General features: G+C 39.0%; 6 protein-coding genes across 15 annotated transcripts; 5 read left to right on the top strand and 1 right to left on the bottom strand.

The window, feature by feature from the left end:
• The first annotated feature begins 1,304 nt into the window (after positions 1 to 1,304).
• Positions 1,305 to 2,426, top strand: prr18 (proline rich 18). The gene has a single exon (XM_056249450.1). The coding sequence runs from the start codon at positions 1,501 to 1,503 to the stop codon at positions 2,260 to 2,262; it is 762 nt and encodes a 253-aa protein (XP_056105425.1). The 5' UTR covers positions 1,305 to 1,500; the 3' UTR covers positions 2,263 to 2,426.
• Positions 2,427 to 15,083: 12,657 nt separating this feature from the next.
• si:ch211-130h14.4 (uncharacterized) lies at positions 15,084 to 32,416 on the top strand. Of its 5 annotated transcripts, none has more exons than XM_056249493.1 (12): positions 15,084 to 15,222; positions 16,027 to 16,182; positions 18,170 to 18,259; positions 18,377 to 18,512; positions 18,987 to 19,105; positions 21,229 to 21,327; positions 30,551 to 30,637; positions 30,755 to 30,855; positions 30,931 to 30,997; positions 31,564 to 31,712; positions 31,797 to 31,917; positions 32,325 to 32,416. In XM_056249493.1, exons 1-12 carry the CDS (start codon positions 15,148 to 15,150, stop codon positions 32,364 to 32,366), a joined length of 1,242 nt encoding a protein of 413 aa, XP_056105468.1. In that variant the 5' UTR covers positions 15,084 to 15,147; the 3' UTR covers positions 32,367 to 32,416. The 5 variants fall into 5 exon arrangements, with proteins under 5 accessions (XP_056105468.1, XP_056105494.1, XP_056105476.1 ...); XM_056249519.1 differs by having other exon boundaries at positions 18,990 to 19,105; XM_056249501.1 differs by having other exon boundaries at positions 15,085 to 15,222; positions 31,567 to 31,712.
• Positions 32,417 to 33,490: 1,074 nt separating this feature from the next.
• On the top strand, positions 33,491 to 39,664 carry tbxtb (T-box transcription factor Tb). The gene is made up of 8 exons (XM_056250470.1): positions 33,491 to 33,737; positions 34,113 to 34,377; positions 34,541 to 34,675; positions 34,784 to 34,845; positions 35,541 to 35,602; positions 35,788 to 35,964; positions 38,187 to 38,316; positions 39,369 to 39,664. Exons 1-8 carry the CDS (start codon positions 33,532 to 33,534, stop codon positions 39,637 to 39,639), a joined length of 1,308 nt encoding a protein of 435 aa, XP_056106445.1. The 5' UTR covers positions 33,491 to 33,531; the 3' UTR covers positions 39,640 to 39,664.
• A 26,141-nt stretch (positions 39,665 to 65,805) lies between these two features.
• pde10a (phosphodiesterase 10A) lies at positions 65,806 to 206,657 on the top strand. 5 transcript variants are annotated; one of them, XM_056249583.1, is made up of 22 exons: positions 65,806 to 66,003; positions 158,404 to 158,535; positions 175,614 to 175,642; positions 178,148 to 178,271; positions 180,833 to 180,882; positions 181,664 to 181,804; positions 186,801 to 186,956; positions 188,159 to 188,209; positions 189,157 to 189,215; positions 189,834 to 189,885; positions 190,797 to 190,939; positions 193,839 to 193,931; positions 194,648 to 194,834; positions 196,553 to 196,695; positions 197,198 to 197,281; positions 198,835 to 198,985; positions 200,018 to 200,173; positions 201,118 to 201,290; positions 202,400 to 202,511; positions 202,669 to 202,749; positions 202,952 to 203,040; positions 206,211 to 206,657. In XM_056249583.1, the coding sequence occupies exons 2-22, from the start codon at positions 158,451 to 158,453 to the stop codon at positions 206,329 to 206,331; spliced, it is 2,280 nt and encodes a 759-aa protein (XP_056105558.1). In that variant the 5' UTR covers positions 65,806 to 66,003; positions 158,404 to 158,450; the 3' UTR covers positions 206,332 to 206,657. The 5 variants fall into 5 exon arrangements, with proteins under 5 accessions (XP_056105558.1, XP_056105515.1, XP_056105535.1 ...); XM_056249540.1 differs by lacking the exon at positions 65,806 to 66,003 and adding an exon at positions 66,467 to 66,824; XM_056249560.1 differs by lacking the exon at positions 65,806 to 66,003 and adding an exon at positions 66,468 to 66,824 and having other exon boundaries at positions 200,018 to 200,182; positions 201,130 to 201,290.
• An 18,511-nt stretch (positions 206,658 to 225,168) lies between these two features.
• Positions 225,169 to 231,740, top strand: pla2g12b (phospholipase A2, group XIIB). 2 transcript variants are annotated; one of them, XM_056249599.1, is made up of 4 exons: positions 225,169 to 225,661; positions 227,680 to 227,768; positions 229,601 to 229,766; positions 231,492 to 231,740. In XM_056249599.1, exons 1-4 carry the CDS (start codon positions 225,286 to 225,288, stop codon positions 231,608 to 231,610), a joined length of 750 nt encoding a protein of 249 aa, XP_056105574.1. In that variant the 5' UTR covers positions 225,169 to 225,285; the 3' UTR covers positions 231,611 to 231,740. The 2 variants fall into 2 exon arrangements, with proteins under 2 accessions (XP_056105574.1, XP_056105583.1); XM_056249608.1 differs by having other exon boundaries at positions 227,680 to 227,756.
• Positions 231,741 to 233,152: 1,412 nt separating this feature from the next.
• oit3 (oncoprotein induced transcript 3) lies at positions 233,153 to 243,261 on the bottom strand. The gene is made up of 9 exons (XM_056249619.1): positions 243,174 to 243,261; positions 239,102 to 239,476; positions 238,899 to 239,012; positions 237,108 to 237,230; positions 236,900 to 237,022; positions 236,655 to 236,815; positions 235,050 to 235,462; positions 233,945 to 234,044; positions 233,153 to 233,795 (listed from the first exon to the last, which is right to left on the bottom strand). Exons 1-9 carry the CDS (start codon positions 243,226 to 243,228, stop codon positions 233,631 to 233,633), a joined length of 1,629 nt encoding a protein of 542 aa, XP_056105594.1. The 5' UTR covers positions 243,229 to 243,261; the 3' UTR covers positions 233,153 to 233,630.
• Between the last annotated feature and the right edge of the window lie 929 nt (positions 243,262 to 244,190).

The raw sequence follows: 244,190 nt of genomic DNA on the forward strand, positions 1-244,190 counted from the left end.
GAAGAATTTTTAGGTATAATATGTCACAGTTTACTTTATTTTGTCTATCCTCACTTACATAAATGAACGATAGTGTCCTGCACCTTCTAGTAAAAAAAAAAAAGAATGATTAATTTTTGGTTTGACTGCTTTGAAGCATCAGTCGCATAACAGTGTTTAATTACAGGCAAAGAATCCGCCCTCGGTTTTCACTTTGGATCATTTTAAAGTTATTAGCATAAAAGGTTTTTTTTCTTCACTGTAAGCTCTATGATTTCATTCTGTCAGCAATCTATGGACGTTGTTTGTGAAAATAAACATCTGTCTTTGTGCTTCTTGACAGTAAGTATAAGCCTATTGATTTTGTTCCTCATTTCACTGTGGCTGAAACACTTCGCAGTGGCTGGGTGACAGAACAGATGTCACTGTGAAATTACCAATTGCTGGAAAGGAGGGCGACGGATCAATACCGATGGAGGCTGCTTGTCTTTAACATCCTCTGTGCTACGCCAAGGTCACCAAGGAGAAAATATTGACAATCAGTAAAAAAAAAAAAAAAAAAAAGTACCGTTGGCTGGATCTGTAGAGCTCTGCTAGCTGCATTCCAACACATTACTGTTTCAAATCTGTTGTTCTATTAAAAAGAAACCATTTGGACACTTTTAAGACATATTCAAGATTCAATTCAATCGGCAGCATTTGTTGCTGACTACCAAAAAAATTTTTTTTTTGATAATTTTCTTTAAAAAAGAAGCAAAAATCAAGGTTATATTGATTATTTTATCAGTTGTTACATTACGTTGTCATTGCATCAAAGTTGTAAAATTGGTTAGCAAGTGAGTGTTTTTTACACTAAAATCTTGTTAAAAAGAAGTTTGTTGGGTTTTAATTAAACAAATACTGTTAAAAATTAGACTACGGGTGTCTTAAAGGGATAATTCACTTTGAAAAAATGACAATCAAACAGTTGATCATTGACTTCCATAGTGTTTTTTTGTTTTTTTCTACTATGGAGGTCAAAGGCCACTGTCAACTGTTTGTTGCCAGCATTCTGTAATATATCTTCTTTTGTGCTCAACAGAAGGAAGAAAGCAGATTTGGAACAACTTAAGGGTGAGCAAATGATAACAAATTTTTCATTTTTTGGGTGAACTATCCCTTTAAGGTGACATGTTCATTAATGTGATGAATGTGTTTTCAAAGCTAGGACACTTGTGTGAACTTGGCTGTATTGTTTTGTATTGTATAATGCAATAAACCTTCTTTATAAGATACATTCATACAGGCACTGTCGCATGGCTTTGTTGTTTTAACCTTTCTGTTGTGACCACGCCCCTTATTCCGCCTGACATTATAAATCCCGCGGATGCCCCGCCCCTTGTTAGTCTAAGCGAGATGTGGAGTGCAGTGGACTACTGCGTCTAATATCCAAAGATCCGGTGGACCGAGGCGAATGGACGTATTTCTCCCATCATTCACGCACAGATTTCTTCATTATTTTGCGCATCGATAGCATTCAAAATGCCTTTTCCGCCGATAAACCTGCACTCACGGATATCATCGCCAAGAAAGGAGCTGTTCAGGAGAAAGAAGAGCAGGGACAATGTCGCACCTCCTCAACCCACGTACAGTCAAAGGACAGGAGACGACAAGGAATCGGAGAAAGATAAAATATCCACATCGTGGCCGTCGGCCAATTTAAAGCTTGGACGAAGTAAGCCGAGCAGAGTCCCTCCAGATCCCGAGACGGACAGCAAACATTCATGGTTGAGCGTCCCCAAACCCTTGGCTACCTCATGCGAAAGCGTCCCACGGTCCAGTTCTGGAGAGTCCAGCCATAAATACGCCTCCAGGACCTCTATAGCAAAAGAAGGCGGCGAGCAAGAGATCCACTTCTCCCTCAGCCTGACCCCTGAAGCCATCCTAGTCATCCAAAAGCGCAATCTGGAAAAGCAAATGATGGCCAAGCAACAGAAGTGCTGCGCTTCCGCGGACTTGAGACACCGGCGCGTTTTCCCATCCAAGAGAGCTCAGGGCAGCTCTAATAATAAGAGCTCCGGACCTGTTGCCAAACTGGACGCTTCCAATGACATAAGCACCATTGTGAAGATCTCTCTCCTCAATGATCAGTACAAATACGATGATGTTGAGTATGAGGAGGAGGATGGAGACGTGGACGAGACTGTCATGAGGAAATGTAAAGAGTGGCTCAAAGGTGTGGAAAGCGCTGCTGCTTTTGGGAAAGTTGATAAACTGTCATCTTTGCCTCATCTTAAAAGTTGATGACCTCAAAATTCCACAAAAGAAAGGTCCACTGTGAAGACTTCAGTCCACGAGTTATGTGTCAAACTCAAAAGTCACCTAATTTGCTTTTAGAAATAATGTTGTCTGAGGGTCATTCACACAGGACGCGTTCTTGCGTTGAAAAACAGCGGGACAGAGCGCAATGATATATACGTTGAACTATTATTAATTGGACACGCCGCCTTAAAACGCAAGTCTCGTGACCCTTTGACGTGTAAAACAACACAAACGGAACGAAGGAAGGCGCACAAATAGGGCGCGCAACAATGGAATATTTTTAACGTGACTGGGCCTGGGCAACTTAAAACTTGGCACGAAAAAAAAAAAATGCGTCGCATTGTTTACATAGACCAAAAATGAAAATAGAGGAGATGTAATGCACGAATGCGTCATATGTGAAAGTTACCATTCACGCAGGACACGTAGTCGGGTTCATAAACGCTCTACTAAATTATTGGAATGGAACAGAATGCATAGGCTAAGCCTTTTTAAAAGTTGATTTATTTATTTTTTTTACTTGACACTCCATTTAAACGTGTTTGCGCAAAAACGTCCATATGACGCAGTGCACATAACGCAACAATGAACGCAAGAACGCGTCCTATACACAAACTCAGCTTTTTTAATGGACTGACGGGAATGTCTGAATGTTTTCTGCATTGAGATGTAGGCTATTGCTGATCACTCAGAGAATTTTTTGCAGGTTACCTTTACACAATGACTGGGAAACAGTAGTGTTTTTTGCACATTGCTATTGTTTTCACTTTGATGGGCTGAACGACAGATGTTTGTTTCAAACTGTGGAAGTTTTGAAGCGATTGACGACCCGTGAAATGCATCCAGAGGCCACGGCCCTTCCTTTGTGCCAGAAAACAATAGCTGTCGAAGATGACACTGTCTGATAGACTTAGAATAGACACTTAATATCCGACACTTGTTAAAAAAGTATGTGTGTAATATGAACGGAAGGACTGTTTGATCGACGAACCAGCCGTGTACAGTATTTATTTTGCAATGTGGTGTTTATATGCTGTGTTGTTCCAAGTCATTTTTAAGGGTTCTGATAATAAAATCAAAAAGACATGTTTTTTTTATTAGCCTATTTGAATGATCAAATGTGAACAGTGTATGTATGTATGTATGTATGTATGTGTATATATATATATATATATATATATATATAAGGTGTGGAAAGCACTGCTGCTTTTGGGAAAGTTGATTATATAGGCCTATATAATTATTAATTATATTGATAGCTAGAATTTCGTTAGTGTGAAAGGTCTTTCGCTACAGACCTTACAAGGGGTTTTCTTACAAATATTACTTTAATAATTGGGTAAAACTTGAGGACAACAGGGCTACAATGAACAAAGTGAAATGAATGGGCTTTAAGGTATCAATGGGACTGAGGTTGTGTAAGCTTGCACTATGGCAACGACCCCTTAAACACAGATCAGACCTGAAAATCTCCACACTTCGCTTTCAGCTCTTACTGTGGAGACGAGTTTGATGCTGCAGAGAAAAATACTTAGTCATTCAGAAAATTGCTAGGTTATATTAAATATATAACCTTTACAGACTTTGTTTGTTAGAAAAGCTGTTATGTTTGTGGGGTGATTCTTCAAACTATATTTAAGTCACTTAGAAAACTTTTGATTGTTAGTAGGGCTAAAATCAAAGGCTTTAGAGCGCAGATTTTTATTGCTAAACTGGTAAGTTTTTTTTAATTATTTCTAGATTTAAAGTTAATGTTTTCTATGTGATAGTAACTAAATTATGGGAATCCCACTGCTGCTGTAATTCAGAAATGCAAGTAATCTGATTCCTTGTTGGCATCAAAATAATGAATTTAGGTAGTTGACCATGCAAAATTATTCTAATATTCATTTTATAATTATAATGCATCTTGACTTCATATCAACTGAGAGCCAAATTTGAATATTTTGGGGGTTTTTTTACAAATTAATTTCTACTCATTTAAGTGTATATTTTACAGAAAACTTACAGCACATCAAATTTTTAATTTCTCTGATACTTAAGTATTTTGTCCATGTTGTGTGTTAACATAGACCTATTTACATCTTAATAGCTCACTGGTCTGATTATGACCATGAAAACTGAAGATGTTCATCATGTCAGCTCTCTTCCTCCTATCCTGGACTCTTACCAGTCAGCACGGTGTCCAGAAAAGGTATGTGTTAAATAGTACCCAATAGCATGCATAAAAACACAAATGAACCAGACAAAGCAAAAGTTCCATCCTTTTCCATATACTATTACGTTGTTATGAGTGGACAGAAAATGAATTAAATATTTATCAATATTTACTTTAGAGACCAACAGTTGGAAATACTAAATAGCATATTTTCTTTGGCATATATAGCCCAGTTTATGGCAATTCGTACGAATTTTACGAGGTGGCTAATTCGTACTAATTCATACGACCTGCTAATTCGTACATATTTTACGAGTTACCAAATTCGTATGAATTCATACGAATGACCTACCCCTGACCCCGCCCCTAAACCTACCCATCACGTGGGTTTAGGCAAATCGTACGAACACGTGCAAGTGAGGTTTTATGAATTAGTACGAATTAGCCACCTTTTAATCACTCGTACGAATTCGTACGACTTGGTCGTGAGATAGCGTTGGATACACACACACTTTTTAAAAATACTCGATGTTGTGTAAATACTTGGAATGCTACCAATGTCCAAAACAAAAAGTCTTGGTCACACTTTAGTTTGGGGAACACATATTCACTATCAACTATGACTTCTGCCTCAATAAACTCCTAATTTACTGCTTACTAATAAATAGTAAGGTATTGTTGTAGTGGTTAAGTTTATGTATGGGGTAAGAATAAGGGATGTAGAATATGGTCATACAGAATAAGGCATTAATATGTGCTTTATAAGTAATAATGAACAGCCAATATGCTAATATGCAAGTAGTGAGAATTGGTCCCCAAACTAAAGAGTTACCACTTGTATCAAAACGTTGTGGAATATGGTGTTCAGACTTCTGTGGACACTACTTGTCTGTGACAATTACAGAACAGAAGATACATTGAAGAAGAAATTAACTTAAATGGGTAAATTAATTATTAAAATCTATTACTAAAATTAAGATGCTATTGATTCAGACAACAACGTGAGCATGCTGGCATTTGTAATGATTGGTGAATTTAAAAAAACGAGGGAGAGCTGGATCCAAATGCAGTTATTTTATTAACAAAATATAAACAAAGTCAAACGGTTTTGTTTTCTTAAGAACGAGTATTGTTTCTTAGACACACAATCAAGCCACACATTTCTGCATTTCAGTCACTCCATGTGTTCAAAGTGTCAATCAGCATCAACTCTGAAGCTTATAATCCCATTCCTGTGTGCCTTCATCCCCATCCACGGAAAATAGTAGAACAGGGAAAGTACAAATGACCAACTGCTGTATTTGATCACCCTGGTTACAACTATCAACACAGTCCCCAGGTCAACTTCACAAGTCCTTTTCAATAGTCAAAAGCCCTTTTCTTTCCACGAACCTTTGCACATTCATTACCCCATTCTGTTAGATTCTTTGTACCATACTTCAGGGTTCTTTTATAGCCCTACCTATAGGGATGAGAACATAGATACATTTTAAACAACAGAAAGAAATGATTTGCATTGGTTCTATTAGCAGATTGAATGTGCATGGATCATCATACTAAAATATTCTGAGTATACAGCAAAAACATTCCAGCAAGTGTAATCTGATTCCTGAGCAACTAATATGAGCTGGTTTGTAGTGAATCAAGAACATCCAGCGTGTGGTGTAGCCTAATCTGTTTCTGGATGAGTGAATCTTATGAACCTTAGTGAATCAAAAATAATTATGAATCTGTTGGAGCAATTACTGAATTCTTCTCACCCAATTACTGGACTAAGTTCACTTCAGGCCTACAGATTTTCCAGCGTGCATTTTTCATGATGATGCTCTGGATGTTTGTTTTTGCAACTTTTTATCTCACAATACTCACAATACAAAAGATTGTGAGCTTATATTTCACAATTCAGACTTTATAACTCAGTTGCGAGTTTATATCACAATTCTAGTGGGGAAAAGAGTTAAAAACTGTGAGAACTGGCAATTGTGAGAACTCACAACCTTTATTAATTGCATGTTTACTGTAGGCTATATTTTACAATTCTTAATTTTATAAATCACAATTCTGAATTTATTTCTTGAAGTTATATCTAGTCCGAATTGCGAGATATCTAAACTTGCAACTGCCAGAAAAAAATACAGACAATACAGTTGTGAGATAAATAGTCGCAATTACCTTTTAAAGTTGTATTTCATGGCGGAAGCAAGCTTCCATGATGCCGATAGAACACTGACTTAAAATATGTTTGCTGGACGACTGACACCGCAATACAAGTGCACCGTAAAACCAAACCGTTTTCGCAGAATAAAATAAAGCCTAACTATTTTACGAGGTGGCGATTTCGGCAGAAAAGTTCTCCACGCAGATTTCGCTCATGTTCAAATTGGTCATGCGAATTCGCCACGCAGGTCAACTGAAAGCTGCTTGGTTTGAAAGGGAATTCTGTGTGAGGTCTACTTACATCTCTACTCTGTTGACACTGGACCATTTTTTCACGCTGATGTTACTGCACCTTGTAGACATTCACCAAAACATGTACATGTTTATAGTGCAACGACTAGGCTATAGTCAGATTCCAGAATGAATGGCTTTCTTAATCAGGGGCGGTTCTAGCGCTTCTTGCTATTGCTAACCTCTCCGAAAATTGCCTACCCTACCTTTAAATGTTTAACTACTTATATTGTACCTCGCACTCTTTCACTGTTGGTTAAAAGCGTTGTGTTGAAATTCACATGCATCTTCTGTTAAGGGTAAGCCCCGTCTTCTTTTATCTGATTGGCTATCAGAGTAATTTTGACATTGACATTTTAGTCATTGAAACATCAAACAGAGCAGAGCGTGATGGGGTGTAACAGAGCAGCATTAAAAATATCATATAGCAGTGAATTATTTGCACCTACAGTTTATTGACTAATGACAGACTATGATCGGAATGTGTAGAACTCATTGAGCTCTAAACATCTTCAGCGCAGCGACTCATTTAAACGCCTCTGATTGGCTGTTGAGTTCAACAGACATGTCTGTAATTGGCTACAATGCTCAAAGTTGCAAAAGCAACAACAACAACCTTTATTTATAAAGCACATTTAACACAATACAAATTGATCCAAAGTGCTGTACATAGTGCATAGCAGAACTACGCTATAAAAACAATGACACGTTTCCAAATGCTAAAGAATAAAAATGTGTTTTCAGAGTAGATTTAAAAATATCCAATGAAGGAGCAGACCTCACATGATAAGGAAGAGCATTCCAAAGCTTAGGCCCAGCGACAGAAAAAGCCCGATCACCTTTTAATTTGTAGTGACATCGTGACACATTTAAAAGCAAGTGATTTGACGATCTAAGTGCCCTAGCAGGACAGTATCACACAATAAGATCACAAATGTACCTTGGTGCACAGCCAGACAACGCCTTATAGACAAACATAAGGATCTTAAAATCAACTAAACTTAATGGGAAGCCAGCGAAGGGATGCCAAAACAGGAGAAATTTGATCCCTCTTTTTAGACCCAGTCAAAAGTCTTGCAGCCGCATTTTGAACAATTTGTAATCGCGATAGTGTAGATTGAGGAAGACCACAATAAAGAGAGTTGCAATAGTCTAATTGTGATGTTATAAATGCATGAATTGCAACTTCTAAATCTTTGCTTGAAAGAACATTCTTCAACTTTGCAATTGATCTTAAATGGAAAAAGCTTCCTCTAATAACAGCACTAATTTGTTTGTCGAAAAATAGTGAAGAGTCAAAGATCACTCCAAGGTTTTTGATTTGTTTGCATACTTTTGTTGAGAGAGGACCTAACTGGGCTTTCAGAGCAGGAGTGGAATCTGCCGGACAACCCAGAATTAAAACCTCTGTTTTATCCTCATTTAACTGCAGAAAATTATTTGTCATCCACCTCTTAATATAATCTACACAATCCAATAACACATCAACTGAAGTAGTGTTGTCAAGCCTTACTGGAAGGTAAAGCTGAGAATCATCTGCATAGCAGTGATATGAAATGTTATACTTCTGAAAAATGAGGGCCAAGGGGATCATATAAAGGGAAAACAATAAAGGTCCCAAAATAGATCCCTGGGGCACACCAAATAAAACAGGCGCAGATGACGAGGAACAATTTCCTAAATTTACAGAAAAAGTCCTCTTTTCGAGGTAGGAAGCAAACCATTGTAATACAGTGCCCTTGACACCTACCATATATTCTAGCCGTTCAAGAAGAATGTTGTGGTCGATTGGTATCAAATGCAGCGCTCAGGTCTAACAAAACCAGCACAACACAAGAGCCTGAATCTAAAGCAAGCAAGAAATCATTCGTTACCCTCAACAAAGCTGACTCAGTGCTATGTAATGACCTAAAGCCAGATTGGAACATGTCCAAAATATTAAAAGAATTCAAATAAAACTGGAGCTGTGAAAAAACGACTTTCTCTAAAAGCTTAGAGATAAAAGGCAGTTTAGAGATCGGTCGATAATTACTGCACATTTCTGGATCAAGTTGAGGTTTTTTCAACATAGGATGCACAATTGCATGTTTAAAACTAACTGGAACGACACCTTTGGCTAAAGAGCTGTTTATGATAGCAGTTACCATATGACTAATGGTAGAAAAAACATCCTTAAAAAGACGAGCCTGGATAATATCTAATGTAGAACCAGAACACTTCATAGTAGAGATTATATCAGCTAGCTGAGTTGGAGAGACAGGTTTAAAGTTTGACAGGCAACTCATAGGACAGGGCAGTTGTAAATGACATGGTTCAGAGGGAACAATGGAGCTTCTAATATCATCAATTTTTTAAAAAGTGAAATGTTTTAAAAAATCTTCACAAAGCTCAAAAGAGGCCTCAGAGAAAATACTCGTAGTTGGGTTTAGAATGGAGTCAACCGTATCAAACAGGACTTTTGGTCGCTTTGCGTTATCAGAAGTTAATTGAGAAAAGAAATTCGATTTTGCCGCCTTTACTGCTGTTTGATAGTTGAACAGACTTGATTTTAAAATGTCAAAAGAAACCTGTAGCCTATCTTTTTTCCACTTTCGCTCCGCTTTTCGACACTCTTGTCTGAAAGCGCGGGTGACATCATTTAACCACGGCTGACCAGCAACCTTCGTCTTTTTACACTTAAGCGGAGCAACAGCGTCCATAGATATAGAGGATGCTTTATAAAATATCTCAGTCAAGCATTCAGTATCTGTTTCATTCAGAAAATTAAAATGTGAAGAAAAATGTTCAGAAAACAAATTTGCAGTGTTTGAATAAATAGCTCGAGAGATACATGAAGGCTGAGGACAACTAAGACGGGAGAAAGCACTCCGATTCAAACAAAATAGGAAAATGGTCAGACACACATGCATCAATAACCTCCAGATTTGAAATAAAAAAAACACGAGACAGTACCAAATCTAGTGTGTGACCCAAATTGTGAGTTCGACCACATACAGATTGTACAAAGTTCAAAGATTAATGGTTACAAATTCTTTGACCAACGTTTTAGAAGGGCAGCAGAGATGAATGTTAAAATCCCCTCGAGTCACCAGATCAGAGAGAAAATCAGAAAATTGTTGAATAAAATTCTTATTGCATTTAGGGGGTCTGTACTAAATCTCATCCCAAGGCGTCCTCTAACTGACACTTTTGAACATGCGTCAACATGCCGACGCACATGGTACCCCTTAAACGTCAATATGAGACGCTAATCCTCGGGCGTCATCTGACCGAAGCTTTTGACCATGCGTCTAAATCCGACGCACATGGCACCGTTTAGCGTCAGTTAGATGACGCTTCCGTTATGGGTAGGTTTAGGTCTGAGGTAGGGTTAGGGTTAGACCACTAGGAGGCGCTTAAGGGGTACCATGTGCGTCGGCATGTTGACGCATGGTCAAAAGCGTCAGTTAGATGACGCCTTGGGATGAGAATGGGCTGGTAAATCAGAGCACATAGCATAGGACCATTTAAATCAACCTTCAATAACTGGACTTCAACACTGGAAAAGGTGTCCTTAGGCACAGACTTGCATTTAAAAGAGTTTTTAAAAATTGTTGCAACTCCACCACAAAAGCACATCGTAAGTAGTGACCTTTGAGGCAAAGAGGGAAAATATAAATATAATGCATATGCACTTTTCACGATTAGGTAATCGCAGCAGCTGTGATCGTATTTACTATTATTTTTCTGATTTATTTTTCAGCTCTATGACCAAGACAAGTAACAACATTTGGGGCTTTTCTAAAACATTCAAGGCTTAAGCCCCGTTGGCCCACCCTTAGCACCACCCCTGCTTCTAATCGGCCCTTTACTGAATCAACTTATTCCGACTCATTTATCAAACCGCAAGTTATTACTTTCGCCATATCCAAGACTTTATGCTGGACTAAAGGCTTGTGAGAATCAGTGTGACAGTTGTTCAAGCATGACAATATGCCTTATGTTGCCCACCTATAATGTAAAACTGTCTAGCTTTGATTCATGATTGCTGACACAGATGATACACAGAGAAAACCCCCATTTCCAGCCATCCTTCATTGACATTGTCCTTATTTAACAGACAACATAACTATGTGCCCCTTCACCCTCCTCTTATTGCTGTGGCAACAAACTGATTAATAACGCCTTCCTCTAATGTTCTTTGTGAACGACCACAAAGCACCCACTTCCTAAACGGGTCAAGCTTGTAAAATGAAGGAATGTTTGCCACCCCGCCTGGCCTTTTCCAGAGATGGACACGCCATGAACTGCCTGTACAAGAAAAGGACAGTGTGCTCTTCCCTTTGTGTTTTAAGCTTCCTTAAAAGAGGTATTTCTTTCATAATGTCATTCTTATTGCCTTATTTAATACTTGATGAGTGTAGACATTTGATGCTGCTCTTACATTAAACAAATATATATAACTGGGGAGATCTTTTCGTTAGCATAAGTTTCTAATACAGTACTTTTATAAGAAATGGTGGGAAATGTTTTTAATTATCGTAAAAAATTATGTTGAAACTTCCACCCCCACCTGTTTCTGAAATTCACAGGACACCAGTCGCATATTCTCTGAAACCTTTGAAACAATTCAAACTATGTAGTACATGTCAAACCTTTACCAGTGTGGTACCAGCCAATATTTCCAGAACATTCCTTAGTCAGTGATGCACAGGAAGAGTTGTGCAACAATAAGTGCCCAGCATCACAAGAGGCCAGTATTACATAAGAAGTGAGTGCCAGCAGCGGGGAATAATCTGTCCTGGACAGTCGCATATTGAGCTGATGGCAAATTACAGCCTTATAAAATGGATTTATGGGAAGCTAGAGACTAACAAAAAGTTCACTGGCTCTCTGTGTATTTGACTGTATAAGTGAAATACCAAGTTTTGACTTGAAATGATGTTTTATTAAAGTTCGGGAGAAGCACGTTCAGATAATTCATCTAATCGTCATTGGAGGAACTCACCCAGTCAACTCTTCTATGACAGTTTTCCAGCATCCCTCCACCACACCATCTCTTCACTAACTAGTCCTATCCCAAACCTGAGATGGGGGAGCACTCTGGGTTCGGGCCAAATTCTGAGCTCGAAGCCCTGCCCTCGTACAGCACGCCAAATACGCATATCCTTTACTCTATCTAATTATATGTAAGTGTGAACTCGTGAAACTCTAGATGGCACAGGCTGATAGGTCCTTATCTCAGTCTGCTTGCAATCACATCATTCACTATAGGGCAGAGCTGATTGGTTCCTGCTGTATCAGTAGCCAATGATTTCGCGTGCTCAACCGTCAAACACTTGGTCAGCATTTGCTATAACAGTGCAGTGTGCTTTCAGAAACCCTCCACCTTCCCCAGCTCCACCTGTATAGATCTGCTATGGGTAATTCATGCCTTTTTGTATAGCAGCAGTGGGATGTGAGTGTATTGGCAGTAGCAAGTCTCGTACTCGCTCTACATCAGCAGCAATAACAGCAGCAGTGTAGCAGATCTATTCTTCCAAGACCAAACATATCAACATTGTCACATCCATTACCTAAATTTACATTGTATGAGCCACGCATGAAGTAAAAGGACACACCCATGAATGTTGATTCTATATTAAAACACCAAGATGCTTATATTACTTATGGAAAAAAATATTCCAGTTCTTACAATAAATAAAAAAATACAGTATTTGGCATTTTAGCATATTGATGTTGCTGCCATTTTTAAAAGCATTAAGCCATTTTTAAGGTGTTTTAGATTAAGAAAACCCAGGTTTTATCTGTTCTGCTGCAAAAACTTAACATCACACAAACATCAATTTTTTGTTTAATTCAATTCAAATGTGTTCAGATTTCAAAGCAGCTTTACAGAAAATGCATATGTCTACATTACAATTTAGAGTGATCTGTTATCAGAGGTGACTGTGTCCAAATAATGCATTTCAGAAATGTACATATACAAATCGCACGGTGAGCTAACGTATTAATTTAAGGCATGAAGAAACAATGAGTACTGAATACAGGTTGTGAACAATGATTAGAAAATGATATAGAAATGTTAGCATTTGGTGTAAGTTGATTCAGAGTGTGTGTTATCTGAAGTCTTTGCAGTTGGAGTCTTTTCACAGGTGTTGGGCATCTGAAGTCTTTGAAAGTGGCTGGATCTAAACTGGAGCTGACGTACACTAGTTACCTCAGAATGGGCATCCCGAGATAAAACAGAAAAGCAAATGGAAAATAACTAGCGTAGCTGCTGTTCATAACATTAAGCAAATTGTCATGTGCATTTGATATAACTGGAGTACACGGTTATGAGATACATTATGTGAATGCTTGGCTAAAGAGATGTCTCTTTAATCTAAATTTAAACTGGGATATTGAGTCTGAGCCCCGAACAATATCAGGAACGCTATTCCAGAGTTTAGGAGCCAAATGGGAAAATGCTCTCCCTCCGTTATAGTGGACTTAGGTTGCAACCAAAGGTTGCAGTTGTGTTTTGTGACCTTAAAGAGTGTGATGGATTGTAGGGCGATAGAAGATCGGAGCTAAACCATTTAGGGCCTTATAATCGTGTGTAAAAAAAACGTGGGTGTCTTATTTGATAGTGCACTTAAATTTGATAAGCAAAATCAATTTAGTGGTCAAATCAAGTGTTCACCAACTAAGAGCGCTGGCTAAAGCGAAGCAATTTCTTTCTTTTAAGCACTTTGAAACAGCGATCCATGCTTTTATTTCTTCTAGAATTGAGTATTGTAACTTCCTGTATAAACAATTCTTCCTTCTTACAACTGGTCCAAAATGCAGCTGCAAGACTTTTAACCGGTGTTCGCAAACGTGAACATATTACTCCTGTTTTAATGTCTATACATTGGCACCCAGTCCACTCTAGAATTGACTTTAAAGTGCTTCTGCTTGTTTTTAAATGTTTAAATGGCCTCGCCCCCTCTTACCTTTCGGTCTTGTTGTGTATACACCATCCATTCTTAGGTCTGCCAACCAGAGTTTGTTAACTGTTCCAAAGTCAAAGTTAAGATCTAGGAGCGACCGAGCTTTTCCAAACCTAAACTTTGGAGCAGTTTACCGATTCATATTAGAACTGCACCAACATTACATTTTTTTAATTAAAATTAAAAACATATCTCTTCTCTGTAGCCTATTACTTGTGATGTCCCTTGTTGTTTTTAATTCATTGTTTTTGGCTTTAGAAATTTGTACATCACATTGGTCAACTGTGGTTGTTTTTAATTGTGCTTTATAAAGAAATTGAGATTAAGATTGAGATTATAGGTCAGTAGCAATGCTTAGTTATTGATACGAACTTAATAGATAACCAGTGTAGAAATTGGTGATCATATTTTCTTGACCTGGTAAGAACTGCATTTGACTAACTGTGCTTGTTTATTGAGGATGCAGGACAACCAGCTAGTAATGCATTACAGTAATCTAGAGGTTATAAATGCATGAACTATAGTTGTTCTGCAAACAGATAACATGGTCCATAGCTTAGCAATGTTTCTGAGGTGGTATTCATAATGTAGTATTTGTCAACATGTTTCTGTAGTCTTATCTTGTACACTAAATATGACAGGGTTAATAAAATTCATTGTTGATACCTACCAGTGTTTTGTTGTTTGCTTCCAAAAATGTCACTTTCTGGAGTATGATGTCATTAAGGACCTGGATTTGGTTAAAGGGATATTACAAAATAATAATCAGACTGACATCAAAGACATACTCTATTACCAAATGCATCAGTATCGACCCACCAAAAAATGTTGTATTTTGATTTTTTTTTTAAAGAGGGGAAAAAAGAAAAAGAGAAACACCCGAAATATTTTTAAATAAATCAACATTTGCTCTCTAAATCATACAATTTTAATTTTAGAAGTTTTCAGTGCAGGACAAAAATGGCAACTTCCAGTGAAACCAAAAGAGTGAAATTATTTAAAACCCACATTCTTTAGCCATGGAAAAATAACTGTTACAAATAGCATCTTGTGTCTTATTACTGTAATTTGCAGTCTTTTGCAATCGTAAGCTTAGTTTCTTAGCCATTTGATACTGATTACTGGCCAATTCAGGAAAACCCATGCAATTACTCACTGGTGTGTTGTGATCTCTGTGAAGACGAGAGAAGACAGGAGCACAGCTGCTGTTGTGTCTTGTCAACCTAGTGTGATTTCTCTCTCCAAAAGGCAGCCAGTCTATCTGACCGTCAGAAGAGGAGACAGCAAATCCCCAGCAGAACAGGGCCGATGGCAATGACTTCTGCTTATGCTGTGGATTCTGATCAAGTCCTTGAAAGAAAACGAAAAGCTCTTCTAGATCAGGTACTTTCAGTAGGCCTATTCTGTTCCTAATCAAATGACAATCAGAATGTGCTTCATGGAACCATAGAGTAAACATCATGTCAAATCACTCTCAAAGTCCAGAATATTTAAGGTAGCCTGCTTAAATTGGCATTAAATTGCAGCTGCACATAATAAACCCAATTAGGCTTATCCGAATGCCTGGATTGAAAGACTAGCTGCATGCCAACAAAGGCCCAGGTGCAAACACTGTCAGCTGTTCCTGCGGATTACCATAAACACAAAGTGAAGTCCATATAGAAACCTCACCTGTGTGGAAAAAGACCAGTGTGCTAGTTATTTTTCTCGCTTTATTTAGTATCAATATACACTTCACTGCTGCCCTGTAAAAAAATAAGAATTTATTTGATTATCTTTTACAGTTTAATTACTCACACTGGTAGCTGTGGTTGCCAGAAATGTGCATAGGCCTATAAGGTGTGTTCAAGCCGTGACGTAATTACCATAAATATGAGATTTCAACGTCAACAACAAAAGCGTTCACCTAATCGTATAGCTCGTAATTACAATGTGTAAGCTGGAAATATTCTGAGAGCTCCTATACCTCATGTAGGCTATACCAGTAGGCCTATATCATTTTCAGTAGTGTAATCAACAATTAAACAATGCAACTAACTAATTATAAATATTATCTTATTTTTGTCCATAAATATATGAATCAATATTCTGTATGGATAAAAGAGTTGACAACAGTTTCATAAATGAATGGTTCTCTTATGTTCTGTCATACGCTGATGCTTTCGTTCTCTTTTTCTTACATTCTAGCGCCATCTAGAGACATACTACAGAATACACCACTTGAGAGACATGCTTTCATGTCAGTATGCTACATTACTGAGGGAAAAAGTTCAAAGACAAAGGCAAGAGATGAAGCCCCTTGATTCAGATAATTCCAGACTCGGGGAAGGGAATAAAGAGAAGGTACACCCTCCTGGAATCAATGACTAATTAATTATTACTAAATTGTTTTCATTACAGAGAGCACAAAGCAAGAGTAGCGGTTACTAAATGTCGCCAGTAGAAGGCAGTGCTGAGAAAAGAAGACTTGGATAGAAAATGTTTGTTGCATTGTTTTCCTGTGTTTTCCGTTGTATCTCTTTATATTTAAGGAAGCACATTTGGGGAGGTTGAGAAGCTAGTTTATGAACCAATGCTTGGTTTTTGTTTTGTTTTTGTTTTTTTCACTGCAAGGGAAAGTAGGTGTAGTATAATCGAAGCTCTCTTCATTCTTTGCACAGGGTTTATCATTGTGAATGTTGTTACTAGTGCTGTTGTAAACCAAACTCACATGTCTGCCTCAAACTTCCTCTACCATCTGAAATGAGCTTGTAGACATTCAGGCCAAAGCCAATCACACCCACCCGACACGTACACACATCTCCATACCTTTGAGGAACAAGCACATCATCTACATCAGCCATTAACATTTCAAATAAAGTTACCCGCTTTCTGTCTCTCCATCAGAGCAGGAGAAGATGTCTCTGTGCTGAAATATTCATGACAGCCTGCGCCACTAACTAGTCATACGGTATTCATTTCCTTACTGAAAAGTTGTGACCCTAACCTTGCTAAACTCCCATAGAAAAGAAAAACAACTGAGAGAAAATTAGTTTTCCTAGATAGCGATTAAATTGAGATCAAATTGAGACTTTTGCACCCTACTAATCTCACAAGTGTCTCCTGTAGAGTTCAGAAGAAATATCAACAATGTCTCAGACTGTGCTTCTTTGCCAAGACACCAAAGTCTGCAAAAGTTAGAGATCTTACCCTCAAAATGATTTTCATCAAATTCTCCCAAGACCAAATAAATGTCAGTTATACTGTCCACATAGATTTTATAAGTCTTTACTCCTACTGAATTGTCTACTAATTGTCTACTTACTAATTGTCTCTTGTGTGTATTTTTATTCCTCCTAAAAGGACATTTAGAGCCAAAGATATTTCCCTGAACTATAGAGCACCTACTGTATAACCACACACACACAAATTCCTCTGGCTTTACTGAAGTTAAGTTAGGCTAAAACATGTACAAAACAGCATGAGCAAAAATTGATCTAGATGTCCATTTGATGTTGTGCTGTAGTGCAACCCATTGTAGAAGAGTAGATGCGTGTCTCCCCGTGCCACTTTGAAGTGTTACTGAAGTCCAGAGGATTGAGGAAGCCCATCATTATAATATGGGGGAAGTAGTTGGTGTGGACTTGTGATTGACTTTGATTTTGGCCGTCTGGGTTGAGGACAATAAGAGGTAGAAACTGGGGGGTAAGGATGTGGAGGAGGGGTCTTTGGCTTATCAATCTCCTCCTATAAAAGCAAGCCTTCTTCAGTGGGCTGTAATTGTGTCCTCTAATGACCAGCACTGGAGGGGAGGACAAAGGGGGAGCTATAAAAGACTTTATGGGCTGCCAGTAGGAAACCTTTGGTACAAATTGCTGAGCAAATGAAACTGCCCTGTTGTTTCCTCAGCTCAGGCCGAAAAACTTTGTCCAGACTTCATGATGATGCAGGCCGAGCCGTGGACACCTGCTGGGGCCTAATTGGTCCCTGTTGAAGTTAATGGCTTCCTGTGGTTGCATGTTTACTTCTCATTTGTTTCGTATGCCGGGGGTTCCCAGCTCTACTGAAAGACAGGGGTCCTCTCTGGAACCTCGGAATGGGAATGCCAACACATAGGAAAAAATCTCAAATGAAATCTCAATTGCTTCTCTTTGACTCTGGAGAGCAAATTGAGCTTAAATGTCAAATTGTTCTCCTGAGAAAAAGACCTCATGTGTCTCTTCAGTTTCAAAAGAGATTTCAAAAATGCTAGGTGTTCCCAGATTTGTTATCAGTGTCTGCGATCAAGTTAGAGAATCCTTTTTCAAAAGTTTATTCTCTTTCCATCCTCAATTTACTCTTTCTGTCACAGACGTTTGTCACCATTCAGAGGGTCACCAGATCAACCCTCACACACAAGGACGCATACTTGAGGTGTTTACCTAAAACATACCACTACCTGGTGAGACCAGCATTACTCTGCATTCTCTCTCCATGGATATTAACTAAGAGATATTCTGTGGATTTAAGAATGAATGTGCATGATTACTCATCTAATGTAATCTCTGGCCTTCGTGAGGTTCTGGAACTGCAGAAACAGCTGACCCGACTCGGGTATCTTCAGAGCCGCAGGGAGCATGAGGTGTTCAAGGTCTGGGTGGAACAACACAGAAGCACAAGTCAACTAGAGAAGCAACTACAGGCCATTGGCAATGGTATTACAATGTTTTTTCTAGACAAGGTACCGTAGTAATTCCTTGTGATGGGTAATATAACTAATATATATATATATATTACATTGTTGAGAAATAATGTACAAAAATGTTTTTTTTGAGCATCAAATCTGCATATTAAAATGATTTCTGAAGTATCATGTGACACTAAAAACTGGATTAATGATGCTGAAAATTCAGCTTTGATCACAGGGATAAATTAGATTTTAAAATATATTTAAATAGAAAACAGTTATTTTAATTGTTTGTTTTTTTGTTTTGTTTTGTTTTAATCAAGTAAATGCCTTGGTGAGCAGAAGAGACATCTTTTAAAAACATTAAAATCTTACAGATCAAAAACGTGTTACTGGTTTGTACAGAAAAAGGAAATAAATCAAACTTACCAACTCGAATGCATTTTTTTTTTTTTTTTTTTGCTCTAATTCAATTTTAAACTTCATTGACATTTCATGCTAGCAGAGAACAGCAGTAATTCCAGCCCAGACGTGACTCTTAAGGACCTGCTAAAACAGAAGTCTGGATCTCTACCGAAACTTCAGTTCACACCTGATGACTCCACAGCACAACAGGAACATGTAAGTTTCAATAAATCACTGACCTTTGCCTTTCTGCATTCTTTCTTTGATTTACATTTCTTAGCTAATCATTTTTACAAAAACGGTTTCAGTTCATTTTATGAAACGTTGAAATTAGCCTCTATTTAGACTATTTAAAATATTGCTGGGATTAAAGGCCTGCAACTCTCTTCTCTCCCCATGCTGTTTGCACTGCTGGCCTTACACAAACTCACATTCAGCTGGAAGCCATTTTAACCTCAACTCTATGGGAAAAGAGAATTGATTGTTCACATAGCAGTGAGATGACCCTCAGTAGTGGAGGAGGATCTCCTTCAGTCAGCACATCATGGACAAACATCACCCAGGGGAGAATGTCTAATTCATTTCACACACAAAAGAGACTGACCAATTTGGCTTGGGATGTCACATCATGCCGGAGGTCAGGGAATGAGTTAAACTGTTTGGAAAAGATCTCCTGGACCTTAAACAACCTTTCCAAGAAAGAAAAGGTCTTTCTCTATATAGATACATCTCAGATTTCCCCTACAGAGCAATGAGTTTAAAGATTTAGATTTTTCTCCTGAAGAAATTACCTTAGCTCATTACCTTATATGTATCTCCTGTAGATTTTCGGAATAGATTTCAACAACATCCCAAAACCACGCTCAGGTTTCCAAAGGGTTACCGTGATTTTGCCAAGTAAGACATGTTCCTGAATCAACATATGTTGTTGATCCTGGAAAAACATTCCTGTCCAAAAATGTAGTTCTAACCCAATTCCTACCTAAACCTAACATATCCCTAAAACCAGAGGGAAATGATAGGTGAATAACACTGATGTAGAAGCACATAACCCTGTTTGTAAACCTAAACGTGACATAAACTGTAAACTTGTCCCTTAAATGTGATTAGTTAATTTGAATGTTGTTTAATTATCAACAAAGATTTTGTTCCAGGAACTTGTTTGGTGAAATCTCATTCACCATTTGGCAAGATACAAAAAGTCTGTTATTGAGAGTTTTCCATGAACAATTTAAATATTAAATCACACATTTCTCGCCATGTTCTTCCAAGACCTAATTATTTGTGCTATGCTAATCCACACTGATTTTATCGCCAATAATGGTCTTGTTTGTTTCTATTCTTATTTCCCCTAAAGCATTTTAACTGAGAAATTTGTAACATCTCGTGAGCTATGAAATAGCAACCTCTGAGCAATTGGATTTCCCCCTGTGTCACTGTTACTAAGTTCTATGTGGCAGGCTGGTTACTTAGTTCTGCACAGCTTGTCAAACTTCACATCCACAATAATCACAGCTTTGAGATCTATAAATTATACATTTGAGTCTATTTCTTTTTATATTTACCTTAGATTGTTTGGTTTCTATGAGAGATACTGAGTCACAACATCTATCTGCTATGTTGAATTTCACACTTTTTTATTTTCAGGATGGACAGTCAAATTTGTCTGAGGAACATTGCTCCATCATCACTTGGAGTTGAAAGGAGAAATACACGGAACAAATTGTTCCCACTATATTTGTCGACGGCACTTACACACCCAGAACATTTATTTTGAATCTAATTTTTGTGGACTCTTCTTATAGCTAAAATCATTCATCAACACAATCTTCCTTTCCTACACAAATTAATTTTACTCTCATTCTCCCTGTCGGTGTCTAGTGTACAGGCTTGTTAAAGGTCTTTTAGCTGCTATACAGTGCTTTGAGGAAACACTTTCCTGCACTGATTCACTCTGCAGGGCCAGTTTGCACCCAGCAGACAAAGTGTGTCCTCACCCGGGTGTGCAGTGTTATCAGGTGTGAGCTGGGCTGTGTACTAGGATCTTCTTGAGAAGTATCACATAATTAGGAACATATAACCCTATGCTCACTCCAAGGATTGCATGCATAAATAGCTCATGTATCTGGCCATCTTGCAAAGTGGGAAAGAGGTGTAGATCTGTCTCAGAGAGAGTAGAAAAGCAAAATCATGTCAACCAGGCATTGTGGTCAGTTCCTCCTCAATAATTTAAAAGGATGATTAATGAAACTGAAAAAAAAACTCTCAAAGTGGTGTTGAAGTGAAATCTGAGTTATAATTTAAATGTTGTCTGTTTGTAATGTCTGCTCTCTTCACAGATGCCAGTCTCAAGAGGGGGTGGAGGAGGGGTGAATGCTTTCCAACTGCAGGGCAAACAGACCTGGGGACAAGACGAAACTGAGCTCATGTTTCCTGAAGTAAGTGTCAAACCACAGCGTCTCTGATCCCAGTAAGCAGGAACATGGAGGCAAACACACCTGCAGCAGTTGTGTGTTCTGTCATTCTATTACACACAAACAGGGGCGGATCTACCGGGGTGGCATAGGGTGGCAAATGCCACCCTAAAAGAAAGCCTTGCCACCCCTGCTGCCACCCTAGTTGGCAGCAACGAATTAAAAGTTATGGCCAATTTGACAATTTACGAGCGCGAATCTCCCATGTCCGACTGCAGTGAATTCGCTACGTGCACAATATGACGACCGTTGACGTTCGTACTTTATTGTGTGGGCAAATACTTCCGGCGAAAACTTCCGGTGATCTGACCGCGAGAGCGGGAGACAGCAAGAGACAACAGCGACCGATTTCCATTACCAGAGAGATAAGTTTTCAACCCGACCAAATTTTTAAATGCATATCATTTTCAGTGTATTTCACCTGTGCGTTTCTATGCTTTATATTACTGCATTTATTTTGTGCAAGTGAGATGAGTAAAGCACATCTGTTTCATATCATTATATCTGCCTGGTGTTTATAAGCAGTAGCCTACAGTATTCCACAGTAAAACGCTCAAGTTGGGTGCTCAACAAAATAATATATATAAAAAAGGGAAAAAAGGTCGGCACACCTTGGCTCCAAAAGTTAAACGCACCCCTGCCTTTATACTCACGCAGGGCTGGACTGGCCATAATATTATAACTATTATTATATAGTAGTGTAATGTAGACAGACACTATATCACAACTAAAAGAGTTTTGAGTTTTTCTTTGTTCAATTTGCACACTGAATATGGGTTGGAGCTCTTTATTTTGAACTCTCAAAGTGTACCAGATTGATGAATTTAACATTAAAAAGCACAAAATTTTCTTATGGGGGAGCATGCCCCCGAACCCCCCTAGAGAGAGAGAGGTGCACTCACCGCAGATTTCCCAAAATCCTGTGGGAAAAAACGCTATTGCTATACCAATGCAGCTTATAGCTTGTTTTAGCATTCATCACTGTGGAGTGGGGCTATAATTTAACTTAGTAGTTATTTCATCTGTTAACTCTTACTCACTCCTATTCACTTATGACATTAGTGGTTTTTATAGGAGTTGGTATACATATTCAAGGGAGTGCAAAGTTCGGTTGTGTTTATGATCATATGTAGTGGGCCAGTCTGGGCCAAAATGCCCCGGCCGATTTTTTGTCCCAGTCCAGCCCTGTACTCACAGGTGACCCCAAACCCCCCCACAAAAAAAGATACAAATAATAATACAAATAATGCCCTTTTGTATACATACGATTTCTCATCAAACTGTGTTGACTGTGATTAAATTTAGTATATATATACGTCTGCCATGTTGCCACCCCTCAAAAATTCCTGCCCCCCTCTTGCCACCCCATAAATATTTTTCTAGATCCGCCCCTGCACACAAACATGCATAACCCTCACAATCATCTACACTTATAACTAGATACTTTTATATTGAAAATTTAAAAGAAGAATTCATATTAAAAGAAGAATTCTAGATATTTTATTTCTTTTTTTAAAAAGGTTCCAAATAGCAAACCAAAAGCCTAAGTCATAAGATAACCTTTTTAAGCACCTCAAAGAACAGTGTTTGCACAACAGTACTGATTTGATATTGCTCAAATCAGCCCTGGTTGCAGGGTTTGTTTAAAATCTTTTTGAACATGCACAAATAAAAATAGACACTTTACAGTTTCGAATGATGTCTTACTCTTATCTGACCAATAATGACAGAGTTTTTTAAAGAGCATATTGCAGGTAAAAAAAAAATCTAAATTAATATATAACCTTGTATGAAAATACCAAATGAAAAGTTAATGCAGGATTCAAAATGTTTTAAAACGACATAAGGGCACTAATTTAGTAGATAAAGTGAGCGTTTCTTGGACTGCTCGTAAAAACGGCTTTTTTTTTAAAATCGCGTCATTTTACGTCACGCTAGGGAGCCTCAGCCTCGCCTCAGTGCAGAGTAGGCTGGTATTCAGTGAGAGCGGCCGTGAGTCAGTGTGTTTTCGGTAGTTTTTGTATTTTAATTTATCATCGTCATGGTAAATTATTGTTTGTGGAGGTTGCAAAAACTCCGGCCTGTCAGGACATCGAGTCCACAGGTTTCCATAACAAGAAAAGGGACGGTGTTGTTGTATATCTTTCGTGCCTGGTGCGGTTTGTGCAGGTGAAGAGACGGGATTTCTCTTCCGCATCGGCTTCGAGAAACGCGGTCGTGTGTAGCGTTCACTTCAGATCGGAGGATTATCATCCCGGCGATATGATGGAGTTCAAAATGGGATGCCGAAGCAAAAATATTGATCGTCTAATACTGTACCAATGGCATGAAATAGTGTGATATAGGTAGTCATGCCCTAAATAGAGGCAACTTGTAATTGAAAAACAAAATTACTCAGGTTGTTTAAATATTCAAATCTTAAATTTTCTATTTATGTTATAACCCAGGTGAAAAATATGTCTTAAAAATGTACTTGGGTATGTTTTTAGTACAATAGAAATATACTCAAGTATAGTTTTTATACATTTAATAGTATAAATCTACCCTAAAAATACGAATGTCTGCTGGCCTGATATACGATGGTAATAATCTGTACAATATTGTGAGCACAGTGTATATCGTAAGCGAACGTGTATATCTATAAGCACGTCTCTCACCAAGACACCTGTCCTGTTCTCCACTGGTTCTCACACCACAACTCATGGTGTCTCTGACCGTTCTGTCTGACATTAGTCCTGGCCTGTCCCTGCTCTCTTGACAGCATAGCAGGCTCATAATTGTATGGCTGTGGTCCGTCATATGAGTAAGTACTTCCTCAGCGTCCGAAATGTCATTGCGATCCATTGTTTTCCTGTTGTTTGAATCAACCGCTCTCCCGCCCGTTATGTCACGCCCGCCACGCCCATTTTCAGACGCGGAAGTAAAATTTTCTCAAAAAAACGACTCCAGAAGCTTCTGTAGCGTATTTATAAGTATATTTTAAAGAAAATCTAGTTCCTACATTATTTTTCTATACATTGACTCGTTGGGTCCTCTAACCTGCAATATGCCCTTTAAGTTATTTTCGCTCTTATCAGGAAAATAAATAATGTGCCAGAACGCACTGATGCGTTCACCAACCCCAGAGGGTTACAGTTTTAAACTTCTCCAATTAATTCAATGGCACAGTGTAATTGTGATTGGTCTATTTTCTAGCATCTCTTTGAATTCTGAATTCATCAATTTGCAACATCAAGGACTTTTTTTACATCCAAGCTCCAAGCTGGGATTGAAACGTGATAACCAGCATGGATGCACTAGTGTGGCCCTCTCTCATCCTTCAATGTCGTCACTCCTCCTTTTATCATTCCGGAGCTCCTCAGTGGACTCAATAATGATGTGGCATGCAGTTGTCGCACCTTAGCACTTGTGTCACTGACCTCGCTCTGTTGCTCTCTCCCCTGCCCTGCTTGCCACATATCCCCATCACCACCATGGGCAGCGACGGCTCCTCAGGCTTTGGGCACCTGGCAGCGAATCCCTCGTTCCCTGCTCCTCCCCATCATGGCAGAGGGCAGTAGGCTCTGGCCTCAGACAAACTCTGGTGACTCCTTTATCCCCTCTCGGATGGCAGCAACCCCTCACCAGGTGGACGGCAGCAAGCTCTCCCGTCTCCCCTGTAAATCACTCCAGCCTACCCCCTCGAGCATCCATAGTGACAGACTCTGCTCAGCCCTGCTCGATGGCACAGCGGATTTCCCACAGCGGCGAGGGCTCTTTGACAGGGCGTTCCTTCTTCTTCTCTGGTTTCAGCACCAATCTAAAAGTTCAAGTTCAGGGAAGAAGGAGGTGGGAACCAGCGAACATTAAACAACTTTAACAATAAAATAAACATAAAGAACAAAACGAAAGTAAAGTTGCAGCCCCTCACGTACTATGCTGCCAAATCAAAGCACGTGACAGTGGTCAGAGAAGAGCACTAAGCCTGTTTTGTCGCCTAGCACCATGTCTGTTTTGTCGCCAAGTACCAAGTCTGTTAAGTTGCACTGTACAGCACCATGCCAGTGTGGTTTGTGATGCTCCTACTCTGCCTCCCACCTCTTCTGCCTGTCCTATTTTGGCCAAGGAAGCTGTTCCTGAACTCTCTGCCTGTACCCTATCGATCAAGGAGGCCACTTTTGAACTCTGTTTGACCTCTCTGCCTGTCCCGTATTTGCCAAGGCAGTTTTTGAAATTACTGCCTGTCCTGTCACAGCCAAGTTTTTCACTGTCTTTTAACCCTCTGCCCGTGCCATCCAGTTCTTCTTCCCTGTCTCCGTTGCCTCCCTTCAGCCCTTCGGCTCATCCTTCGCTGGCCCCTCTTATTAGATCGATTCCGCCTTGGCCTTCCTCCCTGGTGTGTCGACCCTCTAGCCTCTAGTCGACCCTCCAAACTTGTCACTCCACCTCAGCCCGTCGATCAGTCGGCTCCACCTTGGCTCCTCGCTCCCTCAGCTCCACCTGGGACGTCATCCTTATGGCTTCACCAGCCTCCCTCGTCCCTCTGGCTCTGACTTGGCCAGTCATCATTTTTGCCATGGACTTCCGAGCCTTCAGCTGTACCTCGTCCTTCCACCCCTTTGATTCCGTTGGGCTCCTCCTTCCATCCAGCTCCAACTCAGTCCTTAGTTGCACCGGCTCCACCTTAGTCCTCTGGCACCCTGGCTTTACCTTGTCCACCTGTCCCCGCAGCTCCGCCTTGGCCTCCAGGATCTTTTGGTGTCGCCCGGTCTCTCAAGCTCCGCTTCTGTCAGTCATCCCCCCCATTTGATTTGCCCTCATGTGTACACCAGTCTTGTTAATTATCTTGTTCAGTTTCTAGTCTTTGATAGATCTCGCTGTAATTTTGGTGGTTGTTCTGTATATCATGTTTTGTTTCCAAAGAGCCTAAGAAGTGCAATCCTGAGTTTATTTTGATGAAAGAAAACTGCTTGCAAATAGATCCAGCACTTTTTATGTATACCTTTTTGACAATATGTTTAATAGTGTTGGTCTGTGAAGTCTAGAAAGTAATCCAGCACATCATCCATACTTTTAAAATATTAAAGTTACTAAAAAAAAATTTGTCTGAAATTCTAAATGTAAAAAAAAAAAAAATAAAGCTTAAGTTTGTTGAAGACTTATTTACTTAGAATATTTTTAATAGATGTTAAAAATATCTCTCAAGTCACCTGAATATTGCCTTAGAACTCTTTGGGATATTGTAAGTAAACAAAAAGTCAAAACAGCCTGAAGGTCTAAGGACTAGCTTAACTGAAAGCTCTAGGAGTTCTTACAGTAAAACATTTTTACTGAAAATCTAGGGTATATCAGGTTTTTTTTAGTTGCCTGCTATGTGAGAACTAGCATTTAGGTAGACTAAAGTTGACTGCAAGACACCAGTAGTTGCCAGAGTTCAGACCGCATAGAGGCGAGGTAAGGAGGTTGAAGAGTAGGAGGAGAAAATCTGGGATGTGAGAGGAACCTGCAGAAACACACGAAAGGTTCATTTTTCCTCACACCTCCCTGCCATAGTGGATGTGTGCAAACAGAGCATGGGTTTGGAAGAGGGATAGGGGATGGCAAACAGAGTTGGGAAGGACCAGTAGTCAGGGGTATTAATCAGCCCTGCGGCCCATTTACGGTGTCATCACATAAGAAAACACAGTCAGAATCACATGGAAAAAAGGTACTAGACATCCATCACATGGACAGACACTGTGTGCATGTGTGAGAGAATATAGCCCTTTAGAAGACATCCAAACATCTCTCACTTACACTTGCATGAGAAAATGTCTGTTTTATTATGGCTGCCTTTGAGCTGAATACTTAATTTTTTTTAGAAAATCAGTATTTCATATTTAAAGCAAAACATTGTTTTGGGATTAATAATAATTGATAATAATTTCAAGTCAGACTCTAATTTGTGTCTCTGAAGGTCCAAGTATACTTAAAGCCAAATCGAAGAATGAACTGGTGTGGCGTCAAAATCAGACTAAAGCAAAGTTTGTTTTGGGTACATTTCAGGAGTTCGAAACAGATTGCCATTTCTCTGGTTAATTTCTTTTGTTCAGTCCGTCAAGATCAGATGGGTGTAAAAATATAAACACAATGAAAAGCTGCTTTATAGTAGAATTTGTTGTTTAGTTGTACTTCCAGTTAAAGGTGTTAAAGTTTTTCATGTATAATAAACATAACCTCCTTGCTATTGTATAAAGTGTTATATAAATAAATGTGAAGTGACTTCACTGGAGTGCGAAATTACAGAGCACATGCAAACATATCCACATCGCTACGATCAAATGTTTTCCTTATGCACATCTTAACCCCAGTAAGAGAGTAGAGAGCCTCATTTCACTGTGGCCATCACCAATCTGCTTCGAGATAGACTCCTGCACCCAGCAGGATAAAATCTTAAAGCAAATTACTCTCTTATGAGTGAGCAGACCCATCTGCCAGCTATATCTCATATTCTTTTCTTTTTTTTTCTGAGAAAAGCGACAGGTCGACTCATTTCACAAGTCACCAGAGCCACCTTTTGTATTTTTTTAAGGTGATCCGTTAGTCAACTCACCAATCTCTACTGCTCATCCCACTCACACACACATTTTACAAAATAAAATAAAATCCTATACCCCACAAACGACCATTTGTAGCGGCAATTATAATCTGTTATGCCCCAACACCCTCTTGGTCGGATTTCGGCTTCCTCTTGGCACAGCGCCCTTGTTCCTGGCAAAGGGTCAGGAGGGCCAGAAAGAGCCTATACCCAGCAAGGAATACATTTCCTGAAGGCAGAGGACTGAGTCCTCGTCTTTCTGAACTTCTTCGCTACTGTCTCAATCGCAGTTCTGAAGAGTCTAATGGGGTGTGACCGGAGCATCAAGGATACATTTTTTCTTTTTATCCCTTATGCTCGACAGGTTCAGCCACAGATGCTTTTCTGTCGCCACGATAGCAGCAATATGGGCCATCTGCTTAGTGGTGCGGAAGGCTAGATCTGTAGCTTTACGCAGCTCCTTAACTGCCTCAGGAGACAACCCTTCGCCCTGATCCAGGTCTCTTAATAAGTCGGCTTGGTAGGGCTCCACCAGCCTGACCTGCCGCCGCATACGCCCACCAGCCACAATGTTGTTTGACATGGCTTAGAAGGCAAAACAGGAGCCTTCATTGATGATCCCAACCCAGGGGAGTGTCTCTTCTACCCGTGCTGACTTAAATACACGAGCGGATTTCTCCACTAACCCAACTCCTCAGTGTGCATGTCCGGGAGAAATAAAAGGCTCGCCAGAGGGGAATGTTTATGACCCGCAAGGAATCGCTCGTCTAAACGACCACGATTGACGGTGACACGCATGGTCTAAACTTTTGCCATTTCACTAATTTTTTTTAAACAGACACTTCACATCCACACAAACGAAGCAGCTTACTAAAGACAACAAAGTTGATGATGTGTAATGCAGGGTCCCCTTTTATACCCACGGGCGCTCACACGCGCTTCAGACACTGGGTTCCACAGACGCTTCCCCATAGTCTGCACATGCTAAACAATGCACCACGGCTACAGAAATGAGATATATCTAAAGACCAGAAATAGAGACTTCATGCAGTCTGGACTCTGGAAATAACTGTCTTGCAGTCAACTACTTTAACACCATTTTTTTACATAGCAGGCAACCAAAAAACGTCTGAGTTTAGAGTCTTTTGGCTAAGGAAGCACCAAGAACATCCTAGAAACCGGATAAACAACACTTAAAAAAAATCTAGTTGGATATTGTTGGTCCATTTGACAAAATAAATATATATATATTTTAGATATATTTAAAATATGTTTAATATACAAAAATGTCCAAAAATACATTGCTATATTATTATAATTTAATATTAGGTATTTTTATATATTTTCAATAAAAATATATTCATATAATATATTTATATATATACATATATATATATAAATTATAATATATATTTTTTTGTATTTTAACATTGGAAATGTATTTTCTTGCCTCTTGAATTAGATTTTGGAATATATTTTAGCATTTAAAGGTTTACAAAAAATTCATTATCTGCCCTTTTTTTTAACAAATATTTAGAATTTATTTGAAATAAATTAATTAAAAAAAACAATAAGCCCGGTAAAAAAAAGCTATATGGGGATATCTAATTTTGGACTTCTTGTAGTTAGGTAAGTGTTGGCATGTAAAATCAGTCATTACTTCTCATGTAAACAGTTGAATTTGATCTAATGTCACTCTCACTTTGGTTTCCAGGGATTTTACAAAATGTTACACCTGTTCTCCACTTACATTACAATGTGCTTGCATATGCATGACTAACAGTCAAGGCTTTACCACTGCAATTGTTGCTGTTGTGTAGAAGCTGTAGACGTGAGGTCCACCTAACATCATTCATTTTGTGACGTGTGCGAATAAGCACTTAAATCAACAGTTCAGCTGTCCCAGATGGCTCCCTCGCTCAAACCCTGTCACGTCAGGGTGTGAGACGACACACTGTGTGGCTTGAAAGATTGTGAGGTGCACAGAGTAGCACAGCAACTGAGAGAGATGACACTTGTGCTGTCACCTCTGACTGATACATCCCACTGACATCATATAACCCATGGAAGTGATGAATAATCACCAATGAAGGAATACACAAAAAAACAGTTCCTATTTATGTTGAATGAACATTACAGGAAGAAACTGAGACACACTAAATCAAGAAGAACTGCGGTAACATCTCCAAGATGCTTGAAGAAACTTACCTGCAAAGCTTCCTGAAAAACTTTGTGCAAGTGTACCGAGGACAAATGCTGTTTTAAACGCAAAGTGTCACACCAAATATTGATTTGATTTAGTTAATAGAAGTTAAGTTAATTGATGATTAAAATCTATTTATGACATTATTATCGAAAGCATCCTGATTTTTACACAAGTGCCTAACTTTTCACAGTACTGTAGCTTTGCAGGTAGGTTTCTTCAAGCGTCTTGGAGACGTTGCCGCAGTTCTTCTGGATTTAGTCTGTCTCAATTTGTAATCACAGACAGACTCGATGATGGTGAGACTGATATTTCCTACTGATACAGTAAAAGATATGGATAACATTTTTCTGGGGTGAAACTACTAACGTGCCTAAGACTTTTGCACAGTATATATACTGTATATGCAGTGCATTTTGTCTCCACAGGTCTTCACTCGGGAGCTCAAAGTGCCAAAGTTTTTCACTCTGCAGTCCACCTTCCTGGAAAAAGTCAGCTCCAACTTGCTTTTTAGGGTACCTACATTCACATTTATTTATTTAGCAGACACCCCTCTCCAGGGGGAAATCAATACAATTATAGGGCTATCAGCTGGGTGCACATGTTTGGATTTTCTGTCTTCGTCATAACAGAGAACCCATGAGCCACTGATCAAGTCAAAGACTTCTGACATTACCCACAAAATGAGATTAATGCACAACCTCTCGCTTTCTCACGTGGCTGACACCCAGAGGTGAGAAATGTACACATGTTCATCATCTAATTTAAATGTATAGACATTTGATATTATTATACATTTTTATGTGAGCAGAATCATGGCAAAAAATGGAAAATGGAGCTTACAATGCACAGATGGTTTCAGCATCAATGAATTGGTTAGTCACACAACACAAGCTTTCTCAGCAATACAAATTCACATCAGTGAACTTTTTATAAAAGGACTAGTTTAAACAAAATGAAATTTACTCACCATCTTGTTATTTGGACACATTATGTTTTCTTTCTTCGTGAAACCCAAAAGGAGATTTAAGACAGAATGTCCAAGCTTTTGTTTTGATCCATGATATAGTTTTGATGAGTTATCTTAACAAATGTAACAAATTTTGTTAAGATAAATATGGGTTCTGATAAATAAAAGAATGGAAAAAGAACATAAAAAGTATCATGAAAGTAGATTAATGCACTCTATTCCATGTCTTCTGAAATTCAACACTATACCTTTTCGAAGAGTTTAGACCCTTAATAGTCACTAATGATCTCGCCCTCTACAACCCTCTATCAAATCCAATTCCACTCAATTCACATTTTTGCTCACTTCAAAAATTGTGCCTTTAGATGTGTAAATGATGACTAAATGTTAATTTTGGGGCACCTTTTCCTTTGCCTAATGTGCTTTTTTAGTTCACTTATTGCTCAACATCAAAACTGTTTTTATTTTGAGGAGATGAAGCATGAAAGTTCTCACAATGTCCAAATTCGAAAGACCAGATGCCCTGCAGAGTCTGACCCTACAGTACACCAGATTGATCAGAGTAAACCTGAGAACCCAGCATCCTTAAGTGAACGTTCAAATGCACATTTCTCACCAAGGTCAGGAACATGAATGAAGAGTGTTTAGGAATGTGTCAGTCATTTTCACTTTCAAACTTTGTAATATTTCATTCATGCACGTAGTTTCCAGCCAGCTGGGAAACGCACAGAGGAATCCCCATCTAGTTGTGCTGGAGATCCTCATTTATCATATACAGATGTGCCTCTATGCTTATCTGACATCTGTACTGGTCATGTTGTTGAGGTACTGTATGTGTTTTAATCGTTTAATATAATGCACTTATTGTGTACATGTTTTTACATTGTATTTATTTAATAAAAAAATAACCTGTATGTAATTACAATAATTAATTGTATCTATAACTACACTGTTGATCTATAACTTCCACAAATAAACCTGACCATACCACCAAACCTGTCCCTAACCGTACCCGTATCCCACCTCAATAGCAGAAAAGTTGTTTTGCAATAAAACATGAACACAATAATGTATATGTAAGCATAATAGTTAAAGACACCTAAAAGTGTTAAGTATACAACTTAAGTATAAAGTTGTTTTTATAATGAAATTCAATCAAGCAAACCAACTATATAATACAACTACAATATTAAATCAAAATTTAAGTAAACTGCTATTTTACTTTGTTTCAGGTGGAAAACTGTGACGTGAAAATGTGGACAAATTATACATAGACCACTGTGATGATCTGTAACTTTAATGCTGTTAAGAGAATGGGGAAAATGTGTCCTACAAATTATGTAATTGTAATTTTCATTGCATTGTTTCATTTGCTATGAATTTACTTAATAAATAACAATATGATAATCTAGATGTTACAGCCTAGGCCTACGCTTTACGCACTTTCTGTTATGTCATAGACTACTGTTTTTATCATGTCTGGATGAATGTTAAAAGTTCAAGCCTGTCTTTTGTACACATAATTTGGTATTCAGATGCTTTTAAAATACAAATAATTCCAGAACGGTTTTGTTGTTCCTATGAAATCTCAAGCATTTTTACCGGAAGTGTTGTCGCCTAGATGACGCTTTCACGCTATTTTATGAACACCCATTGTCCTGGAACGCGTCGAGTCGGATGGCGTTTCCTCTGTTTTTGACACCTCTGGAGAAAGATTCCCACGGGCTTTAAACTCATAAACATCTACTATAACGTTTCATCAGCACGGCCATGGACTTACACAGCCATTGGGTGTATAATTATTTTATTAATCTTTAACAAATCTAATTTTCTGAACGTTTTAAAAATGATCTAGGCTAGCTACTCGATAAAATAAACGTAGCCAAATAGTTATGCTTTTTGTTTTTGTTTAGCATTTTCCCCACAGTGGCATTCAGCAGATAACATAGCCTACATCATCTTACAGGCATGATCATTTTAATGTTTGAAATAAAAACGAACAATGTATTCCCACAGTTTTAAGTAGGCCTGAAGACGTAGGTAGCCTATATGTCTTTTTTAAAAAGTCAGTTTGTGAATACATTTTCCAACAATGTAACCCTATATGATTTGACCTGCATTGATTTTTATAATCAAGTTTTTGTAAGAAAATCGTCAATAGATGTGTTTTTAAATGTGCCGTGTGTGAATATACCGGTATGTGTAAATATTTACGCATTTCTTTACACCAGATCTCAGAACCAATGACTGGTCAGAACGCACACATCAAAGCGGAGACCAGCCAATCAGAGCTTTCCTGAGCAAGGCATGGAGAGCGTTTTACCTGGGTAGTATTTAATTGTATGCATCTCTTCTAGTCTTGGGCGTATTTTGTACTGAAGAGCTCGCGCAGTTTGGATATTTATTTATTTATCGTGTTGGAGCCGATTGGATAGGAGAATGGCATCTGGGACTAGTGACTGTCTGGAAAAGAACATCCAGTATCGGGTGGATCATTTATTAACTGCAGTAGAAAATGAACTTCAAGCTGGCAGCGAGAAAGGAGATCCAACAGAAAGGGACCTTAAAGTCAGTTTGGATGAAAATGAACTTTGGCAGAAGTTCAAAGAACTGACGAATGAAATGATAGTGACCAAGAATGGCAGGTATTTTTTTTTTAGCCAGAAGAAACATTATTCACATTATCATAAGCAATAGAAATACACTCTAAAAAGTCAAAATGTGCAATTGTTATCTAAACCATTATTGAACTGTTGATTAGTTGATTGCCATATTAAATAATATTTATAAAAAATCCAGGTTTTGTCACGTCAAATTTTAGGTTTCTATTTTTTTGTCAACTTATTGCCATAGTAGGCTAGCCTAGCCTAGTCTATATATATAAAAAAATCCTCATTCTTCTTTAACTTCTCATTAAATTTATTAATTTTAGTGGAATTTAATTGTTTAATTTATTTGAAAGACAAATCAAATACGATGATGCCTCTAACTCTAAGTCGAAATGTCTCTGTTGTGATCAGGCGCATGTTCCCAGTGCTAAAGGTGAATGTGTCCGGTCTGGATCCAAACGCCATGTACTCCGTCTTACTGGATTTTGTGGCAGCAGACAATCACAGGTGGAAGTATGTGAACGGTGAATGGGTACCGGGTGGCAAACCCGAGCCACAAGCCCCGAGCTGCGTCTACATCCACCCAGACTCACCAAACTTCGGTGCGCACTGGATGAAAACCTCAGTCTCCTTCAGTAAAGTCAAACTCACCAACAAATTGAACGGAGGTGGCCAGGTTTGTGGACGTTGTCATGCGAAACCAGTTCATATTGTTATAAGCTTATTTAACATCGAACTACATACAATCGAATTACGTTTAAAGGTCCAGTAAATTGCTTGTACTATAGACAAATATAATAATAATAAGTGGAAAATATGTCCTAATTTTTTTTCCATAGATTATGCTGAACTCGCTACACAAATATGAGCCACGTATCCACATAGTGCGCGTTGGTGGTCCACAGAGAATGATCACCACTCATTCTTTCTCTGAGACACAATTCATAGCAGTTACTGCCTACCAGAATGAAGAGGTAACGCGTTTTATTTTTCTACAATATGATTTTATAAAGCATGTCAACAAATGAACAATTATATGGTGCATAATGACATTGGATAACATCTGCAATTTGCTCCTTAAGGTTACTGCTCTCAAAATTAAATACAATCCATTCGCCAAAGCTTTCCTGGATGCCAAGGAAAGGTATGGCTATTTATTAGATTATAAATATAAGGGGTTCACTTTATTTTGATGGTCCTTTTAACACATTTTGTTGTCTATATAAGTAACATTACACCTGTCTACTAACTGTCATTAGAATGTTAGTAGAATATTAGTAGACTGCCTTGTGTTAGAATAAGTTGACATGTAGTTGCAAAGATACTTATAGTCAGCAGAATGTTCAAAAGGTACCAGCAAAATTAATAAAGTGTTACCATAAAAAGTAATACATGTGTATTATAAATACATGAGTGGGGCTAGTTGTCACTTTTTACTCCAGTTGATATATTTTTTTATGTTTGAAAGTAATGTTTTGTGTAGACAGACACCTAGCTGTTGTCGTAAACTGTATACAGTGTATATGTATATATATATATATATATATATATATATATATATATATATATATATATATATGGCCTGAAAAAATTATAACAAATTATGGAAATGTATTGGAATTTCACTGTGGAGGATACATTTCCATTAAAAATGTTTTAAACCAATTTACAAATCCAACTATAAGAGAAAACAAGCATTTATATAATTGGTATTTTAACTCATAACTTTCACCATGGACAAATGTTCAATGTAACAATTATCCCCAATCCCCCTCTATGTGAATATTGTTGAGGACTTGAATTGTATGATATATAAAGGTATCTTCCTTTCCCCCCCAGAAGTGATCATAAGGACATAATAGAGGATATCAGTGAAAGTCAACACTCTGGCTATTCTCAATGTAAGAACAAAATTACATTTATAAATCATCTCAATAATCATAAATGTCATTCATTCGGATTGAAGCTATCTCACAATTCTTTATTAAATGTGGACTGATCCTGTCCAGTTTATGTTGTGCAGCAGTTTTAATAATTTCAGTTAAGTGCAAAACGAATTTCCCATTGACTTTTCCTGTTGGTCTAGTCAGTAGCTGGTTTCTGCCAGCCACAGGGTCTCTCTGTCCTTCTGCAAACCCTCACGCACAGTTTGGCAGCCCGCTGTCTCTATCCTCACCCCATGGCTGTGAACGTTACTCGACTCTGAGAAGTCACCGGTCTATGCCATATCCCAGCCCATATGCCCACCCGACTGCCTCTCCCAGTAAGTTCCTCCCTTCCATATTATCCAGCTTCTGCAAAACATACTTTCTGAAATAGACACCGTGCTAAATTGTGTCTCATATCTCATTCATGCTTCAGCATATTCAAATATGGTTGAATTGGATCATCAAAGGTCAGCAGCAAAGACATTGTTTCATAAAGTGAGAATAAATGCATAAAGTATATTTTTGTAGTTTAGCATGTAATTATTGTTTGCATAGTATTCTGAGTTTGCATTTCAATGCTTTTATTCACTACAATAACCATCATGTTCATACAACGCGCACAACGCCTCTGCACCTTACTCACAAATTTCTCTCAACATGGGGACAAGAGAGGTGTCAGTACAGTAAATACATGGGAAAACAAAGTAACTTGCATTACTTATTTGAAAAAGTTACTCAGATATTTTGTAAATGTAAAAGTATTGCATTACTTTACAGTTGCTTGAAAAAAAGTGACTTACGTGTAATGCGTTACCCCCAGCATTGAATACCGTATATACCCGAATATAAGACGACCCTAAATATAAGACTTATTTTTGGGGGAAAATAGATTTTTGTGGAAAAAATAGATCTCGAGCCGCGCAAGAAAAAGCGCCGTTCGCAAAGGATGCCAGAGCGGACGGAGAGAAGCGAGACCATTTTTCAGCCTATTTTTAAGGACAAAAACCTCGTCTTATATTCAGGTATATACGGAATACGACATTGCTATCTGTAATGATAGGAGTACCCAGATAAAATATTTAATCTTTTGGAATGGTTGGAAATTATGTGAATGTGTAAATAAAGCGAACCTACCATATTCCCAAAATGCATGTCAAACTCACTTGTTATATAGAGATGAAGTTTGTGAACTGAGGCGCTCTAAGATGCTGAAAACACTGTAAACATGGTAACACTCTTCACTCTGAAACAGGCAGCGCTACAGTCTATATATCGTACTTATTTAATTAAATCGCACACTTTAATTTGATAATTGAACTAAGCTATATTGCGATTTCACTTTTACACAATTTACAATTTTTAGACAATTTACACCTGTCCCTATTTACTTTACTGAATGGAAACAAGATGTTGGAAATGCTGCTGAAGGTTTGGCCTTTAAAGGGTTTGTTCACCCAAAAATGAAAATGATCCCATAATTTACTCACCCTCAAGCCATACTAGGTGTATATGACTTTCTTCTTTAAGCCAAACACAATCGGAGTTACATAAAAAAATATCCTGGCTCTATAGTAACTGAGATTTTGCAGCCCCAAAAAGCTCATCCATCCACCATAAGAGTGCTCCATACGGCTCCAGGGGGTTAATAAAGGCCTTCTGAAGCGACAAGATGCGTTTTTGTAAGAAAAATATCCATAATTATAATTTTATAATCTGTAATCACTAGCTTCCAGTAACGTCCGTTCGCGCGTTCACGAGAGAGTCGAGTGAGAGTAGACGCCGCTCGCGATTCAAACAAACAGGGCTGGGCAACAAACTCAAGCTCCCCCACATTTCTTTTTAAAAATTCTCATTTTAGACTTCTAATTCGTGACTGTTGTTTTGTTTTGCTCTATCCTCTGCGCTTCCGAGTTCGTCAATACGTCATGCGTCAGGTCAGAGGTCACTCTTCGGCTAGAACTTGACTCGGCCGTTACTAGAAGCCAGTGATTATAGCTGATAACGTTATAATTATGGATATTTTGCTTACAAAAAACGCATCATGTCGCTTCAGAAGGACCTTAACCCTCTGGAGCCGTATGGATTACTTTTATGGTGGATGGATGTGCTTTTTTTGGTTAAAATCTCAGTTACTATTCACTCCTATTATAAAGCTTGGAAGAGCCAGGATATTCTTTAATATAACTCCGATTGTGTTTGGCTGAAAGAAGAATGTCATATACACACCTAGGATGGCTTGAGGGTGAGTGAATTATGGGATAATTTTCATTTTTGGGGGAACTATCCCTTTAATCTTGTTTAATGAGGGTTATAATGAGAATTTCCTTCTTAGCCTGAACTGTTCCATTAATGAGCCACTCAAACAAGTTCTACTCACCGCAGAGTGTCTGACATTCCTGCAGCTTTTGTGTTTGAGTTCACGCTCATAAACAGGGGAACTTTGGTGGTGGAATGCTTGAACGCTCAGCCACATAACCTCCAGGTGTAGGAGAGAGATCTCTTTTGCAAGTTTGAAACTGATCATGTGACTAGATCCTCTGTGTTGTTCATATTGCAGCTGGTTACTCTGAAAGCTCAACCTGTCTCTCCATGTTGCCGTCTCATGATAACTGGTCCAGTCTGCAGATGTCCTCCCACTCCGGTGTGCTCCCAATGGGCCACGGCTCTCCCCCAAACTCAAACTCTAGGTGAGAATGAATCACACACTTTCACTACTACTTAATTGCAACCAAGTGGTTTTTATTTATGAAGTAATTAACGACACAATACATCATTTTCCTTGTTTCTTTCTTTAGCTCTTAAACATCCACATAGGAAAGTAAAATTACAAACACGATCTCTTTAAAGGGGTAGTTCACCCAAAAATTTAAATTAGCCCATGATTTACTCACCCTCAAGTCCTCATAGGTGTTATATGACATTCTTCTTTCAGACGAATACAATCGGAGTTATATTAAAAAATGTCCTGGCTCTTCCAAGCTTTATAATGGCAGTGAATGGCTGTTTCTGTTTTGAAGTCCATAAAAGTGCATCTATCCTTCATAAAAGCGCATCTATCCATCATAAAAGTGCATCAATCCATCATAAAAGTGCATCTATCCATCCTAAAAGCGCATCTATCCATCATAAAAGTGCATCTATCCATCCTAAAAGCGCATCTATCCATCATAAAAGTGCATCTATCCATTATAAAAGTGCTCCACACAGCTCTAGGGGATTAATAAAGGCCTTCTGAAGTGAAGCAATGCGTTTGTGTTAGAAAAATATAAATTTTTAACATGTTAAGTTAACATTTTTAACAAAGTAAAATTATAGCTTCCAGCCAAACGGCCATACAAAGTCTACTTGCTCCGCAACTTACGAAACTTGCGACGTCAGAAGTAGCGTAGTGCATCATGGTGTAGTGTAAATATCAGCAGTACGCCGCATTACTCGCGTAAGACTTAAAGGGTTAGTTCACCCCAAAATGAAAATCCTCTCAGTAATTACTCACCCTCATGTTGTTCCAACCCCGTAAGACTTTCGTTCATCTTCGGAATTAAGATATTTTTGATTAAATCTGAGAGCTGGATCACTCCTCCATTCTTAAGGGATCGAAACTTGCCGGCCCAGAAAAGTTACCTTTTCACATTTACACTTTTTAAAAGCCCTCCCTTGCAGACCTGTGTGTTTCCAGTTTGAAAACTGCTAATCTGACCAATAATGTTTTCCTCTTGGTTGTTTTGTATCCTGTTTGCAGTCAGTACACCAGCTTGTGGTCTGTAGGGAACTCAGCTTTGACCCCAGTGTCTCAGGCTGGAAGTATGGCCAGCAGTCTGGGCTCCCAGTTTCTCCGCGGCTCTGCCAGTCACTACAGCAGCCTGGCTCACCCAGTCACAGCGCCCTCTTCTGGCTCTCAGGTATACGACTCCACGGCTGTGACTGAAGTGCACGAGGCCTCACAATATGACAGTTCAGCCCATGTCCGCCTTCCTACAGCCTGGACCCAAGTAACACCATCCTCCTTATAGGAAGTTGACCCAATGGAGTAAATTAAAGCTGTGTACAGCTGAACTATCATTGCTTTTATGCAATAGCTTTTGATGCAGATATATTAGATCAACTGTTTTCTCTGTTTTTTGCAGTGGAATTGACTCAAGTTAGCGTTATTTGCATGCATTACATACAAAACTAATTTCGAGATTTGTATGCTTTACATTCAAAACTAAAGGCTTATTAAGACCTAACCGAAATCTATCTTTCTTTTTTCCAAACCCCTTATTGTAAACATGTTTACAGTCCTGCTAATTCATGTGGGGGTTTTAAATATGCAAGTCATTGTTTTAAAGCATATTGTACATAATGCTTATTTATTTTGTCTTCTTGTGAAGGATACTATATGTGCACAATTGTGAAAAAAAAAAACTTTTGTAAAAAGAATTAATGTTTATATTTTTGGATTTGAATTCAGCATTGATAAAAATGTTAATGCTCTTCAAATTGGTTTATTAAACACATTTCTGTCAATTTATTTAACAACTTGATTTTTTTTTCTTGCTGCGTGTGTAGTGAGTTAAAGACCTGGTTTCACAAACAGGGTTTAGATTAAGCCAGGATTAGGCCTTAGTTCAATTAGGATATTTAAGTAGCTTTTATAAACATGCCTTGGGGGAAAAAAACCCTGATTTTAAGAAATGCCACTGCAAGTTGCTTTCAGTTAAAACAATTTTAGTCTGGGACTATAGGCTTACTGTGAAACCGTGGGAATATGGTTTAAAGATAAACTTAGTTTGAAGAAAATTGAGATATGAACATTGCTATTTGAACCATATAGAGAGTTTTTACAAGTTACAATTGATGTAAATTGATCAAAGAAACATGAATTCCTTTTTTTCCACTGTACATATGGCATTATTGTATTTTTTATTATTTTTTATCTTTGTTACTGGAGCTATTTTATATCAAATATAGAACAAATAGAAAAAAAATGCATGTAACAATGCATCCCATAGATGGTTAAAGCTTTTTTAAATGTCCATTTTTTTAAATAACATCAATATAGTCAATTGTGTCAATTAAAAAAAATTAAATCTATCTTCATAAATAATATTATTTAAAACATTTTACAGACATTTTGTCCCTTTTATGGCTTACTTTCAGCATTAAACTAAGTGTTGAACTTTTAAATGGATCTAGATCCTTCTTCTGAGATCGCTTGCACCTCATGGATACTCAGACGTCATTGCACCTTTTTTCCAGGATTTTATATGCGATTCTGCACCCATGTAGGTCAAAGCTGTGTTGTCCTCTCTCATGTGAAAATTCCACTCACTTAGGTGAGGAATAGCATCTATCTTCAGACACTTCAGCAGTTTAACAGTGGGGCCAGAGGGACGCATGAGTGATTGCCAAAACTTTCCAGTGTCAACACAGGAAAAATACTGAGGTCTCTAAGAAATATTAGTCATTTTAATTCACACATCCATGAGAATGGAATAATTAAATACTGAAATGTTGTTCTCTCGCTGTCGTTTTATTTTTTATTCTCTTTAAAATGCATATCATTTCTCCATAACTGTCTATCTGACAAAACAAATTATAGAATAACCAGAATTGTATTAAGAAAAAAAGTAACCTCTTTAATGTAATATAATATAAATTACATTTATTTGTACAATTGTTGGCACATTTAAACCAACTACCATAAATGTGACAGACGCACTTGCATTAATAGTAATAATTACTAATGTGTTGTTCAGTTAAATATGATTGTAATGACTTCTAAATCAATGCGATATGAATAACACAATATAAGCTCTGTTACAGTTAATGATGAACTGGTGTGCTTGGAACCATTTGTTATTAATTATCCACATTGACCACAAGATGGCAGGAAAGCAAAAATATTTAAAAAGCACAAAGCTGGACTCAAATTTGCCAAAATGGTCTACAGAATAGAAAGATGTATAAAGAAATGTACAAACATTTCAAATAGTTATCATATTGCAAATAATAATAAATAAATAAAAACATCCTGCATTTTTAATAAAATGTTGTGTAAAAAAAAAAAAAAAAAAAGATTGCTGTTCACCAATGAATAGTGAAGCTTTCATGGTCAAGCTTTTTTGGTAAAGCTGCTCTAATGACGAATATAAGACCATCACATTGCAAACCCTCTCATATGGTTTTGCAAACTCCCCAAAAAGAGAGTTGACTTTTGTTAAACATGGATAAAACTGAGATCATTTTTATTGGAACTCCATCACTGGCTAGCAATATCCCTACTGATTTCGCCTTGCTGGTACTCACTTCAAACCCCCAAGTACCGTTAAAAATCTAGGTGTTATTTTCAAATCCTTTCTCTCCTTTCAAGCTCATATTAACTCTATCACCAAATCTGCATTCTTTCAACTATGTTGCATTGCCCAGCTCCGTCCCTTCATAACTGTCTGTCATCCATGCATTGTGAAACTGTCATCCATGCATTTGTCTCATCATGTCTTGATTACTGTAACTCCCTTTTCATTGGTTTACCTGCCAGCTGCATTTCCAGATAACAATATATTAAAAAAATTACTCAAAACTCACTTATTTTCTGAATGTAATCATTCTTAAGTTGTGTTCTGTATTTGTTTGTGCCTGATTCCATTCTGTTCTATGATGCCCTGTCTATATAATGCTCTTTTACTGCTATTGTCATCATTGTCTACCCTATTGGTGTTATCATTTCCTTGTTGCATGTACATTGTAATGCGTCCTTGAGCACTGGAAAGGCGCTATATAAATAAAAATAATTAATTAAATAAAACTTATTATTATTATTGTTCATGCCTGATAGTACAGGCTGGGTTTGTTGTGTTCAATAAAGTGAGAGTACACAATTATATCAGCGTTAACCGTTCATTCTCTGAATACAGCCAGGATAGAATGAGTACAGTCAGTATCCACCCTAAATTTTCTAGTCAAGTCAAGTAACCTTTATTTATATAACGCTTTATACAGATTGTTTCAAAGCAGCTTTACAGGGATAAACAGGAGAATAATGATTAAATGATGTAAACAAAGTTCAATTCTGCAGTAAAGCAGCTCTAAAAAGAAAATAGTGTCACTGTTTAGCTGAGGACAGTTCAGTGTTGAGTCAGTTCCATTCAATAACTGTTTAAACATCATCAAATACAATGAAATTATTTATTAGTTATTAGTTGTCAATTCAGCTATAAAGCAGCTCTGTAGAAAACAGTGATATCATTGTCCAGCTCAGTTCAGTTCTCATCAAATAGTGTTAGTACAGTCAAATCAAATAGTGTTAGTACAGTCAAACCAATAATATTGCTGAATATTATGTGTCCCAAACTAATCAAGTCAGAGACGGCAGTGGCAAGGGAGAAAAAACCTTGGGAGAACCAGGCTCAGATGGGGGGCCAGTTCTCCTCCAGCCAATGAACGAACATAGTGTGATTATGATTCCAGGCTTCATTATAATTCAGATTGTAGAATGGTATCATTCATAATTCGTCTATTGTGATCTCAAAATTCCGGCCAGTTGATACTAGAATATTAAAAATAACTGCTGGCGGTAAATCATTTTCCTATTTAGCACCAAAACTTTGGAACAGTCTTCCTAACATTGTCCGGGAAGCAGACACACTCTGTCAGTTCAAATCTAGACTAAAACACATCTCTTTGACCTAGCATAACACATTATAGTCTTATATAATTCAATGTTAGGCTGCAAAGATTAGGTCAGCCGGAACCGGGAACGCTTCCCATAAATCCTGATGTACTCGTTAAATCATAAGAAGAATGGCATCTACGCTAATATTAGTCTCTCTGTTTATCCCGAGGTTTACCGCAGTCCACCGGATCCAGGCCATATCCAGATCTGATGAAGGACATGCGCCTGGACACGACGACAATACAGTCCTGAAGTGTCAACTAGGCTCGTCCTGATTTTGCCAAGTGGGAGCTGTCCTGAGACCAATATCTTTATGATGACCCTGGGACAACAACTGCCTCAGCCAATCAACGTTTATGATGTCATCACCGTGTGCCCCCCATCGAGTCCGCCAAATTTAAAAAAAAAAAAAAAAAAAAAAAACACACCCCTGCCAACAAGTGCACAAGTTACAAGGTAAGACCAACGGCTTTTTACATTCTCCTATTAATTAACAGCAGTCTTTTACTATGACTAAACATATTTGTTTTTTGAATAACGTTAGCATTTTTCCACCATTGAAGTAATATAACGCTATAACGCATATGTTGACGTGCTTAACAGTAAAATTGCCAGGCAAAATTGATCAGCATCGCTGACGTTCTGGCTCAAAAAATAAAAACAATAGAAGATGAAAATACTGTTTAGATGTTTAACGTATAGTTTTTATAGTGTGCCTAGCTACAAAAAAAAAGACGACTCAGGGAGAAACGTTTGAATTAGCTTATTTCTGATGTTGTCCTCAGACCATCATATTAATATGTTAACCTCAAGTCATCACTGATTTATTCTGTTACATGATGTTGTCCTCAGACCATCATATTAATATGTTAACCTCAAGTCATCACTGATTTATTCTGTTACATGATGTTGTCCTCAGACCATCATATTAATATGTTAACCTCAAGTCATCACTGATTTATTCTGTTACATGATGTTGTCCTCAGACCATCATATTAATATGTTACCCTCAAGTCGTCTCTGATTTATTCTGTTACATGATGTTGTCCTCAGACCATCATATTAATATGTTAACCTCAAGTCATCACTGATTTATTCTGTTACATGATGTTGTCCTCAGACCATCATATTAATATGTTAACCTCAAGTCGTCTCTGATTTATTCTGTTACATGATGTTGTCCTCAGACCATCATATTAATATGTTAACCTCAAGTCATCACTGATTTATTCTGTTACATGATGTTGTCCTCAGACCATCATATTAATATGTTAACCTCAAGTCATCACTGATTTATTCTGTTACATGATGTTGTCCTCAGACCATCATATTAATATGTTAACCTCAAGTCATCACTGATTTATTCTGTTACATGATGTTGTCCTCAGACCATCATATTAATATGTTAACCTCAAGTCGTCTCTGATTTATTCTGTTACATGATGTTGTCCTCAGACCATCATATTAATATGTTAACCTCAAGTCATCACTGATTTATTCTGTTACATGATGTTGTCCTCAGACCATCATATTAATATGTTAACCTCAAGTCATCACTGATTTATTCTGTTACATGATGTTGTCCTCAGACCATCATATTAATATGTTAACCTCAAGTCATCACTGATTTATTCTGTTACATGATGTTGTCCTCAGACCATCATATTAATATGTTAACCTCAAGTCATCACTGATTTATTCTGTTACATGATGTTGTCCTCAGACCATCATATTAATATGTTAACCTCAAGTCGTCTCTGATTTATTCTGTTACATGATGTTGTCCTCAGACCATCATATTAATATGTTGACCTCAAGTCATCTCTGATTTATTCTGTTACATGATGTTGTCCTCAGACCATCATATTAATATGTTAACCTCAAGTCGTCTCTGATTTATTCTGTTACATGATGTTGTCCTCAGACCATCATATTAATATGTTAACCTCAAGTCATCACTGATTTATTCTGTTACATGATGTTGTCCTCAGACCATCATATTAATATGTTGACCTCAAGTCATCACTGATTTATTCTGTTACATGATGTTGTCCTCAGACCATCATATTAATATGTTGACCTCAAGTCATCACTGATTTATTGTTACATGATGTTGTCCTCAGACCATCATATTAATATGTTAACCTCAAGTTATCACTGATTTATTCTGTTACATGATGTTGTCCTCAGACCATCATATTAATATGTTGACCTCAAGTCATCACTGATTTATTCTGTTACATGATGTTGTCCTCAGACCATCATATTAATATGTTAACCTCAAGTCATCACTGATTTATTGTTACATGATGTTGTCCTCAGACCATCATATTAATATGTTAACCTCAAGTTATCACTGATTTATTGTTACATGATGTTGTCCTCAGACCATCATATTAATATGTTAACCTCAAGTTATCACTGATTTATTGTTACATGATGTTGTCCTCAGACCATCATATTAATATGTTAACCTCAAGTCATCACTGATTTATTCTGTTACATGATGTTGTCCTCAGACCATCATATGAATGTTAACTTGTACGTAACATCTTGGTTTTACTCCAATGTTTAAACAAATAGCTTACAGTACTTTCATGAGATTATCATGGATTTTTAGGTCTTTACATTATTTATGTTTTTAGCCTAATTTTTTGTGTCTTTTCTTTTTAGGTTGAACATCAAATATGGAGGAATTTATAAAGACATCTGTATACAAAGAGGAGAGATTTAAAGGAAACAAAAAAGAGACCAATATAACAGTCCATGTTTTAGAAAAGGATTTGGATGCTTTTGAATTTATTCAAGAAAGGCTCTCTACCATAAATGCGTCCAAAGATGCCAACTTCAGGAGTGTGAATTCTGCAAGTCTGCAAAATCAGAAAAATGGATATTTCTTGTTTACATGTAAACGCTCTGGAACATGCACACCCCGAAGTCGAAGGGCCAAAGGATGTAATGATACTGACTCTCTAGAGGTGGAAGTTTGGAGTACTTTTAATAACTAGGCGTTCCAGGGACATGAAAAAAAAAGACTCATGTGAGATGCAGCTCATCACGGTGTCAATCTTTTTTATTCATAATTTGAGCATGTAATAAAAATAGTTTTTTGTATTTTGCCTTAAAGTTGTAATATGTTAATCTTAACATACTTATGATGCTAGCATAACATTTTAATCAGATTTGTTAACTTTCATGGGTTTTGTGGTGTTTAAGACACATTGTTACATAAAATAGAAACATTTGGAAGTGGTGATTGGCAGATAAGTAAGATTTTTGTATAAAGACAGAAATAAATTGGAATCCACATGTGAAAATGATTTATCCTTTAAAAAGGTTTGACTCACAAAAAAGCTCCAGTGATTGCCACCCTCGAGATAAGCGCCAAACATCTCTGTTGTCCCTTTAAAAATGTTATTCTGTAATTCAGAGAAATCAATATAATCAAAGGAACCTAGTGCATATGACAATCATCTAGAATCTGATTGCTGTTTAATTAAGCTTACTGAAACCTAGTAGCAGCTATTCATTAACATAATACCTAACAAAAAAATGCAGATCAGTGACAAATCATTTAATCTTCCTTACCTTGAGAAAATAATGGCTCTTTGCCCTTTTTGATCCGTCCAGAATTTTTGTGAGTGCCTGAGAATTTACATGCACAACCCCTGGGTGATCCTGATTTAAGGTAGAGGAATAAAATATTTTCCTTTTTAACAGAGTTGAAAAAATAAATATGTTTCAAATCAATTATATACTGTACAATATGATTCAAATTATTGCTGCTAAAATTACACTTACCTTGCTAAGGACATTACATATGGAATCCATGACCTGAAAGTTTAAAGGAAAAATGTGAGGTAAAATATTTCAACTGCTCTATGTTTTGAGTCAAATAGAAATGTTGTAAGTCATTTATCATCAGTTCCTGTTCTAGACTGGACTTTTAAGGTACAAAATGCCCAGATGTCAGAGGCATGTTTTGGTGCTAGACAAGAGCTAATACACAAAGCATGCTATTTATTTCTATGCATTCCCAGTTTGTTTATATGTATTTCAGTGTTTTTCAGCATCTGACTAGAAAAAAAAAAAAAGTCTTTGTGAAACCCATGCAGAACTTCAAAACAAATTTGAAGGCTAAATGCTAGTCAGAGGCCATGGTTGTTTGTTTTAAAGTGTAAGAATTTACATAGCTTACTATAAGGATATTAAGTTACCTCGTCAGAAACCTCGTTGTCCTCCATTAAAGTTTTAAAACTTTCCACTTGTAGATTGTATGGCCCCACACTTCCTATGGTGAACTTTGGCCTTTTATTTTGGAGACACCTTAATGCTTTATCATCTACAAAGATGAAAAATAATGAATAGATGCCACATTTTGCAAAGCACATTGGGCTTTCATTAACAATAAAATTGTATATAAATCAAATAAATCAATAAAAATTCAATGTTTTATTGTCAAATCAATAAAATTTAAAATGCCCATCTGATAACATTGCAAATGTATGTTTATAACAACATGCTGTGAGAAGTTGCTTCTCTTGTAGCTTCCAAAGAAGCAGCCTCTCCCCCAACCGCCAGCAAGGTATACATTGTGTTAGATTTGAAAACGTTAAAAATTAAACATGGTTTAATTACATCAAATAAGGTAAAAAAATAAAAATAAAAAAAACATACCTTCCATTGTGTGCTGTTATTGCCACTTGGTGTCCTTTAGTCTAAATACAGAAGCAATGATAAAGACTTATTATAAATATGATTATTTTACAGATAGGTCTACTGTGAGGTTATATCATCAGGGAAGCAATAGATGGAGCACATTTTATTATATTTTATTGATCTGGAGCGTTAACTTGAGGGTAACATATTAATATGATGGTCTGAGGACAACATCATGTAACAGAATAAATCAGAGACGACTTGAGGTCAACATATTAATATGATGGTCTGAGGACAACATCATGTAACAGAATAAATCAGTGATGACTTGAGGTTAACATATTAATATGATGGTCTAAGGACAACATCATGTAACAGAATAAATCAGTGATGACTTGAGGTTAACATATTAATATGATGGTCTGAGGACAACATCATGTAACAGAATAAATCAGTGATGACTTGAGGTTAACATATTAATATGATGGTCTGAGGACAACATCATGTAACAGAATAAATCAGTGATGACTTGAGGTTAACATATTAATATGATGGTCTAAGGACAACATCATGCAACAGAATAAATCAGTGATGACTTGAGGTTAACATATTAATATGATGGTCTGAGGACAACATCAGAAATAAGCTAATTCAAACGTTTCTCCCTGAGTCGTCTTTTTTTTTGTAGCTAGGCACACTATAAAAACTATACGTTAAACATCTAAACAGTATTTTCATCTTCTATTGTTTTTATTTTTTGAGCCAGAACGTCAGCGATGCTGATCAATTTTGCCTGGCAATTTTACTGTTAAGCACGTCAACATATGCGTTATAGCGTTATATTACTTCAATGGTGGAAAAATGCTAACGTTATTCAAAAAACAAATATGTTTAGTCATAGTAAAAGACTGCTGTTAATTAATAGGAGAATGTAAAAAGCCGTTGGTCTTACCTTGTAACTTGTGCACTTGTTGGCAGGGGTGTGTTTTTTTTGTTGTTTTTTTTTAATTTGGCGGACTCGACGGGGGGCACACGGTGATGACATCATAAACGTTGATTGGCTGAGGCAGTTGTTGTCCCAGGGTCATCATAAAGATATTGGTCTCAGGACAGCTCCCACTTGGCAAAATCAGGACGAGCGTCAACTAGTCTCACCCCTGTGAAGGCCTCCCTCCCTTCCCTTTACCTCTGTACAGATAAAACGCCAAAATGATTCCAGTTCACATGGATATGCGGAAGCGACAAAATATTCTGTATTATGAATTTTTAAGGCCAGACAAGTAATTTGTTGAGGTCAATTTGTTAAGAAAGAATACACGCCTGCGCACATATATACAGGGGTGCACATAACTGGTACGCAGGTACGCATGCGCGACATAAATCAGGAATGCGTAATGCCACTTCTGTTACTACGCGCCTTTGCGTAACTGTCGCCAAAATGCAACCTAGGGTCTTTTTGTTAATCTACCCGAGGCAAACTTTCGTTTTAAAGCATAATTAGAATGGAAACGCCACTTTTAAGTTTGACCGTATTTTCGTTTTCGGAGAGCTAGGGGCACGTATATGATAGCAACAAAAATCGCTATTTTTAAAACACTAAGAAGGCTCGACACAACATGAAACTTTGCTCAAAGTATCACCAGGGGACATGAACTCCAGCATTGAGAACATTGTTTGTGTACACAGAGTTTACTAAAAAGAAAGATTTTGAACAACTCACTGTAGCTGTGTCCGCCGGAACAGTAACACCGGCATTTTGTCAGTCAAAAATAGTCGATCTCCGAATGCGAATGAACTGACTCTGAATTTTAGTATTGTTTCTTATGAGGATCCTTTTTCAAATACAAGGTCAATATTGTTTTTCACTTATGACAAAACAACAAATTATCCGTGAATTTTTAATGGAACTAAGCTTTAGGAGCTTTCCATCTTTACTCTCCTCCCTGTTAAGTTGCATTCGGAGATCGACTATTTTTGACTTACAAAATACCGCTGACAGTGAGTTGTTCAAAATCCTCACCATGAAGTCTAATGAACGCGATGGAAACTAAACAATCAAATTACACTTCAAAATAATTATTTCCAAAGATGTTTTCTGTCATTTTAGGTAGTTTTATTCACGCTGATGTAAATTTAAGTGTTCGTTTTTTAAAATAAGTTTGGTCTTTAGTTAGTTATTTGATGCTATAAAACCGGGAATGTGACATCATGATTGACAGCTTCTACACTGAGGAGGACTGCACTTATTAAGACCAGGCTACATATGGGGTGAGTACCAAACACCATCTCCTGGTACTCACCTGAGTAACTCACTGAAAAAGTTATGTGCACCCCTGCATATATATTCAAACGCGCATACCTATAGACTAAACACGTAATACTCATGTGCACGCCGTCAGCATTTTTACAGATTCACGTTTTTGAAGTTTACGCGGAGATGATAATGTTTTTGTTTTTTTTAAATCAACGCTTTCACCTAGGAACCTATTTCAAGGTTTGCGTTCTCGAACCACCAGGCACTGTTGTTGTGCGAAAGAGCGGGCCGGAGCGCGTTAAGGGTTTTCTGTTAGAACCGTCCTAAGTTAATAACTAATGATCGTTGAGACAGAAGTGAATCAATCAAAACTAACTTTAGCTGGACAATAACTTTATTCTAGAGCTGCTGTAAAGCCAAAACAATCTCTGTTACTTTCATTTCCTATTATCACTGTAAAGCTGATTTGAAACAATCTATATTGTTAAAAGCGCTATATAAATTAAGGTGACTTGACATTTCATCCAGTTCCTTCTGCTTAAAGATTGGTATACATCATGCCGGCATATCGTGAGGAGTTGCCGAAGCTGTCCATAGGGTCTGTGTTGAGGATCTGTGCCGATGGCTGTTGTGTCGATGAGGACTTCACAGGGAATCTGTCTCTAGGGCTTGTCATGGTAACTAACATAAGTTCCACCGTTCAGCCTCACCTTCTACCCACCGCAGATTTACTTAGCCTCGCCCAAAACACACCCATCTTTCACGGTTCTGTTTTCATTATCATGGACTTTAGTTTGTTATTTTCATTCACATGTGTTCCTTTGTTCAGTTTCCCGCCACTCTTTAGTTGTCATGGAGATTATTTAATCAGCACAGGTGTTAATCATCATTACCCTCATTGCTTTGTATTCAAGTTGCAGTCTTTTCAGTTCTCAGTTGTCCAGTCATGTCTACGTTAGAGGTAGTGTTTTGTTTGTTTGTTTGTTTGTTTGTTTGTTTGTTTGTTTGTTTGTTTGTTTGTTTGCTTGCTTGCTTGCCTGTATGTCTGTCTGTCTGTCTGTCTGTCTGGATTGCCTTTTAAGTGGATTATTAAAGACTTTTGAAACATCATCATCATCATCATCATCTTCTTCTTCTTCCACCTAGTGTGACAGATGACCGGACCAAGAAAAAAGATAATGGACTTAGCATCCATCAGTTCTTCCCCTTGGAGGGGGAATGAGATGTTAGAGGGATAGACTTTATTTTTTTTAGAACGGTTGTACCCTGAAGGACTACGTGGAGAAGTTCCTCAACACCTGCCACAGTGTCCGCTGTGATGTCTGCCTGATGAAGGGATTTCGGTGTGGACTGGACGACGACATTCGCTTCGTCATGCCACAGGGAGATCCGTGCTGAGGAACTACATCAGATCTGCGCTGTGAGCAAATGAATCCGCGCCCACAGTGAAGTGGATGTCAATGATTACATCAACGTTCAGCCCCACCTTGCAGGCGTCTCACAGCCAGACCCAGAGCACAGCCCACCACCACCCTCAAACGAGGAGATTTCGCTTGAGCCCCCCGCAGACGGAGAGCTTCAGCCTATGTGTGAGCCAGAGCCTGTTAAACGACAACGCCGACCATCGCCCCAGAGCCGGAGCCCCAGAGTGAGTCTGACCAGGGGTGTGAGCCAGCGACATCTGTGCAAGAGGGAATTCTGGTGGAATTGGGCACGCAGGACTGGCTGATAGACTGGGACACTGAGGTAATGCCTCCCACCTTACATCATTTGTCTGTTCTTCATCATCACTGTTTCAAGACAGCATTGAAACTGTATCGTTCACCTGTATGGACTATGAACTACCGTCATTAATCCTGTCCAGCTTTCCTCTCTCACCCTCAACTCAGAGCTCAGCCAGTCCTCCTTTAAATGGCGACCACCGCTGACACGACGTCACACTGACACTCTCTGGAGAGCCTGAGAGGACAGCTGCCCTCACAGAAAAGTTGGGTACAAACCTCCTGTACAATTTGCCATTCCAAGAAAGGATCTTATCTGAGAATTCGTCTGTGGTATGGGGCAATTCTCTATTGCCTGGATTCTTTGAACTTGAGGTTTAACAACCCCATGGCCAATCACATGGCTCAATTGCTCCTGTCTGCCTGCTGCTGCTGAGTTAGTCTGCGTCTGTAAGCTTCGTATATCTTTCTGTTTTGAATCATTATTTACTATCATTCCCTGTTGTTTATACGGCTAAATATAACTTACTCAACATCACATATTAACCTGACATCGCTAGCTTCAATCTAAATCGTTGCTAGCACAACACGCTAGTAATTCGCTAGCCTGTTAGCTTGCCATCCGTGCGCTCTTTATTTATTTATTTCGCTCACGCCTTTTCCAAATCCATCAAACAACTGTGGTGAGTGTCAGTCAAACAAACACGGTAAGTTATGTCATCTTCTCCTCTTATTGTCACTTGCACTTCATGTAACATGCATATCATAGCCTTCTCTGTCAACACAGGATTTACATGTGATAAATGCAGGGAGATAGTCAGGCTGACGGAGAAGATTTCAGAACTAGAGACACGCATCCCAACTTTAATTGAGGTTAATTGTAAGAGTGCAAGGGCTTTAGATACTGCTTTGGATGCGACTAGCTTAGTAAACACTGTACATTGTTCGGTTCCGGCTGTAGTAGAGTCTGTGCAGCAGGGCAATTGGGTAACGGTGAGACGCTGTAGTCGCGGGACAAAACACCGCTCTTCTGTTCTCGATTACAACATAAAATAGATTCTCCCCAAACACCCACTGAGAATCCTGTTGAATGTGCCCTAGTTATTGGCGATTCTATTACACGGAACATGAAAATAGAGACACCAGCCACCATAGTCACTTGTTTGCCGGGAGCCAGAGCGCCTGACATCAAAGCAAATTTAAAAGTGCTGGCTAATGCTAGATGATTTTTTTTTTTAAAGAAAAGTTGCTTATAGCACCTATAAGCATTGAGTAGAATTCACAACTAAGGCTGCAAGTACTGCAAGTATCCCTCCTGGGATGGTGCTGCTCTTCTCTCTAGTAATATGGCACATAGTCTTAGAGCTCAAACATGACAATCTGGGGCTCAGGTCAGGAAGCAGACCAACTGGCTAAACCAACCGTCTGCTAGCTGTCTCAGAGAGTAGATGTTAAAACTTCATTCTGATTTGTACTCGGCTTTCGCCAAGATAAGCACAAACTAAGACGTACCTTTACAGTAACCTATGCTTCTCCGTCCATTTACGCTTCCTTCCATATGGTGATGTGAATCTCCTTCTGTCCGGCGTTAACGGCTGCAGTGTACTTGGCGCGTCAGCACACACAACGGCTGCAACTACAGTGTGGTCTCCCCAGTGGACCAGCACGACAACCATCTGGATTGAGCCGAGTAGGGGACATCTCTAGGGTCTTCAAGTGGGCACCTTCCGTCCTCAGTGTTTCGTCGACTAGCCCACGACACCTCAAGAGCGCTCGACAGTGACTCTGGCGTCCCAGAGTCACCCCCCTCCGTTCCCCACTCAACTCAGCCCAGCTTACTGACCTTTACATCCCTGCTGCTGCTGAGGTTGCTCCTTCCTCATAGTTCACATGTGACCTAACCACAATCTCTCCGCAACCCAACCATACGTACCAACCCGTTTGACTAAGGCTGTCGAGCCCCACTGTCTTCGTTAAAGTAGGTTCAGTGGCAACGGTTCCGTATGGCATACTACCTACCGCAAAACACAATATCTGCCCAAACACCAACCCTCATTCACGCAATATACACAGGAATGTAATAACTGTAATTACTATGCAAACTATACAAATAAACCAACAGACTCTTCGAGTTTTTCAAGAATTCTAAGAAACCGTAGCGTGGCGGCCTGTACACAGCCAGCCAGAATATATCCATCTCAACCACAGCCAGTTGCTGCTCCTTTCTGCTGCTTCAGATAAGTTCTTTACTGTGCGACGCAACTCTTGGCCACTGAATTCGACGTCTCTGAGGAACCGGGTTGTAGAGTGTGCCACAAATCCTCGACAACCCACTTCCACTGGATAAACCTGGACTCTCCATCCTCGCTGTTCTGCTTCAGTGGCCAGATGAGCATACCGCAGTTTCTTCCTCTCATATGCCTCATCTACAGCATCCTCCCATGGCACTGTTAACTCTATCAGTTGAACAATGCTAGCTGATCCAGACCACAAAACAATATCTGGTCGGAGGTTAGTGGTGGCAATCTCAGGTGGAAAAATAAGCTGTTGATCAAGATCAGCCAGCATTTTCCAGTCCCTAGCAGCTTCCAGTTGTCCTGGGCGAGAATTGGTTTTAACACCTTTTTCTTGGGGGTTGCTCGCCTGGGCGGAGGAATATTGTCTTCTGTGTGTAATGTTTTGCTAGAACAGGTGGCAACTTTTTGGTCATGTTACGCTTGCCTTCCAATGCTAAAGCCAAACATCGCAGTACTTGGTCATGGCGCCAAGTAAACCGACCTTGGCTAAGAGCCACCTTACATCCTGTCAAAATGTGCCTTAATGTGGCAGGTGATGAACACATAGGACAAGAGGGATCCTCCCACCCAGAGGTTTAGGTTCTTTGGTGATGGGAGAACATCATATGTTGACCTGATAAGGAAACTGATCCTACTCTCTTCCATTGACCAAAGGTCTTGCTAGCCCATCTTGCGTTGTTCCACACTCTCCCATCTCATCCACTCTCCCTGCTTGGCCTGGGAAATGGCCTTTATACACCTCATCCTCTCCTCCTGCTTTCGCACCTCGTTGACTACCAGCTTCCTCCTTTGAGCTGGGCCTGCCTTGTGCCTTTTAGGAGGAGCTAAACTGAGCCCAAAACCCCCTCTTCCATGCTGTACCTGTCCCACGATATCACCAATTTGAAGGGCAGCCTTTGCCTCTACCACAGATTTCTTTGCTGACCACTTTCTACCAGTTTTTTAACACAGGTGCTGCCTCCCTTACACATTTGTCGCGTGACTATACTAAGGTAATTTCCAGTCTGACCTTGGCGCACTTAAACTCCTCGGTTAAAGCAGAGACTGGCAGCTGCAATATTCCTTTACTATAAAGTCCCACTCTGCTGAGGCAGCGTGGAACTCCCAACCATTTCCTAATGTATGAACTAATTAACGCTTCCAGCTTATCCACTGTTGTCAAAGAAACCTCAAAGGTCAAAGAAACCTCATACACAGTCAGTGGCCACAGCAACCTCAGCAATAGACTAAACTGAAAGCACCAGAGTTTTAGTTTGCCTGGTAGAGCACAGCTGTTTATGCTCTTCAACCCTTCCACTGCTTGTCGTCTAACTTCTCCCACTCGAACTGTGTCCTTTAGATCCCCATCGTACCATCTCCCAAGACTCTTCACTGGCTTCTCAGAAACTGTTCGTATTGCCTCACCATTAATGAAGAATGTTTTATCTACTACCTTTCCTTTAACTATCGAGATGCTCCTTGATTTAGAGGGCTTAAATTGCATTCGTGCCCATTCAATGTTATCTGTTAACTTCCCCAATAACCGATTAGTGCAGGCTACTGTTGTAGTCATGGTTGTCATGTCATCCATGTATACTCTGATTGGTGGTAGCCGCATCCCAGAAGCTCTCCTCCTACAACCCATCTTGATGCCCTAATGATTACTTCCATTCCCATGGTAAAAGCCAGTGGAGAAACGGTGCATCCTGACATTATTCCAACCTCTAAGCATTGGCATGTAGTGCTGAATTCTGGAGTTGAGAAACTAAATTGCAAATCTCCAAAATAGGCTTTCACTAAATTTGTTATTGACATTGGTACTTTCAAATCATTACAAATCAAATGCTGCCCAAAGAAGCTCATGTGGCACTGAACCATATGCATTAGCCAAATCCAGGAATGTCACATGGAGCTCCTTCCTCTCCTTTTTAGCTGATTGAATTTGTTGCCAGATAACATTGATGTGTTCTAAGCATCCTGAGAACCCTGGAATGCCCGCTTTTTGAACAATGTGTCAATGAAGCCATTCTTTAATAGGTAGGTGGACAATCTCTGAGCAATAATGCTGAAGAAAATCTTACCTTCAATGTTTAATAGTGAAATAGGACGAAACTGACTGATGCTTGTAGCATCTTTTTCTTTAGGTATAAAGACTCCAACTGCTCTGTGCCATGCTCTAGGTACAACCTGTTTTTCCCATGCTACTTTTATCAATTTCCACAGAATTCGTAGAACTCCTGAAGCACTCTTGTACACTCTGTACGGAACTCCGTTAGGCCCTGGAGATGATGAAGCCCTTGCCTTTCTCACAGCCTGCTCTACCTCTTTCCACTTAGGTGCACAGACCTCCATTTGGTATTCTGGTGGATTGATAGGTGGGATGTCTGATGGAATTGACATAGGCTCATGCCTTTTTGCATCTGTATGCGTTTCCTGCAAATATCTCTCTAGCTCAACCCTAGATGCTTTTAAAATGCCATTCTTCTCACTGGTGAATAACTTCTTTACGAATTTGAATGGGTCTTTATAGAAATTAGCCCTCGCACGTTCCTTCTTTTTGTAGCGTTTCCGAAGGCGCTCAACTCTGCGTAATGTTGCCAGCTTATCTTTTATGGCCCTTTGTAAGAGATTGAGTCCCTCCTTCTGACTTTGTTCTGCTCTTTTCCATTGCTTCCATTCCTCAGCTGTCTCCTTTCTCTAACTAAGCCTTCAATTTTCTGCTGCCGTCTAGACATTCCAGGAGTAGTTTGTACTTTTTCCTTCCTTTTTTCCACACCAAACCTCTCACTTCCATATGCGTAAATGATGTGCGCAAATTTATCTAGCTTCTTTTCAACTGTACGAGTTAATATTTCCAATGCAAAGCATAGATCTGTGTTTACCGTGTCCCATGCAGTTTTCTCACAAGCTCTTGGCCATCTAACTCCAGCCCTATGCCCGTTGAGGTTCTTTTCTCTTTTATGCTGGTAAGTCTGACCGGGTTCACAAGTATCAATATGTTCATCACTAACTGTGCAAACGCTCCTCTCCTCTATGACAGGGGTGCTGATATCCTGCGAGCTGTGGTTTGCTTCCTGTCGCTGGATTTCATTCGACTGACTTGACTGACTTCATAAGAAGTACTAATCAATGCGAGGCCCTTGTCCCTTCTCCCTCAAGCATTTCATTTTCCCTTGATGAACCTTCAAACCCCTGACCGTTGTCGCCTTGCTCCAGCCACAGACACAAGCTTGGAGTTCAATGACTTTACTAACTGCAGATCTTGAACTAGTCTTACTCTCCATACTCATATCCATTTCCATTCCTAAGTCGTTAACCATGTTGTCCAACATTGAGTCATCTTCCGCCCCCGCTCTCGCAGACTCTAGGGGTATTTTTCTCTTTAATTTCTCAAAAGCCTTGGGCGGGTGTCTCCAGCATCCTGTAAACACGGAGCTGGATACTGCCGACAAGGGTAGGTAACCCTTACCAGCCCCATTGGGGTCTCTTTCCTCCTGTCAGCTGTCTCTCCAGGCTGTCACAAGGTCTTTCCCTTGTTGCCAGCAGCACTATTCACCGCAGTCACTGGACGTATCCAGATCTTCATGATTTTCATTACACGAGAGTAGATGTTAAAACTTCATGCTGATTTGTACTCGGCTTTCGCCAAGATAAGCACAAACTAAGACATAGCTTTACAGTAACCTATGCTTCTCCGTCCATTTACGCTTCCTTCCATATGGTGATGTGAATCTCCTTCTGTCCGGCGTTAACGGCTGCAGTGTACTTGGCGGGTCAGCACACACAACGGCTGCAACTACAGTGTGGTCTCCCCAGTGGACCAGCACGACAACCGTCTGGATTGAGCCGAGTAGGGGACATCTCTAGGGTCTTCAAGTGGGCACCTTCCGTCCTCAGTGTTCACCCCCCAAGATTACGGTTATAAACATGAACCTCGTCTGAAAGGCAGGTGTCTGAAAGGTTTTGCTGTAATTTATAGTAATATTTTCAGAATTACTAAGAAGTCTAGTTTCAAATATAATTCTTCTGAAGTGTTGGTGGTTAATGTAACTATATCTAGTGTAAATGATAAATCACGTTTGAGATTTTGCTGGCTACTGTGTACAGGCTACCAGGGCACCATACAGACCTTATCAAATAATTTGCTGACTTTCTATCAGAGTTAGTTCTGGCTGCAGATAAAGTCCTAATTGTTGGTGATTTTAATAAACATGTAGATAACGAAAAAGATGCATTGGGATTGGCATTTAAAGACATTCTTAACTCTATTGGAGTTAGACAACACGTGTCAGGACCTACTCATTGTCGTAATCATACTCTAGGTCTAATATTATCACATGGAATCAATGTTGATACCGTTGAAATTCTGCAGCAGAGCGATGACATCTCAGATCATTATCTAGTCTCGTGTAAACTTAATTTAGCTAAGGCTGCAAAGCAGGATAATTCCGGTTTGCATGGCTATGCAGAATTTCTGTATTATACATTTTTAAGACCAGACAAGTAGTTTGTTGAGGGTTGATTTTTTTTTTTGAAGAAGGACTACATGCCTGTGCACATATATATATTCAAACGCGCATACCTATGGACTGAACACGTGATGCACATGTGCAGACATGTGTGTCTGCGTTTTTGTGGGTTTGCGTTTTTGAGGTTTGCACAGAGATAACGGATAATCGTTTGCACCTTCGAACCTATTTCAGGGAGTGTGTTCTCGAGACACCAGGCACTGTTTTGTGCGGATGGGCGGCCAGGGTGCGTTAAGAGTTTTTCTGTTAGAACGGTGTCGTGTTAGCGGCCCCTAAGTTAATAACTAATGATCTTCGCAACAGAAGTGAATCAATCAAAACTAACTTTAGCTGAACAATAACTTTATCCTAATGCTGTTGTAAAGCCTAAACAATATGTTACGGTAATTTCTATTATAACTGTAAAGCTGCTTTGAAACAATCCATACTGTTAAAAGTGCTTTATAAATGAAGGTGACTTGACTTGACTTGACTTGACATACCCCAAGTACTCAGTTTCTGCCTTTGCAATGGAACACTTGGCAGGATTGATGGTGAGCCCAGCTGATCTAATGTGGTTAATAACCACTTCCAGATGTTGCAGGTGATCTTCCCAAGTCGAATTGTAAACGACAATGTCATCTAAGTAAGCAGCTGTATCAGTCAAACCTAAAAGTACCTGATCGATGAGCCGCTGGAAAGTTGCAGCAGCTCCATGAAGGCAAAAGGGCATCTTACAGAGATAGTCAGCTCCCGGGACCTTGCACTCAACGGGACCTGCCAATAACCTTTAGCTAAATCAATAGTGGTTAAATAATTGTTTTGGTTAAATAAATACCTTTTGAGTAGTGTATATTTGCCTAAAAGTGCAATTATGTGTTCCAATGTAAATTGTAATGACACTGCTCATCGTGAAGCTTGCTGTGCAATTAATGATTGTATTGTGGGTGCTATGTATAAGGCAAGTAGACCATACTTTACTTGCTCTGATAAGGCACATAACATCAAGCCAGGTTGGAATAAGTTTATGGCTGCACATAAGGCAGAAGCCAAGGAGGCATTTAAAGCTTGGGTTCTGGCTGGTAGACCCAGACAGGGGCCTGTCTTGGACCTCAAAAAGATTACTAATGCTAGGTATAAATATGCAGTTCGTTATGTTTGCAAACACGAGCAAATCATGAGAGCAGACCCTTTGGCTGAAAAGCTACTTTGTAATAATACCACTGACTTTTGCAGGGAGGTAAGAGCTCTAAACAAGGTTAATACTCTGTTACCATGCACTATAGAGGGAGTTTCTGGAGCCTATAATATAGCGGAGTTGTGGAGGCAACACTATTCAGCTTTATTTAACTGCATCAATAGTGATCCTTATAAAGTGGGAAATATTGCCAAAAGAGACATGCTGGGAATCACAACTCATGTGGTCCATCAAGCAATTTCTCAGTTATCTGATAATAAAGCAAGTGGCTCAGATCAAATCATAGCAGAGCACCTTAAGTATGCAACCCCAAAGGTCGCAGCCCTTCTTGCATTTTGCTTTAATGGCTTTATGACCCATGGAATGTTACCAGACTCGATGTTAGCCGTTACTCTTGTGCCTGTCATTAAAGACAAAGCTGGTAAGGTTGGAAGCGTGGAGAATTATAGGCCAATCGCACGAGCCAGTGTGTTATCTAAAGTTTTAGAGAGGATTTTATTAGATCGTCTGAGTGAGTATATTGATACAGTTTGGCTTTAAGGCTAAGCATGGTACGCATTTGTCTACCTATGCCTTGAAAGAAGTCACCTTTATTTATATTGCGCTTTTTACAATACAAATTGTATCAAAGCAGCTTCACAGTGATAACATGAAACTAATACAACAAAGTCTGTTTCTAAAAGAAAATTGTGTCAACGTCCACCTTAAGTAAGGCAGATCAATAATATTATTGAATATTAAATGTCCCCAACTAAGCAAGCCAAAAGCCAAGGCAACAGTGGCAAGGAACCAAAACTCCATCAGGTGACAGAATGGAGAAAAAAACCTCCACAGAAGTAGTTGAAGTGTATTGGAGGCAAAACTCCACAGTTCTAATTGGCTTTATAGATGCCTCTAAAGCTTTTAATAATAATAATAATAATAATAATTCATTACATTTATATAGCGCTTTTCTTGGCACTCAAAGCACTTTAAATAGAAGGGGGAATCTCCTCAACCACCACCAATGTGCAGCATCACCCTGGATGATGCGACGGCAGCCATATTGCACCAGAACGCCCACCACACACCAGCTTACTGGTGGAGAGGAGACATAGTGATGAAGCCAATTGGTATATATATATGGGGATGATTACTTTAGGAGGCCATGATGGACAGAGGCCACTGGGCAAATTTGGCCAGGATGCCGGGGTTACACCCCTACTGATTTTTTGTGACCACAGAGTCAGGGCCTCGGTTTAACGTCTCATCCGAAGGACGGTGCTCTTTGACAGTATAGTGTCTCCATCACTTTTTTGGCAACCAGTCTTGGGCTACAGGGTGATATGGCTGCTGGCTTTTGACCAATCACTGCTTTTTGAGTCAATCACCAGAAGTTGTTTATGAAACTGAAATTAAGGGGCGTGCCTGACAGCATAATAAGAATCCTGGCATGCCAACTAGTGTATGCAGGTCAGATGGGGTAATAGAGTCTCTGCTCCGTTTAGTGTTGGTAATGGAGTACGACAAGGGGGGTTACTCTCCCCAGCCCTTTTCAACCTGTATATGAATGACTTATCAAAACAACTAAGAGGCGGCAAAACTGGTTGTATGATTGGTAACGCTCTATTAAATCATCTGTATGTATGCCGATGATCTGGCTATTGTTTCTCCTAGCAGTGCTGGATTTCAACAGTTGCTGAATATATGTTCTGATTATGGGCTCAAAAATGATGTGCAGTATAATGATAAGAAGAGTGTTGTCATGATATGCAGAACAAAAGGGGATAAAGACCTCAACTTTCCAGTTTTTTATCAGTCAGGCAAAGTGCTAAGTATTTGTAATAAAACAAAATAGCTGGGGCACTTCCTCACAGATCAATTGTCTGATGATGATGACATGTATAGGCAGTGTTGTATGCTTTATGCTCAAGCTAACATGTTAGTAAGAAAATTCTGTAAGTGTTCAGACCATGTTAAGATAAGGCTCTTTCAAGCCTACTGTACTCCAGTCTACATTGTGGGCCAAGTTTAAAAAGACAACCATACATAAGCTTCAGGTGGCCTATAATGACTGTATGCGGATATTAAAAAATCTAGATAGTGTAGTGCAAGTGACTTGTTTTGTAAGGCAAGAGTCAACACTTTCCAGGCTTTATTGAGAAATCTGATGTACAAATTTATTGGTCGACTGGATGGCTCTCAGAATGGTATTATTAAGCTACTGACAAATCCGAGTAAAAGTGTTGTGCGATACCAGTCACCTCTGTGGAAGCACTGGTATTACTGTCTTTTATAATTGGTATTATTGGTATATTTTTTTAGGGAGTTGTTGGGTGTCTGTAATGTTGTATGGTTTTCTAATGGACCCTGAGTCTGACTATAAAGTTGAACTGAACTGAACTAAAATTGGCTTTACCCAAACGGTCAATGAGGTCCTCGATTCTGGGAGCCGGATAAGAATCAAGCTTTGACACAGAGTTACACTGTAAAAAAAATCTGTAGAAATTACAGTATTACTGGCAGCTGCTTGCCAGTCACTTACTGTAGTTTTAAATTGATGTTATTTACTGGCAACAGTTTGTTCAAAGTTAAATGAACATTAAACATTAACCAGTCTTTATCTTTACAGAATAAAACTAAAATAACAGCCTCATGCAAAGCATTCTGGGAACCAAAATCTGAAGGAAAAAAAAACAGAAAAAGTTTGATGAAGATTTCTGGTTCCCAGAATGATTGTTATTTTATAATTTTATTCTGTAAAGACAAAGACTTGTTAATGTTTAATGTTCATTTAACTTTGAACAAACTGTTGCCAGTAAATATACATCAATTTAAATCTACAGTAAGTTACTGGCTAACAGCTGCATAACTACAGCAATTTTTTTACAGTGTAAGATATCTGAAGTTGATGCAGAACCGTAGGCTGCCATCCTTTTTGGGCACCAAAACAACTGGGCTGCACCATTCACCTATTGATGGTCCCACGATGTTCATGGCTAACATTTCATCTAAGTCCTCGCGCAAAGCTTCCAAGAGCCGTTCAGGTATCCTATAGCTAATACGTTTTGGGCAAGCTCCTTCTCTGAGCACAATGTCATGCTCAACTAAGTTGGTGTGCCCTGGTCTCTTTGTTGACTTTGAGACAGGTGACTCGGTGATAGACTAGAAGGAGCTGAAACTGGTAGATACTGGGCCTCCACCTCTTCCTCATCCTCTACTTTCCGAATCAGGAATACCCCTACTGCATCCCTTGGTCTGGCAAACCACTCTTTGAGTAAGATAACATGTAAAGATCATTTTCGGGGGGGGGGGGGGGGGGGGGGGGGGGGGGGTTAATGTGGTTCTGAGTCGATTTTTTCTTTTGGGAGACAATAACTTTATTTTTCATGCACTTTCGACTTTACAACTTTGCAGAATGTTTACATTGACAAACAGCTATATTACACACTGAAAGGAAATATTTCAAAAACCATATTAGGGCCAAATTAATTACTGCTAAAGGACTATGAAAAAAGGAGCATGCACCAATTTGTAAATCACTCCTGAACTGCTCACACTATATCACGAAAGAGCAAAGCATTTATGATGCTGCACTGGGAGAGTAGTCAAGCCTAAAAAAACATTGACGTCATAGAGTTTCGTATTGCGCTAACAGGCAAAGGATTAATTCTGCTCTTTAATGTGTTCTCAGAAGGGGGTGGGGTAATATTCTGAGTCTGCCCCCCTACAAAAAAAACACATAAGGTATTGATACTTTTTTATTTATTTAATCTGTGTTGTATTGCAAAAAATACGTGCCTGATTTGTTGTGATTATGTATGCCTAGATTTCAAATCATGGACCTAAAAAATACTACAATTATATATTGAGCACACAAAGCCTACACCCCATGTGGATCTGTAGAGAGTAGCCACATATAGATTATACTACATTATAGTTCTATTTCACATTTTAATATAATCCATCACACGAGGGGCTGAAAGTGCCATTTTACCAGCATTGAAAAGGCCTGTGGGCATTTTTCTATAATAATCCTATTAGGATCCAAGAGAAAAAAAAAACCTCTTTCTGTCAAAGAGAGAGCATTGACGCAAGCAGCTCTGACGTCAATAGAGCTGCAGTGTATGGGGGGAGGGGGGAGGAGCACTAGCAGCCTGTTTGCCCACAGAAAACACTGAAGGCGAACGTCACTCGAAGTGCTAGGGTGATCTGAGATAGTCCTCTCACAGCAAGTGACAATGCAGCCGGCTAAATACAAAATACAGAGTTATGAATGTGAATTATTTATGTCCAGGATTACGAAGGAACCGACGTTATTACTCAGCAGTCACTTATTATTGGATTTGTTGCATACCATTAGCCACACTTGTTAAAAAGCACCCTATGTCATTTTGTTTACAATTTATTCCGGAAAATACTTAATTCAATTCAATTCACATTTATTTGTATAGTGCTTTTCACAATACACATAGTTTCAAAGCAGCTTTACAGAAAATGCATGAGTCCACATTACAATTTAGAGTGATCTGTTATCAGAGGTAGCCTAAGTCATGTAATTTAGAAATGTACATATTACGAATCATAGGTAGCTAAAAACGTTTTAAACAATTAAATAATTTATGCAAAAAATGCATTTTAACAATGTAATAATTTAAGGCAGAAACAATGAGCTAATTAAAGTAATGCATACTTATTTGTTTTATGATCTACAAACATAAACACAAAGCTTTGTGCCTGACTGACTTTGTTTCCACTGACTGAACTTGTGGTTAACTGTCTTAATTCTTATTCTGAAGAGTGCATTATTGACGATTTGTTTAGAGAGCAAGACGGTTTTTGACTTAAGAAAATTTGCCAACAACGCATAAGTAAGTGACAGCTGTCATGTCACGTCACTGAAATCCTGAAAATGTGTTGCAAGATCATGCAAGTAAAACATTCACCCTTGATCAGTGTGGTGAATTAAAGGGATAGTTCAACCCCAAATTTAAATACTGTAATCATTTACTCACCATCATGTTGTTCCAAACCTGTAAGAGTTTCTTTATTCTGTTACACACAAAATAAGATAATTTAAAGAATGTTGGTAACCACAGACAGTTGATGGCATTGGCACCCATAGTATTTTCTTTTCCCTACTATGGAAGTCAATGGGTGCCAACTGGTTACCAACATTCTTCATAATATCTTCTTTTGTGGTCAACAGAAGAAAGAAACACACAAGTTTGTAAAAAACCTGACGATGAGTACGTAATGACAAAATTGTCATTTTTGGGTAAAGTATCCCAAATAGAACTGGCCATCCAAATTAAAACAAAAACAAAAACAGTGAGATTAGGGTGTGGTGGTAATGGCAGAAACATGAAACAAACGAAGAAATAGAGTGCAGCAATTAATGAGTTAATGCGTTTACATGTAATCATCCTTATAACCTGTGAACATGCAATTTAGAATGTGTTCTGGAAAAGCATTAACAGATATTTAGTGCACTTATTTTTTTCAGCACACAGAATTTTACCCATTGTCCTGATTTCGGCATATCCTCACGTGAGCACATCACCTAAAACATGTTTAAACGTGCTCTCCAATGTGATAATTGCAACAAAAAAAGTGACTGAATGGAAAGTTCTTTGCTTTACTTTTCTTTGGCTTTTTCTATCAAACGTTGGCAAAAAAATAATAATAATAATAATCCATCTGATTTTTGGAGCCAGCACACGTGAGATCTGACAAACGGGTCATTTCGAATGTTATTACGTAAAATACGAGAGATTATCTTTTGAGTCAATCTAAACTGTGGCCTTGGCACCACGCGGTTGCGGACCGGCGCTACAGACGTCATCCTGTCTCTGGAATGGAATCGCCAAAGCCCTGATGATGCTGATGGAGCCTTTATTGATAGAGAATTCTTAAACTGTTTCGTGCCACCAAACACACACAGAGCGTTTACGCTAAAAAAACTACGAAAACTGTCTTTGCGCAAAGTTAAAGTCACTTAAAATCAAGAGAGCGCTAAATTATGAATCCGTTGTGGTTTCCTAGCAACCGGACTAAGAAGTTTTGAGAAGAGGCGAACGTCATTAATGCATCGCTGGACAGATGATTTCTATTTAAGAGCAAAGGTACAGTTTTGTGTTCTGTCCGTCCAGTATTTGATGGTATCGATTGGAGCTCTACCAGCGCACTAAACTGGACCCAGACAACGAGAAAATCTCCCTAGATTACTCTTGTTTTTGCTTTGATTTGAGTAACAGACAACGGTGACTTTTCAAATCGTCTCTTTGCAGCTGGCTGTAGGCTGACGGACTGTTAACATTCCTGAAAATGATAGTACTGTTGTGTAGCACAATAACATGGTCAATATTGCGGGTGTTCGTGCTTCTGCGAAGAGACGAGAGCGATTTGAGTTGCAAAATGTTGTGGATGAGTAATTTTCTGCTTCAGTATAATCCCGGGCACACGTGATGCGCAAACAACTTTGTAGCAACATCCCTCATTTGTCAGGGGAAATCCGTGCGTGTTTCTTATACTTTAAGCCTGAAGCTTAACATATTTGAATGTTTTTTTCGTCTTTCTTCTTCTTCATCTTTTTTTTTATAATTCACACGTTACTTTACCAGCATCATCACCCGCGCACCATGCCAACTTTTGCTCCCATTGCGCTTGTTTCATAGTGGAGAGAATTGGACACTGTGGATGCCCGAATGAATGGGGATCGTGCTTTGTGAAGATTTCAACTGTCAGCATCCTGCCAATTTTATGTGCTTGCCCAGACAATTGAGTGTTTATCGTCCTCATTCGTATATCCGTTTTGAGCCAAGAACAAATAGACACCAGAGATCGCGTCATATTAGACCGCCAATGTCGAAGAAACGCAAAACTCCAGACGACGGTGGTGGAGGCGGTGGGGAGCTTGCGGGCACTGAGGATTCCCTTCAGCAAGGTATGAGCTAATTCCTCCATACTTAAAGTGGATTCTAATGGTGGGGTCATTTCAGAAAAATGTTGACGGCATCAGCACATATCAATTATATGCAGCTTACCTATTTCAAAAACCAAGCATCGTGTTTATCACTGTTAAGATTGACTAAATGTCACGGGCTCTCAGTGCTCAGTGACCCCAAGAACGAAGAAAAACATAATAGTATTTTCTAATTTAACCTCTTATTTTCCCTCAGATTCTCTGAAAATGTTCTTCTAACTTGGTGTAAATCTTGGCAGAAATAGTTGATACTTAACCCCCTATTGTATTAACCCATAGGTAAAGGACAAGTGACTGCACTGATGATAGATAGATAGATAGATAGATAGATAGATAGATAGATAGATAGCAGCACTTTATTTTACAGTCCTGTACATGTACATTTTAGTAATTGCAATTACAATAACTTGGTAATAACTAGGTGAACCGATTCCTAAGCCTAACCTTAACCCATGTAGTTACTTTATATTCCCAGTACTTTCTTAGTACACGCAAGTGCACGCACAGTAAAGTGCAACCGAAAAATACTTTGTAGAAAACTACAATTAAAATAATTAATATGGACAATATTATGTCAATTTGTCAAAATTTGGAAAGTTTGTTCATGGAAAGTTTAGGTCTGTTTTGATTTTGTGCTGAAATGTGTTTCTCAGCTTCAACATTCTGTCAGAAAACTAACACTTTTGAGTGAGCCACTATATGTCACTCATGGTCAAACTCATGAGAAAGAGAAGAACTTTGAAAAAAAGATAGACATGGAGGTGGAGTACAAGATAGCACACTGTAAAAAGTAATACCTAGATCTAACTTATAAAAAGTGAGGCAAGTGGCTGCATTGGATGTTTTATGTTGATTCAACTTGTAGCCTTTTTTAAGTATATTGAACACTTTAACATTACTTTATACAAACGCAACAAAATCAAGTTGAGTTAACTAATAGTACTAGTATTACTCAGTTAGATAAACCTACTTTTATTGGTACAGGTAACTTATTTATGAGTTGCTACAAGTAACCTGTACTCATTTTAATTAGGTTTTATGAACTTTGTTTTCTTAGTAAAATTAACTTAATCATATGTGAATAAACATTTTAATATATTTTTTTAATTGTCAATAACAATTACAAATTCAATTGAAGAAGAAAAAGATGAGAAGATAGATTGAAAACAATATATAATTTATTCAATGTCAACCAGTGTCACTTTTAACAGTGACTACAAAACAGCAAATAAATGTGGCCGCACATGTACACTCTAATATAAAACAAACACTGTAGAAGTGTATTTTCAACCTGTTCTGAACCCAATCTGAAATGTTTGGATCAAGGTAAATGTGAGCCATAACATCACATTGTATCACACTGGAACTGCAATGTCAAAAATGACATGATGATGGTTTAGGACGCACAGGGTCCAATCCTACAAAAAGCCTCTGATATATCTCAAGTATACAGCAGTGTTGAGGGATACTTGAGGTCGAGAGCATAGGTAAGTTCAAACAGGAGGCAGCATGCTTTCGACAGGTTTGGCACACCTCTGACCACGGGCTGTCCTTATATGATAATCCCAATCGTGTCGGGGTGATGGCACATGTAAATTTTCACTGGGCAACTGCCAAGCTCAGCGTGCACCTCTGTTTCAGCCCGACTCTATTGGTGGAGACAAAAAAGAAACAAGAGTTTGGTCAGACAAATAGGAAATGAGATGAATATTAGCAGACAGGTAGAAGAGATAAGACACAAAGTCCAAATTGTACTTTTGTTGCTAAAGGTGGTGGATACAAGATGGATACTGTGACTAGAACATGTGACCAGAGTGAAGTCTACCATGACAATGCCATAGAGTGTGGGTACTAAAATATCATGATCTACTCTAGCATGAGTGTTGTATTTTTCTGGTTCAAAGGATGCATTACAATAAAACAAATGCAATTGTCCTTGCCTGTACCTGATTGGTCATCACATTACTGTTAATTAAGCTACAGAGTTTAAATATTTTTTAAGAGCAAACGTAATCACCCCATATCATCACAATATTAATAAACCCACTAAGCAAAACTATGTTCAAAAGACATCTTTTCAACGTCTTTGTCACAAAGACGTACATTGAAAAGACGTCCACTGAGGAGCCAGAATGAAAGTTTTTACGACTTTTTTTAGGTGTTCTGTAATGAACGTTCACGGAAGCTCCTTTCAAGGTTGAAAACTAGTTCAGATGTGGACAATGTGGACAATTTTCAACATCATTTAAGGTCTCATTTGGACAATTTATACTTATTCTAGACCAAATAAACACTCTCAGGATATATTAAATTAAAACTCACATTTATTTCAATGTAATTTCCATGTGTAATTGCAAAGCAATTAACAGACAGTGAAGTTTCTTTTCATGATTTTTGGACAAACACGCACTGACATCTTTAGACAGTTTAGCATCTGTAATTTATACATATTTGGATCGTGAGAGAAATCAGATTCGAACCAGGGACCTTAAGCTGCCTGCCCTAAGTAGACTGTGTGTTTGTCCAAAAATCATGAAATCATTACTGTCTACTTAGGGCAGGCAGCTTAAGGTCCCTGGTTCGAATCTGATTTCTCTCACGATCCAAATATGTATAAATTACAGATGCTAAACTGTCTAAAGGTGTCAGTGTGTGTTTGTCCAAAAATCATGAAATCATTACTCTGTTTGTGAGTTGCTTTGCAATTAGAAATTACGTTGAAATAAACATGAGTTTTAATTTAATGCATCCTGAAAGTGTTTATTTGGTCCAGAAACAGTTTAAATTGTCTAAATGAGACATTAAATTACATAAAATATGTCCACATCTGAACTAGTTTTTAACCTTGTATGGAGGTTCCCTGAACGTCTATTGGACTTACAGAACACGTATAATCTGATCAAATTGTAATTGAATCTATTCTGAAGTTTGTCTTACCTGGATGTGAAGCTCGAAGACCCCAGGTAATAAAAGTGCTTGGGTATCTAAAGACCGGGAAAATGTTAGATGTTAGAAATAAGGTTAAAAAATCAGTTGTAAATGTAACTTCTTTAAGTAATAGATTAGAAATAGTTTAAAAATCTAGACCAAAAATCTGTCATTAATTGACTATGCAGCATTAAAATAACGTGGATCAAATCTCTAAAATCAGACAGACTACTAAACATACATCTCTACAGTCTAATCTGTGCATCTGCTTTAGTAATGCAAAAGTATAACATAATCTCTGAGTCCTGTCAGACACACAACACACAAAACAAAGTGTTGTCCTTAAAACATCACATCTTACTTTCCCTTATTTGCCCGCACAACTATTGCCTGAAGGCTCGAAATTGCGACCGTTTCGATCGCATATGATCCCGAAATTTAATCTGTGCAATCTAACAATATAACTGAGGGCATTTGTGCAAATAATTATTACATACGTAACTTGTATGTGTTTTTAAACGCTGCTGTTGTCTGCCGATCGACCACACTGTGCAGCCATCTTAGCTTACCATGTGTGCAGGATAGCTAGCTATACAATTTGCAAACCTAACCTCAGCTCCCTAGTGGAGTAAGCGATTTTGCGTGACTTTAGTTTACATCACCAGTCATTCGGCTAAATTTGCTCAACTTACCGTGTTAATCAGACCCTGAAATTCAGATCCGCTGCAGCGACCAAACAGTTGAAGTGCCGAGGAAGATATTGCATCTGCCTGGAATCCCCGCCAGTGAAAAAGGGATAATGCCAACTTATAAAATTTAAAATATTTACGTTTGATGAACACACCTGTCACATCGACAGCTGCTCAAATAAATTGTGCATTGTCAACTCACTTTTATAACATTTATTGTACACAAAAACCACATACAAATAACTACCCAAATAAATTGCATGGGTTTTATTTAAAATATATTGTTATATAAAAACTGATATATTTTAAGTAAAGAGGAAGTATTTTGATACTTTTTTTGTATAAAACCAATAAAATAAACTAGATTACAAATATTTAAAATATATAAAACCTACTTTGTGGGTGTAGCACTTTTTACAGTGCACATATAGGAGCCTCCATTGGCTCCCACAGTGTGAATTCAATAATATGTTGTCAAGCACTAAATGTCTACCATTGCTTGCATGAATTATAAACACGGGATTCTTTCAGAGTATCATGACATCACAACACATTGCATTTATAATGTACCATATTAGCGTATAGTCCATGCACCACACAACATGTATTGTTGACTTGGGCCTTTCAAGAATATAAACCTGTCAGAATGTTTTAGACATTTTAAATCTATATTTATTATCCATTTAGCATGTAAAAAGTTTGTTTGCTGCATGCATCTCACCAAAATCACCATAAGCATCTTTGTTATGAATCCCTACACCAAAATAAGCAAACACACAAGCACAGTTTTGCTGCTAGCATGGCTCTGTGTTGCTATGTGAATCCATGTGAAGGTCAGGCCTCTCTCGGGGTGACTGGAGGAGTACTGTCATGTTGTCTACACACATTGTGTGACCCAGCAGCAAGTTTGTTGGCTGCATTTTGTGAGCGTGAGCCAGAATGAGAGTTTCCCTTGGCTAGCGCAAATGGGGAAGTGGGCACTTCCTTTAGCCTGTGGAGTGTGGCATCTGCGTAACTGTGCTGGCTTGTACACAGTTCTCCATGTCCATCGTGATCTCACAAACAAACCATTAACAACGTCTTCATAACTCTATGTCTAAAAACCAGGTAACACTTTAGTTTAGGGTCAACTTCTCGGATATTTGCTGTAAAATTCTCATTATTTACTCACCCTCAAGTTGTATCAAACCTGTATAAATGTATTTGTTCTGCTGTTGTGGGGCACTATTGACTTCCATAGTATTTTTCCCATACTATGTCAATGGTGCACCACAACTGTTTAGCTACAAACCTTCTTCAAAATATCTTCTTTTGTGTTCAGCAGAAAAAAGAAATGTATACAGGTGGAACAGCTTAAGGGTGAGTAAGTGATGACAGAATTTTCATTTTTGTGTGAACTATCCCTTTAATGCCTTATGCTGGATGACCATATTCTACATATCTTAATCCTACCCAATACATACACCTAAAAACTACCTTACAAAGGTAGTTCCCAGCACCACTCTATTACTGTTTATTAATAAGGTATGACATCACTTTTTAGGCCAAAACGCGAAAGCGAGTTAGCATTATAGCCTTTCCGGATCATTTGTCCCGAAGTCAATGGGTTTTTTGAATGGGGTTTTGAATAAATGGCTAAAAAAAGGTCTGTTTAGCTCAAGACAGTTTCACATTTTATTCTACGACATAAAATACATCAATATTTCCCCACTCGTTATTTTTTAAGGAGGAGATTAATCCTCATCACGCCGAAAAGGTAAGCTCAGTCTGCTTCTATAGCATCGTTATGCTTGTGCTTTTACAAACTATTCTAACTCAAACATTCTGGGAAAATGTTTTTAGAAAAATACTGAAAGAATTGGAGAGTCGGAAGTTTAGTGATGGTGACGTTGAATTTGTGGGACCGTGGTGTAGTTCGTTTATAGCCTACCTTTAGCTTTTAACTTCTGGCGACTGTATTTAGGCTTCAAAATTGATAAAAGTTGTGTTCATCTGTGATAATTATCTTGATGGATAAAATGTGCAAGTATCATAAACTTTGTTGATCTCAAAGCTTGTATTTTGGCAATAATCCAAAAGCCTATGGAAAAATCATATTAAAGGTCCCCTGACATTGGGTTATTTTATTATTTTATAATGTTTCCTGGGTTGCCCTTATAATGTTAGTATGTTTTTAAGATAAAGATAGAATGTCATAATTTAGAAATAAAAGGCATTTTTCCTAGCCTGATTTTAGCCTCTGATTTGAACGCTCTGTTTGAAGGGGCTTGTCTGCTGTGGGATTCAGTGTAACCGGCCACTGCTGTGATTGGCTAACATGCTTGCATATGAAATAGCTATGTATTACATGTGAAACTCTCTCGAATACTTTTACTACAGCTATTATACGTTTTTACTATTACAGCTATCGAGATTAACAAATTGTGAGAAGTTTTTAAAGTATTTAGATCTATTCCCATCACATAAAATGTTGCCGTGATGAGCATTGAGCAAGCAGATGACAGTCTGTTGATCGCGAGACTGAAGATCTTATCATTGCAACGCAGTTTCTGCACTCTCTCTAATGCTTTCACCAGTGCAAACACGATGATGTACATACAGTAAGAGCTTCGTTGTGCAGTGTTACGTGCGTCATTGATTTCATAACGAGTTGTCCAGATAAACTCGCGCTTTGTGGAAAGATTGTTCTTTGATCGCTTTCTGTATATAATTTATTCACAATTTAAATACGATTATTTTTATCCTACTAAAAGAAACGATGTAAAATTGATATTTTAGTCACTGGCTTGATTTACTGATGCATAAACAGTATTGAACGATTTAGAGAGAAAGATTACCTGTCTGAACTTGAACAATTAGGCTACACATCAGAAATTGTTGCTTGGTAGCTCGATCGATTTATTTTCAGACGTTCATCGAGGCCAGCTCTGTATTGGCCCAATTTGAGGAAACAGTCGTCGGTGAAATGTTTGGACCATACAAAACTTTGGAAAGTTGGCGCATTTCCAGAGAAAATAAAATTAACCCATTGTTTCTCCAGAGGCTCGGATGAAGGAACTAAAAAAATACTTTTGTGTTCATTTGTACATCCGAACACTGATCAACTGCCATGCTTCACTCGTTTGCAAGCCATGATATCTCTCAAGGAAGAACTCAAACTCGCGTGTTCGTACTTCCTAACTCATTTCCTCTTGGGTGAGCCAAATTCTCTGGGTGGGCAAAGCAGAGAAAGGGGAGGTTACCTTTCCTCCGTATGACGTCATACAGAGGAGATTCAAGATCAGCTCGTCTGAGATTTCATTTTCTCAAAAGCAGAGAAAGATAGCCAAAGCTCGGTTTACACCGATTGAAATTTCTAGCCACTGGGGGACCATATACAGGCTAGGGGAACTCATTTTAATGTTAAAAAACCTCAGAAAGTGAAAATTTCATGTCAGGGGACCTTTAATAATCGAATAATCGACCTATTGTGAACCACTTCTCGTGCCACGATCATATAAGGAAGCATGGAGCACTCACTCATTAAGTTTTCGTTGAGGAGCCAAGCCAGTGGTGGACACAGGGATTGTGATGACGGGCAGGGTACCCGCGGGTCTTAAAAGCCTTGAAAAAGTCTTGAATTTGATCATCTCAAATTAAGGCCTTAAAAACCTTGAATTTAGTATACGAAGTCTTGGATTTCGTTACAAAGGTCTTATATATTTTTTGCCTTTGCTAGGATTAAGTTCATACCGTAACAAAATTAACTGTTACTAATGTAGGCTAATTCAAAATGTATGCAGCGTTGAGTGCACCTCGCGCTCCACGTCATAGCAGAAAAAGCGATAGCGTGCGCACCGTTACTATGGTTACTAGGCAAGTGAGGTACAGAACAAGATAGCCTAGTTTAATCCGCTGTGGCCACAAATGACAGAATTTAAACCCCAAATAAGAGCTTTTCTGTTAAAAGAACATATTTTCTACCCGGTCTTTTCAATAGTATCTGGCAACCATGCGCGCGCGTTCTCTCTACACTGCTGAAGAAGCGCGGATGATCTGAAAACACAGACAAGCTGGAGTTCAGCGATCTTTATTTAAGATTTTCTACTTAAATTCAAGTGTCATTCAGTCGGTCTGTGTTCTGTCACGAGCCGCTTGCGCTGTTTGTGCGACTAAATCTGCGATCAAAATGCAGGCTGATATCCACCAGTGTTCATACGAGCAAGAATGCAATGTTTCCCGAATATCCACACGATTTCAAACGTGACATTGATTTTATACAACAGTAAAAAAGAAAAGAAAAAAGGGTAACATTAAGTGATGTACTACATTTAAAACAGCATTGTCAGGCTTGCTCTGTTTTGCAACGAAATATGTGGCTTTGAACGAATCGTGAGATTCAATGAATGAATGACTCAAAGACTCACTCATAAAGATAGTGAGGTTCTGCCACCTACTGGCGATTTTAATGTTTTTTAACATTGCAAATTTAATGAACATTGTTTTATTTAAAGCATTATTATTATTATTATTATTATTTTAAGGTATTACAAAGGAAAAAAATGAAATGGAAAAATGTATTAAAGGGGGCAAATCTTGTCCCTTAATAGAAAAGGTGTGACTGCACCAGGGGGTACGGCACTCTAAAACATTGGATAACCAAATTATGTAGAACTGCACAAGTGCTACTGCTAAAGAGTGCAATGTCAATAATTTATCATAAGCTTAATTGAATTTGCCTAGAGAGAATAATTATAATGACATTTTCTGTCTAAAGACTACATATAAAATAACTACCTGTAAAGTAACTGCAGTTTGACTAAAAGTTGACAAAAAATGCAAAGACTTTTCGTCAACTACAACTATAAAAAACAGGATGACTCAAATGTGATTAAGACCAATAAGCATTTTCGTAAATCAACAATGGCTGCCAAAAGCCATTAAATGCCATTAAATGCCAGCCTTTTAAATGACTATAGACCGGTAGCACTCACTTCCATTCCTGCTAAGTGTCTTGAGAGGCTGGTCATCACTCACATTAAAAGTGCAATACCATCATCACTTGATCCACACCAATTTGCATACAGGCGGAATCGGTCGACTGAGGACGCCATCGCCATCGTGCTTCACATGTTACTGGAACATCTTGAGCACAAGAACACCTACGCAAGACTCCTCTTCGTCGACTTTAGCTCTGCCTTTAATACAATCCGGCCGTTTAAACTCCGAGCCAAACTGCACCACCTTGGCTTCAACAACTCGCTGTGCAATTGGATTGTGGATTTTCTGACAGATCGAACACAGAGGGTTAGAGTAGGCAAGCACTTGTCCTCCACCCTATCAATCAACACCGGGGCCCCCCAAGGGTGTGTGCTTAGCCCTTTGCTCTACACTCTTTTTACACATGACTGCTCTGCTTCTCTCTGCTCCAACCTCATTGTTAAATTTGCAGATGATACAACAGTGCTGGGATTTATTAACAACAACAATGAGGCAGATTATCGGACTGAAGTGCAACATCTAGCGTCATGGTGTGTCAAGAATAATCTGTCCTTGAACATTAAAAAAACTAAGGAGATTATCGTGGATTTTCGCAAATGCAGACCCAATCACTCCCCTCTCTACATAGGCAATGAAGTGGTGGAGAGGGTGCCATTTTTCAAATTCCTGGGAGTAACGGTGACTGAGGACCTGTCCTGGGGAACCAACATCATCTCTGTGATGGGGAAGGCTCAGCAACGCCTCTACTATCTGAGGCAACTGAGGAATGCCAGGATTCCTAAACAGCTGATGGTAAACTTTTACAACTGTGCCATCAGCAGTGTTTTGACATATGGATTCTTAGTGTGGTGTTCCAGCTGCACTAAGGCCCATCAGCAGGCACTCCAACGAGTGGTAAATACAGCTGGAAAAATCATTGGGACCACTCTCCCGAATATCAGTAACATCTATGATAGCCGGGACCGGCATCACCCGGCCCATCATCTGTTCCATCTGCTGCCATCAGGAAGAAGGTACAGGTCTATTGGTGCCAGTAAAACCAGACTGGCTAACAGCCTGTACCCTTACGCAGTAAGGCTGCTTAATGATGCCCTTCCCTCTCTCTCCCTACTAGTAGGGAGGTTAAGCCCAAAAAATAGGCCTTTGACTTCAAGTCATGATGCAAAGGTCTCCATTGGTATGGAAGTACCTTAGGGTCATACAAATAAATTTATCCTAAGACACAAGTGAGATCACACTTTGTATCAGAAATAAACATGTTTTTTCAAAAATGCGCCGAAAATACTCTAGAGCCCATATCTTTGCTTCTGTTATCGCTATAATGACAAATTTGGTGTCAAAGTGTACATTTTTGGGGTCAAGGAATCCAATAAAATTGGTTTCAAGTTTAAAAAAATAATAATTTTCCCCATACCATGACAATTGGGGGTAAATATGCACATTTCACATAAAAATTGTCATCAGAGTGACTTTACTTATCTTTTCGTTCAAAAACTTTAATTTTGTATTTAAGCAGGGCAGCTACTTCTGTACATTACATTTGTCCTAAGTAGCATGAGATTTCGACCAGTTAGGAGTAGCCTATAGCATATCAGTTCCTGCAACAACACATCCCATCTGCACCAGGAGCTGTGACAGCTGTTGAAGGTCAGAGGTGACAGGTTAACACTTTGAGGTTCGTATGACTTTCTCATTAAATAGAAAAATGTTTTTAATGTTAGATAACTAATAAATAGCTAGCTAGTTGACTCTGGAAAAAAAAACCTTAGAGGGAAAACCTCTTTTCTCGAGAATACTGAAGCCAAATATTATCCTTATAATTTTTATTAACTTAAAACACACTTGCAGCAGCTAGCAGACCTAGGCGAGGCAGCTCGCGCGCCTATTGGATGCTATGCGGCAACTGCTGCAACCTATCGAGGCACTGCTCGTGACATAAGCACCAATGAGTGGGCGTGTGGGCGAATGGGCGTGGCTTATGCCTATATAAGCCAGAGCTCGATAAGATGCTCCTTGGTTTTCATCGACTGAAGCAAAACCAGATGGTAGCACAAGCACGGCAGGGTTACGCAACACTCATTCCCTCTTCTAGAGAAAACCGAGGTTACATTAGTAACCGTGACGTTCTCTTACGAGAGTACTCTCGTGTTGCGTAAGCTAGCTTACGCTATGGGAATCCAATTTAAAACGCCGTGCGTGCTAAATCTACCACAACACTGACCCAAGGGCGAGCGCCCTGAGTTCATATGATATAGGGATATAAAAAGCTGACATTGGGAATGGGCTTAGTAAGAATGATATAAGGTAAACGTGGTTACCTTAAATGCATAGAGGGTGCTTAACACGGTATAACAGTCAGGGGAGGCAGTAGCCTGCCTGAACTGAAAACTTTGCAGTCCGCGGAACCGAGTCCGGCAGAACTGAGCGGATAAACTAAACTGACAACAGTCTAGCTTGGAGCGCGGGAACTTCCAGGTTATATAACCCTATAAATGTAGACAGAGAGGCCCAGCCTGCCGCCATACAGATATCGTGAAGGGAAATCCCACTGGACCAGGCCCACGAAGAGGCATGCCTCTAGTGGAATGAGCTCTGACGCCCAGAGGGCAACGAAGGCTCTTAGATGTATAAGCCAGTGAGATAGCGTCCACTATCCACCTGGAAAGGCTATGTTTCGAGGCAGCTAGACCTTTAGATCGGCCACCAAATGAAACAAATAGCTGTCCTGACCGTCTGAAAGCAGCCGAACGTTCCACGTAAATTCTAAGGGCCCTAACCAGGCAAAGGAGATTCACGTCAGACTCGCTGTCAGATCCGAAGAGAGAATGTCAGATTGAAGAGGCGGTGGTACCAGTACCAGTCGGTCGCCTTCCAAGGTTTCAGAGCTGCGACGCATTTCTGATTGACCCTGAGGCGAAACAGATCGGAGGCCCAGGCTCGAGACGGCACTCGTGCTTTCAGCCACCACTGCAGTGGGCGCATGCGAAGCAGACCCAGCTGGAGAACTGATGACGATGAGGCCATGAGGCCCAGCATTTTCTGAAATCTCTTGAGCGGGACTATAGTGCCGCAATGTTCAGTATGCGCTCTGGGCGATAGTCGCGCTGTCATTGACAGCGAGTTCAGCTCTGTGCAGAGAAAGGATATTTCCTGGCTGGGGGACAGCGAGCTCTTCGCCCAATTGACTGTGAGACCAAGATTCTCGAGGTGTTCGAGTAATATGGTCCTCTGTTCTATGAGCTCTGAATGAGATCGAGCTAGAATCAGCCAATCGTCCAAATAGTTCAAAGCTCGCATGCCCTGAAGTTTCAGGGGCGCGAGAGCCGCGTCCATGCACATCATAATATACAGGATGCCAGGGACAGGCCAAACGGTAGGACTGTGTATTGATATGCCTGGCCCTCGAAGGCGAATCTAAAAAATCGCCTGTGACGAGAGAATGTCAGACTCGCTGTCAGATCCACAGAGACTTGTGCTCTGAAAGGAGTGGCAAGACTCATGTCTTGGTTTGAGGATGACCTTGGAGTCATTAGGCCCAAACTCAAGGCACGACGCACTAACAGAAAGTGCGTGTAAGTCACTCACCAGCTTGACTGAGGCGATAGCCACCAGAAAGGCGGTTTTCAATGAGAGATACTTAAGGTCCACAGACTGTAGAGGTTCAAAAGGGGCACCCTTCATGGCCTCCAGGACCAAGGAAAGGTCCGAGGGGGGGCGAGGAGGGTTCATCCTTCTAGCTCCCCTGAGGAAGCGGACTACAAGGTCGTTCCTACCCAGTGACTGGCCATGCGAATGTTTGACAAACGCAGCAATAGCCACCACATATACCTTGAGCATGGATGGGGATCTACCCTTATCCAAGAGCTCCTGTAGGAAGGAGAGAACCTCCGACACCCCACAATCTTGTGGATCCAGGTTGCGAGCTGAGCACCAACCTGAGAACACTGACCACTTGGAAGCATAAAGCCATCTAGTAGAGGGCGCTCTAGCTTGCGTAATGGTGTTTAACACTCCGTCGGGGAGACTGACGGGTACCCGTTGATGGCCCACACATGCAGAGCACAAAGCTCGGGTCGTGGGTGCCAAATCGTACCCCCGGCCTGTGAGAGGAGATCTCTCCTCAACGGGACAGGCCACGGAGGCAAGCTCTGAAGCTGCATCAGCTCCGGAAACCAAACTTGGTTCGGCCAGAACGGAGCTACTAGAAGTACACAGGAACCGTTCTCCCTTATACGCTTGATTACCTGTGGTAACAGCATGATCGGAGGGAAAGCATAGAGAGGGCGGCTGGGCCAGTGATGGGCCAGCGCGTCCTTGTTCTTTGTGAAGCATATTGGACACTGAGCGTTGTCTTGAGACGCAAAGAGGTCGACTTCTGCTGTGCCAAATGTGTCCCACAACAGCTGAACTGTCTGAGGGTGGAGGGACCATTCCCCTGGGGGAACGTTGTCCCTGGACAGCCTGTCTGGACCCACATTAAGATGGCCTGGCACATGCGCCGCTCCCAGCGAGAGTAGGTTGCGCTGAACCCATACAAGGATGCGTTCTGCCAGTGCATGAAGGTTCCGTGATCTCAGACTGCCCTCGCGATTTATGTAGGAAACCACCGACATGTTGTCCGTGCGGACAAGGACATGGTGGCCCTTTAGAAGGGGAAGGAAGAACCGCAAGGGGTTCTCGACCGCCTTCATCTCTAGACAGTTTATGTGCAAGCTCTTTTCTTGGCTTGACCACAGGCCAAAAGTCGGTCTGCCCTCATAGAGGGCGCCCCAGCCCGAATTGGAGGCGTCTGTCGAAACCACTATCAGTTTAGAGATTACTCCCAGGTTTACACCTGTCTGATACCAGTCGACCGCCTTCCAGGGCTCCAGAGTTGTGACACAGTTCTGAGTTACCTTGAGACGTAAACGACCGGATGCCCATGCTCGACGCAGGACCCACGTCTTCAGCCAGTGCTGTAAAGGGCGTATGCGAAGCAGACCTAAACGAAGAAATTATTAAGTTGTGAATGGACTGTGTGTTTGGCATGCGTTTTTTAATAGAAAATTGCATACTTCACCTCCAATTGTCATGTTAAGGACAACATTATTGTTTTTTAGTCTTGGAACCTATTTTATTGGACTCCTTGACCACAAAAATGTACCCGTTGATACCAAATTTGTCATTATAGCTATACCAGAAGCAAAGATATGGGCCTCTCAAGTATGGTCGGTGGCCATTTAAAAAAAATGTGCGTATATAAGATACAAAATGTGATCTCACTTGTGTCTTAGGATAAATGTATTTCTATGGCCCTAAGGTACTTCCATACCAAAGGGGACCTTTGCATCATGACTTGAAGTCAAAAGTCACTTAACCTCCCTACTATACCCTCCCCACTTCCTTCCAATGGACAGTAAACTATATCTCAGCGTAAAATAACTATGAACTGGACTTTGCATTGCTGCATTAACCATATCCATCCTGCTTAATTGATATTTTCCTCACTGCCCCCATCCCTCTCCCCCTCTCCTCCTCTCATGGACAGTAAATCATACCTCTCTGTGAAATATCTGTGAACTGGACTTTGCATTGCTGCATTACCTCATCCATATCCACCTCTGATCATACTCTCTGTTTTTGGTTGTCTCTTGTTTTGTAAACCTTTTGCTGCTATTATATGCTTTGATGGGTCATGTTTACACGGGGGGATATTTATCTATTTATTATTATTTATTTATTAGTGCACTTTAAGATACCATGTACGGTTGTTATATGCTCCGAACACAATTTCGTTGCTGTCCCTTGGGATAACAATGACAATAAACTGAAATTGAATTGAATTGAATTGAATTGAAAATTAACACTGGTCTACATACACGTGCGCTAGGGTGCATCAAAAAACACAATTCTTGAATTTTGATAGGCTATGGCTGGGTGCTAAAAGTGTTCCAATATATGTAGAAACAACAAATGCAAAATATTTTTCCAGTACATGATGATTTAGGGGTGCCACCGTACATCTGTTTTTGTTGGATAAAGTGGTTAACAGTGCTCAATGGTCGCCATTGAGATCTGAGGTAAACAATACTACAGCTCAAGAAATCTGAGGTGATCTTTCTGTTTGAGGTGATCTTTCTGTGTTTGGTATGTATTATTACATATTACTATCATATCTGTAATTGTATCGTTGTATACTTATTTATCATAAGTCATTTTAAGTCATATTTATAGGTATTTGGTGCTCATTACATCTAGCTAACGTTAGCTAGCAACAGTTTGCTAACCACAGTTAGCTATCTATGTTAGCTAAGCTATTAAGCTTAACATCAACAGCATTCTAGAGTGGACAATGTCATATTCACAGTATAGATTACTCATGTTTATTGAGAGTAGCATTGTAGTTGGTGGTAGACTTAGTCAATGCTAACAACAAGCTGTGGAAAATCGCCCAGGCCAATCGCTCCAGTGAGACTACAGCGAAACAACTGGAAAAAATGGAGTGCAGACTTGATGCCACATTTCCGCTGTGGCCTTCAAATGTTGAAAAGCTGATTGATAACCCAGAAGACCTAGCTTTCTTGGCCAGCATGAAGAATGAGAGAGTGGCCACATTTGGGGCCAATTTCACAAAGCTATTTTAGACCGGTCTATAGTGTTAGACAAGTCTAAAATTTGCTCATAGACTAGTCTAATGCAAGTTAGACTGTTTCACAAAAATAAAGACTGACTTAATTTAGACCAAAAAAATTAGACGCCTTCCCCCCCAGGCTAACTTAGGTCTAAGACTCTGTTACCTTGGCAACCAACAGTAACAATCAGTTACATTACAAACAGCCAAAAGCAAAGGGAAAATGGTCCTTTCCAAATTAAACATTTCTTCTTGTTACTACATTCTCCGCTAAATTTCCCAAGTAAAATGTCCTTGTAACTGTTATACTCCTCCAACAAACATATATTTTCCGCTGGGGTAAACTGCACTGAGAGGATGAATGCGCTTACTCGATCCGCCATGTTTTTTGTTTTGAAAAGTGTCTTATTTTACCCAGAATGCATTGCAGTGTAGTCCTACTTAAGATAGTCAGAGTCTTAAGCGCTTTGTGCAACGGTCTGATTTAGATGTCTATGTGAAGTCTGACTATCTACTATATCTAAGCCATAGTCAAAGTCTATCTTTGTGAAACCGGCCCTTGGTGTATTGGACAAAAAGCTGCAGCTCAAGAGGCGAGAGGAGCGTCAAGCTGCCGCAGCAGCCAGGCAGTCCCGCTGTGAAAAGGAGCTGGAGGAGATGACGGCAATGTCCAGCTTGGAGTCGGAGAGTGATGAGGAGACAGAGGAGGATACTAACACAGTCTATCCACCATCTGAGGGCGAACCATCCCACAAGCATAAGAAGACTGGACAAACGTCTTCATTCCACATGACATCCTTAGCCGACCAAGTGTCGTGTCTCTGGCTACAAGGTTGAAGATGTCACCAATGCAACAGGCTGCCTTTACGCGTGGCCTTGTTGCAGAGTCAGGCAGTGAATGTACACATCTCTCTGCATCTTACGCAAATACTGACCGAGCAAGACGCCAAGGGCTGGAGACAATCAGTGAGGAACAGCACAAGCAGTGGACACCACTTCCATTGTGCACCCTACACTGGGACAGCAAGTTAACACAGATGCTCAGCAATGTGCGCCAGTTGGAGGTGCGTTTTACAGTAGTGGTTGGAGATACAGAGCGGCTGAAACTGCTTGGTGTCCCAGCGTATAAGAAGCAGACCAATGAGGCATGTGGAATGATCATTGCCCGGTTGACGTGCAAGTTGCTTCAGGACTGGTGCTGCACTGACCAGGTTGTCAACATGGCATTTGACACAACATGGCATTTGACACCACTGCGTCAAACTCCGGCCACTTCCATTTCCTCTCTCTTTGTCCCTGGTGATGTTGCTCAGTGGAGCAGACTCTGGCACAGACTGAGCAATTAAGTTTAAAATTTAGTTAGTGTCAGCTCTTACCATTAGGCCCTGTTAGTTGCCAGTGAGTTAGCCACTAGACATCCATCCGACATCCATCCATGCTGCACAAAATTCAGGGTAAGGCCACGTGAACATGTCCCATTGACCTCCATTCATTTTGTCTATAGGACAAATGAATGGAGAATCTTGAAAGTTGAATTCTGAGAAATGCCCAAGTTGCCCAAATGGCAAACAAACAACTTTTACTTTTATAACCCTATAGAATATGTTACTGTATAAAAGTTCACTGTACTCAACATTCCCAGGTCAACCTTTTGGCAATTAGACTAAAAATTGAAATTTCGCCAAAGTTCATGTGTTAGGTGGCACCCCTAAATCTCAATTGAATTCCTTAAAACTTTGCAAAAGTCGTTTTTATGTTAATTGGAACAAAATGCAATGCCAGCCAAATTGATATTTTGAAATAAAAATTTCCCATTCAAATTTGATGCACCCTAACGTGCGCGCTACAATGCTGTTGCGTATGTATTAAATATGACTGATAATTTAAGTAAAATGTTTTATTTAATTCAAGTAGCCTTGTACATAATTAGTTTCTAGGGTTTAAAATGTATCCAGATTTGACATTTTCCCCTCATACTTCTGTCGGAATGGGTACGAAGTTGGCATTGAATTTCATTTGAAATGGTATTAAAAAGGTCTTAAAAAGCCTTGAATTTAAGTTGGAGGATCCTGGGGGTACCCTGGACGGGACGTAATGTCTCTGTTCCCTCCTTCAGGGAACTGGGGTTACATTAGTAACATATTCCCTATCAGTCAAGTCAAGTCATCTTCATTTATATAGCGCTTTTAACAATGAATTGTTTCAAAGCAGCTTTACAGAGATAAACATATAATTTAAGGTAACAGATTGTTTTGGCGTTATAGCGGTTCTTGAATAATGTTACTTCCAGCTAAAGTTAACTTTGATTGATTCACCTCCGTCAAAATGATCAGACTTTAAACGCGAACCTGTGATTAACGCTGACGGCGTTCACATGCTCATTCAGAATTCTATAGTTATGTGCTTTTTAAAATATGTGCGCAGGTTTGTAATTCATACAACCCAGCCTAAACAAACTACTTTTCTTGCCTATAAATTTTGATACAGAATTTTGTTTTATTTTATCACTTCGGGGTACGCGAGCCGGAATTCACAGCGCTTTATCTGTAGAGTGGGAAAGGGATCCTCCATAGGGAGAGGATAGTGGATACTTCAGCACTGCATTGTCATCGGGTCCAGGCGAATCTCCTTCGTCAGATCTGGACACGGCCTGGATCCGGCAGGCTGCGGGAAAACCTCGGAATAAACAAAGACACTAATATTAGCGTAGATGCCATTCTTCTTATGATGTAGCGAGTACATCAAGATTTAAGGGAAGTGTTCCCAGTTCCGGCTGACCTAATCTATGCAGCCTAACATTGAATTTATAGAAGTCTATAATGTATTATGTGTATGCTAGGTCAAAGAGATGTGTTTTTAGTCTAGCTTTGAACTGACAGAGTGTGTCTGCTTCCCGGACAATGGTAGGAAGACTGTTCCAAAGTTTTGGTGCTAAATAGGAAAAGGATCTACCGCCAGCAGTCGATTTAGATATTCTAGGTATTATCAACTGGCCGGAATTTTGAGATCGCAATAGACGTGAAGGACTATAATGCGTTAAGAGCTCGCTCAAGTACTGCGGAGCTAAACCATTTAGTGCTTTGTTGGTAATCAACAATATTTTAAAATTTATACGATGTTTAATAGGGAGCCAATGCAGTGTTGACAGAACCGGGCTAATATGGTCATATTTCCTGGTTCTGGTAAGAACTCGAGCTGCGGCGTTTTGAACTAGCTGTAGTTTGTTTATTAAGCGTGCAGGGCAACCACCCAGTAGAGCATTACAATAATCTAGCCTTGAGGTCATGAACGCATGGACTAATTGTTCCGCATTTCCCAATGAGAGCATATGGCGTAATTTAGATATATTTTTAAGATGGAAAAATGCAGTTTTACAGATACTAGACACGTGGCTTTCAAAAGAAAGGTTGGTATCAAATAGCACACCCAGGTTCCTAACCGACGACGAAGACTTTGACAGAGCAGCCATTAAGTGTTAGACAGTATTCTGGGTTATTACGTGTGGAAGTTTTTTGTCCAATAATTAGAATCTCTGTCTTTTCAGAATTTAGTAGTAGGAAATTACTAGTCATCCAATTTTTTATATCAGCTATGCATTCCGTTAATTTTGTGAATTGGTAAGTTTCGTTGGGTTTTGAAGAAATATACAGCTGAGTATCATCGGCATAACAGTGAAAGCTAACTCCATGTTTCCTAATGATATCTCCTAATGGTAGCATGTACAGAGTGAACAGCAGCGGTCCTAGTACTGAGCCTTGTGGTACGCCATACTGAACTTGTGATCGATAAGACATCTCTTCATTTACTGCTACAAACTGATAACGGTCAGTTAAGTATGATTTAAACCATGCTAATGCAATTCCACTAATGCCAACATAGTTTTCTAGTCTATTTAAAAGAATGTTGTGGTCAATGGTGTCAAATGCAGCACTAAGATCGAGTAACACTAATAGAGAGATACAACCACGATCGGATGATAAGAGCAAATCATTTGTGACTCTAATGAGAGCGGTCTCAGTGCTATGGTACGGTCTAAATCCGGACTGAAAATCCTCACAGATATCATTTCTTTCTAGAAAGGAACATAGTTGTGAAGATACTGCTTTTTCTAATATCTTTGACAAAAAAGGCAGATTCGAGATCGGCCTGTAATTGACTAATTCTGTAGGATCAAGTTGTGGTTTTTTAACAAGCGGTTTTATCATAGCCAGTTTAAAGGTTTTTGGTACGTATCCTAGAGACAAAGATGAATTAATGATATTAAGAAGAGGATATATGACCTCTGGAAACATCTCTTTCAGTAGCTTAGTCGGTATAGGATCTAACATACAAGTTGTCGATTTAGATGAATTAACGAGTTTGCAGAATTCTTCCTCTCCTATAGCAACAAATAAATCAAATTTTTCCTCAGGGAGACTACAATGCACTTCCTGATGCGATACTGTGGTAGACGGTTGCATAGTTATAATTTTGTCCCTGATATTATCAATCTTATAAGTGAAGAAGTTCATAAAGTCATCACTGCCGTGTTGCTTTGACACTTCTGAGCTTGAAGCTTTCTTTTTCGTTAGTTTAGCCACTGTTTCAAATAAATACCTAGGATTATGTTTATTTTCTTCTAATAGGTTTGAAAAATAAGCAGATCTAGCAGCTTTTAAAGCCTCTCTGTAAGCAATTGAGCTCTCTTTCCACGAAATCCGAAATACCTCTAGTTTAGTTTTCTTCCAGTTGCGCTCCATTTTTCTGGCTGCTCTCTTTAGGGCCTGAGTGTGCTCGCTGTACCACGGCGTTGGACTATTTTCTTTAATCTTCTTTAAGCGCAACGGAGCAACTGCGTCTAAAGTGCTGGAAAAGAGAGAGTTAAACGTTTCTGTTGCAATATCGAGTTCTTCTAAGCTATCTGGGATGCTGAGATGATGAAACTGATTAGGAAGATTATTGATAAAGCAATCTTTAGTGGCAGAAGTTATAGGTCTAACGTATTTATAACACGGAGTCGGCTTTGCAGCCTTGGCTAAATGTAATTTACATGAGACTAGATAATGATCTGAGATGTCATCGCTCTGCTGCAGAATTTCAACAGCATCAACATCTATTCCATGCGATAATATTAGATCTAGAGTATGATTACGACAATGAGTAGGTCCTGACACGTGTTGTCTAACTCCAATTGAGTTTACAATGTCTTTAAATGCCAATCCCAAGGCATCTTTTTCATTATGTACATGTATATTAAAATCACCAACAATTAGTACTTTATCTGCAGCCAATACTAAATCTGATAGAAAGTCCGCAAATTCTTTGATAAAATCTTTATGGTGCCCTGGTGGCCTGTACACAGTAGCCAGCAGAATTCTCAAATGTGATTTATCGTTTACACTATATATTTTTACATTAAGCACCAATACTTCAAAAGAAGTATATTTAAAGCAACATTTCTTAGTGGTTTTGAAAATATTACTATAAATTACAGCAACACCTCCCCCTTTGCCTTTCAGACGAGGTTCATTTTTATAACTGTAATCTTGTAGGGTTGACTCATTTAAAATAATGTAATCGTTTGGTTTTAGCCAGGTTTCTGTCAAACACAGCATATCAAGATTATAATCTGAAATCATATCATTAACTATAAGAGATTTTGAAGTAAGGGATCGAATATTCAGCAACCCAAGCTTTATCATTTGCTCATCTGTATTATATCTGTTTTTTATTTGTTGAACATCAATTAAATTTTTAACCTGACGTTTTTTGGATTTCCAAATTCGGGGAACAGACACAGTCTCTATATGATGATATCTAGGTGAAAGAGGCTCTATGTGATGGGATTTATCTGACCTTGGTGACGTGAGGCCGCTAGCAGACGGTCGGTTTAGCCAGTCTGTCTGCTTCCTGACCTGAGCCCCAGATTGTCATGTTTTAGCTCTAAGACTATGAGCCAAATTACTAGAGAGAAGAGCAGCACCAGCCCAGGAGGGATGGATACCATCTCTTTTCAACAGATCAGGCTTGCCCCAAAAACTTTTCCAATTGTCTATGAATTTTATATTATTCTGCGGACACCACTTCGACAGCCAACCATTCAGTGAGGCCAATCGGCTAACTATCTCATCACTCCTGCGTACAGGAAGGGGGCCAGAGCAAATTACAGTGCCTGACATCGTACTTGCGAGTTCACACACCTCTTTAATATTAATTTTGGTGATCTCCGACTGGCGGAGTCGAACATCATTAGTGCCGACATGAATAATGATCTTAGAGAATTTACGATTAGCATTAGCCAGCACTTTTAAATTTGCTTTGATGTCAGGCGCTCTGGCTCCCGGCAAACATGTGACTATGGTGGCCGGTGTCTCTATTTTCACGTTCCGTGTGATCGAATCACCAATTACCAGGGCACAATCAACAGAATTCTCAGTGGGTGTTTCACTGAGTGGGGCAAATCGATTTGTTATGGGAATCGGAAAGGAAGAGTGGTTCTTTGATCCGCGACTAGAGCGGTGATCTCTCACAGTAACCCATCTGCCCTGCTGCACGGGCTCTACTTCAGCCGGAACTGAATCATGTAAAGAGTTCACTATGCTAGGCGCATCCAAAACACTATCTAAAGATCTAGCATTCTTACCATCCTCAATTAAAGTTTGGATGCGTGTCTCTAGTTCTGAAATCTTCTCCGTCAGCCTGACTGTCTCCTTGCATTTATCACATATAAATCCTATATTGCCATCGGAGAAGGCTATACTAAACATATGACATGTGACACAGGTGACAATAACAGGACAAGAAGACATTACTCACCGTGTTTGTTGACTGATTTCTTACTTACCTGGACTTTATGAACTCAAAAGGCGCGGGCGCGCGAGAGAAAATAAATATATAAATGAGCGCACGGGTGGCGCGTTAGCAGGCTAACGTTAGCGAGTTACTAGCGTGCTGTGTTAACAATAACGGAAGCTAGAGATGTAAGGTTAATCTGAGATGTTGGGTAAGCTGTATTTAGTAGTATAAACAACTAGATAGTAAATGATGGCTCAAAACATAAAGAAATACGAGGCTCAGGCGGAGCTTACAGCCTCGAAGCAAACAAACACACAGCCAGTCAGTCATGTTCAACGTTACATGTTACATCTGATAATTTGGGATCCCTAAGAAAAAACGGCACAATCGCTGCGACTTCCAGAGATCTAATCCCCCCGCACCTGTTGCGGCGGAGAAAGGACAGGGCTTTACATAGAGAATACCAATCCCTGCTGTTCCTCTTACCTATACAGAGAGACTATTGGATAACACTGGGGAAGAATGCCTATTTCAGGCAGAAAGGGATGCTAGGGAGACCACATCCTGCCCATAGTGAGGTAACATGTGGAGTTACACATATAGCCTGGCCATTAGGGTAGTGCTACATATGTAAGGTCTCTGCGGTAGATCCTGCCTTGCTAGGGTTGAGTCAATACCATGCAGAAATGACAGAGATGGCTCTGGCAAAGGAAAAACACAGGCTTGTGGACAGGGAAGCCTTAGTGTGGAGAATGCACCTATGGGATCACCCAGAGGGGAATCTCAACATATGGGCACCTAGTCTAGCACAGGGGTTGACCAACTGGGCATGCACACAAGTGCTAGACCTGGCATCAGATGCCTCCACAGCGTCTGACTGCTGAAGGGTGCTGGAGGCTCCATCCAAGATTTACCAGCCAGGTTACTCACCTGGGGAGCGAAATAGGTGGGGAATGGCGCTGCAAGCGAGACACCGAGCCAGCCTCCCCACATATCACCTTTTTGTTGCCAACACTTGCGAAGAACTAGGCTCTACTCAAAGATTGTAGAATCTCGCAAACATATTAGGTGTCACCCAGCCCGCAGCTCTACAGATGTCTGCCAGTGAGGCGCCATGTGCCAACAACCGAAGGGAGGCAACACTCAGAGTGGAGTGAGCTCTCACCTCAAGGGGGCACAGCTCGCCTTGGTACTGGTACGCCAAGACGATGGCATACACTATCCAGTGGTTTCAACCTCTGCTTAGAGACTGCCTTTCCCTTCTGCTGGCCTCCATAGCAGACAAAGGGCTATTCTGAGGTACAGAAACTCTGCGTGCGGTCCACGTACAATCACAGAGCACGAACGGGATGCAGGAACGCAAGGGCTGGCAAGCACTTGCAAGTTCACCACCTGGCCCCTGAAAGGAGAAGTGGGAATTTTGGGCACGTATCCAGGCCGGGGTCTCAGGATTAAGTGAGAGTTACCTGTCCACGTTTTGCTCACCGAAAATGCCTGCAGGCCCCTAACCATCTTGATGGAAGTGAGGATCTTAATCTCAACTGACTGTAGAGGCTCAAATGGAGCTCTCTGTATGGCTGTTAAGACCAGGGAGATGCTGGGTCCCCCATGAGAAGGACCAGCATTCCCGGGGGTCTTCTCAGTGAGAAAAACACCAGTCAACCAACAGACTCCACTTCAAAGCGTAAGCGCACCTCGTAGAGGGGGCTCTAGCTGAAGTGATAGTGTCTACTATTGCTGGGGGTAGGCCACCTAAGTGCCATATGGTGCCCTGTCCCTGAGAAAACAGGTCCTTTGTCAGGGGAATCTGTCAGGGAGGGGTTTTCATGAGGAGCATGAATTCTGGGAACCAGGTCCAGGTGGGCCAGTTAGGCGCAACCATCAATAGTCGATGTGTTGTCCATCCGGACCAGTACATCCTTGTCTTGCAACCACGGACGGAACCAGCACAGGGCAAGGAATACTGCTAGCAACTCGAGGCAATTGATATTTGCCACTAGGGGTGTGCCATATCATACCGTTCACGATAATACCGGTATAAATTTAAACATGATAAAAAAGTGTCATATCGCGATAATAATGATATAGCGACGCGATGACGTATGGCGCATTTACGTTCCCTAGCGCGCACAACAACATCACCTGTCTGAGAGTAAGAGCAGCCTGTCAGCCTCCGATGACAATTTAGTACATAAAAAGGGAGCTACTTCAATAGAATGGAAGTCGTTTGGTTACAAGAGGTCAGACCTCCTACAAAGCACAGTATTTAGCAATATATGCAACAAAAAAACTGTTACTGCTAGGTGGAAACACAACAAGCAAAAACACACCGTCGAGTACAACCAAACTTTCTCCGAGACGCAATTTCAAAAACAGCTTGAGTGTTCACTTCAGCGGTGCTGCCGCTTCTCTTTCTCGTCTCTCAAAATGTGTTGCACAAGGCAAGAGTCAAGCGCTGCAGGCGGCGATACCACACTCTCGCGTTTAGGAGTCGGGACATAACTGAATTGTCACTTGCACAATCGGGCCATCAGTGCATCACAACTAAAGTTTATAATTTTCACGTCTTCTTAAGTCTTATCAGTTTAAACATTCAAGCGATTTTAAACTATCCAGTAGGCTACTTACGCGCTCTCTGGGAGACTCCGAGTGTTTCTCTGCGTGCATACATACAGTAAAGCCGCCTCACAAACAGCTCGCGAGTAACAAAAGTATTTTTTCCCGGATTATATTGCTTTAATGGGGGGGGGGGGGGGGGGGGGGGTCAAAATTCTGGTATTGGTAAGTATACTCGTGAACACAGTCGGTTATGTATAAAACGCATGTGACAGTGTGACAGACAGTATAATGAAAACAGCAATGGATCAGTGCACTAGCAGTAAAAGTGACAGCAGCCACATGTCTGTCATTAATGTTGTCGTCAAAACAACAAAAGATAGCTTTAATTGTAAGGAATGAGAATTAATAGCCTATGTATTTCGTTTAGTCAGGAATCAGAACTAAAAAACTGTGTTATTTTACATACTTTATTCAGTTTCTGTAGTATTTCTGAATACTAGAGTTAGACCTACCCAAAAACTTTTTTCTTTATTTGTATCTTTTTTTTGTATAGATTTTTGCTATTTTTTTCAATTTAATTCAAAGATTGAAATCAAGCTTCCTTGTGTTGTGTAAACACAACAAAATTACCCCATTGTAAAAACATAATGAGTGAGCAAACATTTAGGCGAGATAAACGTAATGAGAGAAAAAAAAAGATTTTCTACATCGTCATAAATATCATTATCGCAAATATTCTTGAAATATCGTGATATAATTTTGAGGCTATATCGCCCACCCCTATTTGCCACTGCAGTCGAGGTCCTGTCCAGGAGCCCGAGGCTGTGTTCCCGTTGCACATGGCACCCCAGCTGGTGGTGGAGGCATCTTTTGAGACAACAACAACCCTGGACACTTGTTCTAGAGGAACTCATGCCCATAGAAAAACAAGGTCTGACCACGGGCTGAAAGCTCGGCGACAGGCCGGTGTTGGCTCGGTTCGGTGGACATTGCCACCCAGTGTGTGCCACGGTGCCATGCCCATCTCGGGACTCGGCCATGTAACCAGTGCTGAAATGGTCTCATATGAAGCAATACCAGTGGTGTGACTGCGGCTGCAGATGCAAAAAATAAACTCACCAAAAAATTCTCCACTAGGCCCTCCTCCGGGGGAAAGAGCAGCTCCTTCCATCTCTGGGTCGCCCGTCTCAGGAATGCCGCTTCGCCTGACGCTTAGAAGGTCTGGCTAGGACAGGCTGTGTCGCCTTCTTACGGCCAGCTCCGCGTTACAGCCTGGGTGAACGGTGCTGCTGTGGCCGCACAGGAGTGGAGATTGAGGTCACAGAGGATGCCCTCCGCAATGAGCAGGTGGGGGACTGCCGCAGACGGATTGGTGGAAGCAGCAGCAGACCGTCAGGGCAGGATATGTTTTATCGCCTCTATCTACTTCTGTACTGCCAAGAACTGCTGGGCAAAGTTCTCGACAGCGTTGCCGAAGAGGCCGGCCTGGGAGATAGGGGAGTCAAGAATGCAAACTTTGTCGGATTCTCTCATCTTAGCCAGGTTAAGCCAGAGATGGCGTTCTTGCACCACAGTGACTTTTGTCACCCGAAGGGCGAGGTCCGTCGCTATACGGACCTCAACCTATATCAACCCTGGGTCAGAAATACCCTTGTCCAGCTCTTTGACTGCCTTGGCCTGGTAGACTTGCGGGAGGGCAATGGCCTGCAGGGAGGTGGCTGTTCAGTAACACTCGCCCTGAGAAACTAATCATCCAATCTTGAGCATTTGGGACACGGTGGAGGGTTCCACTCGAGCCCAACATGAGACGTATGCAGTGACGTAAGATCTAGCTCTGTTGTGGCTCTCTAGCCGGTGGAAAGGCAAACCGGTTCTTAGTAACCTTGTCAGTCGAACCAACTCCGAACCAGCTCTGGCTCTGGCTCTGAACCAGCACCCGGTTCTTGTTGGTGGAAAAGGGGTATAAGTGGCCCGGAAAAGCATGGCCGTTAGCTCTGGTTCTAACAACATTACTCTACCCGAGGGGTGGCAACACAGCCAAATCTTCATTCCCAGAAGTGTCTAGCCCACCCTTCGATGCAGCGATCGGCATCTGATCCTCCAGTGGAGCCCCAAATTAGATGCTGGGTCCCCCATGAGAAGAACCAGCACCACCACCCGGAAGTTCTACAGCTTGTGATGCGATAGAGGAGTGGGGGGCCTTGGTGATTGACCCAGCAGGAGAGCCCCCACTGTAACCCTCAGATCACCCTGTGTATCAACCAAAGTAGCTCTCTTCTGCTGGGCAGAAGAACTAGATTGGGGGATAGCAGAGGGGACTCCACCTCTTTCAAGGTACTTAAGTCTTGATCTCAGCATCGCAATGGTCATCTTCCCGCAGTGGGTACATGACTCTTCACAAACACTGTCTCAGCATGTTTACGGCCCAGACACATGAGACAGTGATCATGACTGTCAGCCGGGGCCCGGTAACGACCGCATCCAGAAACACACGGGTGAAATGATATCTTGTTTTTTCTTTTAGGAAAAGAAGCTCTTTAGTACTGAAGTGCACAGGGGAAAGGTCGCCTGCACAGTGTGCAGAAATGCTTTCTTAGAAAATTGCATAGTGTGCAAAGTTCTCCCATGAAGGCGACCACCGCTGATGTACCATCGTGCAACACTTATGCTGAACTTCTTCCTGGTTCTCTTTACCAAACGAGAGATTAATGCAGAGCAGAATCTTCGTCAGAAACGCTCAGCTCCGAAGCGAAAGCTTAATTATTTAGTGCCGCACACTTCCTTATATACCTGTTGCATGGGCAGTGGTTCGCAATGCAAATCTCACTCGCCAATGTCCATTGCTTGTTCTGTTACCACTCAAAGGTGATTGGGCTCTCAGGCGAGATCCCTATTCGTCAATTCAGTTCTGATGTTACGTCGAATGTGACTGACTGATAGGGACAGCTTGCATCAGCGTAAACCCGCCTTTGGTGTTAAAAAAACTACTGTTAGGATTTACTAAAGCACGCAATTAAAAATTAGCACTGAAAAGGCATGGACAGGCTTATTTTTGCGGCTGACCTTATTGCATAGGCATTTTTAGGAGTTTCCCTTTCAGACGCAAAATTTATGAGAGGAGAGTATTTAATAAATCATGCAAGGTGATTTACTAAGATTTGCGCTAGTCAATGTACTGGTATTTGCGTCATTATTTTCCGCCCAAAAAAGCATGTCTTAAACCAGACCCTAAATTGCGCTGCTCTTGGTAGATTGCGTTGGTCATTATGGAAATTATCCGGCTGCAAATGGCAAATGGCAGTTGTTCAAATACTATAGCCAAAATAATTGACATGGGTGATATACTATTTTTTACAGTCTATGGTGATATATTAGTCTAAATCAAATCTATGCAAAACCCCAGCAAATCTCTCACACTGTAAAAAAAAGATCTGCATTGTGTGTATGATGCTTGTGCAGCCATTCAGTAATAATAATATACCAAGCACAATAAAAAATAAAATCTGAAAAAAAATGAATACATGAAGATACCGCTTTTCTGTGAACAGATCAATTTTCTGTAAAATAATCACCAATCTTTATAGGAAGATTTATAAATAATAATAAAGAAGTTTTAAAAATATACATTTTATACATCTGTTGACTACATGCATAACCATCATGAAACACTAAGTCTCTCTGTCAGGCAGTACAGTGGTGCAGTAAGCCAAGGATGTGGAAGAGGATGAAAGTTAGGCTAGTTAACCGAAAAACTAATAATGTATGGCATAATGCAATAATGTTTGTTAATGTTATTATTAATAAAAGATATTATTGTTATTAAGAAAAAAAAAACAAGGCATAGCTAAACCTTTTAACCACTAGATGGCATTAAAGGTTTGAGTCACTTCTCAGGCACTGAAGCAATGATTATCATTCATCATCAAACTTATCATACAAAAAAAGTCACAAAAAATACTTTTATTTTACTTTTATTAGTAGATTGTAAAAAATATATATAATTAACAAAATGAGCTATAATGAGGGTCATACTAGAATTAACATGACATTATACAGTTCTGATAAATATTAGAAAAACAAATTGTGTGTGTGTGTGTGTGTGTGTGTGTGTGTGTACTTGTACGACTATCTTTGTGACGACCAGTTTGAGTTTTAGACCATTGGAGTGAGGACAAAGAGAGTAAAGTGAGGACATTTTGGCCGGTCCTCACTTTTTGAGACCCCTTTAAAGGCCTGTTTGAGGGTCAAGACTTGGTTTTAGGGATAAGGTTATAATAAGGTTAAGGGTAGGTTTAGGGTAAGGGTTCGGGTTAAGCACTTAGTTGTGATGAGTAAGGTTTGGGTAAGCGGCTAGAGATTGCATTGTGTCAATGAATGTCCTCATAAAGATAGATGTACAAGAGTGTGTGTGTGTGTGTGTGTGTGTGTGTGACCTTGGTAACCCCTACGTTATCGAGACAAAATGTCCCCATAACCACCTTTATGAGGTGACAGTAATTGTAAGAATATGTGCAACTGCAAAAAAATTAAATTAAAATTTGAGGCAAGAAAGTGAAATTTCATGTCTTTATATATTTTGATTTGTAAACATATTTCTCATTTATTTCTGTATTTGTTTCCTTTTTTCATTCAACTGTTACGTGTTACTATGTTGAAGTTGAATGTATTTGAAAAGATGGTGTGGTATAGTGATGAGGCTTAGCCAAATACTTATTTTAATCAGATTAGTGTATTTATGTAATTATGTCAAATTATGTCAAACATTAGTGTATTACATATATGTTTACAAATCAAAATATAATACAGACATGAAATTTCACTCTCTTACCTCAATTTTTTTTTTTTTTTTTTTTTTTTTTTCACATATTCTTACAATTACTGTCACCTCATAAAGGTGGTTACGGGGACAGTTTGTCTCGATAACGTAGGGTTTACCAAGGACACACACACATACACACACACCTTGATTTTTCTTGAGATTTCTTTACTCATAACATGCCTTGTTTCATGAATGATGATGCCACAACTGTGGGACAGTTTGTAAGTTAATCCTTTATAAGTATTCTACCTTTTGTTTAGATTAATAGATTTCACAATGTAATAATTCATTTCTTCATATTTTAGGATGAAATGTCTGGGTCTGTGGTAAAGTAATAAAATATATATATAAAAATACATTTTGAAATGTAGCTAAAAGTAAATGCAGAAGGCTTGGTAAAAAGTTTCCAAGATGACCCCATGGAACATAAAAGTGCCCATAGAAACACCTAATGGCATTAACAGGACAGTCATTATCGGTGTGTATTTTCCTTGCAATTATTGTGCTGCCGTAATTTCATGAGGGATTCAAATTAGATGGAGACTATTCACCACTGCAGAATAAATGCATTATTCTGAGATCGCTCATCGACCCAAGTTTGTTTTAAGCACAGAACACGGCATACTTCCACGAGAATGGCATGTACTTTCCAGGGGTTTGTGAGCCAGCATTAGAAAGACACAGGAGGCCGTATTACTTCTTTGTTCAGAGCCCTTATGCATACACTTAATATCCTGTAGCAGGCATAGTGGGACCCTGACGGCAGTATGACATCACTCGTGTGTGTAAATGGTGCTGCGGACGTTAGGTGGGGGTTGAAATGGATGCTTTTGTGCAGGACGTACAGTGCTGACAGCTTCAAACTCTTAAACTCTTGAAGATCTAGTGAGCACGCACACCGTTTTTCAAATTGAAAAAAGAGAGCTGATAAAGAATGAATAAGGGAATAGAGGTTATGCTAGCATCCATCATTTGAAGCCTCTGACATAATGACATCACTGAGCACATGAAGCATGCATGGACACACTCATAAGAATCAGTATAAACTGACACATTCATATACATTATACCTTTTCAAAAGTTTGGGGTAAGTAAGATTTTTTTATTTTTTTTAAGAAATGAATACTCGTATTTAGCAATAAAATTAACTGTAAATATAATTTATGCATTCAATTAACTGTAAAGACTCTTACATTGTTACAAAATTGTTTTTATTTCAAATAAATGCTTGTGAACTTTCTATTCATCAAAGAATCCTGAAAAAAAATGATGTATGAATGATCATGTGACACTGAAGACTGGAGTAATGATGCTGAAAATTCAGCTTTGCCATCACAAAAATGTATTATAATGTATTAAAAGCAACTATTTTAATTGTAATACTATTTCATAGTATTTTTTATTTTACTGTACTTTTGATGAATAAATGCTGCCTTGCTGATTGTAAGAGACTCAGAAACATACAGTAAATAAGAAACATAGGCCTGCAGTAAAAAAATGATAATAATTGTACCGACCCCAAATTTTTGAATGGTAGTGTATGAAGGGTAAACCTGCATATCAAGCTGATTTCAGTAACTTAAAATTAAAGAATGTTCTGGGTTCAGTAGGCTACAAGTTATATTAAATTAACCACATGTAAATATGTAATGTAATATGCATTTCTCGCTCATTAAAAAAAGAAGCAGCAAAAATGTGGTTACACTAACACACTGAGAAAAAAAAATTGTGCCGAAACTTAATAAACAATAATAAAGCTTGTATTAGGAGACTAAGATTTAAAAGACATTTAAATATAATTAAGATTAGGTTTATTTTAAGTAAGCTATTATGTAAATAAAAATAATTAATGGTTTAGTTTAGAGCACAGATTCAGAATTATATCTGCTGATGCCGATACCGATTTGGCCGATACATGGGTGCATCCCTAGTTCAGTGTGTGGGTGTATACTGATAATACAATTTGTACAATTATATAAATAAATAAAATAATTTTAGAAAAATGCTTAATACAAGTGTTTTAATTGTGGTCTTAAACTTTTAGACTGCTCTTTATAATGTTTTCATATCAATATTTTTATTTATCAGTAATATTTATTATATCAATAAATAAGATAAAAATATCAGTTCATTCAAATTTAGTTCTCTAAATGTGCAGTTCTGTGACTGTCGTACGATCCAAAACTGTATGTGCTGTTAATGAATTCTTAAGAGGATTGGAATACATGAAAAGTGCATACTGTGTGTTTCAGCGAACAGGGGTGTGTTACGTGTGCTTGGTTTAATGTCACACACGCTAAGGAAGAAGTGTGAAAAAAGAGAATGTGTGGAGCCGTAATTGTGCGAGCTTTGATGTCACAGCAGACTGAGCTCTTTTAGTCGTCCCTCACTGACGTCAGCAGATCACAGTGTGGAATATATAGTGCCTAAATCCATGCTTGTTTTTTTATTTCATATGTTTTTTTCCCCTCTTCACGAGAGCCCAGGAGATAGTGACATGGTCATATTTATCATCATTATCAGCTTTCGGAGTTAATGAGGGCAATGATTCAGGTTCAGAACGGCCCCTCTGAAATTCCAGGTCACTGGTCTCAATGGATGTCACATGCGAGAGAGTAAGTGTGTGTGTTGTCCTCCATATTGTCTTCAGAGAGTCACAGTGACGTAGAAAGGGAATGTTTAGGGAAAACCTGTGTCAGGTGTTCTGGGCTGATTGATTATGAGAATCATCTGACGTTTAGCCATCACGGACATGTGTGGGTTCGGGTATCTACTGAACTCAATGGCTTAATTGGTGTGACAAAATTCTTGTTAATGAGATGAAATCTTTGAAATCAGCCTCTGCTTTTTGCCCTCCAGACCACTGAATATTCTGGGAGAGTCTGTACAGAAAAACACAGAAGCTCTTTAAAATGGGAGAGGCAAGGCCCCCCTCCTTTGTCTGTGATGCTTAGGCTCGACTCGTCTAATGAAGTCAATGTGCCACAAAGCCCTTTCTTATTTTCTTTGGCTTTAAGTTAGCTAGCAAAGATCACTTAGGCTTTGTGCTTTGCAACAGCACGGGAAAAAAAAGATAAATTAGAAATAAAGATTTTTTTTCTAACCACAGGACGAGAACTGCAGTTCCATCTAGGGCTGGGCGATATGGCTACAAATATGATCACAATATTTCTATCATGACAACTCTCTGAAGATTTTTAGCATGGTAATTGATATGACAATATTAATGTATTTGGCCTTGGCATAATAGATCGGCTGCTGCTGCTGTTGTTTATTGTTGCTGCTGCTGCAGAGCAAGTACAGGGACTTGCTACTGCCAATACATACGCCGATGCGCTGCTGTGAGTATGTAAGACATACTGCTGCTGCACAAATAGCATATATATGATATGATATTACTGTTTCTTCTCACCTGTGTGTGACACTTAGTAAAGTCGAGGAGAGTTCAGACGGCTCTCGTTTATTGTTTTCTTATTCATAAGTATTTAGGCAAACCCTGCACAAATGCTCGGTAACATTATGTTAAAATAGCGTTAAAAAGCTTATTTTTCAGGCTGGACCAGCCAATGCGCGTCTCAGAACATTGACGGTTTCTATAACAACTGGAGCTTCTAACGGCACCTGGAGTGACAAGATGACTTTATCAATCAGCGATTGGCTCTTTTATTTAGAAGGCATTGGACTTTCTCCCATTCATAGAAATATGAGTGCACCACCTTTCTACATAATAAAGTATTTGATACAGAATACAGATGCTTCTTCACTTTACTCCACAAGCTTGAGTCTGCCAACAAGAGGACAAATGGAGGAGTAAATAGAGTAAAGGCAAATAACCGTAAAAGAACGTTAGTTTTGACATGCTGGTTTAAAAAGTTCATTTGCATTGTGCCGAATTGGCGAGTGTATGAAACGGTGTCAATCGCCAGTTGGACGGTAACATTTTTATGAATTCTAACAATGCAATACTGTGAGAACATGAACATAAACAATGGTGAACAACGCTTGGGACAGTTAACGTTCGGGACAGTTAACGGGCCAGTGCTGCATCGTCACAAGTTAATTCCTGGTCAATTAAAATATTCAAGAGCATGAAGACTCGAAATGGAACACAATTCGTTACTTGTTGTCGAAAGTGCGCACCCAGAAATCCGCATCCCAGATAGCACGCAACACGGAATCGAGTTCTCTTTCACATATTTTTGCAATTGAACATACACATTCAAACAAAATGATGTCAAAATGTCTGTCTTGGCAGGTATCCTCATAAAAATAGTTATGTCTTAAGTGAACCTAAACAGTTGAGAAAGAAAACACATCTGCATCAGTATATATTGCTTTAGCTTTTAAAAGTATTCCTCCTGCTGTTTGTTTAATGTTGATCAAACAACAAAACACAAAGAAAAATCGCTCACTGCTCTGAACTAAATAACTTTTGTAACTTTAATAAGGAATAATCTGTTTCATAAATATATTAAAATCTGAAACACTGAAAGTGTTATGCTACTTAAATATGTCTTAGTTATATTTTAGTTATGTATCCCTCGTTTTTTTCCCAATATTAAAGGCCTACATGCTCACCAGTTTAGTTTTTCTTGGTTCTCTTTCAAGCATACGTTTCGGTGTCTCACTATGGGATACGCCCCTTCCGCGAATTCCTCAGAAGCCCTATTACATTACGCCAGCCCCAATTGGCTGGCAGACATGACGTTGTGTCTGGGAGTGGCTACCCCACCCCTCCGTATAAGAGGAGCAACGCAACATCATTACAACATTCAAAAACCTCTTCTCGCTTCACACCAGAAGCCTAGAAGCCTACAAACTTTCAACGAACTTCTGGACGAATTTTTCGCCTAGCTCCTTCGATCCGCATTCCAGTCGATTGCAGGGATTGTTCGACACTACGATAGCTGCACCAATGCAGACTATCCAGGCTAGTGAGGGAGATTCTGTGCGACTCTGTTCATGTGGGAACAAAATTCCATGCAAGGACACACACCAGGTCTGCACTGCATGTCTCGGGCTGAAACATGCTCAATTGGCGATCGAGAGTCCTTCGTCGCAGGCTAGCACGCCAAGCTAGCCTGTCGGGCCAGGATCCCCTTATGACTCCTAGCCCTGTGCCAGCTGCTACTCCGCAGGTATCCATGCCTGTAGAACTGCCCACCACGGCAGCTCTATCCTGGAGTGAACAGCTCGATGTGTGCATGCCTCTGCCCAGTCTGCTCAGCATGGACGAGGAAGAGGAAGCCTGAATTTGAGGAAGAGGGGCAATCGGACTTTCTTCTCTCTGATGAAGAGGAAGACTTCGAGGACTCTCAATTCCTCCCCCCGCTTGCGCACCCGGCCCAACTCCTCGCTGCGGTGGAATCCACGGAAGAGGCGGGCGGGGCACCATCCTCCCCGCTTCTCAGTGTTGATCTGCAAGATGTGTGGAAACGCGCTGCAGGGAAACTAAATATTCCGTGGCCGACCGTGGTAGCAGAGACTGCAAAGTCTCGCTATGAGGGTAAGAGGCTGCTGAATGTAAAATGGGCAGCACGACAGCTCTTTCCTGTTTTCCCAGAGCTCCTGGAGGAGGTTGCAGTTACGTGGAAGGACAAGCCGTTTACCAGCAAGGTGCCCGTGCAGGTTGGCTCCGTTCTAGATGTGGAGGGGATGGAAAAGGAAGGCCTTCTGCGAATGCCCCCGATGGAGCCATTATTTACTGTGCACTTGCAACTGAAGCGCACGGTGGCTGCAAATCCGACGTTGCCATCTAAAGCTGACCGTTTCCAGTCGAGCATGACGGAACGCGCTTATAAAGCAGTCGCACTCTCTGTAAGGGCTATGAACGAGATCTCTTTGCTGACCGCATACCAAGCGGAGCTGCAGGACGAAGTGTATACCACGCCAGGTCAGACACACTGGGAAGAGATCTGTGTTGTAACGGATCTCTCTCTGCGTCTTCAGAGATGCGCGGTTCAAGCCGCTGGGAAAGCCATGGCCACAATGGTTATCCAGGGGAGAGGACAATGGCTTAATCTCGCTAATCTCTCTGACAGGGAAAAAGAAGCCATCCTAGACGCACCAGTAGTTGCAGAGGGTATTTTTGGCTCAGCTCTGACACTGATGCAAAAGAGATGCGAAGAGAAAAAGAGGGTTGATGAGGCCTTGCAACTCTGTATGCCGAGAAAGATGCAGAGTGCACCACCTCCGCAACCCCGATAGACCTTCGCACAGGTCACGGCCCGCCTACCCCCCAACTTTCGCATTCCGAAACGGCAGAGACCAAACGTGAATGCAGCTGGTCAGAGCGGAGCACAGGAACAGAGATCTGCCTGGCCTAGGAAGAACTATCCGCCTGCAGCAGCTCAGACGGTCCAGCCAGCTCCTCAACCTCATCCTCATCCCCATCTTCAGGGAGCGAGGAGGAAGAAGACCATTTGACAGGGTATTCCCCAGGGAAGGGAGTCAACAGCCCCCAAGTTTGCTAGCTCCCGACCCTCACACGTTCAGCTTTCGTCAGATCACGAGTTCCACTGTTCACAGATGTTCTGTGGGGAAAACAGCGCCCGGTTGGGCCAGGGGAAGCAGAGCGGTGAAAAGGAAAAGAAACAGTGCAGTGTTGCACACCAACCTACTAGTCACAAGCACTTTTCATGTTCAAAATTCAATAAAGTTTTCATTGTACCCCCAGAGAATGTTGCAAAACACAATGCCCCAAAAAATGTAGCAAAACATGTTAACAGAACACATTATAACATCACCTCGGGCAGCTTTCGATCCCTTAGAGGTGATGAGCCACCCAGACTCTGTCCAAGCGCTAAGTGTCCACGCACTTAGTACAGACCACGAACTCGTTCATGACTCAGCCACACGATGGCACCAGAGCGCTGCGAATAAACAATTGGCGAGAGTGCACACAGTCCCGCTGGGCATTAGAGACAATACAATTCGGGTACAGACTGCAGTTTGCCACTCGACTGTCAGAGGACAGGGTGGAAAAATTCACCCGATGCCTGGCCGAATTTCAGAGGGAGAAAAATTTCTCTTTCCGCACATGCCTCAGACTATTGGGACTGATGGCCTCAGCCCTAATAGTTATTCCCTTAGGCAGACTGTTTATGAGAGAATTTCAGCGCTGGGTAGCGTCTCTGAGACTGGACCCATTAAGGCACTGCCGAGAGTGAGAGTGACGTCAGAGGCAGTCTTTGCACTGCGCCAGTGGAGACACCCAACCTTTCCAATAGCGTCTGGCTGCAGACAAGTGACGTCACTTGCACTCTCGGACTTGCACGCTCAGACACGAGCGCTTCCTCTGCAAGTGACGTCACTTGCACTCTCAGACACGAGCGCTTCCTCTGCAAGTGACGTCACTTGCAATCGACGCCTGATCTCTACGGAACGCGATCGTAATAGTCTTTAAACGAAACGCGTGAAATTTGACCGCGTCAACACGAAGTGTTTGTCCGCGGCAATTTTTTACGTGTTTCTTTTGAACGCGTAGACACGCTCATTTTGGTCGTGTTAAGGTGTCATTTGTCATTTTGTTGACAGTTTTTTTCAAATTGCTAAAACACTACAAGTGGAATTTGAGGCTCACTCAGTGAAACCATTCACTCATGTACCCAATCTTTAGACCAAGCCTGCAAAAATACAAGGACATTATATGCTTTGCACTCAGTTTGCATTTGAAAAACAAACTATTTGCAAAACTCTAAACACATTTCTCTACATTACACACATCATTCAAAACTAACAGCTCTTGTGTTTCATTTGGGAAACACTGGCATTTAAATGCCACATTAATTTACTGATGACCTACAGCCAATCATGTGGGAAAACACTTGTACATAAATTGATCACTTAGAAATCAAAACTCAGTTTTGAGAAAGAAAGAAATTATTTTTACTATTATTATATATTTAATTATTTTCAAGACATTTTGGACAATTTCATGCTCCTAACTTTGTGGGAACAGTTTGTAGATGTAAAACATCAAGATGATGCATTTTTTTTTCTTTTTATTGTAAATGTCAATTTACAGTTATTACACACAGTTAATGTGCAAAACAGACAAATACAAGGTAGAAATAGACAATATACAACATATATAAAAACACATTAGCACATTATTCACTTTGCTCTAGTGTAGTTCGACAGTTTACCTTTAATTTCATGACATCGACTACATGTTCAAGAAACATTTGCATGTCATTCATTACAGTAAAGATGAAGCAAAAGGGTTCCAGAGCATCGATTCTGTCCTGTGGAAACTCAGCCTTCTCTAATCTCTCAATGGCTTCCGCAACGTCTTGTTCCTCCATACACTCTACTTTGGGCAAATGAACAGAACCATACAGTGCACTAGATTGATCCAAACACCACTTGCTGGCTATCTTCAAATCTGGCATCAATCGACTCTGTGAAATAACACGGAGAACAAGGGATTGCAAGTGACGCCACAGCCGGTAGCGGAGAGCAGGTGTCGACTGCAAGTGACGTCACTTGCAGCGGAAGCGCTCGTGTCTGAGCGTGCAAGTCTGAGCGTGCAAGTCTGAGAGTGCAAGTCTGCAGCCAGACCCTTCTCAACCTTTCTGGTTCAAGGGGTACCCATGGGCGTGGTTCAAGCCAAAAAAGTCATAACGACGGACGCGTCGTTGTCCGGTTGGGGGGGCATTTACGAGGGCAGAATAGTGAATGGAAGATGGGGTCATCATCTGATCAATCTTCACATAAACTACCTGGAAATGCTGGCTGTATTTCTGACAATGAAGCATTTTCTCCCTTTTCTGAAAGGGCATCATGTTCTCGTGAGAATGGACAACACTACAGTTGTGGCTTATAAAAATCGACAGTGAGGCCTCAGATCACTTCCCTTGCACATGCTGGCACGCAAACTGATTTTGTGGAGCAATGCCAATCTTTCATCCCTGAGAGCGACGCACGTACAGGGTGTCATGAACCGGGGAGCGGATCTGCTGTCCAGGGGCAATCCACTTTACGGGCAGTGGAAATTGACTAGGGAAGTGGTCGAACAGATCTGGAAAATATACGGCAAAGTCACAGTGGATCTGTTCGCGTCCCACGACAATGCTCAGTGTCCTCTGTTTTTCTCCCTGACACACGATTGGCCTCGCACTCTCCTCTATGCATTCCCACCGATAGCGTTAATATCCCCAACACTCTACAGAGTGAGGGAGGAGGGACTAAAGCTGATATTAATAGCTCCGAGGTGGCCAGGGAAATACTGGCTGGCGGAGATCATACATATGCTGTACGAAGACCCCTGGTCTCTCCCGTTACGCAGAGATCTACTGTCACAAGCAGGGGGGGGGAGATCTTTCATCCCCACCCAGAACGTTTGGCACTATGGGCCTGGCCAGTGAGCGGTTCAATTTGAATACAACCGGTCTGTCTGACAGTGTTATCAGACAGACCGGTTGTATTCAAATTGAACCACTCTGTCTGACAGTGTTATCAGAACCATACAGAACGCTAGAGCTTCGTCGACAAGGTCTCTCTATAAGTGCAAATGGGGCGTGTTTGAGCGCTGGTGCGCGGATAAGCACGAGATTCCCTTTCAGTGCTCAGTGGCAGTCGTTCTATCATTTTTACAGGATTTGATAGACCAAGGGAAAGCGTTTTCAACCATAAAAGTGTATTTGGCCGCTATTTCTGCTTGTCACAAAGGTTTTGATAATAAAACCGTTGGGCAGCATCCTTTAGTATCCAGGTTCATGAAGGGCGTGCGTCGCGCTTTACCAGTTTCAAAACTGCTTTCCCCTTTATGGGATTTAGCACTGGTACTTGATGCTCTCTCAATGTCCCCATTTGAGCCACTGGACAAGATTGATTTAAACATATTGTCGTTTAAGACGGCGCTGCTGCTAGCCTTGGCTTCAGTGAAGCGCGTAAGTGAAATTCACGCACTTTCGGTGCATTCAGCATGTATACAGTTCATGCCTGTGGATGCAGGGGTAGTTCTGAGGCCTAATCCTGCATTTATGCCCAAAAATAGTTAATTCTATCACTCCTTTGGAGTTAAGAGCTTTCTATCCACCACCTTTTGCTTCGTCAAAACAGCAAAAGTGAAATGAGTTGTACCCAGTGGGTGCTTTACGCATTTACATCGAAAGAACCAGAGGGTTCCGGGAGAGTGATCAGCTGTTCGCATCTTGGGTGAAACCACGTACGGGAAAGCCGATTACTAAGCAGCGTTTGTCGCACTGGATAGTGGAGGCGATTTCATTGGCATACTCCAGTAAGGGTCATGCGCCCCCAGCTGGTTTACGTGCACACTCAACAAGGGGAATGTCAACTCTGTGGGCTCTTTTTAAAGGAGTCACGATACAGGATATTTGCGAAGCGGCGAGTTGGTCAGCATCTGGCCGCTGGCCGCATACATTTGCTAGGTTTTATAAACTGGATGTTACAGCTCAAACTTTAGCACATGCGGTATTGAGCGTTGGAGTTGAGTCATAACTCATGACTCGTCCAGCCCTGGAGGCGGTGCTGTGGTTGGCAGGAGACTTTGAGGCAGGCTATCTGGCAATGCAGGAGTTAGGATATGCCATAGTGAGACACCGAAACGTATGCTTGAAAAAGAACAATAGGTTACTTGCGTAACCCAGGTTCTCTGATAGCATTAAGTGAGGTGTCTCACCAGATCACCCTCCTTGCTGTGTGAAGCGAGGAAGAGGTGTGCTTGTTTTGAATGTCGTAATGACGTTGCATTGCTCCTCTTATACGGAGGGGTGGGGTAGCCACTCCCAGACACAACGTCATGTCTGCCAGCCAATTGGGGCTGGTGTAATGTAATAGGGCTTCTGAGGAATACACGGAAGGGGCGTATCCCATAGTGAGACACCTCACTTAATGCTATCAGAGAACCGGGGTTACGCAAATAACCTATTGTTTTGCTCTATGGACTTTTATTTTGAAGTGTATTTTCATTTTCATGCAGATGTTTGACTCAAGGGCTATGTTGACGTTGCTGCTCAGTGCAAAATTACTTTGATTAAAGAGGGCACATGAATAAAAAATAAATAAAAAAGAAGTGCATGGAGTATTTATAAGAAATACTGTAATATTTCATAAAAAAAGAAATTGCCAATTTTGATTTTATGGTGACTTCACCCAAAAAAAGGAGGGCTACTTATGGTGATCAAAGACTTTTATTTATATTGATTTATACTGAAGACAATTGTGCCATTATTCAGCTCAATTTAGATCAATGTCGATTCAGTTTAGTTCAGTAACAGTGTCAATGTTGCAAAATTTCACACTGCAACTATTTCCAAAGGTCATCGGAGTTGCTAGGGTATTCTTAGTGGTTGCTAGGCAGATGCTTACTGCCCCTAGTCAGCAGAGCCCAACCCCAAGAATAATAAGAAAAATTAACCAATCATATTGATTGTGATCAGTATTTAAAATTAGGGCTGGGAAAAAATTAATCGTAATTAATCGCATCCAAAATAAAAGTTTTGTTTACATAATATATGTGTGTGTAGTGTGTATAATTATTTTGTATATATAAATACACACATATGCATGTATATATTTAAGAAATATTCGCATGTATATACTGTATATATATTTATACATCATTTATATTATATATAAATATACATATTTTTATATTAATAACACATTTTTCTTAAATATATACATGCATGTGTGTGTATTTATATATACAAAATAATTATACACACTACACACACATATTTTATGTAAACAAAACTTTTATTTTGGATGCGATTAATCACGATTAATTTTTTCCCAGCCCTATTTAAAATCAAATAATTTTTTGTTCAGGAATGGAATATTTCATAGTGTACACATGCTGGAGCTGTCACGTTCTGTCCTAGATCAGTTTAATGACGGTGGGCCGACAGATATGAATGTGGTGTTCTCCCCCTGTGATCTGCTACTGTGGCACCTTCCGCTCATATTCTCTTTACGGCACTGCTCAGGCAACACTGTAGCGCTGCCCTAACGTCACTCTAATCTCAATATGCATCAGCGGTACGTCAGTGAATTCCGTTTAACCAATGATCACTGAGATTGACTGGCTTCAGAATTACATACACATTTTAAAAAAACTGTGTTTTATCTGTGTTTGCTGATTATCTGGTATTGCTCACCAGGATAAAAGGATATCTTGAACGACACAGGCAGCAACGTGGAGCTTATTTTAAAAAAGACAAAACTGTCCAGGGAAAAATTACAGTCATGATCTAGACCATAATAATATGAAAACCACAAATGGTGTGTGTATGAAAGCACCGTCATGCATGTCATTATAGTCTGGATGCATTCTGGGGTTTTCTTTTCAGGCGCTGTCTAAATAACGGCTAAATGCTTGCCTCTTATCATTGTTGAAATAGTTACTAGCTGTGAAGATGAGTATAAGTTTCCTCAAGCCTCTAGGGACTCATTTTCTTTCATAGGCCTGTCTCTGACGTCAATGGCCCGGCTGTCCTGTGGATTGTCACAGCAGACGTTTAAAGAAAGAGAGAGAGAGTGTGTGTGTGTGTGTGTGTGTGTGTTTTAAAGATTGCAGTAGAAGCCTGTAACCTTGCACAGCAGTACATAGAGGAGGAGTTCAAAATCATGTGTTGTGTTTGTGGGTTTTAAGTACATGTGCATGTGGGTGTATCTGTAAAGAAGGCTTTTGAGTGTGCATTTGAATTAAATTGTCAACAGTATGTTGAATTGGAATTTAAATTCAAATGACAGGATGAGGAAAAACAGTGTTGTATAGTTCATCCATTTACTTATCAATAAGGTTGGAATATCTTTTCTATAGGTGGCATTTCAAACATAATGTTTTTGAAATACTGAATAATAGTGTGTTTAAGTGTTTTTTTTATAATTCTTACTGATTTTTTTATATATTATAGAAACTACATTTACAGCAGTTTCTTTGGATTTCATTGGATTTTAAAGTTTACTTCCTTATATTCTACATATAATTAGAATTATAAGCAAGCAATAACATGTTTTCTCTGCAATCTGACAGAATAAAATAAAGCACCACTAACCGTGATGGTCCTAATATTTAGATTTTTGCATATTAGAATGTTAAACAATAAGTGCTATTCACAAAATGGACTACCATATTTTAATAAAAAATAAAATAAAATAAAATGTCTACATGTTAAGAGGTTTAAAAGCATCAGAGATGCATGAGGAGGCCTATTTAGTTATGCATTTTAACAACAAAGTTAAAAAGCTTTGTTTCCATTACTTTTGTTTCTTGATATGGGATTTGAATTGCATAAAAAAGAGAAAATGGTACAATAATCAACACAATTAAAATTTATAACACCTGATTTAAAGGCACAGTATGTAAGATTTTTTATTTAAATATCCAAAGACCACTAGAACAATGTTATATATTTTTGACTTGTGTACTTACATTACACAAGTCCAAGAATCCAAGAATGTTTAAATCCTGAGAAATAAGCAATTTTAACCTATCAATGACATCATACCCACGTTACCCTCGATTTCTGGTTTTATTTTGTAGAAACCATGGAAACACCAAAGAAGCTTTTATATATTATCTGTTGTATTAAACAGGTGAGCAACTGTTTGGATTTCATCGACTTAAAACTAATCATTATTATATAGCTCAACACAGTTAGTCTCATTGTTTAAATGTCGTTTTCTTGATTTACCACGAGTACCATGTTTTACCATGTCTAATATCGATCTAGCTCACTGCAGTGTGCAACAAGTGTCTCATAATAGCCGCATAGTAGTGAACGCACAGAGGAGCATTATAACATGACTTTCAACACACTCAAATGCAGTGAGGATTTCTTTAAGACTCCAAGGGAAACTCGGCTTCCCCTATAATGTCCCCTGTAGTAGCCTAGCTTCCATTGAAAGCTGCATCTCCTTTTGATTGACAGTGATTTTATACTATAAAAAGTCGCTGACGTAAGCTATTCGAGCTTAGTCCCATCGCGGGTTTTGCAAGTGTAGTCGAAAGACAAACTGCTGCAACCTATTTCTTGGTATTTGTATAAATAAATGGACAATTTTTATGATGTAGGCCGAAAATGAGCTTCCCCTCTTTGAAAGACCAGCAGCCGCCACTGCTCAAATGTATATAATATGGTAAAACAGCGCTGCGTTACCCCACATAATCATGACCAGAAGAAGCGGACGTCTGCGGGATAATAAAAGCTCCACTGCTCTCGAGCCGTGTGTCGTGCTTGTCTCTCATTAACAATCGCTCCATCGGCCTCGTTCCGCTTCAACGCCAAGAAGTAACTGAAACATAGGAATATATATACAAGATACAAACAAAGGAAACTAGATGAGAAACAGGTGAACTTAATGAACTAATCAATGAGTTTGACAATGAAAGGAACAACTAAACACAGAAGGAAACAGGAACAAAAGGAAACACAACATAATCAGGACAAAGGGCAATGATAGCTAAAACAACTTTGTGTACGGCAACAAAAAAAGGTGCTAATTGAGTCAAACGAGAAGCTTAATTTGTTACAGTGCATAACAAAAACAATGACTCTGAATAAACTCTATGCTCTCCAAAACTCCACAGAAAGCTAAGCAAATTTATGTAGAATATAACACCCATCATTCACAAAGTCCCCTTGCGTATTTGTTTATTACTATGCAAAATATGATAGGGTTTATTGCAACCTGCTCACTTTTACAGGTACTCACCCTGCACCATCTGTGAACCAGTGACATCGCTATCCCCTCTTCCTCTCTCAAGACAACTTCTACCAACTTGGTTGAGTTAAGGGCGGGGAGGGGGGCTCGACGGTGGAACCAGTGTCCTAGTTCCACTCCCGCTCTCCACCTCCAAACTCAAGATGTTCTTGGCCCTTCGCCATATTGGTTCTGCCACCACTCATTTCGTTGTATCCATATCCACCGGGATGCTAAGTCTGTCTGTTTGGTAATATTTGCAACTAACTGCTTCATGTCCTGGCCGTCAATCCCAAGCAGTCCAAGGGTCCTCCAAAGCGACTACCCTGTAAAACCCCTGTAGACAACCTCCACCATCAGGTTCCAAGCCTTCTATCCTTTCCGATTGACACTCGAGAATCAACGCCTGATATTTCTTAAGCTTGCGCTTGTGTGCTTCCCCCATTCTTTCCTACCAGAGTACTGTCAGCTCGACAAGCACCCCCTGCTTGGTACTCTTAAACCAGAGCACAATGTCAGGTCTGAGGCTAGTGTGGATTATTTCCTCTGGGAATTTGAGCTGCTTCTTAATGTCTGCCAGCATCTCCCAGTCATTTGTTGGGGCCAGGACTCCTTTACTCCTCATCTCAGTTGCCACGCACTCCCTAGACCTAAGAAACTGGATGAAACATGGTCCCTTAACAAGTTGTCTTGGTATCTTTCTTGCCTGCTCCACTCCGGCAGCCAGCTGAGTCAAAATTTGGTCATGCCGCCACTGAAATTTTCCATCTGCCAAACTTGTTCTGTGTGAGGAAAGGACATGCTCATAGTTAGCTGGTTTTCCACAGAGCATGCAATTGGGGCTTTCTGCTACCCCCTATGTAAGTAGGTTTGATGGAGTAGGTAGGATGTCATACACGGAACACAACAAAAACTTCATCCAGTGCTCTTCCATGCTCCAGATGTTCTGTCAAGTCAGAACCCTCTCACTCTCCCACCTCATCCAGCTGCCCTGCTTATTCATCGCTGCGGACTTAACATGCCACCTTTTCTCCTCTGACTTACGGACCTCCCTCTGCACCATGCCACGCTGGTCCCTCAGATTCGCCTGCTTTCAGCTTGCCCTGGTCGAGCAGCCTAGCCCTTGCCTTCCCTGGATCACTGACCCGACAATGTCAGCATGATGCAGGCTCTCCTCCGCCTCTCTCAATGCTTTGCTGGCTGACCATGTACGACCCGTTCTGACCTCAATGTCTGCCTGACGTACTCTTGGATCTTTACTGTCTCGCAGCATCATCGCCTGTCGTGTTTTTGTTACCTTATACTCCTCCACCACTGATGTTACAGGCATCTGCAGCTTGCTGCCTGTGCTATACAGGCTTTATATTTTATATTTTAAGCTACAATTAAGAGTACAGGCCTATTATCAATCGGTTTAACAGACTGCACCATATTTATATCTTCTCTGAAGTAATGTTTGAAAAAATGAACAAATTAATTTTTATATTTACAGAATTATAGGTGAACAAAATGTAACATGAGATCACACATGCATGTATGCATCGTTTTCCATTTTACTTTTCTGTTTAAATCTATAAAGTCTATTGCATAAACTCAACAAATAATGTAAAATTACATTATACCTTACATGACCCCTTTATTGTTTTGTTTAATGTGTCATTGTTCGCATGTAACAAAACAATTTATTTCATAAGTTTTTGTGCAGAAATTTTATGATTTATGTTTATGATTATCCATTTTATGAAGATGGTTTTTAATCACTTTTTTACAATAATGTTTGCATGTGAGCAAAACTAATGCAATGTGCTTGATTTCACCTTCCATTTGCAATAACCTAGACATAGTCAGGCACCATTTTTTTTACATCTTTCTTTACTCATGATTTGACTGTCAAAGATTATAACATTGTTCAAAATAAAAAATAACTTGCTGAATAAATAATGCAATGTTGTGAGGATATGGTGACAATATTGTAACACTCATTGTTTAAAAAAATGTGTCATTGCATACTGCATACAGTTTCACATAATTTTACTTTAAACAAAATAATAGTCAGTATTCAGAACATACTGTGCATTGTGCCGACAGCTGAAAATTTTAATTATCAGTGGACGGATTCAACAAAACTATAGACAAAGTTTTACACAGAAGGTACCGTAGAAAACAGTGCAAAACTATTTAGATTTTTTTTTAAATATACCATACACATTTAAAATATTTAGTCTCTTTTAGGAAATCTGACAAAAACTACAGATGAATGGGCAGAAGATTGGCTTGAAAATGGTCTGATCTCTGGATCAGTAAAACAACAGTATAACAACAGTAAAATATTTGAGAGTAAAGGAAGCACCCCTATGGTTGAATAATAGCTAAGCTTTTGCCACGTCACATCATCACAACCACATTCACCCATTTGCAAAAGAAAACAGGGGCTCATGTTTCAAATAATCTTTTTGTCCTGTTACCAGAATTATAGCATAGCACTGTATTTCAGTGACAAAATATGTAACTATACTATACTAAAGTTTACATTTGAGACAAAAAAAAGTTTGTTACAGGATCCCAATAAAAATCTGTGACATAGAAATCTTCATTTCCAGCACCTCTAAGCTCGCTGATGTTAAGAGTAATACCACTTGAACATACAGAGCTTAGGAAATCCCTAAAAGCCGCATGACATAATAACCACAGTCTGGTCTGTGAAAATTTCCTCTGCCTCCTGGCTCTAAACACTGGGTGGTTAGAATGGGGAAAAAAGAGGTAGCTGTAAAATTACTCCTTTTATGTCTTGTCCACAAAGTCCCGACTGACATTTCTGCTTTACATTTTCTTAATGGATCCACATTCATCAGCCCTGAGCTCCCCACCCACGTCACAGTTGGTCTTCCCTGATGTGGCGTTTTACTGTGTTACAGGGCAGGTTCCATCATATGGTTATTACCCTGTAATTCGCTTTGCCAGGGTATACACAACTATTTACAGTGTGGTTGCATGGTAAAAGCAATGAAGTGGTGAACTAGAGAGGCTGCTGTCAAATCAAACAGGCACAGGATCTCTAATATGAAAGACCTTGTTTAGTTAAGTTTAAATTGATTGTGCTCCTTCAAAATTTCAGAGGGGAAATTGATTAGAAAACTTTTCTGGGATTATTGTACTAAAATAATTTAATTTAACTTATTCCCCAGACATTATAACATCTTAGATGTCCTGTCATAAAGGTGACTGTGGGACAACATATTGAGTATCGTGGTATAGCAATACTTTTTGGGACAAGAGTGTCACTGTGGCACCAAGTATCACAATACTTATTTACTTTATATTTTAATGGTTTTATTTTGGTCCATCTACATCTACACTGATATGATGACGATACTATGTTGTTGAAAATTGTTGAACAACACAATATGGAACACAACCTTGTTTTTCACAATGTAAATTTAAACATAAAAATGGGAAGTCCAAAACTGACTAAAATTTAACACACCAAAATGGCTGAAGACATCTATAACAGAAATAAATCACAAACACAATTATGGAAATTTGACATTAGCCTACTTCACCTTCGACTTTTAACTCCACTGCAACATCCACTTGCTCTGGCTAGAACAGCAACTGTCAGGGGCGGACTGAGACAAAAAATCATCCCTGGCACTGTAGCCACGCCAGACAACATTTGAACGTCTGTTTTTAAATGTTAAAATTCATTTTAAATAATACAAATTATAGGCTACACTTAACGCAGTTGGTGGAATTGGCAGACGTTCCCTTAAGCATAAATGCGCTGTGGAAACGCGTCAAAGCATTCTCAGGTATAGGCCAAAATATGCAGCATTAACGCACGTAGGTGATTTTGAATTAATATTTCATGTCGATATACAATGGTTACATAATGTAAAAACATTATGCCAGAATTGCCCGATGGCCAATCCGCCCCTGGAAACTGTAAACACAATGACTTTGTCTGCATGCGTGAACCGGCGTAGATGTACTCAAATCAGACAGGAGAACTGAGAACATAACGTCGGGAAGCGTGTTTGTGAAGGCGGGGCCAGGGGGTGATATTACGTTTTGATTTGATGCAGAATGACTCCTTCAGATGGAGCACCAGGCTGGCTGCAATTTGACGGTGGACGTGACATTTTTTTTTTACAATAGCCTACCATCGCACTATCATTGATATTAATTCATCTATTTATTTATTAATTCATCTGAGGTGCCAGAACGCAGTTCCGGACCGTTCCGGCCCACTTTAACCCCTGCTGATAACGACGGAACTTGCAACCATATTTGGCTAATGATGCTTTCGGGAAACGCACCCCAGGCCAGTGTGCACACGACGATGGCTAGCAGTAGTCCCATACTGGATTTCAATTAAGTCATTCAACTGTGCTTTTAGAGTTACAATTATCTTTACAAAGAGCCTTTGAGTCATCTTCCACCACAGGTGTAATCCACGTTTAAAGATTTGGGTCACTCTTTACTGTGTCTACAGTTTATATGTATGCCACTTTGGCATAGCGATTGATCACTTGAAGCTACAAGCTAAAAACCTGCTATCGCTCGTGATTGGCTAAAAGTGTGGGCTCATAAGCGACGTCAACACCAACGCCAGCTAACTCTGCAATTGGCATGTGTGTTTAGTAACGTCACAATGACTGATTGGATGGAGTACATGGACACTTGGATTTTGTTTGTTAACCAATTATCCTATAAAATTTCAAGCACGAGCAATAATTTGCTGGCTGCAGTTCACATAACAGCCTCTGGTGTTGCTCATAACAAGGGTGTCTGAATTCTACATATAGCCCCTTTAAATGGAATGAAAGATATGGAATGTACTGCATGTTAGCTTGCTTGATCTATGTAAGTTCGCATATCATACTGACAAGAAACTATGCTTCTAACCACGGGACGAGAGCTGTAATTCCAATCACACTTTTTTGCGATGCGGTTTGCGAATGTACATTGGAACTATGGTTTTGAGAAACACCGAATCTTTGATTTATGTTGGTAACGACAGAACTTGCGACCACAGTTGGCTAATGATTGGGAAACTCACCCCTGGATGGTTGGCCAGTTCATCACAGATCTATCATCACATTGCAAATGAGCATGTTACTGTATTGCATCCCACATTGACATCAAAAAGACATTCAGTTCTTGCAGACTTGTTATGAACTTGGGAGAACTCCATGATAAACTGCTCCAGTGATGTTCACACTGATATACAATCCGGAAAGCAACCAAAAAGCAATAATTTTGTTAGTTGTTTAAACAGGAGTCCCATTACTAAAACACTCATGTGTTCTCAAACTAGTTTCTCTAACGTTTTAAAATCATTAACTGCAAGTCTTATTGATTAACCATGTCTGACTATGCACAGTTCTTACCAGATGTAGGCAGAGCCGGACAGTAACGGAGTACATTTACTTGAGTACAGTACTTAAGTACAATTTTGAGGGATCTGTACTTTACTCGAGTATCATTTTTGGGGAGTACTCATGACTTTACTCAAGTACATTTGAGAGGCAAATATTGTACTCTTTACTCCAATACATTTCTATCCATAACCGTGAGTACACGAGTAAAAAAAAAAAAAAAAAATCTCGGAAACCCTCAATTTGTTGTTTCCCTCTCAAACGTGATTGGATTGTGCAGGCCCCACTGATTGTGACAGCCTATCAGCAATCACTTTCAGCTTTCCGCCAAAGTCAACTCCATGGTCAGATTTTATATTACACATTAATGTAAGCCAAGCATTTGGTTTGATGTTCTTGAGTATGTGGTGTGTTTAACACAGTCAGGTTCAAATGTGGCAGTGGCGTAGCCACGAGGGATTTCTGATTTCTTAAAAAAAAAAACTTTAGGAGGCAAAATATATTTTTACTGATTATGTGAATTACACTGCGCAAACCAAAGTAGGCTACTACCCAGCGAATGAAGAAGGGTTGGCGCTCAGTCTCCAGAGTACATAAAATATTCATTTTGTTTTATTTTATTTTTCCGGTTTGCATTTATGAGGAAAAAAACAATGTTATGGACGTGTTCTCCGTTACGGACGTGAGCGCTCTGAAAGCGGCATAAAAAATGCTTTAAAACTTTCACAGAGACCTCAAACAGAAAACACAAAACCTTTCTTTAACCTGAATTTCGTTTTGATTTAATTGTATCTTAATTTTAATCAATGTTTCATCAACCAATTGCCTGGGTTTAATAAATAAGAAGTAAATAGCAGACGATAGATAAGAAACGGAGGCGCCGGCCTGTGAACTGGATCTCGTCTCATAAATGAACCGAAACTGAGTGTATAAGGTAGCCTACTTGCCTCTCACAGACATGTCTACTTTTAAACAGAAAAAATCAAAACGAAAGAAAACAGACTACAGACTGCTCTCTGCTTATGTAATCCGTATGAAATGTGCATTTCTCTCTGGCGCGTTCACTACTGAAGATCGCGAGTCAGCATCGTCAACTTCATCTAGCCGACACTGACAAAGAAAACACTTGTTTATTAACAAGTGTTTATTAATAAACAATTAAAATATCTCCTTGCTATATTTTACATATTCATAATCATTCCTTTTGCCGGTTCTTTGTGACAGCTTTTAGGTGCTTTATTGGCAGCGCCACCCTTACATGTGGTGTGTGTGTGTGTGTGTGTGTGTGTGTTGTCCCCGCATTTAAAGATGGGACCCCCCAAAAATGTAATTAAATTAAATAAAGCAACATGGTAAAAAGATGAAAATGACTTGATTTTACTTTCAATTCCTTTTACATTCTCCAAGGTATTAACATTAACATTTTTCATAACTCCATGTAGGACGTTTCTGTGCATTAATGTAAGCACTGTGGCAGTAGATTAGTAATGCAATATTTAGAAAATCTACTCTTGTACTCTTGATACTCAAGTACTTTTAAAAACAAGTACTTTAGTACTTTTACTTAAGTAGACATCTGAATGTAGTACTTTTACTTGTACTTGAGTAAAATTTAGCGTACTTTTACTCAAGTAACAAAGCTCTGTACTCTGTCCGCCTCTGGATGTAGGCTACTCTTACCAGATGCAAGCTCTTATTTTCTCCAATGACTCGAACATCTGAATGCTCAGTCACCAGATGAAGAAATATTTCTGAGTTTTGGAAAGTGTGGGGCCCAACAGACGTCAATGGGACGTCAAAATGATACAGGAAATCCTTTGAATAAACCTCAGGGTAAAAAAGGATTTTGGAAAAGAAACCCAACTCCTGTAATAATTACAAAGAACTGAGCTGCAAACTTGTGCACGGCATACTGAAGCAACAAACTGAAACTTCTCAAAGGTGAAGGTGAAAGTGCATTATTGACTCAAAATGATATAAACAATACCAGTGAAAACAGATTTTGTATTATTATTAATTTTTTTGCATGATTTTGGCACATGGAAACCTAAAAATATTTTAGCATAGTTATCTTAAATGTTTTGTTATTTTGTTCTTTCGTAGTCTGAAACACTATACACATCTTTAGATGTTTCAGGCTACAGAAAAATACAGCATTTAAGAAATTAATAGATTATATATAGTGTGTGTATATTTAAAAGGCTATTAAACCATGATGAAGTTTAATCATTGTTAGTGCTGTAACTGACACTGATAATGTTGGCCAATATTCGGATAATGATCATACTGTGCACTATGACTTTGCAAAATATTTTTTATAAACAAACACTGAAATAACATAATAAAAACAAATAAAATATAATGTAGTATAATTACAGGCCAAGGGAGAAACTATTTTGTTTTAATACAAAGTAACATTTAATTGTAAATGTATTTAAAAATTGGATAACAGCAATACAACTTTTTTCCAATTTATACAACACTGATTTAACCTCTGCCCTGATTGTTGTCCTGGCCTATTTTTTCTTTTCCCTTTACCATCTTTGTTCTCCTTCATTGGATACATTAGAAATGTATGCTTTATAGCTAATATTATAGTGAATGGGTCAGCAAAATAGAAATAACGCATATGATATCTTAAAAGCTAATTTAACACATGGTCTTAATTTTCTAGACTGAACTAGTTAGAATTGCACTGTCATGGCCAAATATGAATAGAAATTACTTTTAGTAATGGAACAATACTGTATAGACACTTATAATTATGAATAAGCCTACATTGAAAAATAAAAATCTAGTGTTGGATTTACTTTGAAACAGTTTTCACTCAAGAATTGTTAGTAAATTTCAAAAATAATTACAAAGAAATGGCAAGTTATGCATTCAATCAAAAAGACTGAAATAGTATTTTCTTGTAAAACATTCTTTAAAACCATACCGTGTATGTGTCCTGCATCTCAAAATCACAAACTATCACATAAAAATCTTTTTGTTGTTTTTTACTCTTTTCATATTCACAGTACAAGCTTACTATTTTTGTTTAAGATTAGAAGCAATACAACATATGGTGCACTTGAGATAACATAAAAAAAACCATGTAGCCTATGTATGTTATTATTATCATTATTATTATTATTAAAGGGATGTCATTTTTAACATTAATTAAAATTGCAGACGAATGTTTGCACAGAAATAATGCTACGTCTGACGGTACGTCATTTCGTAGTTTATACATTTATATAAATATGCATTTTTGGAGGGGGAAAACATCGTTCCTGCAAGAGTAGTTTGTCTACGCTGTACCAAAACGAAAAACAGATTTGTCCTCAACCACAAAACACACACGAGCTTCCTCGTGCGCGCTCTCTCTCTCGCTCTCTCTCTCTCTCTCTCTCTCTCTCTCTCTCTCTCTCTCTCTCTCTCTCTCTCTCTCTCTCTCTCTCTCTCTCTCTCTCTCTCTCTCTCTCTCTCTCTCTCTCTCTCGCGCTCTCTCTCTCTCTCTCTCTCTCTCTCTCTCTCACACACACACACACACACACACACTCATTGACGCGTGCTGACGTCAGAGCGCGTCAGTCCGCAGCAGCAAACGGTTGTTTTCTCCAGTTCTGCTGCCTGCCTTGTCACAATATGCAGTCGTTTATGGCTCCTGACAGCGTTGTTTTTACGCACAAACAATATTACGTGTGTTCAAGTAGTACTCACTGTGACTGTGACATCTAGAAGTCAAAGAAACAAACCCGAACTGTATGTACTGAGAAGGACCCGAAATGCACCAAGATGTCTTTATAGCGAAGAATGGCCTCTAGTGGAAGCACTTAAAAGCACCCATATGTCCTTAAACGCTGCTTTTTATATTAATTCCCTAACGTCCTGCCTCGACACTATAACATAAGAGGATGTCCAACCCTGAGAAATGACGCCCCCATTCCCCCCCGAGCAGTGGGAAAGCACACTACAGCAGTCCGGAGCAGAGCAGCTGCGCCAGAGTGCGGCGAGCCGGGGAGGAGATACGCCAACGCCGTTCTCCGGCTCCACTCGAGACGAGCCCTCTTCGCCTCTTGCCTTCATTTTTCAACATTATTCTAAGAGGAGTGGACGGGGCGAGTTTACATACTGGACATAGATACATCCGATACATGTGCGTACGGGGCGCGTAAAACACGGCGTTCTATAGCGTCTTTTAGAGTTGACGCGCTTTGATGTCATCCGGCGTCTCAGGGTCGGATCGTTTCATTTATAGCAGCGGGTCGACATTAAACTAGACACATATCATATCAAGAGTTATCATTACTCGCTTGCGGTCAGACATGGAAGATGGTCCGCCTTCCACAAGCTGTTTCCGAAGATTTACGGACTGTTTCATTGGCTCAAGTAGGTATACTTTTTTATTTTCCTGGCGTATTAGTAACTAAGGGTGTTGTAAAATGTAACGTTTATGTTGCGTTCTTACACTGCGTTGCAGCTGCATACTGGGAAACTTTTGGTTTGCTTAATTTCCAACGTGAAGTTTGGGTGGCAATATTTGCGCAGCGGGTGCAAGATAGTGTGAATGATTATGTCCATTACAGTTTAGTTGTTTAGATAAGTGTCTGTCATCACCTGTTATGTGTGTTTACATTAAGTTTTTAGTGCAGTAGCTGGGGTGGGCCATACATGTGGAAGAGGGTGATGTCTCATCCTTTGAGTTAAATAAGTGTGGCCCTAAACTTGTTTTTGTGATTTCCTCTCTCATTTAAAATGCACAGAGAATGTTAATTAGCCAGTGTCATTTTTTTGGAACAATCTAATGCAGGACAAGCCAAGAAATGCAGAGACTAAACAGGGGTGTTTAATATTAGTCTTTGATTAGTTTCACATGCAGAGAAATTATTGGAATTATTTCCCACAGTGCATAGCAGCTCAAAGTGTGCGTGTAGGACAACAGTGTGGAGATGTCGTTGTGGTGACCTCCTCTGATGAATATCATGACAGAATTAGTATTGAACCAGTTGACTTGAGAGAGCAAAAGCTGCGTGTGACGTGGTACTAATGACAGACAGGTAAGCACGAATGTCACAGGTTTTACTGAAATGCCGGCTTATGATGTTTTCTCATAATAGGCAAGGATTATTTCATTGCAGTCTCGGAGGATACATTACATACAAAATGAATACTATTCATACTTTAGAGCATTTTCCTGCAATAGGCATAAAAGGCCAGAATAATAAATCTTATGGTACTACGTTTTCTATGCAACTTTACTTGTAGTGTGTTGACTTAGCCACAGTGTCAGGCCATTTTTTTTGCATCAAAAAAATATTTATTATTCATGCTATTAATTTATTATTATTATTTTTAATCACTCAGTTTGCCATTTGAGCTAATTTGTGAAGAGGTGTTTCTCTTGGCCAAGGAGATTTCTCCGTTATTGATGGATATTGATACAATAATATATGTACGTTCCATCCAATAAGAGGTAAAAAAAAAAAGAATGTATGTAAAATCAGCATTCTTTCACTAGTAGACTAGTGTAAACTAAGTCTTAAACTACTAGTTTTTAATACGAAAAACTCAGTCCAACAGTCTTAACCGGTTTTGCTTCAGGATCTAGATTTCTTATTGTAAATCAAGTGTTGGAGAATTGTTTGGTGTACAAAAGTGATTAAAAAAACACATTGACCTTAATGCTACAGAACCTTAAACCGCACAGGCGCATCAATATGCAGAAACATTAACAAGACATAGGCTTAATAGGAACACTGATATTTTAGTTTTACTTTGTCATTAAAAATATGTCTCATGAATTACGATGGTTTCGTGTTGTCGGCAGATCGTAGTTCACAGCATAACACATTGTGGTCTGCACAAACCATGTTTATCCACGGTGTAAGTGAAACAGTATTTAATGTAGTCTAGGTCATATTTTCCATGTACTTTGTTCATGGTTTTCAAGCATGTCATGCAAAGTGCAGTATCTGCCTAATTTGACTAGATTACAAGTGAGAGATTAATTTGCATCAAAATATTGTATTGATTTTGATTGGACCTTTGACACCAACAAGAAAAGATGTGGGAATCCTAATTTTTTTCTCTGTGCTAATATACAGGCAATTTAGTTTTATTATCAGTTTTCTACATATTTTAATGAGCACTTTTGTTTCTATTAGACAGGATAGTCTAGACTAGTGTTGCCAACTCTCGCAAGACAAATAAGCCACCGCAGTATCAAACAAGCCCAATATGATTTATTATCAATTATTTATTATCAATAAAAGAGCCTGCAACATATTAAACTAAAACCACTCTGAGTTTGAAAAGCAAAAACAAAAGTTATTTTACAAAAATCATAAAATTGCAACGAAGCGGGATGGCGCGCACTATCCTCCGATCACCTGTGAGCAGAATAGGTTTGGCCTGTGATGATTAATAAACATACATTATAAATATATATTTTTTTAAATCTCGTCTGTTGATGGCATTGTTTGTGAAAATGTAGGCTGCGCTGCATACATCTATTTAAGTCTACTAACTATCATTTCTTGCATTTACATAACAACGTCACATGCCTGCACATTGAACACAATTTTTCTCCAATGAGGGGGAGGGGCTAATACAGCACTTGTATTATTGCACTGATTGGCTATTAGCTGTGAGCAGACAGTGTCAATCAATGTGTTGGAGAAAACAGCGACCATAAATGCCAAGAAATTTCAGATTTTTCTAACAAGCAAGCAACCATATTTTTCAAAATAAGCCCCCCAAAAAAACCCAACTCATGCCCCTTGATTTTTCACGTGACTTACCAAAAACGAAGCCAAAGTGGAGAGAAACGAGAGAAAGGGGGGATGAGACTGGGACATGATGACACAGGCCGCATGGTTTAGCTGTTTAACTAAATATTAATGGAGACTCCCAGCAAAACATTCCGAATCAATATCAATCAGGAATAATGGAATATAAAGAATCATTCTGTTGAAAATATATAATTATTTTACATTAGTGTTATTGCAGTATGCTCAGCGGTGCGACTCCAGGAGTAGAGCAGTGTGGTGGTGAAGGGATCTTGCGGCTGGTGTGTCATTGCATCTCTCAGAGACAGTGCTGAGTCTGGGCTTCTTGCTGCTGTCTGTAAGGCTGCTGATATCAGCAAATCACCACATGTAAACAATGAAAATTCAACATTGATTTCTACTTAACATTTTTGTTTTTTGAAATTTTGAATTTCTGGATTCTTATCATGCAAGTCTCATGAAATCACATAAACCGATATTTAAATTGATTCTGACTAGTCACACTAGAGTTGATTCACAACTTTAGACATTAACTAACAACGAACAATACATTTGATACATTATTTATTAATCTTTGTTAATGTTAGTTAATAAATATAACTTCACTGTTAGTTCATGTTCATTTTAATAATATTAACAGATATAACTTTTGATTTTAATGATCTATTATTAAATGTTGAAATGAACTAAGATTTGAGCACATGTTTTAGAAGTGTTTTTTTAGTGTTAGTTCACGTTAACTAATGTTATCAAATAGAACCTTAAATCCTGCATTATATCTGAAAACATTTTATAACCAGGTGCACTGTATAGTAACATTAAATATCGTTACAGCCATATATTCTGTGTTGGTAGTCAAACTCCAGCGAACAACACTTTTGTGCTGAGGAAACACACACTTACGACACATGTATCCGAACGCAACGCTGAACAGGTAGAGGTGAACGAACAGAGCTGAAACGGTCTTTCGTGACCTTTGAATTCTCCGTTGTAATGCGATCTCATGCATAATACAGCGCAGTGATTGGATTAAAACCGTTCATTCTCATGAATAAATGCAGAGAAAAGCTCAGAAACTGATGACATATACGCACACTTGCAGCCAATCATCACTCCAGGTTAACTTTTCGTGACGTTGATTCAACATTGCTTTTTAAACCGGAAGAACGAAATAGCTGAAAAACAAAAAAAAAGATTCACTTTTCTCTTAATAATAAACATAATGAGTGCTTTTGTTGTTTTCATTGCAACCTGTACTGTAAACATCTCAAAAATGTGTTTTCAAATAATATGCTTAGTACATCCAAACAAACACAAAGCATGTTATTTAATTTGTACCCAAATTTATTTTGGCAGTTGAGTAAGATGTTATCTCACTGATTAGATTGTAAAGTTGTTCAGTCTTACGATGGCTTTTTTTATCAGAATGTCATGTTACCGGTGGTTTCGGTGTTGTTTTATATCAGCTCTGCCCTAGTGTGTGTGATGGACCTCTGAACAGAGGCCGTTTTTGAGGCTATTCCAGGTCAACACTAATATGATCTGACAGGCCATCTACAGAAAGCTTAACTCAATGAAGAACGCTGCATTGTCATGCAGGAAACGCTCATCGAAGACACTTCCTCCCCCAGCTGGATGTCATTTAATCATCCCGGTGAATTCCCTCCTCAAGCGGCCTTTCACTAAATACAAGTCAATGAAACGGCCTCACGTGATATACATTCAGCACTCTGCCAGACGTACAAAATGCCAAGTCGCACTTGAAGATCTCATTAAAAAGTCCAACTGGACAATTACAACGTTTTCAAATGTATCTTTTCTTTCTTGGTTCACTGTGTGGAGGCAGCGAGACATTAACATGTTTGAATCCAATGTTTGCAAAATGTCCTGTCTACTGTTCTGCCTTCATCAATCATTTTTGAAGGCAGTACAAATGTGTTCTTGCTGCCTATGATATCCCACAATCCTGTTCATGCTGTTCGCTTGATGGTGGAAAGAATAAAAATGGTGTCTGATGGAACAGTTGAAAAAGGTTCTAATGGTTTTATCATTAAAGCAACACATTAGATCATTATATGTGGAATCGGAAGTTTCCAGGACGTGCCTTCATTCACAAACAATGCCACTGACTTCAGTTTTGGCAAGCCTATTAGTCATGGCATATATTGGCATGTGGGTGATGCAAGTTTGTGTCTGGCCCGTGGACTTGTAGTACTTCTAATCTTAATTTTTTTTTTTAAATGTACTTGCAGATAACACTAAAGTACACTTTTGAAAAGTGCACTTTGTAATAATGTCAAATTACAAATTTTACTTTAAAGTAGATTTGAAATCATGGTTTAAAAAAATTACAGTTATTTTGATGTTGACGTAAAGTACCTGGTTTTAAATTAACTGTAGTGTGTTATGTGATATTGCGTTTAAAGTTAATGTATTTTAATGTATGCAACTTGCCATTACACATGTGTTTTATATATATATATATATATATATAAACATAAACACAGGACATAAGTTTCAATGGAAATGACATTACAGTATTTTTCATACACAGTGCACTTTTCACAGTATTTTTCATATACAGTGCACTTTAACCATATTCAGAGACAAAATAATTATGAAATTACTAAAGTACAGAGGTGTTACGCATTTAAACAAATTTAATTTAAACAGTTTTCAATTCATTGTAAATAACATCTTATAATCGTCCAGAAAAAGACTACATCCAGTTTGCACTTAAGCATGTTCTTTTAAAGTATATTATTTGTGTAATAAATACTCTTTTCTAAAAGGAATGCAAGTACATGAACACAGATGCCTCTAGCTACGCAAGCTCGATTTTGTAAATTGTTGCGTTCTGAAATGTCACTCTGCAATTCATAATGCAATGCAAGTACGTGTTGCATTCTTTTTCTCAATGCCACAAGGGCCACTAAGCGATCATTAGTGTTAACCAAGGGCGTCGCTAGACCCTTAAGTTTTGATGTTTTTCTTAAAATCATTGCCTGATGATGAGGTAGGTTGCAGTAGATAGATTCTGTACGTCTGCAAAAAGGCTTTCCTATTACTGGTATTTGAACGTTATCATATACCTACTTTTAATTATTTAAAACTTGAAGGCTGATTGTAATGCCAGCTGAAAGTATCCTGCACGTCCTCTTCAATCAAATGCCACTGGTCCGCCCCGTCGCTGTGCTCCTCCTCCTTCACTTTTCCCAGCGGAATCCTTCAGTTGCAGTCAGTCATACGATTATTCATAAAACAACATTGTAGCTGACGAGAGGGTAACTACCAGGCTAACGCTTATTGTTGTGATAATGAGTAGTATGTGAATTTGTATTATTTAGTTGAATGAGGACATCCCGTTCTGCTAAAAGAATGCTTGCTTATCTCTTCTAATTTGGCATTGTTTGTGGCTTGATTTAAAAGCCTTGGAACGCGCAACTTTGTATGATGCGTTGACGTTATTTCCACTAAAACAGGAAGCTAAGGCGGGACATATTGAATGGCTCCTCCCCCTTTTCAAATAGCCAATAGCGTTTAGTTTACCTCACAGACTGTGAGTCGTACTTGACAGCACCATGGAAGCGTATCCGAGCGCTGATAATATGTTGAATTCAATAGTAGAGGTGTGAATAAATTCTAGCCATTTCATTCTTAACCAACGTACAGTTGGAAAACTGAATAAAACTCAAGCGTTTGAGCAACCGAACACTCATCTCCAACCCATATTGCTCCGTGACGTGTCAACAGTCGCTTTGGCCTGGTGGTATTTATAGCATAGGGACAGGACGCTTTAGATTCTAGAGAGCCTTTGATTGGACAGAAGATGTGATGAGAAGCTGAAGTCCGCGGTGATGTCTTAAAAATCTGTGATCCATTTTAGCGGAAGTGAGAGACTGTTTTGAATGCATATATCTCCTAAATGTAAATTTTGTCATTGTTTTGGAACAAACCAGCTTATTCATAACCTTAAGGCTAACATATTCATACTAAAACTTAAAAAAAACATCTTGGGTTACGACTGTAACCCTTGTTCCCTGAGAAGGGATCGAGACACCACTGACAGGTCCCATGTGGGAACTCTGGTACGAGTCGCAGGTCTCATCCTCCAAGCCCCACGGAGGAAACGTACGACCAGCTAATGTCTCCCCAGGGGCCCATCACCCAAAGGAGCGTGGAAAGCCGAAATGGCAGCCACGTACACATTGATTGTGGACGGGGTAAGACCAGCCGAGAAGCGATCTTCGAGGAATTCCAGCACTGAAGCCACCAGGCAGTTAACTGGGTCCACCTCACGCTCGCTACACTAATTGGTGAACACATTCCACTTTAGGTCGTACAGTTTCCTCGTGGAGGGAGCTCTATAGCTAAGTATGGTCTCAACTACTCCTTCTGACAGGCCGGCCTCTTTGTACTGTGCCCCCTCAGGGGCCAGACCCACAGTTTCCATAACTCTGGCCGAGGGTGAAATATTGAGCCGATGGGAATCTCCAAAAGGAGGGCTGTCTAGGAGCGATATTATGTCGGAGAACCATACTCGGGCCGGCCACAACGGGGCTGTCAGTAGAGGTCTGAATCCATCTCGGCGAACCCTCTCTAGAACTCCCGGGAGCAGAGCCATCAGGGGAAATGCATACAGACGCAGCCTCGGCCACCTCTGCACCATGGCATCAGACCCCAGCAGGGCTGGATGTGTGAGGGAGAACCACAGTGGACAGTGTGACGTCTCTCGAGATGTGAACAGATCCACGTCCACAGGGCCGAACCTCTCGCATATCGTCTTCACCACCTCGGGGTGAAGTCGCCATTCCCCGGGCCTCAGCCCCTTCCTCGACAGGATGTCTGCTCCCTGATTCTGGTCCCCTGGGATGTATGTTGCTCCGAGAGACAACAGTCTCCCCTGGGACCACAGGAGGATCTGATGTGCCAGTCTGCATAGAGGGTGGGATCTCAGACCCCCATGATAATTGATATAGGCCACCACTGACATATTGTCTGACCTCACAAGGACGTGGTGACCTTTGAGGTCTGGCAGAAAGCTCTTCAGAGCTCAGAGGACCGCCAGAATTTCCAGGCAGTTTTTGTGCCAGGAGGAAATATAGTCCTGCCATAGACCTCTCGTAAAGCGGCCGTCCATGACCTCGCCCTAGCCCGTGAGCGAGGAGTCTGTTAAAACGGCTTTCCGGCGACATGACGCTCCCAGCACGGGACCTTGGGACAGAAAACAAGGTTTTTCCACAAAGATGGTGAAGAATAGCCAGGATGCGAGCCGAACCCCGCCCACAACATTTTTTGGTCGGGAAGTTCGGTCTGGACTCAATCCATTGAGGAGTAATTATGATCGGTTCAGAAATCGTCGGGCCAATCAAATTGCCAGGGCGGGCTTTATACGATGATGGACAGATGATCTGCAGTTACATAATCATTACGTTATCAAAGAGCGCTTGGGTTGAACTGGATTCCCTCAAAGATGACTGCAGCTGGAGAATTGAGATGTATAGATTCCGCTATCGCGTCTGTTGTAAAAGAAAAAAAGTAAAATTAAGACGGCACATTAATTTTAAAAGACGAACAGAGAACTGCAATCAAGGCATTTGTCGATCGGAAAGATGTTTGCCGTCCTTCCTACGGGATTTGGCAAAAGTTTAATTTATCAGCTGGCTCCGATGGTCGCTAAGAAGATGGGACGCAATGAAAACCCTGTGGTCGTTTTGGTTTCTCCTTTGGTCGCACTCATGGAGTCAAGTAAAAGAATCAACACTCTAGACCAGCGGTTCTCAAAGTGTGGGGCGCGCCCCACTGGTGGGGAATAGAGACGTAACAGGTGGGGCGCGCCAAACGGGAGGAAATTTTCCTTTTTATGCCTTTATATCTTTATCCAGACATCCCAAATGTCCCGGAAGTTCCGGAAGTCTCCCGCATATTGATAGCGGCTCCTTGACGCCCGCAAATGAGATCCAATCTCCCGGAATCTGGAGCAAGACCGCGCACTAGAGTAGAGACTGCGCGCGCGTGTGTGTGTGTGTGTGTGACTATTAATGCAGCGCGTGTGAGAGCAAACCGTCCTTATAGCTGTGTGTTGCCGCTCATTAGACCGATCACCCCCGGGGGCGACAACAAGTAACAGGAATTCCCCACCCCCAAAATAATGATTGACGTGACGTCGACATATTAATTGTAGCGGAAACAAACTTTTGCGCCCATAGATATGTAGCCTATGCTTCGCGCCGATGGCCAGGCGCGCTGGAAGCTGTTTCATGCGTAAGTGGGGGCTGAGGGCTGGGTTGGAAAATATGTGACGTCATTATGTTGTGGCTTACGACAAGACATGAAATTTCTCTGAACATTGAACATGATTTGAGTGTCAGTATCAAGCCTGCAACCCTGCTTTGAGAAATTGTGCAATGCAAAACAGGCTCATTGCAGTCACTTAATGCAGGGATAAATAGACCTGTCTTGCCACATGGATTTCTCTTCTTTTCTTTTTTTAACAGATTGCAAAGTGGCACTTTTATTTCTTTTCTATTTTTGAGGCACTTTTATTTTCTCTATTTTTGAATTTCATGCAAGTTATGACACAGATGCACTTCATTTTCTTTATTTTTGAACTTGCTGTTATTTGATGTAGATATATAGTTAGTTTGTATTTAGATACAACTTGTTACAATACTGATACTACTTGTTACTTCAATAAATTGGAACATTTTAAGCTTGTTACGTATTTCATTAGCATTGTGTCGGGGCGATGGGGCCAGGTGGGGCTTGAAAATTCCCCCTTGTCCAAAGTGGGGAATGACCGAAAAAGTTTGAGAACCACTGCTCTAGACCAACTAAAAACTTTTAGACCAACTAAAAGAATCAACACTCATTATTTTACTACTTCTTCCAGCGTGCGTGCAGTTGAGTTCTGTCAATATTCTCTGGTTCTGTTGACAACTATGCGTAGCTCAACATACGTCACTTACTGCATTGCTCTGATTGGTTGTAGGTCTATCCAATTGAGTGCCGAGTTTTTTTTTTCCTGGTTCGGTTAAGACACGCCTCATAATCAAAGCCCCTATGGAGCAGTATCAGACTCACAGTCTGACTAGAATATGAGTATGACGAAGTCAGGCTAGGTGAACGAAGGCATCGGCGCGTAACCCTGATCATGCGGAACAGGTTCCCCCTCGGGGAAAACCCCTTGGTTTTCAACCACCACTGCAGGGCCCTCATGTAGCAGGCCGAATGGAATGACGTTGGACTTCCATGAACCCTAACACTCTCTGAAAATGTTTTACAGTGATGGCTTGGCCTAGCTTTATCCTGGTCACCGTGGCCAGGATGGACTCGATCCATGAAGGAGACAATTGTGCCCGCATCATTACTGAGTCCCAGACCACTCCCAGAAATGTGGTTCTCTGGGCTGGGGCCAACACACTTTTCTTTGTGTTGAGTCTCAACCCCAATCTCTGGATGTGGGCAAGGACGACATCTCAATGCCAAACAGCTCTCGTGACTAGGCCATAATAAGCCAGTCGTCGATATAGTTTAGCACCTTGATACCCTGAAGCCTCAGCGGAGCTAGAGCTGCATCCATGCATTTGGTAAATGTGCGAGGGTAGAGGGCTAAGCCGAACGGAAGGATCCGATATTGGAATGCTTCGCCCCCGAAAGCGAACCTCAAGAACTTACTGTGAGATGGAAGGATCGATATGTGGAAGTATGCGTCCTTCAGATCTATCGTGACAAACCAATCCTCGGATTTGATTTGGCTCACAATGATGGGAATGGTGAGCATCTTGAACCTGAACCTCCTCAGAGGCCTGAGATCTATAATTGGACGCAACCCCCTTATTCTTCTTGGGAACTATGAAGTAGCAGCTGTAAAACCCGGATTACCTGTCCGGCGGAGGAACACGTTCTGTGGCCTTCTTTACCAGCAGGGAGTTTACTTCCATATATGTTCCAATACCCGACCCTGCTCTAGGTCGACTGCAGTCTAAACCACCCCTCTGAAATTCGGTGGGTGGAAACCGAACTGCAGTCTGTACCCTTTCTGTATGGTGCACAGGACCTAAGGAGAAATATTCAACAGATTTTTCCATGCCTCGAAAAATTTCTACCAAGGGAACCAACCTCTCGAGGCTGGTTTCGGGTATTGTTCGAGATTGGTTCTGGACCCCTTGAAGCAGCTCTCCAGCAGGGTTCGATCGGAAACTATTCTCGGTGTGTGGACGCGAGCGCTGCCTGGCCGCAAGCCTGTGGGGCAGACAGAGCAGCGAGCGTTCGCTGGAAACCGATGTGTCCTGAAGCGCAACTGACGGCAGGATACAAACATCGATTTCCTGTAGGCTTCCTGTCGTCTCTGGAGGATCTCTCTGTCGCGGGTAGGGTAGCCCGAAGAGATCCTACTTTTGCTAGGACCTCTTCCCCGAAGTCTTTTTCGCCTGCTGGACGGCCCTCAGGTCGCCCTGCTTTTGCTGAGGCTTCGGCTGAGCGTGCCGTCTATGCCCCCAAGCTCCTTGAGGGGGGGCTCTAGAGGAAGCACTCTCTTTTTGTGCCTGTTTCTAGGCTGAGTAGCTGGTGGATGGCTGCGGCTGCCCACTGGGGGCAGACTTCTTGGATTTTGAGCGGTGAGGTATACTGCTTTAAGCCTGAAGACTTTTTCGCCTCCTGAAACCTGTCGACGACAGTGTTTAATGTGTCGCCGAACAGGCCAGGAGGCTAAATTACTGCAACAAGGTCTTTCTTCTTGATGCCCGACAGATTTAGCAATAAATGTCTTACCATAGCCACCATAGAACGGCCGATAGCGCGAGCTGTTTCCTAGGTGACTCGGAGACACAGGTTTGCAGCCTTACACAACTCCGCTTTGTCATCTGGAGTTGGTCCCTCGCCCTCATAAATGTCATTTAGAAGGTCGGCCTGATATGCTTGTAGTACTGCCATGTTGAGCAGACTCGCAGCCATGTAAGCCCTGCCCACCAAAGAAATGTGGGAATTAGGTTGCACTGTGAAATGTCTGACGAAAATTGCAAATACTAAGAAATATGTTACAGAAGTTCGTCTTTCGAGTAGGCTACACTTACAAAATCCACGATGAGACTGAGCTCGATATCTCGGATAGCTTGCGCGTCAGCGATTTTTTTTTTATTGTGCGAAATCGCTGTCAATCAAAAGGAGATGCAGTCCTCCAATCATCACGCGGACGCCCGGACGCCAGGCCAGCCCACTTCCCTATTCACCCCAGAGACGCCCGGCGTCCGTGGGCGGGACATAATCACAGCATTTATCCAATGACCGTCTAGTTTCGGAGCACTGAAAAAAACTGTTCGAAGCAGCCCCATTGAAGTCAATGGACGCTGAGCTTCAACGGTGAAATGCCATAGGGAAATGCACTGTGACGCGCTACGGGTATGTATGAGAAGCTCGAGTCAGCCGACCTGCTATATGGAGCTTATTCTAAACGAACTCGTCTTCGAGATGACCGTGTTCTAACGCATTTTTAGTCAATAAAATGTTAACACAATAGTACACATTTGACCATTAATTTTTGACATTATAGGGGAAGCTGAGCTTCCCTTGCAGTCTTAAAGAAATCGCCACTGATATATATATATATATATATATATATATATATATATATATATATAGAGAGAGAGAGAGAGAGAGAGAGAGAGAGAGAGAGAGAGAGGAGAGAGAGAGAGAGAGAGAGAGAGAGAGAGAGAGAGAGAGAGAGAGAGAGAGAGAGAGAGAGAGAGAGAGAGAGAGAGAGAGAGAGAGAGAGAGAGAGAGAGAGAGAGAGAGAGCTTTGCAGACTGACAGACTTGGTCCAAATAAAACACACACGACACAGAGCGCTTGCTGAAGAACAGAAAGCTAACGCTGTTGTGTGCCGGCGTCCCTTTGTAGCTTCCGTGTATGCCGTCACACGTTACGTCATGACGCAACACCAATCACGATTGACTTAGTTTCATTCATGATACAGAGGCGCTACGCTGGGGGACGTTCCCCAAAGTGTCGTCATCAATGAAGTGCGAGTTCCCCCCAAAAGGGAACTTACATTTTGATTTCAGGGGGCCTTTGGGGGGTGAGCATGCCCCCCAAAAATAACTTTGGTGGCCCTTTGCCCCAGTGATGATCAGACACTAGATAACGCCCAGTGTTAACTATCTTCATATATTGTTAGTTCTCTCCTTCAGGACAGCTACAGTTATGGCAGAGCTACAGTTATGGCAGAGCAACAGTTTGAAGAGCATCTTTTTGAGCAAGTTAGTTCAAGCTTATTAAACTGTCAACTTCTTGCATTTATAAGGTGTGTCGTGTCAAATATAGTTTACTTTAAAAAAAAATATCTCAAGACCCTGCATTCTGTTCCATTCCTGAACCTCTCTCACATTTGCCCACATTTGAGCCCTGCTGAAACCTCAAATATTTCAGCTACATTGTGACAGTAAAAGAACATTTGAAATGTGGAAAACTAAGAAGGAATCTCATTTGTTAGACTCATGGGTCATCATATAAACTTTCCATGGGATGAGCACACTCACTCTGTTACTCAGCACCCTGCTCTTCTGATGATGTCAGTTGACACTCAACTCCAGAGCTCCTTTATGACCTTGTGTTTAGGGATCTCCAAAGGCAGACCGTGAATCTGCTGTTCTCATCAGAGCTTTCCTTTGGTCCCATTGCTCTGCAGGAAACAGGACTTCTCCAGATGTGGCGGCATCTTTGGCAGAGCATCCCTGTTAGATCAAACCCCCCCTTCTTTTGAACAGAGGCATACAGGAAGTATGGATGAGAATCGTGAGAAATTTAACAATTCTGGTTCCGATTCCACTTAAACATGCAATGAGCAATTTCTGAGAAACACTGTCGCTATTTGAAATCGAATGGGCTACTTTTAAATCATTGCTCTGGATTGATGTGTGTGTGATATTCCTAAAAAAAAATTGAATGAACTGTATTATTATTATTGCTAACATTATGTTGGGAAGAACGTTCTGCTATTTCTGTCATAATTTCAAGTTCAACCATACTTCATCTATCATATATCAAAGAAATTGTGAAATTTTCATATTTTAACAATATATTTTATATAAACATCTTTTATATTATTATTAGCAATAGAATTAGTAGTATTATTTTATTAATATACACTGAATGACCAATCATGTGTCAGGTATCACAATGTGTCTTGTAGTTTTATCTACACATCAATCACAGTAAAGCTAAAATATTGACCTGTTTCTGCGATGGCAGACGTTCAAAGGTCATGTTTTCGACACTTAGGTATGTTGTTCTTGTTTATGCATTGTGACCGGAGTGGAATGTTTTCTTTGTAACTTTTTCAAAAATACATAGAACTGGAAAGCTAGCAAAACAGCATTCGAGGTTGACTCAAGTCAAAAAGAATGTACTTAAAACTATTAATTTAGAAGGAAGTGTGAATGTAACTCACATTCACTCACATTCATTATTTGTGCATTGGATTTCTCATACATGGTGATAATTGTATATATTTGAATTGACGGGTAAAAGATTCAGCATTCATTTCCACTAAGGCCTGAGAACAAAAGTGAATTTCTCACTCTGTATGTGATGGAAAACTTTGGCCGCTGGACTTCTCAGAGCTTTCTAATCACAAGAGTCTGTACGCTAACCGCTTAGAGGTCAATTTACAGTGACAACATATCAGTGTGAATAACTTTGCTGTGGTATTATAAAGGGCAAGGCCTTATGAACATGGGGTAAAGGACTCTTGGGGAGCACACAGATTCAGCGCTGGCTTATCTCAATCTCAGCTGGCCATTTATTGCCGGTACCCTTTCGTCCTAATGACCACAGCCACAAGAGTGGAAATAATGCAAATGACTTTTCCATGAAAGTCACAGTATGTGTCGTGTTACTGTAAATCTACTTTATGCATTTGTTTCCTGGAGTGTGTGTGTGGTAGGTAAATGGTCCTCATGAGGAAAATGGCTTATAAATCATACTAAGTGATGTTTTTTGAAAATGTAAAAACCGGGTTCTCAAGTTTTATCAAAAGCTTGGAGTGAGATCACATGCGGTTAGGGGAGGAGCCCTAATGGAGCCCCGCCCCCGGCCCCCAATGTTACCCATTTTTCATAATTAACCAGCACAAATTGAAATTATAACAATTGGTAAATCTGATAAATGACAGAGCAATTCATCACATAAAATATACTCTTTAATGTTATATTTCAAAATTACAAAAATATAATAAATTGCTCCAAACAGTTTGGATGTGTCTAGTCGAAATGGTATAATGATTTATTGTGTGGTGGGACATTGTGGGACATTGTGAACAAATGGACATATTAGTATTAAGGTGTGTGTGTGTGTGTGTGTGTTTTGTGTGTTTGTGTGTGTGTACACAAGAGTACACACTCCAGCTTATGAAATGTGTTTTGTGTTGTCTGCTTTAATACATACTGCCTTAATGTAACTAGAAAGACTATTAATACAGTATATAATTTAAAATAAAATGAATCTTCATTCCATCAATCAATCAATCAATCAATGTATGCGATGGGCTATATATTAAATGTTCTAGCCTAAAAATGTTAGACAAGCTTTCTTCCAACTTACCTTCTCCCAGAGTTTCCGCTGAGTTTTCGTTTTACGGATATTTTGATGATATGCCGGTCAAATATCGCCCCTTAATTAGTCAAGTTGAGGAAAACTGGAGGCAGGCTATGTAACTTAAAAAATGACATAATCAGGCCGTATAGAATGCAACATGTTTATTAGCCTAACTTTCAAATAGACGGAAAAAAAAACATGAACGTTCGATTGGCGTCAATCAACGCCAATTGTTTTTACTATGGTTTCACATTCATAGTTTAACAAACCAATCCTCCTTTCCCACATAAAATATCTGAATAGTAGCCTATTGTTTTTACTCAAGCGAACTTAATTATACACTCTCAGTAGGTCTCATTTAGCTGGTAACATTTAAATTGGCCACCATGAAATGACTCCATGTCAAATGAACTGGAACAAGACTAGGCCTATAACATTGTCTCGCATCATTTTAGGCTACTTTTTACGGTGTTTTGCAGTGCTGAATTGTGCAGCTGCCGACTTAAAATCAAAACTTCCCAGTGTCTCTCCACAACTTGCAATGCGCATAAGCCGCGTGGGCCTGTTCACATATCGCGTCTTTTGCGCGCTCAAGTTCGTTATTTCCATAGACAGTAAAAGAGGTTATTTCAAATGTAGGCGTGCTCATAATGGAAGTTTTTTCCAAGCGCGTCCGTGCTGCATCGAGATAAAAACATCTCGGTGTGGATTGAGGTTATCAATCGTAATCGTAATCGTACAAATGTTATCATTTGTAATAATGTTTGTTTGCTTTTGTTTTTTAATTGTAAAAATGCAGAAAGGTTTAGGTTATAGTATTTATAACTAGCTATATATATAAACAATTGAAGTCTATGTGATGTCCCCATTTAGATAGCTAAAGGCAACCACACGCTTCAAGATAATGAGGCAGATTTTGGGCCAATTATTTCCTTCCAACAATTCTAGGTAAAGTCTCGATTATCTTGATGGTTCTACAGATTATCTAATCACACCTGGTGTGAGGTGTGCTAAGAGGGATTGTATCTGCTCAGAGAAACGTTGGGGCCGCACTGACACTGACACATGTTGAATATTTACAATCAGAAATCCTGTTGATTTCTGTAAAGAGCTGTCCAAACACTATTATCGCCATTTATTTTTGCCCGCCATGTTTGTTTCTTCTAAAGTCATGACCACAAGAGATTTTGCGAGATTTCCCCGTGTTTACTGTCGGGACTCTGGTTGTATGTGAATGGAATCTGTTAGTGTGTGTGGTAGGAACAAAACTGTTAAAATCTATGAATTTTTTTTTTTTATCATGTTTGTGGTCTCTCACATTTTGAAAATCTGATAAGATTTTAAAAATCTCTTAGTCTGGGCCAGCCTTAAGTAAAATGTGTGTGTGTGTGTGCAATTTTTATTTTATTTTTTTCAACATAACATTCTATCTTTCAATCTATCTATCTCAGCCACACCGAAACTCTTCCTTAGATAAGAAACATATCCTCTTCCCACCTCTGGCAGGGGAGTCCCAGGCGGACCGCTGACGCAGGCACTCAACCCCCTCCACACACACACACCTTCGTCACACACCCACCTGCCTCAATCATGTCAGGCAAGTGAAAAGTAGAACCTTGGGAGTCTGCCCTTGACACCACTCCAGGAAGAGAGCAGTTCTCAATAAACCTGCTCTTCTCTCTCAGGCGTTCCTTCAGTTTTGCTCTCTCCTGTTTTGGTCACTGTACGGTTTTCAAAGCTCCCCAACTCTTTGGAAACCAGCAGCGAGAAGCTGGCCCCACACAATTTATAGGCCTCTCAAATCTAGGATGACTATAGGTGAAAAAAATTGGAACAGGTCTTAGATATGCGGGCGACCAGAGTACGAATCTGGCCTGCTGTGATTTAAGTTATGATTTGTTTTATTTCCCAATGGTCTGTAAAGAATAGAAAATAGTTTGGATGCATCTAATCTTTGGATACACATATCCAACGTAAACTCTCATTTTGATATTGAGCTCTTTAAAAAGTTTATTTACAACAATCAAGCCAAAGATAATACTTATTTTCAAGACAGTGTCCCAGTTGTAACTCTGTCTGGACGTGGTACTTATAAGATTTTATCAGGATGTATTGTTACCCTACTGTACCCTCCTCCTCACCCTGTAAAAAGGAAGATATTATGACTCCAATGAAGTAGTTCCTTCTTTTTACTCCTGTTTTTCCACATATCATCCCCCAAATAATGGAGACAATGCTTTGTAAACAGGTCTGTCAGCTTAGTTTGAATTATGTAGGGGATGGATGGAGAAAAATGCTTTTTCTGGCAGGATTTACTGTACCAAGTGTTTTATTTTTACATCTCTCGTGTGGGGGAATAGAGACGCTCAGACGGCCAGCAGTCGCACAGCGCTAAAGGATTAGACTATCTGTCATTTTAACAGTAATCTTTTATGGTTTTGCTCATTTATTTATTGTTTGGCACACGTGTTATCATGCTGTAAGCAAACATCTGGATTCTTCTGCGATAAGAGAGTTTATTTACAGTGTGCGTATGAAGTCATGCTTTTTCTGTAAGTCCTCCAGCAGAGTCTGAATGTGCCATGATCTTTAGTTAAACATTAACCTTGAGCAGCCTCCTAAATTAAAGACAAATCGTTTGTGACTAACTTGGGTATGTTTCACAAAAGACGCAGTTTGTCAATTATAGTTTTTAATTTATGACCTATGAAGCCATGCGTCAGGTACTTGGCCATTGCACCACAACTTGCTGTTTTTTCAGTGTCTTGCGTCATGAGCTTTTTCGTTTTTAAGGCTAAGCTATTTTAAGGCTAATAAAAATGGCATAAAAAAATGCATCTTAAAACCCTTGCATTCTGATCCGTTCTGTTGTGCTTCGTAAAGCCTTTTTTGAAAGCAAAAACACGTCCTGAATGAACGGCCCTTTGTTCATTCTGTACTGTCTGCCCATTGAGTAGTGGTTTGCTGAGGCACGTGGCCTGTAGTAGCAGTTGGTTCTGCGCTGACGGTGGGTTCACATGAACATACTTTGCATTTAGGTTAGATTTTAGGTTTGAGTTGTTCCGAGATAATTCCTTAATACAGAAATGACATATGGTTAGGTGGTATGAATAAATGTTCATTTATTTTGAAGGTTTTTTTAATAAATAAATAAAGCTTTATTGCAGACACAGGTCCATATAACACATCATACAGTACAAAAAGGAGATATAATTATAATAATTGAATATATAATGTTTTCCCGAGTTCTTCAGATAAAAATCAGTCATGCTTTCATAAACCACCTAGGAAGTCAAGGTCTCTTTTCATTACTAAAGTTTCGTTACTTGCTGTTTACACATTGTCAATAATAAAACGATTAATACATGAATATTCTTACATACACCATCTTTAAACTCTGTCAAAAATCTAAATACAATGAAGCCCTTAGTTTAACTCATGTAAAGCTTCCATTCTGTCTAATATTTCTAATCAACCATGTTAGAACCATGCTAACAATGTGAAATCAAGCTAGCAACATGTTAAATTGTTAACAATATGCTAAAACGTTAGCAATGTGCCAGTTCGTGTTAGGAACATGCTTGCAATGTATTAAATCATGCTAGAAACATGCTAGCAACATTCAAAATCATGCTAGCAACATGCTTAAACATGCTAGCAATGTATTAAATAATGTCAAGTCAAGTCATCTTCATTTATATAGCGCTTTTAACAATGAATTGTTTCAAAGCAGCTTTACAGAGATAAACATATAATTTAAGGTAACAGATTGTTTTGGCGTTATAGCGGTTCTTGAATAATGTTACTTCCAGCTAAAGTTAACTTTGATTGATTCACCTCCGTCGAAATGATCAGACTTTAAACGCGAACCTGTGATTAACGCTGACGGCGTTCACATGCTCATTCAGAATTCTATAGTTATGTGCTTTTTAAAATATGTGCGCAGGTTTGTAATTCATACAACCCAGCCTAAACAAACTACTTTTCTTGCCTATAAATTTTGATACAGAATTTTGTTTTATTTTATCACTTCGGGGTACGCGAGCCGGAATTCACAGCGCTTTATCTGTAGAGTGGGAAAGGGATCCTCCATAGGGAGAGGATAGTGGATACTTCAGCACTGCATTGTCATCGGGTCCAGGCAAAGCTCCCTCGTCAGATCTGGACACGGCCTGGATCCGGCAGGCTGCGGGAAAACCTCGGGATAAACAAAGACACTAATATTAGCGTAGACGCCATTCTTCTTATGATGTAGCGAGTACATCAAGATTTAAGGGAAGTGTTCCCAGTTCCGGCTGACCTAATCTATGCAGCCTAACATTGAATTTATAGAAGTCTATAATGTATTATGTGTATGCTAGGTCAAAGAGATGTGTTTTTAGTCTAGCTTTGAACTGACAGAGTGTGTCTGCTTCCCGGACAATGGTAGGAAGACTGTTCCAAAGTTTTGGTGCTAAATAGGAAAAGGATCTACCGCCAGCAGTCGATTTAGATATTCTAGGTATTATCAACTGGCCGGAATTTTGAGATCGCAATAGACGTGAAGGACTATAATGCGTTAAGAGCTCGCTCAAGTACTGCGGAGCTAAACCATTTAGTGCTTTGTAGGTAATCAACAATATTTTAAAATTTATACGATGTTTAATAGGGAGCCAATGCAGTGTTGACAGAACCGGGCTAATATGGTCATATTTCCTGGTTCTGGTAAGAACTTGAGTTGCGGCGTTTTGAACTAGCTGTAGTTTGTTTATTAAGCGTGCAGGGCAACCACCCAGTAGAGCATTACAATAATCTAGCCTTGAGGTCATGAACGCATGGACTAATTGTTCCGCATTTCCCAATGAGAGCATATGGCGTAATTTAGATATATTTTTAAGATGGAAAAATGCAGTTTTACAGATACTAGACACGTGGCTTTCAAAAGAAAGGTTGGTATCAAATAGCACACCCAGGTTCCTAACCGATGACGAAGACTTGACAGAGCAGCCATTAAGTGTTAGACAGTATTCTGGGTTATTACGTGTGGAAGTTTTTTGTCCAATAATTAGAATCTCTGTCTTTTCAGAATTTAGTAGTAGGAAATTACTAGTCATCCAATTTTTTATATCAGCTATGCATTCCGTTAATTTTGTGAATTGGTAAGTTTCGTTGGGTTTTGAAGAAATATACAGCTGAGTATCATCGGCATAACAGTGAAAGCTAACTCCATGTTTCCTAATGATATCTCCTAATGGTAGCATGTACAGAGTGAACAGCAGCGGTCCTAGTACTGAGCCTTGTGGTACGCCATACTGAACTTGTGATCGATAAGACATCTCTTCATTTACTGCTACAAACTGATAACGGTCAGTTAAGTATGATTTAAACCATGCTAATGCAATTCCACTAATGCCAACATAGTTTTCTAGTCTATTTAAAAGAATGTTGTGGTCAATGGTGTCAAATGCAGCACTAAGATCGAGTAACACTAATAGAGAGATACAACCACGATCGGATGATAAGAGCAAATCATTTGTGACTCTAATGAGAGCGGTCTTTCTAATGATAGAAACATGCTAGCAACATGTAAAATAGTGTTAGCAAAATGCTTAAACAAGCTAGTAATGTGTTAATCATTCTAACAGCATGTTAAGACATGCTAGAAATATGATAGCAATGTGCTAATCCATGTTATAATCTGTTTGCGTCATAGACTGCATGGCCTTAAAAATTGTACCTTCAAACTTCAAGCTTTTTAAACTACTCCAAACGTTTATGTTTTTTCAAACCAACATAAAGTTTGCCTACAATCAGTTTGTCTACCGCTTCTTTTTTGCTCCTGTTTCAACTAGAAATTAAAACAACTCATCCACAGTCTCAAGTTAGAGAGCATTAAAAAAAAAAAAAGTTGGTAAATGAAATGCTTTCATTTTACGAATGACAACATTGCACACTATACATGTGTAACACTGAGTCACACAACTACTAGTAATCTTAGATTATTCAGTAGCCTCTTAACTTTGGATAGGGCCAAGTCTCTACTGTCTATACTCAAATGTAAGCCAAAATTAAACAGTATGACACTGTAAAGTAAGATCAGATGTTGCAACGAATAACTGACGTCCGTGACCCCTCTCTCAAGAAGCATTGCACTTTTACTCAAAGCAGAACTAAAAAAGGAGAAAAAAAACTTGGATGACGCAATTAAAATGTCTGGGGGGATCTGAGACTGTGCAGAACTAATCTAAAAAAGAGGGAAAAAAAGGAGCAGCATTATAGAATAAGGACATACGCAGAAAGGAAATGAGGGCTCCTCAAGATAGACTATAGTGTAATCCACAGGCATTTCAAGCCGGTCATTGGGATCTCTCAGTTCTCTTGACGTGTGCTGTCAGTGTATTTTTGACATGACTGTAGTTTGTTTTCATCTTATACAGTAGCATAAATAATTTTGTGATGTCTGGATTTATGCCTTGATTACTCAAAAAATGTGATCTGATCTTAATTTAACACACAATTACAGACAAACACAATCTGACTAAACTACCATCCATACCCTCAAATCTGTTTTAGTGTATGAATATTATGGGTTGTCTAGTACAATACAATCGATATAGTTATATAGCTTAGTGTTATTGTCAAATCATGCTGACTACGATTAAATAAAATAAATATAGGCCTGTATGCTACTGGCTCCCGAGTGGCACTGCTAATCCACACGCATGCCAACATTAATACAGTGCTTCACCGGACCACTATATTGAGTCCTGCTATACCTATTAAATGTGACATTTATTATAATGGGTTTATGTGAAGTTCAATTACATTTAAAAGTTGATATATATATTTTCATTAAATGTTACAAATGATGGCTTTTTAATTAAACTGTGATGGAGAATGGCTATAATTAATGGCTTAAAAATTGTGTTCAGTATCAGATGGTCAGTGAAAAGGGCAAAAAGTGCTCAAATCTATGAAAGACAAGCAATAGTACATGTTCATGTTCCAAACCTGTTTCCATACAATGAAAGTAGACAGAGGCCAAGAGCTGTCAACAAGCTCCTAAAAAAAAAAATTCCCGTAAAAGTAGTCTTATTTGACTCACGTGCTTCCATCCAAGACTGTATTCCAAGACTTCCACAAGTCATATGATAGCTTTGTCTGAGAAACAGAGCAAACTTTCATCCGACTTAAATTTTACAGTATTTGCACTTGCTCATATTCAAATTTGGTGGCTAAAAAGACGCGTCATTGTTGATTCTCACGTGGACTATCACATAAGTGTGAATGAGATTACAGTGCCAAACGGGGGAAAATGTCATAACTGTCCACTTTTGTTGTATGGAATAGAGTTACTTGGACTTTTGACAAAATATCTTGTTTCTCATACAGGGGATAGTGAGGGAACCTCAGGGCGGATGATGAAAAGCTAATTAATTAAATTGAATGTAACAATCAAATAAACAAATGGGGCTGCATAGATTGGGTGATATGGCCTAAAAAATGATCACGTTCAATTATCACGATAAATGTCAAATCTTTCTTCCTTTCAACTTTAAAGGCAGATTTTTGCTCCTGAGTGAAAGTTGTTGAAACCAGACCGTTAATTGTGGTTTTAAACAACTCTTTACTGTCAGAACCTGACAAAAACTGGCCAAACAGGTGAACGCCTCACAAATCTGAGGTAGAATATTCAAAAAATAATTTCTTTTTTTATATCAAAATATGCTCGAGTCAACTTAAGTAAATTCCTTGTATTTATTTTTTCCTTAACAAAAGAAACATCTTAATAGAAAAATGAAGTTCTTAGTTTCTGCATGTTCTAAGCGGTGATAGTTTGTGTTGCCCGACTTCGATGATGTGTATCTTCGGCACAGTTTGCATTGCATGCTGCAATATAAATAATATTATGTGTTTTGTCTCTTAGAAATGCACATTTGACAGTAGCTTGAGTTGGCATGCTGATGTAAATTTATGTTCATTAACAAACAGTAACATCTGTAAAAATGTAAACAACCTCATAGGGTAAAATTGAAATATTCTGACTGTTTGAGTAAGGACTTTACTTTTATTAAAATGAACACGCATATAGCACCTCACTATCGTGCTAAAATGTAAAAAAGATATGGTTTATATGGCATTTGAACTGGCTCGGTTCAAACGAGTTGCATTAAACATTTATGAAACATTTGTTATAATTGTATTGAGGGAAATTATATCGCAATAATGATCATCATTGTTTTATCGTCCAGCCCTAGGGCTGCACAATTAGGCCTAATCAAAATAAAACTGAAATGGAGATATATCTTATCAAATCGTGTGATTTTAATTAAAATCACAGCCTTTGATTTAACAGAGTATGCGTATTTCAAAGTGTAGAGTGGCACTTATGTTCATTTACACGTGTGCAAACACAGCATACTGTGTTTTCAGCTTGGTTCACAGTAAATGCTGCGTCTCACGATCTTTGGAAGCGTTTTGAGTTTAATGTGCATTTGAGAATGCAATAGGTTCACTTTATATATTTACATTTAATAATTTTTTGCAATGTTGTGGACAGAAATTTAGAGCATTTCACCAATTTTCCGACCAAAACAAAAGCCCAAGGAAGGATATGACGTTAAAAGATTGAACGTTTGAAAGTGAACATTTTAAGACATAAATATTTGTATTTCAACTTGTAGTGTTAGTTGATTCTTGTAAAGATAATGTTGATTCTTGTAAAGATAAACAAGTGTGAACACCCTTAAAAGTAACTGTTTCCATTAGTAATGAAAAAATCATCGAAATGAAAATTTTTTTAAACACATTTGAGAAAGATTAGATGTTTTATCTGTTTACTGTCATGTGAACGTTAACCAACATCAGGGAATCCTGAACACGCAAAATGTTGTTAAATTTTTGAAAATATTATCTTAAAATCTCGGGGGTACTTTAAGTAAATATTTTACGCCGAAGGGGTTCAGCTGACAAAAAAGCTTGGGAAAAGTTGCTGGAATGCCTTCCCAGGAAAGTGAAATCTGTTAGGGAGGACCAGCACCTTCTTACTGCCAATGGTTTTTCAAGCACATATGGGTGTGGTGTTTGGGTGTCCTCATACTTATGGTCATATAGTGTATAATTCCCCAGACTCTCCAGTTCTCAGATTACTGTACATTATTTCGACCTGTATAAATAAAGAGCATCATCCATCACTTTAAATATAGATTTTCTATATATTTCACATTCTTCCTGCTTCAGACATGTAAAATGAAACTAAATATGTATGTTTCCGTTTATTGGAGGGCGCTTTCCAATAAATAAACAAATTATGCTTGTTTTCGAAGGGATGAGACCGCGGTTGTGAATATCCAGTGTCTAAACTTTACTGTACACTCCAAACATTGTAACTGGTTCCAGCTCTCTTAGGTCACAGCCTCAGTCTAATTAGATGACTTAAGTGTTGAGGATAGGTTGATTCATCAGCAATACAATGAGTCAGGGTGACGTCATTTAGGCATATCATTATCCCAAGAGGGAACACTTTTGACCGTGTGATTTTTAGACGTATACAAAGATTGAACTTTAAACCTCACTGCATTAAAGGCAGGGTTCTGTATCCTAATTAGGGGCCAACTGTCCGCATACCATCTCTGATCCCTGCAGCGGGGGCCACATCAGCCGGGAGCGCATGGGCCGAGAGGGATCTGTTTTAAGCCCATGAGATAGCACTGGTCCCAGAGGTTCGATGTTCATTCACGTCACATGTACTCTCATTGCATGTGCAAAAAGATGAAGAGCTGCTCAGAGGATTCTCTGGCCGATGAAATAAACACAAATGTCACTAAGGCAGCAGATGAAACCAGATCCCTTTCAATTCAAACGACTTCCCACAACCCTGATCTAAACTAACTTTTTATTCCATTGTTTGCAAAGCAGCACAGTGTTGATAATCCCAAAAATTCCATTAAGGGATGGTTCTTAACATCATATGCAGGTCCATGTACATATACATATGCAGTGTAAAGTATTGAAATGCAATTAATTCAGACCAACACAATCAGTGTTCAGACAAATTTTGTCCTAGTTGTTCATTTATTAATTTCTGAATGTATATAGTCCCACTTTCTATTAGGTGCTGCTGACTACTATGTACTTACATCAACAAAAACAAGTATTTTATTTACATATAAGTACAGTGTAAAAACATGTACACAATAAGTGCATTGTATTAAATGATTCATTGAAATGTTAGTACAATAAAGACACTTAAAGGCTTAGTTCACCCTAAAATGTAAATTAAAGCTGCAGTCCGTAACTTTTTTTGTGTTCGAAATTTACAAAAATTATATAATGCACAAGTACATCATAAATCCATGTTTTTGTCTTATCCTGAATCACAACGGTACACCTACAATAAGTGTTTATATTCAGACTATTTTAGACTGAATATACCACTTTTTTTTAAGTTGTGCTCATCCATATAATGGCAGTGAATAACTACCAGCATCAAGCTTTAAAAAAAGTATGATCATATTGTTTTGATGTCTGATGACTGATATCATATCATAGGCTACAGTTTATAGTTGCTAACTTGAGTTTCAGATGTTCATTAGGAACAATATTCTTTGTGTTCAAGGACAGCGTGGGCTGTTCTAAGAGACATTATCAGCGCCTACGTCTACATATCACTCTAATCATTTGATCATAGTTCTCCTTGTTTTTGTGTTGTGTCTTTGCCCACTGTGAAAAAAAGTACAGACCTAGAGCTTCTCTTGTGCTGTGTGAAGCGAGTGATTTTGCAACCCAGGAGGAATGTTTTGTACTGATGTGCAGCCAGCGCTTTCCAAGTACCACTGGCAGGGGACGCAACAAATGCCGCTGTTTTGTTTGAACCTTTTCTTTGTCCAAGTTATGCCATGATCACTTCCCCATGTCTGGAAGATGCCACACAAGACAAAGTGTGAAAAGTGGCAGCCTCCCTGGATAATGCATCTGCTTAGCAAATGAATAAATAATGGGAACATTTCTAAAGTGCTGATGTGTGCTGTGGCTTCATGTGGTAGAATATAAAGCTAGATCTTTACGTTTTCTGCAAATGAAAGAAAATGTAAGTGGTGTTGCCTGTGCAAAACTCACAGCCACAGTGTTCGGGTAAAAAATTTAATTTAAGAATTGGCTTCCTTTGAGTTTACACTAGAAAACTAGAATTTAAATTAAATTAGCCACACAGGATGTTAAATTGGAATTTGATTTGGAATTTGGCACACAATAGTGTAATTTACATACATTTTCATGAATATTTCTTTTATATTATAATCATGCCTATTATATTCAATTCAATTTAAGTTTATTTGTATAGATCTTTTCACAAAACATAATATTACTATATATCATGCTGCACAATAGGGAAAGTTTAAGTATTGTGACAAAACATTACATTTCATGCATTATTCCTATTATATATTATTATTATTATGCATGTAATATTACTATATATATAATATTATGCTTGTTTCCAGATATGTAGTTGTTTTCCTCACACGATAAGACTTATTTCTCTGAGCTAAGTTCTGTACTGTCATAACATTTAATAGCCATCAAAACAGATTTCAGTTTTGTCACATTATTTTCAGATACTTTTTACAGAATATATGCGGGTATGTATATGCGAACAAGTAAATATTTTATTAAAAACTATATCTGCAGTATAAAAACTTAGTTAATTCTAAGTTTAAATTCAAATTATATTTCTACATCCTGTTTGCCACCCTCAATTTCAGAAATTGAATTTAAATTAAAAAAAATTGCAATTTGCTATTTATTTCTACATAGTGCAAACATGTAGCCTGGCTAACGTCAGACCACGTCTCATTGACATTGAGACGTGGTCTGGGAACCACATGTTTATTTTCTCGTATTTGAGGCGTGGTTTACGAATGCCCAGAGCCGTTTATTGGGTGCATAAAATGCGCCTGTACCTAGCTCATAGCCAATCGTTTCAATTATACCAGATGACGTATGTAGAGCAAAAGAAATTAGACGATGGGTCAGAGATTTATTTGCGTTCTAAACTACTTAGAACAATATCCAAGGCTGCATCGAAAGGTAACTTCGCGTCTGCTGCCATGTTTGATCCATTGGTATAAACAAACTGCTTTGGTGTGTCGCATATCATCGTCTTGCTGCTCCCTCCCCGTTCTGTGATTGGTCCCCTCGCTGAGGCGAAAATTTGGTCCATGGTATCCAGACTGCCTAGCAGCGTGAATAAAATCGTGCTGTGCAAAGGCAGTGAGGGGAAACCCAGGCTAGCAAACATGCATGGTTGCTATGGTATTCTAAATGTAGATTCTATAGGCCCAAGTCTAAAGAGCCCACCCCTAAATCCCTCATATTTCCCCCTTCAATGTAAGTCTGTAGATTTTTGCACGAGGTGAAAAGTAAGTCTAGCACACTTCTAAGCAAGCTGCATGTTTTGAGTTTTCATTCATATCTGCTGTGGGATGAATTACATGCTGAGTTCATTACTTTAAAGTTTAGTCAAATCCCAAACTCTGATTGTGAGCAATAGTGAAGCTAGACTTAGCAAACACCACTAATAACCATAAAATCATAAATATACACTAATATAAATAAATATACACTGAATATCAGATAATATTTCTTTGAATGTGGCTTCACCTCCACATGTGGAACAAAAAAATTAAAGCTGATTTCCATTCCAGCTTGCAACGATAACATTCATTTAAGTTCAGTTCAGTTTGGGGAAGTGAAAAAAGGTTGTTTTTGTCTTTGTGGAGAAAAACCCCATGGGGCACAGCGGTCCAGTGATCGCTATTGGCTGTTTAAAATGTTATGCAGGGATAGAAAGGGTGGTGAGTCTTGAGTGCATTGTGGTTTTGGGCTGTTGCTTTGGTTTGCTGTTGTGATCTCTGGTGTCATGTGATGCATGCAGAAGCTTTGATGATGTTGCATGTGATTAGACCACTAATATTTTTTTACAGCTCATTCTGCTGTAACACAACAAACAATGAATAAAATGGTACAGGAACACTGCAAGGTGGACTTTGTAACGGGGTGCCAAAGGGCTGAGGATATGTGCCCTACTTTTTCTGCTATGCAGCATTTAAAAAGGGCTAGGATAATGAGAGGAAGTATTATAAGTAGGGTGACTCATTTGGGGGTTTCAACATCAAGATTTTAGGTTACAATAATTTGTACATAAATATATCTTAGGTGCTGTGACTGTGCACCATTTGTCTTAAAGCTAGGTTTTCAGTTTTCAAATATTTACATTTGTTATTATCTCAGTTTAATATGCAAAGACAACTATAAGTACACCATTAATAGAATAATTTACTATAAAACCATGACTATGTGATACTTTTAAAATTTGAGCATCCCAACCAACCAGACAATAGTGGTCGACCGATATATAGTCAAGGTGTTACCTTGTGACGATACTTCACAGACAGGAACACAGTTGAACCAAGCGGCCTTCTATAGCATGTCACACCTCGTGTCAAATTCCCAAGTGTTAACTGTCGAATACTAAGGCCCCATCCACACTACTGCGTTTTAGTTTAGAAACGGAGAATTAAAACGAATACGATCTCCGTCCACATTAAAACGACGGAAAACGCGGATCACGTGACCATTCACCTACACTGGGCATGCGCGTGCTGGTGTAAACAGGAAACAGATGGACTATGCCTCAGATTTGACGAAGAAGAAAGTAGCTAAGTTACCTCTGCAAAGAGCGACGCTCCATGTACGTTCGATACCGCCGCTGCACACGGGAATTGTCACAGATCGTTCGAATAATAGCTTGCCTCCGGCGCATGTGCGCAGTTATAGCATTGAAAAATGCAGAATTTACTTTCACAACAGTTGCTAGCAAAGACATCAAAGACAGAAACGCTTGCCATGACTGATGACACCCAACCAGAGAGCCGAGCGTGAGCCTCCGCGTCATCGTTTCTAAAGTCCTCCGTTTTGACCCGTCTTCTATAAACGCCCTCCGGAGATTAAAAACGCAAAACGGGGTCGGCAGCGTTTCTAAACTTCTCCGTTTTAGGTCTTCGTTTTTGCCGTTTTAGTCTGGATGGGAGGTGCAAACGTAGCAAAAGGTCTCCGTTTCTAATCTAAAACGTAGTAGTGTGGATGGGGCCTCAGTGTATCATAAAATATAACATTTCTGATCTGATATAAATGTAATGTTTTAGCCTGTTAACTGCCAGTGTTCCAGTAGCGGGAAATTTGGCATGCCTTTTTTATTGGCTTTTTTCTATCACTTATTTCAGTAATCATTATAAATCAGGTATCGTTCAAAAGATTAAACACTAAAATTCAACCTGTGAAACTGTTTTGAAATTGGATGTTGCATTACCATAGAAAGGGTACTTTAAATCCTTTTTACTTTAAATCCTAACCAATTTTTTTCCCATAAAATATGTATTTTGTATACAATTAAAAACCTTTAGTTCAGTGTATTTGCTTTACAGTAGACATACACTCACCTAAAGGATTATTAGGAACACCTGTTCAATTTCTCATTAATGCAATTATCTAATCAACCAATCACATGGCAGTTGCTTCAATACATTTAGGGGTGTGGTCCTGGTCAAGACAATCTCCTGAACTCCAAACTGAATGTCAGAATGGGAAAGAAAGGTGATTTAAGCAATTTTGAGCGTGGCATGGTTGTTGGTGCCAGACGGGCCGGTCCGAGTATTTCACAATCTGCTCAGTTACTGGGATTTTCACGCACAACCATTTCTAGGGTTTACAAAGAATGGTGTGAAAAGGGAAAAACATCTAGTATGCGGCAGTCCTGTGGGCGAAAATGCCTTGTTGATGCTAGAGGTCAGAGGAGAATGGGCCGACTGATTCAAGCTGATAGAAGAGCAACTTTGACTGAAATAACCACTCGTTACAACCGAGGTATGCAGCAAAGCATTTGTGAAGCCACAACACGCACAACCTTGAGGCGGATGGGCTACAACAGCAGAAGACCCCACCGGGTATCACTCATCTCCACTACAAATAGGAAAAAGAGGCTACAATTTGCAAGAGCTCACCAAAATTGGACAGTTGAAGACTGGAAAAATGTTGCCTGGTCTGATGAGTCTCGATTTCTGTTGAGACATTCAGATGGTAGAGTCAGAATTTGGCGGAAACAGAATGAGAACATGGATCCATCATGCCTTGTTACCACTGTGCAGGCTGGTGGTGGTGGTGTAATGGTGTGGGGGATGTTTTCTTGGCACACTTTAGGCCCCTTAGTGCCAATTGGGCATCGTTTAAATGCCACGGCCTACCTGAGCATGGTTTCTGACCATGTCCATCCCTTTATGGCCACCATGTCCCCATCCTCTGATGGCTACTTCCAAGCAGGATAATGCACCATGTCACAAAGCTCAAATCATTTCAAATTGGTTTCTTGAACATGACAATGAGTTCACTGTACTAAAATGGCCCCCACAGTCACCAGATCTCAACCCAATAGAGCATCTTTGGGATGGGATGGAACGAGAGCTTCGTGCCCTGGATGTGCATCCCACAAATCTCCATCAACTGCAAGATGCTATCCTATCAATATGGGCCAACATTTCTAAAGAATGCGTTCAGCACCTTGTTGAATCAATGCCACGTAGAATTAAGGCAGTTCTGAAGGCGAAATGGGGTCAAACACAGTATTAGTATGGTGTTCCTAATAATCCTTTAGGTGAGTGTAAACTTCTATAATTATTAAATACATTCATTTTTTAAGAGACTTTCTCTTCTGAAATAATCTGCACTGTCGTCTTTTTAAAGAGAGCAACTTTAGAGTCTGTATTCAAAAGCATTCATGAATTACTACTTACTATTTAATTTCATATGCTCAAAAAAAGGGAGTGACAGTTATCAGGTTAATATGAAGAGAGACACAAATTGCAATTATCTGGTGCTATTGTCTAAAAGTGTAATATCTCAATGAGTTGATGCAGCAGGAAACCTCACAGAAGGTCGTCTAGTGTTATTTCTCTCTTCTCACACTCAGCCTGTGTGTCTGCGTCCCCTCCAGTGTCTGATTTATGAAGCAGTGTTCTCTCCCCATGTGCGTCAGCACTGGCTCTGGGAGTCTCGTGAGGCGTTGCGCTCCTGAAGACCTGTGTCTCGTGTCTGGACAGCGTCAGTCGGCAGCAGCCCTCGGCCCCCTCCTGGTTTTTTCTCTTTTACTGTCTCTCTCTGTGCGTATACAGACCTGTACCTCCATACATCAACATGCTTTTTCCCCTGAGCTAAACCCAGCTGGTTGCTTTAGCTGACAATTTCCCATCATTTACTGAATAAAAAAAAAAATATTGATGGATAATTCAAAATGCTTTCCATAATTTTTACAGATAAAATAACGTGTCTACTTGGTTTCTGTGTTTTACAAACATTCTAACAGTAAAAGAATTATAATAGGGATTAGAAATGAAGGTTAAAAAATAATGTTTTAAAGTGCCCCTGCAAAAATAGACCAGATGAAATATGTGAGTGATGGTTTAATGAAAGGACCGAGAGATTTCAGTCCAGTGGAATAATTCATAGGATGAGCCATTCCTGTTCGGCAGTACCTTTTGATCTCGGTAATGTTTAAAAATGAATATGCTTGCGTTATACTTTATGAATGTGTTTTTATAAAAGGGACTTTCAGAAAAATGTTCTGGTCAAGTTCAGGCACTTTGTTTGACTTTTTGTTTAATACAAAATATTAAGAAAACAAACAGGATGGAAATGAAAAGGTAAATTAGCCATTGCTCAGCACGCAAAGACGGAGAATTAGCTTACATAGGGCTAATTCATACATCTTTTGAAATTTTGATGTATAAAACAATTTTGATGTTTTATAGCGATACATCACATAATTAATCAAATACATTGGTAATATATACTGATATTTGTGCTATTTTCCAACCAAAAAAAATCACTTCCTGGAGGATGATATAATTAAGTACTTATTAATCAGACATTACAAAAAACTAAGAGAATGGAAAGTGAAATTGAGGACACAGGAAAAATCTATATAATGATTACCAATTAAAACAATATATCAATAATTTATTAATTATTATTTGTTTAATACAATTTATATCAGAATAAGACATCTGGGGACAATCATTCCAAGGCATCTCAAACCAAAATAGTAATCATTGTATAAATGTTCAGTTTAATATTTATATAATATATTGAAACATATATGATGCAGAGATAAAATGTATGAAGGAATGACTCTGATAATGGTCATTAAATTTGGTAGGACCGATGGCAAAATATGTTGTCTTTATTGTGTAGCAACAAGCACAGAATAAAAAGATAAAGCCACAAACCCACAACACAACAGTGTTAGTTTAAATATAACAAGCACAAACAATTTTTTACAACCCAGTCCATCCCCATATGGACCAAAACTCCATCAGGTGACAGTTGTAAAGAAAAAAACCTTGGAATAACTTGACTCAGGGGGACAGATTTATTCCAGGCTGTGTCACAGGTCAGACTTGTGCATTGATATTATTTAAATTTTTGCATTCAACTACTTCTGCTTTGAGATCGGGAAATGCCATGGTAGAATTGCATGAGAAAATGCTAGGGTTGTAGTCTGACGTATATAATGGTTATTTGTAGTGCAACTTCTGCTATACAACTGTTTGTGTATGGATATGAATATCTTTCACACATCTGGTTTGTTTTTAGTGTTCAAAGAGTGGAGGCTCTGCCATTTTCATCTGTTTTGTCTTTTATTGTTGTGCAACAAAACAGTCTATACCCTTTTTCTGCTTGTGGGAGCTCTTGTGGGCTAGTTTGGGTCCCAATATCTTCCTGCTAACGTGTGTGTGTGTGTGTGTGTGTAGTGTGGAACACATGCCTCCCAGCTGTGTTTCCCTCGAGTTTGTACATTAAGTCAAGACTCACATATGCTCAAAGTGTTTGGTTTCAGTTGAGTCCATCCTGGCATTAAAAAAAAAAAAAGATCAATACGTAGACCAGGGATATTTAATTAAAGTTCCTGGAGGTCCAGTCTCAAAATTTTCATTGACGCAAAGCTCCGAACAATTGTATCTTAAAGGGTTAGTTCGCCCAAAAATGACAATTCTGTCAGTAATTACTCACCCTCATGTTGTTCCAACCCCGTAAGACCTTCGTTCATCTTCGGAACACGAATTAAGATATTTTTGATGAAATCTGAGAGCTGGATCACTCCTCCATAGGCTTCTTCAGGGATTGAACTTGCCGGCCTCGAAAAGTTATTAAAGACATCGTTAAAATAGTCCAAATGACTACAGTGGCTCAATCTTAAGTTTATCAAGCGACGAGAATACTTTTTGTGCGCAAAAACAAACAAAAATAACGACTTTATTTCAACTATTCATGTCCATCTCTTTGGGCCTGGAGTCAGTTCACTAGTGTAATAGTGTAAGCTTCTGTTGTTGTACGTCACACGCATCACGCACATGACCAGCGTCGGCCAATAGTGAGCCTACGTGTGACGTAGCTCTACGGAATCACACTACGTTAACTGACTAGAGGCCCAAAGAGAAGGACATGAATAGTTGAAATAAAGTCGTTATTTTTGTTTGTTTTTGCACACAAAAAGTATTCTCGTCGCTTGATAAACTTAAGATTGAGCCACTGTAGTCACTTGGACTATTTTAACGATGTCTTTAATAACTTTTCGAGGCCGACAAGTTCAATCCCTGAAGAAGCCTATGGACTAGTATGGAGGAGTGATCCAGCTGTCAGATTTCATCAAAATATCTTAATTCGTGTTCCGAAGATGAACGAAGGTCTTACGGGGTTGGAACAACATGAGGGTGAGTAAATACTGACAAAATTTTCATTTTTGGGTGAACTAACCCTTTAAACAGTTTTAGTGCTGTAAGAACTTTGCATTTAATTTCTGGTCATTTTTTTGTTGTTGTTATAAATGTTTGAACTGGCAGCTGTAACTCTTAGTAAAAAAATAAAAGTAAAAAAAATGTTTTTAGATACATCCTCTATAATATGCCGCCATTGCATTAATACGGTTAACTGCTACGGTTGGAGAAAAAAAGGATTTTTAAAAAACATATTGAGAAAATGATCTACAGTATGTAGAAACTATCTTTGATCTGGACGATCGTCCACTAATTGGTGACCTTTGTAGAAGTGGGTCTCTGAAGGCTTGAAAGAAATTTAAAGGGATAGTTCACCCAAAACTTTAAAAAAATCCCATGATTTACTCACCCTCAAGCCGGTGCATATGACTATCTTCTTTCAGACGAACACAAACAAAAAAATATTAAAGCTCTTCCAAGCTTTATAATGGTAGTATGGTAGTAAAATTATTATAAAATTATAAGCTTTATAATGGTTGTAAAATTATTCCATACGACTCCAGGGGGGTAATAAAGGCCTTCTGAAGCAAAGCGATGTGTTTTTTGGAATACAAAATATCCATATTTAAATGAAATATGATATATAAATATCATTTATAAATGAAAATAACTAGCTTCCGGCAGACGACCTATGCAAGTCATAAGCCAAAAGAGTAACCCCTGACATGATGTATGACATAGTATGTAATAGTAGCCTAAGCTTTGACGCCTCTTGTGGTTAAAAAAAAATAGGGCTCCTCTTCTCTTATATCAAAATCCTCCGAAATTTCTCTTTAAATATCCTCGTTTGAGACTTCTAATTTGTGACCGGTGTTTTGTTTTGCTCTATACTCATGCGTCAGGTCAAGTGTTACTCTTTTACCCTAAATCTATGCGTACGGCCGTCTGTCGGAAGTTAGTTTAATTTATGAAGTTTTAAATATGGATATTTTTCTCACACAAAACGCATCGCTTCAGAAGACCTTTATTAACCCCAGAGCCGTGTGGAGCACTTTTATAATGGATGGATGAACTTTTTTGGACTTCAAAATCAGGATCACTGCCATTATAAAGCTTGGAAGAGCCAGGATATCTTTTAATATAACTCTGATTGTATTCGCCTGAAAGTCGTATACACCTAGGATGGCTTGAGGGTGAGTAAATCATGGGGTAATTTAAATTTTTGGATGAACTATCCCTTTAAGACTAATATATTTACGAAATGTAGTTTTCACGATGTTTCAGCCAAACTTTGTTCATAAACTTAAAGATCAGTGCGTTGTACCTTTTTTTGTCTTTAGCCTATGAACAATTGCATATAATATTATTAAGCAGGAAGTTGGCACACTTAAATATTGCTTATGTATGTCCTGGAACAGTTAACCATAGGACAAGTTGAGCGTGAGCAAATATATAAAAACAATCATTAAAAATTAAAATGGGGTTCTACTAGACCTACCCACACAGGCTGGCTTGTTTTAAGCTAACCAAAATGTGCTTGGCTTCAGCAATGTCCCAGTAAATTGATGTTTGCCCTGACAACGAAGACAATAAACAACAGCACTTAGTAAGCTCTCAAACACTTAATTGCCTATTAAGCACAGTCAACTTGTCATTCTTCTTCCTGTGCCTCCTTGTTTGCTGGGAAGCCCCATGTACTATAAACTAGTTGTTGATTGACTTCAGATTTTTCAAAGTTGAGTCGACGTTGACTAGTCACTGATGATGCCATTAATGAATAAATAAGCTTGAACCTCGAACCTCGAACACGGGTTGTCTTGTGCACAGATATGGAATATGACACAGCGCTGCCCATAAGGCTATTGCTCCTATACAGCTTTTTATCCGTTCTTTTGTCTTTGGGTCATTATATTTCTGTTTTAGATCTAAATCAGATACAGATGAAGTAGCACAGGAAAGATTACATAAATATGAATGCATTATACAGAGCGATTGTGTGTGAATTAATTCTACCTGGCAGCGTCTCTCTACTAATAGTGAAGCTGTGGGTTTTAGTTACCGGTACTAAGAAATATATCATTGAACTTTTCAGTTTCTAAGCTATTTTATTGATAAATGACAGAACAGCTTTGACAATACATTTCTGCCCTACTGAATGTTTTGAGGATGTGTGCACGATCTGCACGTGATGTGCGAGCAAGTGTGTGTGTGTGTGTGTGTGTGTGTGTGTGTGTGTGTGTGTGTGTGTGTGTGTGTGTGTGTGTGTGTGTGTGTGTGTGTGTGTGTGTGTGTGTGTGTGTGTGTGTGTGTGTGTGTGTGTGTGTGTGTGTGTGTGTGTGTGTGTGTGTCACAATGCAGACTGGAATTGCTGTCGACTCGTTTCAGCAGTTTTATTAGTCTTCTTTTAGGAGACGATAACTTTTGTCGCGCACTTTGATCTTTAAAACTTTGCAGACCTTTTACATTCACAAACAGCTTTATGACGCACTGACTGCATTAAAGGTATAATTGGAAAAAGCTCAATAGGGACACTTTAAGCTCTGAATGAGATATTGGGGTGAATGCCCAAGCTGCAGTTTCTCATACAACTGCAAAAAAGCAGAACAAAAGTTGTCCATATGACTTGTGAGATATATTTAGCTGCCAGGCCAATAAATAAATAAAAAATCACATTCTTTTACATTATAAGCTATCAGAATTTCCTCGTAACCCTTACAAGCTATTCAATTTTAATGTACACTCATGTTGGGGTCTCCAGAGATCTTAGGCAAAAAAATGTGATTTTGTAACATCATAATGTTTTTGTTTTTTTAAACACGTGTAATATCACTCACATTTGATTTGTGCAGTATTGGGGGGATTTAAGGTGTATTTTATATATATATATATATATATATATATATATATATATATATATATATATATATATAAAAATGTAAAATGGGTAGGGGTGTTGTGTGTGTTTACTCCATCATGGATGTGTTATGGTGTTGCCATTTGTTGTGTTTTTTGCATTGTAACTGATTTTTTTGGGGGGGACAAATTATGTAACAAAAATACTTTTTTTATAGTCTCCCATTGATGTCTATGGGAGATTTTTTGGAGTGTGTGTGTGTGCGTGTGTTAGCATGAGCGTTCCACATTGTGGATGTTCTTTTAGGTTGCCACTTCCATATGTGTTCTGTGTTGTGGCTGATTTAGTTTTTTTATTTTACAAATATATAAAAAAGTATATATTTTTTCCATTTCCAATATTATCCTATTTTAAAAAAATATATATTTTAACACTGTACAAATTAATAAAGTGAGTGATAATTCATTTGTTTTTAAAAAATTACATTATTATGTTACAAAATCACATTTTATTGTCTGGGGTCTCGGGAGACCCCGAACATCCTGAGAGGGATGTCTTTTTTTTTCACGCTAACATACAACCAGATATCATCCGATTTATTTTTCTGTCCGTAAAGCTAGCAAGTCTCAACCTCGACATCAAGTCTCATGCCATTTAGATGGAGGAAACATTTTTATTAATTTCAGCAAACGTCATTTTCCATCAAAAAGACCCAGAAAAGCTTATAAGGGGTAATGTTTGACCATGTAAGTATCCGCAGCTGCACCAAATTGCATATTTTTACTCCGTTTGGGCTGAATAAAATTGAGGTGTTTTTGTCTTCCTTGAGTATGAGCTCCATACTCTCCTTCATTTTACTGCATTAGCCATAAAAGCCATATCAAATATGATACAACAACAACAACAAACACATATCCAATTATATAAAAACTCATCCTAACCGTTTGTAATATTTTTTTCTAAAGGTTCAATAAACTGTTCAGTGTCAAAAAATAAATGTATTTTATTTGTCAGGCTTTACAGGGTAAAATATTTTGCCAGTATTGATGTGTTTTTTTTGTGTGAATAAATGCTTGGGTAAGAAAATGATGGTGATGATTCTGTTGCAGGTCTGACGGATGAGAAAGTGAAGGCGTATCTCTCGCTCCACCCGCAGATGCTGGATGATTTTGTGCTGGAAAGCGTGAGTGCGGAGACGGTGGACAGATGGCTGAAGCGGAAGAACAGCAGTCAGCCTGCAGGTACGGGCTCGTGCCGTGTGCTAGAAGATTCTGTCACAAATAGTCCTGCGTTTACTTGTTGCGACAGTGTCTTTGGTTTTTTTTAAGGCTGACTTTTTAGACGTCATTTCACACAATTGTAAACATAATATAGATATTTTGAATGCATACAAATGCTTTATGCTTTATTCCTGGTTAACCTTTGCTTCTGGAAAAGGTATATGCATTTACAGTGGTTCTCAATAAAACCCTTTAAAAAGAAAAAAGAAAAAACCTACATGTAACAGTCAGTTGAGATAAAATGCAACTAACCATACAATTGTACATAACAAAATAAATAGATTCTCCCCCCATAAAATAATAACTTCCCAAATAATTATTTTGTTGTTGTTCTCTTGGTAATATGGCTATTATTATTATTATATCTGGCCCTGTGTTTGCTCCATGGTATATGAACATTTTTGTTACTTGAAATAAAATAAACGTTAACTGAAATAAAATTTTAGCTAGTTGCAAAGGCATCATTTCTCATTTTATTTTAGTCTAACTTGAAGTATTAAAATAACCAAAACTGAAATAAACTAATAATAAGAGATCGTGATTTTAACGGTAAAAGACTGTAAAAATGCTACAGTAAAAAAAACGTTAATTGGTTAACAGAAAGTTTTTCATAGTTTTCTTGTTTTTTTTTTTCTAATCAGTTATGTACATTGGGGTTTTATGTTACATGTAATGTTGTTAAATTAGTGTTTATTGCATTTTTTAAATTTCATGTGTGTTACCATGATGGTGTTTAATTTGTGCGAATGACACTGTGCAGCTTCTATATAATAGTATTAACTTTCTTGTGGAAGAGCTGCTTGTGATGAGCCTTGACCATGTGAATCTCATCACTGCTGTGATTGGTGGTTTTCAATGTATTACAATGGTACAAAACAGATATTAATACTTCAATATGTCGGTAAATTAACATTATATCAGATAATGAAATACGGTTTATTACTGTAAATTTTAAGTCTGTAAAACCAATAACGTTGCTACCATATTTTTGACGGTAAAGTTCTGGCAACCACAGCTGCCGGTATTTTACCGTAAAAATTATGTTTTATTTTTTACAGTGTAGACATATTGGTAACACTTTACAATAAGGTTTCATTAGTTAACTAGTTAGCATGAGCTAATAATGAACTGCACTTATACTCAATTTATTAATCTTTATTCATGTTAATTTCAACATTTACTACATTATTAAAATCGTGTTAACATTAGTTAATGCACTTTGAACTAACATGAACAAACAATGAACAGCTGTATTTTTATCAACTAACGTTAACAAATACAGTAACAAATGTATTGCTCATGGTTAGTTCATGTCAGTTAATACATTAACTAATGTTAACTAATGAACCTTATTGTAAAGTGTTACCGAAAAATAACACAAATGACAAAACACACAAATCTGTAATAAAATTAGTAGATTAAAATGAAAATAAAATAACAACTATATAAATAATATATTTATATATAATTATATGTAAAATCAAAATACAAAATATTAGGAAAAACTATAATAAAAGCCTATATCACTGGTCCTGAAGCAAAATCAGTCTAAAACATGAAAATTTCACTGCTTATCATAACACATTCATATTGTGTAATTCTATTTGGAGACTGGTTGCACACATTTGAAATGTAATACATTTTGTATGTTCAGTAATTATTATAAATTTTTTCTTGCACATCTGAGGCAAAACATTTATTATTTAAGTTGAGTTTTAATATCTTAATCCAATTGAATCTAATGCGTCACAGTAAATGTCTTTTCAAAAGTACCCTAAAACAGTGGTTCTCAAGCCTGTCCTGGAGCACACGATTCGTATGTCTCCCTCATCTGACACACTCACGTCAGGCCTCGCAGTCTCTACTAAACAGCTGATGAGTAAAATCAGATTTTTTGGTTCTGTTTTTATTGCTTTTTAAAAAAAAAAATTATTTAACCCAGAAAAAAAAAACATCAATAGACTTCATACACCTCTTCTGTGCATGTGTCTGTGTTTACGTAACCTGAGCGGCTAAAGGGTTAGCGCACTGCTGAAAGTATGAGAGAGAGGGCCTGCTGGGTCCTTACGGGTCATTAGGGCTGTTTAAGCGGGACTGGCTTCTCTGTGCACAGCATGCTTCGTGCCTCGGCCTGCTCCACTCGACCCATCACATCCATCAAGGGCCCACAGGGCTGGCGGCCGGCCCAGCTCAGCTACTGACGTCAGAGCCAGCCTCCAGGGGCATGCAGTCGGTCGGGGGGGAGGAGGGGGAATGTGTCGCATTTTGGGAATGTTTTCTGCATGAGTGCAGCAGTGCTCTCTCACAGGCAGCCGGCTGATGGTTAACCTCGGCTCTGCTTCTCAGGCACCGTTTCAACATCAGTCTCTCTGTAAAGCATGTGTGCCAGATTCTGTCTTGGCCTGTGATCCATATCAAGCAGTGCTTTGAATTAGTATGCATGTTAGCTTTCAAATTCTTTGTGCACGTCAATGCTTTTTCTTTTCAATTAAAGTATATGGTTTGGAATGTGGGTTCAGTCAACAAAGACACATTTTACTTTTCATGTATGTTCACTGAGCATCATCTCAAATACAGTCATTTTATAGTTGTTTTTTATCAATAATTCTTTAAAAAATGTATTTAGTTTATTTGATTAACCAAAAATTTATGAATTTATTCATTGAAAATGTTATACTCGTGATTGGATTGCCTATTATCAAAGTGTAAGCAATTGTTTAAATGTATTTTTAAAAAAAATTCCTTTTTTTTTTTCTCTCACTTTAACTTTTGCTTTTAAACAGCAATCAAAATCCCAGATTTTGTGACTGGCTGGGTTATATAAATTCAAACAAATAAATCCCAACATTTTTATATTCAGTATATACCTCAATATTTATGAATCTGAAATGTCTTAAAAGTGTCACTTTTTTTTAGTCTGAAGAGCCATCATTAAAAAATATATATATATATATATATATATATATATTAGGGGTGGAACGGTACATGTATTCGTATCGAACCGAAACGGTACGGGCGTCACGGTTCGGTGCACGAATTTACACGGAGAATACACGGTATAAAAATAAATAAAACTCGCGTGCAAATTAATTAATGTAATGCGGAACTACTGTTAGATACGCGGGTTCTTTAGGGACACATAATCTGTACCCTCGGCTTAGCTCTGAACGCGCGTTCACTTCAAACGTTGGCTTTATACGCGCGTCCTATTCGCTTTGGACTAGCGTCGAACTAGACACGAATTTGACGCTCTATTCGCGTTTGGTGTGACCGTGACCGCATAATGAACAGGCTGCGATGTCAAGATTGCAATGCTTGTGTGTGTGTGTGTGCGAGAGAGAGAGAGGCGCGCGGGCGCGATCGAACTGTGTGTGAGAGAGAGAGAGACAGAGGCGCGCGATCGAACAGTGGAAACATAAAAAACATACTCCGTCATTTTGTTCAGATCATTAAACCTGCAAAGTGTTTACTTATATTTGTGTACACTCGCAATAAAACACAACATTGTGCTTTTGTCACACTGTAAACTCTTGTCAAACTGTAACCTACAACTGTCACCCAACCAAAATCACACACACACACACACACACACACACACACACACACACACACACACACACACACACACACACACTGTTTTAAAAGCAAAACATATTTATCCAACTCCATTTCAAAACAGTCTGTGTGTTCCATCTTTTGGACATTCATCATATTGCCTTGGTTTTCATGTCTTGTCCTCGGAGCACTAATCTTACACATTCTACATTGATTAAAAAAAGAAAATCGAATTTGTTTTTAATGGTAGTATTATTTTATACAGAAATCAATTATTTATAATTCAGATGAGAATAATGTTACATTGTCAATTAATAATGTTAATCAAAATTAAGGAAAACAAATATATTCATCTGAAATATAGCAAAATAATTTTCAATTAATTCAGGTACAATTACCAAACATATCGCAAGGTCTTTTTGTCTTTTTATTAATTTAATTAATAAACTAATTATATAAAACTATTGTCAGTGCACTACAAATAAACTGGTTCTATGCCTTTATTAATAAAACTTATTTAAAAAATACAATGCCTTCTGCATTTTTGTTTTGCTTTTCCCTCCATTGTACCGAAATCGTACCGAACCGTGATGTCTGAACCGAGGTATGAACCGAACCGTGACTTCTGTGTACCGTTCCACCCCTAATATATATATATATATATATATATATATTATTATTATTATTATTATTATTATTATTATAACCAACTAAATCCAAAATGTTAAATAGCAAGAGGCTAAATTCAGTAAGAATGTTTTCCACTGTTTCCATTAGTGTGTTTGCACTGCATGTTCCAAAGTGAAGTGCTCACTTTTCTCTTAGTATCACTTTGTCTTAACACTTTCATTTTCATAGATCCTGAGGGTTGTTAACCTGGCCCGCCTAGCTTCAATTTAGCCTAGCCGCCTAATTTCGCTCCGCCTAGCTTCACTCATCCATCTGGAACCGATCCATTGAAATGGCGTTTCAGAAGGCTGGGCCTTATCAAAAATCCTTGCATATGATTGGATAAGCCACTTGTCTGTCATCTTTATCGACGTGCTATTTCAACCACTCACACCGAAGCCAACCCGTGAAAAAAAAAAGCCTTAGGAGCCGTTCTCTGATGTTCTTTTAATGAAACAATATTAGGTAGATTGGACAACACGGATGAAATAGCAGCATCAATGTTAACGCTTGTTTCCTCGATGCGAGCCGCCATTGTTGTCTGAATCAAAACAGTCTCACGGTCGCTTCTCCACTACGTCACATCTATGAAACTCCCGCCCTGCGTCCTGATTGGCTAAACCATAAAGTTGGTTGGAGAAATCACTCTCAATGGAAGAGGTTCCAGATGGATGTGAGTGAAGCTAGGCGGAGCGAAATTCATCAGGCTAGGGCCAGGTTAGAGGATTGTGAGTTAGTCACACTCTTCGGGTAACATAAAGGCCAAATGAAAAGCACATATTTTTACATGCTTCATTTTTTCATTAACATCAAAATCACTACAGATAAACATTCAATAAATCACCCTGCCCTATAATGAACACACCTTAAAGGGACAGTTCACCCAAAGGGATAGTTTAATACGGTCTCCTGTGGAACACTAGCCTGGTTAAAACCAGACCATATTCAGTTGTAACTGAGTTATGGTCTGGCAAAGCGTCATAGACAAATCATTTCCAGAGGGGCGTCACCAACGGACGTCGCGGATAGACCTAAACCAATCAAAGCGATGAAGGAGATGGCGTATGCAGAGCGACATCTCCGAGTGTTGTTCTTTGCTCGGTTTTTAACTAAAAAGAAACGTTCAAATCGCTTAAAACAGACGCGATAGCTGATTCCAACGAGTGATGTTCGACGGCGGCATCCATCTTTGTAATGTAGGCTACAAAATCTGCTTCAAAATCCCAGCGCTGTCGTCATCGTGTAAAGCCCGCCCCAACGTTTCAATGGAGGGTGAGTAAATGATGACAGAATTTCCATTTTTGGTGATCTATTCCTTTAACATTGTGTTGTACGCTTGGACAATTATTGGGTTTAAGAGGTTCAGAGAATAAGTGACAATTGATGCAGGTTACTCGCATGACTCCAGTCCTAAAGAGAGCAAAACAAAATAAAACGTCAAATCTGAAAATCTTATATTTTTCCTTTGATAGGTCACAAGTGTACTTGTGAGATCACTGATCAGTTTAATAATATATTGTCCTAATCTGGTGTGCTCCAAGCTGTCCTGAGCTGTGGAGATACCCGGACATCATATGATCCCACTGTTGTGGTGTATGAGAGAGCATCACTTCAGGCCCAACGGCAGAACCGTCAGCAGGGCCTTCAGTCCATGTGATGTTCTTCCTATCGCTCTGTTCCAACTTTTGCTAATACTGTGACCTGTAATTCCTCTAGTTTGTCAGGCCCTTTTGCAATTCATGTAGATTGTACAGTCAAAGTATCATCAGCTTTTATGTTGTGTTTGAGCATTGTCTCACCCATCATATAATATGAATACACATAAACAGTATATAAATGTTAGTAGTGTATATTCTCTGTCTTTTGAGAGTGCTTATTGGCTTTTGAAATTGAGTACCTCTGCATTAAAAATAATGTGTTCCAAGCACTAAAGTCATCTTGTGACATTGGGATGACTTGTCAAATCAATAGGCTAAAGGACAAGACCTACTGGTGAATTCTAGCTCTTTCTAATTCTGTCTCCTTCAAGGATTTTCAAGGATAGATCTTTTTGCCTGTGACGGAGAATGACTACTTACACTGCAGAGGCCAACATCTGTTCAATAAGACACTGTTGGGTATTATTACATTGAAATTTAGGATGTAAATAGCTTTTACTTTGAAGGTGCAGCTTCTTCGTGAAATGTGATCAGTCATATTTTTATATCTTGTGATCATTTTTACCCTGGAAGCACACATTTCCAAACACTCCAGCCTTTATCTCTTTGTGGACTGTGAAATGTATTCAAACTAGTGTTATGATAGCTATTTAAGCAAATAAGCTATAGCTCTTTTGTGTGTATTTATTCTCAATCTTGATATATTAGGCTTCACCTTTAATGTGCACATTTTATTGTCCGCAAGGCGAAAAGCGCATGTCCAAATGTAAAAGGTACATGTAAAATGTCTGTAGCACAAGGTCCAGGATGAGTTATGTGCAAAGTTTAAACTGTTTCTGTCATTGTTTACTCACCCTCATACCTAAACATCATGTTTTCTTTTGTTTTTTTTATCAATGAAAATCTATTGATTTAATTCATAATACCGGTGTGATGGATTTATTCACAAATTGTTCTGATCCTCCATGCACTGATCCAGATGCAGCAGGTTATTCAGTCTGTTCTTCTCAAAAAACTCCCATAAGCATTAAGAAGACTTGGAATATGGCCCATAAATCAAGTCACATTTATTGATATATGTTTTATACAATACAGATTGTTTCAAATTAAAATAACAGGGTGGGTTGCACCAATAAGGGTTAAAGCAACACCAAGGAACTTTTCCTCAGCGGTCGCCCTACAGGTTGGAAGCGGAATTGTCCATTACCGCTGTCGTAAATAATTTAGCCTACCGCAGCCTACGGTCACACGCGCACGCTCGCTGTTTATCCAGCACCGGCTTTGGAATCAACAATGGCAGACATCCCAACCTGTAAGAAGTCATTTCAGGGAGGTATATCTTGGTGACTGGATTGTTGACGGGGGGGTGGCGGGTTGACTAGCTTTCGTGAGGCACACTCGCAAGGTCTCTCGCTCTCTCCCTCTCTGCCGTGCTCGCGCTATGTGTGTTATGCGCGCAGTATGTTCTGTCTCGCATGCGCGCTCTAGATTCCGGCAGATTTGAACTAATTTACAGGCATCAGGGAGACGCTATAGACTTGGGATGTCTGCAATGGCCATAGACCATTTGAGGAAGTGATGGGGGAAGTGAGGTATGCCGTAAAGCAGCCGAGTTTTGTAGTTCTTTTTGTGCTCGGGTTACTACCCGAAACCCGAAGTTACATAGTGCGAGTAACAGCGATACAGACCACGTCAGGCTATGGCAGACGTGTCATTTAACCTATTGTAAGTCGATGTACCATCACAAGGGTCTTGGAAATATATTATGAAGGTTGAAAAGTTCCATAGTGTTGCTTTAAGTTTAAATCTAGATTAAATCAAGGTTTATTGATTTAATTCTGTTGCACCCAACTTTAAACCTTGTTTAAAAATAAGCAGGCTTACATTTAAACCATCTTTTAGATCATTGTTCTCATTACATTTAAGATGAAGTTTAATCCTGTTCAAAGAATACTGTTAGCCGTTGCACTATTCTTCGAAACGTCAGGGGGCTACTCGTGGTAATTGTCCTCTAAACCATCTGTAAACAGCGGTGAGAAGAAAGATACATGCTTGACAATGTTTGTTTTTATTACACTTCACCAAAAGCACAATACAAAAGAATCAAAGAATTGTGTAAAACCCAGTAAACCTTGAAATTATTACTTGTGACTTTACAACAAAATATGTATATGAAATATCTGAAACGTTTCCAATACTCATTTTCCGCAGAATAGATACACGAGACCAGCTGCGGTCTTGTATCTATTCTGCGGAAAATTAGTATTGGAAACGTTTCAGATATTTCAGTATCGATATGTATTTTTGACAACACTACATTACACTTAGTTTATTATTTCAGATGCCTTTTTAAAAGACTACGACTGAAAAATGTATATATTATACATAAAATTCAACCCGCCAAAGTGGCTAGAGTGACTGTGTTACACGCCACCGCTGAACCACCGAAATCCACCCGTATTTTGCGGGTTGGCGAGTGTTAACGTCAAGCCTTGGACACACCTCTTAATTATTGAGTTCAGGTGTTTCAATCAGACACATTGCCGGAGGTGTATAAAATCAAGCACCTGGCCATGCTGTCTGCATTTACAAACTTTTGTGGGGGAAAATGTTGTGGGTCGTTCTAAAGAGGTCAGTGGATTACTGTGCCACCTTTGCTATAAGTCACTTCATGAAGTTTCATTCCTGCTGCTAGTTTCATTAATATCAGCACAAAAACTGTGCGGCGGGAGCTTCATGGAATGGGTTTCCATGGCCGAGCAGCTGCATGTAAGCCTCACATCACCAAGTACAATGCCAAGTGTCGGATGGAGTGGTGTAAAACTCAGACTTCTCTGTTTGTCAGTCTGATGGGTGAGTCTGGGTTTGTCCGATGTCAGGAGAATGTTACCTTCCTGACTTTATTGTGCCAACTGTAAAGTTTAGAGATGGAGGGATAATGGTAATGGGGCTGTTTTTCAGGGGTTGTGCTTGGGCAGTGAAGGAAAATCTTAATGCTTCGGCATACCAAGACATTTTGTACAATGCTATGCTTCCAAATGTTTGGGGAAGGCACTTTGCTATTCCAGCTTTACTGTGCCCCAGTACACAAAGCAAGGTCCATAAAGACATGGTTGGATGAGTTTAGTGTGGAAGAACTTGACTGGCCCGCACAGAGTCCTGAAATCATCCCCATCGAACACCGTTGAGATGCACTGATTGCAAGCCCGGCCTTCTCGTCCAACATCCTTTCCTGACCTCACAAACGCTTTACGGGATGAATGGGAAAAATTTCCCACAGAAAATATCTAAAATCTTGTGGAAAGCCTTCCCAGAAGAGTGGTAACTGTTATAGCTGCAAAGGGAGGACCAACTCCATATTAATGTCAATGTATTTATAACGAAATGCTATTACAGTCCCTTTTGGTGTAATTGTCAGGTGTCCCAATACTTTTGTCCATATAGTATATGTCAGAGAGAGAGAGAGTTTCTTGTAGTCAATCAAAAAGGAAATGGAATATTAACACAATGTTTATTGCAATGGCAAATCCATTATAGTGCACATTATTAACCGTAGATGAAAGATTTAATCACAGGTTAGAATTATAATCCCTAATTTGTTAGTCTGTGTTTAAAATAAGTGGAGCAATACAGATTGAATTAAAATAAACTTAGATTAGCAAATTATCAGATTGCAAAATTAAATTCTTATTGGTGCAATCCACCCTCAATGTTGTAAAATGAATCAATGATTAAACAAATTCAATTTAAGATGGAAAGGAGCTCTACAGAAGATTTAGATCAGTATTGTTTCAATTCAGATCAATAACTGTCAATGTTGCAAAGTTCAATTATGAAACCATTTCAATTTCAAAAGGGAAATATGTATAATCAATTATAACGAATTATAATTAATTATAAAACAGTAGGATAGTTCCGGTCCTTGATTCCGATTGGTTGAGCCGCGTTCGAAGCCGTTGTAAATTACTCAACAAACATACACATGTAAAGGCCGAGAGTCCGAAATTCGCGTCCGAAATTTTCGCACGTTAAAAAATAAATACGACCTCACGTTATGTCAATCACGCTTGCACACTGCCTCCGAAACTTTCATCCGTCATAAAAAAATCAGATAGGGTTCGATTTTCTGCGTTTTTCGCATCCGTAGCAAGCAGTTTGAATGGTGTTTTGACAATTCAGATCCACCGAATCACGAATACGAAAAAACGCATATGAAAATTTCGGACTCAGTGTGCAAGGGCCTTTACTGCGCAACTGCTGTTTGTGATTCTGTGTTGCTGCATGTGTTGCTTGGCAACCTCTTTGTAACTACATTGCTTGGAGGAGGAATAAATGTGTTATAATAAATAACGTTATATTTTTTGTTGCTGGTGTTTATTTTATGAATAAAATAAATAGTAAAATGAATATTTTTATGGAGTAACTATTTTATAAAAGCAATAAGCCCATTGAAGCCGTTTTACAGTGAATTTAGAACAGCTAAGAGGGTTTTAGAAGAATGTTCTGCGATGCTCTGCGTATTGCCTAACAACGCCCCTTTCTAAATTAACTTTAAATCACGGCTTCACGGGTCTTATTGCTTTATTAAAAACATTTTGATTAGTTTCAAAATTGACTGAATTTCACAATTATTTCATCAGTTCGTCCACCGAACAAACAGTATAATTAGTTATTAGTTCTATGAAATAAATAATCTTCCTGGCCAAGAAAGAGTAACATTTTCCTGATGTGCAATACTTGCAGGGTAATAGCATATAGCAAAATCAAACAGTTTAAGTGACTTTAATTTTAAGCGGCAAACACAGAGACATTAAGTGTGGAGTGGATATAATGGTTTAATAAAGGAAACTACGGGTAGACTACATACAACTAAACTAAGCAAAGATTATATACAGAATAAAGAAAGTAAAGAGAGAGAGAAGAGAAGAGAATGGCTAGATTACAAACGAGAGAGAGGAGAGAAGAGAATGGCAAGATTACAATCAGTTAACCACGGCCTCAAACATCAAAGAATCAGGATCACCTTAAAGGGGCACAACTTAGAGACTCATCTGAAGGCTGCAGACGGTTACTTGCTTTTGACTTCGGTTGCTGAATAAGTCCAGATAGTCCCGGTAAAGTCAGGAGATTCTTGGGGATTTTGCTAGGAATGCGCTGAAGCGTTCGTTCTTCTGGATGGTCCACGTTAAATCCAACGAAGTTAACTTTGAAGGGAAAGATGCCTGAAGCAGTCAGGAAATGTGTCTTAAAAGAGATTGAACGAAGATGTGCTTGATCAGGAAATTATTGAAGGCCCTATCAATCACACCCATTTCTGACACAAAGACCGATCAAAGATGACTGGGAGAAAGTCTTTGTTTTATCTTCACCCTATTTGCGTGTTTATGGTGGCATGGAGAATTTTTTTTGCACCAAAGTATGGTAAAAAATAGTCTTATATATGTTTATCAAAATACACTAATAATAATGCACCACTGTGTGTACAGTAGATGATGTGTCTGTGCTTTGCTTGAGACTAACAAGGACCCCCAAGGCTTCAGTGACGTCAGCTCCCTGCACCTCATTCCCACCTATATCCCACTGGCCCTGTTTTCTTCTCACACATATGCAGTCTTCGAGTAATTGATAACTCCCAAACCTTTCGCCGCTCTGTTTCCAGAGAAATGCAAAATCTGGCCTGATCCTGTCCACGTTGTCGCACACACACACACACACACATGTGTGCACTGTGTGATCCATGACCTACTCATTCAGTCTGTCTTTAGCCTAGTGGCCTTGATGACCTTATCCATACAGGAGAGCCGCCAATGACGTGCGCCGAGAAAATCCTGAAATGTGCTGTAATTCAATAACAGAAGAAGATGCCGCTTGAATGTGTAGTTTGTGTCCAGCTTGGCCAGGGAATGTCTGGACATAATTTGAATAAGTTCTAAGAATTCATTAATACATTCACTTCATTCATCAAATTAGTGATAATCGCATTTACCATTTTGGAATTTTCTTGGTTCAGTGTGGTACATTGCCCAGCACTCCATTATTAAACCGTTAATCCATTCGTTGATGTGAAACAGCATTTTACTTCCATAATACCATATTGACGAATTTTCAAGTGAAATGTAAAATTCAATAAGAAAAATGTAGGGCAGTATCATGTCCATCAGATATTAATTGAATAGGGAAAGTGGTTTAAAGTATAGGTTGAAAAATAAAGAGCTTGAGGTTGTCAGTAATTTCAAAGATTGTTAAAGTTTGATGAAAAATTATGAAGAAAAAACATTGTTTAGAAGACACCAGGAATGTGTTTTAAGAAAATACATATTTTTTAAGTGTTGACTGCTGTGTGTAATTTCTGCACCAGGTGTTCAAATGTGTTTGTTCTGTTCTCCATATCTACCATTGGTGCTGTTTTTAGATTTTTTTTTTTTTTTTCATAACAAAGTGTGCATAAACATGGCAGCTTCTAGGTCGTGTAGTTCCTGGGCTATATGCACCAGCCAAGATCCAATTCATTGAGATCAATTGGAATGTTTACAACTCTCTTCGGGTGTTATTGATCTCTATGGCTCAAAAACATATTTTGAGTTAAAATCAGCCTATGAATGGCTTACAAAGTTGTGTCTGCGCATTAAGCTAGGATAACTTAAATTATTTTAAAGTAATGTTCTGTGATCAGTCAAGTTAAGCTCTATTGACAGCATCTGTGGTACAGAGAAATAGGTTTTAATGTCTTGCCCAATTGTAAGTACATTGCATGTTTTTTGATTGTCAAAAACTTATTGACAGAAGACCAAACTGCTGAAATCTGAGCTTTCATTTCAGTTTACACAACCAATCTGGAGCAGATATTTGCCCACTAAGAGCTTGACAGAAACACATCTGCAAGTCCCTGCATTGATTACCAAAGATTTCCATCTGGGAATACCAGAAATGGAACAAGTATGACGTCAGCATAGGTAGCCTGTGGTGCATAGTGGAATATTGCCCTCGCTTAAGCTGCCTTGCAGAACCTGGATAGAGAGACACTTCTAGGCTCTGTTCTAAAACCCTCAGGTGTGCTTTCAAAAGGTAGACACCTTACCGATTCAGAAAAATACCACAATGACGAGTTCAGTGAATAAATCCCTCACAGTGAATAAACTGTGTTAACCCTCTGGGGACCAAGGGGTTTTTGGGGCCCTTGGGATGTTTTGACATGCACTGACATTTGTGCTTTTTTCAGTTATTTATAAACATGTTAATGGCAAAGGTGTAAATTCACTCTATATAGCACAAACGGGGCTACCATAATATGTGAGCAACATGTATGTACATGTTTGTATTTTTGAGAGAATATTATTTATGCATGGTTATTGAAAAACTTAAAAATAAATGTTTCTGAAATAAGGCCACAAAACACATATTGATTATTTCTTCACAAGACTTTTGAAAATTGTATCACATAGCCTAGAATATTTGCTCCAAAACTATGTGAGAATCATCCTGACTACTCATTCAGATAAGTCAATAAAGTATTTTAGAATGTGTTTGACGTGTTTTGTTTGAGAAAGCTTTATGCGAGGAGGCGTGATCTCTTATTAATATGTAAGGCATTTCACACCTGAGAAAGACAAAGACCCTCCCATAATGGCCCTATTAGGTGCTATCAGGCCCTATCATTACGAGGAGCCTTGCACAAAGAATGAGGAGATTTAAAAAGAATGGCTTTTAGATTGTTTGGATTTATTTACAACACAACATAATCCAAAGATACACAACAAAGGACAAAAAAGCACATTAGTAAACACACTGATCTAAATACAGAGGCTTGCACAGTCACACAGCATTGTCCCATTCCTGAAACATAGTACATACCTGTCATTTCCAAGGTGTTTGATTTTTCATTACAGTCTCCTGTGAATGTTGAAGTCAGCAGGACTCATCAGTGGCATTTTGTCCCTGTAAAAAAAAAAATAAACACCTGTGAACATGCTGATATCAAGAGAAACTATATGGCTGCACGACTTTGGGCATACATTGTAGATTTTTCTGGTTAAAATTGCTTTTTAATTATATATATATATATATACACACACACACACACTGCTTAGAATAAGTGAACACACCCATGCTAAAGTTGACTAAAAAGAGGAATAAAAACGCTTAATGCCTTAATTAAAAAAATGAGGGACATGAATAATGTCCCTGAATTCTTTGTGAATGAATAATGTATCGCAAATAATTAAATTTTCTTCTTTAAAATACAGGGTGCATACGTCTGGACACTTCTATCCCCAGAAACTCCCAACAAAAGCTTATTTGATGTCTTTATTTTGAAGCTTATTTGATTTGAAAAACTTTATCCAAAACTAGTCAACGAAATTTTGTCTTTTATTTTCTGTAACAGTGCGTATCTGTGCGTTCATTCATTCATTCATACACACACACACACACACACACACACACACACACACACACACACACACACACACACAGAGAGAAACATGATTCACATTTAAACAGTATGCTATTTTTCCGTTTACAGACACTAACGTTATTCTATATCGCGATTAGAACAAAGCACAAGCACAAAACACTTACACTTCTCAGCTGAATCTGTTGCTCCTCCTCGAAGTGAAAATAAACCAGCACTTCTGTGGTATATGTCCCAGGATTATTCCTCATAGCCGCGCAAGACGAATCTTAATCTGACTAAAAAATATAGTGTGTTTACAGAGTTTACAGCATTTGCCTGGGGGCGTTTATCTATTTTGCAAATGGCCTCAACACATTATCTTATGAATAGCGCGCTCTGCGAGTGGGTGTGGACAAATTAACGATAATGAGCTGAGACAGGAGAAACTGTACTTCTCTTTAGTTTCAGACAGATTACATTGCAGGAGAATATTTGTTTTAAATGTGAATTGTTTTATTTAAAAGTAGAAATTTAAAGCGTTATTTAGACGTATGTTTCATGTTTGTGTGATAAGTATTAGCGGAGTTTCCGTTCATTTTCCAGACATGTTTCAGAAAGATTTTTGCGGAGACAGAGTGAGCTGAAAGCGCACCCTGTTTATTGTATTTATTTTTAAAAAAAACAAGGTTTTGATGTTAATGTGAGTGTACACAAAAAAAGAAGACCCTCTATAGTTTATAATCATGTATTGATTTTATTTATATAACCATAAATGACAGAGTATTTTAAGTCTATGTTGCTGCTATGTGAAAAAAAACAGCAAAACGCGCGGGCGCGTTCTTGGTCCCCAGAGGGTTAAGGCCTGTTCGCACCGGGACGAATTTCGCGCGCGATATTCGCCGACGTTTAACGCCTCTTGACTAAACAAAGGGCGCCAATGTGAGTGTGCACACTGACACGAAAAATGAAAAAGCGTCTACACTGCCGAGGAGAAATAAGACGAGGAAGATGCAAGGCAAGATGAATGTAGAGCTGCTGGTCTCGTTGGTGTCGGAACATAAAGAACTATATGACAAACGCGACAGCGACTACAACATAGGACTATTTCTGTTTTACATTAAGCGCCAGCTAATGTCAGGAAATGAATTGGCATGTTCACTCGGCTCATCGTCAGCGAAAATCGCTTGGGTGTGAACACAAAAAAACGCGTTGAAAAACGCTGGCGAATAACGCGCGCCAATATTCGTCCCGGTGTGTACGAGCCTTTAGGGAGCCATTTGGGTCAGGACCTTGGGTCCAAAAGTCTTGAGACCACATTGAAAATCTGGGATTCAAAATCTGGGAATAACCAACCCGAATTTTACGAGGTGGATAATTTGTACGAATTCATACAATCTCACTCGTACAAATTGAAACATTCTCAGTTGTAATTAGCTATGCAAATTTTGTATTTATTTAGATTCTATGCTAATTACTTACTGTTCTTTCTGCAGTGCACATTTAATAACGTAGAGACTGTTTAGCCACTCAAGTACAGTTGTGGTCATGTTTATATACCCCTTTGCAGAATCTACAAAATGTTAATAATTTAAAAATTAAGAGGCATCATAAAAATTGTATGTTAGCTTGGGACCACATGTGAGCAGTCTGACGTATGTTATATTGCTGTTGCGAGGGAGCTATAATGCTTGCACAGAGATACATTCTACACGTTTATATGCATCACTTCCTGTGTTCTGGACACTGACTGAGCTTCTGTTTAAACGGGGGAAGCCAGTAGGAAGAGTTAGCTGAACGTCTCCAGGTTTTTACAAACTCTCTGACCTCAGAAACAGGTGTTTTCTCAGGAGAACAAAAGGAGGCAAATTCTCACAAATTATTTTTATCCCTGTTCATCTGAATGTGGATGTTCACAGCTGTGTCTGCATGTAATGCACGGCATGTGTTTGTAGGTATGGAGCTTTTACAAGTCATTCTATCTTTTGCAGTCTTATATTTACCAAGTGCTTGGGTATCAGTTTATAAAAACGTAGATTTTTGCTTGAGATTTGAAGTTTGCATAGCCTGAGAAAGAACGCTTATTAATGCAGTGGAAAATTGTCAGTTTGGCTACATGAGTTACTCATTGAATGTTCCCTAACACCGTGTTCCAACCAGGCAAGGGAAAAAATGCAGTTTTTGTCTTAATCAGTTGCAAATGTGACAATTAGGAAAGTGACAAGTTCACAGAACTTTTTGTTGGTTGCTTGGTTTCTTATTCAGTTGCATTCTGCTCTCATTTGCGCAAAATTCTTCTCAACAGAGCAAGGTTTTGTATATTGTTCTATACTGCAATTCTGTCCATGTGTAGTATGGCACCTGGTCAGGACACTGGAGTCAGTTTCAGTGTAACTACACAATAAATTGTTTGTTTTTGTGGTTGTATTGGAACTGTGGTACAGCGGTCAGTGCATGACACATTGAGCTGTGTGGCTCATGTCGGTGATGCAGATTTGATCCTGTTTCTCATGCACTGTTTTCTCTTTAACATCCCACAAATTAACTTAATTCATATATAATTAAATACATAAAAAGTCCATAAATTAAATAAAATGTAAGTTAGCGCACAAGACTATGTAAAAATGGGGCATATAATAAATCTAAATAAAACATGCTTTATGTAAATGAAGGGACGTTCTGCCCAGTCATCCATGAAAGTGATTTTATGTTACAGTATATGCTCATCTTCATTTGTTTTGACATTGGTTTTGTTTCTATTTTAACAGATGACTCCTCAGCTAAAGACGTTAGCAGGGTAAGTGAGGCATCGCTTTTGTGTGTGTGTGTGTGTGTGCGTGCGTGCGTGCGTGCGTGCTCGCGTGCTCGCGTGCTGCGTATGTGTGAGTTTGTGTGTGTTCGTGTTCCTTTAACCCTGTAAAGCCTGAGATAGAAAATAATAGTCTATATAAGTTATATATATATATATATATATATATAAGTTTGCATGTGTTTTTTTCATACATCTGGCTTTTATGGCTCATAGTATGATAAAAGAGCTCATACTCATTTAAACAATTTGGAGGCCTAAAATATGCAATTTGATGCAGTTCTGATAGTTATATGGCCAAAAAGTAAACAAAATTCTGATAGATTTTAATGTAAATGAATGAGATCTTATAACAGTATAGCAGACTACGTATATAAAATGCATATACATATAAATTGTCGTTCTATATCTCCCAATAATACATCTTAGTAAGATGATATTCAAATGTTTAGTTTTATGATCAAAGCTGCAATGCGATACAATGATTGAGAGATGAACAAAAAAACGTTCCTCATGTACTTTTACTTGCTAAAAAAGTATAAACTATCAATCAGACGACAGACAGCATGTAATAGATTATGTACAACAGGTTTTTCAGCTAAATTTAGAGGCCTTAGAAATGTGCGTATCAAATATGATCCAGTAGCCTTTATAGGGTTAACCTTAAAGCATAATAAGTCATAACATGAGGAATCAATGTTGTTGAATAAAATGGATCTCTTACATTTATTTTATTTTTTAAAGTAAGTGTGTAGCAAAAGTGTTGACATTCATGCCAAAATGAGACGGTTATCAGGGGAGAAGCACTCATGGAACACTTCATTGAAAGTTTCTGCTAATAATCATTATAAGCAACACACACACACACACACTTATCCTCTCCCTATGGAGGATCCCTGTCCCACTCTACAGATAAAGCGTTGTTGAAAATCCGGTTCGCGTACCCCGAAGTGATAAAATAAAATTCGGTATCAAATTTATAGGCAAGACAAGTAGTTTGTTTAGGCATGGTTTGTAGGGAAATTACAAACCTGCGCACACATATTCAAACGAATATAACTATAGAATCAATTTTTAATGCGCATGTGAACGCCATCCGGTCACAGGTTCGCGTTTAAAGTCTGTTTAGAGAGAACGCCGTCGTCTTAGTGGCCCCTAATGTAATAACAAATGATAATTTTGCTGGAAGTGAATCAATCAAAACCAACTTTAGCCGAAAATAACATTATTCAAAATCGCTATAAAGCCAAAACAATCTCTGTTACCGTAAATTGTATGTTTATCTCTGTAAAGCTGCTTTGAAACAATCTCCATTGTTGAAAGCGCTATATAAATGAAGATGACTTGACTTGACACACGACACAGCTGCTAAATATGAAAGTGTCTGTTGTATGAAAAATGACATTGAGAACAGAAACCTTGAGACAGATTTAAATGAGCAGAGGCAGTGATCTGTTAATGAGATCAGTGCCACTTTAATGGGCTAGGGTTAGGGTTAGGAGCACACACACTGTGCGCTGAGCACTTAGCCCCGCTGATTTAGGGGACAGAGATGAAGAAATTAAACGGGGCCAGTGGAGAGGGACAGGAATAGCAGAACAAGGACTTTTTGGAGAAGGACAGCGGGGACGTCGCCTGTCCTCAGTGCGTCACATGTTCATGTACATAAACAGGATGTGTAGGAAGCCGTTCCCGTGGGGGAGCACCTCACACACCCCTCGTCCACCGGCCCACTCTGACCTTTCACACAGGGACAGAAATAGACATTCTTGTTTGGGCCTGCCGTTCACTCCTCCTGATTTGGATGTTAAAATTGGATTTAGAACTAATTTCTGTATTATACAAGTTTTTCATATTTCACGTGCATATTGTGAGAGAAAAGCTTCATTATTGGATGCTCATGATTAATACTGCCTTCTAAGGTGAGAGTTTTTGGCCTAAATGTCAAAAGGCGGTCCCATAATGCACTGCATTAATTTCAGTGAAAAAATCCACCAGGAATGGAGGACAAAGCAAGACGGTTTTCAGTCTGATTAAATGGTGGACTGTTTTACACTGTATTTGTGTGTTATGTATTTTTATGTTGTTACCTAATGCAAAATGCAAAATTGATTTTATTGGTAAATTGACTCTCCTGTGTGGATGGCTAAATCTGAGCTACTCGCATACCTTTCATTTAATTTAGTGGAACATCCAATAATGTTCAACTTTTAGCAAAACATTTAATAACTACACTAACGTTCAAAAGTTTGGGGTTAGTAAGATTTTTTGTTTGTTTGTTTTCAGAAAAATTAATACTTTTATTCAGCAAGGATGCGTTAAATTGATCAAAAATGACAGTAAAGACTTTTTCAATTAAACGCTGTTCTTTTGAACTTTCTATTTGTAAAACAACCCTGAAGAAAAAATGTATAGTAGTAGTAGGGTACTTCTGGCCATAGTGTATAGTATACAGTGCATGTGCATGTGAATGTGTGTGTCTCTTGTGTCCAGCAGTACCAGGACACGAATATGCAGAGCGTCGTATATGAGCTCAACAGCTACATGGAGCAGCGGCTGGACACTGGAGGAGACAACAAACTACTGCTCTATGAGTTGTGCAACATCATCAAAACAGGTCAGAGCCTTTCTGTCTCATACACACACACAAACACTGAAAGAGCCCAAATTAACCACGTCAGCCACTTAATAATTCTTAAAGGATTAGTTCACTCCAGAATTAAAACATCCTGATAGTTTACTCACCCCCACGTCATCCAAGATGTTCATGTCTTTCTTCCTTCGGTCGAAAAGAAATGAAGGTTTTTGAGGAAAACATTCCAGGATTTTTCTCCATATAGTGGACTTCAATGGGGTCCAACAGTTTGAAGGTCCAAACTGCAGTTTCAATGCAGCTTCAAAGGGCTCTACACGATCCCAGCCGAGGAATGAGGGTCTTATCTAGCCAAACGATCTGTCATTTTCTAAAAAAAAAATATATATGTATTTACACTTTTTAACCACAAATGCTAATCTTGCACTAGCTCTGTGATGCGCCACGCATTACGTAATCACGTTGAAAGGTCACGCGTGTTCCAGTTCTCATTATCTCCTCCAACTTCAAAATCGTCCCACATCGTTGATCTTTTTTTTTTTTGTGTAAATGCCGTTTGACTGAAGGCTTATTTATACTTTTGCACTATAGACTAGCGTTGGCTTTCATTTATACTTCTGCGTCGTTGTCCGCGTTGACGCGCAATTACACATGCAGAGGGAGCATGTGAAACCTGGGGAGCGGTTCTAGCAGACCAATCACAGCGCTTGCGGTACGCGTAGAATTGACACGTTGTTACATTTTTTGGAGAGGTGCACGTCAGGGTACGCCGAAGGGTACGTGCGCTACACACAGCCTACGACGTACGGCGTGAGTTCGACGCAGAAGTATAAATTGGGCTTTAGTCTTTGCACGTGCTCTTTGTAAACACTAGGTCTGTACTTCCGCCTACATCACATGTGACCTTTCAACGTGATTACGTAATGTGTGGTGCATCACAGCTGGTTCAAATGAGCATTTGTGGTTAAAAAGTATTTAAATGTTTGTTTGTTTTAAATTACAGATCGTTTCGCTAGATAAGACCCTTATTCCTCAGCTGGGATCGTGAAGAGTTGTCTTGAAACGGCAATTTAGACCGTCAACCCGTTGGACCCCATTGAAGTCACTACATTATTATAGTTAAAAAGTTACTAAAATGTTTACCAACTGACACACTTGGAGACGAATATAATATATTAGAATTAGGCACCAACAATAACAAGTTACAGCATTCACACGATCCTCATAAACAACACAGTGCTCCGAAGCAGAAACGTGAACGCAACGTCTGCCAGTAGAGAGCCTTACAGATGAAGGTGTAGTGAATCCAGGTTAAAAGGTCTAAGTATGGGTGTTCCCCATCTCTCTCCCCTCCACACACACAATGATCGAGCAGTGCTCAACCTGTCAATTCCCATCCACCCATGCTTCACCCGTGCGTCTCACGCACGCCAAACTGAAGCGTGTGCGCACCGGTTTCAGAAATTAACAAATTTTTCTATTAGGGAGAAATATTTGGATATAGATTTTCAGGGGCATTTTGTACCTTGATGAGGTACCATAGTTGTTTTTCAACTCTATAACAGTATATACAACTATATAACAGTGTTCTGTCCATATATGTCAAATACTTCAGTGAAGAAATAAATTCTCAATAGCTATGTTTCCATCCCCCTATTTTTCTGGATATCGCATAAAAAATGTTGGATGGAAACGCCAAGTTGCGTATACATTCTAAAAATGCACATTAAAACATACTCAATTGAGGCAGATAAAAAAAAATTTCTGATAAGAAGACATGCGCATAATCTACAGTGGAAACACTTTTACCGAATAAATCCCTCGATACGCAACAGAAAACTCATGTGACTTTGCCTCAGAGGATGTGATTGGATAACTGGACTAACCAGCGGATCAGTTTAATTGCACGGCTTCTCAAATGTTGGTTTGATCATTCTGAAATGCCTGAGCCAAAGTCTGTAATCAGAATGATTTGGTTTAATTCCCTCCTAGAAGCGTCTTACATAATTGCGTTCCCAAATACCAGGCATCCGAACGCAAGATAACATGACAGCTTTCATTGCGTTTCATCTAATGAGACGCAAGTCATTTATGATGTAGGATAAAAGAGCCACCGTGGCTTCCCTGATTGCAGGAGCTTCCATTTTACATTTGAGATATTTTGCGGCAATTTCCCAGGAAGTGATGATTTTGTACTCTTGAACACATGGGATTGAAACGATGCTTTATTCGCCAATGTTTTATGCGATATTCCAATTTTGAATGGAAACATGGCTAATGTGAAATAAGTGATAAAGCTTTCAGATTAGAAGACTTTAACTACTTTTATTACTTTCACTGGTCATTTTTTTCCATTCTTTTGGTCCCTTGGAATACTTGGAACTTCTTCAAAAGCAAGAATCATTATATCTGTTAAAAACATTAGCCATATGTATTTGCACTTTGCTGTCTTTTCCCCCTAGAAATGCCATGCTAAATCTCTGGGCCCATTTGTGTCCAGTTAAATTCTTTTGGAATGTCTAAAACATGATACAGTACATCATCCTGTTTTTTGGGGGTTTGTTTGTTTGTTTGTTTTTTCACAGCCACAAAAGCTGATGGATTTGCACTTTACTTCCTTGGAGAATGCAACAATGTAAGTATTTTTAGTTCTGGTTGAGTTGATACATGTTTAAAATTGTTTAGTGGATGTTGACATTAAGAAATATACTCAAACTCAAGTGTAAAGTCATTAAAACATTGATTTAAGAAAGGATGTAAATCTTTTAGTGACCATTTAAAAAAAAATATATATTCTTTAAAGAAGCCAGTTTAGATGCTTAAATTAAACTAGGAACAATCTATATTTTGTCAACAAAACTAATTTCTAAGCACTGAAGCATTAGAGGTCTTAAGATCATGAGAAACATAAACTCAGCCAAATGAGTTCAAACCTTTGATTGGCCATGTACATGTTCTGTTTGTCTCAAAAATGGCCTGGAATTTCTATAGCATTAAAACTCTTGAGAACCCTGCTATGTTCATTTCCTCTCTTTTATCCACTTGAGTGGTTTTGCTTGGATGACTAGTATTGTGGCCAATCAGATAACTAAGTTTGAAAGGGCTTCTCTTTTGCCTAATCAGTCTTATTCTGGGGAAAGTAATGAATGGATACACCAATCAATTGTGTTTTTATTTTTAATAGTTTGTCTGCTATGTTCATTTAATAATTATATAACTGTCAGCTTTAGTGGGTACAGCTTGTCTTAAGTTTAAATGTAATTGTTTTCTGTCTTATGAAAGTATTGTTAACAGTTGTTAGGCCAATGTTGTATTTTAGTCAGGGTAGTACAGACAAATATTATAGTTACAGTGACGAATCAAGACATTTTCCTTAACGTCATGCTGTTTTGTTGATGTTGCTTTCCCTGTCACAGAGTTTATGTTTGTTCACTCCAACGGGGGCAAAAGAGGGGCTTCCTGGGCTCATCCCCTCTGGTCCCATCACGTTTGGGACCACCATCGCCGCTCACGTTGCAAAGACACGCAAGACACTACTTGTAGAGGACATCATGGGGGTGAGCCATATGCTGTTTTCGCTCATTTCCAAGGTCCTCAAAATAATGCAGCTCAATTTGACAGTATTTGCACTAATAATTCTAATGGCTATTTCTACTATTTTAGCAAATATATATTTTTTAAAATTACCTAAAGAGGATGTGAAATTTGTCGCTACTCTGATTGTGTAATGTCAGATCCAGTTTGTCATACACTGGGAGCAATTAAACTGCACACCATCCTAAAAGTGTTAAAAAAACATGGGGACCATCCAGTTGTGAGCTTCAGCAAAAGTTAAATGACATGAAAATTAAGAGTAAAGTATTTTTTACAACATATTTTACTAAGAAATCCTTATGGTAAAAAGACTGACTTTGCATGACAAAATAACAAAATAGTTATTTTAGAGCAGTGTTTCTCAACTGTGGGGTTGCAAGAGCCCTTTGAGTGGGAGTGAGTAGTCAAAGAAACAACTACAAAAACGTATTTCTAAAATAAATTCTAATGGGAACTTTTTTAAAGATTTGCATGAAAACTGTTGACTCTTCAGCAAAGATTTTGCTCTTCTGTTAGACAAGAAGGCCAAACATGCCAAAATCATGCTTCAAAGTGTTTCCTCTTTCTCACTACCCATGATGATTGGGCGGTCAGGGTTTTCGTGGGGATTCCCCAGGGGGAGTGTGCAGTTGCGGTACATGCCCACAAAATGCTGCCACCTGGTTAGGATCATCTGCAAGTCCCATCCAGCACCTGTGAGACCACAGCAGTTCTGATTGCTGTGCCTTATAGTGCTGCTGGACAGGCCGCCTCTGCCCTGCTTGCGATGGCCACCCTGCAAGTCTACCAGGCCAAAGCACTCATTGCACAAGGGCAGTTCTGAGCCAGGGTTGATGCAGGAACTGCGCACGGTGACTGACCTTGATGAAAGTCCCATCCGTCAAATAATGTCCACCTTGGTGGTCCATAAGCACCCTCTGGCTAGACCTTGCAGAGATTGCTAGATGTCGACAAAGTGCACTTTCTCGATGCTCCCATCTCACAAGGTGGCCTTTGACTCTGCCCAGCAGTTCTCTGCAGTCCAGAAGCAGGCTGACGCCAGCAAGAGCCTGCCCTGACATGCTACCAGACCGTCTTGAGATGCCCAAGAGCGTAGTCACCTTCTGGGGGGAAAAAAACAACGCTCCATGTTGCTGTTAATCATCCAAACGGTCGGCAAAACAACACCCATGAGACGGGCGCCCCGGAGATGGCGGGAGCTGCTCTTACCTGGAGGAGGGCCGGGTGCAGATTCTTCTGCTGCTTCCTCAGAAAGAGTTTATTTCTGTTCCGCCATTTGCCCAACGGCCTGCGGCACCCGAATTCTTAATAAAGACGAGCAGCTTCCTCAATCCCTGGGTCAGGAGAAGTGCGGTTTGACAGTTAGCGACGCTATGCCTTGCCACTCTCACCCCACACTTCTTTCGCCAGCAGGCAAGAGTGCGAGGATGTCTCCTCACGCGTCTCCAGCCACTCCCTCGCAGGAACCATGGAGCCTGGTAAGTGTTATATCACACTCACGACCTCTACACTGGGACATTGTGCCTTTTGAGCCAGGTCCCTGGGCTCCACCTCACTGCCCCACGGTGGGTTTGTCTGTAGTTCCATTGGTGTGTGTTGCTTGGGGTCTGGGGGCTGGCTATTGGTCTCCAGCCTGGCTCGCTGGCTCACTCATACAAACAGACTTGCCTATGTGATTCAGTTTGCCCGGTGCCTGCTGCCTCGGGCTCCTGGACAGGACCTCGATTGCAGTGGCACATCAATTGCCTCGAGTTGCTAGCTGTACGGCTTGCTCTGCGCCGCTTCAGATCGCTGCTACAGGGCAAGCATGTGCTTGTCTGGACGGACAACACTGTGGCCGTTGCGTAAATCATTCAACTATCAGGGTGGTCTACACTCCCATGGCATGTTGCAACTCACCTGCCATCTCCTCCTCTGGAGTCAGAAGCATCTGAGGTCACTTCATGCCATTTATTTTCTGGTAGAGCTCAATCATGCTGCCGACAAGCTCTCAGGACAGCCCACATTCCTGGGAGAATGGAGACTCCACCCCCAGATGGTCCAGCTGATTTGGAGACGCTTCGGGGCTGCACATGTAGACCTGTTTGCATCTCCGGACAAGTCCCACTGCCCGTTGTTTTACTCCCTGACCGAGGGGACCTTCGGCATGGATACACTGGCACCTAGCTGACCTCGAGGGCCTATGCAAGTAGGCTTGTAGAGCCACTCCCCTCCTAGGATGGGATATGTGCGATTATCTGCTCCCACCTGGCGCACCCTGCATGGAGTTCCTCAAGCACCTTCGGCAGTCAGACATGGCGGAGACGTCAGACGTTAGGTGTAGCACTCTTGTGTATGCCCAGAAGGTCAGCCCCTGTGCTAGACTTGATGCCCATGTGTTGTGATTCCCTTACGGGTGATCCCACATGTGCATTCTTCCATGGTCCGGGGAACCTTGTCGCCCTGTTGGCGAGCCTGTGTCTTTGGCGAGCCCGTGCCCGCCCTGCCATCTCTGCTTGGTATTGACTTCACCCTAGCTAGGCTGGGTCCACCACAGAGCCCTTCCATATGTAGCACTGCCCTAATGGTCAGTCTATATGTGTAATCTCTACGTTACCTCCCTACAGGCAGGATTTGTTCTCCATAACATCCCTTTCCATTTGGATTAAGCACACTTTCCCAATGTTATCCAATATCTCGCTGTGTGGGTCAGAAGGAACAGCAGTGATTGACACTCTCTCTGCTTTAAAGCCCTGTCCTTTCTCCACCCCAGCAGGTGTGGGGGGATTAGGCGGCTCACGTGGGGCACTGGAAGGGCAGCATTTGTGGCGTTTTGTTAGGGATCCCAATTCGTCAGTTCATGTCTCACGTAACATCAAACGTGGCTGACTGATAGGGAACGTCTAGGTTAATAATGTGACCTCCATTCCCTGAAGGAGGGAACGGAGACGTTACGTCCCCTCTCCACAATTGCTGTAGCATCGCTGAACAGCCAGGACACACCGTCTTGGCTCCTCAGCGCAAAACTTAACTGAGCGAGTGCATCCTCGCTTCCATTCATACTCGCTTTAGCAGGGCGTGGTTCGTAATGCAAATCTCGCTCACCAATGTCCGTTGGCTGCTTTTGTTTACACTCGGCGGTGATTGGGGTCTCGGGGGAGATACATTGACGTTTTGTTCTAGAACATAAATTACACACACCCATACCAAAAACGCACATTTTCAAGCAGTTTTTTTGTGAAAACGTATGTTTCTAATAAGTAACTAGATAAGACAGCTTGGGGGTGTGAGTGTGTGCAGTTTACATTGTAGAACAAAATGTCTAAGTCTCGTCAAATTCTGTTTACCACAGGCTTTATTTCACTCATAAATTGCAATCCCCAATATAAAACCCCATAGGAAAATCTCAAAGGGACCAGTGGGTTCTGACGTCATCCCTGCACCGCTCTATTCTAAAATTATTTTCTTAACTTAATAATAATAATTAGGGCCGATTCAAACAGTATGTATTTTTGCGGTCAAAATTAAATGCATACAACTTCCTAATTACGATGTTAATTACCAAAAATCAATAAAGTTGGTATGTCGTCTGTTAGCTGGAAAGATTTGCGTGCAGGTTTGATGTGCATTCCGTTCATCAGGATCAGTGTCCATACCATAACTATATTTGGTCTCTGGCCTTCTAATTTAAACCTTTTTAATTTTTGATCATATGTATACAAAGCTGTAGGAATATGAGCATTATGTGTAAAATGTATTTGATACTCTAAAACAGTGGTTGGCCATATGACCTACATTCTCCAATGGTCATTAAGCCGTGACCCAAATATTTAGGAATTTTATATACAGTAGTTATTTAAAGCAAGCTTGTAGTCATTTCAATACATAACAAAAATAAATTATAGAAAGAAAGACATACGTTTACAATATTTGTAAAAAAAAAAAAAAAAAAATTTTAAAAAAAAATGGCTGCAGAAGCTCTATAGTTTGTAAAAACTAAAAATAGCATGTTCGTGAACTGATGGACTGTGAGTCTTAAAAAGTCTTAATTCGCCCTTACACAAATTAAGGCCTTATAACGGTCTTAAATCAGAGCAGAAAGTCTTAAATTCACAAAGTCATGGCATTAAGTGTTGCATGCTTTGCAAAAAAATGAAAATCTTTCTCAGTATTTTTGTGCTGTTTTCCTGTACAAATATCTATACAAGTTTAAATTAAGATACATTTACTTTCGATGCAAATGTAAAATGAAGTCTTGAGAAAATTGAACAAAATTAAGTGAGTTTATGCTTAAAACAAGAACAAATATCTGTCAAAACTTTTTATTTGGACTGGAAAGCAAGACAGAAATACTGAGGAAGAACACATTAGCAGTGTGATCAGAAGGTACAGTAAAAGTTATTTCCACATGGTAACACTTTACAATAAGGTCCATTAGTTTACATTAGTCAACTACCCTAGTTAACATGAAATAAGAATGAACAATACTTCTTCTGCATTTATTAATCTTAATTCATGTTAATTTCAACATTTACTAATACGTTATTTAAATCAAAAGTTGTATTTGTTAACATTAGCTTATGCACTGTGCACTAACATGAACAAACAATGAACAGCTCTATTTTTATTAACTAACATTATCAAAGATTATTAAATACTATAACAAATGTATTACTCATTGTTAGTTAATACATTAACTAATGTTAACTAATGAACCTTTTTGTAAAGTGTTACCATTTACATTATACGTAACATATACATTTACACTGAGAACATATTGATCTATTGTGTTACCTTCACGTTATTACTAAACATTTCTTTACTTGGTCTTAAAAGGGTCTTAAACAAGTTTTAAGTGTACCTTCATAAAATATGCAGAAACCCTGTTATAATAATTTTAGATAAACAGACAGACAGACTGACTGACTGATTGATTTCCCTGTGTGATCCCTGTGTGCTCTTTTTTTTTTTTTTCTGTAGGATGAGAGATTCCCTCATGGCACAGGGCAGGACTCAGGGATCCGTGTACATTCTGTTTTGTGTCTACCCATCCTCACCGCCATCGGAGACCTCATCGCTATCCTGGAGCTGCACCGTCACTTGGGCAGAGAGCCCTTCAACCTCAGCCACCAGGAGGTACTCTAACGGAGAAAGAGCTGGTATTTTTTACACATCTAGTACCCATGTGGCTCTGCTCTCAGTTCTTTTAGCCAGGCTGCACTTTTTCTTCAGGACTATTCAAGGAATTTCAGGAACCAGCCCCTTAACTGTAAAAATAACAGATAAACTGTAATTGGACGCTTCTCATGTTGGTCAGACAGTCTCTTACTGTTTAAAGGTACAGTCACATTTACTGTTGTTTGGTGAATTTTTATAGGCGAAATACAGTCATTTCAATAGGAATCCCCCGTGATTTGGAATTTCATGTGATGGACAAAAGATTTCCCAACGCAAATTTCGCAAAGGGTTCAGGTTTTTCAAAGTTTCCCCATGTTGACCAACAGAAAGCTACTTGGTTTGAAAGTGACTTCTGTGGTGGCTGTGGTTTTTACATTGCTACGCTATTAACAATACACAATAGACCTTTTTTCAGCAAAATTATACTGTAATTTCAGTTATCATAAATGGGTGGTCCTTTCTTGTTCAGTACAAGTTTCAATATGGACCAGACCTTATGCCATCTAGCAATTTACAGTACATTGAAGTAAAGTACATTATAAATGGTTTGGTTGGTTCCTTTGAATAGTTCTGTTGTGTTATTTCATAGTTTGATGACTTTATTGTTATTGGGAAAAAAAGGGATGGCAAACTTCCCTCCACTGTCCTGCAGAATTTAGTGCCATCCCTAATCAAACACACCTGTATGTAATTTTTAAGTAAACCTAAAGACTTGGCTATGTCAAAAATTCGCCTCTATACCCTTACATAGTGCACTATTTGAGGGGACAGACATTTGTAGTGTGTCCATAGTGGACGTCGCACTCATGCAATCCCATAATAAACCTCAATAACGAGTGTACAACCGATGTACACAAAACAGCTAGCCGCTAGAAAATACCCGTGCCCTGTGAGCATTGCGCCAAATAAATTCACTGGATGAGGGTACAGTATAGGGGGTGATTTCAGATACTGCCTCATGGTAGATTTTTCAGGTGTGTTTGATTAGGGATTGGAGATCAACTAAAAAAAAAATAACAATAAATGTGCAATTGTATTTATATTTTGGCTAACAAGACATTCAACTGAGCGAGGCGCACAGAACTATGAAGTTCTGCCTGCTTATGGAGTGCTGCAGGTGCGTCTATTGCATCTTTGGCTAAGTGTAACATGTTTTTTAGGTTGCAACAGCAAATTTGGCCTGGGCATCTGTAGCCATACACCAAGTTCAGGTGAGTACGTTTGAGAAAAACAATGCATTGATTAAACCTTCTGTTGCATTAACTTTTTGATTTGGTTGTACACATGTGTTTTGATCTCTGTAATCCACTGTGTACATGGATCAGGTGGGCCCAGTGTAAGCAACCAGACCACACATTTAAACACACTCGTCTCAGGAGGTGTAATTAATGACAATGCGGTCTTGTTTGTACTTAAACGAGTGCACGACGTGAATGACAACACTCTGGGCTTTAATGTCCCTGTGCATCACAGAGCTCTCTGGGAGTAAGCAACTCTCTCTGTGGGACAAACCTTCTCAGAAGAACATGGTCCCGATAAGCACAGTAGACAAGGAAGACCATAAGTAACACATTTTAATGAAAGGGCTTAAAGGAATGGGTCACTCAGAAATTACATTGAATCATTATTTAATTGAATTCTGAATAATTGTACGCAGCTCTTTTCCATACAACAACAGTTCTTTGTGGCTATCTGTAATTCTCCAAAAAAGTTCTCCTCTTAGTGTTCTACATTAAAAAATAACATCATATAAGTTTAGCAGGAAGGTGAGTAAATGATGACTGAATTTTTATTTTTAGGTGAACTATTTCTTTAGGGTGTGTTCATCCAAAAATGGCAATTCTTGTAATTTCTTGTCATCATCTAACCCTCTAGCCGAATTATGTATGATTTATGTAGGACAAAAGGCCTTTTATAGCAAAAAAAAAAAAAAAAAGAACAAGTAGATGTAGAATGAAGTGCTGTTATCAAATTTTTATTCAGCAGATTATAGATCAAAACATTCTAAAAGGTTTAACGGCTTGGCTGGTGATCAACATGATCAGTAATGCATGGAATACACTTAGAGAATAATTTCCAAGAAGACAGAATTATCAGTTCGGACACCGACTTGTGGTGATTGCCATCTTTAAACTTTCATTTCCTCTTTTGTTCACAGGTCTGCAGAGGTCTCGCCAAACAGACGGAACTCAACGACTTTCTCCTAGATGTGTCAAAGTAAGCGACTTTATGCCTAGAAAGTGAGTATTGGTGGAATCTCATGAAATGTGTGTTTAGTAAAGTCAGGATGACTGATTGGATGGAGTACATGCACACTTGGGTTTTGTTTGTTAACCAATTAGTCTATAGAATGTAAATGTTTGAAAACCGCCAAACTGATCCCAAACCAGACAGAATTTTGCCCACAAGCCCAAGCCAATTTTTACCCTCACAATCCAATTCAAAACCATCCAATCTGGCAACACTGGTTAAAAAGTCTATTTTTGTTTTAGAACCATTAAAGTCTTTTTGCATTGTGACATTATTTTCATGAACCTTAGGTATTACAGTGTAGGAAATATGTTTAATTACCATGCAAATCCAAAAAAAAAAAAATTCTTAATCTTAAACCCTTTCAATATTCTTTTGATTTTTGGGTTAAATGCACCCTGATATGTTTTCTTGAGATTCCTCCAAGACCTTCTCCATACTGTTGAAATATTTCAATGTTTATTGGCTTTTAACATTATAATAAATAACCAATGTTGTAAAAAAATACATGCATTCGTGTTACACTGTGCCATACGTTTATCCATTTAAAATGACAGGTGTTTCCCCCTTTTCAATTTCAAACAGAACGTACTTTGACAACATAGTGGCAATAGATTCTCTACTTGAACATATCATGGTGAGTAGGTTTTCCCTCTCTCTGTAGGGTCACATGCTTGGTCATGAGGACAAACATGCTGTTCTTCTGTCGCTCATCTGTGTCACCATCAACGCCAAAGAGATTTGTGCTATGAAAGACCGTCTCTCATTTGTTTGCCATGTTCTGCGATAACCCCCTACAAGTCACTGCTCACCCCACCAGCCTTGGGCTTGTTGTTAAACGTTCTTTTTCTTATTGACTCACATGTTTGAGTTCTCTAGGTCGCAAATATTCATACAATCCAAGTATCAGACCACTGGCCCCCTCATGTCTCTGTCATGTTGAGTAAAACAGCACGGGAAGTGATTCAAATAGGTCAGGGAGAGGACAGGCATCTCTCTGAGCTCTTGGCTTCCCTCTCAGGGACTATTTCAAATATTACCTCCGGTTTTGAAAGCATGTCCTTGGAAATATTAGTAGTTAAACGTCTTTCTTAGTTTCAAGAGATTTCTCACTTGTCCGCAGTTTCATAAAGCTGAAGTTTATCTTGGAGGGGATGAGACGCAATGTGTGACCAAGTTGTGAAATCCAGAGGGAAGAACAAGTTCCTCAGTTTCTAGTTTCACATAGACACATGTATATTGGTATATCAGCGTTTTTCATAATATACTCCACGAATATAATACAATTTAATGACTGCAAATGAGATGTACACTTGAGATTAACACATATAAGATTTAATCAAAAGTCACTGATACTTTTAAAAACAAATATGTTATCCATCAACATGCTGACAGTAGATTAATATGAATAACAAAAGAAATTGTGCTTACCGATGCTGATGAACTCACTGCAGATGAACCACACTGTAATAATGCTGTTAACACATGTGTTGCATTGGGTTGTGGAGAAATGTCATTAAGGAAAATGCCTGTTTTTTTGTGTTTCAGATATATGCAAAAAACCTGGTTAATGCGGACAGATGTGCGCTTTTCCAGGTGGATCACAATAACAAAGAGCTGTACTCTGACTTGTTTGATATCGGGGAGGAGAATGAAGGGAAGCCCGTCTTTAGGAAAACCAAAGAAATTAGGTGAGCACCCACAGTTCCTCACCCAGTCACGTTGGATTCTTTACCTCCTCGTAAAGTACTTGAATTTATTTATTTATGTAAAAATGTAGTTGGAGTTACACAAAGTCACAAAATTTAGAATTGAAGAACTGACTGTTGACAGTAAATCTGTATAATATCAGGCTGCTCGATGACAGGCATCAGCGTGTATGCTCAGTATCCTTTATTTAGAGTAATGAATGAGACATTCCCTTGTTAAAAAGAAGTGGGCTTAATTATTGTAAGGATTGAATGTACACTTGTAGTGTACAGCCATGAGCAAAAATATTTTGGGAATTTTGTGTTTTGCAAAGTTTGCTGCTTCTGTTGTTGTGGCAACGATTCACGTTGTTTCTAGATTGTTGTGCAGAGTGATCAGATGCTTTTTAAGCTTCACTGGCCAATTATTTTTATTACAAAAACCCTGCCATAAAATGACGAGTTAACATCATTTCACTAATCATATCTTCAGCACATGGGAAAGTGTGAACAAGTACTAGTAGTCAGGTGAAGTCCCTCTATCATTCTGATATAATTAATCAGACTGATTGCCATAAAAGGAGGGAAGATATTCTTCCAATCATTGTGTTCTTGAGTTAGCAATGGTTATCTTCAAAGTAAGACGTGCAGTCATCACACTTTGCGTCAAAATGGAAAAGAATTTGGACAACAGTCTGGTGTCAAGAAGGGCAGCAAAGAAGTCACTTCTCTCCAAAAAACCCGCATCAAGAACAGACTGTAATTCTGCTGGAAGTACAAGGATTGGACAGCAGAAGACTGGTGCAAAGTTATTTTCTCTGATGAAGCCCCGTTCTGACTGTTTGGGACATCTGGAAAATCGATTGTGCGGAGAAGGGTGCGACTTCAGGACAGCCATTAAAATGTTGTATCCGTGGCCAGGCAACTCCCCGGATCTTAACCCCATAGAGAACCTGTGGTCAATCCTCAAAAGCCGAGTGGTCCACAAACTGTGTTCAACTTCCAGCACTAATAAGGCAAGAATGTATCACTATCAGCCAGGATTCAGCTCAAAAGATGATTTCCAGCACGCCAGAGCCAATTGCAGAGGTTATGAAGAAAGGTCAACACTGTGAATATTTGCTCGTTGCACATATTGCATGTTTTTGCCAATGAAAGCATTTAAAACGTATTAAATGCTTAGCATTGTTTTTCAGTATACCGAGAAATGTGAAAAAATGATCTACAAATACTGAAGCAGCAAACTTTGCAAAACAAACTTTGTCACTGCCAATTCTTTTGGCCAAAAACTTCAATCTTAAATGTATATTTAAAAAAACTGTACTTGCGGATTATATAATATTAATGGAATAATAGGCCTTAAAGATAGTACACTTTCATGACTATGTTTCTTAACACACTTAAGTACACTTTTCATAATGCACTTTGTAAAAATGGTCAAATTAAAAGTTTTACTTTAAAGGGATAGTTCACTTTGGAATTAATTTTTGGTGTATTTTAGCTTACCTCAAGGGCATCCAAGATGTAGGTGTCTTTGTTTCCGCAGTAGTTTAAATTTTGATATTTTTAGGTCAAACCGTTCTTGTCTGTCAGTCATATAATGCAGGTCTATGGTCACCACCTCAAAGAGCATGCACAGAGAAGTCCAAATTAAACATGATTTAATGACTCGTAAATGTAAGTACACATTGATGGCCGAAGACACGAAATGAGCGGTTTGTGTGAGAAACCGAACAGTATTTATATAGTTTTTACCTCTTGTAAACACAGCCATGTCCAAGTGATCTGATGGTGCCGGCGCTTCGGTCTTTTTCGGCAAGCGCCGGAAGTGATCTCTCGCGCGTGTACGTCACTCATACAATTGTTTTATTTTTAATTTTTTTAATTGTTTTCTTTTACAACGGTTTAAACATCCCGGATAAGCGCAAATTAGTACCATTTTAATTAGCCGTCTTACCTACAATCTCTGTTCTGTGTAAACAATGAGTGACGTACACGCGCGAGAGATCACTTCCGGTGCTTGCCTGAAAAGACCGAAGCGCCCGCGCCCTCAGATCACTTGGACGTGGCTGTGGTTACAAGAGGTAAAAACTATATAAATACTGTTCATTTTCTCACACAAACCGCTCGTTTCGTGTCTTAGGCCATCAATGTGTACTTACATTTACGAGTCATTAAATCATGTTTAATTTGGACTTCTCTGTGCATGCTCTTTGAGGTGGTGACCATAGACCTGCATTATATGACTGACAGACAAGAACGGTTTGACCTAAAAATATCAAAATTTAAACTACTGCGGAAACAAAGACACCTACATCTTGGATGCCCTTGAGGTAAGATAAAACCTACCAAAATTTAATTTCAAAGTGAACTATCCCTTTAAAGGTACATTTTAAATCATTATGGTTTAGTAATATTTTATCATGCTTTAAAGAAGTATACTTGATGTGTTGACTAACATACTTAAGCAAATGCAAAGTACTTGATTATAATTGAACACACTTAGGGCGTTATGTGATATATTTAGTATATTTGGATTAAACTTCATCATTACAAATGTGTTAATTACTAATATATTTAATACATTACATACAACCGACTGGAGCAGACGGTAGCGAGTTTGCCCATGACACGCATATGAGCTGGCACTGATTGATTGATTGATTGATTGATTGATTGATTGATTGATTGATTGATTGATTGATTGATTGATTGATTGATTGATTGATTGACTGACAGAGACAGGCAATTTGGACAAAAATCATAATGGTCGTAAATATTGTATTTTTGATTTCGTAGTGAAATGTGACCTGGACATGTTTTCATGAGATTCACTCTTGAATATCTGAGACTAAGCATACATCATATATACTGGTAACTGAACTGAAACACTCACCCCCAGGTTCTCTATAGAGAAAGGAATAGCTGGTCAGGTGGCACGAACAGGAGAGGTTTTGAATATTCCGGATGCCTATGCAGACCCCCGTTTCAACAGGTAATAAAGATTTTCATTTTCCATGTAAAACATCTGAGATTACTTTAAGCCATTTTGTTAAATAACCAGGCTCTACAATTAGTAGTTAAAGCTTGATGAATGAGTAAAGTAACATACCGTAATACACAGGCACTGCACTGACATGTTGTTCGAGGGCTTAGACAACTGTTGGAATTGTAAAGTTACAGTATCATGGCAATGATCCAGGTTTTGTCCGTGATTATTATTTAGCAGGATGAATCTCACAAAGCCTGTCATATGTCATATTTGAACCAAAGAAAGAAAGAAAGAAAGACAGAAAAAAGAAAGAGAATTTTTTTTTACCATGGTACAAAATAATCTCATTCTCATTACTCTAATGTGGAAGTAATAAATATTATTTAAATAAAATATTAATGCATCATGCTTTGTTGTACTGCCAATATAATACAGTATATATAGTCCTCAAATAATATGAGTGTATTGTTGAGTTGGACATATGGACACACAGTGGTCTGTGGTTCTAGGTGTTAAAGTGGACATGTCAGATGAAAGGGGCTTCTGGATTTGTGTAAATCTGGAATAAGATGATTATGCTAAGACCAGATGAGCCAGCGCTAGAACCCGTTGTGTGTTTAACTCAATCCCTTACTCAATCATAATACAAGCAAGCACTATGGATGTTCAGCTCTGTGTATGTGTGCATTTGTGTGTGTCGTCTGTTCTGCTTTTCACAGAGAAGTAGACCTCTACACTGGCTACACGACGCGGAATATCCTGTGCATGCCCATAGTCAGCCGCGGGACTGTGATCGGTGTTGTACAAATGGTGAACAAGCTGGGAGGAAGTGCCTTCACTAAAACTGATGAGAACAACTTTAAGATGTTCGCCGTCTTCTGTGCTTTGGCCTTACACTGTGCAAATGTAAGTGCGCAGACATGTAGCATGACCTGGAGTCTAATAAAACATCTGTCTGCAATAACATCACACCTCTTAGAGAATGGGAACGTTTGGAAGAAACAGGCTCAGGACTGTCAGCCACTCGGCCCTCTGTGGGGTCACTTACGAGTCTCGTCTCATAGCAGATTTTAAAATGACTGAAGCATGGTAATATTTATGTTAATATTATTTTTATTTAGACAGAATTCGACACCTCGCATGTTATGCCAGGGATTTTTTTTTACTCTTTGTCAGATTTATTAGAGGTGGAGTGAAAGTTGTGGTCGACTGATATATTGCTAAGCCTGATAATTTTGCATTGTTTGATTTTGAACATTGTCCGATTTTATTTTTCTTTGGCCGTTGTGTCGATGTGATAAAGACTTTTAGTTTGACAGCGTTGAGAACGAGAGCATCGGAGCTTCCTTTCTCCATCTTCATTAGTTTACTGTCTCTATTCGAATAAATTATTAGACAAAACTGTAGGTACAAAGAATTATAAAGTTTACTTTTTTATTATTAGTAATAGAAAGGCAAACTTTAAAATATGCTCCCATCTGATCGACAAACTTTAAAGCCGGCATTAAACAGAAGTTGCGATAGTCTTTTCTTTCCTATTGTGGCGTAAATATGAGGGAAATGGCTTCTTGAACAAATGTGAAAAGTAAAACAAACAACTTGAAAATAAACAACTTTGTAGTTATATATTTATTTCAGATATATTACAGATTCATATTGTCTTAACCACTTGAATGCGTAAGTGCTCACACCATAAATAATGTATGAAAACTCTCTGTGTTCGTACAGTAGCGCTCCTTTGCTTCATGGTTCAGCTTCTCTCGGTATAAGGAATCTTGTACTTGTTCCATTCAAGTCCAGTAAAACTTATTTGTAAAGCGCTTTAACAATACAAATCATTTCAGAGCTGCATTACTGAGGGCCATACTATTCCCTTAATGCTTTAACATTAAGAAATTAGGGTGATTTGATGATATATGTTGATTAAATACATTATCCACTTGCTGAGATCAAGCTTTGTTATTTTATCTAGCAGATATATCAGTGCCACTTTTTAGTTATTAAAAAATAAACTTGTGTGTGGTCCAATAGAAGTTGGTCGCATGGTTTCTGTGTGTATGAAATGTGATGAATATGTGCAGGCCGTTCTTAAAAAGTTTTAACGTAAATACAGTCGGGGTTTTTTCTCTGGCGATTTGTATTTATCATTGAATGCTCCTGAGTGTGTCCTAAAATATGGCGACGACTACCCAGAATGCAATGCGTAACGACGTAGATTCCCATTCTCTGTTGTTGCTGTGATGTGAGTGACCGGTTGCTGTAGGAGAGAGGTCATTGTCCTTGCCTTTCGCCAGTTAGCAAGTCATTAGACAAGACAACATTTAGTAAATATTATGTAATGTAAATATTTATTTAATTTCAGCAATTGTTATTCATGTGTTTTTACTATCTTCATAAAGTGTGATATAATTTATATCGGTCATTTGCCACCCTGCTCTCTAAGGTATTGACCATCAAAAAATTAATATCAGTCGACCACTACACTAAAAACACTGAACAACCATAGAAGATTATAGAAAGATAGATAGAAAGAAACCACAATATTTTCAGTGGGTTAGACTGTTTTGCATGTATATTTTGCATCTGCGTAAACACGTGGGGTGTGTGTATGTGTTTGTGTGTAGATGTATCACCGGATAAGACATTCAGAGTGCATTTACCGGGTGACTATGGAGAAGCTTTCGTACCACAGCATCTGCACATCAGAGGAGTGGAAGACCCTCACACAACTCTCTCTCCCTGCTGTCATTTATAAAGAGATCGAACTGTGAGTTTACACTCTCATACTTCCAAATCACTGCTACATAATGGCTTTCAGAAATAAATCAGTTAAATAGCTGTAAAATAGGCTCTAAACGCGTTGGACTGAACATTAGTGTTATATATTACAGTTAGGTGAGTGCATAAATTACTTGTTCAGATTATTACTACAATAAATAAAATCATTTTTCATATTAATTTTATCATATTTCTGTTGCCAACATTTAATAAAAGCAATAAGGCAGTCGAGATTACTCACTGTGTGTGTTTTTTGTTATATCACAGATGTGTCAAGGTTTTAATACTTTATTTTCATTATAAATTATTAAAGTGTTGTCATGATCCACAGCAACTAGACGTGCATATTTGTTTGGTGTTATTCTCATGCGTAGATAAGTGTGCATGATATTCGAGTGCCGTTGTAATCAGGATGTATTGAGCATTATTCGTGTTCATGTTTCACCTGTCCAGATTTGAATTGCAAACAAACTGTCATATTTCTGTCTAAGGTTTCACTTTGACATTGCCCCTTTTGAGGAAATGTGGCCTGCAATATTTGTATACATGGTTCACAATTCTTGTGGGAAAAGCAGGTAAGAATGTGTACATTTCTATAAGCCCTGTGTGTTTTATCTATCCATCTATCTATCTATCTATCTATCTATCTATCTATCTATCTATCTATCTATCTATCTATCTATCTATCTATCTATCTATCTATCTATCTATCTATCTATCTATCTATCCATCTATCCATCTGTCTGACATCTATCTATCTATCTATCCATCTGTCTGACATCTATCTATCATCTATCTATCCATCCATCTATCTATCTATCTATCTATCTATCTATCTATCTATCTATCTATCTATCTATCTATCTATCTATCTATCTATCTATCTATCTATCTATCTATCTATCTATCTATCTATCTATCTATCTATCTATCTATCTATCTATCTATCTATCTATCTGTCTGTCTGTCTGTCTGTCTGTCTGTCTGTCTGTCTGTCTGACTGTCTGTCTGTCTGTCTGTCAGACATTCAGACAGACAAACAGATAGATAGAAATAGATAGACAGGCAGATAAACATCAGACAGACAGAGAGACAGACAGATAGATGGATGGACATTCAGACAGACAAACAGATAGAAATAGATAGACAGGCAGATAAACTTCAGACAGACAGATATCTGTCTGTCTGTCTGTCTGTCTGTCTGACGCTTATCTGCCTGTCTATCTATTCTATCTGTTTGTCTGTCTGATGTTTATCTGTCTGTCTGTCTGTCTGATGTTTATCTGCCTGTCTATCTATTTCTATCTGTTTGTCTGTCTGATGTTTATCTGTCTGTCTGTCTGATGTTTATCTGCTTGTCTATCTATTTCTATCTGTTTGTCTGTCTGAATGTTCATCTGTCTATCTGTCTGTCTGTCTGTCTGTCTGACGTTTATCTGCCTGTCTATCAATTTCTATCTGTGTGTCTGTCTGAATGTCTGTCTGACGTTTATCTACCTGTCTATCTATTTCTATCTATCTGTTGTCTGTCTGAATGTCCATCTGTCTATCTGTCTGTCTGTCTGACGTTTATCTGCCTGTCTATCTATTTCTATCTATCTATTTGTCTGTCTGAATGTTCATCCGTCTATCTGTCTGTCTGTCTGACGTTTATCTGCCTGTCTATCTATTTCTATCTATCTGTTTGTCTGTCTGAATGTTCATCCGTCTATCTGTCTGTCTGTCTATCTGTTTGTCTATCTGTCTGTCTGTCTGACGTTTATCTGCCTGTCTATATATTTCTATCTATCTGTTTGTCTGTCTGAATGTCCATCCGTCTATCTGTCTGTCTGTCTGACGTTTATCTGTCTATCTATCTGTTTGTCTGTCTGAATATCCATCCATCCATTGTATTGTCTATCTATCTATTGAAAGATTGAAAGTCTGGGATCAGAGTAGAACGATACAATATATACATGAAAGGCATTTGAAAAGTAGCAAAAATAAATGACCCTGATATAAAAAATATTTAAATCCGTTGTCTTAATAAAAATGAATTCTTTTGGACATAAAAGTGTGTGTAGGTGAAGAAACACCCCGCTTTGACAAGGCAAACGTGTACAGTCACACTTTCTTTGTGTAATAACAGCTTTGAGCAGGAGAAACTGTGTCGCTTCACTATGTCAGTGCGGAAAAATTACAGACGAGTTCCATACCACAACTGGAAACACGCTGTGACGGTGGCACACTGCATGTACGCCATTCTGCAGAAAACCACTGGGATATTCACAGAGCTCGAGGTCAGTATCATTCTCATAATAGCACTTCTTACAGTGAACTTACAAAAGAATCATTTCACATCAGTGTTGTGTTGGGGAAGCTACTTTTGAAATGCTAAACTATTAGCTACTAACAAGAAGTTAGCCAAGGTAACTACAGGGGTCCAGAAACCCATAAAGTCATTAAAGTCATAGTAATCTTACTCTGGCTAGCACTCACATGTCTGCCTTCCAGCGTATCACTCAGGGCAAACGTCATATGATGCAATTAATATTCATGAACCAACAAGTGCCTGGCACAGTGTGCCGAACCGCTAAACAACAAAGACCTAATTGTTAACTCAAATGCAATTGTGAGTGATGTTTATGGAAAATGTAGGTTTTATGCTTTGACATGATATCTCATTTGAGTCTATCCATGGCAATCTGACATTTATGTGACAGAAAATGTGATTTTGAGAGGCTGATGAGACTTCTTAAGGAGACAATAAAATATGTAACTAATGAAATAATTTATTATGCATTACAGTTTCTGGTGGCGGTGTCTAATTTAACTATTAGTACATTTATTAGAAAAATATAGATCACACTAATTTATAGTCAAAAACATTGTAAGGAACAAAAGCATTTAACTAAAGTTTTCCCTTCTTGTCTGATGGAGAAAGTAACTTGTTACTGATAAAGCTGCTCTATTATAAAAACACACACAAGTTACGGTCCGTTCACACCAAGCACGTTAACTTTAAAGCTTTGATAATAATTCTACTTCTATGAGAATAGCTATAACGACACGTCACACGGAGGAATGATAACACTGGAATTCCTTTCAGAGCGATTTTTTTCCAGTTGATGAAAGATAAAAACATTGACATTTAAAGAACTCGAGCGTTTAAAGCTACAGATAACTACAGCACACACTTATAATAAGCAGAACATTATCACCTGTTGGTGTGGATGCTGTGGAAGATATCTCTTTATAGTTATTGTTCTTGGTTTGAACGGGCCTTTACTGTTAGTAGCTCCATATAATAACTTTCTTGCTCGCTCACACAGAGGAAAGGCTTGCTGATAGCCTGCTTGTGTCACGACCTGGACCACCGTGGCTACAGTAACAGTTATCTGCAGAAGTTTGACCATCCGCTGGCCGCCCTGTATTCCACATCCACAATGGAACAGCATCATTTTTCACAGACGGTGTCCATCCTGCAGGTAAAGCTCCTACACACTGTGCCAGCTCAGAACGATAGTCTCAAACATGCTGGATGTGTGCGTTTACACTCACACTATATACAAGGCCAGTGCCCGCAAGCCAATTTTATATAAGTTTAACTGACATAGTCATTGAAGAATCTAAGGGAGTCCGTGCTTATATAACTTATATAAAATTGGCTTGCGGGCACTGGCCTTGTATATGAGCTCAGTGCTAGTTGTATCAAGCTACAGGTTTACTAAATACTGTTATATCAGAGCAGAACTTGCTGGAACCACAAACTTTATTGTCTTTTAGGCAAGACACCCCAGGTGAACAGGGTAAAAAAAACCTAACTTGACTATACTGTTGGTTAAATACATTTAGAATTGCAAATATTTTGTTTGCATTACAAGTTTTATGTTTACATATGCAAATGAGGCATTATCTAATTAAATATGCACTATTTTTGGATATACTTACACTAGATATAGCTAGGTTTTCTTGACATTAGAGACAATAGTTTTTACAGAGGGGATTTTGGATATCTCTTTTTATCACTCCATAAATTTGAAAATATTGTCTACAGCCAAAAAAAAAAAAAAATCACCATGTTTTAGGAATAAAATATTCTCAATAATAGGGCCGAGACTAGAGTTTGGAATACACAGCAAAAATAACTAGCTTAACTTTTATACATTTTAAGCATTATTAAAGACAAGTAAACACTCAGTAATTAAATAAGGAAATTAGCACTAAAGCACTAGGTATATAGTGTTGACTTTTGTGAATCGAAAGTGCAATTCAACTAAAAATGCGTAAGAAATGTCCCATATTAAACAGAGCATTGTCTTTCCGTGTGTGTTGTCAGCCATCTCTTTGGCTTTGCTGCCACTCTCCAGCAGAGCCAGATGCCTCATAAGTGGAGCTTTTGCTTTTTTATTGATCTCTTTTTTTCTCATAGCTGGAAGGGCACAATATTTTCTCCAACCTGACTTCCAGTGAGTATGAGCAGGTGCTGGAGATCATCAGGAAGGCCATCATTGCTACAGACCTCGCGCTGTACTTCGGCAACCGCAAGCAACTGTCTGAACTTCTGGCCACAGGGGCGCTGGACCTGAACAACCGTGCTCACAGGTTAGCGGTCGCACTTTTGCTCCATTATCTCAGAGCTCTTGGAAATTGGACCTCAACATCAGAGATATATTCAGGGAGCCACCGAAACAGTGTCATAAGCTGTGCTTGGATTGGAATACTAACATGTTTGAGTGAATCTTATGGAAATGGTTGCACTTTATTTTAAGGTGATAGACTAATTACACTAATATGTACTGAGTAATATTGATAAACCAAACCATAACATTGAAGTACATGTAGTTAAAGGTAAGTGGTTAGTAATTATGCATCATTTACTGTTATTACTATAGTAATGTGTAACTATATCACTTTGTAGACTTTAGTCGGGGTAGCGCCATATTTCATTTCTGACAGGAATGAAAACAAGGCTGTAAGGGATGGATGTACAGTGGGTTCAATGGTTTGTGCTATTTATTAATGACATACAGAATATTATGGAATTTTCCACCACTGAATAAAAAAGGTAATTGTGACTTTTTATCTCACAATTCTGACTTTTTTTCTCGCTATTGCGAGTTTACCTCTCGTAATTCTGACTCATTTTCTCAGAATTGGGTGATATAACCTCGAAATTGCGAATTATAGTCTGAATTGTTGTGAGATATAATTCAGATATAGTGGGGTTTTTTCCCTCAGAATTGGAATCACAATAGTGAGTTTATTAAAAGAAAGTCAGAATTATTAGACAAAAGTCAGAGTTGCGAGATATAAACTCGCAATTGCAAGAAAAAAAGTCACAGTTGCGAGTAAAAAGTAATAACTGCGAGACATAAACTGGCAATTGTGAAAAAAAAGTCAGATTTGCGTATTTATATCCTCAATTGCGAGTTTATATTCTGATATTATAACTCACAATTCTGAGAAAAAAAATCTGAATTGTGAGATAAAAAGTCGCAATTATCTTTTTTTTATATATATATACCGTGGCGGAAACAGGTTTCCATAGATTATGCAGCTGACGAAACATCTTTCCAAAAGACTAAATAAAAATTTGAAAATTGTGAATTCATACAGCGCATGTCTGTCCCTCGCAGCCTCGTTTTCATCAGCATAAAAAGCCTGATTTGATCCCTTTGATTAATTGCTGGTTGATTATTGGTCCACCACAGGGACCGTGTGATTGGTCTGATGATGACTGCCTGTGATCTCTGCTCTGTTACCAAACTATGGCCCGTCACACGAATCACAGCCAATGACATATATGCTGAGTTCTGGGCTGAGGTAAACCATATCATTGTTAGCCAAACAGGAATCTTTTTGTAGTAACAATATTTATTTGTAATAAAGTAAATCATTGTTCATATCACTGTATTGTTTTGAGCAGTATGTCAAATTGCAGGCCATTAATTGAAATTGTACTTCTTGTGTGTAATGACAGGGGGATGAAATGAAGAAGATTGGAATGCAGCCCATCCCTATGATGGACAGGGATAAAAAGCACGAGGTTCCCCAGGGACAGGTAAGTGAGAACTTTCTGTCATTATCAAGCTCCTTAAAGGCCGCCTAGCAAAATGTTTCTTTTCCTAGCCCATGCTTTGGAACAGCCTTAACACTGGGGGTGTGCCTAAAATGTGGCTCATTAGGTCAGCTGTTATATTTAGTTGTAGAGTCGAGAAGCCTGTTTTTTTGTACCTTACTCCTGTTTTTACCCATGTATTCAGGTGGGATTTTACAATGCAGTGGCGGTTCCCTGTTACACCACCCTGTCAGAGCTGTTTCCCCCCTCCAGTCCTCTGCTTACGTCTTGCAGGTCAGTCACACACTCATAACAACGTTTGACTGCATGAATGCTCCTGTACCATGGTATAATACACCATCTTCGTAACGCACTTCCATTAAACAAATTAAGGAGACTAATATATCCAAATCTGTTTGACAAAGCTAATATTATAAGACAGATGATGAGCCTTGTTCAAATCTGTTATAATCGCTATACACACCGCACTTCGTTACATTTTATATTAACGAGCCAAGTGGCCATGTTGGCAACTATAAACAGCCTACAAGCTGATGAAATATATTCAGTTGTTGCCAAGGTCTGTGGTTTTCACGCAGAATTGGGCTACTTTTATACTGTGTGTTGAAGCTGACCAACCCCCCCCCCCCCCCCCCCCCCAAACTCAGGACTCAATTTTACACCCCACCCCCCTCCCCTGGAACGCAATTGGGAAGGTTTTGGCTGTGATTGGGCGGGTTTGGAATAGCAGGTGGGCTGGTTTTGTTACGCAAACCTGGCAACCCTGACTATATTACTTAGTGGAAGCATTGCTTATTGTGATTATTATAATTTTATATTATTAGTTGATTGGTTTTCTTAATGAAATAATTGTAAGCTGATTAAAAGTGCAAATAAATAATTAAATAAATGACAAAATAATAGTAACTAGATAAAAACATTTACCAAGTCAAACTTTAATGTTGGGTTATTTAATATATTATTTGAAGTTTTAAGGTTTTAAGGCCATGCTGTGAGGTTGCTAGTGTAATCTAGATGATTGCCAGGGTGTTGCTATGTGGTTGCTAGGCCATTCTAGATGGGGTGTTGTGGGTGGTTGCTAGGGATTGCTATGATGTTGCTGAGGTATTATGGGTGATTGCTATGGTACTCTGGGTGGTTGCTAGGGTGTTGCTAGGGTGTTGCAACTATGCAGTTGCCAACAACACTCTGGCAACCATCCAGAATGATCTATGCAGTTCCTAGTATGTATTATCACATTGCTTGCATGTCTTAGCATGTTGCTAACATGTGGTTTAGATTGATGCTATGCTAGTTTCTAGATAGTCAAGCCAACATAATAATAATAAATCCATTAATTTATTTAAAGGGCTATATATAGAATTCAGAAACCCTTGTTATTAGCGACACTGGTGGCCGTTAACTGAACTGCAGCCAGCAACGTATTACTCTTGCTCGCACATACTATGTACATAGAGAGAGTGGCTCTTTAGGCATTATCCTGAACATTGCATAAGAATTAGTTTCCTGTGCCGTTGTAGTTGACCTTGTTAAATCATTACGGATTAATATTGTTTATGTCACTGTTACTGTGAAACAGCAAACCTTTTATTTTAGTTTGTGTTGTGCTGTGTTTGTTGACATTAGAGGACTCCATCTCTAAGCTAACGTTAGCTAGTGTTGCACACTTTGTCAAGTCCTTCACATAAAAATCAGTCTACAGGCTTTCATAGACAATTTAGGAAGTCAGGCAAGGTCTCGTTTTTCTTTCTTTTCTTTTTTTCGTTACAATCTGTTCACAATTGGCCATAAAAAAAGAAATTAATACTAAAATCCTCACATATGAACTCTTTAAAGCTTCAGTTTGCTACTTGCACTGCTTTGCTCAGGTCACATTAACCAGCTTCCATGATGTGGCCTTTGTGCTCGTTCTGATGTGAGGATGGGTCTGTGTGTCTAAACTACTCCCCCGTGCCCTAAACTGTAACCTCTGTGACCTCGATCTGTAGGGAATGCAAGCACAGTTGACAGCGCAATCTGAAAAGCCATGCCACAGTGTCAGACCCAGGTCTTTAACTGGAATCTGTGGGCAGCGGGTTCAAACGTCCCGGAGCCCTGCGTATTGTGAGATCAGAGAGGGACCAATAAATGACATCAACCTCACTAATTAAAAGGGAGAGTCTAATAGCCGACCATTTTCATCCTCTCTTATTGGCCTGTGTGCTACACGAATGGAACAAAAAGGGCAGATCTAAAAAACAACTGGACAAATTGAGTATGACCACCTCTTCCCTTCGTGTCTGGGTCAGATTGCCCTGACAGCATTGCCTCAGTTACTCTAGCCACAGCCTATCAGTTGACATCAACAAACAATCAATATTATTTATAAAAAACAATCATGAAAATAGTCAAAAACTAATTTCATTAGCGATTAGTTGGATCCATTATAAAATAATGGAAAAATAAAATAATTGTAATAATAATAAATAAATATGTTTTGTGAAATTCATACACAAGCACAAGTTATTTATTTTCTGAAAAAAGAATTTCAAGCATTTAAGCATGATTTTATGATTTTAAAAATAAACAAATTCAATCATATTTATCCAAAGTTTTTTTACGGATAATAATATAGCAAGAATACAAAATGTAAGTGTTTTAAATAAATGAAAATCAAATTTAAGTAAATTATAAATCGGAATGTTTCGATTTTACAAAACATCACCTGAAAGTCACCGTTAACCAAATCCTTCATAAAAATGGTTTATGTGTCAAGCAACTGAAACAATAATTCTGACTAAAAAATATTTATTTTGATCAAATATTTGTTGTTGGATGTTAATAAAAAACATTTTTATTTAAAGTCCTACACTACCTTTCAAGTTTGGGTGATCAATTTAATGGGTCAGCGACATGACGTGCATATTTTTGTGTCCTTTTAAAATAATTTGATAAATTCATGACATGTATCACTTTTTTCTATAAAACTTTATTCAGTGCATTAACATAATAAATATTATTGTATGTTTTGGTATCTTAAACCCCCAAAACGTCATGTGGCACAACGACTAAGAAAACTATTTAAAATGGTATTTTAATAATGAGAAATTCAAAATAAAATACTATGGCATAATTTATGTTTGAACCCTTTCCTATAAACAAATTTTGCAAATATCAGTAGTTTTAAAGCTGTTGAGCTCATTGAAAAACTTTTGTCCAGCAATTTGTATGCTCTCTATAGTCACAACTGCAAACATGGGTCTTTTATTATGAATTGACAAGATAATAACAGTAAACATGTATATAATGGATAATGTATCATTCAGAGGACCCCAACTGATCCAAACGGTTTGTAGATCTCTCTCAAATACTGATAAAAAAAGGTTAGGTGATCTGGTTAGGTTGGTTAACAAGAACAGTTGTTGTTTTTCTGTAATATTGTGAAGAGCTTTCTGTGTATGCAGGGAAAACCTGGATCAATGGGAACGAATTGTTCGAGGAGAAGACATCTCTACATGGGCTTCCACTGAGGACGACGAACCGTGCGAGACATCAGACAGCGGGCCAGTGAAAGTGGACAACTAAATCCGTGGCACCTGTCCCACAGCACCACCTACACCCCTGCCAGAGACCCTGGACTTCCTGTGGACAGTCCCTCGTCCTGCAGAGACACGAGGAAGTGCAGAGGGCAGGCCGGGACGGATACATTCACAAAAATAAACAAAACATAATGTTACCTCAGTGGGTGACGGAGGCGTACTCTCGAATGACATCAGGGCTCCCTCGTTGATGGCTGGGACTCTAGTCCGCTCTGTGCGGGATCACTTCTGCAGAATGGCCATCATTATTGACAGTACTTTTCCTTAGGAGGTTGCTTCTGCATCTTTTCTTTTAGGTGATTATTTTTCGGTTTCTTTCGTGGTCTTACATTTGAAGAGGCCTTAAATACGAACCTGCGTTACGATCTGGTTGGGTGACTCGAACTAGAACTAGAAGACGTTCGTCTGGTTTAAAATGGTACTTTTTATCCTGCTGTGGTCAAAAGCATACGCAAAGCTACTTGAGTGGATTTATTTTTTAAGATAGACAGAAGGAATGTTTAGTCGAAGCTAATACAATGAGGCACGGTGAACCCATCGCTCTGGTGGTCTGATGGATGTTTTATATAATATTTAGAGCAAAAAAAATTGTTTTGCAGTACTTGAAGAAATACAGAGTGGAGTTAAAAAAAACAAAAATCCCCCGCAGCGTGTCCTTTCAAAGCAAAGAGCTTTTGTGACGGTGTAAGTCTCACTCTGAACCTTACTGGAGTCACACACTAGTCACGGTGTTCCTCACTGAAATCTGCAGCATCTTCCAACCTGATATGAAGTTCAGCTTTAACCCGTTGAAGCTCGTAGCATCATTGAGTCATAGAAAGAATCAAATATTTGCAGTGTACCTGAAAAACTTTCAAAACTCAAAAACCTTCTTCCTAGCGTTTATTGGAACTAAGCTTCAAAAATGCCTCATACAACTGCCAGCATTTACACGTCAACTACAGCACACCTACTGGGTGTTCAGAAACAGAGCTCTTAAAAATGCCAACAAAACAACTCTTTTTAATTAAATGAATTGGATAGGATGGATAAATGGTCATGAAATACTAAATTATGACTTTACCAACATTATAAGTCAACCTCAGGGGGAAGAAATGTCAAAATAAAAAATATGATATGCATGGAAGCTTGTTTCCGCCACGGATTAAAAAAATGGAAAAGATAATTGCGAGTTTACATCTCAATATTCAGACTTATTCTGAGTTTATATACTGCAATTCTGACTTCTTTTCTCAGAATTGTGAGATATGAACTCACAATTGCGAGTTATCAAGTCCAGTTCATAGGAAAAATCGCAATTGCCTTTATTTTTTTATTCAGTGGCAGAAACAAGCTTCCATAAACATGGCCTATTTACATCATTACTATAAGAAAGGAACTCAGTGTGTGTACAAAGTAAGCGCTGTAAACTAAAAAACAACAATGATACCTAGATGACACACTGCAGATATATTTATTGTCATGATTTTTAGGGTAAGCGAGCATTTTTCTGACTTCTGACTTCTCCAAAAATGTGTCCAAAAAGAAAATATTCACAACCAGTCCGGTTGCTTGATTATGCTAACATATAAAATGGAACTATTTCTGATCCTGAAGCTATTTTAATTATTTGCCTCAAATAATTAATTTTATTATATAAGGTGCTACAATCTGTAAATTGATACAACAAATAACTAAATGATAAATGACTGAACATGTAGGTAAAATGCTGCACGCTTCAATGACTTGCTTATGTGGACTGACACCCTTCACTATGCCCCGCCTTTAAAACATTACTGACCAATCCCGCTTTAGCAACCGCTGCATCCACCATATAACCAGAGAAAAGTCCTTAAAAGGAATTTGATTGAAATCCTACAAAAATGTTGCTGTAGCACTTATAATAATGACACCCGAGAGATAAACGCATTACTTTACCAAATCTGAATAAACCTTGTGAAGTTCATTCTTCAAAGATTTTACTCGCGTTACTGTGCAATTTATCCATTTATTTTACACAAAATCAGATGAATAATAGCAACATCACTCTTCTTTAACACTTAATGAGCACATTTTGCTAAAATCACGTGGCTTACTGAAATATGTGGCACATTCTGTAAAGCGAGTAACAGTAACCAAGATGGCGGAGCTTAGTGAAGGGTCAATTGATAATGCATCTGACACTGACAGTTGCACATTTCAGAGAGGAAGATATATTTCATCTTGGCTACATCATGAATTGTTGAATGCAGGCTAAAGTGAATTTCAAGTCATGACCCAACAAATATCCATATAATGTCATTGTTTCAAATGGCTGAATTCAGTTCCACTCTTTGTTTGTTTTTTGGACCTGTGAGGCACCTGTAGTCCCTGCAGACGATGATGGAGCTCTGACTGACTGATGGCCTTCTGTAAATACTGCAGGACTGATGAGTGAATGTAATCAATACTGTCACAAACTGCTTCAAGATGCCTGTTAGTTTTTACGTGTACCAAAGGTGTACACCATCGGATGTGGGAATGTTAAACATTGCTTCCAATGGTTGTGTCGGCATGCGAGCGACATGCGCAAGTGTGTAGTAGAGAGATTGAGATTGGAGATGTAAGCTACATTCTAATGGTGCTATCTTAGGCAGTCATGCACTTTCTGATCATGTGCGCGTGTGTGTGTGTGTGTGTGTGTTCGCTCTGGAGTAATGCTACCAACCCCACCTACGGAGTTGAGAGGATCTTTTCAGCACCGCTCACCTCAGTCACCAAGATCATCCACAACCAGTCTTTTCCCTCATATGCACTATGTTTAGAGACTATTATTATGGTTATTAATATTATTGCTCCTATTATATTATTATTGCCACAATTATTGATTATTACCATGGTTATTTTGTTAGAGTTAAATTTTAAATTAACTTATATTTTTTTATACAAAGTTTAGCATTTTTTTGTTTTGTACAGAACAAATTGTACATTATGGAATAAAGCGTATGGTCATTTAGAGAAACTGCATACTGTTGCCTGAGATAACTGTCTCAACTCTAAATGTGAGAGACATAATTACTTTTATTAAATATTTCTGACAAATTCAAATTGTGTAATATTTTATTCTGTGAATTTTTGTTTATTTAACATTTAAAGGGGCTATATGTAGAATTCAGAGACCCTTGTTATTAGCGACACCGGTGGCCGTTAAGTGAACTGCAGCCAGCAACATGTTGCTTGTGATCGTATTCGTTCACACGTAACGTACAAGAGACTGAATGTGATTCAAGGCCCCGACATACTGCGAAATTCATTTTTGGGTTACACTTTATTTTAAGGTGACGTAGTTACATTGTTTTTACTCAAATAAGTACTGAGTAATATTAATTAACTACATGTTACTTGTAATTATGCATAATTTACTGTTATTACTATAGTAAGTACATGTAGGACAAAGTACACAACTTCCTTACTTGAGTGAAAGTACAGATAACTACTGGTCAAATATTACTCTGTTACAAGTTAAAGTTGTAAAGACTGATTTTTACTTGAGTAAAAGTACAGAAGTACTCGTTTTTAATAGCACTTTAGTATCAAAAGTAAAATGTCAATGCATTGTTTTATTATTGTAGCATTGTTGTATGTAACTTACAGTACCTTATGCCTCTGAGTCTGAGTCTATGCCTGCCTACCCTCATATCAGTATCACACTTATTTCTAGAACACAGTTCCAGTAGTAGTGGGGTTGAATGTGAGGTTGAATAAGTGCACTCAATAACGTCCACAATGGTTTCGGACACCCAAATGGCTGTTCCCTCAAATAGTGTTTATATTTAAAGTTAATATAACTTTAAAGTTATTTAAAGTTTTTTGGCTTTTAGTATGAATATGTTAGCCTCACTGTTATCTATAAGCTAGTGTGCTCCAAAACAATGACAAAATTCGCATTTAGAAGACCAAACCCAATGTTGAAAATGAAAATCAGGTTGATGTCAGATTGACGTTAATCTCCAACATTGGACAGATTGTGGTTGAAAATGAAAATCGGGTTGACGTCAGAAACCAACATCGGTCGTGTTCTGACGTCAACCAGACTTTCATTTCCAACCAAAATGCAACCCCTGCAACCAAAATCATCCCGACTGACGTTACTACTTTCTACTCAAGGACCTTGACAGAAATGTAGTTGAGTAAAGTACGATATTTGTCTTTCAAATGCAGTGAAGTTAAAGTAAAAAGTTTCCAGAAAAAATTATACTCAAGTACAGATACTCAAAAAGTGTACTTTGGTAGGATACCTGTGTGAGAAATCTGAGTACTGTACCTGAGTAACCAAAAATAAAGTTCATCTTATTCACAACATATCTAATACAGGTCAAGTTTATCCTAAATTATTATGGGATTATACAAAAGAGTCTCCTTGCCTTATTTTAAGCATGCCATACCACATTTGAACAGCAGGGCTGGGAAACATTACGGGAAGTAAAATGACAAAGCCTTCTGAGATAAATCCTGTTGAGGTTATAAAACAGTTTTGTGTTATTTTGAGACAATAGTGAATCAGATTTTCCTACATTCATTTTCATGGGGAGGGTAATATAGATGAATCACAGAGAAACTGTTTGGAAGCGTGCTGTGAGGGAAATAAACTAGGCTTACACCGTGTACAGTTGGAACAATTTGTTTCTTTTTACATTTCCATGCAAAAACTAGAAGTTGAAAACATGTAATTTTTTTCATGTGATATTTCTTTTATGCGTCTACTAAAGAAATTAGTGTCAATAATATATATAAATCATTTATATTTTCCACAGTTAGTTCATAAACACAAGTTTTGTTCCAACCCATGTCAGTTGAAACACTCATCTTTAATGCTCTAAAGTAGCCTATAACAATTTACCACCAGCAAATGTGTAGTAGCCCAGTTATTTAATAATAGGCATTGTGTAATATTGAGTGATTGATTGAGTATAATCTCTAAAGAAAATAAACAATATTGTTGTTTTCTTTGGCTTTCAGGTTTTACCAATTATAATAAGACTTGAATGACTGACTGACTGCCATGCACTATGATGCTCATATATGCATTTTAATGAATAAAGAGAAAATGAATAATTTAATTATATTGTATTATATTGTTGTTGTTTAATGAAAAAAATAATAATAATAATGATGTATATTCCCTATGGCTTCCAGGTTTCAAAAAAATTAATTAGACTTGAATTGTAATGATTTATGACTTGTGTAGACTATACTGTAGGCTATGCTTATGATATAACCTTGTGCTTTTTAATGAATGAGAGTAGCCTAGGCTAAACAATATGAAGATTTGAATTAAAATGTATTCTTTCTGTGGTTTCCAGATTTCAGCAATTAGGCTAAATTACAGAACTTTAGTGGATAGCGATAGTATCACTGTATGTATGCCCAACAAAGCTGTTATTAATTAACAGATTCGAATCTAATCTAAATGTGGTTTTATGCACACAGTGAACCTCGTCTGGGGTCAGCAAAAATTCACGCTCTTTTTACCGCTCAGTAAAGCACATTCCACAAACATTGCAGTCCTGTACGTTTACTAGCGTAACAACACCAAATATAGAACATTATTCACAAGACAAACGAGCTAATCTAATCCACAAGACACTGTCGTACGTGTGAACTGTACCTAGTGACTTTCATAAAAGTCTGAACGCTGGCCACTGATGTCAATGCCATTGATAGGATGAGGTGACTCACGTGATCCAAGTTAGCCGTTACCTTTCTCCAATGGTAGAGACCCACTTTGTTAAATAACTTCAAATTAGAGAACCCCACGTCCTTTAAATTTGTCCCAATTGAAGAGGACATGCATGTGTAAAAATCATTGGTCAGGTGTTTCAACATGTTTTAACTGTCCCTCTGTTCCAAGTGTAGTAGGCTACGACTGTTGAAGTTTTGTGACAAGTTTATTTGTATTCCTTTGTGTCTAGCGCCCTCTATTGACACACATCTATAAGGTGCTTCTCAAATGGAAGGCTGCTAGTGAGGCGTGCTTGTATAGTCTATGTCCTCCTCAACATTAAACCCTTGAAAGAAACAGTCTAGTAAGTGCGCATGGCGACGTAATAAATGTTTCCACCCCGCGGTCACGCCAGTGAAAGTTCATACTTAATTCGTATTAACTGTCTTCCTTTATTGTATTATGCTGTCATACTACTTCATTGTTGTAAGTGTTCAATTATGTTATTTGTACTTTGTTCGACCATTCAAATAAAAAAATAAAAATAAAAACGTCAGTGAAAGCTACCTATGTTGATAAGCCATCTTCTGAGAGTTGTTTTTCTTTGAACTCAGACTTTTTATGAAAGTCACTAGTTAGGCCTACAACGCAACATAAAAGTCTACATAAAACTTGTAGTAGGCTAATATTTTGCCCATGCTTTTAATCGTTCGCTGAGCATGAGTCTCTGCGGTTGAGTTCAGGAGAAAAAGACCGATGAGTCAACCCGATCACACTAAGTGATATCATATCAGAGTGCTGATATTTGCTTGTTGATATTTTATCTTTAGATAATTGATCAATTTACTGCATATCTATTGCAATCTATCAGCAGAGTTCTTGGTCAGCAAAACTTCTTTTTACCAAGACACCACTTAAAAGACGGTATACAGTAAGACAACCTAGAATGTAGGCAGCAGCGCCCCATGCAGGGCCCTTCAGAACATACAGGGGCCATTCGACAGAATTGGTTCAAAGTCAGAGTTGGAAACGTCTTGAAAAAAGGTGTCTTTTTTGCTATTAAAAAAAAAATTCACTGGTAAATCAAAACCAATTACAATTTTCACAATATTTCAAGTGATTTATAAGATTTGTTGTATTTTGAACCCAATCTTTCTTTGTAAAAGGCATTAAGTTAATCATACTGATTTCAAAGTTAAGGATTCATTCATTTGAATATACTTTGAACCAAACACTATACTGTAATAACATCTTAGTTGATAATTCAGTATACTTTATTTTAGACAAAACATCCATGTTTCGGTCGTGACGGCACATTTTCGCTAGTGACAGTAATGTTCTGGTAGCGACCATATCAAATGTTACAGAATTTTAACTCGCATACTTAAACACTACTAAAACATACTAAGATACTAAAGATTTGCATAACTGTACAAAAATGTTGTTTATTTCCCCCAAATCAATGATTATGTGTTCCCTTTTGTCACTAACAAAACAATGATGTTTGTTTCGGTAGTGACAATTTTAGATACTTTTGAGCCTATAGGCTCAAAGATCTATAGATCAAATATGATAGCCAGCACATGGTTACCTAGCACAGTTCTGAACAGTTTTACACACAATAAAAACTCCATTTTATGGAATTACACCCAAAAAAGTTAGCTTAATAAGACAAAAAAAAATTACATAAAGTTTCATGATTCAAAAATAAAATATAAAATAAATGTTGTTGTTTTTTTTACTTGATTTTTTAAAAGAAATCCAAAAAAAAAAAAAAATGATTAAATTGACAAAAATATATTAAAATCATTTTCACAAGTTGAAATTTAGGGGTTAGGGTTCGGGACAGACACCTCCCAATTGAAAGTACCCAATAAATGATGATTTTATATATATTAAGCTTACTTATATTTTAAATATTATTGTGGGATTCAATAGATAATAGAAGGATCTTAGTAAACATCTAAAATTTGATTACTTAAATGCTTTTTAAATGTGTTTTTTGGTTGTCGCATAGCAGTTTGCACTAATTCTCATAGGCGTCATTTACGGGGGGGACGGGTGGGACATGTCCCCACCACTTTTTGCCAGGGTCGATATTGTCCCCACCACTTTTGAAACATCTCGCGTCACGGATGTACCAATACAAATAAAAAATCTCTAGTTAACTAGCAGCATTCGTTTAATTCATTTGTTAAATAAGAGGCGATCTAGCGCTGAAATGTGTTGTCTTCACTCGGACGCGCGCTTCAATCCGTTGCAGAGATTCTATTCGTTCCAGAGAAATCACAATTCAAAATGCACACAAACGTGTCCCTGCTTCTGAGGGTTCTAATCCGCACTCGTATAGTTTTTTTTCCCCCTCATCAAAACCGATAATGTTTATCAGTGATAAAGTATATCAAGATTCTTGATATACAATTATCGGTTTTGATGTGGGGAAAAAAACTATACGAGTGCGGATTAGAACCCTCAACCTCCGACACGCTTGGCAAAAATTCTGCCACTGGACCATTACAGTACATACGCATCGCAGGCGGATCTATATATATATATTCACGTAAAAATTCACGATACTAACAACATTATATTAGATCTTAATATAATATTAAATTTAAACCCAAAGTACCATCACATTTTTGGTCGGACATCATCACATCTTTGTATACATTTTTATTTATTTAAATCAGTAAGCTACAGGACATCGGCGTCTTTCAAACCATGACCTGCGCGAAAGAGAAAAAAGAATGAACGCGTCATTGTACCCAGCACTTTTGAAAATGCCCTTCCGAATGCGTCTCTGTCCCCCCCACATTTCAAACCAAACTGACGCCCATGCTAATTCTGTAGCAGAGGTCAGTGTTGCCAACTTAGCGCCTTTGTCGCTATTTTTAGCGACTTTTCAGACCCCTTCAGCGACATTTTTTCAAAAAAGCGACTAGCGACAATTTTAGCGACTTCTTGGACAAACCTCAGTAACCTCCAAATGTTGCCAGTACTGTCCTGCGAGCGCGAGGTCTTGCTTTCTCCCTGTCGTCACTCTCTCTAGCTGCGTCTCCCCTGTTCAGTGAATGGCTGAGAGGAGCGCACGGCCGCTGACAGACGCGAATGAGCAGTGTTTTTCCACGGACTTATCACTTATATGCTTTTCTTTTGTTTTATTTTTAAAGAATTTAGTTTGACCATTTTATTTTTATTTATTTTCTTGTGCTTATTACTTGTAACACTCACTATCACAGAGGTTAGTTCATCCGGTTCCCTAACTCTCTCAATTCAGATAATGTTCCACATACATAGGCCTATAAAAAATGTAATAATTCACTACTTGTTGTCTGACAACAACAAAAATAGGAAATGAGAACAGCTTTATTCGACATTCGGCTATATTATATTAAATAGAGCATTCATTTAGAGAGAAAATGCTCTAGGCTGACAGAACGCAAGTACGACGCGATGACGTAATTAATATGCTAATTGACGTATGACGTCATCTAGCGACATTTAGCGACTTTTAGGGAAGGCCTTAGCTACTTTCCTTTGAAAATAGTTGGCAACACTGGCAGAGGTGGAGGAAGAGAGAAGCTATGAGGACTTGCTAATGCTGCTTGTAGCCTATATTAATATATTTTTGAATATTTTGAAATAAACGTTAACAGTCATTCGCTACCCTGTAGTGGTACTTCATGGACTAAACCTGGAGAACACACTGTACTGTATACATATGGGGTCCAAAAATCTAGCTGAGACCTCTAGTGAAAATTAAATTAATCCATAATCTTTCTGTTTTTCAGTTAAACAACATTTAGTTCGATTTAGATTTTCCAAAAGTCTAAATTAGACCAAGCCTCAGTTACACCTCTGCTTGAGTTATTGTTTTTGTAAATGTACATCCTCACTGTTTAGTAAATCTGTTTAGGGTTTTAGTAAACTAGACTGTAAATTAAACTGTCTAACTGTTAAATTTAAACTGTTTTTTTTTTTAAAAAGAACCTTAACAAACCTGTTTTGGCCTTAACAAATTCAAGGTCAGTGTTGAGATACAGCCTGAATGTTGAGTCAGATTTTAGACGTTTGGTGTGGATAGTTTTCATGCCTTCCACATTGTTTATACAGTAAATTGTGGTTTTAACTCCATTAAAAGCGGAGCATGAAACAGACCCGATTTGAACGTTTATGCATTTGTGTGTCCGTCCATATAACCAAATGACTATTTTTATTAGAATTTGTTTGTGTTTTATATGAATATGAATAAACAGTACTGCTCTACATACAGTAGATGTGATTTATAAAAAAAATATTGCACATTTTGGGGTGAAATATGAATCACAACCATTGGCAACATGATTACTGACACAGTAATGGGTAAAAAGTGATGTTCGGAGGGAATACTTGCACAATATTTGCTTTTAATGACACTATTAAACAGTCAAAATATGAGGAGTATGTTATATTGGGAAGAAGAATACACTAAAGTATTAAAATTAGGGCTGTCAAATGATTAATCACGATTAATCACATCCAAAATAAAAGTTTTTTTTTACATAATATATGTGGGTGCACTGTGTATAATTATTTTGTATATATATATAAATACACACACATGCATGTATATTTAAGAAAAAAATATTATTTATATATAAAATATTTATATATAATATAAATTATATATAAATCTATATACAGTATATACATGAAAATATTTCTTAAATATATACAAGCATGTGTGTGTATTTATATATATAAAATAATTATACACAGTGCACCCACATATATTATGTAAAAAAAACTTTTATTTTGGATGTGATTAATCGTGATTAATCATTTGACAGCCCTAATTAAAATAGCAAAACTATTTGGCAAACGTCTCGGTTACGTATGGTAACCCTCGTTCCCTGAGTAGGGAACGGAGACGTCTCGTCGGAGGAGTTTCCAACGAATTTGGATCACGCTAGGGAGACCAATTGCCTTCGAGTGAATTAAAACGAGCCAATAAATATTGGCATGCTGGATTTGCATTCCGCGTCCCGCCTATCAATGCGGGTATAAAAGCGGAAGCGAACGCACATACCATTGCTTTACACTGAGGAGCCGGACGGTGTCCAGTCCCTCGCGAAGGTACAGCAAACATGGCGACGGGACGAGACGTCTCCGTTCCCTACTCAGGGAACGAGGGTTACCATACGTAACCGAGACGTTCCCTTTCGTATGGGAACTCCTACGTCTCGTCGGAGGAGTTTCCAACGAATTGGGATCCCAAATAAAACGCCATGGTGCTGGCCCCTTCCAGCTCCCAGCTGAGACTGAGCACAGACCTGAGACTGCATGCCCGTTGTACGTGGCCCCCCATCCGTTGGCAGAGGCATCCGTGAAAGCCACAGCATGCCTGGACACCTGGACTAAGGGCACTCCGGCCCCGTAGAAAGGCAGGGTCCGACCAAGGACTGAAGGTTTGGCGACAGTGCGGGGTAATGTTGACCCGGAACGTGCCGCTCTGCCACGCCCATCTCGGGACTCGATCGTGAAGCCAGCGCTGAACCGGTCTCATATGCAACAGGCCGAGCGGCGTTACTGCGGCTACGGCTGCCATATGCCCCAGGAGCCTCTGAAATTGCTTCAGTGGGACCGCTGACCTGCCTCGAAAAGACCTGAGGCAGTTGAGCACTGACTGGACGCGCTCCTCGGTGAGGCGCGCAGTCTGACTGACCGAGTCCAGCTCCATACCGAGATAAGAGATCCTCTGCGTGGGGTGGAGTTTGCTCTTGTCCCGGTTGACCTGAAGTCCCAACCGGCTGAGGTGCCGGAGCACCAGGTCCCTGTCATTGCACAACAGATCTCGCGAGTGAGCTATTATCAGCTAGTCGTCGAGATAGTTGAGAATGCGAACGCCATATTCTCTCAAGGGAACAATGGCCGCCTCCACGACTTTCGATGGTGCGAACGAGCCACATGGACGGTTTAGGAAGCGCTAGCCAGGCTTCGAGAGACTGAACCAACGAGCCCACTCGGACCACCGGCGTACCCGCGGAGGGGCAGCGAGGTGGAAGGCAGGGACCCGCCATCGGAGGCATTACTGCGGCCGAAGGTGGGGTCTGTGTGTGTGGTGCAACACTTACCGCCCTCCACCGGGGGGCAAACAGCAGGGAAGGCCCATCTTTCTCTGGGGCGTTCGACTGCTGACTGTCCAGAGGCGAAGGTCGGAGGGGCAACGAGGAGCGAGGCTGGGGGGCGTCGAGTCCTGGGTTCCGCACCTCCTTGCCAATCCTGGGGACGGATGCACTCGAAGATGCGTTTCTGCATACGCATCTTGAACGGGAGCTTGTGAAGGGCCCGATTCAAAACACGCAGATCCAGGATTGGTCGTAACCCACCGCTTTTCTTGGGTACAATGAAGTAAGGGCTGTAGAACCCAGACCTCATCTCGGCTGGAGGGACCGGCTCGATCGCGTCCTTCACCAGCCAGGCTTCGAGAGACTAAACCAACGAGCCCACTAGGACCACCGGCGTACCCGCGGAGGGGCAGCGAGGTGGAAGGCAGGGACCCGCCCTCGGAGGCATTACTGCGGCCGAAGGTGGGGTCTGTGTGTGTGGTGTAACACTTACCTGCCTCCACCGGGGGGCAAACAGCAGGGAAGGCGGAACAGAAACAAAAGAAAAAAGAAGATTCTCCACCCGGCCCTCCTCCGGGGGAAGGAGAGGTGCAGAGGCACCCTCCTGAAGAGCAGCGCCTGGGCCTGGTGGACCTGCAAGAGCGCCATGGCATGCAGGGCAGAGGCAGCCTCTCCACACGCAGTGTAGGCCTTTCGAGTCAGACTGGAAGAGAACCTACAAGCGCGGGAGGGGAGCGAAGGGTTACCCCGCCAGGAGGAAGCGAAGGGGGGACACAGCTGCATCGCCACCGCGCGCTCCACTGGGGGGATGCCTTCGTATCCCAAAGCTGCCCCGCCATCGAGGGTGGTGAGGGAGGAGGAGGGAGTCAATCTCACGGGGTGCTGAGGACCAGCACGGGCTCCAAGAAACCAAGCATCGAGCCGGGAAGGTTCGGGACGCGGTGGAGGGTTCCAGACGGTTCCACTAGATCGGGGAAGCTCCAAAGGGACTCCCCCTCTGGTGAGGGATCGCAGTCTTAGTCTCAACACCGCGACGGTCATGTTCCCGCAGTGAGAACATGACTCATCCACGAGCGCTGCCTCAGCGTGCGCGAGGCCCAAGCACGTGAGACAGCGATCATGACCATCAGCCGGAGGCAGAAGTTGACCGCATCCAGAAACACACGGGTGAAATGTCATCCTGAAAAGGACGCGAACTTCACTCCTGTTGCTCTTTCAAAGAAAAACGCTCTCTTTATTGTGCTGAAGCACACAGGGGTCAAACACAGCAACACAGCAGGGAAACTGCAAGCCCGCTGCGTGCACTTAACCAATTACCAGCTGTGACAACAGCTCTTTTGAAAAAGGCAGATCGCATGCAGCAACAGCTGGCAACCGGGAGATCGCGAAGATCGCTGAAGCGCCGTCACACCAACACAGAGAGGTCTTCAAGGAAACAGCAGACTCGTTGAGCGTGAAGATAAATATAATCTTGAAGCTCATCACTCAGAGGACACTTAGTTCGGCTCCGAAGCTAAAAGCAATGGTATGTGCGTTCGCTTCCGCTTTTATACCCGCACTGATAGGCGGGACGCGGAATGCAAATCCCACATGCCAATATTTATTGGCTCGTTTTAATTCACTCGAAGGCAATTGGTCTCCCTAGCGTGATCCCAATTCGTTGGAAACTCCTCCGACGAGACGTAGGAGTTCCCATACGAAAGGGAACTCCAGCATATACAGGTTTTATTATGCAAAAAAGGCATAGAAAAACAAAGCAAACATTGACTACAGGTATAAATATTTAGTTGCTTTTCCCTTGTTTTTGATTACAGCAGACATTCTCCTGGCCATTGTCTCACTAAACTTTGCGAGTGTGTCATTAACATTTTCCAACACTCATTAAAGGTGCTCTAAGCGATCACGCATTTTTTAGGCCAAAAAATTTTTTGTCACATATAGCAAACATCTCCTCACTATCCGCTAGCTGCCTGTCCCCTGAACACACTGTAAAAAACGCGGTGTCTCTGTAGACACCCAAGGCTTCACAAAGGGCAACAAAAACAAACTGGGCCAACCCGCACCACGAAACATAACAAACAGTGTTCCAGCCAATAACCGACAAGAAGGATTTGGGGGTGGAGTTTGGGGGGTTAGTGCACGGATGAGGACGAGGGAGGGTCTAGCCAGCCTCCGTTTTGTTTGACAATTCTTCGAACGTCAACAAGAAGTGACGTCGCCCAACATCGCTTAGAGCACCTTTAAGTTCTTCGCAAAGTTGAGCTTCATTGGAAGACCTGCATAATTTATTCAAATTTCAGGTTTATAATTTACCAAAGGTTCTCGTTAAATAAACTCACAATTTTGACTTTATAAAACGCAATTATGAGTTTATATCTTTGGATACATTTTTTGTCATTGGTTGTTGCGTTAAATCTTACCCAGATACAATAGTGCTATTTTCTGATTGGCTATTGTGTAGCTCGACGAACAACACCAGAGGAAACACGCTTGATTCATGCCTGTTCTACAGTGAGAGCGGCGCGGCCAGAGTTTTGGGCGCTGCGGCATATTAAATATATTACAAATAGTTTTTCAGCGTGAGAAATACAATGTGTGGCGGGTGACCGTGACAAAAAACAGAAATGAGTGACTGTCACGCTCAATCGGTCTTTGTCAGGTGACGTCACACTCGTGATACACGAAGTGCATTATGGGGCGTAGCCGCCATTTGTAAGGTATCGATGCAGGGGTATTCTGTTGTTGGAGAATTGTGTTTTTCATTATTTTTTAAAACTAAACCATCCTTAACATGACATTATCATCATCATCAATACAGCAAACCTATCTTTGCTGTTACTACTGTGTCCTTCGGTGGGAATGTAAATAAATCCTGTACTCAGCCGTTGGTAAAATGTCCGTGGGTTTTAAGAGATTTATCGTTTTTAAATTGTTCACTGGTATATGCGCTTATACCATAAACAAGATAGTTGACAATGTCCCAGTATGAGGATGAGAAAGCAATGCGGGATCAGCACTCCAATTTACTGCAGTCAGCTCATATATGGATCTATGTTCTGAATGGATGACAATTTCTCCAAATAACGGTACCTGCCATATTCATCGAGTTTATTGTGGTACGGCATTTCCTCGGTTTTCTTGTGCTTCTCCAGTTTTGCGAGTTATTTACTTGTCATCTCTACTCTTGTAATCTCTTCAATGCTCACAGTCAGTAGCGATATTTCAAAAATGGCGCCTGTGGTGACGTCACACACAACAAACCCACGTGTCTGACAAAGACCGATGCGTGACACTTGAGAGCCCTGCGAGTTATAAAGTCCAATTCTAAGGGGAAAAAAATACTGACTTTGTTCCTCAGAATTGCGAGTTTATATCTCACAATTCTAACTTTATAGCACGCAATTCTGACTTTATATCTCTCAAATTGCGTGTTGTAAAGTCAGAATTGCGAGATATAACATGAAATTCTGAGAGAAAAAAGTCAGAATTGCGAGTTTATTTCTCACAGTTGTGAGTTTATATCACTCAATTCTGAGATGGTAAGGAAAAAAAGTCAGAATTGTGAGATTAAAAAGCGCAATTACTAGCCTGGTTAAAACCAGACCATACAGTTGTAACTGAGTTATGGTCTGGCAAAGCTCATAGACAAATAATTTCCAGAGGGGCGTCACCAACGGATGTCGCTGATAGACCTAAAACCAATCAGAGCGATGAAGGAGATGACGTATGCAGAGCGGTGGAGAAACATCTCCGAGTGTTGTTCTTTGCTCGGTTTTTAACAAAAAGGAAACATTCAAATCGCGTAAAACAGACGCGATAGCTGATTCAAACGAGTGATGTTCGACGGCGGCGTCCATCTTTGTAATGTAGGCTACAAAATCTGCTTCAAAATCCCAGCGCTGTCGTCATCGTGTAAAGCCCTCCTCAACGTATCTGATTGGTGCCTCGATTTCGGCGGATTGGAAATGGGCTTGAATGAGCTCTTTGCCAGACTACTTTCAGAGCAAATCTAAATTTGCCGGAAGTTGTCTGGGTTTTCCCAGGCTACGCAATTACCTTTTTTATGTTTTATTCTGTGGCGGAAACAAGCTTCCATACAAAACTGATCCTCCCTAATCATCTAGATTGTGCTCAGCAGGATTCCCAATTATTGGTTCATTTTCAAAGTGGAGGCAACTTTGTAGATCCTTCCAACACCTGCTGTGGACTTTTGTCCCCAATGTTTCCCTGCCATACCTATTGGGACCACGTACAGTATGCATTTGGTATTAAAACACTCCAGTCGTCTCCTACGAACATACCTGACACCATCCAATGCTAGGTTAACTTGTTGGACTTGTTGACTATTGACTTATCGGACTGCAGAACGTGGCTCCAATCTTCCACACTCCAAATCCTTATGTTCTTTGGCAACTGCTAAGTGTTTTTCTGCTGTTGATAAAACTAATACACGCTTTCTTTACTGATATACACAACCTCTCAATCCAGCTTCTTATAGCCACTGACTTACAGTTCAAGATGAAATTGGAAGTTGGAGGTCTCATTCGGGGCTTTAGAAGCTGTTTTAAGGTAGTCCCACATTCAAGTAAATTTTATCCCTCTGTCAAAGTAGGCATAAAGTACCTTTTTGCAAAAAGTAAAAAGCGAGATTCTGAAGTGTGCATGTGTGCCACATTGTATGGCACACTGTTCACTATATAAGAATATATTATATGTTGTGTGTTCATGTTTACAATAAATATATACATATATATTTTATTTATCTATTTGCAGTAATAGAGATGAAAGCTCATAACTATACGTCTCCACTTATTGGTTACTATCCCACTTTACTATCCCATGAGGCCACTGGACAAGATTGGTAGGTCACATGATAATGACAATATGATGAATGTAGTATGTCCGGATTACATTCATACCACACACACTCATAACTTACTTTTTTAGCGGTTGTGAAGTAGGCTAATTACTTATTCAAAGTAAGTACCAACTCAAGATTTCGAATTTCAGTTACAAAAAGTATTTAAGTGGAATTATAGTTTAATTTAATATTATGTGGGCTCAAATGGAATAAGTACTCACAGTACTCATAAATATTAGTTTTTAAACTTAAAATGTAAAAGGCAATCGGATTCCTCAAATGGTTTGAGTTATCTTAACTTGATAGCACCTTCTACATACTGTCTTCTTTTTTTAAATAAAAAGCGCTGAACTCGAGGGTCTCGAGACACGTTTTGAGACGTGATCCAATAACCAAAATAACAGAAATAGCCAAACAGCAGAAAATATAGCTATTATTTTTGACGTGTAAAAAATAAAAGAATCGCACTGACTATATTGGACCTCGATAAAAAACTGTGTCACCTCTCCGAGAACGACAGGACAGAGACCTGTGACTTTGGATCTGTTTGGGTGGGTTCACCTTTTCCTCCAACAACGTCAAATAAAGCATTTTCCATATCAGAAACTGCAAAGCTCGCAACACTTGCCCCGCCTCTGGGCGGGGTCTCTGATTGGTCCACTGTTTTGGAACTAACATTGATGAACAGCGCTGCATGTAAAAGTTGAAATTCTTTTAACTTGACACGTCAACACGTCACACGTCACTTAGCACCAGATTTTGTGTGAAAATAAATCATAAAAGGGGTTGTTTGTTTAAAAATCCTATAAAAGTATGAGATGGCAAGATGTGCCTTTTAACCCAAATACCAAACTTTTACATATTCTTTCGTTATGCCGTTATTCTGTTATGAAAAAATGTTGCTTTATTTACCTTGAACCAAACTGAAAATCATTAACAAAACCTCAAAATATAGACATTAATTTAAATATCAGATCAAAGTACAGAATCGCTTCAATGATCAGCCAAATTTCCACGTGGACCATCAAAAGCGGTTGTTAAGAAAAGTGCTAAGCTGAATTTTTGTGCCATCTAGTGTTTTAAAAGAGAATAAAATCAAATGCGCCTTTTACCCCGGTTCACCTATAGCCCCGTTTTACCCTACTGTTAACTGTGCTGCATGATAGTTATGCATTAAATCATGTTCACTATATACGAATATTAACTATGTTGTGTGTTCATGTTCACTATAAATATTCGTCTTCTTTTTTTAATCTATTTGCAGTAATAGAGGTGAAAGCTCATAAGTGTACGTCTCCACTTATTGGTTATCAACCAGAACATGTTCCTACACAGTGCACGTCTGAAATCAGGGACATCACAGATAAGAAACTGTGTGAACAACTGCACATTCAACGACAGACACACCTTTCTAATAACTATTAACATTTCACTGGTATAGTATAACAGACAGGGAAAGAGTGTCGGCCCAGATCCGGGCCACATCTGGTGCATGTGGATTCCCTGCGTACCAGATGTGGGCCGGATCTGGGCTGACACTATGTTGCTGACACTGACACTACTTTTTTTAGGGTTCTAAATCAAAATCCCCAAAATCCTTACAACCTCCTGTATAATTTTTTTTTAAATATTCTGCTCGCTCCTTCACCCTGACACTGGAATGTCTTTTCTGACTAAACTAACAGAACTATCACACTGAGGTTTTTCACTTAATTCTTAAAAAAAAAAAAAGAAAGATCCGAATTAATTTAAATCCAGAAAATAAAAACATGTTTGTTATACAGTGTATTCAAGTGTAATAAGAAAAAACAATCTTACTTCATGCCTGCAATCACCATGGCTCATACCAATTACGCATGACCAAATCAAGACATAGGCCCTTGAGATTACCAACAGTGTGTCAATGGCAGAAATAGTTGAAACACGAGAGCTCTATAGATAAAATGACTGTGGTGTGTGACAGGTAAAATGACTGTGTGTGTCAGGAGATCATCTTTCAGGTGAAGTGTGAACTGCAGATAATGAAAGCCAAGAGTCGATTACACAGGGTTAGTGTGTCTGTGATTCACTGAGAGAGCAAGCCTCAGCAAGAGATTGGACCTTACCTTTAACCTTAGCACCAATCAATGCCTTGCTGTCTGCTTGATCTAATCACAGGTCAAAGTCCCTTCCACGAAGCACTATCAACAGTGTCTGTTTGTGCTGCTCACTCTTTTCCTCTAAGCGCTTTGACTTTATCTGTCTCCCCTTCTCCTTGGAGCCTACAGACCTCCAAGGACCTGTTGTCAAATCATGTTTCCACGCGCGTTGCCGTTGCTTCTGCTATGTATCTCCACAGGCTTGGCTGCCACACTTATCCAGGCCTCTGTTGATGGGGCGGCAGAGGATTCGCCTGCTGATGGGTCAGTTTTACCTGAAGCTCAAGCTGGTGATACCCCAGATGTTCGGTTAAATGGGGAGTACCAGGCAGAACACATCTTGATGGCAGATGCCCCTGTTGAGGGAAAACCTGCAGAGACCCAGAGTACCACACAAGAATCTGAGGATGATTCGGACTGGGGCTTCGGTTCTATCAGAGGGAGTTTCCAGGCAGTGAATGGCTATTTTGACTCTATACTGGAGCTGATGGGAGGCCGGGATGGTGTATGTCAGTACCGCTGTAGACATGGTAAGTGAAATAGTATCGTCTCAGTGCACATCGGGTTACACTTCTCAGATCTGAGATTGTGTCACACTATATGCTTTTGACAAAGACGGTAACAATAAAACAGTTCACCCTAAAATGATTTACTCATCACCCTCACATTGTTCCAAACTTGTATTACTTTCTATCTTCTGTGGAACACAAAAAGAGAAGTCCTGAGGAATGTTGACTGTTCATAGTGATCAAGACTGTATATTTCCAAAAGGGGTCATATTGACTGCTTTTATGTCCTTTTTGGATATTTATAGATGTGTTCACCATGAACTGTCATTGAATGTTAAAGAAGAGTGTGTACATTCTTCAAAACTTCTCCTTTTGTGTTCCATTAAAAATAAGAGAGTAAAGAAGGTGAATAAATAATGATTTCATATTAATGTTTGGATGAACTGCATTTAAGTTTAGCTTGTAAAACTTAGTTTAGCTTACAAAGCTAAGTTCAGAGTTGAATATTAACTAATGTGTGATACTAATGAAAAACAGAATTCATTTTGTTGATAAGCTGAAACATCTGAAACATGCCCTCACTGATCTGTACTCAGTCCTCATGTTGACAGATACAGTGTGGCATTGGGCAAGTAGATCACACCACTCTACAGAAAACACTGATGAATCAGAATCATTTTATATCTTGACTCCTTTATATTACTTTTCTGGTTTCAGAATGACAGACTTGCACTCTTTGCTTAGTTTTTCAAAAAAAAAGTGTAAATGGAATGCAAATTAATATAACTTAATGCAACCAGAACAAATCCATACATTGAGCTAATTAGCGGTATGAGTAAGTGCAAATTTTCAATATTCTTAATGTTTAATTTTGCCTGAGAAGGACAGTAAGGGTATCGGCCTATGTACAGTTTTAGCAAAATAATTGCATAATACTTAATGAGGGTTCAAAAGTCCTACTGAACATTTGGTAATTGAGTCTTGACTAAATGCTAAAGCTAAGTTAATAGAGTAGTTGTAGTGTCTAATCTTATAATGAAACTAATATTCCATGGACCATGTCACCTTTTTTTGCAATGATAAAGAACATGCTCTGAATACCAAACATGGAAATGTTTTATACTGTTGCACCATGCAGTCAATTTGAATGCTCCATGTATAAATTAATGCATACCATATATGTTAGATTTATCTGTAATTAATCAGGCAATTGAAATTGTTACAGAGAAAAGAATTACTTAAATCTTGCTTTATTTAGACAGTGGTTTGTTGCTTTGGAAAAAACTGATCACATATGTTTTATTGACATTGGAATTCCCCAGGGCTCCGGTTTAGGACCTCTTCTGTTTTAATTCCATTTGTTACATTTATAGGTAATGTTTTCAGGAATTTGTCAGGAATCTGACTCAATGTTAGATATTTCTCAATAGATGTCTTAAAATGTAATAATACTGAATAAGATTGAATTAATGGTCTATTCTAAAAAGAAAAGGAATTTGCAGGACAAAAATGCATCTTTGGTCTCAAATGTTAAATCTGTAGTATACAAAATATGGTGCTACTTGTTAAGATTCTGCTTTTTGCATTGTCCCTTATTTAATAACAGCTGACAGAGTTGTTTACGACTCAAGAAATAGTTATACACTTTTAAAAATAAAGGTTCTTTATTGGCATCTATTGTTCCATGAATAACCTTTCACATCCAGGGAACTTTAAATGTTCTTCACACTAAGAATGTGGTTATTTTAGGAATTGTTTACTGGAAGGTTCTTTAGGGAACCCAAAATGGTTCTTCTATGGCATCACTGGAAAAAAAATAAAAATAGTAACTTTTGAAACCTTTAATTTTAGTGGATCTCAGGGGTCCACACAACAATATACTGTATATCTGCTTTAGATTTTCATCAGATTTGTAAGAAAAATTCTTAAAGCCACTGTTATGTGAAATGTATTCTACTGAAGATCATTAACAATATTATATATTGGTTTTTTTTATATTAAATATATGATATATTCTATATTCCAATTTTTGTTTTCAGGTAAAGCTCCTCAGCCTCGAGCTGGCTATCAGATGCCAGAACCTGATGGTTGTAGCACCAGTCTTCTTGGTTTCCAGGTACCGAACAGTGTATGTGTCCCTTTATCTTTACTAACATTAACCAGTGGCCAGCCGCCTTGAAGCTTTGCTAAGAACCATCTCCATGAATGACCTGTGGGAGTCCGGCCTATGAAGTGTGCACTGGTCAACAAATCAATCAAACTTGTAATTAAAGGATCCATCGAAATCTAACTGTTAATGTTTACATTAGAGTTAGACAGAAGAGAAAATTAGATCATTTTGTGCAATGTGTATCTGATAACATAAAGGTGGCCCTGCTTGTTTAAATGGAAAAAAAAACACTGATCAATGAACTTTGGGATTCAAAGTACAGTGACTTATATAAAGCGTTGGCCTTTAGAAAAGCTTAATGGAATCAAATCTGGAAAAAAATAATAATAATAATTTGAGGCACTTAGTACTAACAAGTAAACTAGATATTCAAAATCGGAGTATTTTTCTGTTTTCACAACTAATATTATGGTAATATATTTCAAGTAAACCCTAACTTCGAAAAACTGAGTATGGTTACTTTACATCAGACTTGGTTAGACGGTCCAGACGGACCAGACATTAAGTTATAGATTTAAGTTAAAGGCGGCCTGACAAATTTTCAAATATGTGGCTCCTAAACCTGAGAAACTAGCAAGGACTCTGAAGAGAGAGTCAGTTAAGTTTGGCATCCAGCCAAAGCGCTGATGAGTTTGCTGTCAGGAAAGAGGAAGGCAAATGTGCCAAATACGTTCCACACAAGACTCCTGGACAGCCCTCTGTGTAATTTCTGGCTTTTTGTCATAATTATGAAGTTTAAGGTGTCCATTTAGAAAGCAATTATAAAGGCAATATATCTGTATCCTCCTCTAGTATGGGCGACAAATGTAATTGTCTTATGTTTCAACATTATGAATTACGATGCGAGTCTAACCACCATTGTTGCATCCCTTAAATAACCATGACTAAATCAAATCAAGAGTTTACATCTTTTTCACACCAAAGATGGAGCTGGAACTCCTTGCTAGATATTGAAATTGTGTATTGTATTTTAAGCCTGGCACAAAACGAACATGCGTATCACCATAATACAGTATACTTGCAGTCTTTGCTTACATTATATAGTAATTATATAAAATTATGCAATTTTAATTGCTTTGCAAAGTAAATATGTAATCATTACTGATGCAACAGTGCCACTGTCGCCTTTTTCGCCTTTGTTGCACTGGCTTTTGGCTTGCTTAGTTGGGGACATTTATTTTAATATTCAACCATAATATTGATCTGCCTGCATTGACACCATGAGAACTGAAATGAGCTGGACGATGACGGTTTTCTCCAGAGCAGCTATATATATATATATATATATATATATATAAATGAACTAAATTAATAACTTTATTACAACACTAATGAAACGTCACTGAACTTACTTAAGCTGGACTGTGATGCTATTTTCTTCTGAAAACAAACTTTGTTGCATTATTTTCCTGTTATCTCTGTAAAGCGGCTTTGAAACAATCTGTATTGTAAAAAGCGCTATATAAATAAATGTGACTTGACATGTATAGACTTAAAATACAGTACATTATAATTTGAGTTGGGCAGTGAAAGGGTGTACAGGTAGTTCGATTTTTTGTGACTAACACGTTCTTTGTGTGTCTGTTTGTTTGCTAACAGTACAACTAAAATCTTAACCTATTTTCCTTATACTGCATATTCCTCTCTTATTTAATAGACAGCACTGTAGTGTATTACTCTGGCTTTAGCACAACAGTAATACCAATGGTTGTTTTTAGTTAACTGGTTTATTTTGACCAGATTGTAAAAGTTCTAATGTGCATGTTGTGTAATGTGCTGTTACTCCACAGTTTGATATGGGTGTTCCAGCCATGACCAAATGTTGTAACCAGCTAGACATTTGCTATGAAACCTGTGGCTCTAACAAGTACCGCTGTGACACCAAATTCCGCTGGTGCCTCCATAGCATCTGTGGTGACCTGAAGAAGAGCCTGGGCCTCTTGTCAAAGGTTGAAGGTGCGAAATACTCACATATGCAACACACACTTCAACCCTGTTACAAAACCTAGTGAGCTGAGAAACAGAAGCTATTCCAAAAGGTACCTGAGCAGTAGCCAATCCCATAATGCAGAGTGACAATCTCACTGAAAAACATCCATCCACAACGGACTATAATGGACACGAGCGAACGCTACTGCTGAAATATAAATACAGTGAATAGCTGCTGCAAGGAGAGTAGGGAGAACTCTAGCAGATCTAGGCAGGTGGTGCTGGGGAGGGTGGAGGGCGAGTTGAGCCGGTATGGGACGGAAGTAGATTGATTGGCCAAAGCAGTCGGCTTTAAGAGAACCAATCAGCTTCTCAGAAGACTGAACTATATAGGGTACAACGGAGCTAAAGGCTCCTTTGATATTATTTTCCTCTAAACCACTAGATGGCACGAAAACTTGACGCAGCACTTTCCAAAACATCTGCTTTTCACGATGCACGTGGACATTTGGCTGATCCTTGATGCGCTCGCGGGCAGCAATGCAAAGTTGATTCTGCGCTACTTTGATCTAATATTTTATGTTTTTTTAAAACGTTGTAGATTTAAGTAGCAAATGAGAATCGCTAAAATTAATGAATATATTTTGAGACAAAGGTCTTGTTAATGATTTTCAGTTTTGTTCAAGCTAATTAAAGCAACAGTTTTTCAATAACGGAAGAATATGTGAAAGTTTGTTATTTGGGGTAAAAAAGGCACAATAATTAACATGATAATAAATATCAGGCTGACTTTTCCATTTGTTGACATGACTTGGTTAGATTATATTAAGTTGGGTGTCCACCTTACAGATAATCACCATATTTATAATGAAATCGTCATATTTAAAATTATATAATTAATTTAATAATGACTAATCATATAATATAATAAAATATGATTGAATGTTACTACTGTAAATCTTTTGTATTTTTAAAATGTATTTTATATTAACATATTTAAATGACAGTATATTTATTGAACAAAAATGAATTCTTTTATTTATCAAAATAAACAGAAAATAGTGCAAACTTTGCTAAAGTGATTGTTTTGAACAAGTATAAACTTAGAAATGATTAAAAACACTATTATTTTAACACTACATTATTTTAGTATTTGTGTCAATACTTTGTGCCTTTTGCCCCATGCTGGCGAGCCTTGCCACCTCATACATTTATAAGATTTTTAAACATAATAAACCACTTTAATGATTTATTTTCACACAAAATCTGTTGGTCCATAAATGTTCGATACAAACATATTTTTTTCTGCAATCATACACTATGGCAATAGTGAAAAGCTTCTTCTTTTTTGGTGTGCCTTTAGCCCCGTTGTATACATAAGACATAAGATAAGTATATACAGTATATATATATATATATATATATAGCGCAGCAGATCTAGTCCACAAAGACCTTTGCTTTTAGCCCTGTTGTACCATATATATATATATATATATATATATATATATATATATATATATATATATATATATACACGAGAGAGAGAGAGAGATAGGATGCTGCCTTGACAAGATCAAGATATTGGAACAGAGCTATTATTTATTATGACCCAGCTAAAAATAATAAAAAAACATCTTAAACTATAGGAAATCAAATACAAACAGTGCAGAGATATAAAAACACAATATGGATTGTCATTTGTAATAACAAACCGGACAAAACCCCTCAACCTCTTTTCCCTTCTCTCTCTAGCATGCGAGACCTTTGCGGACACCATGTATAACACTGTGTGGACTTTGGGCTGCAGGCCCTTCATGAACGGCCAAAGGTCATCCTGCTATTGTGAAGGAGAAGAGAAGGATGAGCTGTGAAGACCAAACCACAGAAACACACCACATTCAATACATATAAACACTTTACAGGTTTAAACTACTCCACACAATGGGTCAGTATTACCATGAATCTCATTAAAACACACCCAGGTCACATTTCACCACAAAAATTCAAAGAAACAATTAGGCACATTTTCATTCTAAATTCTAATTATTATATTATTTATCATACTATTGTGTCGTATAAATACTACTAATAATAAATATATAATTTTATTTATGTATCTTTATTTTCTTTGCATTGCAGCAAGAGATTTTTTAACTCTTTGGTCTTAAAAAGAGGCACGTTTTATATTTTTGGGGTGAAATATGACCATTACATGTTCTTGACATGTTCATGAGATTCACCCAGTAACCCTGGTGCTTAATGGATCCAATTTAGTTAAATAAACACAAAAGATTTTATATTGCATGTGTAAAAGTGTCCCATAAATGTGTAGTGTGTGTGCTTGTGTGTGGGTTTGTTATATAGGAAGAAAGTATCCATAACAATATCCGCTCAATTTCATGTTCAATAAAAAAAAATATATGTTAAAGTTAATGCTAAAGATTTAAATAAAGAGCTCATTAAAATGTAGAGAACAGGAAAATTGCCATACAAACTTCCCACAATAGCTGACACCTTTTTAACATTTATTGTACTATTAAGAAACAATGTTCCAAACTAATGTTCCAACTTAAGTTGTTGTTTTGTTGTGGCATAATCAAAATAGTGTTTTTTTTTTTTTACCTCAGTAGGGTAGTGATATTTATTTAAACAATATTGTTTAATTGTCTGAATATCATATGCTGAAAACTGAAATGTTAACCTAAACCAAATAGTTTAATTTGGCTTTTTGTTTTAAATGTAATTACATGTAGAATCAGTGTTGAACAGTGTTACACAGGAATGTTTATTGCCCTGTGAGAGACAATGTGACTACAGACTGTGAAAAATACCTTTATTGGCTGTAAAATCATTTTATTTTCCCCATTAGTAAAACAGAATTGAATATAAATGCAAATTATCCATTCAAGATTGTAAAATGCCAGCACTCAGTTTCATGTCCTAAGCTGTATTGAAATGCTCAGACTTACTGTTAATTGCACACACATCACCTACAGTAAATGCATATTTTTGGTCTGGTAGATGAGGTTTATGTTAATATAGTGTCAGAAGCAGTGGAAGGAAGCAAGTGAGATGACTTTAACATATGCTCCTTATATTACTCATAAATGTAAGATTACTAGTATGCATGTATTTAAATACAGTAAAGTAGCCTGCAGATGGCGTTGTTTTCTTTATACAAACTTCCCACAATAGCTGACACCTTTTTAACATTTATTGTACTATTAAGAAACAATGTTCCAAACTAATGTTCCAACTTAAGTTGTTGTTTTGTTGTGGCATAATCAAAATAGTGTTTTTTTTTTTTTACCTCAGTAGGGTAGTGATATTTATTTAAACAATATTGTTTAATTGTCTGAATATCATATGCTGAAAACTGAAATGTTAACCTAAACCAAATAGTTTAATTTGGCTTTTTGTTTTAAATGTAATTACATGTAGAATCAGTGTTGAACAGTGTTACACAGGAATGTTTATTGCCCTGTGAGAGACAATGTGACTACAGACTGTGAAAAATACCTTTATTGGCTGTAAAATCATTTTATTTTCCCCATTAGTAAAACAGAATTGAATATAAATGCAAATTATCCATTCAAGATTGTAAAATGCCAGCACTCAGTTTCATGTCCTAAGCTGTATTGAAATGCTCAGACTTACTGTTAATTGCACACACATCACCTACAGTAAATGCATATTTTTGGTCTGGTAGATGAGGTTTATGTTAATATAGTGTCAGAAGCAGTGGAAGGAAGCAAGTGAGATGACTTTAACATATGCTCCTTATATTACTCATAAATGTAAGATTACTAGTATGCATGTATTTAAATACAGTAAAGTAGCCTGCAGATGGCGTTGTTTTCTTTATGTAGGAAAAGAGATGTTATAGATGTCTCATGGGTCTGGCAGTATCCGAATGGGTCCGCTGGACAGAACGTCTTGCTCTTGGTGCTGGTCGGTCCAGAGATGTCGCCTCAAACGCTTTCTGCAACCCTGCGTACAGCGAGATTCCCCTTGTGCCTGCCCACACACCAGCACACTGCAATGCAGGAACACCTCCTAACACACAGTACGCATAAAATAACTCATTTAATGACCCACTCATTCTCACCCACACTCATTATAGCTACCTCATTAGCACTCAAAAACACATGCATAGGACACACCAGGCAGCTGAATTTCCCAGCATGCACCTGTTCCCTACTCACTCTGTTGTCCTTGCCGATGAACTTGAAGACGGGGACCTGGTAGTGTTTGGAGAGCTGGTCTTTAGCCGAAAGCTGACGCACTGTTTCGTCTGAAATGCAGCTGGGAAACATAAGGCCATTAAAGCACAACAGTCTCTAAATATAGACTCTGCCTTTTTGTAAAGGTGCTGTAAGCAAATTTCCTCAAAATATCACCCATAAATTATACCGATAGATATGACATAACACTCAGGCGTATAAAAAACAGCTAAAAAATGTTTTTAAGCAATTCAGAACACACCATCATACTCTGTGCCTTTTATTTCTCTGTGCCTTATATTCAGGTTTTGGAGAGGGATCTTGTGGTAGAAGGGATATGACGGTCTAATTCAGTGGCTAGTTGAAGTTAGCAAAAAGGCTAAGTAAGGGATAATGCACATTATCGCGCTTATTACACGGCTACTTGCCACATAAGTAAATAATTAGAGATTAAATATTGATGTGAGTTGAAATATTTGATTAGGTCTTTAAACCCTTCTGTGGAGAGAGCAGTTGCTAGCGCAGCAAGTTCAAACTAGATGGACATTTAAGAGATACAGTCATACCACTTATTACACCGCATTTCGCCACATGAATAATTATGGAGATAAGAAATATTGATTTCAGATTAAACTGTTTTAAAATCGTAGTGATTTTATCTCATAATCCAAAAGTGTACAAAACAGTAGTCACAAAATGGCGGCAGCGTTTATATGAAACAAGAGAGAGAAAGTCCACGATACTTCATGGCATAATTAAATAGCTGTACACAAAATATTGATTCGATTTGATATTGATTTTATTAGCTAAACAAATGCAAAACTTCCACGAAGACAAACCATTCCTAGCAAGCGTATAGCGCTGCTGACTTCAGTAACCCGGATGAGTCTTTGTTATCTGTTTTCAGCGGTTGTTATCTGGGAATACAGTACATACCGCTGGATGGCGCGATTGACCAATCAGAATCAAGCATTCCACAGAGCCGTGTAATAAAATGACTTATAGCACCAGTCATGGAGTATACAGTATGGTATTGTGAGCATACAGAACAGTATCCCTTCATATTTGAATTCTTTTGAATACCTACCCATCTTTGATGAGGTAATATTTTAAGGCCTGGTCAGCCTTGGGACCAGGTGTGGCAAAACAGCTTTCAACAAAGGCAGCAAGGCCATCCACCCGCTCTCGAGGCTCAACGCCGAAGTACAACGAGTCACGCAACCGCAGTTGAGGAGGTTGGTTGTACGGTTCAGAAAATTCTGCGCTTTTAAACAGCTCCAAACTGAAGGGGAATATCCCTTCGCTGTGTCCTGCTAACTCCAGCGCTGTTTTGCTCAGACTCGGCAGGTATCCGTCTGACACTTCGTACTGCCGCGGAAACTCGCACGTAATTGGCAGCAGTAGTTTACTGGTGCGCACGATCAGATCACCATTGTTGCTGGGACTGGACCGGGGCAACCCTGTCACCAAGTTGGTGCCAACGATTTTGTCATCAATCACCTGAAGCAGAGAGAAAGGGAAAGGATTTTCCACTACATTCACAGAGAACTATCAAGTATTTTATAAGTCAACATGTAATACTGTTTCCCATGTATTTTACTTGACAGTGAGGAAAAAAATGTAGGCTGGGATTTTATCCATTAGGGCTGCAATGAATGGAACCAGACCTGAATGCGAGCTTGTTGTGGTTTTTCAAGGAACACCACTTGCCTTGCAAGTACTGTACTTTTGAGGAGACCTTAAGTCTAGCCCTAAGGCTTGCTCTATGATAAATCTTGGTAAGGCATTATTGACATAACAGTACGACTCTCTGTAAAGCTACTTTGAAATGATACGCATTGTGAAAAGCACTTTGCAAATAAATTTGACTTGACGTTTTGACCAGGACGTGGATGTGTTCACCCTTTGGAACGATATAATCCAGCCCGTTCTCATCCCAAGGCGTCATACATGTGACGCTTTTGACATTTCGTCTAAATCCGACGCACATGGCATACTTTAGCGTCAATATGAGACGCAGATCCCAAGGCGTCATAACCGTAACCCTACCCCAGACCTAAACCTACCCATAACAGTGTGTTATATTGACGCTAAAGGATGCCATGTGCGTAAGATTTCGACGAAATGTCATATGGCGTCACCTATATGACGCCAAAGGATGAGAATGTGTTGCATATTCCAATAGTAAGGGTTATTTTTTGACTCTAGCATGATTTGATGTTATTGCCATAACACCGGCATTAAATTACTCCGTTAAAAAACTATTTGTGTATTGGTTAATACTAACTAATCTGTTTTAGTCATGTGACATTTCTGCTCAACTGCCACATTTATTACCATCAGTGGAACAAAGTAATGCCAGTGAATACAAAACACACGAACAGACATTTTTGTCTTGCCATCTCTATTTATGTTTGTTCGTTCGTTTGTTTTTTGTCACTGCCATTACTTTTCCCCACTCAAGGCCATAAATATGATGGATAAAAGGAGAATGTCACATGACTTGCACAGGAAATGTCAGTTAAAAAGGATAGTCTTTTTACAAATGGAGCAACTTTATTATTAGATCACGAAGATCTATTAATCATGTACAATAACACCAAAAATACGCATTACGGAAGTAAACAGGGTTAGTCTAGATTTCACGTTGACTGTCAAATCAAAGCTTGATAGATCCATAATAATTTTTTACCTGGACCACAGTGCCACAGGTCTTCAGACTAAAGTGGAGGTTAATGTGAGTGCCATTGGAAATGCCACGGCAGGAAGTGTTTGACAGGAAGAGTTCAAGCCCTCCAACCAGGTCTTTGGGAACCGAGACCTCTATGGAACTAGGATCACACTGCACAGGGACTGCACAAAAAAAAAATGTCAAAGTGAACTCCACAAACCCTGACAGAAAAAGAGCAAAAGGCAGGAGAGAGAGGTTCAGCTCACCCTGACAGGTCTGTTTGTCCTCTCCCAGTGTCAGACCTCGGGGACAGTGACAGTAATATGAGTCGTCCTCTGAGGAGCATCCATGGCTACAGCCTCCATTCACATTGTCACATCCTTCAGTCTCTACACAGAACCACAAAAACCACAATACATGATTTAAATGAAAGTCTGCCCATGTTCAGGATGCTCTGTCTTACCATGTTCTTACCTTTACAGCTCTTCCCGTCTACGTCCAGCACTTTACCTCGTCCACACTCACATCGACGAGAGCCCTTGGTGTTGATGCACACTTCTGCACATCCTCCATTCCCTTTCTCGCATTCGTTTACATCTTACACACAACACACCAGATCACAGTTAAAACAGATGCTTGAATGTGGGGTAGAAACAGATGGAGCTATGGCTCTGTTCTAAAACCTAGTGAGTTGCCCCTGTTGTCTACATTCAAAGGCAGCATCCTAACTGAAAAAGACTGATTTGGAACACACATTTGTACACACAAGGGATTACCTTCTTTACGAAGAATACATGCAATGCTACATTAGAATTTGTTTGTATACTTTATCGGAACAATCTTTGTGTCAGGAGCGACACAATTCTGCCTTAACATACTCCCTCTGTGAGATCACGGTTTTGCAACAAAGCCAGTCATTTATGTTCTGCTGGCATTGGAATAGACAGTGATTAGATAAGTTGTTCATGGAGGGTAAAAATACAGTGTCCGAGAGGGCTTTTGAAGAAAGCACATGCAAATAGAAAAAACTCCAGCAAGTTAAGAAAACATCGTCATCAGTTTGGTTGCATTGTGAGTAGTTGCAGCACATGTGTTGTCAAACTGATGAAGATGTTTTCTTAATTTGCTGGTGTTTTTTCTTTTTGCATGTGCTTTCTTCAATTGCAGCACGTTGAGCCCTCTCGGCCACCATATAAAAAGGTAATGAAATGCTAATGGAAAAGACTGAAAGACAGAGAGAGAGAAGATCAATGAGGAGACAGAGGGCTTGCTGTCCTTAATTACGCCCAATCCAGCAAATGAACACATTCAATTACATCTAATTGTTTTCACTTATTCCATTTACTCATTTTTGTCCTACTATATATTTGCCCTCCAATACAGCATTTAAAGTTGACACTTTCTCTTACCAGCTTATGAAGCAGAACTGCTTCATGCAATGTGTTCATTATGCTAATCAAGGAAGGATTTGATGAGTCTGACTCTTCAAATTAAGGCTTGAATCCCCAAGCTAAGGGAAAACAGAAGTTTGGAGGATCTTTGAAGTACATTTTCTTTTTAAGTATAGATTTTAACAATGTTCCAAATGGGTCAGATTGTGTCAGGATACTTGGCCCTACACCACAGGTATCCAATCCTGCTCCTAGAGGGCCAAGGTCCTGCAGAGTTTAGGTCTAACCTGCTCCAACCCATCAGCTTGGAATTTTAGAATAATCCTGAAGACCTTGATCAGTTGGTTTAGATGCGTTTAATCAGGGATGGAGCTCAGCTCTGCAGGAGAGTGGCCCTCCAGAAGCAGGATTGGACACCCATGCCCTACAGCCTTGAACATCCATTTACCCCTGGCCTCTGGCTGTTCTTGCATATCTGCATATAACTGGATATCCTTAAAAGATAGACTTGTGAACATACGTTACGTTCATTCTGAGATGTAACCATAGCAGCATCACCAATTGGGAGCAAATAAACAACTTGGGTTCTGCAAGACAAATTTCAACAGATTGTGTCCTTAATTTTACCAACAGAAATTCCTTTAAAAATGTAGACACCCTGAAAATTGCTGGATAATGTGCACTCTCTTCTATTTTTTAACCTTTAAAGGCATTGATTTTGCTGGCTGCCTTTGTACATTAATGGATTGTTTCTCAACAGTCTTGTGGTCTCTTTCCCATCACTGCAAAAGCCCTCTCTCATTCCTATCGCAATATAACTCTTCTGCTCTACAAGCATTTCTCTTGCCCAGGCCTGGACCACACTGTTACTCACCCAGACATGTCTGCGCATCAGGGCCTAGAACCGTCCCCTCAGAACAGCGGCATTCTGCCTCGATGGGGCAGTCAGCTCCATTACACTCAACCTCATCGCATATGTCATAGAAATCTATGGCGACACATAACGAAACCGTCTGATGGAGGTCAATTCTTAACCAACATGTCAGAAAGACCTAATGAGGCAGTAGGAAGACTTACGGCCACAGTAGACGTGGAAGCAGACTGAGGGTCGGGGTAGGCGGTAGACGTAGTAACCCTTAGCACAGGCCTTTACGTCCACACTAGCTGTCCAGTGACAGCAGTTATTATTGAAGCTAGCACAAGCATGTAGGGTAACAATGCCATCACTAGGGCGAGGGTGACTGCCATTCAGCCAGATGGGGGCATGGGTGCCACAGTGGTTCTCATCGATACAGAAGGTTGGCATAGCATCCCCTGCCATCCCTGTAAAGCGATACCATTCCCCCGCCACGTGCCGGTCGCACAGAGGGACTCCTGCAGAGTTGTTGACATGGTAGTCTGTATTCCGCCATGGTTCGTTCAGACTGATATACGCTGAGCAGGGATCTAGGGCTGACCAATGACAGAGACAGGTAACAATTGGTCAGAACAGATTATCTGTTACATACTGGTGACACCTGCATATTTTCCTCTCTTCTAATATGCAGAGACAACTATAAGTAAGACATGTGGAGGGGACAATCTGTTGACCAAAGGTAGATCAGGGTCGTGTTAATAAGCATGTGCATACTTTACCAGTAAGTGATTTTAAGAACTGATATCAGGATCATTCAAATTCAGATTGCGATTAACACATTAATCGGTAACACTTTCTATGAATTATAGCCCCATTTGTACTTATTTATAAGTATTACTATTCTATAAATATATTTATAAAGTCTCATTAAGGTACAGTTATAGTTACATTTATATTATTTTTAGAATTACTTATGTCATGCATTTGCTTTTTCAATGCACATGCTCATAACATACACTGATTTATAAATGATCAAATATAAAATAGTTCCAGAGACCCTTGTTTGCTGTACCAATTAGTTATTAATTATGTCTTTAATGGCTAATGTTTGCATTAGAGGTCATAAAGGAGTAATTATGATTTGTTAAAATCTATTCCTCCTGCATGAGCAATGCATGATTGCTTATAGCAGTTTGGAATTATAGTTAAAAAAATATATATTATTGCAGTTTTTTGTTAGTATGTAACATTGAAAAATATATATTTTTCAAATCTTTGTTTTTTTATTACAGGAATTATTGTTCATTAGTTACACTTACAAATAAACAATTTAAAATGTACGATGAGCACATCTTCATGATTTCTTAACATTTGCTTTAGGAAAATTGCATCCTATGCTTTCACTTTACTTAAAGCCATCAATGATGCATTTATAAAGGTTAGCAACTGTATTATCACTGACAATAAATATTTATAAGAACACAACAGCTTCATAATAAAAACATATTCACTTATTTGACAGAAATAAATCCGAGTTACTAAAAAGTCATTGCAACTATTATATAATAACATTATAGCAATGCAGCCTGCATCTTTTTATAAATCCATTCATGGAACCATATGACTGATTTAATAATATTAATAAATCAGTGCATAATGGATTATGAGCATGCCATTATACACTGATTTATACACATGAAAACACAAATGCATGACTTATAAGTAACTATAAAAATAATATAAACGTAACTATAATTGTTCTTATAATGCAGTATTGGTCGTAATTAGTCTTTATAAAACATTAATAGTTACTTATAAATAAGTATGAATGGAGCATGGTCTTCATAAAAAGTGTTACCGAAAAATCGATATGTTTAATATTTGGTGATGCTAGAGGCAAGAAATCACACACTTAACCTATAACTAACTTAACCAGCAAGACGAGCTGATCAACAAGTTTTTAAGTTTTGTTGCACATGTTAGACCACCATCAACTAACAATAACAGGGATTAACCATTCAGGAGCATCATGGAAATTTATGCTGGTTTAAACAGGTTTTTCAGAAGTGGTTTGAGGAAAGCCAGGAATGTGTTTTAATCAAAGCAAGATAACTAAAGCAGTACAGAAGAAGTCTTGCACTCTATAGTGAGAATATAAAATCTGTCAGTGCAAAACTATTTTCCTTCAGTTGGTTGGTAGATTTCAAAAGGCGTCTAATCAATACTCTGCACTGCACCGCTGCTCTCTCCCTAACACTCCCCACAAATGAGTTCGGTCTTTATATGAAGCTGCTCTGCTGGACCATGTGGAAATGAAAAATGAAGCAGCATGAAGTGTGAATGACCATTAGTCAGGATTCAGCCGCTTGATGAGGCATAAAGAATCCTTTCCACGGTAAAATATCAACTCCGTTCAAATAAAAATTGGCAACGACACACTGTTCCCTGTTCACGGGGAATTTATTCAGGCCTTGAATCAACTCTCCCTGGCCATATCTCCAAATCATCACAACAGAGAGCTTTCTTTGCAAACTCAAACACCTTCAAGTGGATGGACATTCGCCTTCCACACATGATCTATGCATTTAAATGTGTATTTTGCATTTTCTGAAGGAAATGACCACCATGATGCCAGGACGTTGCCGTTTGTTTACTAAGGTATTCTGAGTGTTTTCTGGGTGTCCAGAATGGTTGCAGGAGATTGTTTACTAGCCTGAAGCATAAGAGCCCCATCAGTCTCTGATATTCTGATATGAAACACCCCCTCATTACATGTCCGTTGATATGTGGTATCATTCACCCATTCATCAGTTGTGCATCAAAGTTTGGTAGTTAGGGTTAGAGGTTTATTGCAATATTGCCTTGTAAGACAGCAGTAAAAGACTAATGTCACACTTAAAGACATTTCTCAAAATCTCTTTGAATGTAAATACTAGTGTAGTTCTCAGCACAGGCAGACTGTAGATAGGGTTATCTATCAGGGATGTTCAGTTGATACGAGAACAGCTGGAGGTCAAGGAGAAACGGATGTTCAGGTCAAGAATGTTTGCTGTAAACACTGTATTCCTGGACACCGCTATAATAAATCATGTCCGCTTTCACATCTGCTGCATATCCACTTACACACACAGAGCTCTTTATCACTTCAAACATTGCTGATTTATTGGGTATCTTTTGGTATATTAAACAATGCTGAAATTAAGGATATTTCTTAAAGAACATTTAAACGTTACACTTTATGTTAAGGTGACGTAGTTCCATTGTACTGAGTAATATTAATTACTTGTAATTATGCATACTTTACTGTTATTACTATAGTAAGTACATGTAGTAACGTGTAACTACTTCACCTTAAAATAAAGTGTTACCGATTAAAAATTTGAATTGAATAGAATATTAACTGAAGTATTTACACGTTTTAACTCTACTGACCGAGAGAAAAAATCTTTAAATCTTTAAAAAAAATCTTTATCTTTACAGCTACAGTTAAATAACTACATAACACTTTATTTTAAGGTGACCTACTGTAGTTACACAAGTTACATACTACAGTAATAACAGTAAATTAGGTATAATCACAAGCAACTAACCCTAAACCCAACCTTAACCCTGACCCAGATAGCACACATAGGGTAGGGTTAGGATTAGGTTTGTTGTAGGGTTAGTTGCATGTAACTATGCATAATTTATAATTATTACTATAGTAACTACATGTAACGTGTGTAACAAGGACGCTGTAAAATAAAGTGTTACCCTCAGTTCTTATATGCAATTACACTGAAACAATGTCACCTTAAAATAAAGTGTAACCTAATTTAGATGTCATGTGTGAGGAAATTAACCCATTCCATGTTAGTCAGCCATATCTTTTACATTGTTATTGAATGTTTTTGCCAAGGAAAACATCATTATTACTATTGCTCATATTAAACATAACTCAATAACTACAGTGCGATACTTTCGATTTGTGATTTTCATTAAAGGAGTTATCTGAACCATATCTAGAGACCAGAATATCATAAAGACTTGGGGAAGGACCAGTATAAGATAATACCTACTAGCAACCACATAGCAACACAGTGAAACCACTCAGAATACCTTAGCAACTGCATTGCAACACCCTAGCAACCACCCACAACACTCTATCATGATGGTCATGTCTTTTGCACAAGCACCAGTCACATGTCCTTCAGAAAAATGTGGTTATATCAATACAATAACAAAATGGCATCCTTTAGAATGAAGCTCAAGTAATAAGCACATTATTTTAATAATAATAAGCAGAGTGCTTACCTATGGCCTGTGCAGTACTCACAGCTTGTAAAAGAACAACCAAAGTGAAAAGCATGTCCAGTGGTAGAGAGGGTTTTATTTAGTGAGAAAATCACAGACGTATACCTTGTCATTCCAGTCTTGACACTTCAGTTTGTGGAAGAGCTTTGTGGTTTAATAGTGGACTCTGTTATCTCTGTCACTATATGAGGGATGTGTCTAACACAATGACTGTAAATAATTTGTTTGTCGTCTTCCCATGGACAGGACATCGATCTCACCTTGACCCCTTCTCCCGTCCTCTTGTCCCCCATCTATGAAAACCCACCCGTCCGGATAGAGACAGGACCATCCTCTCATTGTTACTGGAGTCCGGCTTATCCATCCCACCCTGATACATCATCCAGAATCCTTTATCATCCGACCCAACACCAGTCAACCGCCTACATTAGCAGATGTGATGCATTCTAGTAGATAGTGTGTTAGGACATTCAGGCGGAGATTCATCTCCTGCTCTCTGTAGAACTTCCTATAGGTGTTCTTGGCCTATAAGTCAGACTGTATCCAAGGAAGCTCAACACTTAGATTAGAAAACATACCCTCTAAAAAATGCTGGGTTGTCTCAACCGATGTTTGGGTCAAATATGGATAAAACCCAAACGCTGCTTTAAATTTTTTAATTAAAATTTGAAACCCAACCATTGGGTTTGTACGGAGCCCCTACGGGGATATGGTAGCAGTGTTGCCAGATTGGAAATATCCAAGTATCGTACCAGAAGCTCAAAATTATCGTATTTGGAAGAAAATTATCGTACACGAGTCAAACGGACAGAAAACAGCTATTTAAACAAGTGAGGTTTACTGGATTGTTGAGGGGGGGGGATCTACGTCATGATGACGTCATGATGACATGGATCTACGTCATCATGACGTAGATCCACAGCTTGATCAATGAGTATTAACCGAGAAACACTATGATTACAATGACCTCCGATTGAAGTGTCACAAAATTCTGAAATTATCGTACATTATGGGATT

The sequence above is a fragment of the Rhinichthys klamathensis genome, unplaced genomic scaffold, assembly GCF_029890125.1.
Source record: "Rhinichthys klamathensis goyatoka isolate OS25496 unplaced genomic scaffold, OSU_Roscu_1.1 h1tg000003l_1, whole genome shotgun sequence".
In the NCBI taxonomy this organism is placed as follows: Eukaryota; Metazoa; Chordata; class Actinopteri; order Cypriniformes; family Leuciscidae; genus Rhinichthys; species Rhinichthys klamathensis.

Bases quoted from the DNA above. Each gene is read 5' to 3' on its own strand.
- prr18 (XM_056249450.1), top strand. From the start codon at position 1,501: ATGCCTTTTCCGCCGATAAACCTGCACTCACGGATATCATCGCCAAGA.
- si:ch211-130h14.4 (XM_056249493.1), top strand. From the start codon at position 15,148: ATGGCAATGACTTCTGCTTATGCTGTGGATTCTGATCAAGTCCTTGAA. The intron at 30,856-30,930 runs GTGAGAAATGTA...TTTTTATGTGAG, and splicing joins CACGTGGCTGACACCCAGAG to CAGAATCATGGCAAAAAATG. The intron at 30,998-31,563 runs GTTAGTCACACA...TTTTATTTTGAG, and splicing joins GTTTCAGCATCAATGAATTG to GAGATGAAGCATGAAAGTTC.
- tbxtb (XM_056250470.1), top strand. From the start codon at position 33,532: ATGGCATCTGGGACTAGTGACTGTCTGGAAAAGAACATCCAGTATCGG. The intron at 34,676-34,783 runs GTAACGCGTTTT...TTGCTCCTTAAG, and splicing joins CTGCCTACCAGAATGAAGAG to GTTACTGCTCTCAAAATTAA. The intron at 35,603-35,787 runs GTAAGAACAAAA...CTGTTGGTCTAG, and splicing joins ACACTCTGGCTATTCTCAAT to TCAGTAGCTGGTTTCTGCCA.
- pde10a (XM_056249540.1), top strand. From the start codon at position 66,590: ATGGGGATCGTGCTTTGTGAAGATTTCAACTGTCAGCATCCTGCCAAT. The intron at 189,216-189,833 runs GTAAGCGACTTT...AATTTCAAACAG, and splicing joins TTTCTCCTAGATGTGTCAAA to AACGTACTTTGACAACATAG. The intron at 194,835-196,552 runs GTAAGTGCGCAG...GTTTGTGTGTAG, and splicing joins TGGCCTTACACTGTGCAAAT to ATGTATCACCGGATAAGACA.
- pla2g12b (XM_056249599.1), top strand. From the start codon at position 225,286: ATGTTTCCACGCGCGTTGCCGTTGCTTCTGCTATGTATCTCCACAGGC. The intron at 225,662-227,679 runs GTAAGTGAAATA...TTTTGTTTTCAG, and splicing joins TCAGTACCGCTGTAGACATG to GTAAAGCTCCTCAGCCTCGA. The intron at 229,767-231,491 runs GTGCGAAATACT...TTCTCTCTCTAG, and splicing joins CCTCTTGTCAAAGGTTGAAG to CATGCGAGACCTTTGCGGAC.
- oit3 (XM_056249619.1), bottom strand. From the start codon at position 243,228: ATGCTTTTCACTTTGGTTGTTCTTTTACAAGCTGTGAGTACTGCACAG. The intron at 236,816-236,899 runs GTGAGCTGAACC...TTTTTTGTGCAG, and splicing joins GGACAAACAGACCTGTCAGG to TCCCTGTGCAGTGTGATCCT. The intron at 233,796-233,944 runs GTGAGTAGGGAA...ACTGTGTGTTAG, and splicing joins TCATCGGCAAGGACAACAGA to GAGGTGTTCCTGCATTGCAG.